Source organism: Tachypleus tridentatus, chromosome 9, assembly GCF_004210375.1.
Source record: "Tachypleus tridentatus isolate NWPU-2018 chromosome 9, ASM421037v1, whole genome shotgun sequence".
Taxonomy (NCBI): domain Eukaryota; kingdom Metazoa; phylum Arthropoda; class Merostomata; order Xiphosura; family Limulidae; genus Tachypleus; species Tachypleus tridentatus.
In genome coordinates this window covers 42,293,633-42,581,990 of record NC_134833.1, presented here as the reverse complement: position 1 = coordinate 42,581,990, position 288,358 = coordinate 42,293,633, and the positions used below count along the sequence as shown (strand labels likewise).

The 288,358-nt window shown below is 32.7% G+C and overlaps 3 protein-coding genes across 14 annotated transcripts in view; 1 reads left to right on the top strand and 2 right to left on the bottom strand.

Annotated features, from left to right (window-relative positions):
- Nucleotides 1–2,309, top strand: part of LOC143227060 (uncharacterized) — a 7,108-nt gene extending 4,799 nt beyond the window's left edge. The window contains exon 3 of the mRNA XM_076458604.1: nt 1–2,309. This exon is cut by the window's left edge and continues 552 nt beyond it. Coding sequence (XP_076314719.1) covers nt 1–1,832 — 1,832 coding nt within the window. The 3' untranslated portion in view covers nt 1,833–2,309.
- A 23,435-nt stretch (nt 2,310–25,744) lies between these two features.
- LOC143225138 (uncharacterized) lies at nt 25,745–103,786 on the bottom strand. Of its 8 annotated transcripts, none has more exons than XM_076454005.1 (15): nt 103,713–103,786; nt 102,056–102,201; nt 90,209–90,451; nt 77,227–77,449; nt 75,610–75,674; nt 64,672–64,742; nt 59,289–59,452; nt 58,849–58,942; nt 57,553–57,678; nt 49,817–49,897; nt 49,044–49,107; nt 44,779–46,872; nt 40,639–40,745; nt 36,652–36,756; nt 25,745–30,643 (listed from the first exon to the last, which is right to left on the bottom strand). In XM_076454005.1, exons 3-15 carry the CDS (start codon nt 90,435–90,437, stop codon nt 30,530–30,532), a joined length of 3,537 nt encoding a protein of 1,178 aa, XP_076310120.1. In that variant the 5' UTR covers nt 90,438–90,451; nt 102,056–102,201; nt 103,713–103,786; the 3' UTR covers nt 25,745–30,529. The 8 variants fall into 8 exon arrangements, with proteins under 8 accessions (XP_076310120.1, XP_076310124.1, XP_076310118.1 ...); XM_076454009.1 differs by having other exon boundaries at nt 90,209–90,383; XM_076454003.1 differs by lacking the exon at nt 102,056–102,201 and having other exon boundaries at nt 103,713–103,784.
- A 17,675-nt stretch (nt 103,787–121,461) lies between these two features.
- On the bottom strand, nt 121,462–264,760 carry LOC143225137 (protein kinase C, brain isozyme-like). Of its 5 annotated transcripts, none has more exons than XM_076453999.1 (16): nt 264,525–264,759; nt 231,979–232,010; nt 216,656–216,738; nt 193,217–193,328; nt 182,951–183,079; nt 179,781–179,937; nt 170,830–171,058; nt 165,344–165,484; nt 163,651–163,824; nt 154,748–154,839; nt 151,114–151,176; nt 150,737–150,875; nt 150,400–150,480; nt 143,696–143,803; nt 143,357–143,497; nt 121,462–121,951 (listed from the first exon to the last, which is right to left on the bottom strand). In XM_076453999.1, exons 1-16 carry the CDS (start codon nt 264,698–264,700, stop codon nt 121,799–121,801), a joined length of 2,010 nt encoding a protein of 669 aa, XP_076310114.1. In that variant the 5' UTR covers nt 264,701–264,759; the 3' UTR covers nt 121,462–121,798. The 5 variants fall into 5 exon arrangements, with proteins under 5 accessions (XP_076310114.1, XP_076310113.1, XP_076310115.1 ...); XM_076453998.1 differs by lacking the exon at nt 121,462–121,951 and adding an exon at nt 140,653–142,068 and having other exon boundaries at nt 264,525–264,754; XM_076454000.1 differs by lacking the exons at nt 121,462–121,951; nt 182,951–183,079 and adding an exon at nt 140,653–142,068 and having other exon boundaries at nt 264,525–264,760.
- Between the last annotated feature and the right edge of the window lie 23,598 nt (nt 264,761–288,358).

The window sequence follows — 288,358 nt, the reverse complement described above, 5'->3', positions numbered from 1 at the left end:
CCAAAAGTTTAGAAACTGTGATTAAAAATAGAATTCAGAAATATGTAGATGATGTAGAACATGCCCTAGCGGTTTCAAAAAAAGACGATGAATCCTCTCAAGTTGAAGAGAATCATTTGTTAGTTGAATCTGACCAAACGATGCCAGATAATGGGGATCTTGAAGAGAAAACCAATAAAGGTGTTATAAACACAAAGAAAACTGATACAGTTAACAGAAACAGTGATCACGAAAGTCAGGAAGCAACATTTATCAACAGTGAAACAGAAGAAACCACTATAGAACAAAAACCCCAATCTGTAAAAACAGAAAAGGATTCCATTTCAACGACCACTAAGGCTACCACAACTGGAAAGCAAGAAGATGAACAAAGTGTGGAATCTGGCGGAGTTGATAGCAACCCAAACAATAACGAAACAGAAATCTTCAAACTTAACGTGTCTCGAATAATAACTACGGCGAAAGAAGATGAACAAAGTGTGGAATCTGGCGGAGTTGACAGCAATCCAAACAATAACGAAACAGAAATCTTCAAACTTAACGTGTCTCGAATAATAACAACGGCGAAAGAAAATAAAGGTGTACAGTCTATTGAAAACAATAGGGAAGTATTAAAAAAAGATAAATTTAATTTAATCACTAAAAGTAACGAATCGCAAGGTGATCGCGCTGCTATGTCTGAGAGAAAAGAGTTTGTTGTAACTAAAGATGAGTCTGAAACTGATAAACATGTTATAATTCAAAATGATCTTAAGCTACCTAGTAAAGAAGGAAATAGATCAACTGTCCATGAGCAACTTGTTGATGAAATTAAAATTGATCAGGGTATTGAAAATAAATCAAAATTTGCTGATGATCTTATAGGAGAAGGTGAAACACCAGCTGTTGAAAGTAAAGATGACCCAAAACTTATTTCAGTTATTGAAGATGTGTCAATTCCTGATCAATCTGTTGGAGAAGTAGATGATGAATCAGCCGTTGACGAAATAAAGGACGTCTCAGAACCTCATGAAATCTTTAATAATAAATCAAAGTATGATACATTTATTGAAAATCAGAATGAATCACAAGCTGGTGGACCAAAACCTGATCAACTTACTGAAGATCAATCAAAAACTAATATATTTCTTGAAGAAGAGGAGGAGCCAATAGATAGTGAACTAGTCAGTATAACTAAAGACGACCTACAACCTCATCAAATGGCTGTAAATGAATCAACACCAGATAAGTCTTCTGAAGATAACCATGTACCAAATGTTGGTGAACAAGATGCTACTGAAAACAAAAATGTCTCAAAATCTAATCAAATTGTTAAAGATAAATCAAAAATGAATGTTTCAGGTGAAAATGAAATCAAAGGTTTGTTAGAACCAAATACTACGTTAGATGCTACTGAAGATAAAAACGAAACTGGTGCATTTAATGATAAATCAAAACCCAACAAAGTTGTTGAAACTGAAAACCTTTCCTCAACTAAAATAAAAAATGAATTAGCTTTGAAAGCCGAAAATGAATTACCAGGTAGTGAACTAATAGTCATGGTAAGTAAAAATGACTCAAAAACTGATAATCTAAGTACAGAATTCGAATATGATAAATCAAAAGGAATTGATAAAATTGAAGATATAAGAAAAGTTGAGCAACCTATTGTGTTTGAACTGGATGCTGAACCAAGAGCTGACGATTCTAATTTAGTGTTTAATAAAGTCGAGGTGAATGTCAGTGGATCCGTTTCTTCAAGTCTTAATAATATAAAAGAAAACAATGAGTCTTCTGTATCTGAAACTTCCTTAAAACCAATAGTAGGAGAGTCTTCTTTAAATAAAAAATAGAGATGAGTCAGAAATCAAAAATATGATTATTTTAAATCATGATGAAAATAAGACAGAAATTAGCATTTGTAAGTAAACACCATATAGATTAAGATAAGAAAAAACTCAATGCTTAGGATGATGAAGAAAATATTTACAGCGATTAAAAAGTAGACGAAATAATAATAACAGCAGTTGAAAAAATGAAGACAATCAATCAGTAAGACTTCTCAATAACGATAGCTAAAACTAATGAAGAATTGCCTGATGTTAAAAATAAGTCAAAACTGATTTCAAACAAAAGGCGATTGATTACCTGATGTTAAAATGGGCTGTTAAATGATTAAAAATTCCATACACAAAAGAAAGTATAAAAGCTAAAAATAGTCAGACGTCATAGCATAGTAATTAAACATAACTACCTAATAATAATAAAACTAAAGTGTGTTGATGGAAGTTTTTCATCTGATTTGACCAAAATTATGTTTGATTATGGCAATGCATATTTCTTTACATTTGATATTGTAACTATAATAAACTTCTTTGGAAGAGCATTAAATTCGTTTCATATTTATTATATTCTACCAGCATGTAGAATTTTAATAAAATTTCAAGATTTTTCTTTCGTTTTCTTCGCATTTGTATTTTGTTAATCTGTTTGATTCGCTGATTAAGAATTAGTGATTAATTAATTTGCTTCAGAAAATGTATACAAATATTACTTTGATAGAAGATCAATTAATTTAACATTAATAAGACCTAAATGTGAAATTAGGATACATTTTGTGTTGTAATTTTCAAGACAACAGTTACTATTCTTCGAATTGGTCCCTTAACTTTGGAGTTGCTGTTTTATTCACTAATATATCACACTTTCTTGGACATATCTGGTAATATTTGCTGTGTAGTTTGAGTCATAATCTGTTATTTAAACAGAGAGATACCTGGTAATTAAAATTCTGCATTCTTTTTGGAAAATAGGGCAAACGTTTCAATATTAAAACGATGTCATCAAATCTGAAAACATTCTGTGATTTTACTCTGATCTTGAAAGTAATCTTAATTGTAGGGTAAATGTTTCCAGGAAATTTTATTAGTTTTCGATTGTTTTCTTGTGTTACTATTTTAATACAAAGTATATCATGGTCAAAATTATAAGTTGAGTTTAACTTAACTACTTTATTTAGTATTCAAGTTTTGATAAACGTTCAGTTGTTAACTGTATTATCCAGAGATATCACGACTCTGACTATCGCAATAACATTCAGAAGAGCTGAAAAGTGGTTACTTCATAATAGTGTTAGTTAGAATTGTGACAAATCTTTTTAACAAGCACTAAATGAATTTGTTGTAGGATAAAAAATATAAACATTAATTTAGTGTAATATTTTCATTATGTTGTTGTTTGTATTAAAGGTTGACGTGTAAAACTCAAACATTAATTGAAGAAAAGAATATCTTTACCTAAAAAGCTGTATAAGCTTTTTATTATTGTTTGATGTAGAAAATTAAACGATATTGATATCTCAGATGGTTCTGACAACAATTTTAACACATTCACCATTTTATAAAAAATAAAAAAAAAACGTTAGTTGAAACGTTTTGTGTATTTGTTGTTGGCTTTTTTCATTTTGTAAAGATTCTAATGACTAGAATAAGTAGCTTGTGGAATGTAGTAAACGATGTGACCTATTAAAAAAGATTCTGTTAAAGCTAAAATTTAAAAAAAATGTGTAATTACATTTAAAAACAGAAACGTTTTGTTTATAGAATGAACGTCATTTGTATTTGAGATTGCTCTATGGTCTTTACACACCCGATATGTTTCTACACTCTTTGAGGTGTCACGTTCAGGAGTATAGATAAAAAAATATTCCACTGTCTCCACCTTTCATTCAATCACGTAATATGTTTAGTTACATGTTGCTGTTATAATTTTATGGGTATCGCGATATCTACACGTATTCTATCCCACCAATCACTCACCATTATTCAATGTATTCTTCTTCTTCATAAATTTAATTATTTTAAATGATTCACGAATAGCTCGAATATTATCATTATTAGGTTAGGCTAAGAACATACTTTTTGCTATTGGATTATGTGTCATATTATACTTACACGTTCAGCTGATGACGAAATTTCCAACTTTCTATTTTTAACATTACGCATGAGTGTATAATAATTCACGCTATACTTCAGTCCTTTTTATTTTGACTGCATATATATTTTTCAACATGCATAAATTATTTTACAAATACCTGTTTTCTTTCTCATTTTATTCAATTTGTCCTCACATTTATTTAATAATTGATTATTCTTACTTACGAGTTTATATGTATAGGGCAAAACTTTGTTGTTTTTTTGAGAATTTTTAAATCGTCACAGGATAAACTACATGTATAGAACAAAATTAACCTTATATTTTTTAGTTTTTCGTAGATAGTTTAATCAAAGTTTTGTATCACACTTTTTTCTTTCTTAAGTGTTTCAAAATCCTCTGTCAACTGCTATATATTTCAACAATAGTATTTCTTTATCTAATTTTTATTAGGATTGTTGTTGTTTTGAATTAAGCACAAAACTACACAATTGGCTATTTGTGCTCTGCCCACCACGGATATCGAAACCCAGTTTTTAGCATTGTAAGTACGCAAACATATCGCTGAGCCACTGGGGCGCTTTTTATTACTAACACAATTTTATAGTTTTCTGTATATAAAATTAAAAAGCTGATATTTTTTCGCGCTTTTATAAGACGCTACTGTTGATGAGGTGGCATTCATAGAGTGTGTGTTTTCTTGTAGCAAAGCCACCTTGGGCTATCTGCTACTCCCAGAGAGGAAATCGAACCCCTGAGGGTTGTAAATCCGTAGACTTACCGCTGTATCAGCGAGGAGCTCATAATCATTGAAGAAGGTTTTAATAAATTGTAAACTTTATTTAACATTATTTTCTTTTACTAATGCATCTAAAGGGGGTAAGATATCATTTTCTACTACTTTCCAATGAATTTATTACAAAGGTTTAATTTACATATTTAATCGAAACTTCTTGCAAACTCATTTAAAGCTTTAACTCCAAATTCATTCATATACAGATTACACAATTTGTTTGTAATATATATTAGTCACATAGAAAACAACAACAAATTTTCTGTGTAACATTTTACCACACTAATAATGTCTAGAATTTCTAATGACGAAGTTACCCAGTGGTTCAATGGAAAATCTGAAGGCTTACAACACTAAAATAAATGTTCCAATACCCGTGGTTTGCGCATCACAAATAACCTATTGTGTAACTATGTACTTAACCCTAATAAAATAAACAGTATTAATGATAAAATTTTATTTCCCTTAATTTCGTATCTAAGCAACCAATGAATATCTTGATAAAAAATTCTTGAATAAGTTTGTTTTGTAATTTCGCACAAAGCTACTCGAGGGCTACCTGATTCGACTTACAGAATCAATTACCGACAGCTTCAACAAAAAAGAATGCACTGTAGCTTGCTTTCTCGACATTGAGAAAGCATTTGACACAGTGTGGCATAACGGCTTACGACATAGATTGCTTGAAATGGCATTACCCCAGGAAACTATTCGCTGGCTGTCCAACTTCCTGGATAACAGAATGTGTAAAGTAAATGTAAATGGGGCCCACTCAGGGTCCTTTTCACCCGAAGCAGGAGTCCCGCAGGGAGGGGTTGTTAGCCCTATATTATTTATCATGTACGTGAGTAATATGCCTCTGTCGGACCTAAATTTAGGTTATGCATCACAATTCGCTGACGATGTAGCAGTCTGGAAAAGTGCCCCCACTCCGTCAATAGCAGCAACGAACCTACAACCAGTCCTAAATAACATCGAAGAATACTGCCAGAAATACAGAATCAAAATTAATATTCCAAAAACCCAAGTCATAGTATTCAGCAGACTGAATAAGCTGAAAAAGATCCACCAAAACTCTATATGAATGGATCACTTTTACTGACTGCTACTTCTGCTAAATTTCTAGGTCTAACCTATGACTCAAAATTAACGTGGCTACCACATATTAAAATGTACTGATACGAATCTGGAAAAGAGCAAACTATGCAAGAAGTCTTTCAGGTAAAATCCAAGGAACATCACCAGACAACATACTTAAAATCTACAAAACGTACATTAGACCAACAATAGAATATGCATCACCTGCCTGGATTAACATAGCACCCACACATGTACAGAAACTTCAACGTATACAAAATTATGTACTAACTTCAGCATACAAAGTACCACGTAGCACCTCAACCACATTCATGCACAAGTATGCAAACATAGATACAATAGCTGAAAGACTCTTGCATAATTCTCTAAAATATTTCAATAAGAATTGGCATAAAAATGACTTAATGTGTGATCTCGACAGATATCACGTACATGATGTAAATGGTCCTAAATACCTCTCCCCTTTTAACATATATTTAAGAAATGTAACACAAGCTGGCCACTATGCACTAGACACTTAGTCCTTGTTTCTTTTTATTTTTATAATTATTATTTTCTTTTTTAATCAGTATTATTATTATTATTTTTTATTATTATTATTTTTTTTCTTCTCTTTTTGAATTATTATTCAAGTATTGAATAATAATAATTATTATTACTTTCTCTTCTGTGTGAGTGTTTGTGTTACTACAAGTAGTAGTAGCATTCTCTCAATCGAGAAAAAGGAGAAAAATACAAAAAAAAATATATATATATATGAAAATACAAAAAAACAAAACAAAAAATTAAATGAAAAAAAAAAACTTCTTGTTCGTCCATGCATGGACTGAGCCCTGAAATGGACATGAGTATGATGTTATACTTTTACTCTGGCCCAAAGCTTTAAAAAAAACAACAACAAAAAAACCCTAAAGACAGACGCTATAATCGTTCGGGAGGGAGGAAGAGGTCAAATGTACCTGACCCTCCTGGGTATTTAACAACATCAATACCCAAATACCCACACAGTCAAACTACTCGAGGGCTATCTGCGCTAGCCGTCCCTAATTTAGCAGTGTAAGACTAGAGGGAAGGCAGCTAGTCATCACCACCCACCGCCAACTCTTGGGCTACTCTTTTACCAACGAATAGTGGGATTGACCGCACACATTATAACGCCCCCACGGCTGGGAGGGCGAGCATGTTTGGCGCGAACCCGCGACCCTCAGATTACGAAGCGCACGCCTTAACGCGCAAGGCCATGCAAGGCCAAGTCTTGAATAAGAAACTATATCAAATGAAACAAGTAAATCATTTGCCTTTAATGTTATATGTTTAATTGTTTCTACAACTCCTCCAGAAATTATGTATATTTATTTTGTTCTCTTAAAAATACAGATTTTCTTTAAAGATAAATTTACTTATGTTGATACTTAAATTAGATACTATAGGTCTACAACTATCCTTGATTTTGTGAACTGCGTAAAATATTGAAGTTATGTAATTTGAGAATATTAAGTCCAGTGCCGTAAGTTTGCCTCCTGAACTGTGGAAAAGCAAAAGCCAAAAGGAGACCCGAATCGTAACTACAACTGTGGGGAATAAACGAAGTCACGCAACGCATTAAGTCTTTCTCTTCTTCTGGTATTAACTATATCCTCTTTTTTTGAATTTTATCTTTTATCAACTCATGGAACTTATTAATACCATTATTTTAAACTATCTAATAAAGAGCTTCGGGTAATAATTCCTCAATTTTGCTATCAAAGTCGTTTTTATTTATCACCACAACTTGTTCAACTGTATTTCTTTTGCATATCACGTTCTTATTTTTTAATGATATTATTTCATTTATTTTTGCTTCATGTTTCAATCTAGCAACAAAATTAACTAAATTATGGCACTCTGACGTAATAACATTTTCTTTTTTCGTATCTTTTTCTTTGAATAGATTTTTTCGATATGTTTCAATAACTTATAGAATCCCATGTAAGTCCTAATTTTTTATTCAGTATTTCAGTTTATTTATCATTTAATTCATCATTTGATTTATTTACAGTTTCAGAAATGTTTCAATATTTTTTACATGACTCAACTAAATCATCTAACTTAATTAGTTTTGTCTTTTTTTCTTATTAATTGAATATTCAAGTTTTTTATCCAGTTTCCTTTTGTACTTATATACTTCTTTCGTATTCGTTATACATGATACTTTTTCACATTCTGCCTGTTACAATTATTGAAGTTGTTTTGAGTTCAAAATTTCAAATTGGAAACTTTATTCTATTCTGTTAATAACTGTATTATTAATATTATCATTCATCTCAGGTTTCACTTTACCTGCTGGTAAGATTGTAACTGTTGCTGCAGTAAATCAAATGGAAATAATTGATTCAGTTTCATCAAATGAAATAATATAAACAAAATTTTACAATCTATATATTATAAAAGTTCACATCTTCATAGTTACGGCAATGTACAAGTTCTATACTGGTCGGTAAAAACATTAGATAAAGTGTGACGGATTTAGTATTATATATATATATATTATTGATATTTGTTTAAGTTAAACTTATGCTTAGAGATTACATAATTTATACTGTCAAATATTTATCGCCAAATTTCCACCTATTCACTAAATTTGTAGAAGATTCTCGAATGTAAGAATCAATAATATATGTGAGTACATAAACACTTGTGTTTCGCCAGTGTTGTTGTTCAAGCTAAAATATCCAGAAATTCTTCTCACGCATATAAATATAACCAACGTGATGCACCAAGATACAGTGTATATTATTGGTTTACTACAGTTGGTATACTGTAAACCTCAAAAGCTATAATTGTGATAAACGCTTATTAATCCAGAACTTCAGATATTTTGCCAGGGACGTTTATAAATTTCGAATATTACAAATCGCTTAACTTCTGTAAATTCATACCATCTTGACATCAACAACAAAATAAATACCACTAAGTACCAGACATTAATGTTGTTTTAACGATATTATATACTTTCATCGGTAAAAAAACTCAATGTTTAGCGAAGAGTAAATAACACAGAACTAACTCCTTGTAAGGTGAATTGTATCTACATCAACTTGAAATTACCTCTATCATCGTGAACTCTCGATAAGTCATCAAGAAAATTGCAGACCAAATAGAAAACTCGACATGGTTTGTAAGTTTGCAAAACTTTTGTATATAGATCATTATTTGTAATAACCATTACTGTAAATTGTGCTATTGTTTATATATTAAAATATATTTGTATTAAAAAAGAAAGAAACTATGTGTAATAATCTTGTTGGAAAATATCATACATGTTGACATTTATTTAACTACTAAATCTAAATTACAGTTTAACTCAGTTTAGTCTATTTGAATTTGAAATACATAAGAAACGTCTTCCGTCTTAACCAGGTCAAGGACTGGTTGCTACATCAAAAAGTATGTATATTATATTAATCTGTAAGATATAGATATTTGAGAAACACAGAGAAGTTTCTTGTATTAATGAACAGTAGCAGGCTGATTTAGTAGATCTAGCTAACTTATGTCATAAAAACAATCAGTAGTATTTGCTATGTTTATGAAATGTGCATGGGTCATTCCATTCAAAATCAAAAAAGGAGCTACAGTCATAAAGGCCTTCAAGCAATTTTAAAACAACGCCCTAGACCTTGTAAACTTTAAACCAATGCTAGAACAGAACATATTAATAGAGTATTTCAACATTATTTCAAGTTAAGATATTCACTTCTTTATTATGCATAATGTAACAAAAACGTCTATAGTTGAACGTTTTATCGTAATCTTTAAAAAACTAAATGTGGCGTTACTTTACCTATCATACCCAAGTACATCTTGATGTTGAAAACGTTTAGCCAGTGCCTGTAATAGGTATTATAGTATTAGAATGAGATTGATAAACATTAATCACACTAATGAGGATGTAAGAAAAAGCTCTTGATGTAATGGTTGATTAGTCTCTTAAGCCATCCAAGCAGTATGGTGTTGCTAGTGGTATGACAAATAGGAGTTTAGGTTGTATCTACATAAATTAGATAATCACTCGAGTGTATCTTGGTGCATCACGTTGGTTACATTTATATGCGTGAGAAGAGTTTCTGGATATTTTAGCCTGAACAACAACACTGGCAAAACACTAGTGTTTATGTACTCACATATATTATTGATTCTTACATTCGAGAATCTTCTACAAATTTAGTGTTCCTTGGGTCGATCTGGCCGACATTAGAACTTCATTTCCTTCTCGAAAATTTAATTGTCCGAGTTACTTTCTAGATTGGAAATGGCATGTTTCATGCGTGAGCTATAGAACACGACACGGACACACTAGATTTTGCCCATTGTAAACCATGGAATACCACTTGTGCATTCGGGAATATTGTGATTGACTTCCTCTCCTGCTATATTCACGCAATACAGTGTTCCTGGGGTCGATCTGGCCAACATTGGATAATCCTGCCACTGAACATCAGTTAACCAGTTGTACGTATGAAACTGATTGATAAGATTCACAGTGTGTCCATTACAAAGATGCTGATGCTAGAACCAAGATCAGTGAGAACTATCGTCTATAAGGAAGAACTCCTTTGTAAAGTTGGAGAATGGCACCCTCTTTCATATCTAGTTTATCTCCATTTACTAGAATGCACTTCGTATTCACTTGCCCGAGTGGTGGCCACCACAGTGTTTCGTATATGATGTTCTTCGCTACCCCAATTTAGTAGCTAAGAACAATTTGAGCTAACCAACTTTCCTGGAGGTGTTGGCTCTTCTGCACCCATTTCACTGCTAGTTAAAACCAATAGCTTTGATACCTTACTGCTTGGTAATGTATGGGAAGATCTCTCAAAAGTTACCCAATGTTTTATAACTAACAAAGCTTTGATCTTTCTTCAAGGTTAATATCCTTGAGAAACATTTGTAGTATACGAATGTATCTCATAATTGGTAGTATAGATTATAGCTTATAAACCATGGGAAGACCGTGACAGACCTCCTCATTCAAAGAACATTAGTGAGATAGAATCACAATGTCAGGATGTGTGTGTGTGTGGTTGGTTAATTCACAGTTTGGCTAAATCATGGTATGTTATATAGATAAACACCATACCATGACGGATTTAGAGGGGGAATTAATCCATGCAGTTGGATAGGGGTATCGAGCTCCAAAGTAGGGGTACCATAGGAAGGAAGCTTGCAGCACTGCAGCATTACATAGGGGCCATATAGGTCTAAATCTAACTCTGTCACCATGGGCAATTCTTTTAGGTGGAAATGTGTTATGTTGTAAACGTAAATTAGATTATCACTCGAGTGTGTTTTGTGGAAAGAAAACAGTTCTAGTGTTGTGTCCAGAGAGCAAATAATCATCATGGTTATGTTATGAAAAGTAGTGTAACGTTAACTGGAGAGCAAAATCTTACCTGGAGAATGATAGTATTTTACTATCTTTCGAACACAGCGATAACTACGATAGGACTTTTCGTGGTACCAGCAATAATGGGAGGTACTAAACCATGAGCATTCAGTAGAGATCAAGCAAGTTAAACCTTTTCAAATTTAAATTTTAAAAAGTTATTTCATTCTTTCCTCAGTATAATTACTTCAATTTGTTCATGGTATCAAGGTCTTCGGTGAGGCTGGCTGTGAAGAGGATGTGCTGCTTTACCAAAATTTTAATTATTTTGAGTTGAACAAATAAATGACAGATTGCTTTTAATTATGACAAATGCAAGATATTGCATGTAGGCTATCATAATTTCAATTATGAGTATAATTTGGATGGGAATAACCTTAACAGCGCCGTGTAAGAAAAAGCTCTTGATGTAATGGTTGATTAGTCTCTTAAGCCATCCAGGCAGTGTGGTGTTGCTAGTGGTATGACAAATAGGAGTTTAGGTTGTATCTACATAAATATTGAATACAAATAGAAAGAGGTAATTTCATTGTATATATCAGTGTTTAGGTCACATTTGGAGTATTGTATTCGGTAATGGGCTCCATACCTTTGAAAGACATTGAACTGTTGGAAAGGGTTCAAAGAAGAGTTAATAAAATTGTACCTGAGATGGAGGAGTTGTCATATGAGTAGAGATTAAGTTCCTTAAAATTGTTTTCTATTCAAAAGGAAGAGTTATAGATTGAAGTTTAAGATTGTTAAAGGAATTGATTATGTTGATGCATCAACTTTTTTTTTTTTTTTTTACTTAACAATAAGTATTATAGAACAAGGAAACACAAATATAGATTTAGGCAAGGAAGAAACCGTCTTCAATTAAAAAAAATTATATTTTTCAAATTCAAGGCTAAAATTGCCTAAGAGAGAGAAAATTTTTCAACTCAGGCGATGCCACCACATTCCAATGGGTAGCCCTCTCCCAAACTTATCAATAATGATATTCTGATAACCTGCTGAAGTCATTATGTAAGAAACTTCGCAATGCAAAGGGTACAGATTATCTGTATATGTAGTCAAGCTTTCTATGTTGCTTCTCTTTTGAACTGTGGCGTCATATTATCTACAAAATGCCAGTGTTAAAATCTCATTCTGATGCATGCTATTCAATGCATGAGTTGTGTTTAACAGGTGAACTTACAGTTTGGTAGAATCGAGTTAACTGTAATACAACTTACTATCTATATTATATATAATCTTTTTTTACATAAATAGTATCTTAGGTTACCCACTATTGGCTACTTCCTGTAATTTGAGTCAGAATTACTACACCTCTTTAAAAATATTTTATTTAGGTCGTAAACGTGCAATTCGCTTGAGAACATTTGTTAACATTAGTATTCTTGATAGGAGTAATTCTTTTCATCAGTTAATACTGGATAGTAAATAGAAAGTATAAACAGATTAAAAGTAATAATTTTCCTATACTGAAAATACATTTCCGACAGGTACTTACTTCTGCTCACATACATGGTTATTCTGTTTCAATGCTGTTCCCTATTTGAAAATTTATTCGCATGCCACAAACTTGTCACTCCCATGTACTCCTCAGTTCATATGGTTCAACTCAATTGATAAACCTCCAACAATAGATGCACTCCCAAACTATTCTATCTATCACTTCGAGTTTAGGCAGAAACCTAAGCATAAGTTTACAGTGGGAAGAAAGGCGAAAAGTGTGAGTGGAAGTAAGTACCTATCAGAAATATACTTTTAGTATAAGAATATTATAAGTTATGACAATGCACCTTGCTTTGTCTCAGATGCATAGCTAGAATCCCTCACTGAATAGGTGAAAGGACTGACGCCAGAGAGAAAGTAAAAGGATCTTTCAAAAGCATTCGAAGGACAGCATCATGAGAGAACCTTCTAATAACAGGATTACAAGTGGGGGATATCACCACTTATGTATCAGGTACACTCTCTGCCCAGATTAGAAATGGTGTGATAAATTTGGATTGAAAGTTGTGAAAAGTACATCACCATGGGGGATAAAACAATTAGACAATGATCCTAACCACAATATAATTTCATTCTCCCTGCTGAACAGAGTGTAGGTAAAACAAAGGATGCGCCCGAAGGTGTAGAGTAGCTAAGATGCAATAGACTGTGCACAGTAAGTCAACTGCATCCAAAACTCAACCACTGGAAACCAACATTTGTGCAGGGGTTGGAAAGATGTTGTTGTTGTTTTGAATTAAGCACAAAGCTACTCAATGGGCTATCTGTGCTCTGCCTACCACGGGTATCGAAACAAGGTTTTTAGCGTCGTAAGTCCGTAGACATACTGCTGATCCACTGGGGCGGGTTGGAAAGAGAATCATACTATCTTCACTTGAAGTTCAACCGTTCTAAGAAAGAAAGTTGAAAAAATCAGGGAACAGCATATGTGAGCATAGTAAAATACAAATACATCCTACCCAAGAGAAAGAGTGGAGCAATCAATAATTGTATCCACTATTAACCCACACACGAGAGCAATGCCAATGAGGCAAAATAAGTGAGGTATCAAGCACTCCTGTACACACATGGGAGGACTTATGGTGATTGTTTCAGCTGCAAATCTAAACCTCAAGTCCTGGGAACTGACTTCTATGCATGGGCAGGATGAGGGATTACAATCAAAAGGGTAAACTTTCCATATGTCAGCACACTATATGTGTGATTTATTATGTCACTGGTTTTGTATGAATTGAAAACTCAACCACTATATGTGTGAGGACATGATATTGACTAGTTCAGCTCTTAATCTAAATCTCTCCCACCAGAAACCGACACCCATGCAAGAATAAGATGAAGTCGCCAATATGTGTGTGAGCAATATGACTAAAGCAGCTTTAAATCCAAACTTCAACTGCTGGGAACTGCTTTCCATGTGAGGATAGTATGAGCAATCACGATCATTGTGACAGTTCACTTCAGTTACATCATCCACTTGGATAAGTCCGTGCTAAGATGGAGTATCTTTCCCAAAGATAACATTTAATTACACCAGCAGAACACCATCACTCTACTCTTAACTCTCATTATTGTCTGTACTGTATATCTGTCACTCAGAAGAACATCTCTGTGGTATACCACCCCAGCAGTTCAGAATTGGAAAGTGATAAGAACTCTTACTTTATTGGAAGAAATGGAGTGAAAAAAAGCATGGTGGAGAGAGAGCCCAAAGAAATGTTCAAACCAGCGACAGAAAATGGGTGACATGACACCTTATTTTGAAAAGCAAACCAAGCCCAATTTATCTAATCTAAGAAGTGAAAGAAGTCAGCAGCAATTCCCTTCTACTTTATCCATGAAATGGATGGATCAGTATGATCCAGAATAGAAATTCTCACGAGGGAAAAATATCATAAGGAATAACCTATGAGCAACGTTGTGGAACACAAAATCTCTAGTACATGTGATATTAATGAAGTGTGCATTTAGTGGCCATTGTAATTTTGAAAGTAAAGTAAACATAGCCTTACAGTGTGGAAGTGAGTACAATTCTAGGTGACTGAAGCATCATTCGCCACAGTGCAGAATTTAGATCAATACATGGAACAGTTCATAATATATATATATATATATATAATGAAAGAGGAAAAGTTATACAGCTATAGTCACACTAAAGTATGAAGAATGGCAACAGGTGGAAGATGTTAACCTGACGAGAAAGAAACAACAATACAATGCAGATAGTGAGATACAAACATAGGTGGTGTAGTCCATATGCTTGATTGAAGGATGAGACACCAGAGGAAAAAAAAAGTGCCTGATCTGATGGAAAGACGCCTGGAATAATTGAAAGGAAAAAAAAGACAAGGAAAAATAAGCCAATCAAATTAAAAGCCACACCCAACTGGTGAGATAGGAAGGAATAAGATCACAAACAGAGGATAGTTGCAAATGAATGAATAGGGTAGGGCAGTTATGATGAAGAAAGCCATAAAGATGATATAAAACAAAGAGCATAAACTGGACATACAGTTCTGATCAGACCTAAAACAGAGGTGGGAAATGAAAGAAGGAAAACTTCCAATCTGAAAGTGCTACATGCAATGAAGGTTGACTAACCTAAAAATAAGATAACAAGAGCCACAGGATATGGGATGCAAAATATTTATGGTACAATTAAAACAAAAAGTGTGAGATATGTCTGCCTAATAATCTGCAATTGAGGAAACCAAAGACCCCTGATTAAATGACCAATTGATAAAAATCTGTAATAACAGAAACAGTGGGAGGAGCAAGTGACACAAACATCAAGAAAAGAAAATGTTCTACTTACACTGGTAAAACCTCTATGGGAGAAGATAGGATAGAACGTTAACAACAAAGTTACTTGGCATGATAAACTGGATCTTCTAACCAAGGGCCAGATAATAATCAGGCAACAAGACAAATGACAGAAATAATGAGATGAACTACCTGGGATTGAGACTTTCGTAGAAGAGATGGAATTCTAGGAAGAGACAATGATGGAGCAGATTGGAGCTGTAGCAGGCATAGAAGCCATAGATAGGATGGCAAGTAAGCGGCAACCAACAGATCTTGACATGGAGTGGAGCTGACGATAAAAATCATCCAGGAAAGGAGTTCAATAGGAGTTTATACATAAAGGAATTTGTCTGTCCAATCCTGACTGAATGCATTGACAACCAGAGCAAGTGGATAAGGTAAAAGTCAGAAATATAGATAACTTTCTATTTAAGATGCTGGCAAGTGAATCCAGATGTGGAGTACCCAACACAGTGCATAACCTCTGAACAACTTGAGGATCCAGAGACTATTCCAAAGGAAATGATAACGGATGCCTACCTGGTGAAAGATATATGCCATCAATGTAAAACTGTCTTTATGGATCATCCAGCCAATTACTAGTAAGACGAAGAAAATGATCCAAATCTTGATAGACAGCAAGAAGCTTCAGGATACTGATGTGGTAAGACTGTTTGGTTGCAGATTATTAATCAGAAGTAATTTGCTTTTCGACCTATGACCCTCAGGCATGAAACAAAGCATTCATGAAAATGTGTAAATTTGGATGAGGGAAGGAACAGAATCCCTACTGAAGTGTTAGCCCTGTTCAGCCGACAATGCAGATGATCTACCAGGGAAGGAGTAGGGGTAATAAGAATATCCAAATGATCACATGCGAGGTTTCATTGACTGTTAAGAGTCCATTGAAGATATCTCATATAAACATGATCCATGGGAATAAAATCTGCCAAAGAGAACCACATCCCTAAAACAGATAAAACCTCACATGCAGTAATAAAGAGAGCAGTAAAAGCACCAATGGCTGCTGGCTCCATTGAACAGTCAAAGAGGAAAAGGTAGTGCCTGACTAAAATGAGTGTTGAACAAAACACCCAAGTAGATAAGATGTTATGTAAGAACAGGGAAGAATTTTTTCTAATTTAATCAATTAAATGATCCAAAACTCCTCCAAGAGAAACAGGTGTGTGTGTTTGGCAGATGCTGGTTTGTAATGAGGCAATAAAAGTGAGTCATTCATGTAATGGTGGAAACACAATGCTTGAGCATGCATAAGTGTAATGTAAAAGCCTTAACCATTCCACAAAGGCCATACAGTATCAAAGAAAGCCTAAAAGGTATAGCAAAAAATCGATAAACAAGCCTATGATGAACAAACTGAAGGTAGCATCTTGATTGCTCCAATATAGGAATATAGTAATGAGAATTTGAGGTATCAATATTGATCACCCACAAACCTGAAGAAAAGTTCACATGAGGGGAAGAAATGACTCCATGGTGAAACAAAGTAGCACCCAGGAGTGATTGAAATATGATAGACTGATCGTAAGCCACCAATCTTTGGTTTTCTTTAGGACAAGAAACAAAATATAAAAGTCTTGGAGAAGAGTGAACCACAGGTTCAATGGCATTCAAAGAGAGAAAATCATGAAATGTCTTGAACAGACACTGAATATGGTAGGATCCCAATGTAGAGGAAAGAAAATGAGTAATAGAGACAACAAAAAAGAGGAAAGGAAGTTCATGAAAAGTTCTGATAAAATCGGAAGGATCTATAGATCCCTGACAAAGTTTTACCATAAATGAACAAACTGGGATAAATGAGCACCCACCAAACTGGAAATCACAGGGTGATCACCAATATTGTTCACAGCATGACCTGTGGTGTCAAATAATATGATGAGAAAAAGAGTCCGTAAATTAGGTGATCACCCAACGAGGAGAATCCAATGCTTCATAGATTGAACCTTATTTGGATGAACTTTAAATTTGTTTTTCTTGTTTCAAAACAGCAATTATAATTCATTAAGACATGTTCTGTAGGAAATATTTATTAAAATAACTGGGATACTGTTATGCTTTTAAATGCTCCATGAAAGGTCTAATAATTAAAATACCTTGCAGAAGCTGGCAGCTCATCTTGGTAGCAGGCTATCATATATACGATGCATATCTTCCTCTCTAAAGTAAATACCAGTACCACACAAAACAATCACAATGGCATATAGATTTGGCCAACATGAGGACTTCATTATTCAAAGAGCTGATGAATATTAAAATATACTCTCACTACATATAAGTCTTAGAACAGACACAAAATGTGGTTATGATACAGTTACGACAAAAAGTGTTCATACCCCTGCATCGTGAGTAGTTTTTCCTCATAACTTAAAAAGTATCATAATTAGGATAATGAAAGTACAGTATATTATAAATATCATACTAACAGACATCTACATAAATTTTTATGTAAATTGAACAACAAATAAACTGTTTATAAACAAATAACCAAACATAGGAGCAGCAGAAAGTGTTCGTGCGTCTACTTTAATGGTTACTTGTGTAACCTTTCAGGTGAATTAATTGGTGCAATCTCTCCTCATAGCCCCCCATGATCGTTTGACAGTACTCGACTGGTATTTTCTTCCATTCTTCTTTACAGAAGGCCTCCAATTCTTGATAGTTTTTCAGATGACGCTGATGAACCCTGGTCTTCAACTCATGCCAAACTTTTTCAATTGGGTTGAGATCGGGTGACTGCGATGGCCACTCCAGAATGCTTATATGGTTCCTCTGCAACCAGGATTGCACATATTTCAATGTGTACTTAGAGTCATTGTCGTGCTGGAAGATCCAACGACGTCCAAGCTGCAAGTTCCGATTGATTGATTGATTTAGTGTTTAAATGGCACAAAGCAGCTAGGCTATCTGTTCTAAACGTCTGGTAACAATAAATTAAATGTAGTAAAATACATAAAAGGAAATGAAGGTAAAACAAAACATCATTGAAAAACTGAAAAAGCATAAAACCAATGTTGACACTTAGTCTACAATGTTAAGAAAGAAAGCAGAGTAAGAGGAGTTGTAAAGGACTTTCTCTAGCAAAATGGTAATGATCATAACCCGCCAGGAAGACTAACAGGTAAGTACAAGAACCTCCGTCAGTCACCTGAAGTTGGCCTTTCAGTCCTGGTTCCGGGTTATGTGTCATAACATCCATTATCAAAAGGTAAAATAATAAAAGTTTTAAAAGACATATAGCAAAACCGTAAGAATAATTAGCCAAATGTCCTGTAAAAAGGTAAAAGTAAAGTAAATGTTGTAAAATTCGTAAAAGGAAACGAAGGTAAAAACAAAGCAGCAATTAAAAACATAAAATGGCGTAAAACCAATGTTGACATCCAGTCTACAAAGTTGTAAAGGACTTCCTGTAGCAGAATGGTAATGATCATAGCCTGCTAGGAAGACTAACAGGAAAGTACAAGAACCACTGTCAGTCACCTGAAGTTGGTCTTTCCAGTCCTGGTTCCGGGTTATGTGTCATTAAGGCCAGTACCAAAAGGTAAAGTAATAAAAGTGTTAAAAGACATGCAGCAAAATTTTAATAACAACTCCCCAGGACGACTAACGGGTAGTTCAAACGAATAGTTAAAACAGCAACGTTAGTCACCTGAAGTTGGCCTCTTCAGTCCTAGTGTCGAGTTATTTAATGTTATGGCCATTTTCCAATTTCAAATTGAACAAGAGAGAATGAGATTCTGAAAAGGGAACCACAATTAAAAAGGTGTAATGAATAAATATCCAACACTTAAATGAGATTAAAAAGATTAATGGCCATTAAAAAACTAAAAACTTTATCAACGTGGATAGTGTCACCATCACCAATAACACTGTCCAATGTTACAGACAAACCCCAGTTTAAAAAAATGCCGTCGTTGAGAGTCGTAACGATGGCAAGAAAGAAAATGTAGCTTATAGTGATTTGAGTGTTACATAAACTACACACTGGTGCAACAGTTCCAAAGAAAAGAAAATGATGAGTTAAAAACTGTGACCAATGTGTAGTCTAGTTAGAACAACTTCCTCCTTCCGAACCTTACGGAAGCTAGACGGCCAAAGCCCAATATTTGAAAAAGCTTGTTGTCGTGTTGCTCACTCCAAGTGGACTGTCAGCTGGCACGAAGCCGAGCCTTGAATACAGGACCATAGTCCATGTATGGAATAGGCACAGTGGTGACAGTGCCAGAGCAGATAGATTTAACTACCGTACCTGCAAGCTCGTTCCTGGTAACTGACCTGGTATCCAGAAAAGCTGGATAGAAGTAGATGTTAATGAGAAATGGGCCAGTTGGTTTTGAATATCAGTGAAAACAGGGTGTTAAGTGATTCCAGGGCCAGTAGAGAACTAAGCGAGTCAGTATAAATAGTGCATTTGGAATACTGCTTAGCTTCAATATGATCCAGCGCAAGAGATATGGCGTACAGTTCAGCAGTGAACACAGAAGCTGCAGAGGGTATTCTGTGCACAACCACCGAACCACAACAAACCATGGCAGAGCCTATACAATTATCTGATATGGAACCATCTATAGAAATTGGAATGGAATGATTGTTCGAAAGATGTTCAGTAAATAAAAGACGGTACTTCCAATCGAGAGTATCTGCCTTTTTTCAGATGACTTAAAGAAAAGTCACATTTGGGGGCTGTAATAAGCCATTGTGGGATGGTCTAACCAGTGGATTCTGCAATGTTATTCAAGGACAGACCCAATTCATCCAATTGCACCAGGATGCGAAGGCCAAAAGAAGCAATAGCAGATCGTCTGTTCTGAAAAAGTATGGCCCACTGAGAAAGGAAAACACATCCCCAGGTGGGATGCTTTGGTAAGGAAAGAAGTTTCGAAGAATATAGTAAAGACAGTTGCAAACGGCGAAGGTGCATGAGATTCTACATATAAGCTGTGAACTGGGGAGGTGTGGAAAGCCCCAGTGCAGAGTGGAAGTCCTTGATGATGAATGGGGTCCAGCATCTTTAAGGCCGAGGGTCTAGCAGAGCCATAGACCATTGATTCATAGTCGAGTTTTATTCGAATAAGAGCACGATATATCTTTAACATAGAACATCGATCTGCTCCCCAACTAGTGGTAGAGAGGACACGGAGGATGTTCAGTGCTCTTCTGCATTTGACTCGTAGCTGCTTTAAGTGTGGTATAAAGGTCAGCTTACAGTCAAAGATAAGCCCAAAGAACTTGGTCTCAGGGACCACTGGCAGCGAAACTTCACCGATACTGAGTTCAGGATCAGGGTGAATACCCCCGTTGGCAGCAAAAGTGCATGCAAACGGTTTTAGAGAGAGAAAATTTAAAGCTGTTCGCTGTAGTCCACTTCAGTACACGATTGAGGGCAGTTTGTAGTTGCCGCTCAATTCTTCTCATGTTCAACGAATGACATAGAGCACATTTGCAACAGTGAGAGGGAGTTGTTCAGTGATGGCATTTATCTTTATACTGAAAAGTGTGACACTTAAAACACAGCCCTGAGGGACCCCAAGTTCCTGTACAAAAGAATGGGAAAGTGTCGAACCCACGCAAACTTGGAATCTGCTGTCCATTAAAAATGTTTTAATAAACTTGGGTAAATGGCCATGAAACCCTCATATATGAAGGTCTCGCAAAATACCATACCTCCATGTTGTGTCATAAGCCTTCTCAATGTCAAAGAATATTGATACAAGATGTTGGCGTTTGAGAAAGACTTCTCATTGACGCTTCAAGTCGAATCAGGTGGTCCAAGGTGGAGTGCTGTTGTCGAAACCCACAATGGGAGGGCGAGAGGAGGTTGTTTGATTCGAGGAACCAAACAAGACGACCATTAACCATCCTCTCTAAGGTCTTACAGAGACAGCTCGTCAAAGCAATTGGATGGTAGTTTGAAGGAATCTTGGGATCTTTCCCAGGATTAGAGAAAGGTAAGATAATAGCCTGGTGCCAAGCATTAGGAAAAACATTCTCCTGCCAGATCCGGTTAAAAACAATTAGAAGAATATCAAGAGAAGCAGGAGAGAGATAGCGCAACATGTCATAGTATACATCATCAGGTCCAACAGATGTACTGCCAGACCGATGAAGGACCATTTTCAGTTCCACTAGTGTAAAGGGAAGATTATAGTCAAAGAAACAGTCAGTTTAAAAGGAAAGAGGTGAATACTCTGCCCAAGTCTTAATGGCCAAGAAGGTGGAGGAACAAGCAGAAGTGCTAGATACCCCACAAAAGCTTTCACCTAGAGTATCGGCGATGCACTGGACACCAGCTACCTCTTGGCCATCATAGAGTAAGATCAGAGGGGGACAGAATTGTAGTGCCCACTGACCTTTCGAATTCTGTCCCATATGATCTTGGACCTGGTGGTAGAAGATATGCTAGTTGTAAACTTAATCCAAGATTCCTTCTGGCTTTGACGTCTTACCCACCTAGCATGTGCACGGGCCCGTTGGAAAGCAACCCGGTTTGAAAGTGTGGGACATCTATGGAAAGTATCCCAGGCCTGTGTTTGAGCCTTCCATGCCAAGTGGCAAACAGAATTCCACCACGGACGAGGATATGGTGGAAACGTGTCGAGGTTTTAGGAATACACTGAGCAGCTGCTTGTATAATACAGTCAGTTACCACTACCACTAAGTCGATCACTGATGGCAAGATCAAGTTCTCCAAGAGCAGTGAAAGTGGACCAGTCTGCGTGATCCAGCTTCCACGGGGGCACGTGGGTAGGGTGGCATGTCTCTCCAGGGGACAGGTAGAGAGAACAAACAGTGATGATATGACCCAAGGAAACACGGATGGCTACGACCTCCAAGAGTGTGTCGAGAAAGACAGTGTAGGCACATGCTGATCAACCAATAGTGCCACCACTTCATGTACTCGTCCATCACACAGCCTGTCATTTCTGTACAGAGAAAACTGCCGAATGGGGACTGTATCAGCAGGTTTTAGAAATGTTTCTTGTAAGGAAAGACATACAGGATGGTAGGAAGCAATCAGTGTTTTGATATCATCCAGATTAGAACGTAAACCTCGACAGTTCCATTGTATCAAGGTGGCCATTTTCAATGACGGGTAGGCGAAGTGGCTGGAGAAACCTTCTGTTTACGACCACGTCTTCTTTTCCTTACTGTCCTTATTCAGAGGAGGTCTATCGACCTCCATGGATCCTGCCCTGGGTCGATTGGGCAGGCCTTTGTTGTTGAAAGGGGATTCCAGTGACTAAGAACGCGAATAAATGATTGTTTTGCATCTTGAGGTGGGAAAAAGATGTATCAGAAGAAATGCCTGTATTTGAAACTGAAGGATGTGAATCTTGAGGTTTGTTGGAATGTATGGGAGGAACAGAGATGGGTGTAGAAGTCGATTCATCAACCTTTTTAACCATGGAGGTCAAAAGGCTTTTCATTTGTTTTGAAAAAGATTCTCTTGGAGGCACAGAGAGATTTGTCTGCACTCCCACTGTAGTTATGGAACGAAGTGCAGCAGCATATGTCCGAGCCTCAGGATAACTAATATGAGTCGTTTTCAAACGCTGCACCTCTTTTTCCTCCAACCATTTTGGGCAAGAACGAAAGTAGGAAGGGTTAGAACCATTGCAGTTGACAAAATGTGGGTCCGTGTCACACTCATAGGCATCGTGGTCCTTGCCACCACAACGAGCACATGTCAGGGAACCACGACATGACGTTTTTGAGTGGCCGAACCTTTGACATTGGAAACATCGGAGAGGGTTTGGAACATACGGCCATACACTGCAAATTAGATAACCTGGCCTTGATGGTGGCAGGTGCACGTGATGATGTAAATGTATAAACGAGGATATTTGTTGGCAGTGTAACTCCATCTTTTTGAGTAGAGATGCGCCTCACTGCCGAAACTCCTTGAGTGGAGAGACCAGCGAGAATCTCTGACTCGTTAACGTTGTTCAATTCCATCTCAACAATAATTCCTCGTGATGAATTCAAGGTAGCATGAGGGGTAACCTCAATAGGTACATCCCCAATTGCCTTTGAATTCAAGAGGAGTTCACTGTGTTGGGATGTGGATGTTTCAACCAATATGTCTCCAGATCGAAGCTTCTTTACTGACTTTGGAAAGCCAGCAAGACCCTATAGTATCTTCTGAATAATAAAGGGAGACATGTGCCCTAAAGGTTTTTCTGAAAGAGAATGTAATATACGAAAATGAGGTACGTGTGTTACACATGTTGAAGATTGCTGCTCAGAGTATCCAAGACGTGGTCATTTTACCTATTGACTGTTTTTTCACTATTTTATTTAAATTTTTTGTAGGAGGATCCATAAGAAAAAAGGAAAATTTCGGTACCCACTGACCCCACCCACCATGGAGCCCTACGAGGGGATGCACTACAATGTCATGGAAGGACAGCAACGCCAGTTTCATGAGCACTATACCCAAACACCAGCATCAGACACAATGTCCACAACACCCATTGAAAACTACCAACACTGGTACTTGGTTGACTCTAGCCCAAGTGGACCAGTCGATTGACCTAAGGGGGGCCACCCAAAGGCTGCCGATCTACAGGAATTCAAGGCCAAAGTGGTGTGTTAGGGTTGGACCCCTCAACCACCAGGATCCTCTCCTCCCCTTCACGGGTCGCCACGCACGGCAAACACGTGGGTGGATGTTTAGATCCCATAGGAGGTAAACTGAAAGAATAGAACTTTCCCTGGGAGGTCCCCTCACCACGTACAGGCGCAAGTTCCGAGTATCATTCTTGATATTCATTCTTGATAAGTGCATAATATATCAATGTACTCCTCTTTTTTCATGATTCCATTGACGTGGTGAAGGTTACCTACACCAGAAGAGCTGGAGGAACCCCATAGCATGATCGAGTCACCTCCATGTTTAACTGTAGGGATGGTGTTCTTTGGACGATTTTGTCCCCCCTTCTTACAGAAAATATAGTGAACATCATTGTGGCCGAAAAGCTCGATTTTAGTCTTGTCTGACCAAAGAATACTCTTTTAATAGGTAAAGGGTTTATCTATATGCTTTCTTGCATACCTCAATAGTGCTTCGAAATGAACAGGCTTTAAATATGGAGTTTTACGAGGATGGCATGCTTTGAACCCAGAAGAGCATAACATGTTCGTAACTGTAGAGGTGCTTACTTCAACCCCAGTTTCCCTTACAATGTTTCTGTATGTCATTACGTGTTAAACGAGAGTTCCTACTAACTTCTCTGAAAACGTTCCTCTTTGTTTTCTCTGGAATTTTGGTGGGGCGTCCAGAACGAGGGAGGTTAGCAGTTGATCCTGTAAGCTTAAACTTGGCAATTATGCTTTGAACAGTAGATTTTGACACATTAAGTTGTGTAGCAATACCAGAAAGAGACACACGAAACTTGTATTTTACAATAATTCGGTTTTTAAATCATTGGACATTTGTTTCCTTTTCGCCATGATGACCAAACAGATAATGACGGAGATAGCACTAAATTGCCGAAAGTTCATTGTTTGCTGGCTAAATTCCAATAATTATGAACAAAGTGTCTGGTTCTTAAATGGTATATTGTAGTTTATTCACCAAACTAAACAAAATATTTACGGGAATATCAGTTTTTTCACACGTTCTGACTGTACGAACACTTTCTGCTCCTCCTATTTTTGGTTATTTGTTTACAAACAGTTTATTTGTCGTTCAATTTATATAAAAAATTATTTAGATGTATGTTAGTATAATATTTATAATACAATATAATTCTATTAGCCTACTCGTGATACTTTTTAAGTTATGAGCAAAAAACCACTCAGGACGCAGGGGAACAAACACTTTCTGTCGTAACAGTACAAAGGCAAGGATTACACGACATAAGTATGAATTCTAAAGCTCAAACAAAGTTTTCATATACAAAGTACATTACTGCTGTTGAAGCTGGACAGCTGCAGGGAATGTTTTTAAATTTGATTCACTTTTCTAAAGCTGGTATCCTCAGTATTATTACATAGATAAAACTTTGAAATTTTGAAGAATTAATTCACGTAGGGCTTAAGTTTTGTTTCTAGTAGCAGAAACGTATCACAGATGTAGATCTAGGTTAGATCTTGTGTTACAATTTATACGTAGTAGCTTCATGAAAAAGAACCACAATCATTCAACTCATCATTGCATTCACACAAAAATAACTTATAAAAATTTATAATACTCTAATTATATCTGAGAAAGGTTTATTTTCAAAGTGCATGGTGTGATTACAAAAGTCATATAACTTAGAACTTACATGGGAAACTTTTATCATATAACTTTATTTAAATTTAAAATAACACTTTAATTATCTTTATCCAGTTATACAGGGTGTTCGGAAAGTCACTGTGCACTTGCATATTTATTAACAGACGTTTCAATATAGAATACAGGAGGTAAATATGAATGACAATTATAAACAATGTTGAAAGTGACCCCCTTTGGCATCAATACAGGACTGGATCTTTCTTATTTTGTTTCTAAACACTGCTATCAGTTGCTGGCTTGAAATAGACTGAACAAAATATGATTACAAAACTGCACAGTGACTTTCCGAACACCCTGTATCACAATTCTAACAAGCTAATCTATTACATTATAAAGTTGTGGACACAGTTTCCTAAAATGTTTATTTTAAATTGAGTCGGGAAACTTTCATTTACATTTATGCATTAATTATCATAAGAATTCACCAATATGAGGTATGCTTAGGAAAAACAACAAGGTAATATTCCTGTTAAAAATAAAATAAAATAATAATTTATGAACACAAATCTGCTTTAGTAATTTCTAAAAAAACTTTTATATCATATACTGCAGTATTTAATTTTATTTTGGGTTGAAATTATGATTAACTGTTAAAATGTGTTTACGATTCAAATCATTCAGAAATCCTGATATTTATAACTTCAGTTCATTAACTTGTTTTGTACATAAAGTATAAAACTATACAATTAGCTCCTTGTGTTGCATCCACTGCAGAAATTGGATGTTTAAATTCAGTGTTACATTACATTAATTCTTAGAATGGTTGATCAAACTGATAATACTGACAATCAGACTACTTACACATAACTGTTAATAAGTTCCCCTTCTAATATTAGATCTCTGTTGTGTCACTTTTAGTCTACTGATTTCAACAAGTTTCAAGATCGCTGAAGACAAATTGTTTTGCAAATTAACTTGTTTATTGTGCTAAAATATCAATATTAAAAAAAAGGGAGAGAAGGCCTTGCACTATTCCATTTCTTCTCTTTTCAATAAGTAATATAAATAACAATATTTCTTCACATCACTTACATAAAACTAGAATAATTAGATCTATCATTGAAGCAAATTCACTAATACAATTAATATTTTATCAATGTGAAAAGTAGTTGAGAACATAGTGGTTTGTGGTATAAAATATTCTTACAAAATTTTAGAGTCCCAAAAATCATATCATAAGTAGTGAATTTTTAAGAGCTGGAACTGATTACATTTCTAATATAATGGTGACTTTTCATCTGAACAAACTGATACTACTTGGAATATGAAAAGTAATAAACTAGAAGACATCTGTTCACACAAACATTAAAGTTGCAAAATCATCTCTGAACAAGAACATAACACAAAAACAATGAATTCACAGTTGTTGATCATTATGTTAATAATGTGCAACACAAAACCTTTTAAATATTAGGATGTTCAATTATAATTAATATAATAGGAAGAAACATAAATCTCTTATTGTTAGCACACTTGTTAACAAACACATGGCAAGTTTTATAACATAAATGGTAATAAATATTTACATGTACCTAACAAACTAAATATTTATTACCATTTAAAATATTTCTGGTCTTACCTTAGAGCTATTATTTTGCAGATAAAAAATTTGTTTACTTCCTGTAAACATCATATAATATTTTCTGCTTATTTTTCATATATATATTTTTAGTTACAGAAGCCATGACAACAAATACTTTATTTCTTCTTTAATTATGCTCTCTGCATTGATATTTCAGCAGTTATATCACAACTAAATAAACTGTTTCACCCTCATACTTTATATGAAATTTGTAGTAAAGTTTCTCCAAAGCTGTGAGAAGTTAATAACAAGTGTGAATTCAAGAGAACAGATGAATACAGTATTCATAAAGCTGGCATACCACATATTAAAGCAGATTTTTAACAAAAGTAAGACAAACAAACAATAAAAATAATGTACATTAATGATGTATATTGGCTTTTCATTTTAGAAATAAAACTAATATTAGTAATAAAAAAGACTTAAAACAGGAAGTTACATCTGTGGTGGTAATTACCAAAAAGTTTTGTACATTAGTAAACCAATACAGTATTAAAATGACATTCTAGATTACAACAATTTAGAAAATATGTTAGTTTCTTGAAAAACTATGATATATTTTCATCTCTTTTATTTGATTTATTTACGTTGTAAGTTTTCATAATAAGCATGTTTGTAACACTCAAAACTTTGAAATCCTACAAGAAATGTAAGTGCCATATAAACACAAAATATAAAATATAAAACATTTTCATATAAAAATACTGCAATCAAACGTACAATTATCAAATAAAAAATCTACTCAAATTGTTTCACAGTAAGAATCATAAACAATTATATGATATATCATTCTTATCCTTGCTACCTATTTCTTCCTTTTTAAACATAAGAACACAGGAGAAGCAACAATCTGCTTTTGACTTTTCTTATATTAGGACACAAACTAGTAGAGGATTCATAATCAAATCATATTTTTTAAAATTTATTGATATGTAATTCAAATAACAATTATATTTTTCAAAGCTTTCAGTCACTGCATATCATTTATGTTCTTTATAAACAAATTAACCAGAAAACAGTAATTTTTCTTAAAAAATGAAAAATGTCATGAGAAACAACTTGATTTTTAAACTTTTTACTCTATTTACTCTTTTATAAATAGAGGAAAGTTTTAATCAAACAATCATATTTTCTTCTTTATAACCCTAGACTAGCAACCTAAAGAGGCCCAGATTGGTGATAAATCTGTGGATTAGGGTTTTTGTTCTCAGAAAAAAATTCCATTAATTTTTTTTTAGCTGGGGAATTAATCCATGTTCTTCGTTTGACAATATTTTCCATTTTATGACCAAATCTTTATTGTCTTTTTTTGTTTGGTATTTACTAATTAAAAGCACATAAAACAAATAAAGAACATTACAGAAATGGCTGAAGAAAATTTTATGCAAAATGATAAGATTGTTCAAGTGCAATATATTCACATTGATGTGAGTGTTATCACCAAAAAACTTAAGGAAAACTAAGCAAATAGAGTTTCCAAAAAAGAGAGAAAAGAGTACAAAGAAAACTAGAAGTGAAAAGTAGAATACTTTTCAAAAACAAGAGCTACTGTTATCTTGAATCTTGAAAGCTGTGATTCATATTATAACTCATCTATTGTTCTATTTATTAAAAACATTTTATAAACACTATCTTACATATTTTGTTAGCTATTACTCTTATTCAAATACTTCTAGTTCTTACTTACACTGAAATACAAGTTTCTGATCGAGTTTACACCAAAAATAGCATATGACCTTTGTCAGAACAGATGAAAACTTATAAACAGGTTGGAAGTTATATCAAAATCACTTTTTGTGCTAGTTTTGGACTCTCTGTGTTTATGTCCAAGCAGTAAAACAATCAAAAGTAAAAATATTATACTAATGGAGCTATGATTTTAATGTATATTTATCACCACATTTTAGGGATTAGGTTTGGTTTGCTTTGAAATTTGCACAAAGCTACACAATGGCTATCTGCACTAACCATCCCTAATTTAGCAGTGTAAGACTGGAGGGAAGGCAGCTAGTCATCACCACCCACTGCCAACTCTTGAACTGCTCTTTTACCAACAAATAGTGTGATTGACCATAACATTATAATACACCTACAGCTGAAAGGGCGAGTATGTTTGGTATGACAGGTTTTCGAACCCGTGATCCTCAGACTAAGAGTTGAGTGCCTTAACCACCTGGCCATGCTGGGCCTTTTAGGGATTAAAATCTAGTTAAATTGCAAATACATGGTTATTAAAACTGTGTGCACTTACAAATACTTTTTTTTTTAAATCCGTTTGAAGAACTGACTGTTCAAATTAATAACATCTTTCTTAAACATGACTGTCTTAATGAAGGAACAGGCACATAAAACACAATAATAGTAATTCTAATTCGAGAGCCAGAAATGTTTTAAATATTTCACAATTCACACAAAAGAATTTCTGACAATTTGAAAAAAAGGTAAAATAGATTTTCTGTATTTTTTAACTTCAAGGTAAAATTAATTTTAAAGTACAAAAGCATCAACCATTTAATTGCTTGCTGTGTTAGCAAGAAACATTAAGTGTTATTGAAAATAATTTGTAACAGTATAATTAGTAACCACAACAAGCATATCATAGTGCAAGAAAAATATTACAGTATACAAAAGCTGTGTATTAAAAAATATTCACCTGCTCTACAAAAAATTAATGTAATAGTTTTGTACCATGTAAATTAATTCAATAATGCTAGAATATGTTAGATAAATGTACTCAAAAATTTATTTCACTCTACCATATTTAATGCACAGCTGCAAAATGATAATAATAATAATAAAAAAGATACACCCTCATAATTTCTCTTTCCAGCTACTTAACAAATAACAGGGTTACTTTTGCCACAAATATTAAAATATACCAAATTTTCCTACATTTATTCTCAATGTGAAAAACCTTTAAAAAATTCAGGTGCTCACATTGACTTAACATAAATTATGCAAAAGTTTGTACATACACATATCATTATGATCATTTATACTGGTGTAAAGGTAAAAATTTAAAAATGTAAATGCTAGTAGTAGTCATACACTAAAAGATGAATAATGTATAAAGTATCTAACCCACCCACTTTCACCTTATAATGTATAATCAAACTATCGGTACTTTTGTTTTCCACCAAAGTTAAAAGTTATATTGAGAGCGTGTCGTAAACGATTGTGATAATCCATTCTATGATTCAAGTCTCCATGATGATGTTTATGAGATTCCTGAAAGAGAAAAAAAATATATTATTTATTTCTGATTGTTTATATAAGGAATGTTAGTTTCATATTTGAAAGCTAGAGTTCAATACTACTCCAACATGACTTTTACTCTGCATATCTGTTATTTAAAAGGTAGCGTAAATCATGAATTAATTGTATATTCCTTTAAAGATTAAATTTCCCCTTATATTATGACCAGAATAATTTACTACAAAATAACAAAAACACTCACCATATTTTATAATTTAATTTTAGAACATGTTTCTCTTACTTATGTTGAGCACTTAAGTACAGCTAAGTTCTTTCAATTAACCTAAAGTACATCACAGCTAACCATAAAACATGGTGGGCCAATGTGGCTTAATGAACCATCAGCTAACTACGAAAACACATAGTAGCCTAATATGTCTTAATGAGTCACAAAATAATTTGCTAATCATATAAACACATGTTGGACCAGTATAACCTTATGAGAAAAAAATAAAAAATAAAAAAGCAGCTAATTACAAAACAAATGGTGGATTAGTACAACTTATATGATACAATGAAAAAATCTCTATGACAGTTTGTAATCATATGATGTTTACTTCAATTAATTGTAGTTCCTTGCATCTAACCATAGTTTAACTGCATCTTAGATAAAATACTCAATTAATGAAATAAAATCAGGACAGCAAAAACTAAAATGGTGGGTGAATTTGGAATAACTTTTGACTGTAGTTTGTAGTAACAATAAATTTCAGATTGTTTTTGTTTGTAAATCAGAAAAGAAGTGATACAAACAAATAAGCTACTCCATTCTTTGATGATAAAATGCTCAGAATATTACATGGCTTTCTAAACTAAAAGGTTCAGGCAACTTACAAGAAAATTGAAGAGGGTTCATGTACTTCACCATGGTTAACTCTATTTTTAAACATTAAAAGTCTTTTGCAAACACACACACACACACACACACACAAAAGATGTCCTATTTAAATATTTTTACAAAAAACTTGTTTGTGAATTTATGGAGTTAGAATATAACAGACTCTAACAATTCATAATGCAAGGTGATTTTCATATTAAGATTAAAATACTTGTTTTCATTTTACAGTTTTCAAGTCTGTTTCTTTTTTCATCCTAACTTTATATGTTATTTGTTACCTTCTCTACCCAAATAATGCATATAGCCTTGGTCCATTTTACTGACCTTGTAACTCCTGAAACATACGTTAAATAAATCTAAATTACCCCTGGTTTCTTTCTAAATTAACTGTACATTGTTACAAACAATTACACACCACTTATTCTTACATTAAAAGCTAATGCAATTTAAATTTGTTCATTTAGATTCAGTACATTACTGTTTCTTAGATTAGCATCAAAGTAAATTATCACAGCAGGGAAGCTTTGTGTAAACACAAAAGTGAATTATCAGCACACTTGAGAAACTAAGCAAGCAGCATATGCTAAACCTTTATGCTATTTAGAATTTTTTATTTTAATTGTTCTTACCTAAGCTAATAAGTTTCTAATTTTTACATCTTACTTTTATAACAATAAATAAATAGTATACATGAAAATAAAAAGAAATTTAGTATTCACAGGTGGATCACAAACATTTCTGTTCTCAAAGTCTTGAAGTTAGCCCTCTATTTTTTGTAGGAGTGCTGTTAGTACATTTTTCCAATTTTTATTTATTTTCAATATGTAAGTTAAAACGTAAAATATTAACAACCAACAGAAAATAATGTCCCAAACCAACTATAACTTCACTGACTTTATAACAAAGCTGAATGTGCAGTAAAATATATTCCTTACATAGTCAAGGAGACCTTGACATTAGTAAAGTACAAAATTAATGCAGAATAATCCAAAACTGATCATGTAAACAAGTTAACTTTATAAGGAAACCATTCATATAAAATGTTCTCTTTCTATTGGTTATAAAAGAGAACAATACCGAAAGGCAGAGAGAATTATTCACATTTTTAAAATATAGTATTTATTAAAAAAGGTATGGCACACAAGTTATATTTATGGCATATAAATCATTAAAGCAAGTAGAACATGTGCTATACATTTTCATTTCAATGTGGGGATGTCCAATGTATAATGGTTTAAGTCCTCAGGAACTCAGAAAATTACATAAGGGTAGAATGAAATTCTAAAGTGTCCAGTTTGGAGTAATGAAACGTCATGTAATACGTAAAAATAGAGACTGAAAATTCATTTATATATGTTCTTTTTAAATAATGAGCTGAAAGTTACAGAATACAAAAAATGGAATTATAAACTATGTTTTGGTGTCAAGATGAATGGCATACAATGATCATAAAATAGTTTAATTAAACTTTAAATCCAACTTAAAAAAAAAAGTCTTAACATGTGAACTTTGACCTGCACATACATAGAGAGTTCAGGTTCATAGAGTAAGGGCTGAAGAACCCAGTTAACCTCAGTTTACTGCTGTGTGTAACATATCAACTTCACACAAGATCTATACTGTAGTAGTAACTGTTTTATCAAAAAATGCTCATGGATAATATATATTTCATTTAATAATAGAAAGCACATTAAATTATGTGTCCTTATTTTTGAAAGAGAAAGCTTCAAATATATTTGATGTACTAAAAAAATTGGTCAAGCTGTAGTCATGTTCTTTATGAAACAAATTCTATATTTTGATATGTACAGGAAATAGGTAAGATTTGTTCTGCACTTTTATCTCATAAGCTAACTTTACATCTTTCACTATGCATTCTTGATGAAACAAGTTTTATATTTTGATATGTATACAAAATTGATAAGATTTGTTTTTGGTTTTTAACTCATAAGCTAACTTTACACCTTTCACTATACATTAAAAAGTGGAAAAAGTACAATAAATTCTTGAATAAGCTAGCTTCATATGTTTCATTGTGCTTCATGAAATGGATTAAAAGTTAACATTTTCCAAAACTGTTTATTTGTGATAAACACCTTATGTCCTTCTATATGCATAATGTTTGCTTGTCACTAGCCTTAAAACTCAAACATTTCTTTATAATATTGCTGGATTGCTGCATGCAAACAACTCTCCACCATGAATAGTGATACATTCTCCTAGCATAGAGGTAAAAGCAAGGGAAAAAAAAACAAAGGGTAAGGCTTCCTCTGACAGAACTCCCAGTACCCACAAATCAACAGCAAATAGAGAGTAAGGGTCCACAAAAACTAAATAATTCTTACAGTCTCTGAGCCTATAGGACAGTCACCTCAAATACTAACATTGCTGAAGAGATGGAGGGAAACAGAGAAATGGAAGACTAGAACAGAAATAGAAGGAAGTAGAGGACAGGAGACAAAAAAAGAGAGTAAAGAATGAGCTTGAAAAAAATGGGAAACCAGTGGGGATAAGGAAGAACATCAACTTGTGTCCCCAACATGCATCTCCAAAGAAACAAGCACTACAGTAAGATCACACAGCAGAGAAAGGGAGCCAGATGAAAGTGTCACAGATAAATGGCAGGCAAAAGCAATTGAATAAGAAAAGTGTTTTGTCTAAACAATGACAAACAACAGATCAACCAAATATGAATTGATATGGTCAAGTAAAATGACCACACCACTGTAGAGAAGTTAAGTGAGCATGTAACCACCCAAAAACCTTTCAGGGGAATGGTGAATGGAAGAAAAATAATGTAAAAAGGTAGAGAGTGTAAGACAAATGTGTGAAAGTTTATGCCTACGAAATAATAATGAAAAACAAATGATTTGAATCCCAGGTCTGAAGACAAGACTTCAGAGTTTAGGAATATAAGAAAGGTGACACATTTTGATGTGATGCACAAGCATATGAGATAAGAAATAAAAGCAAAAGAAGTAGGATGAGACAAACATGCATGCAAAGTTGAGAAAACATAATTGAATATGAATTAGCATATATGAAGAAGAATTAAACAGTAACAAGCATGGAATGAATTAAAAAGTAAGGGAAAGAAAGAAACACATCTGAAAAACCCTATCCTGAAATTACAAACAAAAATTTAGGTAGAATCAAAACAGCATGAGTATGAGATAAGATGAAGATAGGTGGTGGGGAAAAAATCTGGCAAAACCCTTTCTGTAACAAATGCAAAATATAGTCAGAGGTATTTCAGGCTGAAGGTTCAAGAAAACTCCACCATTTACAACACAAAAGCCACCACTTCTTCAACAGAGAAACCTGAAACAATTTTAGTAGTAAACCCAGGGCAAACAATGTCGTCATCCTATGTCGGATAACATGAATGTTACTGCCACATGTGAAACAAATATGTGAAAATAAAAATCCACAAAATCTGCAAGTGCAGAAAATGAAAATACAACTATCTTTGTACATACCTCTAAAAAAAGACTGCCTATATCTGAAATGTTCATGAGAGCAAAATCAAGAAGTGAAGATTGAACAATCAATATAGAGGATGCTAGGAGGATGTATCACACTCCTACTAGTGAAGGGTTGACACTGCATGCAATAGCACAGAAATACCATGCAGAAATATGTGATATTAGGTGAGAGCTTCAAGACTATAAGTAAGTGAAAATTGAGCATTCAGAGGACAGTAATAAATTGGGAAATCTATAATGTAAATGGAGGTAAAGTATCATATCAGAAGAAAGTTTCCTATTCTGTTTCCAGAGAATTACCAATGGGGCCAATATGTGCCCCATTGGCTTTTAAAAAAGATTTTTCTGAAGTATTTGTTCATCAAAACATTTGTGAGCTCATGACACTATTGGTTACAGGCCCCTCAGAACAAAAGTCACACAAAAAATATAAAAATAAAAATACCAACAACATTACAATTAATACTACTAATTACTGTTTAGATTTCATATTGTATTTTAATTCTTAATATTTCTTAATATCTACTCTTATGAAGATTAGTTTGCAATGTTGACTTAGTATGTGCATTTAAGATTAACCTAAATCTTATATCCTATCTGAACTCTGAGATGACCTCTATAAAATTGAGGATATCAAACTGTTGATAAAGTGTGATTTAATCGTTAAAGGGTTTTTCTTGTTTGTATTGACTTGTAATTGCTATTAAGTAGTTGTAGAAGCCTATTATATAAAATCAGTTTCATTAATCTGTATTTAATGTTTAAGTTTATCTAGCTAGCTCATTTACAATTAGAAATTCTTAAAATAGTATCTTTTTCGAAGTACACTTTGCACATTAGAGTTTACAAACTGAATGTTCCAGAATTATAGTGGGAACCACTTCCCCATGTCACTGAGTTTACAAACTGAATGCTACCAAATAGTAGATGAAGCCTTCTCCCAGTCTCTACAAATTTCTGCATATCTTGAAATTGTTTCAAATGTGAGTAAACTCTCCACATCCAGAAGAATGCTACGCTTATCTGCCATTTTTCAAACTAAGTTTTTTAGCTTTTATTTGGAATTTCTCTTTTTTTTCATATCCCAACCATATTAACCAAATTATTTAAGGTGAGAATCCCCAAACATAAAGGTAGAAGAGTTCTTTACATATTCTAAGAAAATTATCAAAACAGACCTCTGGAAAAAATGACAAAAGTTTATTCAAGTGTCCATTCAACCACCACATGCTTAGAACAACTGGAAAATGAAATGGGTATTCCACATGATGATATACTGTTCCAGTAAATACAAATATTATCCATGGATTTTTGTGCAATCAATTTGTTGAAACAGGTGCTAAAAAACCACTATTTTTGTACGTTGAGCATGGAAAGCAAGCAGCGAGGCATGATGTGCTTTGGATGTGACCATCTGGTGATTAAGCCTTTTGTGATGGAAATTACGCATAAGGTTTACTATCAAGATGCATAGTTGTCAGACAGAATAAGTTCAGACATGGGCTATAATGATGTGGTGAGGCCCTAAAATCATTTTCTGTACTGTTCTCAACCTCTTTATTTACTAAATTAATCTTTAGTTGTGGCCTAAATAAGTAGCTTGTTTTGTTCTGTAGTTCATAATAATTTCTATTAATGCACATAGCAAACAGGCTTACAGTGATATGATGATCCTTCCTTTCTCGCTTGTGATTATAAAGCTTCTGGAACAGGTTAGTATAGGAAAAACTACTATCAAAGTGACGCTTCTTCATGTTCTTCACCTTCATAAAAACACAAATTACATATATTATCAGAGCTTAGATTAAATTACAATTTAGAATCTTCACTTCCAAGCCAAGAAAATCAGTAAAAAGTACTGAACTGGAAATTCACAACAGTTAATATTCTAAAATTGTACACATCTTCTCGTTGGGGATTTAAGAAAACAAAGTAAATACCTTATTGTAGTTATCTAATCAAAAATAGTTTTAATTTAGAAGTAGTCATGCATATTGAAAGAGTGCATTGACTTTCAACAGATAGACTAAAATTTGAAATGAGGAAAAATAATATTTAGATAAGTAGTGCTCTGTAGACTTTAACTAGACATACAAAAACACATTAACTGTCATCCTACAAAAACACAAAATATTGTTTTTCTGCATAATTCATATTTTCTGGTAATTTCAAAATTTGTTTGATTTATTACTCATGTCCTTGTTATTCTATTAAACCATCATTTCCTTCATTTCTGTTTCTGAATTTTGTGGAAATATTTTTTGATTAATTTACTTTAGCAAGTTTTGTTGTCTAACTATGGTGCTTGCTCTTTTCTCCTAAAGGTAAAGATCATGTGATCTTCTTGACATAAGGAAAATGTCTCAGTGCAATAAAAGCAATGTATATCACAAATGGAATACTAAACTAACTTCTTACACTTTTGACAGCATGCTCAGTAAATTTGAATTCCATAATATTTTTATGATTAAGAATTACACCTTTATAATTTAAATTTTTATTAATTTAATAAATGCTTAACAAAACATGATTTACTTTTAATGTATGTTTAACAATAAAACAAGTTTAATGTTGACTACCAACAAAAGTATAGAGTCTTTAGGTCTTATCTTGTATCTTATTCTGAGACATGAAGAGATGATCATACTATGTTCAAATATGTGCTGTTTTAGTCACTGTGTTACAAAATCTTTTGTTTTTTTTTATTTCTAGGTCTTACATAAAATCCTTTTCCCTCAACAAGTATGAGGTACTTAAAGACAAAAAATACTTCTTTTTTAAAAAGCTTTTTTATAAGTAACTATGGATTTTGTCCTCTCACCTGAGGTGATAATAATGTGGATATGCAATACTTATATTTATAATGTACGTTACACCAGTCATTATTAGCAGAAGTCCACTGAAGTTTTCAAATTTCTTCTTCAGTACTGCTTTCACTGTTATAAGGAAAACTGGTGTATCCATGCTTCAATTTTTCTTTAGTATTTGCATGTGAGTTTATAATGTTAGAATTTTAATATGGTCTCCACAAAGTATAACTCTTTTTATAGCTTCCATGCAAATGCATGCAATTTCATTTACAAAGAAAACCAACTTTCTTCAATCAGGTTTTGCTGCTTCCAAAAAACTGGGCAAGCAACTTCAAACTGTATGATATTTTTTCAATAATTTAGGATACACATTTACAGATATCTTCATATATATTAAAACTGATCTACTAACCAGAGTTAACAATTTTAAACTAATGTTCCTGGTTATACTTTTATTTCATATTTTGCTTTCTAAGATAGTTTTCAGTTTATGTCTTTGTATAATTATTATAGCCCTGTGGAGTCATTAGTATGAATGTGTTATATCAATGCTATCATAATATCTAAACTTACAAGTTCATCCTTAAATGAACATGTGGTGAATGCCAGCCTATTTCAGTGATGAAACAGCTTAAAGTAAAACATGCTTCATACAAGCTTTTTGTGGGTAAGGAAATCACCAAATCTAGCCAGATATACATATCTGAAGATCACAATAAACAGAATTATTATGAATATATTTATTTTTGTCCTTTAATCTATTATACCACTGTAAATAATTCTGGAGATAATAGTTTTCCAATGAAATCATACTGAGCCTATTCAGTTTCTCCTAATTAAGTTTGAGAGACAGATAAATTTTAATGAGTTTCTTTGTTGCTGTCAGCTGTAGTATTAGCTGAACCAAGTCACTGCAAGAATTTTTACAATACTAAAAGAACAGTACATGTATAGCTATTAAAACTTTTTCACTTTCGATTATTTCCTCTTGTTATGAGAACCTGATGCCTTGGAATTTAACATTTTGGTAACTTCTGATTCTCTCCACTGTGAACACCTTGCATGTACACTTGTGATATTTGATATTAAAAGTTTAATATTTTTAAATGTCACTGGTGCTTTCAGGATGTCTATGAAATCTGACTAAATGAATGATCAAAACATCAATCCCTTAACATCAAACAAACAAGAACTCTATGAATATATAAAGATAACTTAAGAAACAGCATAATCTTTATCTTAGACATTTCACAAAAGTACAAGAAAATTCTATGCCTGAATTTTTAAATACCATGTACTACACTCTGTGCTTAACTCTCAGATGCCTGAATACCTTGATTTGACACATTGTATGATTTATTATATTACTTACAAAGAAAAAAAAAAAGTTTGTTTCAATGCAAAGCCACTTTGAGCTGTCTGCTCTGTCTATGGTGAACCAAACTATATATTTTACCATTGTCAATCTCTAAACTTATCATAAACCTAGCAGAGGACTAAAATATACAGGATAGGATAGTTTAAAACTTCAGAAAACCTTTCTATGGAATAAGTAGTTTCTGTAAATAAAGCCTCATTTGTATATATAATATTTATATGAAGTTGCAGCTTGGAAAATTCAAAAACGTTTTTGTGATATGTTTGTTTTAATAAACAATTTAAAATGTTAGCCTATATTATATGTCATTCTTAAGGTGTGTATGCCTTTCACAAGCTAGCAAAGAATAATGACATATTGTTTTAAGGCATTGGTATTAGATTTATTACATTTTTAAACACTTTCTTCTAAGGCTTAAAGTTATAATTTTCCTATATTAAAAATGTATTTCCAATAGGTACTTACTTCCTCTCACAAGATTAGTTATTTTTGTTTAGCATTGCCACCTATATAAAACTTTTTCTTCATGCATACCACAAGCCTTGCTTTCCCCTTGTTGGAATTTGTATATTACAATGTGTCTGTCATGTTTCATTCATCAACCAACAGCAGCATAGCATGCTCATGTGACACGTGTGACTCTTTCTACACTTCTCTACCAAATTTTCATTTTGAGGTTTAATAGAAGGTGTGAGCACTGGAGAAGTTGGGAGAAAGAGTGGGAAGAGTGAGAGGAGGTAAGTACCTCTTAGAAATACATTTTCAGTATAGGAAAATTATAATTTCTGATACAGTACTAACCTACTCTCACAAGATTATTAGAACCCCAAATTGATAAGGAGGAGGGAGTGATGTGAAGAAATAAAGAAACACTCAAGAAAGCATCCAAAGGATATCCTTAACTGAGAGATTAAGAGAACCAAAGATCTGAGGAGAGGAACCACACCATTTCTTTATATTAACCCTGAAGAAGCTGCAAAGGTGAAACATTCATTTTAACAAAAATATATGATATTTATTTGGAGTGTAAAGGTTGTTTTTCTTAACTTTTTTCAAAATGCATAAATCCCACTAGTATGTACTACAAATTTTAAAAGACAATAATAATAACGTTGTTTAATTCAGTTTTGAATGTAACTTGGTGACTTGCATAGAAAGAGATTTAGAGGGGTACTCATTGCAAAATGGTTAAAACACTAAAAGTTTTGCTTTGCATGCTTTTACAACCAGAAAGCCTTTTAACGTGATCGAAGGAGTAAATATGTATTCCACTTTTATTTGTAAATCACTGAACTTCAATAGGGTTGCAACATCAAAATCTGGTCTTTTAACATGCACATCCATATATGATGAGGAAAGCTAGCACCATGGCAATTGTGTATAGAAATTATTACCACACAACATACTCATCTTAACATGCTATACTCATACAACATGTATATGCACAACATACACACCTTTCCCTTCTCACATCTTTCATCATTCTGTAACTCCTGCTGCTTGTATCTAGCACCTTCAGAAATGATTTGGCCAAGTTGACTCGGGTTCTTCTCCAAATGATTCACTAAGATATAAAGAATCAATCAATTTATTACCCTTTATAGTACTGTATTGGTACTTAAATATTATCTTGTGTGAACAGTTTAACATAAACAGTATATACAAGTTCTTATTGTGGAGCAAAATGGCATTACCAAAATATGTGTTTAGATATTTGATAATATATATTAACTTCATTCTTTTTCATATGCCTATATTACTGAACAAAAATTTTACATTCTCACTGATGTGAAAAATAAGTTAATGTGGTGGAATAGACATTAACATCTCATTGTCCATGATAAGTATTTATTAAGTAACTAACACATACCAACCTGTACAATGTGACAGGTGTTCATTTATTTTGATGATACTGTTACAACAGTTACTAAAAATTTCAGTCTAAGCAGTTATATTTTAATGTTTTGTTTCATGACAAGAAACTAACTGTTGCCTTGAACTAAATATAATATCACTATATTTGACAATAAATACTATTCATTATGTTTGTTTACTTTATTATAATCACACTGAGAAATGTACACATTTCATAAACATTTATCTAGTGTCATATGAGATTATCTGCATACAAAGAAGGTAAACAAGCCAACAGAACCCATCACCAACTCTTGAGACAGTCTTTACCAATGAGTAATTGGATTGGCTTTCTTAGTATAATGCCTCTACGGAACAAAGATTGCAATAAAAACAAATGTATTACCCTTTGAGCTGCATATATAAAGAGTTTATAAATTTGTTTATGTGAGGTTATTGTTGTTGTTCTTATAATTTCTATAAAGTAGATTGAATTAATAGCATGTTGAGGATGTTTCACCAGTTAATGGTGATATCTATCAGGTATCTAGTTAAGAGGTGTTGACTATGAGGTAGAAAGGATACCCTTGTTCATAAATCTTACAAACCATAGATATACGTGATGGTACTCTTGTTGTACTGTTAGTTGTTTTCTCATTGTTTCCATTTTATGTTCTTTTTTGTATTATATGAGTTGTTAGGTTAGACTTGATTCTGTAATGGCCTTCATCAACTAGAGTTTGGAGCTTCAAGGTATATTCTTGTTTGTTCATGATTATAGTGGTATTATTTTTACATGCTGTCAGAATTGTTATAGTTTTGTGTCTATGGCAGTTTTTCTGTTATAAATGCATCATAGTGGATATTAAAATTTATGATTTCTTGTATTTTTGTTATAATTTTTTTTATGAATTACAAAATCTAGACAAAATTCTAAATTTCATGAACCACCTTATTAGACAGCATTTAATGATACAATTCATCACAAAAATAGAATATAACAAATTCTTATTCCTATATGTGATGTCTAACAACAAACATAGCTCATATATGACACAGGAAGACCGTAAGTACTGGTAATACCCTGATCAAACTAATCCAACACCATAACGACAGACTTCAAACACTGTCTAAAGTATAGAATGAATATGACTTGCAATAAATAAAAACCGTAAACAATAATCCTGCTTGACAGTAGATATCTATGACACGAAAATTATGCAAGAAAAAAACTGAATGCAAAGCTATATTTCCTTAGGTTATATCTCTCTAAAAACATACAAGGGATATACAAAGAGTATAATGTCAGAACAGTATTCTGAAGACAAAACACAATTAGTATACATCAAACTACCTTAAGCCCTATCAGAGACCATAAACACCACATACAAATATCCCTTATGAATGCTGGCTCCAATCCATGGGAGACCAACAAAAGAGTAATAATTCAGAAGCATTATAGACACAAAAGAGTCTCTAATACCAATCTTTTTGAAATAACACAATAACAAAAAAAGTCATGCAAAAAAAACTAAATGATTCTGAAAGAAAGGGATATGAACCTTTATATGAAAAAATATTAAAGAAATTTCATAAATTTGTCTAACTAAAAACATACGAGTATCCCAGTAAAGAAGTCTGCAAAACCCAGGTACCCCTCTTCAAACCATTCAAATAGTTTGTTGCTTAACTTTCTCTACATGGATTTGATTGAATTGCTGACAACATGACCACTTTGTACTCAATTAAAGTAGTTATAATTTAGATACTGATAAATTTTAATACAGTATGTGTATCTTCAAAAAATTTAGTAGGCTTTCAGTAAACATTACAAGTCTTTTACATACAAAAAAAAATCAGAATTTTTATTTAAGTATTTTTGAACTAACTAAAAATTAATTTCTTGTGAACATATCATGTACTTTTTGACTACTCCAAGTGCAAGGTGATTTTCATGTACAAATTAAAAATCTTTTTCTTCATCTCAAAAATCTCAAATTTCATTTATATAATTTTGAAAACTTCCAAACTACAGTTCAAATGTTTGTTTTCATTAAAATGTTACATTTTATCTGTTATTTTCTCAACTCTAACTATATTCAAGGTTGACTAATCTTATAACCATGAAAAATAAATAAATAAATATAAATTATCCTTTTTTCTTTTCTTTTCAGAATGATTTCAAATTGTAATATGAAACTACATTTGTTTATCCTAAGTAGCTTTAAACCCATAACAGTAAATATGTATTTATACTTATATTTTATTGCTCTTTGAATTGTGTCCATCTAACTACTACTTGTGCCATTATAAGTTGTAAATCACTTGGCATAACGTGGGGATCATATTATGTTGTTGAATTACATTATCCACAAGCAACTCTGAGATGTTTACATGCATGTCTCATGAAAATAATTACTATATTATTATTTATTTTACCTATTATAATCTTAACTAACATAAAGAGATCTGTGTTTTTACATTTTAGTTACTTTTTAATAACATATTAGGAATACATATGAAAAACAAGAAATAAAGTGTTTCCTTGAACTTATTTTTTTGCTTTCGACTATCAAAGACAGATAACCCTTCTTTTCTAATGCCCTACAAAATTTCTATTTAACCAAATAAAGCAAGAATGTAGAATAATAATATGCAGAAAGTGAACAATGCCCCAGTGTTACCACAATTTTTTGGCTTTCTAACTATGCAACAAATGCTGATGGAAATTCATCTAAGCTAGTCATCTTTCTTGTGGGAACAAAGCTTGTTCTAAAAGAGAAATTGATAGTTCTCTGTTCAGGAAACAGTAAAATATAATATTTCATTTGATAGCTGAAAACCTTGGCTTTCTATTCATTTTAAATAATATACAATTAATGGTAAGAGAGAACTATCATCAAACCTTGAAAGAAAAGATATGGCAGGTGGGTGTAATAAGATGGTCTGATTTTCTTTCTGGTGGCTTTGTAACCAAACAAGATTAAAAGCTTTGAAAATTATGCCTTGTTTGAGTAATGAGTGTTTTATAATGAGTAATTTATGTCAAAATTTGTACTTATTAAAGAGGTGGGGGAATAAATTAGAGAAGGAGGATGTCTATATAAAAAAAATCACATTTATCAAATTAGACAAAATTCAGAATTTTTTAATATTGTCTTGTACAGTTAGGAACATAAAACATGTATACTATTAAAATATGGATTATTAGCTATGAGTTTATGGTATACTAATTGGTATAATATAAACAGAAAGTAGTTTAGTTAAGTTTTGAATGTAAGTCACTAAATACTTTGTGACATGCATTGTAAAGGATCCTCATGCAGAGGGTTAAAATCCTAACAGAAAGACCCTGACGAAGAAGATCCATGGTCAAATAACTGCTACCTGTTACCTTACAACTTATTAGAATTTCTCTGAAAATAACACCAGATTACAGACAGAAACATAGAATAAAAATTAATTAATAACTAGTATCAAGACACTGCAAATAAACTAATTATTAATAAACTTAAGTGGTTGTATACACTAGTAACATGGCACCAATGATATCCAGTCACTACAACCTTAAATTTTATCAATATTTAGTTTTGATTGAAATATAAACCAGTTTAAACAGTAGTTGAAACCTAACTTCATCAAATTAGGTACTTTCATGAATTTAACTCCTCAGAACATGAGAATAATATCAATAATCCTAACATTCTATTAATTCTTTAAATAAATTTCAGTTGTATACTTACCATTCTGGTTATTAGACTGTATGGTTTCTTTCTTTTCTCTTTCTAAAGTTTCTTCATAACTATCACCAGCCTTAATGTCACTCGATTTTATTTTAAAGTGCTTAACATTTCCTTGTTTATGTTTAAATCTTTCACGAATTTTGTTGCTACAAGTAGCAGTGTCCCCAGAATCTTCCTTTGATTGTTTTTTCCTGGTGTTGCTGTGACTTATTTCAATGCCTTCATTGTCATAAGTGTGTGCTTTAGATTCTCTTCTTTCATTATTTTCAGATGTCTTATTACATGTATTACTTTCATTATCACTAGAATCAGCTCTAGACTGTATCCTGTTGTAACCACATTCACTTCTATTAGCTGTTTCAATCTTAGCTCTATCATTACTCTTGTTAGAACCTGCTTGAGACTGGTTTGTCTCGTTACTTCTTTGAATTGTTTTAATACTAGTTGTAGCATCACTTTTACCATTGTCTTGTTTGAGGTATTCTTTATGCACATTACAATAATTCTGTTGGTTTTTGCCCAAAAAGGTATAATTCATTTTGTATTCTACACCAGTCTTTTCTTGACTCTGGTTAGGTTCAGTGGATTCATGATCGTAGATGCTTGATTGTTTTGGAAAATTCTGATTACTGTTTAACTTCATTTGTCTTTCAGATGTTTCAGTTAATGGCAATTGACTGAATTTACTTTCACTTTGTAAATTTCTTTCTGTTTGAGAAAGATCAACATTGCTACTTGTCTTGAGTTTTTGTTCTCTATGTAAACAGGTGAAGTTGTTATTCTCACTACTTTGTTCATTCTGTTCAGTGAACATGTAGTTTAATTTATTTGTTTGTTTTTTGTCAACTTCCTGCTGATTCCCACATATATATTCTGATTCCAAGCAGCACATGTTGTTGTACTTCTTAGGCAATAAGTGAGTATCACTTTTACTACATGTTGGAAAGTCAATTTCATAATATTTATTAGTGGAACTATGATCAAGTTCACATTTAACTTTAAATTCGGGTTTTGTATTACACCCACTTTCAAGTTCCCCAGTTTTATCTTTCTCCTTATGCTGTTGTTGGTCATTAAAATCCTGAGTTAATGACCTCAAACACAAATCTTTACTTTTTTCATTGTTGTGTTGAGTCAGGGTTTTCACATCCTTTACAGAAAATGGCACAGATTGTGTAGGAACACTTGACCCAAGTTTCTGCTTGCTACCACTACCAGAGAATATAGCATATAATTCCCTTGGATACTTTGATTCAGCTGTTTGGTGATGAAATATCACATTGTCCTTATTTTCACATGGCAGGTCATTCACTGATGACTGACCACTGTCATGTTTTCCTTTTTCTGTTAGACAGTTATTAATAACTGGTTTTTCAGCTAAGGTTTCCAATTCATTTAAGGTATCTTTCCAGACAGAAACTACTCTATTTCCTTTTGACTTGAGTAAAAATTCCTGCTGATCTGTAACATTTATGTTTGTGCTTGAACCAGAGCTCACTAGTGGTGAATAAAGGCTACCATCTGATACATGACAAAATGATGTAGCTTTCACACTAATGGAAGACTTTGTGCAAAGGTAATCTGGTTTATGTATCAAAATCTCTGACTCAATGTTATTTTGATTGAAGTTTACCACATCATTATCTGATTCTTTTTCTATAGGAAGTTTCTCTTCATGAAGAGTCTGTGTTTTTTCAATACTAGAAATACATCTGGATGGAAAGTTTAAAGAGGTGCTGTGAGTGTTTGTTTGTTTATTTCCATTTACATAACTTTTCTCATTATCACAGGAGTGAGAAGAGTTTTCAGCATGAGTCCCTAATTCAGTTATATTTTTAGAAATAAATTTGCTATCTGATACCCCTGGATTCTTATCCTTTCTGATATGCAGGTTTTTGCTACCAAATGTATATGTTTCTTTCTTCTGTTGTGGGGTTAAGGATAATGGTTCTTTGGTATAGGTTGTTCCATTTATAATACCATTTACAGCAGTAGTAGTCAATGAAGTGTCAATCACAGTGGGTCCACTAAGCTGTTTTACAGGACAGGATGATTTTGATGAACAGTTACGAGGTAACTGGTGAGTACACTTATCTGTATGCAAGAAAAAAAATCTGTCATAGTGATGAATTGACAGAACAAAAGATTTATTGTACACAAATATAAATTTAAGTTGACCCTATTCTCTATCTTTAACAATGTAAAACAACCACGAGGTGCCTCATCCTCACAGTTCTAAAAGATGTTTGATAGTACTATTTTAAATTGCAAATTTTTCAAAATTCTGCCTTTACACACAAAACTCTTTCACTTAGTATATGTGTATTTGAATAATATTACATTGTGGTTCCCTACTAAAACAATTGACATTTGAAACCAGCAAGTGAAATTTATTGTTCACAATTTAATAAACTAGTTAAGAGCTACTTTAGTGACATACATAAATCTAGACTTTAGTTTTACATTTCATAAAGGTAATTTACATTACATGACGCAATAAATTCTGAAGTAATTTTTCACACAAGTTAAATTCTGAAATTAGCCCTCAAGTTTTACAAATGCAAATGTTTAAAAGTACAGGAGTAACGAAAAAACATCACACTTCTTTCAAAAATGCCATTTTATAATTATAGTCTGTAATGTAATTGCAATTTGTGTTTCTATAATTTTGTTATAAAAAATGAACCAAAGCTCAGGCAACTTGATTATAAAGTCAGGAATAGATCTCTTATGAATTACGATTACAACTCAAGCACATGTTTTAGAGTATAAAGGTTTCTAATAATATTACTATCAAAGTGTTAAAATGCAATGAGAAAGAGAAGTACAGCATTGAGGAAAAGGTAAGGGATACACTTTCAGGAGTTTTAAGAAAATGTAAGTATAATTCACTTTCATGTTATAAAGTCTTCAACACTAAGATAAAAAAGTGATTAATAAAAATACACATGTTTATGAACTGACTGAATGTTTCAAAATGTATTTATTTTATCACCAGAAATAATCAATAATCATAGAAACAAACAATTTGTGGACTATGATCATTACCATAAACTTTCGTCATTATTTAGATGTAAATAATGATTTAATGCATGAGTAAGAAAGAACATTTAGCTATTAAATAGACTTCAAACATAATATGAACATCTCTTACAGAATAACCAACACACATAACTGTGCATATGTCTTTAATATTTTTCTTATTTTTCCACTTAAAACTACCTGAAAAGTTCTAAATAATTATTAAATTATTTTAAAATATTTAGTAAATAAACCTGAAAAATGTATAAAGTATAAAACTTTCAATACTTTGTGAACACAACATAATAGGAATTTGTGTATTTTAGGGACAGATGTAAAGTCTGGACACAGTCAACTACAGAATAAAATTCTGACTGTGTAAAATTACACATATTTGAAATAAAGAGGTTTAGCTGCATTGTCAAAATGCACAATAGTAATGCAATATCATCTTTAATATAAAAATCAATGTTAACTCCTGAAAGACAAACACCATTTACATTAAAGCCTACTCATAGTGTATTATGCAAGTATAACATGAGTGTTTTATCAGAAAAAAAATTGAGTAGAATCATTGGTTTGAAATGTAAAACATCACATTCATTATTTCTAACAACACTTCCTGCAATAGAAAAGTAATCTGTAAAACCACTTACATTTTTATTTACCCCTGTAATATATAATGTTCTAGTATGAAAGACAACTATTAACATAACTTGCTTTCAAATATTTATGGAAAGCTACTTGAGGTGTATTAGCACAAACCATGCTTAATCATTAAATGGTAAGACTAGACTAGAGGATAGGTAGCTAGTCAACATTACCAATTGCTAATTATTGGATTTCACTTCTCTGACTAAATAATTAAAAATAACAACAAAAAAGAAAAACAAATTATTTTCTTTGGTGGTAACAGAATATGAATAATAGACCTAAATATCTATAATTGGTAAACTAAACACTGGACCACTCTTGGACTTACAGACACTAAATTCATCTTTTATAACACATCCTACTTGCACTGCATAACTGCACAATAAACTAGATCTTTATTTTAATTTGCTAATACATTTCAACTGAAATATATTTATGGAATGGAAAATCTTTATTTTTCTTCAGAGTGAAATTATCTGATAAGTTTTGATTACTATAAAAAAAATCAGAAAAAATTGATAAATGAAAACAAAAACTACAAAGAGACTGTGCTGTCATGAACTTAAAGATCTTGAACTTTAACAACTTACCACGTGTGGAATGCTTTACAGTTCTTAATAAACTGTGATTCAATAGACAAGCTGAATATGGCTTCTGAAAGAAAAATATTTATCATTACACAGTGGAAAAACAAGTTATCACAGTCTTCAAATGTTGATTACATAGCATAGCAAAATACACTATTCAAACACAGTAGTTAATATGATAACTTATTTCATTCATTCTTTTTATATTTTTGATAATCTGATTGGTTATCATGTTCAAAATACATTTTTATTAAAGCTACATATATCAAATTATTTTTCACTATTTAATTAGTACATTGGTTTGAGATTAACTACATGGTAACTAAATTGTGGCTAAAAACAACAGTGAGAGCAATGGTACCCAGAATTCTCACCAGAAATTCTATGGTGTATTGACATAAGAGAAAAAATGCTTCTCATCAGTATGTAATCCAAAGTTGTCTTCATTAACTTAGTACTTTTTAAATTATTATGATGTTTTAATGTACATAGGTACATTACACTGATCTTAAGTTCTTGATAACTGTTTAATTGTGAAAGGATAACCTTAGAAACAGAATATACAACATCTCTAAAAAAATAATTTTCACTAACAGTGTATCTATTACTAATGTTGCTGAAGATTATATATTAATACAATGTAGAAAGAGGTTTTTAATTACATATGGGGTTTGCAACAAAATAGAGTATGTTCTTTAACAAAATCAAAGGTAAATTGCACCAACCAAAAAGTTAATTCAAAATAGTGTATACGTTAATATATAAGATATTCATACCTTGTTTTCCCTTGATGTTTTTATATAAAACAACACATATGCTTGTTGACTCAAAACCTGATTCAAACTAACCTGTTGTACCTGGGTAAAATATTTAAAAAAGTAATACCTTTAGTTTTAAAACCAACAATTTATTCCAAAGTCAAATGCTTACTCTCAGATCAAATAAAGGCTATATTGTAATTAAGAGTTACAACAGAGCTAATCCTAGTACAGTTGAAATACCAATGATAAAACACACAAAAATTGGTCTCAAAATGTGAAATCTAAGAAGTGGGTTTGCTAGAAATTACAGAATAAAAAGAAACTATCTTTGGTCACTGAAACATTGTAAAATGCAGAAACTTAATGTGAGACATATGAAAGTTTACACTTTCCTATGCTGAAAAAGAATTTCCAACAATACTAACTTCCATTCACGCTTTAGCTTTATTCTGATAAAAGTTTTCTTCTCTGCCCTTATAAGCATTGGTACAAATAATAATTCACTTACTCCAGTTTTTAAACCCCTCTATATCACCCATAGCAATTTTAATTTTGTGACTACCTCCACCAAGTTAAGGTGGAAACATCCACATCTCAACACAGTGAACTCCTCTTGCATTCAAAGACAATTGGGAATATACCTATTGAGGTTACACCTCATGCTACTTTAAATTATAGTTTTCTATATCACCTATTTCATGGGGAGAAAGGGTGGGATGGTGTGACAGGAGATAAGCATTATTGGAAATACATTTTTAGTATAGGAAAATATAAATTTCCAAAATATCTCTGGTCATACTTTACTTAGAATCTCACACTAATAAAGTGGAGTAGCCAGTGAGGACAAATTGTATGCAGAAAACAGGTGTGTAAACTGATATATAGTATAGTATGCTAGTGGAGTTCATGCTACTTTTGAAACAGGTGTGCTCTTAGCCTGGATAATGAGAAATAATACGTGTGATAAAGGCCAACTGGTTACAGTGTTAAAAACATAACATTGTAAAAAGAAACTAGCAAGGAGGGATATCTGTTCTAAATTGGATTCCTACTACTACATTACCAGGCATGTCTGGTCTAAAAATATTGTAAGTGCTCAGAAGAGTCATCCAGAAAGCTACGCAGATGAAGTCCCATATTTTGTTGGAATTATAGGGCCGTGGACTCAAGGTATATCCAAGGTGTAGTAGTTATGACATATGGAATAGAGTATGATATAATTATATTATAGTAATATGATATTAAAGGAACCCAATCAGAAAGCTACAGAATCTTTTACATCAAGCCAACTGATTTATGAAGAGAAGACAAGCAACACAAAAGTTCACAAACTTCATACCAACCTGAAGAAGCACAAAATACAACAAATTGAACTTGGAATTATAGGACCAGGAGCCCAACCTGAAAGTTACAGAATGCTGCATGTGAGCCATAAGAATTACAAAGAAAAGAAAAGACAAGCAACACCAAAGTGGACAAGCTTTTTGCACAACTCAAAGAAGAACCAAATGCAAAAAAATCAAAATTGGAATTGGGAGAACATTCACCCTTCACTCAACCTGTAGGAAAGAGATCAACTGGCCTGGGTTTATTGAACTTAAATTCTAACTTCCCAATCTGAAAGGTATTTCAACATCCCTGACCATGGAATTATCAGGAGAATAAGGAACAAATGAAATTCAATCAATGGCTCAAGGACTTAATGCTCCACATGCAGAATTATGAGGAGTGAAGGACCCCTGTTCTATGAACACAAAGTAATATAATGACCAAAACGTAAAGCCATGCTCACCACAACTGGATAACAAAGTGTTATCGCTGTACTAGAACTATGAGGAGGCTGCTAAATAGGCTGGTTTTGCTCCCACCAGACATCTGGGAAACCATTTAAAATTACAGTTCAGAGGGTATCTGTCATTGTCCTCTTCTCTTTGAATGTAATAAGGTGTTCAGACATCACATATGAGGAACAAACCTCTGTACATCATTGCAATAACTGAAAACTAAGAGTTATTAGCAGTCTCATGTTTTGTCATGAAAAAATATGGGAAGAACTGGGGAGTTCTAAAGAAAGATGCTTCTGAGATGGTGCATTAAGTGAACCATGTTCTCTATTTTGAAATGCAAACCAACCCTGTTTTATTCAATCCATGGGTCAGCAGGTATGACCAAAATAGTTTTATGTGTCTACCATGAGAGATGGTACAGTACTTTATATTGTATATATGGTATTGAATAACTTTTTAGCACCTGGAAAATACCAAGGTGTTCTTATAGAATACCCCATCTCAACAGAGATCATTGTTTCCAAGAATTCTTCTTATTTGTCAACTAGTAGCTAGTGCAGATTTAGAAGAAGCATACCTGACCAGGCAACACTTGCCATTGAATGGGATCCAAATGGCAATGACAAGAGGGTCCTTGAAAAGGAATAGAATAATGCAGTATAAATGAAGCCACTTCTGTCACAATCCAGTTGAGACACAGAGAATAACTACAGAGATAGTAGGTACACCCATCCAAGCAGAAAACTATAATTTAAAGTAGCATGAGGTGTAACCTCAATAGGTATATTCCCAATTGTCTTTGAATGCAAGAGGAGTTCACTGTGTTGAGACGTGGATGGTTCCATCAATATGTCACCAGATTGAAGCTTCTTCACTAAATTTGGAGAGCCAGCAAGTCCTTCTGGTCCCTTTTGAATGAAAAAAGGGAGACATTTGCCCTAAAAGTTTGTCTGAAAGAGAATGTAGGGTAAGAAAATGAGGTACAACAAGTGTTAGAGATGTTGAAGATTGCTGCTCAGAACCTTCAAGATGTGGTCATTTACCTATAGACTGTTTTTTCACTATTTTATTTAAGGTTTTATTTGGAGGATCCATAATAAAAAAAGAAAATTTTGGTGCCCACTGACCCCACCTACCATGGAGCCCTATGAGGGGACCCACTACAATGTCAAACAAAGACTCTGCAGCAACTCCAGGGTTTTGTGAGCACTATATCCAAACACCAGCATCAGATAGTGTCCACAACACCTGTTGAGAACATCCAAAACTGGTACTTGATTGATCCTAGCCCAAGTGGACTAGTCGACTGATCCAAGGGAAAGCCACCCCAAGGCTGCCCGTCTACAAGAATTCAAGACCAAAGTGGTGTGTTAGGGTTCGACCCCTCAACCACCAGGATCCTCTGGATGTTTAGATCCCAAAGGAGGTAAGTTGAAAGAACAGAACCTTTCCTTGGAAGTCCCCCCTCACCACGTACAGGAATCTACACCAAGGGGAGCTGCTTGGGACTGTGAGTTATATTGAACTTGCTCAGATGAGACCCAAAGTAGTCTATGCTCTTCCAATGAAAGCCCAACTTTCAAAGTGACAGAATAAATCACATGTGTGAGTAGGATCCCATATATAAACAAATGGTGGCATGATCCCCAAAATGCCATGACCCTAAAAGTTCAAAAGGAGAACAAGATAAAGAATGAAAACCACTGTGATATTACAATTAGGAAAATGGAAAGGGATACAATGATGAATAACTTGAAAAGATTTCCAAATTAATCATAAAATTGGAGACTCAAACACTTTTCTTTTCTTAGAAAACAAAAGGTAGCATATAAAACAACCTTATATGGGGCAATAGATGTTGGCACTAAATCTGTGTTGAAAATGAAAGACATGCAGCAAAATGTGACAAAAAGGGTTAAAACCCATGTCTGAGAAACCACCGATTTAAGTAGATCATTTCTATTGATAAACTTCCAAGGAAGAATGTTGCATAGACTATATTAATAAGGATTCCACTTGAAAAGTCAGTTCCTGATGTAATAGGGTGGGGAGTGTATAAAAGCCAGGTGTGAAGTCAGAGAAGATTGATGGCCAGGTGAAAAACATCAGAATGAGGCTGGTGTAAGAGATATGGCCAGAATGGAAGGAAAGAGGTTAAAACTTCTGAAGACACTGGCAAAGTGGAAATCAAGGTTGACTTTGCCAAATTGGTACCACCAGAGGAAATCAACTTGATGTGGAACAAATCAGTGCAAGAACCTTAGATAACGGATGAATCAGAGGAAATGGATAAAGATGAAGACCCACTTAACCGAGTTTGAGATAATCTTTGCCCAAAGTCAAAAGATGAGGTCCAAGAGACCAGAAAAATGGGAGCTGAGCATTCCAATGTGTGACAAAAGATTTGATCTCAGATGTTCTGAGATGAGAACAGATCCAATGAAAAATTTGAGGATGAAGCTTTCATACCATGGGAAGAGATAAGTTAGTCTGGTTAGCCTTAGCACTAAATTCAGTATCCCTTGAATACAAAAAGCAAGGAGAATTATCTGATGTTTAAAATTAAAGAGATCTGAATTGAATGCCTCCTTCCTTTGAAAAATATAAGACAACTGAGTAAAGCATTGCCACCTTCCCTAGCAATAAATTGAGAACCCCATTTCATAGCTTATTGAACTGCTAAATGTTCTAATCCAGTGATAGGAATGAAGGTTTTTCTTCTTCTGTCCAAAGGCCTTTGAATTCTTTGGAATTCTCTTTCAAGTGCCTCAAATTGATAAGGCATGGCAAAAGTGTCTCTCAAATGATCAGTAAATCTCCTTGCATGCACAGCAATATCTGGTGAAGGTGGAAGGACAATGTAACCAGATGAATGTCTTTCTTATTATTTTAACTAAAGTTTTGCTTTGTAGTTTCATTGTGTATACTAATCCTGAAGAAACTGAAAAGACAAAACGTCAGTCATAAAAATTTACATACATCTGGCATGTAAAGGTTGTTTTTCTAAGTGTTTTTACCAATATCAGATGAATGATTTTTCCCCCATTCATGAAAGCAAATTTTCATAAGCTACAAGAGAAATATTCAAAATATTGCAAACCTGATGTACTAATTGCAAAACAAGAAGAGGAGGTGGAAAGTATGTCTGACGCTTGTGATTAGCTGTCTGAGCAATAGAAGGTACAAAGAATATAGGGCTAAATATTCACCAATATGCCCCTGAACCCCTGCAAATGTAGCTTTAGAGCCAACAGCAGAAAAAACTGCAGGTAAGAATCTGTTTCTCTGCATATAAGTAACTGTATTGTCTTTTGCGGAAAGTGGCCCCACCTGCAATGTCTCAGTCATGTCAAACACTTTAAGTAGTAAGGGAGGAGCATCAGGCAACTCCGTATCTGAAACATGAACATGTGTATTCTTATTCAAAAAAGGACTCCAAATTTTTAAAAATTAAAATACAGAAAGTAAACAATAAATATTAAACCATTAGAACAGGTAAAAAAGAAACCAAAATATATCAAAAATATAGCAATAATGCTGAATAGAAACCCACAATAATGACATAAAACCACCATCATAATTTCTGTTGTTGAAAAAAGTGAATGAGAATTAATAATGGGGAGCTTATGTATGGATCTGGTACAGATGGTGCATTTATATAGGTAAAGAAAGTCACAAGATTAAAATAGCTATGGGTAATACAGTGAGATACAAGTCTGGAGGAAATAAGGTATAATTCATATTAATGCTTAGATGAGCAGAGAAGAGAAACGTGTTAGGATAAAGCTAAAGTGTGAGTAAAGGTAAATGCAGAGATGCCAACCATTACGATTTAAGCATAATTATTACGATTTTGGTGTATACATTACGACTTGTAGCAACTCCCAAATTATTATATATTATATAGGCCAATACAATAAAGTGATAAGTTGTTCCCCCAGGGCTTGAAAGGGGTAAAAAGAAAATTTCTAGTGAGATACAAATAAATTTTGATAATAAATAAAAGACATAGTCCAAATGGTTACTTGCAATAATCATGTTTGTGCTTGAAATAATAAAAAACACTTGTATCTCCGATGTCTACCAATAGTTTGAGTGTGGTGCTTCTTCATACTGGGTATGTGGGGAAATCCATAGTTACGTCATCAGTGCCTGTCAGCCAATCAGTGCTTGTGTAGATGGGTATTTCTCCTTTTCTAAGCAGCATAGAAACACCAATGCGATCGTTCACAAGATGGAAAAAAGAGGCCTCTTTCACCAGATTATCTTGTTTCTGGCAAATCTAAAAGGACTAAAACTGTGAAAGGGCTCTGTCTACAATCATTACGCTATTCATTTGAAATAGTTGGAATCTCTGTAAATGTGTTTTGTAAGTAAAGAAAGGCATGACAAATTCTTCAATCAGTTAAACAAAACAGTATATCTGAAACTTACAGTAATTTGATAAACTATAAAGTAAATATATCTGTAATTTTTTCCATCTCAAAAAAAATGTATTAATCTTAAAATATTCCAGTAGTTACGGTAGCCTCAAATTTTCATGCAGTTAAATATGAATCAATTTTATCATTTTCAAATAGTTACAGTAGCCACAAAGCTCTGTGCAGCTAAAAATGTCTCAAGTTTATAATTTTCTAACAGTTAGTCTCAAAACTATCCTCATACATGTACAGATATACCATTATACTTCTGCATACAGTTTGGATAGAATAGTGGTTTACAAGGAGCTCAAAATGTTATTTATGTAGAAAGTTTTAAACAAAAGTGTTCACAGAGTTCTGTTATATATACAAATATATATATATATATATCTAAAAAAAGCAAAAGCAAAGAAGAATGTTTTTTGGTGTAGAAAATATGGATAAACATTAAAAATGGAGGAAGCTTTAATCACGTAAAAATAAGTAATGGGATTGTTCCATATATAGCACAGAGTTACAATCAAGAGGATCTTGAGGTTTTTTTCCAATAGTCAAAACCACTTAACTTAAAAAATAAACCATACAAATCAATGTGTGGTAGTATAAGTTCATGTGGTTTATGTAAAATTAAACTGGATTTTTAGAAGGCTTGCAAAATGCTTTGGCAAAATGTGTGGACTATTCTCTGTATGAAGATGAGTATTCCAACATTGCAAATTTCATAGTCATAAGCCTCTAGGAAGAGCAGCAATGTCAGTATCTGGATTATACATCTTAACCAACATTCCACAAATTTTCCTTTGATGTTAAAGAACATGTTTAAGATGACTGAAAGCACTAAATTCAATTGGTGTTGCATTGATAAACTTTGGAGGTATGTGGTCAAATGAGATAGCTATAATTGCAGTTTTTTGCTCATCTTTCATATGAAAATAACCAGTTGCAATGAAAAATGGCTGGAAGGTTGTCAATGTCTGGTTTATGAATCTTCATCAACTTTAGATCTTTGATTGTAGTGTTAACAGTACCAGGAAAGATATTCAGAATGGAATGCATTTTTGAATACTCTTTTGTAACAATACCTTTAGCTTTTAAGGCTTTGAGATGGAATGGTCTTGCATTTTATCCTGGAGCTTAATGTTGTCTTGTTATTACCCCTATAAACATATACAGTTGTGCATATTTTTCAACTTTCATGAAATAGTTAAATATGTCACTTTGGGCACTACAGTCTGGATCCATAGTGAAAAATCACTGCATTAGTATCAAATCACTTTCATGAGGTGTGAACAAAATTTTTGTGTACATGTCAAGAATAGTGTACAGTCCAATTAAATCAAGACATATTTATTAGGTTTCTTTTAATAAGTTTTCTTTAATGGCTTGTGACTATCAAAAATTTTAAGTTTCTTAGATTACTAGTGTTTAAAACTTGCAATCATATAAAGTTAAACACACACACACACACACATATATATATATATAAAACTTTCTGATAACTAGCAGGTTTTTTTAATTAATAATATAATATAAAACTGTTTACTCGTGCATCATCCATGATGTACCACAATCCATTAGAGTTTCGTACATAACAAAAGTAATGTCCAGAGTTGCAGCTACTTCCCATATGTACTAGAACAGCATTCAGCCTATAGATTAAAGGAGCTCCCTGAAAATAAGAAAGTTCTTTAAATTTTAAGTAGCAGTGTTCTTTCACTGTGTATGACTATCATCAAAAGTATTTTGTGTAAAAGTATACAGACATGTAATTTTGTAAATTACAATCTCCTGATTATGATATGCAACACTTAATATTAAACTTAAAGGTGTAATGATTCAGTATAAAAGCATAAATTTTTTGATGTTATGAAAATAAATATGAGCTAAATAGAGCATTTTCATATACATAAGTGTAGGAATGTGATTCTTAATTAAATAACTAAGTATACAAAGTACATGTAGAATAAATTAAAGCCAAATGTTACATCTTAAAAGCAATGTAAAAAATAATATTCTCAAGTGTATTTATTCTGATGGAAAACTGCTGCTTTTCAGACACACAAACATAATATGGTGTATCCTAGAGTTTTATAATCTAAAAATAATTAACATTTTACAATGCAAATTTATTCTAAAATTCTCGAGAAACATTTAACATTTACTTTACCTTTTAACAAACTTTTCATGTAAAGTAGAATGATTTAGTTACATGTCATCCACTACATATGATTCTTACAAATTATACTGAGTTTGAATCTGTGCACTAAACAATAAACTTACATGTATATCTAAAGTTAGTGATTGAAAAAACTTTGCATTTTAACAGAAGTACAAACAAAGTGTATGAGTACAGTGTTGTTAAAACATTTAAGCATTTTGAATGCGAAACAAATACATTCTCGTCTTGCAAGGTTGGCACAAAAATAGCCTGTATCAAAAATATGATGTTACAGAATTAGACATTAAACTGAGTATCAGACATTTTTAATCACACTTCTCTTAGTCCACTGGTAAGTTCACATAGTACCTGATGTGCCTGGAAACAACAATTTTAAACATATCTTTACTCTGCCACATTGTTTTTTTAACAATAAAAAGTTTTAAGGTTTAATACTGTTTAAAGTGGTTAAATAAATCTGACTTTTTTCAGCTTATTTAATCAGGGTTTACAATGGCTCTAACAGAAAAAAGCAGAAATTCTGGGCATAAACAGCTGTACACATGACTTAAGATTTCTATAAATCTGAGATATCACTGGACATATTGTGTCTCTTTACAATTTTTGTTATTAAATTACAAAATTAACTATGAAGAGAAGATTAAAAAAAAATCAGCTTACCTTTGTATCTGACATGTAGGGCCGTAGATTTAATTTTTCAGGATAAATTACATGTTTGGTTATTTTACCTCCCAACATTTGATTGTAGTGAAATCTATCCACAAAACACATTTTAAAAAGTTTATCACAAACTGATCAAAACCTTGATTAGCATTAATTTATCAAAAAGATGCAATTCTGTTTTACATGCATAATTATCAGCATTTATTTCTCATATAAAAAATCAATATTTCACTTTAAAATAACATTATGAAATGGTACCATTGTCCATAGTTTGATAGGCAGTTTTATATCTTTACTTAATATAAATAAGTATTGATTAAAGAGAGAAAGAAAAATTGTTTTTACTATAATGCTAAAAATTGGTCAGTTAATACATTAAAAATACAAATATACACACAAAACATAAAATCATTATACATGAAAGTCAAATATTTTACCGTCTGAACTGAAAAGTTGCTACATTAGGAGCCCTGTGAACTGTGAACCTTTTCTGTGCTGAGACTTTCATTCGACACTTTGGACACCTGTAGGCATCATCGTTTTGTAAAAGTTCTGGTTGTACAAACTTCTCTAGAGCTTTCTCCAAGCTGTGAATGTTCTGCTGGTTAAAAAATATGTAAATTACTTGGCAAATGATCAGTTAAAAGTTAATACATCTGAATCATCTTCTTAAAGAAAATTCTTTTATACATGTGTATTATTACAACAAAATTAGTTAAATACTACTTTTCGATATTTTACTGCAATATAAAAGGTCATGCCATTTCTACTGATTAAAACCAATGATAAGGTTCAATGTACTAGCACCCTAAATCCTACTTTCCATTACAATCATGCTGTATCCCTGCTTCTTAACAGTGACCTTACATTGATATTTCCATGAGATCAAGCTGCTTTAGAGAACAATCACATCAATGTTGACCATTTCCTCTTATGCAGATTTCCATAACAGGCTAATGTCTTACACTGGAGACTTTTCTATGCATTCCAAGGTAAACTAAAGGTACAGATTTTATAAATACTACACTATGAGTTAACTATGAATCCAGAATCTTGTGTATTCTTCTCAGAAAACATATGTTAGTTTTGAGGCGTGGCTGGAAAATTAAAAACTTATGACTCATGAGACATCACCAACTTCAAATTCTTATTTATTACATTCAGATGATGTCAAGAAAATCCACTTGTAGAGAAATATACATGCAAAAACGGCTCGTTTGGGTTGAGAAAATATTTTACATAGAAGAGCAAACAATGTTTCGACCTTCTTCGGTCATCGTCAGGTTCACAAAGAAAGAGGTAACTTCACACGTTTTCGAACACTGCAAGTCAAATAAACACAACATAACCATAGAAAAGACTCAAATACTAAATAAAGAAACAAACATAAACAAATGCAAAATTAAAGAAGCCTTACTTATACAACAACTTAAACCCAAAATAAACCAATATAAAGGAACGCCTTTATGCCTATATTAATATAATAAAATTATATATTCAAACATCTAACACCGCCCTCTACAATCCAACACTCAGTTACACAACCCCTTCCAAACATGTGGTCAGCTTCCAGTCAGTTACCTCTTTCTTTGTGAACCTGATGATGACCGAAGAAGGTCAAAACATTGTTTCCTCTTCTATGTAAAATATTTTCTCAACCCAAACGAGCAGTTTTTGCATATATATTTATTACATTGTTAACATGAATATGTAACAAGATGTTCAAATACTTAATTGGATCGATTGCTTGCAGTAGGATTGCTGCACAAGAAAAAAAAACAGATAGATTTGTTAAACACAACTAACCGATATTAGATTTCACAATAATCTTATAGGGCTTCCACAGTGAAATAGGAGATTAAAGTATAATGAACTGAAAAATAAAATGCAAATTGAACTAAAAGATAAACTGAGACCAAAATATGGCAACAGATGGTGAGCATATAAGTTAAAGGCCTTGAATAAAAACATAGATTTATTAAAGGTCTAGGCCCTTTTAAACCAGATATCTCTTCCTGAAAGTGCCAAAAACTGCTTTCAAAATGTACATTCAGTCTTCAGCTCGTCAATCACAACTTAGATTGCAAAAAACAAAGTACTTTTGTTCCATGCAGTTGTTGTGGAGCAGTTCCACACAGATAATGTTGGACAAAATATTCTATGAAAGCGTAGGTGAGTCCTACTGCAAAACATAGCACTTACAGTTGAATTGATAAATGATATAGATAGAACTGAGCATGTTCCAAATCAGAACTACAGTGAAATTTAAAGATTTTATAAACATAAAATATATTTTAAAGGAGAATGAAGTAATGCATATGGTATTTGAAATCTACTGATAAATATAAAACAACTTTTATCATACATATTCATTCTCATAGCATGCAATATTCCTCTACTTTATAAAAGAGAAGCAAGAGTTTGTTTTGTAATTTTGTGCAAAGTAACAAAAATTATCTTTACATTACTGTCCTAAATTTTGAAGTGATCAAGTATGTAGCTAGTCAACAGTATCCACCACCAATTTTTGATATAATCACTATTCAAATAGTGGAATGTTACTGTCATTCTTATAGTAAATTCAAGTTCAAAAGCACAGGGTAAATTTGTATGGCAACAGGTCAAGAACCATGACTCAGATTCATTGTTCAGACACGTTACCTGCTAGGCCATGATCTGCTAAGAGGCAATAGATGCTTAAAGTTCTACTTTGGTAGGACTATTTTAGAAAGAATTAATGAGTGGTATGAATTTCTTAGTGACAGCCATAAATGAAAAGAAATATCTATTTAACTATACAGGCTTGTATGGTTATGCATACTTTGGAGGAGTAGGAACACTGGTAGAAAAGTGAGTGAAAGTTCATATTCTTGATTGTCTTGAATGCTAACTGGATTATTTTGTGAGATTTTCTCAAATGATTATTTTACAACAGCAACTCGAGTGAAAAAAAACCTTTTTTTTATAGAATTGAGAAAAATATAGACAGTTGTACATTTCACAAATACAGTTTTATGTATTAATTATAAAAATTGTCTTAATCACTTGATTTTTTGCTTTATGGCCTCATTGGTAATTTGTTTTCATAAATACTAACAGCAAACATACCTCTACCAATAACTTCCTGAGGAAGTTATAAAGCAAAATACTGAGGCATAAAGAAAATTTTCTTTTGTTGGAGTTACTCTCATTAAATAATCAATGGAGGAAAAAGTGTTACACAATAAAAAATAATAGAGATTAATGAAGAATAAAATAATAAAAAAGAGCAATCCAACCACAGTCTTGGAGAAAAGTAATCTAAATATGCAATAATCTAAGTCAGAAACAAATAATGCCTCCACACACTGATGTGGAAAAAAAAAAATCTCATGTATGTGTGATCTACCTGAATCATTCTAGAAATTTCAAAACTCACATGTTCCTAAACTGAAAATTTATTTCTGATAGATACTTACCTCCTCTCACAAAAAGCTTTTTTGATTAGTACCACCCTCTATTGGTACATAGTTTTTGTTCACCACAGGACTTGTAACATCCCAAATGATCATGCATCAATCCTGTACTAATAGGAGTTTGACATTACCCTTATTATAACTAGTGCCCCCTCTAATAATACACCTGTTAATCTGAGATTGGTCATGATCAAGTTAATCAAAATACCAGAAGAGGGAAAGAAGGGTGAGAAAAGTGAGTGGGGGTATGCCTGGCTAGGACAACTTCCTCTTTCTGATCTTCACGGAAACAAGATGACCAAAGTCTAATAGAAGGTTTTATCAGGAAAAGCTTCTTATCATGTTGCTCACTTCAAGTTAAGTGCCAGCTGGAGTAGAGCTGAGCTTTGAATACAGGGTTGAGGGCCACATATGGATTATGCTTGGCAGTGATAGCATCAGAGCAGACAGACTTAGCTGAAGTGTCAGTGAGATTGTCCCTGGAAATACCATTGTAGCCTTGTATTCAGAAAAACTGGATAGAAGTAGATGATAATGAGAAACGGGCAAATTGGTTTTGAATATTGACAAGAATAGGGTGACAACTAATGTGAAGTGATTCCAGGACCAGCAGAGAGCTAAGTGAGCTGGCATAAATAGTACAGTTCATGTACTGTATACCTTCTATGTGATGCAGGATAAGAGAAATGGTGTACAATTTGGTAGTGAACACGAAAACTGTAAAGAGGATCCTGTCTGCAACCACCAAATCACAACAAACCATGGCAGAGCCCACAGAGACACCTGATTTCAAACCATCAGTATAAATGGGAATGGAATTATGGTCCAACAGATGTTTGATAAATAGAAGGCAGTACTTTCAATTGGGAGTATCTGCCTTCTACAGATGACTCAAAGAAATGTCATACATGAGGATAGCAATAAGCCATGGTGAAATGGGCTGACCGGTGGAAACAGCAACATCATTCAAGAACAGATCCAATTCAGACAACTGTGCCTGTATACAAAGGCCAAAAGGAACAATGGTAGACTGTTTATTCTGAAAAAACATGGCCCACTGATATTGGAAAGCACAACTCCAAGTGGGATGTTGTGGTAAGGACCAAAGTTTCAAGGCATACAGCAAAGAAAGTTGCAAACAACAGAGGTGTAAAAGAGGTTCATGAGACTCTGTGTATAAGCTCTGGACTGGAGAAGTGCAGAAAGCCCCAGTGCACAGTCAAAGACCCAGAAGATGAACGAGTCCAACATCTTCATAGGCTGAGGTGTTAACAGAGCCATAAACCATGGATCCATAGTCCAGGTTTGACCAAATGAGGGCACAATAGTTCTTGAGCATAGAACATTGATCCACTCTCCAAGAAGTGGAAGGGAGGATGTGAAGGGTGTTCAGTACCCTTGTACATTTGACGAGTAGCTGCTTGACGTATTGAAATCAGCTTGCAGTGAAATATATACCACAAGAACTTTGTCTCAGGGTCCACAAGAACCACAGCATCACCAAAAGGAAACTTGGAATTGGGGTAAATACCCTATTGGTGGCAAAAGTGCATGCAGCTGGTTTTAGAGGGAGAAAAGGTAAAACCATTTGCTGTAGTCCACTTTAGTAAATAACTGAAGAAAATCTTTAGCTGCTGCTCAATAAACCTCATGCTCAATGACTGGCACGAGATGTGGAAGTCATCGACATAGAGTTCATCTGCAGCAGTAGAGAGGAGTATCAAATGATTTCTCAATGAAAAAAACAGAAATAAGATCTCGTTACTTCAGAAAGGCTTCCCTGATTGACATTTCAAGTTGAATCAGGTGGTCCATGGTGAAGAGCTGTTATTGAAACCCACACTGGGTGAGCAAGAGGAAATTGTTTGATTCAAGGAACCAAACAAGATGTGCACTAACCATCCTTTCTAAGATCTTAAAGAGACAGCTCGTCAAAGCTATAGGAGTCTTTGCTGTGTTTTAGTGGTCTAGTATTTAGTAATATACAATCACATTTCAATTATTATACATTATATATATATATATGTATGTAAATACATTAATACTATTTAGAAATAAATTATTAAACATAGAACAATAAATCAAGAAGAAAAGCAAACAATTATCTCTTCTTGCTATGACCTTTGTACTTGGTTGCTGCTGGACCCAGATTGCTAAGCTTTTTTAAAATTTGCATGTGGAGGATATCAAACAAAATTTTTTTAGACTTTATATATACAGTTGAATAACCAAAACTTAGCATTTTGGTTAGTTTTACAAATTTTAAGTTGATAAATGATAAATATTAGCAAAATTAACAAATAACAAACAGAGAAAAATAGTACAATATCTCCTAAACAAAGTTCCCACAAGTGTTATCACCTACCTTAATATCTACAATAATGTCCATGAAATGGTCATATGTGTTACTTCTCTCTTGACAACGAAGACATAATACTATATGTATGAAACAAAAAATGATGTAGTTAGTTTACACAAAAAATACACATACACAAATACCAAAAGGCTAGAAATAATTTGAAAGTTATTACATATGTTTTAACTATTCATGTTATAATATTATTTTGATACAGATATGAGTGATTGTGCTATTTAGATTTCCTAAACATTAATTGGCACCTAGTGTCCTTAAAGACAGTTACATGCTTACTTGGATTGTTTCTTAAATTTAAGAAAACATTTGTTAAATTGCACAGATTCTATTTTTTTTTCTTGTATAGTGAAGAATGTTTGATTTAATTATAAAGTTTCTCTGTTTTGAAATTGCTAAAATCACCTTTTAAGAAATACAAACAGCATTGACACACCCAACTAAACTGATTGAACTCTGAAATTAAATCTAAAGTCAAAAAATATTTACTTCAAGATTTCCTGGACTTGAAACAAGTGTTGTCAGTCTGGAGGATTTCATCCATTTGAATTGTTTCATTGATTGCTTTCAATAAAATGAACTTAAGAAATATTGTTTCAATCACCTGCAAACATTACATTTCTCAACAATATTTCAAAAGGCAAATATTTTTAAATTTTTCAGATAAAGAAGGCTAGCAAAGGAACTAAACAACTGCAATGCTCACTACAATCCCATACCCCTTCACACTCTTGCCCTTAATACATGTGTCCAGCAATGGTCAATTGCAAGCTCTCTCTTTGTTAACATGAAGATGACCCGAGAAGGTTGAAATGTAGTTCTCTGCTTTATTAGTAAAAGTGTTAATACTTTTACTATCCAGCCATCCTAAAATACAATTTTAAGCTTAATTTAAACTTGGCCCCAGTATATTTTTATTGCCTCCCCTCTAGCTATGAAATTCTATTTGATGTACAAATGATTGTACATTTACAGAATACAATTTTTTTTTAATATTCAGTTGCAAATTTTTTACTGGTGGGAAGTACTTAATGTATCATCCATTTTATTGGAAAATAATGGTATGGTTCTTGTTCACATAAAATTATATAGCCCTATATAATCTGTGATATACTAAACATACATCTAAATAGTGAAGGCTTTTTGTAATACTGAAGTAGCTGCATGTTATATTTACATACATATCAATACCAATTTCTTTTATTTATTTTTTGATAACTTGGAAACAAGATTGTTACTATATAACAAGATATATATATTTCTGTACAAGAAACTACATACAAAATAATTTTGACAACTCTTTAGTACAGCTATAACACTGTCATTTAAGTACAAGACACAACTTTGTAGTTTGAGTGCTGCAAGAAGATTTTCCTCTTTCATCCTCTTTTGCAGATTAACAGTGAGTCTCAAGTAAGCATATAAAACTTTATGAAAATGTACTAAATGTTACTATCTTCACTGTGGATGATAGAGTGATTTACTAACATCATTCAATAAAACAGTCACAGTCAACTTGTACATTACAATTTAGGTATTTCAGGTTTTAGAATTGTATAACTTTAAGACTTTCTAAAGAAAGACTAACATACTTCCAGTAGGAGGCTTATAACCTTGTCACAGAAGAACTAACAAATTTCTTGTAGGAAGCCTAGAAAATTATCACAAAGAGACAAATATATTTTTGTAGGCAACCTATAAGATTGTCAGAGGATGACTCTAAACTGCTTATTGGAACAAGAAATTAATGTCAAAAAGGTAGAGAATGGCAATATCAATATCATACATGTGCTGTAATATTCCTAGGAAAATGGTACAGTAACACTATAAAATAATTACTTGTGCAGTTGTACAAAGTATATGCAAGTTTAGAATAACTGTATGGTAAACTAAAAAGAGGACAATATGCTAATTGATGGTTATAATAAAGGTTACAAATTTTCTCTAGAATAGCCATTATGTATCAATATAAGAACTCTAGCTTCCTTCCTTTATATCAGGTAATCCCTAAAGTAATGTTCAATTTTAGGTTCAGAAAAAGAGAAAGGATTTCAAATGCTTTTAAGGAGAATGTGGAAGTTTCTCCCTGCCTAACTCTTCAATCTTTGCAGATGTAATCCTTGCTGTATGGGGCCGTGCATTATCCTGGTGTAACACAACACCTTTACGACTGATCAAAGCATTTTTCATCTCCAGTCACTAACCTGTCCAAAAAGGTGAGTTACATTCACGAGAGTGCAGAGAAGTGCAAATGTCCACTCTTGCTCTAAGATTGGCTTCTGTCAAATCATAGGGGATCCATTTTCTAAGTTTTGACACATTTCCAAGAAATTGCAGATGATGGTGAGCTGTTGAATGAGTTGAATTAAGCTTCTGTGCTAGTTCTTCAACTGTTACAGCACAATCTTCACTAATTGCAGCCAGCAGCAAGTCATCATTAAACTCAACAGGATGACCTGAACATGGTGCATTACTAAAGCTGTAGTCACCTGACATGAACGTCTGAAACAACCTTTGAAATTTTCTTTCATTGAGAGACTCACCATAAACACCTTGAATGTTTTGTATAGTTTCTGCTGCACTATTGCCTTTCTAAACTCATAAAGCATTACATGTCTAATATGCTACTCAGACACATCCATCTTCACATGGATTTATTTGATTAATGATCTGTAAAAGTGGAATTGGGTTAGTTTCTTTTATTTGAACATTTTTATACACCTCCTACTACATATTTTAATCATTAAAGCCTTCTAAAAAGACAGAAATGATGATGAGCTTTCTGTATTAAATTTTTGGGCATTACTTATGGGATGACCTGATAGAATATGATACCCTATCTAAAGATTGGCTATAAGAAATTTTAGAATTAATAAGGCAGAATGCATATAAAGTGTATGTACAGATATCATGTACACAGTTCATGGATTTGCAAACTTCCTCTGTAAAAGGTACCTAAATCTTAGATAAGCTATTTATAGCCCATACAATTTACATATTACCTTATGTAGTTTCTTACCAAGTAAAATATACTTTTTCAAAGTTTTAGATTACGAGAGTGATACAAGTGTTTAAAACAATATAAGTGCATAATGAATCTATGTATTTTATTAACCCTGTGCAGATCACTACAGTTGTTGTAAAATAACTACACATATCCTATCTGTAGATCATATTTACTCTGTATAAGCTGCATGTGTTGTTTTATGAAGGTGGATTTCAGGCAGCTAACAGGTTATTTTCAACTTAGGATGCAGGAAGAATAACACATTTCTACTTCATATGGTACTATCCAAAAAAAGTATAGTAACATGCAGGAATAATAATTCATTCTATCATACTTCTTGTGATACTATACAAATACAAAAAATGAATGTAGGAAGAATAATGCACATCTACTTCCTGTGGTACAAAAAATAAAAAACAGGAAGAATAATGCATCTCACTTCATGAGGAGATATGAAAAATACTCATGTTGGAATAAAAAGGTTTTCCATTTTAAGTGATAATATGCAAAAAATAAACTGAGGGTTGTAGGAAGAATAATACATGTCTACATTATGCAGTTTATTATAAAAAATAAAATAATGAACTTATGAAGGATAACACACTTCTACTTCATGTTTTATATTTCACTGTGCAAAAAAAAAAAAACAGTAAATGGCTGTTTGTATGTTGAATTTTGCACAAATTTACTTGAGAAATAACTTTGCATTCTTAAAATCAATTACTAAACAATAACCTATAACAATAATCATAAGTGTTCTTAATTCAAAGCATCTAAACTTCAACTGTAGAAACAAACTATAAAGGTAACAATCTTTGTGTAGCAAATAATAATCAAATAATACATATAAATGGAACACAAAATACACCAGAACAAATCATAGTGTTTCCAAAACTAGTGGTATCTGCCTTTGACATTCACATTCACGAGAATACAGGTGGGCATCATAACCTTCTCTCAGTTATCTTATCTTTATAAGTCCAGAATTTCTACAGTTGCACAGTTGCCAAATAGTCCAAGATTAAAGTTATTGAATTATTCTATACACCCACTCCTCTCTTTAAATGGATCTGAAATTTTCTTTAAAATCACATCACTATTGATTAATAAAGGCCTTTCCAAGTCATTTCTATTACAAGTTAGAGTTATTCAAGGCTTGGTGCTAATTTTCATAAATGACACACCATTTCTTTCTTTAACCTCCAATCTGGTATATCAAAATGTTAACAATGACACAGTCTGGAGCACATATCAAGACTCATTTGTTGCTGCAGTAAACATTCAAACTTTACTTAATTATATAACCACCTGACATGAAAAGTGGCAGGTAGGCCTCAACCTCATTAAAACACAATCAATAGCTTTTCATAAACACTGACAAAAAATTTAAAAAATGCAAGAAGTATCAAAGTTAATGTTTCTCTAAATTGAAAATGTATATCCAATAATATTTGCCAATGATAACAATATAGCTATTTCTCAATCTTCAGTGTTTCCAATCTTTGCACACCTAAGCATTGAAAATGCTTGTTCCAGTCTCTCATATCACACTTAAATGTATTAGGTAAATTCTGATCTGCACATTTCTCCACTAACTTCAATGTGCCCTGTATCTTGGTACAGTTATGTTACCACCTTATTCAGATAATGTAATCATTTTTTTGAGACATAAACTGTGTTTAAGTGGGGAGGTGGGGCAGAAGAGTGTCAGCAGATGTAAGAGATATAAGTAATGTTGGAAATACATTTTCAGTTTAGAAAAATGTTACCTTTCAAAACATACTTACCATCTGCTCAAGTAAAAGATCCTCAAGAATAAGGAAGAACACTATTATGGGAACTAAGGGCAAGCATTGGGAAACATTGAGGACCAATATTCCTAAACTAGATCCAGAAAGACAATGACCAGTAAAAGAATGATAAAGATGAATGTAAATGGGTGGCATTAATTAAGGATTCTAACATCTCTGGAACTCCAGCAAATAATGTGGAAGGGGAAAAGGAGCTTCTTGTATCTCTGAGTGCAGAAGACTATAAATGAATCCCTTCTAAGAAAGTGTCTCTACACAATAAATCCTAACAATGGACCAGCCAAGAAATTAAAGAAAAATAAAAGAAGACAACCTGATTAAGGTAGATCTCAGCAAAATCCCAACTCATTCCCACTAGTTTCAGAGAAAAGTTGCATTGAAGATAAATACCTTAGAACAGTAGTGAAAGTAAGATGAATATGAGAAAACTGTGATCTGTTTGAAGTAATCATAGGTTCCAATCTAAACATATACAGGTCCAAAATGGGTCCATCCATCAAGAATATATATAGGCCTCCACCTGGTGGTAATAAGCCAAAAGTATGATGATCTGATAAATGTGGAAGACAGAGCATAGTTATCACATAACTGAGTGGCAAATCTTCTAGCATGAACAGCAATATTAAGAAAAGGAGGAAAACCAAGTAGTCATTCACTGTCCTTTCTGCTAACAAGGAAGGAATAGAGTCTAATACAATAGCAGAGGCCCCTCCCTTGATGGTTGACAAACACCACATGGCAGAGTCTGTTTGATTTCACTAGTAGCAATATATATTAACTCAGGAATTCATATCCACTGGTAAATTGTTGTTTCTTTGTTAAATTAAATAGTGTTTAATTATAAAGAAAAGATAATTGTAGAAACACTGACCAAGTTCAAATCCACAAAGTAAAAAATAAAAAATTTAAAAATAATCACAAATTCCTGTTGATAGAAACCTGTAACAAATGCTTTATCAAGAGAATGTGATTAAATTACTGGGATGGGGTGTATATATGCAGTAACTAGAAAGAGGGCACATTGATGCTGGTGGAGAAATTTACAAATTAGAATTTGCCTAAGGCATTTTAGTTGGGAATAAAAATTTGGAATAGCATTCTCAATGCTTAGATGGGCAAAGACTGGGAAACTCAGAGGTTGAGAAATAGCTATAGTGTCAGTGGATGGAAAGTATGTTTTTGAAAATGAACTTAAAACTGTATGACGTAATTAATCTCACAAATACTGTAAATTTTTTAAGTCTCACACTATACAAAATCCTCATCTAGATGCACCATATTAACACCATACCTCAATATACCAGCCAGGGAATTACTTATCTTTGTAGAATTGGAAGAACAAACAAAGGATGAAGTAGCCATTCAGTAATGCCTATTTATAAAGCCTATATTATGCCACATATTGAATACATCCATCCAGTAACAAGTCAAATTATTTATTTAGTGAAATACAGACACAGTAAAAGAGAGCCATCAGAACAGCCTTCTGGCTACCAATGTACAATCCCTCTCAGTACTTAAATAAAATAAGTGATTTGTTCCCAATCAAAGAGTAGGTCCAAAAGCTGATTTACAGTTTTTACAAACACATCCCACATAATAACAAACAGACAAAACAGTTCTCATCTCTAGTTTCCACTTTGGCAAAAATATTTCATTATTAAAATTAATAGCACAAACCCATAAAAAACAAACAGAACTAACACAGTTAAATCTCAAGAATTTACCTTGAACAGTATCAGACTTTTCTCCTTGTTTACACATGATGTAATTATTGTTGTGTTTGTTGTTAGTTATTTAGTTATATATATAGCCACAGACGTATTTTGTTTTTCAGTGTGTTGATTGGTAGGATATTTGTTAACCACCAAAAGTGGGTTTTCTTCAGGTCACTTCCATTTACCCCATCAAACTCTATAGCATTGGATTTATCAAATCCAGCCACCATAATTTGTTAGATAGTTGAATTGAGTTAATCTACTTGGAACTGGATACAAGATGAAAACACATTTCAAAGAAACTGACAACAACTTTTTTCTTCTTTTTACATTTCATTGTCTTTTTCTTTTCTTTTTAAGACTTCTTGCCTTCACAATTATACAAAAATTACCACTAAATTGGAAGTTCCCCCACAATCAAATTAACTGAGAATGTTAATTTTACTACCCATCTCTCGGAAAGACCTCTTCACTACATAATCATATCCATAATGAAAAAAAAAAACAATATATCTGAGCATCCAAGGTTAATTTTAAAAATAAAAAAACTTTTGAATCTAAATTCCTACTCTGAGCATTAGCTGTAGGGGCTCAGATACAGAGCCCATGGTCTTAATGAGGGTATTTTTATAATTTTATTCTATGTAAAAATATATGGGACGTATGGCCCACAAAAATTATTAGCCTCTGGGCCCACACAACCATAAATCCACCACTAAAAATCACAATAGCAAACTCCACAACATTCTTATTCTTACAGTAAATAAACTACAAAGAAAAATTTAATATACAATGAAATTTATGTGGGATGTTTTGTTTTTTCTTACAGCAATAAGAAACAACTCTGTTGCTGTAACATTCTTACCTTAGTCCTTCTTGAATCATTGTATACTTTCCATGATAATTATACTGCTTGACCAGTAATAATGGATAGACAATCACTGTGAAAGGACTTTTCTGGCAAATGTTTTACTTCATACACTTCTGAAGGAATCATGAAAAACTGAGCTACTGTGAATGAGTAGACAATACAGGAAACTTAAAAGAAAGACTAAACCCTCAAAAAAAAAAAATCACAGTGAACACAAAACTAATAAAGCAAAGAAAGTAAAAGCAAAAAAGAGCATAAATTGAAAATTTAATAAAAATAAATGTGAAATAAAAATGTTAAAAGATTCTCACAAAAAAGTAAAAATGCCTATGGAATTAAAATCATAAATTAAGAAAACAAGAAGCAAAACCACATACAAAGTCAGAAGTAAAGCTGCAAACAAATCAATGAATAAAATTAGAAAATAAATAAATCTAGATACTATGTAAATTAAAAATAAGAATTTTAAAATAAAATTTATATGCAAAGATATCTGTATGTGATTGACATATTACAATACCACACTTCTAAACAGACATAAGATTTCTGAAACCTTTTGAACAGGGATTCCCTAAAGACTTTAAAGCTATGCACTCCCACTTAACAAGGCAACTGTTCTCAGACATAGCTGGTAGTCTCTATTGTTGCTCTTTTTGCCACAATGATTTAATGTCTTTCAGCAAGAAGAACAAGCCTCCATCCATATAGCAGCCAGGAATTGGCATTACTGAAACATGTTTTTTAATAGTTCCAGCATCCAAGATAGTTGTTGCAGGCATATGAAGAGCACTAACTGGTAAAATAATATCAAAGGCAAGTGAAATTGAGTGACTAACTTTTTCTTTTTTGATACTAAAAATTATGAATCATAACAACAGACAGCAGAATGGCCTTATACCAGAACAAACTGGTAGACTGTAGTGAACATCTGAAAGCTCAAAAGGCAAAGATTGCAAAGTAACAGTTTTCAGTTATAATGAACAGTTGAAATCAGCTGTTCAAATCCTAGCATCTTATATAACAAACTTGCCAACCATGAATGTATATTTAGCAAGTATTATGTGGGGTGTTCTAAAAATACTGCTTCAAATTACTAAATAGATCAAGTGATTACCACATACACTGCACAACAATTTTTTGAAAAGTTTTGAAAAGTTTTTGCTGATTGTGACAGGTACCTGGTGGGTATGCACAAATATAGTTTTGGTTTTGCTTCATCATGTCAGAACTCTGAGAAATAGACAGTTAACTGTTTACCAGCAACAACGTATTTAATTGCATTTATGTTTCTAATACACTATTAAGTTCAACATAATTAAAAGTGTTTTGCTCCTGATTTTTGTTTGTATTCAATGTCCGGTGCATCACGTTGCAGTGTCCAACAGTAGTCAGCATGCATTGACGGATTCCAGTTGTTCTGATATCGTTTTTCCATTGTAATAATGTCCTGGTGAAATTGAAGATTTCGATAAAACAGTACGTGATGGGCAAATTTGGATGTGATTTTTGTGATCAGCAGCCAAAAATCTATAAGGAACACCCAACAGTGTTCAAGAAGCAAAAACTTTGTTATGCAGTGATATCAGACTTATGTCTTGTTAGGAAATACCTCTCAATAGTTTTGAAAGTAAGATTGCAGTGCTTACACAGTTGATAATTTATCAATCATGCATCTTTCCTATTGTTGACTGACTCTACTTCATCATGTACAAACCTTACTATTCAATAGCTTGGAAAGTAAAAAATATCACAATTTTCACAAACTGAACCAGGCTTCATAACTACTGGTAGAACAGTTAATTCAGTCTACTGATTAGAAGGTTGAAACTTGAGCATTAGCCAATAATAAGATCAAACAGACTGCTTTTTAACTTGTATTTCCACATCCAACTGCTCACAGACTATCAGCATGTTTCTAAGTTGAGATCATAAGCCACAGTGCTCTTATCATTAGTCAATATTCTCATCCACCTTCAGTTCCTGCAGCAACCATTCTCTTCCAGTCATCACTGATATAGCTTAAACATGATGATGTGCTCAAGCATATCATACAACCACTGTGACTCGCATGACAAACTAAGCTGTCAACATACAAGTAAAAACCAGTTTGGCTAAAAACAAGGTGCTTTTTGCAATAAGTACATTAGAGTCTTACTGGGCATTGCACTTAAACCTTAACTGTACAGCTGTTTTGATGTACAGCTACTTTATCCATATCATGAAGTATAAGTTCATGCACCTCAACCATTAGGGAATTCAATTACTCCATACACTGCTGTGGGAAGAACACAAAATCCAGTTGAGCACTACAAATCAACTCTTAGGATCACTGTAAGTGCTCATTTCAGTCAATTCAATCATGATTCACAAACTTAGTATTCATTTAAAAGTTTGCATCACTCATTAAAATAAACAAGATTGGAAATAAGAAAATAAAGTGCTCATTTTAACTAAATCCAACACATGACACAAATCTGCAAACAGAAAATAAAGTGCTCATTTTAACTAAACCCAACACATGACACAAATCTGCAAACAGATTGCTCCATGATTTATATAGTTATCTCCAAGTACTCAGAAATATATTATTTATTTTCAGGCAACTACCCAGTGAAGGTAAGGAAAAAGAAACAAACAATGAATAAATAGTTGATCCACTTGGTGATATAAATTTATAATTAGCATGTACCAGTCAATTAGCTCAATTTTGAGCAAAAAACCAACTATATCCAAGACAAGTTTCTCAAAGAGTGAACCTACATCTCTTTGTCGCAAGTTTTTCTTAATGTGGATAGCTATCCCTTCAGGTTACACTCATGGCATAGTTTTCACAATTAGAAATATACATCAAAACAATGAGACCATCTCACAGTCCTTACTAAAATGCAGCTACAAAGTTGTGTGTGAATGCTTGCATCACTGGGTAACACTCTGGAGTTCTCTTCAGTCCTCATTACAGCATAATTATGCTGCTTTGGAGCTGCAGAACCCACTAACAACATCACAAGTCAACTACCTTTTCTCAATGGTTCATAAAAAATGGTACAACACACCATCTTGCATTCATACCTGAACTACCGAAGTGACAAATGCTACGTGCACAGTATTGTTTGGAAGCTTGTGATTATCATTATTTCCTGCAAAACAAATAGCACTCAGGCACTTGCTCTATTGGATATTTGTAGATCACATTATATAGCCAAATAGACTTACTTGGTTAAATCCGTTATTATATGATAAAATAGTAATGAATAACATTGTGTCTGAATTATTGTTATATAAGTAATGTCTTTATGACTCTCAGAGTAAGCCTTTTTTATTAGCACATAATATCTGACAAAAAGACAAAATATTTTAAATACCTATTTTGTAGATTTTCTGCTAGAAAATACTAAGTTAGATTAAAATGAGTTACTTTTACTTTTTAAAACCTAAATTTCCTTATACTTTCATTTACCTAATGTGTCACTAATAAAATGCTTATTAAGATAATATATGAAATACTTCTGGATCAATATCCATTACCTTGACTTCTAAAGTAACCTCCAAATATATGATTCACCACAGTATTTTCTTTACTTGAATCTAGTCTGAAACAGAGGTGTCACTTTCTTAAAATCAGAATCACATAATCACACTTGTGATACTATTTCACATGAAAGAAAGCAAAAACCCTAGAAATTGCATTTACTGTCAATGAAAGAAATGTACAAACAACAAATGAACAATTCAAATTAAAGCACATATAAATAAGTATTTCTTCAGTAATGGCTCCTTTTTCATGTTTTTTTTCAATTTTCTTATGGGTGCTAAGTATACATGGTTGAACTTTTTTAATTCTAAAAGTTTCTTTTAAATTTAGTTATAAATTTGTTTGCATAGAAAAATTGATTGTGGTATGAAGATGACAGAATAAAAACCTAAATTTATGTTTTAGTGGTACTACCACAAGAAATATGCATTTTATTGTGCAGAACATTTATAGAATAAGTGTTTAAGCATAAATTAGAGAAGAATTTCATAATTAAAATATTTTTTAAGATATTTCTTATTTCTTGATGTATAATAAAATTTTCATAGAAGCAAAATTGAAGACTACTGTTACATTTAATGCATTAAATTTAAATAATAGAAATCTTAATCACATCTCTACCGTAAAATGTGCTGCCTTGAACAAGAAATGATTCAGATGCTTTGTCAAGTTTCTCAACTCAATTACTACATCTTTTCACTTCTGATCCATTTCCCTGAGCTTGATATACGTAATACATTAAATTTAATGATAATCTTGAGTTTTGCTTGTACAAAAAACTATATTCTACATCAATTTCAGAGAGTATAAATCTTGACCACATCTCTTCTAGAATAATGACAGTAACCCATTATGTACTTATGCTCATTAACCATGTGACCATAATGAGTTGCAAGAGAGGTTCAAGGTGCAACATTTTCTACTCAGGTTACAGATTTATGTAGATATGGAATCAAATTCTTAGATTGGACAAGATATACAGAACCACAAATACATCTAAAGATTTAGCTCCAGGTTTAAACGGTGTAACACATGATTTCTGCCCATAAGAAGCATTATAGAAGCTTTTTTTCTGCCTTTTTTTGCCATTGATATTGTATGTGAATAAGAATTAATGATGCAATTGAAAATAACTTCAAAAATACAGCACACTTTTATTTAGATTTCAGTTCAAGTATTAAAAAATATAGTAAAACTTTACATTTCAACTTTTAAACTCACTTACTACCCACCAATACTTAGGCAGATCTCAGCAGTCTGGAACATGATTTCAATCGCAAACAATACTGCCTAAAACTCAATAGCAATAATCTTACTTACAAGTGTTTGAACATAAAACACAGAAAATAAACCTGTGAATTATTATTTTAGTATCTAAATGGAAAACATGGTCATCTGAGCCCTGCATAAAAAGATGTACATGGGGAATAAATACCTCAAGAACTGCATTTTCTAATGATGTTGTATTTCTATTAACATGCCAGAGTTTGTGAGAAAATGAGAAAGAAATCATTTCTATTAATTACTTCTCCCACCAAAATTATTAGAAGCAGCCCTGTTAAGAACCATAATTAAATTTAAATACCTTTAAAATAACTTTAAACACTCACTTGACATTGTCATCAATATTAAAAAGAGACGCTCTCCAAAGATTATCTACAACATAGCATAAGAACTCATGAGCATCTTCCTGTCGTCCAAACTGAAAATGTTTAGCAATGGACTTCAGCTTCTGGTATATGTACAAAGGCTTCACTACTTCTCCAGGTCGGTCTAGTGTCCATGTCATATGTTTCTGCAGCTCACACATCATACAGAAACCCACAATTTTACCTGAAAATTACAATTCATGTGTAGTGAGGATACCAGTTATAATCTTCATCCCAATGTGGAAAAACTGCAAAATTTAACAAAACTATTTACAGTAATATTATTAACCCAAGCTGTCAGAATATTTTTAGATTTGTAGAATCAAAGTTCAATACAAGTTTGCAGCTCTAAATTATTTTCTTTCTATCAAATTTTATTCCTGTCATGTTTCACATGAGACTAAATTATTGCATGTACTCAATACCATTAGAAATTACTAAAGAGAAATGCTGTTTCCACTAATGAAGAGTTTCTGTTGTTTATTTCATTTAGAAAACAAAGGGCATGTAACACACTTGTAATACATCACACTTACTTGTAATGACCTGTTGCTCTAAGAATATTCACACAAACATATCACATTTTAACACAGAATAAAAAACTAAACAGTTTATTTAATCATGTACATCACATTTACCTGTACATGTTTACTTACTGTTACATAATATATATTAGTTTCACTCCAGATGTTGCACAAATCAAAGAACAGGTATAAAACATAACATTGCTCCATTGTGAGTTGTTTGAACAAAAAGGTAACTGTTACATGATAATTTTATTATAGTCACAGGCACTGAAAAACAATGCACATCTAATACACAGTGTGCTATGACAGTAATGTATTGGATGAAACCATAAGACACATTATCTTTAATTTTATTTTATTTTTGCTTTGTTCAGGTAAAGATCTAAGAAACAGTTTATCTTTAAATTTTCATAACTGAGCTCTTGGAATTTGTTTTATAATAAGGCACAATTAGAATTTTTCTTAAAAAGCTACACATACTTTAATTCAAGTAATTTGGAGCAAAAAATAGTACATGTTAATCAATTTACTTAGACTATGCATTTGCATACAAAATTATTAATACCAAATTAGCCATACATTTGTTTTCATGTTGCTACAGTGTCAAGCTGATAGTATGTAACAGAACTGTTCATTGACTAGGCTATGTATAAAAAGATCACCATTGTACAGAAATAGTGTATTAATTGAACCACATAAATTTTCACCATTACAACCTTTTCAGGGCTCTTATAAAACAGATAATTATGATAAATCATTTAAATTATGAATTAATGTTCTGTTTTAAATGGTGTTACATTAGTTGCTGTTTAATAATGTTGTTTAGATTTAAAACTCAGAAGTATAATTTCATCAAACTATAGACTTAGCATTCAGTCATTTTTACATTAGAGGCTTTCTTGGAATGTAAGTATCTAGTAAAGAATGTAATATAATTACAGCAATTTGAAGTACTGTAGTAGTGTATTATTATTATTAGTTATGTTATTACAAATAAGCCTAATGCAGATTATTCACAACACCCATGGAGTTTGTCAATATTTATTTTACTTATGTTATCTAATTTGAAAACCTAACTAATTTTTTCTTTTTATCAGATAACTTTGAATTTCATACTGGTAAGTTTCAGGGCTTATCAGAATTAATATGGCTTGGCCTGAAGTGACAACATTTAGGCCTTACAATACATAAATATACTTTCCATTTTGATATTTTTCTTAATATTACTCACTTCAAGTTAAAACTATAAGCTTCAGTAAAATTTTATTTTTCATGCATCTAGAGATATCATTATACCATTATTACAGCATTTGAATATCATAATACACAATATCTAATTTATCACATAGTTTTATGACCAGTGTTTTATAGTCAGCTAAGCTTAAGTTTAGTATATGAAGATTAACTACAAATCACTGTGAGTTACCTACTTAAATCAAAACTAAAAATTAATCTAGTAATGAGCATAACTGAAAGTGAATGGTTAATGCATTGCTTACATATAATGATAGATTTAAAAACAGTGCTCAGACAGGCATCTGAAGAGCAAAGGAAACTATGCACTCTGCTGAGGACTTCAACTATTTGGAAATGGAAGAACAGGAAAACTATGACCTAAGCACTGATCTGGTAAACAGCATGTGTGTGGAATTGTACCAGACTGTGAAAGTCACACATTACAAAGGATTAATGCAATGGCTACTGTCAAGGGGAGCAAATATTGGCTTGAGAAACTTTCTTAATTCTATGACAACAAACTATGTTTAGAGGTTATGCTCTCAGACTCTGAGGAGTTTCCTCACACTAGCTTTAATTTATACCACATACTAACCCAGAGACTGGGATGACCATTATAATTAGACAAGAAATAGCATCCAATGTGGATTTTGAGATATATTTCAGTGGAACAGTTATCATTGTAGACTAGAAGTCATTCAAATAATGCACCTGAAATTATCCATAGTTCCAAACCATTAATGTGTACATAACAAGTAACACAGCACATTACGCTAAAAGTATAATTTTACTATACTGAAAATATAAGTCTGATAGTTACTTACCTTTTTTCACATAAATAGCTATTCTTGTTCAATGGTGCTTTCTATATCCAAAAATTTGTTTGCATGCTACAAGCCTTGAGCTTACACATAGTTCACAATCAAGTGATTTAACTGCACTTCACATGTAAATCATCATGCATCAGCCCTCCACCAACAGGAGTGAAACACACTTTCCTGATGCATGTAACTCCCTCTATTTAATTCTACTAAACTATCACTTTGAGTTTTGGCAAAAAATGGAAGCACCAGTTTGTAGTGGGGAGGAAGGATCAGAAATATATTTTATTTATAAGAAAATTATAACATTTGATACAGCATGTTACCTCTTTTCACATAAATAGCTAGAATCCCACATAGAATAGGTGGAAGAACCAGTGCAAGGGGAAAACAAAGAAGCATTTCTCAAAACCATCCAAAGAACACTCTTATATGAGAAAATTTTGCATTAGAGAATCATATGTGAAAATATGCACCATTTTTGTGCCAGACATATTTTTTGCTCAGTGTGGAAATACGTTTCAGACACAATCAGAAAATGGAAGGAGCAAATTCAAATGGGAAAGAACAATAGTTGAATATGGATCTAAGCCACAATATATTGGAATTTCAATCCCTTAGAGTATATGTATTAGTGTGGGCAAGAGTAAAAGAATGTACTCTTAGGTGTAGAGTGGCTAAGGCATGATAGACCATACATAGCAAGTCAATTGTATCCAAATCCCAACTGCCAGGAACTGGCATCTATGCAGGGCAAAAATGAGGATCATACACCATCAGTAAATTAACTAAAATCCAAAACTCAGCCACTGGGAATAGATATTCCAAAGGGTAGGAAAGAGGATCATACCAACAGCATGACAGCTACATTCTAAAGCTTGGTCATCTGGTATGGGTAAGAAAAAGAATCATACTCGCATTCAGCAGAAAGGATAGAATTTCACATCACCCACTCTGTGAATGGGAAATATGAGAGCAATATTATGAAATTTTTGACCAATCCAGAAATCTGATATCCAGACAATCAGCATAATAAGGATATCTCTGGAAAGGAAACTAACCCACCCAAAACCATCCTAAAAAAAACTACCCCTAGCACAATAACACCCTTACTATATGAAAAATTACCTAAAAATAGCATAAGAGGAAGAACCATATTAAATCTGTAAGTTTGACCACCATAACCCACAAAATGGATGAAGGGAACAAGAGTATAAACACGAGGGAACTTATGTTGATTGGTTCAGCTATGAATCCAAAACCAAGCTACTGGTTTTGGATTCATATGTGGGTAGGATAAGAGATCCCAATTAAAAGGGTGAGTTGCAATTACCATGGATCACTCCAAAACAGCATCTCTTGGATAAACCCATACAAAGTTGGGGCACCAGATTGCAAGACAGTTTATATACACCAGCACAACACCACTGTCCTACTTTCAACTGAATTGTTTTAACATTATTTGTAACACATATCAACATCATATTCAGGAGTCCATCACCCCAGTGATTTGGAACTGAAAAGTGGTAAGGAGTCCCATATTCCACTGGAGGGAAAATGCAGTGTAGAGTCCTGAGGAACTTCAACACCAGAGACAGTGTAATGGAGGACCAAAATGAATCCTATTTTGAGAAGTAGACCATACCTGATTTAGTCAATCAGAGGTATGGCAGAAATTAGTAACTATATTCTTCTGCTTTACAGATGAAGTCTATGTGTGAATACTGTTTGGAGCAGGCAAAGCAATGAAGCAAATACATCACAGAGAAAAAAGCTACAGGTGATCTCTCAAACCACCTCATCTCAATAGTGAGCATTTTATTGTCATGGAAATTATAAATATACAGTTGACATGGCATGACAGTGTGGATTTAACTGTTTGAGGTATCACTCACCACAGAGCAAAATCCATAAGCGAAAAAAAAAAGAGAAAAGGAAAAAAAAGAAAGAAACTGCCCCTGAAAAATGAGATGTATATAAAAGATAACTTGCCCAGATCACAGTTTCATTAAAGTCTGAAGAATGGCTACAGACAGAAGATGATAACATATCAATAGAGAAAAAGCAACCCACTGCAGATGGTGAGATAAAACATACATGCTGTAGTCCAAATGCCTGATTGACAAATTTTCTCCAGGGAATGACAGAAATGATACACCAGGGAAAAGTAAGGTGCTTGTTCTGATAAAGAGATACTTAGAGCAAATTATGGGAAGAAAGAAATGAGGAAGAATAAGTGAATCAAATTAAAAGCCAAACCCAATGGTCAGGATGGTATGACAAAGGTTGTAAACAGAGGATATCTGTCAAAGAATGGATATGTGGAAATGAGTACCATGGAAGAGAGCCATGCTAGTAATATAACAAGAGCACATATAAATATAGTAGCCTATCTGAATCCAACTAAAGATACATGTGGAAAATAGAATGAAGAGAAATTAGTGAGAAGGAGATGCTACCCTCATAAACTGCCAAAGATTTGGGTAGGAAAGATTGATCAAGATAAAAGAAAATACACGTGAAAAGATATAGAGTAAGTGAAAAATTGATGGGAAATAAATCTGTAAAATGATGTCCAAAGGCTAACAGAAGGATATATGTCTTAGGGGACAACTGAAAACTAAGTATGAGGACAGAGGTTTAAATGAAGACAATGTAAGGCAATGAATAATCAAGCTGACATCCTAATGTCAAAGGACTATCTGCTGAGATGGACAACAAGTCTGAAATAAGCACCGTGATATGGAAAGGGTAGGAGAGGTTAAAACTTTATGGTACCTGGAAAAATGAAAGTGTGGGATAAGACGGCTCAATAACCTACAATTAAAGAAAAAGAACCCTGATCAAACAGACAACTGAAGAAATCCATAAGATAAGGAAAACTGAGCCAAGCAGGAGAAAATCCTTGACCCAAAGACCAACAGTGGGAAACATTTTATTTATATTAATAAATATCCCTACAAGAAGGGTGAATGGAACAACCTAAAAAAGGAGAAATCTGCTGGGACAAACCAGATCTCCTTGACAGGGACTGGATAAAAAAACCCAGTGTGAAGACAAAGTATATGAAAGGCTGGACTATATAGCAGTGACCAAGAGTGATATAAACGGGCTGAAGTAAAAAGAAGATGTAACAGAGGGGCAGACTGTAGCTGGAGTTGCTGCAGAAACTGCAGTTTTGCCAGGTTGTAAGGAGTATTAAGAAGGACTTGACATGGAACAGCACTGAAGAACAAAACCACCCTGGGGAGAAAACAGAAAAGAGGATAAACATACAGGTATTTGTTTATTAAATCCAGATTGAATACACTGACAGCCAGAGTAAGTGGATGAGAACTAATAGCCAAATACATAGGAAACATTGTATTGAAAGATATGACAAATGCATCCAGATAAGGACATCTCACTGCAGGCATAGCCACTGGAAATGAAGAGGATTGAGAGATCACTCAATTGGATAAACATTATTGGGAAGGGAAAGATAATTCACAACATAATTGAATGCATGTGGAACATGGCATGCAAAGAGACAAATACAAAGCATGTGGGCCCAACAACGAGATCCATGGTTTGACCACAAAGGCAATGAGGACAGGTGCTACCTTCATGAATGCTATAAACCACCACAATGCAACTGTTCAAATGGATCATAACCAGATGATTCCTGGTAAGGTTAGGAAAATGATCCAAAGCACAATATACAGCCAGAAATTGCAGGATGTTGATACAGTAAAATCTTTTGGTTGGAGGCCACTAACTTAAAGTTTCTTGTTGACTGATCCATTCCTCCCTGCTCTGAAGGGAGGTTTCTATGAAGACATACAAATCCAGATGATAAAGAGAAAGCAGAACACTGCTGATGTGTGAGCCCTGTCTAACCAGCAATGCAAGTTGCTGACAAGGGAAGGAGGAAGGGAATAGAAACCTCTAAAGGATCATATAAGATTACACTGGTTGTGCAAAGTCAACTCAAGAGACATCACATGCACTTGACCCAAGGAGATATGTGCTTTCATAAAATACCACATCTCTGAAAGTAATAGAACCTCATGAACTGTATAACAGGAAGCAGTAAGAGCATGGAGAACTAAAAGTTCCATCAAATTAAGTCAAAAAGAAGAAGTTTGGACCTGAGTGAGATGAGTGCTAAAAAAACACCCAAGTAGACACGATATTGGATCAGTTTAAGGAATGATTTCTCCAAATGGATTAATCAACCCACACAAGTTTTCTCCAGGAGCAGCAGATGAGTGTGACTGCAGACCCCCATTCATAATGAGCTAACAGAAGTATGTTGTCCATGTAATGATGTAAAGCACAACCCCCAAGCATGCAAATATCTGGCAAAAGCCTTGACCTTGACCACTCACCAAAGAAAACATAGGAGGTTCATCCAAGCTTAAATAGCAAGGTTCAAAATTGATAAACTACATTGTGACAAACAAACTTAAAATGGTACCTTGACAGATGAGATACAGGTAAGTATTTGCAACCTCTACCTTGTCCATCCACACACCCAGAGAAAAGGCCCACCTGAGGGTAAAAAAAGACTCCACAATAAATTAGGGTAGAACCAAAAACTGATTAAGGTGGGACAAATCAATCACAGGCTTCTACTCTTTGGTATTGTTGGGTAACACAATCAGCCTGGAATAATCACCTGTTAACAGGTTTGGTGGCATTGTGATAAAGAATATCTTATACCACTTCAGACAGACACTGACAGATAATAGGATCCTGAAAGAATATTGTTATTTAAAATAACAGAGGAAGGGAAAGGAAGTGGATGACAAGTCTCTTTAATAATATCTAAATAACCAACAGGTATGTGGCAAAAAGTAATCAAAGGGAAACAAAACCAGTCAAGTGAGCCCCAACTTGACTGGAACCCACCAAATAATTACTGGTACTTTTGGCAACTTGTCTGTTTGCATCAAATACAGGAGAAGGAACCTTTGGAGGCAGGAAAAGGTAAGGGCTGGAAAGAAGTAGCATAAAAAACTGTAGTAGGGGCTTGTTTAGGCTCTTAATGAGCTGAACAATCCACCATAAGAGAAAGTAATTAAAAAAAGTGAAAAATGGCCCATATAAGTATGTGCCAAGAGCAATGCCATGAATAACACCAGAGTAAATCAAGTGTAGTCCAATAGGGCAGAAAAATGCAGTGGAAGTGAGAAACTGTATAAAAAAGTGTGGCCCACCCTGGCAATAACACTCAGAGAAAGTGCACTGGATGCATCATATGATAAGGAAAATCATCTACAGGTAAGATAGTAATAATGCAAGTTGTTTGAACCATTTAATTTTAAGATATTCTCTTCACACAAGTAGCAAGATATAGTACTGAACATATTAATAGTGAACAATAATAAGGCTAAAGCTGAATGACTGTGCACAAATAGGCAATGCCTTGAGATACAATGTGTTATGCCAACTACAGTCCATTGGGCAAAAACAACAGTGAAATCACCTTGCATAAGATTTTGAGATCAACAAGAGTAGTCTGCCCTGGAAAAAAAACTCTTCCATGGAAAGTGCCTTAGATATATAATATTATTATCAAGTGTGGTCTGTCCAGACAAAAAACAATGAGAGTAAGCATATTGGAATATTATGGATTATGTTAAGTGTGGTTCATCTGGGTAGAAAATATCCATAAGGTTGTGAGATCAACAAGAGTGGTTCACCTTGGCTAAAAACATCCAGAGAGAAATACTTTAGATATATATGTTAGCCACGTGAAGTCTTCCTGGACAAAAATGTCCAGGGGAAGCATCTTGGGGTATGGTAAATCATGCTAAGTATGGTTCAACGAGGCAGAAACATCCAGTGGAAGGACCTAGCAGAAGATATAGAATCAACAGAAGAAGTGCCTTGGATACTTAAGATATGGCCATGTGTGGTCTGTCCAGGCTGAAACATCTGAAGAAGCACTTTAGGGCATGACCTGTTATGTCACCCTTGCAAAGCCAAGGATACTTAAGATATGGCCATGTGTGATCTGACCAGGCAGAAATCATATGGGGAAGCATCTTAGGACATGACCTGTTATGTCAAGTGCAGTTCATATGGTCAGAAGCAACTTGTATAAGAAACTATTTGATAAACAAGTGTGCACCATTGGGGAAAATCATCCAGGGGAAGTACCTTTATCCTAAATAATTTGTCATTGGTTGATTCTGCAATGAGTATAATGGTAATAGCCCTCTTTTTGTCAAATGAGTACTAATGATCTATAAATTTTGACTTGTGTTGTTAGTCATATATAATCCACTCAGGAGGAAATCTCCATTCATTATGCCAGGGACTAGGAACCAAAAGTGGTTAGGAATCCCATGCTCCACTAGAAGAAATGGAGAAAATTCATCACAGTGTGGAGTCTTGAGCAACAACAAATTAAAGACAGTACAATATGTGTATGCATTACCCCATTATAAAAGGCAGAAAGATACTGAATATAAGAATCATGCATCAATAGAGAGAGGCAGAAATCCCTGTCTGGTTTTCTCAAGATGGCTATGAGTGTCAGTCATTCACTGAAAATAGTGAATATTTGATAATACACACACACATACATACCACCAGACAAGTTACTAGTGGTCTCACAGAAGTACCCTATCTCAATGGTGAACATTATAAAAATATTCATAACTAGTGATAATATAATATAAAACATATCTGACCAGGCAATAACTGCCACTAGACTGGATTCTGAAATATGACAGAATGTAGTGAAAATGATATAAGAATTAATAGTAATATGTAGACAAGCACCATTCAAAGGCAAACAGACATATGTAGAATAACCACAGGAGGAAGACAAAGCTAAGTCATGCAGAGATGTGCAATGAACACATTGAAAGGTGTACACTCATCAGCTTGAACAATCTCATCCAAAGGCCATTAGATTTTAGCTGCCAAAGGACTAGTCATATGATTATATTTGGTGTGAAAAAATATTAAGCAGATAGTGATTATCCATGGACCAACCAGAATATGCAAATTGTACGAGTTCACAAAATTTAAGAGTGAGATAAACAGGTGAAAGATTACAGGAAATAGATGAATACCATAAATACAGAGAAAGGAACAAAAATTATGAAAGGAAGCAGTATGAGCTACATAAATTAGCAGAGGAACACCTGAACAAGGAAGTCTATTCAGCATACACGTAGAAAATGAAAAGTAAGGAAAAAGGAGAAAAAAATAGGAATGGTAAAGAAATTGGAAAACATTAATGGCATAAGTATCAGAATGATGATAACTGCAAGCCAGGAGGAGGAGGAAAAAGGACAAAAGGGAAGAAACAGATTGCAATGGCTTACAAATGTGAAACAGACAGGGCATAAAGGACAACACTGAGATCCAAATCTGGAAGAACAAAGGAATGTGGTAGACAGAAAAGAAAAAAGGAACAGAAGATGAGAGAAATAACAGGGAAGAAATGGAAGGTGTTTCATTGGACACTCCTATAATGAGTATCAGATGACATGGACAAATCCTGGTCAAACAACCAAATGAAGAATTGGGACAGATGAGTAACAGAAGGACTTAATGGGCAAAAGCCACAATAAATGGACCAAAATCTAAAGACAGACAAATGTCTTTAGTGAACAGACAAGGAGAGAGGTCAATTGGTGTGGGAAAGATACTACATGAGGGGAGAGACCATAAGAACATCCTGTACAAAGAAAGATAAATGATCAACTTGAGAGAGGAAAGTATCCTTACTCCAAAATTCCTGGCAAAAAAAGAACTTAGTGAGCAGAGAAATTATAGAAGTGTAACAGGCACAATGGAGATGCAAATGAATTGAAAATTGCCGACAGTATTTCTTGTTACATAGTAGAGTATGTCAGACTTGAGGTGTAGAGGGGAAAGTTAAAAAAGTATATAAAAAAGGATTAGGCAAAAGCAGTAGTGTTGGGCACTTGAGAGTAAAACCAACATCAAGCAGTTCCTCCAACACAGACAAAGGCAATCCCCAATGTAGGAATTGAGAAAAGGGATTCAGAATAACTAAAATTGATAATATAAATATCACATAAATGGGAAGGTAAAGGCTTGAGGTTCCAGGAAGGTAACTAACTGTTCATGGAAATGTACACAAAATTAATTAGAGTTATGATTAAGAAGTAGGAAACTAGAATAATTTGACACAGGAAAAAGAGAAAGAATGATACATACCTGTGAATTTAGTCTTGATAATGCATGAAAGTTTAAAGTTTATCTTCGACAGAGAGAGAATTTCCCAAAACATAACCAGGAGAAGGAAATAATCAAATTCGTCCTACTCATCCTACCCTCAAAACAAGGGGAAGTAATGCTTGAAGAAAGGACTAAAGCTGAGATGTAGTTGAATAAGGAAATCCACTACCCCATGCACAATAGCTATCACATTATCCTCAATGAATATGCCTCCATAAGCCATAGTTGTTACATAACCTGTGTGTGGAGGTTATTCACTCACACAAGTACTTTAGATGTCACATGAACTTTTGAGTTGTTCATACTTTGTAGAAAAATGGAAGGAAATTAAGTTTCTTACACATCACAAATTGTGTGATATTGGAAAAGAAAATATATCTGATGTGTTCAGTGCCAAAAAAGAGTATTCACAAGTACAAAAGTACAGAGGAAGATATGTTGTCTCCCTATTGGTGGAGAACCTTTGTTGCATAATAACATTATGCAGTATCACAATTCACAAGAAATCTGTGAGACTAGATGAGAGTTGTTTAAAAGTTAGTAGTGTGCAAATCTCTGAAGCAGATACACAGGGAAGATAATTTAATAGTGTGTGTCATCTGTAAAGTGCATGATGCATTGTTGTTTGTATATAAATGACAAACTGATCAGCATTAGCTCATATGATATTTCTGGACCCTTTTCAAACTGCAATAAGGGGTTGATTACTCATAAAAATCAAACAGATTACCTTTACTATAAAATTAAAATTATGTTGCTACTGATTATCTCTAAATGAAAAAATAAATCATTCTGCTCATGTAAACCTTAGAAAATAAACCAAAAAACTTTAAATATTTTTTGATGCGTTATTCAAACAGTCTTTCATTAAAGTAACCTATCAAGTAACTTAATCATGAAAGAAGCATTTGAAATATTGTTTTTAATTTGACATTACTGCCAATTAACAATCCAAATAATCAAAATTAGTATTAATTAACTACTGGAATAATTATCAGTGTTATAAATGAAATTTTATATGCAAGTTAGTTAGTTTTAGAGTAATTTATATTAAGTTTTTATAATATTGTTTGATAAATTCCCTGACATTTTTTTTTAAAGTTCTTAAATGTGAGTACCATATTCTGATACATTTAGAATTCCTTTTTAAAACAATTTTTGTCAAAGTTAGTACTTCTGGTCACGAAAGTTTTTTTCTAGTGAATGAAAGATCTGTATAACATTATATAAAGAAAACAAATAATAACAACTACAGTATCCACAGTTTTTGTAGAAGGATTATTAAAACAAAAGATTACCTTTGTCTTAACAAACTGTAATAAGCTTACATCCTTCAGTTATTAGTTATAAAAGTTAATGCACATATTACAATTAGTGTTTATATTTAATAAATTCCATACACAGTTTGTATGACAGGCAACATAGAGTGAGTAATTATAAATAGTTTACACACATTGTAATATACACACACATATATATACTAGAAATAATAGCATTAGGTTTATGACAAGTGGTGTGTCAGATCATAATTATATGCAAATCCTCTTACAATCACATACAAGCTACCACACTTTATAAGCATGACACTATGCACATACAAATTTTAATTTGCCCTATGTAAGAAATAATACTGACTTTCCAGCTCTGAAAGCATGTTAACTACTTAAAACATGCGTTCTAGAAGAAAAAAGAGTGGAATACAAAGTTGCCATATTAAGCATGGCAACTACAAAGGGTAGAAGATGCTTAATTGATATCTTTTTTATGAATATACAAAAATTTTTTTACATATAGTATGTATGTCAGGGAGCCTCATAGTTGTCAATCAGTAAGTGGAAATCTGATAAAGGTTTTAAAAGGTATTAAACTTGTAAATACTTCTGGTGACATAACATTCTTGTGATGATTTTATTGCTTTTGTTTTAAAATTTACTTAACAATTATAATATTCTGCTCCATGTTAAAATCTTTGAAAAAAATGTCTATGTTACCCATAAATACTATAATAAAAGTTGAGTTTTGGTTTAGTTAGTAAAAACAATCTCCTCCTAACAAAAGCCAGTTCATTAAACTATAAATACACAGAATCAAAACTTTTAAAACCTTCAACCTAATAGGAAAATCCAAATCACCATTACATGAACAACTTACATTCTGATGCATGATCGTTATCATGCAGTAAGTAATTGGCCAGAGGTGGGCAGTAGGTCAGACACTGGATAACTGTGTTCATGAAACAAGTATTCCCCAAGTTCACAAGCCCAGCACCAATCTTGTGTGTCTTCTTCCATTCCAGATGGATTTCCTTCTGAGAATAAAGTTGAATCTGTGGACAAGAGATATCATCTTGAGGTAGATAAATTTTGCTTCCATCCATCATATTCAGGTGTCTTCCTATAAATGAGTTGTTATAAATCTTTAGGTTAATCTACTTTTAAAAAAATTCATTATTGATTTATTAATTGCAAAAGTCTGTATAACAATACGTATCTTTGTTTATTATGCAAACTGGATAATAGTTTTTATAGTGACTAGTTCATGTGTACAATTAAAATGTACAAATGCTAAAGCTACCATACTTTATTTTTCTATTTATTGAATTCAATACACACTATATTTAAATTATTGATAATTTTAACTACATGCTAGTAAAAAAGGATTTTTGTAGAATATAAATAAATTAAAAGTAATATTACAGACTGTTGATAATTTAAATAGTGTGAACTTAATGCAAAGAATAGAAAAATAAAGTCTGGTAGCTTCAGCATTTGTTCAGCACATAAAGAATTTCCAGTTATTTTCCATAATAAACAAAGACACATGCTCTCAGACATAATTTTGCACTTGATGAATAAAAACACCAGTAAAACATGTAGTAAACTGAACACATTCACTATGATAGCTGCTCACACATCAACCATGTGGTCATGGGTGCAAACACAAAACAAGAAGAGCTAAAGTACAGGAAAGTTTTTTATGAAACCTACTAAATGTTTATCAAATAAAAGGATACAAAGGTTTGTGAGTTCCCTTGAGAGAACTATCAACTAATAAACTTAGCTTTGTTCAATCAAAATTAAATACTTATTATCAAGTTTGATGTGCAACATAGACCAAATAATATTTCTTATTTATCATCACTTAAACCTACAAAACCACTAATGAATATATGAATAAGACTCACCTTACAGTTTCATTTACTAAGAGAATTACAGAGCTTCTTAAATTAGACCCACTAGTTTGAGACACTTCTATAGAATGTTTACTACATAATACCTGCACAACTAAATACACAACTATTAACTATTCTTGCAGGAATCCAATATACAGTAACATGTTTAATTACTACAAAAGTTCAATAACACACTTAATAAAATGTTAGACAGCATATTATCTCATAAATGTGCCTACAGTTCATCCCCTTCCATTTATTCTTCATTTTATTATGTGTTTACAAATAACCTTAATATTGTGATTAACAAAGATTTATATCTGCTAATGAATAAAAATACATGATTCCTAGAATATACAAAAGTTAACAGTAAGTGCACAAAAAAGTAATTATCACATTACTGAGTGAAATTATACATAAGTAAAATAAAACAGAAATTTAAATGAGATCCTATTAGGATCTGAGCAAATTAACTTAATACAATCAATAAACATGCATCACGTTTAAAGAAATTCATTATTAACAACATCAAATATGTCAGGAGTAAATATGAAGTTACTGATCACTTAGATTATTTATATAATAGATACATCGTCACTCCCAAGATAAAGCAGTTAACAATGTTTTCAACTGTAAAAGGTTTTATAAAGTTATGTAAAGAACTAGGACTTAATTTGCATATATTAAATCCTTCAGGTAACAAAGTTTACAGTCAAGTTAGAATCAATAAAGTATCATAACATTTCAGTTTTATCCAACTTGATACACATTATACCAAAATTACTTCAGATTCCAAAATTATATAAAACAATGTACAAATTTTAATTAAACTACTTTAATATCATGTTACATGAATAACCTTATCATTAAACCATAGTTAATAAATCAAATTTTAATATTATCTAAATTTATCTTCTTAGTTTTAAAAGGAAATATTTTTAGAAAATCTTCAATCTCTTGCAGTATATCTGCTCTTTAGGTCTTCCCTCTTCTTTAATTTACTTACTAACCCCCTGAAAAGTACAGAATTTACTGTAAATTACTTAGTACAATATAGATATTACTCAGGCAAAGTACAAGTTCTATAGCAACAATCTCATTTGCTTAGGTAGCCACAAATCAGAAAAATTAGACCCACATGTCACACCCACCTGCCATATCCTCTCTTTCACAAATAGCCAATACATATATACAATATTATTTATAAGCATTGAGAAGCCAGAGTTTAAATTTATTAAATCACATATTATGTCATTTTCTGTAATGACAATTGTCTGTTTTGCTTCCAGTTGGAAATCCAGATAATATATGATAATTACAGGGCATTGTCTGCTTTTTCATGTGTTCTCCTTCTGTGTTGTTAGATGCAGTACTTAAATAAAAAAAGTTAGTTAGGTGGTGTTATCATTAAAACAATAAGTACATTTAAGTTTCATCAACAGCAAAAAATAAAGACCCAGGTAAAGTACTACATTCCCTGTTTTTCATGTTTATTCTTAAATAAAGTGTAAAAACTAGAACCTTGTTAAGTGATAAATTTAAATAGGTAAGGCAAAGAAAAGTAATAATAATAAAAATTATTCACAAGGTATGTTTGCAAGTAGCTCATGTGTGAGATAATTTGTGAGCTACATATCTGCAAAGTGACCTACAGCTTAGGTAACAGGATTATTAGCTATACACAGATGAAAAGGCAATAAAATAAATTAAGTATAACTTTAGGCTATTTAGAACAAAAATTGTAGTTTCCTATCACAATTTGCAGTCATTTGAGAAAAAATAAAAACAGTAACCTAGAATTAATTATTACCTAATTTCTGTACATCAGTGATGGAAAAGGTTATGAAAATATGATACAAAATACCCTGCAAAGTCACCTAGTGAAGTTAAGAAAAGTTTTAGATAGTCATGTATGAAGTTTGAACTGCAAATGATTTAGAAAAACAAGTAAGGATTTTATAAATTTTAATATTTGTTTAATTTCATTTACTTTTGTCTTGGTATAAATGTATAATTAGTCTTTAAAAAAAGCCCCTAAACAAATCTTTATATCAAAATTAGAGCCCTCTCTTCTGTGTAACCCATAATTACTTCAAGACTGGGCAGTGCATAAATAATCTACACTGGAAGTGAGAAGGTTAGGCAGGAGGCAAGTATCTGTTGAAAATACATTTTCAGTGCTGAAGCATAACTTCATTTACAATATCTTACCTCACCTCACAAATAGCTAGAAACTCAGGTTGAGTTAGAAGAGAGTCTGGTGAAAAGATAATTCCACCTTTAGAAAGTGCCCAAAAGAAGAACATGGGGTGTGAGAATAAACATAATGCATCACCTCCATTGATGCCCCAACTACTTCTAAGCCAGGCATAATTTTTGCCTTTGTGAAAATGTGTCACAATAAGGAATAACCCACAGGATGGATTCCCCTGCATCATCATATGTACACATCCAACACAATCATTTCAATATACATTGGGAACTAACATCTGGATGATGGTAAAAACATGGACATCACAGTCGGGGCATATCTGCAGTCCATCATCAAGCAGCAATGGGAATGTATCATCCAGTCCATGGTAGGAAAAAGCACCTAGCCACATGTGTGAAATTAAAGGATCCATGTGTAGAGTGGTTAGAGCATGTTAGACCATAAATGGAAACTCAACCTCAACCATCATAAGATGAACAATGATAGGAATATCTAACCCAAATTATGAAGTGTTTTCTACCTTTCATCTGAGGTGCAGGAACTGGTAGAAAAGATTAACCTTCAAATATCTAAATCACCATGTGCAAACATCTAATACAACTATCACCCTATCCATTGGAAAATGGCAACCAGAAGGTAGTAGTGGCATTAGAAATGTATTGTCAAGTCCAAAACAGGACGAGGGTACAGAGCTCCACACATGTAAGGACTAATGTGACAAGTTTAGCTCTAGCCATCATCATATCTGCTGGTAACCAACATCTGGGGGACAGCAAGAAGGAGTGTGTCTCAACCAGAAGAGCAATTGCATGTTGGCAGAATGCACCATTCATCACCTAATAGCACCTGAAATTGTACATCAGGTCCATGGTACGATGAACACTACTGTAATATTCTCAACTGAGCGAGAGTTAGAACATTCAGGGGGAAGCCTCTATGATCCATCACTCCATATCTATGGTGGGTATATTTGACACATACAGGGCTTAGAGTGCAGATTTAAAAATAAGTATATCTGGTTAGGCAACACCTGCAACAAACAGGATCTTAAGATGATAAAAAGGGCTTCTTTAAACAAAAAGAACAAAAAATGAGCACTTACTCACTTACAGATGAATCATGGAGTGCAAAATAGCAACAGAAAAAGCCCTTACAACAGGAAATGACCAGGTGGTGATGATAATGATCAGTAAAGTTATGGTTTGTCCACATACTAGCATGATTGATGTCTTCCAATAAATGATAGAAATGATCAGTAATGTCACACATCTGATGTGAAAAGACATGGAAAAGCAACAAGCATCTGGCAAAAGGGTATATGAAGCTGGACAATCCAATCCATAAGAAGATTAAAATAAAGGTTGTGAGATTGCAAAAAAATAAACAAATGGTAACAAGAATCATAGAAGAAAACAGTGCATGACATGTAACTCCAGAGAGCCATGACTGTACAGAAGTGGTGATCAGGATGAAAATGCCATAAAGATGTGATAGGAAAAGAAGGTATTATTGGTGTAAGAGCTAAATTACCATCCTGAATAGCTGAAGTTTTAGGTAGAAAAAAATGAACATAGAAAGGGACAATAAAGGAAGAATGAAATAAGATGAAAAGGACATCTATAATGAACACATTTCATCAAGAACATCAATCAAGAGGAAGAAAAAGGGTTTGTCAGGAGTGAAGGAACAGGTTGATAACAAAAATCAACCAAATAGTATTTCTTAACCTCAAGATTGCAAGAATTGATACACTATTCCAAACAGAAATCCACAGAAAAATTACCCACACTAGATTGTACATTCCCTGGGACTCAGCACATGAAACAAAACAAAAACTCAACATATTAAGAAACCAAGTAAACAAAGTCACAAAACTATGCTTACCTGATAAAATTTATGATAAAATCAACAAAATAGAACATTTCATCAACATCAAATTTCCTCCAAAAACTGTTGAAAAATTATGCACACATACCTAGATCAGCAACATAGTCAACAAAAAACAATGATAAATTCCAAGAAAACAAACTACAAAACCTTACACTGCTGCATACCATACATTCCCAATATCAGCAAAAAATAACCAAAATTTGGAAAAAATGTATAACAAAACACAACATTCCAGTAAACACCAAATTTATTTTAAAACCAGGTACAAAACTAAAGTCCATACTATGTAAAAACTACACTGACAAACACAACACAAACATTATTTATAAAATATAATGCAACAACTGCCACAACTTCTATATTAGAGAAACAAACAGAAAAATGGAAATCAGATTCAAAGAACACAAAAAGACACCTTTACACATATTTTAACACTACAAATGAAATAAATACAACACAACCATAGAAAAAACCCAGATACTAAGTAGGGAAACAAATGCTAAATCAAAGAAGCCCTGATTATACAACAATGCAAACCAAAATTAAACCAATATAAATGAACACCTTTATGCCCATACTAACTAATAACCTAACATCCAACTGCAACACCCCCTACAATCCCATACTTGTTTACACTCTCGTTCCTAAAATATGCCCAGTAATTGTCAGTTGCAAGCTCTCTTTGTTAATCTGATGATGATCTAAGAAGGTTGAAATGTTTTTTTTTATTTTAATTGAAGTTCTAATCCCCATACCAGTCATCTTTAAAAGGATCCAAGCAATGGAGGTGGTAGGGAATGGTGGATGGTGAAGCAGAGTGAATGAAACATGACTCAAAGTAACATGGCACAGACAGTCCAGATGATGAAAATAACAGCCTGACTGAGAGTGTTTACATCTCCAGCCAATAAATGTGAAAAAGGAGGCCAACACCAAGGAAGCTGGCATTTGAAATAAGTGGAAAAGGCATCCAGATATGGAATACCCCACTGGGAATAGTGCCACCAAAACATCAGTTGGTCCAACGACCAGTTCATATGGCAAATCCTGTAAAATTAAATGAAGGGGACCCCAAATATAACAAGCCATCAAGTTAAGTAGGGTAAGAGGAAAAAAAATTGGAGGCAGAATCAGTTCCAGTGCTCGAAAAAAAAGTTCAAAATGCTCCAAAAACCTCTTGGCTTAAAAAAGGAGCCACTTAGAAGTTGCACAAAAACAAATTCCACCCCAACAGGTACCAACAACAGAAAAGCCATGTGTGAAAGTAAAGGGCATATGAGGAGAGGTTACTAAGGTGGAAAAACCAGAGATTCTGAGCTAAATTCGAGAAAACTGGGGCCAAGATAAGTGAAACCAAATTATTAGGGTATGAATACCACAAAAGAAGTAACCCAAACTGTTGCATATCAAAGTAAGGAAACACAAAAGCATGTTTGTCCAAAGCATGTGAGGGTTATGTTGCATAATGATTCTCACACATAGCTGATCCCCAGATCTACTCACATGAGCCCCAATATTTGGTGAGTAAGGAAACATGACATTCTGGTCAATCACTGAGAAAGGTGAGAAATCATAGGAAACAGATGACAATGAAAAAATTATAACACATCTGATTGATGAAACCAACAAAGAAACAAGGAGGCCTTGGCACCTTGACTATGAGATATAGGCAGGACAAGGAAACAGGCTGCTCAAATCTTTATCTGCACATTCAGAAATACCCACACGATATGAAAAGACAATCATCAGGCAATATGGAAAAGCTGCATAGATGTAGCCAACTCCCTCTGAACCAGAGCTGTTACTTCCTGAATCAATAATGCTTTCACTGATGAAGTTGAAGTGGTACGACAAACAACTGTAGTAATTACAGTAGCAGGGATAGTTGTGATGTGGAATTGTGAGATCCTAATGAGTAAATTTGACCAGGAAAAAGGAGAACTGAAGATGCAAAAGCAATTCCTAAACAGTGAAAACCTGAAAATATACGAGTTGAAAGACCTTAGAAGAACAATTTGAGGCCATGAATAAATCAAATCTTGAGAAAGAAAACTGATGGAATTATTCAATAAAAACTATCAGTATGAAAGCATGAAGAAAAAATGTCTCTGTAGTGTGACTGCCAATTGAAAAGTGATTATGCAATGTGCAGTGTAGAGGATGTTAGTAATGATACAAGGTGTGTTGCACTATTATTGCTGGAGGGTTGCTACGTGATGATTTATACGATATAGATGTTTCACGTGAACACACATGAGAGTAGGTGGGAGTGGAAAGCAAAAATTTGCATATATAGAGGGAAGTTAAGTCAAAAAAGCTATTTACGAGAGAGATAAGATACTGTATTGGAAACATGATGTATGACTGAATCACAATAGAGTAAAAATGAATTATTCTGTGACTGGGATTTGGAAGAGGGAGAAATAATATATGTACTACTGGGAAAAAGATTTAAACTGATATATGTTGTGGGTATGACCAGAATTACATAAATAAAATAAACATCTGTTTGTCAAAAAAAGAAAATTATGATATGCTGGACTTCACTGTTTTCATAGTGTTTTGAAATTAATGAAAACCAGACAAAAGAGATAGTAATGAAAGACCACACACATGCATAACTTCATATTTTTGTAAATCACTAAAGAGAGTTATCATACAAAACAAATAAAACTGTATAATATATTATATAACACAATTAATTTCTTATTTTGTATACTAAATTTAATTTTGAGAAAAGGTTTGTTTTCCAATATCTAATTCTAAAATGAACAGTAATCCTTTAAAGAGCACTGCATTACACTCACTCAGACATACTATAGGTTAAAATTAATGGAAGCCCATCTCCTAGTTACACAACAACTAATGTGAAACATATAATGCAAATTGTAGTGAAATGCAAGTTAATGTATTTTCAAAATGAATTAAAATCATGTAATAAACTTCACATATAAAATACAGAAATTTTTGCAGATTATTTCTGAACAGTCTAATGCTACAATACATGTGCACAAACTATTTTGAATTTTTCATTAGAGAATAGCTAATACAATTGATTAATCCTCCTGAGAATCATACATGTACTGTAATCTAGCTGTTGAATAATAATAGGCTATTCTTTCATGGATGCAGTGCTCACATGATACAGAAATTCATTAAACAAAAGTAATGAATACATATACCTCAACATAGGGTGCGGTTGTTATCAAGATAGTAGACAGAATGTACCTGACTTATTAAAAGATTAAATTAGAACTGAAAGAAAAACTATACAATATTATTTTCAGGTTACCACTGTATGTACTGTAAAGTATAATTAAGTGAACCACAATCACAAAATCTCTAATATCTTTTTAAACAAAATAACAAAAATGATTCACACACATGCACTATTTTCTCTCACAAATGCTTTTACATATTTGTATGAATTTAATTTTTGGAATATTTGAAGAAACTTATTGAGATGTGCTTTTTAAGAAACTATTAATTTTAAAATCCCACACCAAATAAACATAAAGATATTGTTTAAATTCTACAACTTATCTATTAACTCACAGAAATGAATAGTTAATTAGCACTTTCAACAATACCAAATTCAGCTATTTAAAATAACCATACTATGCAAGAAATACTATATTAGACAATACAGCATTTGGAAAACAATTGAGTATTTAATTTGTATTCTGAACAAGGAGGTACTTTTGTTTCAAGAGAATAAGGAAATAGTCACAGATGATAAATTAGAAAAACCAAAAGTAAAATTATATACATGTTAGATATGTAGCAGTTAATGTTTTGCTCTTGGTTTGTGATATGCAGAAAAGTTTCATGGCAGTACAAGAGGTAACAGCCATTTGTTGTGCAGTTGCAAGTAGTATTTCTGAAATAAATAAATATGCATATATAAAAAGTCTGAAAATGATATTGTACACATTAGTTGTCAGTACAGGTTAAATATTACTGCCAAAATATCTAACAGTAAGTAAATACAGCAAGATAGAAGTAGCTTCAGTATATAATTATGAAGGAAGTATATATAATAAACATAAGGCTAATTAGGATTCTATATTAAAATATGTAAAACAACAACAAGGATTAGTGAGCTTATTAGAATAACACAAAGATGTGTTTGGATGAGAAGATGCTCCTCATAGTTACATAAATAAATGTGCAAAACATGAGTATGATCAATGCCTGTTACTTATATATTATTGATTGCACTCCAAAGAGCCTTCCTCTCTATTACATAATAAAGATATCTATGCAAGAAATACTATTGTTAATCAGGGAGTACAAGATGGCATTTCAAATTCAAATGAGCATTTAATTCAAGTAGCAGAAAATAAAAAGAACAAGTAAAAAGGGCTAAATGATAAAGTATTATAATATAAAAACTACTGTTATGAAAAAAGAAAATACATAGAAATTTGCTCAAAGTTACTTTGGAAGAGTAAAGTGAATAAATCTTGCAAATTTAAAGGTACAAATAATATATGATGATAAAATCAAGTTGTTGACATTATCCGGTTAGACAAGGCTACAAATTTACTACTTTATTGATTAAAATAATTACTGGAAACACAGAGCCAAACAAACACTCAAAAGTTTTTTAAACGTATGATGAAGCAGAATAGATGAAGAACACATTGAAAAAGTACAAGACAAAATCACAGTTGTACCTTGAGAAGCTGAAGTAATTATTCATGCAGATAAAATAAAATTTAAACACATTTCAGGAAAAGGATAGGCTGTGATGAAGAGAACACATTACTGAGTGTGTACCATGTAGTTCAGCAAAGTAGTACAGTTGTTTAATTTTCTGAATCATTAGCTCTACTAACTTTGCCAACATGCAAATAATGTGGTTCTGACAACAACCACTATAAAAAGGGCCAGCATAAAATCCCACAAGGATTCAGAAGATACATATTAAGATGTGCAGATAAATTGGACCTGACACAAACATAATACAAAACTACTAAACTTACATAATAAAATAGATAAAATATGACATTTGAAACTTTTAAAGAAATGATAGATTAATCATAGATAAGCTTATTCTGTTGGTAAAGATGTATCATAGCTGCTGATTTAAATGATAAAATTCTAGAAACTAATAATTAATAAGAACGTGGATAAATTTTGTTGCAGTGCATCCAAACATGATGAGTTTCCCATTTATACAGCTGATGTGCATTTTAAATACAGAAAACAAATATTTGTCCAACAGGAGATAAGAAAATAACAGTATTCACAGGAGGAGAAAATTTACCAATTCCATAATATGAACAACTTATTAAAATGATTTATTTTATACACTCATTGAGAATCAAAAGTTTAGGTTTTAAGTATAAAGGTAAAACTTACACATAGAACTACAATGATGCAGACACTAAAACAACTAATAGATGTTTACACTATATGGCTTAAAGTTGCCTTTTGACAGAATTAAATAGCTAGGATTCACTTTAACACACTTTCTATGTGTAAAGGCACACATTTTTAATTTAGAGATAGAGAAACTTACCTTTCAATGCATTCTAAGCCATTAACTAAAAGTTAACATATTTTCTAATGCTTAAAATGTATTTCTCATAGTTACTTACCTCCAAAGCTATCTTGACCTTGACTACCACTTTAAGCATTGCTAAAATATCTGAACAGTGCATGTTTTTTATTCCCTCAACCAAATATGAAAAAGTTACCCAGCATGAGCTCTAATATTTGGAGAGGGTGGGAAAGTTAAATATGGAAAGGAAGAACTACTATGCAACAAGAAACAAGAGGGATCATTGGAAATCAGATAAATGGATAAAATATCAACTGAAAAATTATGTCTAAAAATTTTGTATTAGGCCTCGCTGATTCAGCAGGTTGGACATAAAAAGGTAAAAAAAATCCAGTTGTGGAAAAAGGCTATTAAAATCTTCATTGGCCCAAAGAGGTGTACCATATTCAGGAGAAAGTGGGGCTAGTTCAGGAGAAGGTGACTGACCTATGTAACAATCAATCTCTCAGTAGATAATCAATGATAAATCCAATGATGAGTTATTCCCACCTGTAGCCTGTGAAAGAGTGCTTGTAGTAGGTATAATACCCAAAGTGGTAATATAAAACTCAAAATTCATTTCAGAAATATGAATCAGAAAAAAAGTTTGAAAAACAATTGCAAATGTTAAAGAAAATATTTCAATAAAACAAAAAAAAATTAATGAAGAAATTCCACTTTGGAACTGAACTATGAAATTTATAAGTGAAGTACACAAATAGCACCAAAGAGGAAGTGACAGTTAAGCAGAATTAAACAGAAGGAGTCACATGTACAATGAGTTTATCTGCAAAGAAAATTCTAACACATGCCACAAGCCTTTTTCTCTCCCCTCCATTGGAATTCACATCACTTGCTTTTGGAAGTTTGATAAAAAAAAAAAAAATTGCAATGTCATTTAACAAACTTCAAACCTCAGATGGATAATCAACATAGTTTCACAACAAAAAACTTTCTTTACTAAGACAATTATGGTAAGGAAGAAAGTTTGGTGTATCTAGATTGTTCAGAAAGCATGTAACAAAGTGGCACATGAAAGATTTATTAAATTGTTTATCTCTATAGGTGAAAGAGATCAATTAGCTCATTGGATAGAAATATGAACAGATGAAAAGAAACAGAGGCTTGTTACAAACAAAATTTAGTCAAACTGGATTAATGTTACAAATACGATACCTCAAAGCTCAGGATTAGATTCTTGCTCTTTATTCAGATGTCAAGCAACCACACCATTAAACATAACTGAGAAATTCAAGTTGCCCCAACTTCACCTCAAACATTATCATTTCACATACCACTGCTGTTCTGTTGCCAGTGGGCACCTGTTAACAGGTTTCAAAATAATAAATAGTAAAAAACATGAAAGGAAAACATTAAAATTAAACTTGTAACATGAAATTATGTATATAGTCCAAAGATGAGATAATAAGGTAAGTGCATATTTCCATTTCTTAATTTTAAACACTCCATTGCACTGTTTGCAATGCTAATAATACAAAACAGTATGGAGTTTCATACTCATTGGTAAAAACTTTGCGAGTGAAAGGAGACAGGGATGGCTTGCATTCTTGAATAGAAAATGAGTACCTCTCTGCAAGAAGATGTAAGAAACAACATTGGTTGATCAACAGATCAACAACAGAGAAAATGGTGGCAGATTTATTGAACTGCCAATACCTCTAGGGTTCAAATACAGCAATAATAAAGATATTCAGAAGTACATCCCACTAGAATAAAAATATACATGAATGAAACGTAAGTCTTTATGAGGTAGAAGAAAGGGAAGGTTCAGGACACCAAATGGTGTCAAACCACATTGAAAGCAAGAGGTGAAAAGATGGGGTGAAAAAAATAAAGAGGTGTAAGTGGATCTTTAAACATATTTCATTGCCACAGTCTAATAAAATGGACACAAATGGATGCATTTTAATGGTATAAGGGACTCTAAAAAGACTACAGTCTCTCAAAAATGATGCAGAAATTCCCATTGCCACACAGGAAGAAAAATGGAAATGAGAGTTTTGGAAACTAGAAGCTCCATGGGTATAAAACAGGAGGTTGACTCCATCCAGCAAAGGGGCTGATAAAATACCCCCTCCACAAATAAATCAGCTTTTTAGTGTCACCAGTACCTGACTAGCTAACCTAAACAAGTACACTCTTGAAAAAAAAGGGTGGTTAGGAAAGATGGTGCCTCCAAGGATGGATCTACAAAAAGAACAAATCATCTCTATTGTAGCAGATATGTACCCCTAATGTTTATCAACATAGACTAATGCAATACACATTATTGTGTGAAAAAGTGAGATTTTTTTTAACTGTTTGGCATATAAACAAAAACATTTTGGCAGTAGCTCTGAGATAATAAGTAATCATGGAGAGGCAAGTACCTTAGTTTTCAAGACATGTTCCTTACTTTGTCAGTAGATGTCTATAACTTGCTGATTATAATTTTCAACAATAAACAAACAGCACATACTCCCTATGTTTAAAAATGATATATTAAAACAAATCAAACATATATACAAATGTTTGTTAAACTGTTAATTATCATAATTGTATCAGTTTTAATTAACCATCTCTTTTCATCACATGCTGTTTCAATTCTGCAATTTAATTTCTGTATCACGGAGAAACAAACAAAATGTAAGCGGTAGATTAAAGTCAGAAAGTTTAATTTTCGAACTTGAGAGAAAGTAAAAAAGTGGAAAACAGTGTCGACGAGTTAAACAAATATATATATATTAGAATACGTAAGAAAATATATATATTGTAATGTTATATTTCAAAGTTAACATGTACAAATCTTAAAACGTAAATGTGCCATTCCTACCTTTATCATCCAACCATTATCGTTAACTTTCACACACCACACTCAACAGAGGTTACTACAACAAAATTGTTTTCATCTCATACAATAATTCCAATTAAATCTAGCGACCTCTATTTTAACTATGTTTTTGTCGATTAAAATAAAGTAAATACTCATAAACATACGAATTATAAAAATAAATACCAAATAAGATATCAGTTTAAAATTAATTGAAATAACAAATAAAAACGTTTTAAAACTGATAAGTGTAGAAATTTTAATACTTAAGTACCTCAAGAAATTTAGTCACAGTTTGGAACTTTTCAAATTTGCTCCAGAATGTTAGGGATTTTTTTTTTTTATCTTACTGTGTCTCACACAATGAGTTATATATGCCCATTGTGTATCAATACCTCCTTAAATTTCCGTATACTCATCTGGATTATGACTTCTACCCTTCAGTGAAAATTGCTGTGTCTACGGATTCATACTGCTATAAACCAAGTTTCGATACTCGTGGTGAGCAGAGAACATATAGCCCATTGCGTTACTTTGTACTTAACTATAAACAAACAATTTATTATCACTATAAAAGACAAAATTAAAAGTTTGTAAAGTGTTGTCTGAATGTCGGATATCTCAAAAGACAGAGATTAAATTCCAGCCTTCATACTCAAATTATTGCAAAAAAGGAAACTTCAACTGAAGCTGTCATTGAACGTTTAAAAAAAATCGGCAACTTTAGTAACGGAGAGAGAAAGCATATACGTTAATGCCTTTAACGCTTTGTGAACAATTTATCAATAATTTATTAAGTTACAAAAATAATATATTAGGTTTTCAGAATTTTATTTTACATTTAGTATAACTCTTGAGTACTTGAGTAGTAAAAACGTGATATCATCGTTATTAACAATTTTCTTCATATAAAATAGTGATTGTGAATTAGAATCTTATTTGTTGAATGTCTCTTTGAGCAAATACAGCTAAATATGTCTTTATTTTTTTATGCAATGCAAGTTCTTCAAAGTGTAGTCTTCAATGTTTGCACAATGGTATGAAAATCAGCACTGGAAAACTTTGGTATTACGAAAGCAATTTAGTTTAAGTGCTTCTTTTTGAAATATGCAATATAAGTAAACACCCTAAACTTACCAGAGTTCCTTGCTTAGCGTAATTAAAAACTGCGATTGTAATTAATTTCTATTCTATTGAATAAATTGTGGCCGTGCTTTGTTTTCTTATTTCCTTTTCAATTGTCTTGTCACTGATGAGATCAGTATTAAGCAATCTTTAAAGACGTTGCACCACAGTAGTTCCTGCACGAATAAGTAAATTTAAATTGTTATAACAAAAACGTAGCTACTAGACAAAACTTAAGTAATTTGGGGTATTTTGGTGGTGCTTATTTTAAAACCGTAGTCAGAAATTGTTCTTTGATTCTAGATCTTGAGTTATTGTAAAATACAGATATTTTATCAGCACACACTGTGTGAAATATCATGCAATCATCTCAGTACAATCAATTTATGTTGTGAAATTAAGTTTTTCATGAATAAAATATATAACTTTTTGATAACTTCAAACATCAAATATATTTTAATGGCGTAAAATTCTAAAATTTTACTATAATAATGTTATTTATAAATACATGTTGTTTTTTTTTACATGATTGTAGCGAATTGTACCACTTGTGCTTCATTCCCTCGCTCGAAAATCTCACGAAGTCAGTTTGCTAGAACTTTCGTAAAATTCTTTGACAGAACATAAAAGAGGGAGGGGTGAGGAACCAGATGCTGTACTTTCAGTTTCCTCTCACTCACTCAGTTTGTCATTTCGCCTCGCTCCTCGCACAATGTAAACAAAGTCCGATAGTCATCATCGCATCATACTCGTAGTATAATGAAAGTCACCAAAGCTTTGCTTTTTTTAACCTTTTAAACTCTGTTTCTGTAAACATAAATTCTTTATATATTTTAGAAAATTATTTGAAATGTTGGCTACCTCCAGTTCAAGTAAAGTCCGAAAGTGCAAAAATCACCCAAATACTTTCTGTGATATTAGTGGAAACTATATTACAATTTCACAACAAAAATATCATTCAGGAGGTAAAGGTAGCTCATTAAAACTAAAAAACAATGGGTGAATATTGGTATCCAAGAAAAACGTTGGGTTCCATATATTTGTTGTACAGTTTGCACATTTGGCTTGACGCCGTGGCTAAATAAGAAGAGAACAAATATGGCATTTCAACTTCCCATAATATGATGTGAACCCAAAGATTATGTAACTAACCGTTACTTTTATATGGCTAATTGTTCTCGATATTCAGACAAAACTAAACAATACATCTGCAATAAAATAAGTACCTACCTCATCGGGATGATCTTCCAGTGTCACATCCATCAGCAAGTTTGGAAACAAAAAAGTTATCCTGCGAAGTAGACAATAAGTCATCTTCATCTACTTTCTGCTTTTTTAAACTGGTATTGTTATTATATATTGTTTTTTTATCATCTTAAATACATTTTTTAATGAATAAATAAAGTTATTTTTACTATACATAAGAATATTTTGAATATATCTGTCATAGCTTGTAAACTAAAAGTGTTTATGTATACTTTTCTTACAGTAAAGCTACATTAAATTATCTGCTGTGGTTACCAAGGGGAATCGAACCAATGATTTTAGTGTTATAAATCCGAAGACTTACCGCTGTCTCAGAGGGGGTTTGAAAAGTAGACTTGATAAGTAAATTTTAACATAATTTTTAAGATCAGCACCGTCGAAGTACCTAGAAATCGTTGCAAATTTTCTGGTAGCAGAGAAATTTTCTTTATTGCCCTGTGTTACATATACGCGCGCGCACACACACATATATATTTGTTGAAATATTGATGCAAAATGTAATAAAAATTATAAATAAAATTATTACAAATATTGTGTGCTACATATAACAAATATGTTAAATAAATATAAAGAAGTAATTTCGTTTGAATTTCGCGCAAAGCTACACGACAACTATCTACGCTAGCCGTCCCTAATTTAGCACTGTAAGACCAGAAGGAAGGCTGCTAGTTATAACCACCCACCGCCAACTCTTGGGATACTCTTTTACCAACAAATAGATGGATTGACCGCACATTATAACGCCCTCACAGCTGAAAGGGCGAGCATGTTTGGTGCAACGGGGATTCAAACCCGCGACGCTCAGATTACGAGTCGAACGTCTTGACCCATTTGGCCATACCGAACCTGCTGTTAGTGTAATACATTGTTATTACTCTTGTTTTGTCAAAATAGTTTCAAAAATGTGACTTTTATTCAAAAGTAAAAGATGTGTTTGTTTGGAATTTCGCACAAAACTATGCCCTTAATTTATCAGTGTAAGACTAGAGGGAAAGCAGATAGTCATCAACACCCACCGCCAACTCTTGGGCGACTCTTTTACCAACCAATAGTAGGATTGACCATCACTTTATAACACCCTCACTCTTTAAACAGTGAGCATGTTTAGTGTGACGGAAATTCGAATCTGTGACACTCAGATTACGAGTCCAGTGTTCTAACAACCTGGCTATGCCAGGCCCATAGGTAAAAGAAAACATTTTTTTTATTTTATAAGAAATATGAAATTATTTCAGATTTGTTTGTTTTTAGAACAAAGATATGTAATGGACTATCTGTACCGTGTCCACTGTGAGTAATCGGACTATAACTTAAGTATTATATGTTTTTAACCTTACTAATGAACCACCATGGGACATATTTTTACGGAAAACATTCCGTAGCTATTTGTTAATCAAGCATGCAAGAAATACAATAAAACCAATTCTTAATGAAAACTTTAAAAAAGTTTTTATTGTGTCTCTTTGTATAGACATTTCCTGTAATTTGGTGTGGAGAATATGGTAATACTACTATATATGTTTATATAAATTATTAACTTAATCATACGATAGAAAATGGACAACTTAATATTATTATTCAATTAACCTTGTGTTAAATGCTAGTTTTAATTTTTTCTCTACTATATATTTTCGGAATCCTTCAATTGTTTTATGCAGTTAGTGTAATCTAATGACTAGCGTATTGGGTTATGGATCAAAATGTGCAATGTTTAATAAGTTATGCTCTTGAAAATTTTCTGTACTAAAAGCTTTAAATGCGTGATGAAAGTGATATTAGTACTTTTATTTGGTTCAAGGAGCCAAACAAAAATCTTATGAATGTGCCGTCTTTATTTTGAGCAGCAGTATAAAATCACTATGCATGAATTTTAAAAGTTTCTCGCCTGGTAATTTTACCCATATGCTGACAAGTTGTCATTAAGGTTGACATTTTCAATACAATTACAAAAAAAAATTAAAATAAATTAATGTTGTAACTTTACTCGCGCATATATACTGCTGGAACTTATAACAAATCCATTTATTCATTTTATGACATTTTTGAAGACCATATTCATTTTTAAGCAGTTGTAGACTTAATGCCACAATCGATTTTTCAACATTGACTCCATAACTAAATATGGATTTAAAGTTAAGTACCTGATTTAACTATAAACGGTGTGATGTGTGCTTAAGCTAATTAACTTAAGTTTTAATTATAAATACGTAACTGATTAACAGAGTAAATGTTATAACTTATGATTAAATGTTTTATATTGAGTGCCACTCTCATGAACTGATTGCTTACTTATACCCAACTCACTTATCTAGAACTTAGTCGAATTTAATAGACCTTAACTTAAACCATCATCTAGTTAACATACAATCTAAAATATCGAAAATATAGCTGACAACACTGCCCCTTCATGAATTATGAATTTTCTTGAACAATCCTACTACAAAAATAATATAATACTCTAAACTGTCAATTCACCAAGTCTTTATGATGATTTTCATTACTGAGAATTATGAAACAGATTTGGTGCCTTTTATTACGTTATTGTAACCTGTTGTTCTGCTATTTGGAAATTCTCTCTCTATAGATGGTCTAGCGAATTGACTAGTGGCTTTGTTCTTGTTGATGATCTGAAAGTGGTCACAACAGGAACACTGAGCTCCTCAGCAACTTGACTTTCTGTGAAAATTGTTCTCCCTAGTCATTCAGTTAGCTACTCTTTTAGAGACATGGTTTTCATAAAAATCACAACGGATGACCTTGGGCTTGAACATTCTAACTTTCTGGATTCTTTAAACCATGTCGTTGATTTATTGCAGTACATATATGGCTATTTGTACAGCTACACGAGATACTGGGTCGGATTATTCGGTACTAAGCTAAAAGATACGGGTTAGGCGTGGCAGATCCGTTTTAATTGTTGTTAAATAGTTGATGGAGAGTTTTATTTTCAAGGCACTCTAAATTTCTTTCTTTGATTTCTGCTTAATTTCCCAACCGCTGTTCTTCGTTTCTTTGTTTCTTGTGTTCCATAGGTAAGTGCCCTATTTGGTTACAACTGTAGCAGCATATAGGTCGTCCTCCACTGGGACAGCGGTAAGTCTTCGGGTTTACAACGCTGAAATCTTGTCAATCTTCAGCTTCAACAGAAGATTTTCTTGTACAACTGATGCTAGTTAATACCTGAATAAACTGCTTGTTTCTCTAAGACTAACGCTCCTTTCTTCAGGAAAGGTATGGTTGAACGAAAGATGTTAAGTTCAATGTGTGATCCCTTTGCTATTAACTATCAACAGAATTTGGTAAACCATTTCCAACTTTATAATGGTAATTTGCAGTGCTATGACAACTCTCTTGTGTTTAAACAGAATAGTTTCCCGCTGGGGCAGCTGTAAATCTACGGATTTACAACGCTAAAATCAGGGGTTTCTTTTTCTCTCGGTGAACACAGCAGATAGTCTGATGTGATTTTGGTACAAGAAAAACACATACACTCACACATTTAAATAGAATAGGTCGATCCATGTTATCTTTTAAATCTTCAGTTCCCCTCTGTGGACATAGCAAATAGTCTGATGTGGCTTTACTATAAGAAAACACACATATCTTTTAAATCAAACTTGATTGTTTAAGAAGTTTGTTTAGAAATGGGTATGCAATGAGGATTTGTAAATGTTTCAGTGATCACGTCTCAGTTATGACCTTTAACTTGAATAATACGTAGTAGTGGTACATGAATATCACCAACAGTACTACGTTCCACAATATTTGAGTAAATATACAGCGAATAAAATCCACTGTGCATATTAACAGTGTGCGTAGCTATAGTTGGTTCTGATGGCATATTATATGTATAAAATTCAAATACCACTCAGGTATTTTTAAGATATTGACCTTAATTTTGAAAAATTCGTCTAATGATTAACTTTTTCAATATTTGACAGGATAGGATAAATAAGTCAACAGATTCACAATACTAAAACCAGGGGTTTAAATTTTCTTGGTAGACAAAGCAGATAGCCCGATGTGACCTCACTATAAGAAAACAAACATGCACATACTACACTGCACAACAATTTTTTTGCAAAGTTTTGCTTCCTGAAAAGTTTTTGCTGATTGTGACAGGTACCTGGTGGGTATGCACAAATATAGTTTTGGTTTTGCTTCATCACGTAGAAACTCTGAGAAATAGACATTTAACTGTTTACCGGCCATAACGTATTTAATTGCGTTTGTGTTTCTAATACGCTATTAAGTTCAACATAATTAAAAGTGTTTTGCTCCTGATCTTCGTTTGTTTTCAATGTCCGGTGCATCACGTTGCAGTGTCCAACAGTAGTCAGCGGATTGACGGATTCCAGTTGCTTTGATATCGTTTTTCCACTGTAGCAATGTCCTGGTGAAACTGAAGATTTCAATGAAACGGTACGTGATGGGCAACTTTGGATGTGATTTTCGTAATCAGCAGCCAAAAAGCTATAAGGAGCACCAAACAGTGTTCAAGAAGCAAAAACTTTTTTGTGCAGTGCTATTGATATAAACATAATATAAGGCCATCTACAGCTTGCCTTTAATAATATCATTAGTTTAAAAATTACGAGGGCATTTATAGAGTATTTAAGTAAGTAAAATTGCTAAGCTTTCGGCGATTATGAGGCAAGTTCTTAATAAGACCAGGAAATGCTTAACACTCGAAAATAGAGTAGTTACAAGAGAAAAAAAATGAGAAATGCAAAAGATTTTCTGGGTTGTACATTTTTGCTTATATTTTTTTCCAAAACTTTTCTCTGTATATTTTTAACCATATAAGTATATATTATATTTTGATTAAACTCCTGGTACAATGGCAAATGTGTGATTGTCATTTATGCTTGTTATTGATTTCCTTGCATAATATGAGACAAATAGGTTTATGTGGTAGATAACTGTTTGGGTTATTTTCAGTGCAAAGATGCATAATGAGCTTTCTGCCCTTTTTCGAATACAGATAATCAAACTCTCGATTTTTGCATTGTAAGTTCGTGAACCTTCCGCTAACCAACCAGTATAACTTTGAAGAAACTATTATAATCAGCTGTCGAAATATGAAATGTCTCTTTAGCTGAGAAATAATGTTTTCAGTTGCTTTGAACTTCATATTAACCCCCCGTTAGTACAGCGGTATGTCTCTGGATTTACAACGCTAAAATCAGGGGTTCGATTTCCCTTGGTGGGCTGCGCAGATAGCCCTTTGTGGCTTTGCTATACCAAACACCCACACACGAACTTCATATTAAGTGTATAAATCACACAAAGGATCAAATACTTTTAAAGCAGTTGAAACAAATTCAAACACAGACCCTTTTATATAACTAGAAAGAGAAAATGGTTGAGTAACATGAAACTGAGACCAATAGGCTTTCTTTAAGGTGAATACTTTTTAGAAAAATTTAGAGTATACATATTAATCTAGTTTTATACTGCATCTCATAATTTCTTTTAATGTTTTATGCAAAGTCTAAAAAAATATAAAATATCTATATAATTAAATTTTAAAATTAAATATTAAAATCCAATATACTATACTTCTAATGACTCATATATCTACAATTAGCAAAATGAAATTCTTATCATTCATAATCTATTTATACATTAAATTATTCTTCAATTGCATTAAACTTATTTTGATGGGGTTGAAGTTGTACTAAAACAATTTCCGATACATTAAAATTGGTTTTTCTTATAACAACGGGTGTGAACTACAAAGAAAGAAATAACATTCGTTTAATTAACTACATTTTGTTTTAAACAAAAGGAAAAAAGTCGTGAAGGCAATGTACCAAAGCCTTAGATGAAATATAGTTAGATTTAATTCTTCAAGAAAAATCCAATTCGTGTAATGTAATTCATTACTGAAATAAAAAGTTCCACAAATACTTTTTCTTTGATGTAGTATATTATCCATTTAATTTTAATGCTTAGATATATAGCAAACCGATCTGCTGCCACAGTTATTCAGTACTCTTACACCAACTTTATTACAGTTCAGGAAAACTAAGGATTGAATTTAAAATACGACAAAAAAGAACAAAAAACATTTATCAATCGATTAGAAAAATACTGATGTTATACTAATTTCGTTAATTTTAAAGTATTTAATGATTATTTTCGTCAATCAAAACAACATCTAAATATTGAACAACAGTTGCTAAGTATTGAAATCAAAAAAACAATAACGAAATTTGTTAAATCTTTAAAAAGCATTTTGAAAAAAAAAAAAAACATACCTCAAAAATAGCAAGTTAATCTTCTAGACTATATACTTCTAATAAGATATATAAATGACAAGAATAAAATAACAAAATATCGCTATAAATAAACGAAACGTTTGAATACATTTTATTCAATGATAAATTATAAAATAAAAATGTCCTTTTATTAATTATTTAGATAATGTAGTTGTAATTGTTTTTATAGTTGGGCTCTCTTTTATAGTTTGCTAAAAATAATTCAAATCCAGTGCACTTACTGATAACAAAATGATTTATTTATTCTATTATAAGATCCAAGAACCATAGGTTAGATCATTTGATAAGCCTAATTTGCAAATAAAACTTAATAATCTATAAGAGGTGGCCATGTAGGCCAGTCATTGGAGCTCGACTTTACCGCCAGTCACAAGAGATTTATATTTTGAAACTTAGTTTAAAGATGGTAGATACCTGTTGCAGAAGATGATGTTTTTAAACTTTTATGGAAAAGGTAGAATACAGAAGACTTTCGAAATATTGTCCTCTACACTCATATTTCTACAACAGCAGATGTCATCTATTCAACTAAGTTTCATCATGAATACGCTGCCAAAACAATCTATCAAAGAAAGATTTATATTAAATGCAGGTGTTCAGTCACGAGTGTTGTACACAAGTTAATAACTCGAGGAACTTTACAATTAGAATAAATAATTGACTCTAAAACTGAGAGTCAAATGCAACAACATTTTAACACTCTATATCAAGATACTCAGTTACGTCGAAACTACTGAAAGTATCTCGGAACAAATTATTATTAAAATTCTCAAATCAATCAATTTGAGTTGTTGTTCAATTACACTTTCTGTAGCATCAATTAAATCACTTAACAACACCAGTAAGTCGTCAATTCTAATTATGTTATTCATTTCTAAGAAGATATAGCAATAATTTACTTACTTAGTGTTTAAATGGGAAACAATAGATACTCATAGCATGGTTGTAGACATGGTAAGCTTGTTCAACTTTTCATTTCTGCAGAGAGATTTCTGTGCGTGGGACGTGCTTGTGCAGGTTATCTGCCTTTTACAGCTGCTGTAGAGATTGACTTTTGTTACGTATTATAGTTTAACTCGGACGAGTCTCCTATTTATTTTGTTACGTACGTTATGTTGGTTTCTTGACTGGGTGATTTTCTTGAACTAGCTTCTAAATTTTTGAATACGATAGAGTGGTAGTATATCTGGTGCAGTTCAGGAAGGTACCGTAGTAATAACTAGCATAGCAGTAGTTGTGATCGGCAGTGGCGTATTTAGGTAGAGGCTAGATGGGACTCAGCCCCAGAGCCTTTGGGCCTATTGATAATTTTATTCTATGTAAAATTACATGAGATGTAGGGCCACAAAAATTATTAGCCACTGGGTCCACACAACCTTAAATCCACCACTGGTGACCGGTGAAGACCAGGTGAGTTTTTCATTCCATATTTGATAACTACTTATGTTTTGAGTTAAAATTCTCGAGTAGATGTGGAGAGAAAAGTAAGTGGTTTGATCCTTACATTTACAAATTCGCTTTCTAGCCATTTTATTATTTCATTGATTTTTTGTTCCTCATACTGCTTGAAGTTTGTTATGATATTCCTACACTTTACACTGTGTCATTAGGGAGGGGGGTTTTCGCACATCGTTTTTGACTTCATTAATACTTTTTTCTTCAATCTATACTAACACACTTTTATACTTTTCTCAATCTTGTTTTTCCTAATTCCTATTTACATCCTTATAGATATAATAGAATATAATAGTTCTATGTCCGTGTAAATATTTCGCAGAGATATGTCTCTTCGCCGAAATTACTTTGGAGGTTCAATAGGCATGCGCGGGAATACATACAAATTTTCGATTTTGTATTTTGTGTTTTGCAGTTTTTATGGGCGTGTTTTTTTTTACCACTACTTCTCTCCTTGTAATGGATCTTTATTAACTTGGTATGAAGGTTTGTTGGGTCCTTGCGGAGATGCTTTTCAAAATTTTAATTTAACATTTTGTTTGTGGGTGTCTTTTGAGTTTCTTACAACTACATATAATGTAAGCAACTTTTCATGTCTTAAGATAATCTTTCATTAATCATAATTTACATAACTTCCTTCCATGGGTCAAGAGCAGCCTGCCAATTCATTTCAATAATTTATATTAAAAAAACACAAATTCACGTGATAGATATAACTAATCAACTCGGGCATAGATTTAAATATGAAACTGTATAAAGAGTTGTTCTCTTCGATGCTAAGCCTTTGAACAGTTAGTACAAATTCTGATTTTTCACCTATCGTGACTCACTAAATTATGTTCATTATATTAGCCCTGACAGTTTTTTTTACTGTATTTTTGTCAGAACGTTTCGATATTTAAGGTTTAGTCTTGACAGGTTTAATAACATATTAACTTCAAATTTGGAGCTGTTATAAGTATTTTAGAGAATCGACATCACGAAGCACAGCATGACCTTGAAATTACCGTTGTTTGATGTTTGACGTCGACAACCTTCCCATGTTAAATTATTAATTACTAGCTGGAATAACCGTCCCCTGAAAGTTATGTAAATTCATGATTGAAGGTTATATAATGACAAGAAAAGTTTCTTACTTTATATGTAATTATATAAAATGCAAAAAGGCCCATTAAAATTGCAAAACACAAAATGTAAAACCGCAAATCTGAAAACGTATCTCCCGTTGCACATATCAAACCTCATACCAAGTTTAATAAAGGTCCATTAACAGGGGACGTAGTAGTGGTAAAAAACGCAAAAAAATACGTCTATGAAACCACAAAATATCGGAAAATTCAAAATTGGTAATTTGTATGTTCCACCCCATGGATCTAATGAACCTCCATACCAATTTGGGTGAAGATCCATACACACCCTGCGAAGTGATTACATGAACATACAAAAGACAACACTATTATATTTATATATCATATATTGATTAACAATAAATACCACGTCGGTTCGTATGTGCCAATTGTGTAGTATATCAAGAGATTATTTTAAGCATTACTACATCAGTTTGTTCTTGTAAAATGTCTGATGTGTTATATAATTGCTTTATTACTCTTAATGTTCTGTATGCATTTCTATGATTTTTATGTAATGAATGTTAGACGTTAGAAATGTATCAGAAATGACGTTTGAGCAATAAGACTGCCAATTTTTAAAACTTTTTATTTTTCTCTTAATTAGTAAAGATATTTGAGAAAAAACAGTTTGGTTTAATAATTCATACATTGACATGAGCTACACAGTTTGTAAGAATAAACATAAGAAACAACAACTATTTGTAAAATAGTATATATTTACATATGTGTACATACTCTGAAAACCCGATTCGAAAAGACGCACAAGTAACTAAATATCTTTAAAAAATATAATAATAAAAACACAATGACCCATTGAGGCTTGGTGATACCTATAACAACTAAATACAACATTGCAGTAAGTAAAAAGATTGTCTTGTTTATTATCTTGTTCGACTATCATTGAACCACACAACTACTATTACTTCTGTTTATTAGCTTGTTCGACTATCATTGAACCACACAACTACTATTACTTCTGTTTATTAGCTTGTTCGACTATCATTGAACCACACAACTACTATTACTTCTGTTTATTAGCTAGTTCGACTATCATTGAACCACACAACTACTATTACTTCTGTTTATTAGCTTGTTCGACTATCATTGAACCACACAACTACTATTACTTCTGTTTATTAGCTTGATCGACTATCATTGAACCACACAACTGTTATTACTATAGTACGGTTATATTTACCTCACAATTATTCTTTTTCTGTATATTATATAAATTAAAGTTAATTTGAAACAAATTCATGAGCTCTGTTTGTGTGTTAGTAAGTCTAGTTTTAACAGTTGTAAGTAACCACTTTGTTTTTCATTATTCTTGTGTCTAAATTATTTTTGAACTGTTTTTTTTAAGTACAGAATTACATAATGGATTATCTCTTCTCTCTTTATCGCGGGTACCAAAACCTGATTTTTAGCATTATAGGCTCTCATATTAGCTGAACTGTTCATTCAGTTGTTTTATTCAACATACCTATCTTTAAATAAACTATCTTATTTTGTTTCACATAAGATATAATGCAACCATATAACAGCATTTGTATCTACCATATGGTAGATAACGTTACATTTACAGTACACATTTATGCCTTTGTTCACTATTTTGTAGAAATAACTTTATAACATTCCAATTCTTTTATATATTTTGTAACGTCATAAGTAAACTAAAAATAACTGATTTTACTTCCACCGATAGTAAAACCTATTTAATTTTCGTTTTTTCTTTATTACAATTGAATTTTGTTAACCTTAAAAACAACAATGCTGAACTTTTTCATATTATGTTTGCTTGCGCGTGTTAATGTCTTTATTTTTTGCTATAGCCAGGAGAATAGTCGTACTTTATAATGTCACTGATTCGTGGAAACGCAATTTTCATTCCGTGTTGTAATCTAATAAAAGATATTTGTTTGTAAAATTTCATCAGATTTCTCCATTGCTAGTTACTCTTAAAAACAGCCGTCCACCTTTCCTACATAAAGTCGTATCTGAAAATTCAAAAGTCTCCACATTTTTGTAATTTCCAATTTCTCGAATTTGCTATGCTACTGTTTTCAGATTTCACCTGGATGGAAGCCGGTTTTTTAGCTTGTATTTTAATATGTTTGGAACATAATGTAAAAATGTTCTAAAGTGACAATAACTTTGTTCTTAATTTTGATGTAGGTTTCAGACATGTTAGGAAGTAGTTCAATATAATATTTATTCCATACATCCGAGGTTTGATTTATGGTATGGGAATCGGTAAGGAGCTCCAAGTGTTAAAGTGTCAGATATTCACATAACTGCTCTACATAAATTTACCAAAATCATTGGGATATGATTGATTTATGTATAAAAATGGAAACAAAAGCAACATGAAAGACAGTTACTAACTAACAACAATCGTAAAATCAAAACAAAGTTTCTCCAAGTAAGTGTAAACCAAAAAAGTCATGAAACCGAGTTAGATTCTAAACGTACGTTCTTTTAACAGAAACATGTTCAACAACAACTTTAACGAACCATTTGTGTGATTCAAAAAGCTGTTACAAGAAACTGTAGAAAATCAGAAAATAAAAAAATAAACCTGCACTCGTTTCTGTGAAAAATAAACACTGTTTTAAAGATAGCAATACGTTTATACCTTAGTTAATGACGTGTAAAAACAGAATTTTTCTCACCCACAAGCCACTGTCTGATACGCTTTTCGAACAATACCAGAACTCATCATTTAGACTACATAATGAGAAACAAAAGATTATATGAATTGCTATTCATATACATGTAATATATACAGCATTATATTTTAAATGTTTTAGTTTAAATGCCGTATGACAGAGAAATATTGAAAAACCACTAGATTTAAAACTTATAAAAACAAGTTAACTACAGATGTTTTTTATTTCCCATATTTGTCTTTAATCTCTCCCCTGCAGCTTGATATCGGAGATGTGTAAAAACATAATCAGAGACGACTAATGGCAAGAAACGAATTAATAGTAACATTGGCACTGTTAAGCAATAGCGTGAGATATTAGAAAGACAATTTGTATCTCTAGCCGTCAGAAATAAGTAAATAGGAGTAGAAAACTGCATGGTTATATTTTCTAAGTTATTAACTTTTAAAATAGAAAATATAATTTTCAAAAATATCACCCTGCATATCTCAAATATTTTGAGAGTGTAGTTCCAAGTTCGTTTCTGTCGTGTTGTTTTGTGTAGTGGAAGTCAAGCACTATGAATCAGTTTATGTTCTGGTCATACAATTTGATACAGAACTATTAGCATACGACTAGCTTCTCCTATGTACAATTTGCCACTGTATAAATAAAAACCCTGCAGATTAAACACTTGGTTGTACAAATGAATGCATTTTGCTTTTTAAAAGTAGAATTGGGTCCTACTACAGAACTGCTAAAGTAATGGCATATAAAAATTTGTGTACTGTATAGCTTCTGTCTGTATTCAAGAATTTTATAACAACAAATACAAATATATTTTAAAACTGCGTAATTTTTTTTATTCATATTATTCCAACTCAATGTTTAAATGTAACTGCTTTACCAAACACATTTTCGATTTATTACAATTGTTGTGCGTTAATGTTTTTGTTCTGTTTTTTATTTATACCTCCATTCAAAGAGAGGAGTCTCTGCTTTCAACGTTCCGCGGTGATATCAAGAATTTAGAACGCAAAACTATGGGATTCAGTTCCCTGTGTTGGACAGGGCGCAGGTAGCCTATTGTGTAGCGTTGTACTAAAAAGAACATAATTTTGAATTAAAAACAACCTTTTCAAAGTTAAACTTCTTTTTGTTGCTCTTTCTTTAACCTTTCAACTCCTCAACACTTCACATCGTTCGTATAGATTCGTTAGACCAAATATGTGAACAGGAATATTATACGGTCTTTCAAAACTATCTGTGTACAGTTTTTGCAGAAAATCAATAGTTAGGAAGTGTTGCCCATGCATAACCTTTCCTAAAAGTCGAGATGTTTTATGAATGTTACAGGTATTAGTGTTCCAACTCAATGTCACTCAAAACTGTCGCTGTATAAGTGTTTTACGCCATCCTCGGTGATAACATATAACGTATGATTATCCTTGCAAGTGAATAAAGTGATCTCTCGACACCATAGGCATCGAGTTTTCTTTTTTCTGGGTGGATAGAAACCTAAATCCTAACGTACTCGACGTCTATGGTCAACACGACCAACAGCCTAAGTAATTTGCTTCTATTGAACATTGTGTAAAGAAAATATAGTTTCTTTTCGGAAATCACTCATATTAATATTACACAGTTATATATGGAAAAAGAACTTACGCTATAGAACAAAGAAAATGTATGAGTTAGTGTAAGCTTTCTTTAGTTACATCAAACCCTATATACGAACAAAGAAGCTTTTAAAAGTAAAAGCAATTTTCTTCAAATTTTCACTTCAAATAATTTCTCTCTGAATACAAGGTGAGGTGTTTCTGATGAAAGTATAAATCAAAAATACTAATTATCAATAACATTATTGTTTCCTGGACTTGGTGGTTGTTTATTTCCAAACATATAATGTTTACGTTACTGTATTCTGTACAAACTGTTCAACAATAACAATAGAAACATTCATGCTTTACGTAAAATCAATGGACAACAGGATGCTGCCAAAGTATTTTAGTTAGGAGCTATACAGTCATAAGTTTGTAAAACTAAGGTTAGGACCATAGACATATTATTACTACTTACGATATAAGTAATATATTACTCAAGAATTAACATACAAAATTTACCATTTTAGTGGAATACAGTAAACTACAGTAAATATTTCTCTGTTAATAACCATCACAGTTCACGATACATCAACAACATGTAATTTGAAAAATAAAATGGATAAAAATATCGATAAAATAATGCTTTCTTAGCGGATTTAGCTCAACATTTCCATATATGCTACCTGTCTTGCACAAACCATATTTAGTTGAACAATTGAATGTATGGTACCTGTACTAGCATAAAACATGTTTAGTTGAACAGTTGAGGGGTTGGTACCTTTGCTATCACGAATCATATTCAGTTCAACAACTGAGTGTATGCCAACTCTACTAGCAAAAACATGTTTAGTTCAACAGCTGAGTGTATGGTATCTCTTACAGGATAAAACATATTTAGTTCAACCATATTTAGAAGGGTAGCATCTGCCCTTCTAGCACAATAGATTTTTAGGTCAACAGCTGGTTATATGTTACCTGTTCTAGCAGAAAACATATTTAACTCAACATCTAAGTGTATGTTACTTGTTCTACCACAAAACATATTTAGTTAACAGTTCAGTGGGGTGTATGCTAATTGTACTAGCTCAAAACATATTTAATTCAACAGCTGGGTGTATGCAACATTCACTAGCACAAAAGGCGTTTAGTTTAACAGTTTAATGTATACTACTCTGATTGGTATATATTTGTAATATTTTAAGGAATAATGAGATACGACTAAGCAAGCAAAGAATTTTAATATACTACGTAATGAATTTCTCTCACAAACACTAAATATCTGATGTATTTTAATTTTACTTTGGGGATTTTTGACGAATTTAGAATTAACAGTTGTATGTTAAAACCGAATTTTATCATTACACAGAGCTTCCAAGAAATTTTGTAAAGGGTTTGAGAAATAGTTTCTGAGCTTCGAAAAAACATGGACTACAAATCAAGGTTCATGATAAAACCCTTGAAAATTATTAACTTTCATTAATCTGTTAAAATATTTAATAACATTCAAATCCATGGAATGAAATAATCATTGTTTCTCCAAATCTCTTTTGCTCACTTTTCATACTGTGTAATAATCATATAAATATTGTTGTTTATTTGTAATTAAGCACAAAACTACACAACTGGCTATCTGTGCAGTGCTCACCACAATCTCGAAACCTGGTATTTAATGTTATAAGTCCTCAGATTTACCACTGTGCTACTGGAGGGGCAAAATATTTTACAGATTAAAGTTATAAATGTCATATTAAAGAAAAAAAAAAGAACGTTCAGAATTCACATTCAACAATAATTGAGCAATAAAATCAGATTGGAAAGTCTCGAGTGATCAAGTACATTAATTTATGTTATAAAGATGAAAGATATTTAAAGTAAAACATACTAAAATTGCACCTTTTTACTACAAAAAGAATTAATAAATGTTTGGTGTTTACAATAAATGTTAATTAGATAAAGAAATAAAACACTGCACATAAAGATATAAATTTAAAATTAAATACGTTAGATGATAGACTCACACCAAACTAAATGTACATCATATATCTGGAATGATTATTTACAATTTTAGAAACAAAGAAAAATCAAATCAAATCATTGCATAGAAAATTCCGTTTTGAATTTTACGATTGTCAAGTTTTATTTTATAAATGAAACTCAAACAAATGTAAACATATTCCTATATTACGTTACGAAGTTTATATAAAATTAAATATGTTGGATTTCAATATTAATACGCCTTTTTATGGTACCCTACAGGAGTAAAATTTAGTATTATAAATATTTGTATATTACTGGAAATCTTTATATACTTCACTATTTTAGAATACGTAATTACTCATAAAATATATACTATTAAACCAGATATTTGGATATTTATTTAGTGTTTTACATACTAATACAACGAAAAATATTCGATATTTACGAGCTAAAATAAAATTTAAACCAGTAGCGTATAAGAAAACAATTCAATATTTTGAAGCACTATAAAGATACCAGATGTCTATTTAATATCTGAAGGAGGTTTGAAGAGATTAGTCACGAAGCAGTTAGTGTAACGAGATACTTTTTAAACAAAAATCAGATATGTTCAACAAACTCCGGATTCAGAAATGAAAAGCCTAAAAATTCACCCTGGTCCAAATTCATCATGAAAAGCTTGTCCGTTGGTGTGAGATTCGTATTTTCACTTGTGAACTGCTTATCAAAGTTGCTTACGTCTTTACGATGCATCTGAAATTAAACACAGTATAAAATAGTACATTATTATAATTATATTATTTGTGAATTACTAATCACAAAAATTACATTTTATTTTAAACCCTTATGTAAATGTAGTGCAATAGATTTTGAATTTTAAACTTTCATACATACAGCTATTCTATTTTCTAAAAATTTGCACGTAATTTGGAAAGACTAAAACTTTATAATTACGTATTCAATATTAATTTGTGCTGTGTGTTTGTGAATTTAATTGTTCGTTTTTACCCGCGTACTATTCCCAGAGTTCTGGAACTAGTAAAGCCAAACCACACAGTGGACTCAAAGTGGCAAAACAAAACAAAATGTATGATAGTAATTTTGTTTTAAACTGCTCACTTTTTTTTAAGTCCCCTGCTCATACAGCGGTAAGTCTACGGATTTACAACGCTAAAATCAAGGGTTCAATCCCCTCGGTAGACAGAAGATAACCCGATGTGGCTTTGCTATAAGAAAACGCACACTTTAACTAAAAGTTTAGGTTCAAGCGCTACCGAAGATGCTTAAAAATATATTTCTCTTGCCCTTACTTTTGACTAAAGATTAATTGAAGTTGCGCTGGACAAAATAATATATACACTGCTGGCCAAAATCTTAAGATCAATGAACGTAAAGAAAAAATATGCATTTTGTGTTGTTAGACTCAACCACTTATTTGAGTAGAGTTTCGAAAGGTGAAAATAAGAAAAGGGAAAATAAAAAAAATTAGCATTTAATGTGGAAAATGTGAACACTATAAAATTAGCCTAAATACTAGCTGGTCAAAAGTTTAAGACCATACCGAAAAGAAGCCCTAAACAGAGTAGGAAGTACCCAACAATAGGTCTCAGTAGTGAGTTACACGGCCGTCATTGCGAATAACTGCAAACATTCGTTTTGGCATGGTCATTATAAACGTTTGCAGAAGGCTGGCTGGAATGTTATTCCAAGTGGTGAAGATGGCTTGACGAAGATCACGCACTGTTTCGAATTGACGTCCATTTCTATAGACTTCCCTTGCCACCCACCCCCAAACATTTTCAATGCGGTTCAGTTCAGGCGAACACGCTGGATGGTCCAAAAGAATCACGTTATCCGCCATGACAAAGTACTTTGTTCCGCGGACATTGTGGAATGCAGCGTTGTTCTGCTGAAAGATCCAGTCATTTCCACACAAGCGAGGGCCTTCAGTCAATAAGGATGCTCTCTCCAACATGCCAATTTAGGCAGCAGCTGTTTGACACCCCTGTATAACCTGAAGCTCCATTGTTCCATGGAAGGAGAAAGTACCCCAGATCATGATGGAACCTTCTATACTGTGTCGTGTAGAAAATGTCTCCGGTGGGATATCCTTATCGTGACAGTAACGTTGGAAGCCATCTGGACCATTTAGGTTACATTTTTTCTCATCAGAGAGCAAAACCTTTGTCCACTTTTCTATGTCCCATGTTTGGTGCTTCTCAGCAAAGTTTAACCGAGCTGTTTCGTTGTGTAGAAGGAGGCGTGGCCTTTGAAGACGTTTACGGTTTTTAAAGCCTTTCTCACGTAGATGCCATCTTATTGTTCTTGAGCTGCATTCTGCGTCCGTAAGAGCCTTAATCTGGTTCGACGATCGGTTGGTGTCTTGCCGGACAACCCGTCGAATCCTTCTGCTCAACGCCGGTTAAATTTTCTTGGGCCGACCACTTGAAATTCTCGTTTCCTCTCAGGTCTTTTAAGAAATTTGCAACAGCAATTTTATTACGCCCAATCTCACCAGTGATGGCACGTTGAGAGAGGCCTTGCTTCAGCAGCTCGACAATTCTGCCACGTTCAAACTCTGTCAACTTTTTAACCTTTGCTTTGATTTTACCTGATGTAAGATAGGAGACGTTAGTGGGAGATGTTGACAGCGCTAATGCTTGAACACAATGACTAAATTTTGTTACGTGTTTACCGATTAACGTTTCATTTCATTATGGTCTTAAACTTTTGACCAGCTAGTATTTAGGCTAATTTCATAGTGTTCACATTTTCCCCATTAAATGCAAATTTTTTTCCCTTTTCTTATTTTAATCTTTGGAAGCTCTACTCAAATAAGTGGTTGAGTCTGACAACGCAAAATGCATATTTTTTTTATGTTCATTGCACTTAAGATTTTGGCCAGCAGTGTATATATATATTAGCTTAAGTCGCAGTTAGGGAGTAGCACAAAATCATTTGGTGGGGATCAATAGATCCTATACCTAGAATTTTGATGTCGGAAGATAAAGGGAGCACTTTGAGAAAAGTGCACTTCCACTACCTGAGTAGTGCCCGAGGTGTGAGTCTGAAACGAGAAAGAAGATGATAAGTACATTAGACATCAATGATTACATGAGCGCACGATACGTCGTTTCTGCTAACAAGTGAAATTGCTGCGTCAGTGTGTTTTTTTTTGTGCTGGCTATCAGCACAAAAAATTGTTGACTAATTTGATATAGAATATAAAATATTTAATGAAACTAGTTACATCGGTAGAGCTTGCTTAGGTAGGCGGAAAGCTTGTAAAATTTCTTGGTTAATTTAATGAACATGTTGCATGTGACCATTCACCCTTATTCAATTAGCAGACTGATGCATGTTTTGTAAATAGTTAAGATGGTGTCCAACACACAACCTTAGTGAATCCCCTAGACTTTCTTTTTAATAAGTGGTTTGTTGACTCACTGTTGACATCAATTTTTTTCAAAGTTGTCAATCCAATTTTCTGAATGATTAAAAGTTACAGCTGAAACTTCAACAGATTTAGTGAGTTTAATATTGGAGCCTAATAGCATTAAATTTGTTTGTGACAGTTTTTCCTTTTTTTTTATAAAACAGCGATGGATTAATTCTGACTGGATTTAATGCTTATTAAATTTTATATCATGATGTTATTTGGGAAAGAGAAATTCGAACATTGTATGCAGCAATTAATGAATTTCGTTACGTGATCCAAACAGCTATATCATCAACGTATTGTGAAGGTCACTCAGTCACGATAGGATTCTAGGAGTGGGTCTTCAGGATCGTTGAACCCAAATATGAAATCTGATGTTGTGTTTATTGACCACTTTGGATTTCGGGATGCCATGTTTCAACTTCAAACTGTGTTCATGTTTGTTATCGACGTTTACGAAGAGCGAACTAATTCTGAATTTATATTGCTACACTTCGTTAAAGTTACCTAGGTCTTTATTCTTGGCTGGCCCCACAGCGTTTACAAGCTCACTTTTTCAAACAAAGATATCTAATGTAGTTGTAGAAATACTGAAGTCCGAAGTTAATCCTCTAAAGTTGAACGGTTTATAATGTTTGAAATCTATAAATGTTTCTTATCAAATTCTGTAGTTTTCTGATTAATAGGCGTTAATCACAATTATAGCTTCCGAGGCGTATAGTGTACTAACTGTAGCTGACCAACAATATTCTATAAATTGTCTCTTGGCGCGTCGATTTATAATCTTTAGGCGAAGTTCTAGAAAGTTTAACTTCTTCAATGATATTCGAAGGTACGCTAATGTTTTCGTAAAACATATATTGATGATTCTTACTCTCGAGAATCTTCTACAAATTTAGAGAACGGACGGGGCTTGCGCAATACACATTTAATAATATAAGTTACATACAATTTTAAATATATATTGAATTGAAACAAACATATCTAGTCTTACACTGTAAAATTAGGGATGGCTAGCGTAGATAGCCCTCGTGTAGCTTTGCACGAAATTCAAAGCAAACCAAACCACTCAGTAGTTCTAAATCCATTTCAGGCCCTATGCCAAATGGTATAAGATCAAAACAAACAATTTAGCGATTTTCCACCTTCTGCAGCTCGGCCTGTGTTGATCCATACCATCAGATATTTTCAGTGGATATGTTATAGCGGACACTTACTTCACATACCAAATTTATAAACAATACATAAAGAAATGTCTGAGTTATAACATTTCCTTTTTGATTCAGTTTCTTCCTAATTTTAATTTGCTCCAAATGTACGAAAACGTTATTCAGTAGAAAATCATATTTAACTCTCATGGAGTTTTTGAAAATTTGATAAAGTTACAAATCTTTACAAGTTATATTTAGGAGTCTCACTTTGTTTAAGTATAAATCACATATGCTAAGTTATTCACCAAAAACTGCTAATTCTTAACAAAATCTTTTTGTCACGACTATATAAAACGTCACGCGAGCTGTCGCTCTAACATTTTTATTACAGTTTTACCTCAGAGTAAAAGTGGACTTTTTATAGTTTTACCATTCGAAACTAAGACATCTGATTCATAGCAGCAAAACTATAAGGTGAAAGGACGTGCAGTTACATAAGTATTGGTTAGGTCAAGTAAACTATATTAACAGTTTCTAGCTCATGTTTAACAGGAAATATTCATTCTGCAGTTAGCCAGGCTGCGTTTTTATTCGATTTTAGTTGTGGTGGTGGGTAAAATAAAATACGTGGCCTAGCTCACTAATGAATCAATATTTGTTGTAAAATCGTTATAAATGCTGTAAGTGTAGTTATCAATTTCGCCGTCAATTCTTATTTCATTCCTTTCAGTTTCACATTGCATCCTTTAATGGCCGCAACTTTTTTTTCATACTTAAAACATTTTTACTAGATACTGATAACCAGTCTAGCTGTTGAGTACAAGTGTGGTTGGAAATGGCGCTGTCATTTCGTATTTTACGATAGAGGCGATATCGAATTTTGCCTGTCATTAGCAAAGTTTACTGTCGACATCCAGAGAAATTTGCTTAGTGCAATAAGCCGGATTACTGTTATAAGAAAGATATGCAAAATATTCTTACAGGATAACATCACAAACTAGATTTTTATGAAATTTGATGACACTACCGTATCCATTCATTTATATGATAGAGAGAACTGTAAGATGAGTTCCCACATTAAACATTTCAAAATAGCTAAAAGTGTGGCACAAGCAACTAACCATGAAGAACCTCTTGAAACTGTGCAACAAGTAAAAAATGAGTATGATTTTACAGCAACAGTTGCACCACACAGTGACAAATACGACATACAAACAGCAGCAGAGAATTCTGTTGAAAGATGATGTGAACATATTTTCCAGTCACAATATGCACAGCAATTGTTTTGCCTAACATAGTTTCAATCACTTGAAAAACATTCCAGTTGACTGGGATGCATACCACTGAAAAACAGTTGACAATAACAAAATTAAGAGACAATTTATCTTATTTTTTATTCAAATCGACAAAAAAGCTTATCTGCACTATTTTATTTACAGTCAATAATACCAGGTCTTTAGTTGTGTTTGGATGCAATGATTGGCGAGATGTTCATCAAGGTGTAGGGAGAAGGGAGAATATGAATGATGGAAACATGTTTTCCTTTAATATTCTGTTTAATAAAGGAAAGCATGAAGTTCAGGAGAATCATAAAATTGTTGATATAATTATTGTTGCCATTAGAGTTATCGGAAAACTTAATGTTCCATTTAGGGGACAGAGGTGAAGCTTGAAATGAGGTGGAAAAAAAGATGAAACAAATCATGGTGTTTTTGGAACTGATAAAACTGATTCAGTATGACATGTTACTGTCAAACCATTTGAACAAAACTGTCGCTAAGTCTAAGGAACACAAAAAGAATGGAACTATTGAAAGAGGTTGGTCAGTTACAATCGTCAGTAAAATGACTGTTAAAAAGCTCCTTCTTATAATGAATAATATGCTACAAACTTTATATTAGATGGCGTTATAAACGCTGCTATTTACTCAGTACAAATTACAACTGATCAGTATTTTGTGTAGTCAGGTAGATACGTGCTTGGTGAGACAGTAGTTGAAATTCTGCTAGCATTACTTCCCTCTAATGACTACAGAAATAATAATAAAGAACCGCCATGAGCAGTAGAGTGGCTTTCAGTCAAAGTTATTCTCTGCCATGGGTGCAAACGTCTATGTGAGGTGCTATGCACATGTACTGACATTGGTTCTAATAGACTTGATAAAAGTATGTGTTACAGCAATATCCTTAATCAATCTGTTGCAAAATCCCATATATGTCTTCAAAAATTCTTACAAGCGAATAGATATCTGTAAAAATGAAATTGAGAGAAAGTTAGGGGCAGAAAAACTGAAGAGATTTAAGTTGATATGTGGAACACTTTGGTCAGGAAAATCAAATGCATTATGAGTTGTGTTCTGGAGATCTACATATCGTTTCAAAGATGTATCATTTTCTTCTGACCCTCATGTTCATTGTAAAATGTGTTTTCTGAAGCTAAAGGTAAATAGCCATAAGACTGAGGAACCTGGTGATATCTGAGCATCTCGAAGTCCTGACGCTCCTAAGCATTTAAAACAGTATTCCAGCTGATATATCAAAGGTTAAATGAGAGGAATGAACTTAAACGACTATTGGGGTGTTGAATTAACTTTTAAGATACTGTTAATACATGCAAACAATGGACGCTTAAATATATCATTTAATTCAACTTTTCAAGAGAGTTATTTGCTTCTGTCTCTAATTTTGAGCTTTTAACAAGAGTGAAGGCAGTTGGTCTAAAGGATTTTAGAACCCACTATCACGTTTAGGCATTAACAAACCTGGCTTTCTAGCACCGAAAGCAGAACACAGATAATCCATTGTTAGCTTTGTGTATAATTCTAACAATAAACAAAAACTATAATTATCAAGTCAGTTATTGTATATTATCACTTTAAACTTTGATGAGCATATTTTTTGACTTATCAATTCCATACTGTTTCCAATACTAGGTTGGAATATTTGACAAGAATGTTTCTAATATAAATAATCCAAATTAGAAAGAAAAGTTCACTCAACTTTGTGCAATGGACTATGTAGAATAAACAAACAACAATAATGAACATTTTTAAGAGTTATCATCATTAAGTGGTTGGAGAGATGTACACACTACCTGGTTACTTTATCAAACCATTCACATATTTGACATGATTGCTAAGATTCATTAATTAGCTTTATATTTTCTCTATTATTAATGCAATTTAACTTTGTGTCTGTAGGAACTGTTCCCCCTGCGGCACAGAGGTGTATCTGCGAACTTTAAGCTCTAGAAACCGGATTTCGAAACCCGCGGTGGTTAGATTTTCGAGAGCTGAATCTACAGTTTATGTCAGTTAAATCCTAGGACAAAAAGTTCAGCGTCCACAAATCATAGGAAAAATAGTGCGTGGACATTTTTACCTTATCATTAGTATGCAAAAATTGATTCTCATCATGTTTTCAAGTGACTAATTTGTTTTTCTGCTTTTTAGATGTTTAATAAAAATGCATCTACCAAGTTTTACTAAAAATGCTTGAGGGTATCAGATTTTCTGAAAATCGGACTAGTCTATATGTGACAAGGTGATTACTTCCATGGGAAGTCAATCTAGTACTAGTAACTAGTGCTCAGTATCCAAATAATATTATTTCATCTCAAATGCAGTTTTAGCCACTAATGTGACAAGTGAAAAAATGAGCATTGATTTTATAGACACTGCACAAATTTACTGAAAAAGCTAGTTTAGAATATCTCTGCAAAACAGCTGGTTAAAGGTTGTCTACGTTAACTTTATTATAACGTTATACAAGACTCAAACAATGAAATGAAAAGTATTTGTTTTAGTTGTGATAAGTTAAAAAAATGATGATGCGCTATATTTAGCTACGTAATATGTAATTGATAAAATGGATTGTCACTTTTACATAGATGTTAAACCTACAGCAGCAAAGAGAGACAAAATAAGGTTATAGCCATTATGTTACAGACCACTTTAAGCTAGTAAGTTCTAAGCTCAGTATGATAAGTTCCTCAAAAGACAAAGAGTGGTAAGTTCAATATCATATTCATTAAAACAAGTGCGTTACATGCCACTTGTGTGCAAGGACACACACACACGCACAAAAAAAGTGTCTTTGGTCGATACTGGAGTTACAAAAACTCTGTTTCACCTTTAATGTATGATTGAGACATACATAATTACTTTCGTTTAAACTGATCTATAGTATCTCTATAGAAGATAAAGTGGTATTTGCATGTATCGCTCAAATACATGTTCTCAGGATATACCTGGTACAGAAGTTAACTGCAATGCTAATCTATTTACCTGGTACTTTGGAGGTCGGTGAACCGTTTATGTCTTATTGCTTCCTATCTAAAAATACATTATCATAATTATTATGGATTGTTAAGTATGTTTAGAAAGAGACGTGATGACACCACCATACACTCCAGTGTTATGTAATTAAGCTCTCCTTCTAATATGATTGTCGAACAAATGACAGAAGCTCATTGTTTTATAATCAAGCAACATTTGACACTTTACAAACTGTCATCACACCAACAGGGAAATACAATGTCAATTTTGACATGAAACTGTCTGTGAATTTATTTCAAGAAATAATGGTTCGCATAACTGTGAAGGGAAAGCAATATAATTAAGTATTTTTATTTGCCACACTACGTTTCACTATCAAAACACTGAAAGCACATAGTTAAATCATGCAAAAATTGATATGGACATTGCACGACCAAGAGATCTCTGAAGATTACTCACAATTTTACTGTGACAAGAAGTAAGTTTATGATGAACAACGTAGCGCGCCGTCGCATCGACACATAAAGTCTGTCTAATCAACAACGACCTGTACCTTACATATGACCATCACAGAAATCAATCAAATGCTGTAAGAAAATCAATAATACGGTTGGTTCAAAGTGGGTGGTATTCACCAATTGTTATAGTGAAGGAAAAAGATTAAATACAAAAATTCATCATACACCTTTGCAGGGTGAATGTAATAACATGGATCACTGCAATCCTGCTAAACTTTACAACTGAATATCCAAGCACCATTTTTGTGATGCCTTTTATCTGTTAAACATGCTAGCAACCAATAAAATACTTATAAAATTAGCCTTGCACGATCTACAAACTTACACTGCTTGACATAAAGAGGTGTTATTCTATCCTTTAAATATGAAACAAAGAATTAAAGTTCAAGCCACGAAAGTGTGTGGTAATGTGAACTGAGGTTTATTTTCTTGAACATATAATTAACTGGCAGTAAGTAAATAAATAATGTATCATGCTCAGACAACAGCTATCAACCAATTAAGCCAACGCATATCCTAAAAAGAACTTCGTAGCTTTCCGTTCTCATGTCTTATTTTTGGCTGTTATTTACAGATTTGTTCATCTTAACTATAATATACATCTTTACCTTTTTAGAGCAAACAGATACTTTATACATATTAGTGACTATAAACATGACGTTTGTTCATTTATATTTGCTGTAGTTAGTACACTTATGCTGGTTTATCCAAGAAAAAGCCTTAGGCTTCTGTTAGATCCCAATATTTTAGGTTTCTATATGAGCTGTATGCTAATTTACACTAAGTACCATTGTTGCACAGTGAAGAACGAACTGCTTGATATCGCTCACCATATCAGGCACTTTGGGGAATTTTCCTAGAATGTACCATGTTTCTCAAAGTGACTTTTCAACTTCAACGAACATTGTAACAAATATATTATATTTCTACAGAAGTGAAAATATTAATGTTCACGACTGTTTTAACAATATGTATTGGAATGGAAATGGATTCTCCGTAAATCCCATAAGAGCATGTTTATTTATTCAGTTTCATTAACCAGGTCAATGTTTATTGCAAGTGACTACATTAAGAAAACTATGACAAACTCAACTAGCGGCAGCAGAAAGACTGGTGTATAGAGTTGGAAGTAAACTTCTGTGATAGTGAAAATAAATATCGAATAGATTCAAACTTATCTATATAATGTCAAGTAAACAGCATAATAATGATCTGTCACTTCAAACCACAAATGAAAAATACAGAAATGATGCCTGAAATATATGTGACATCTGTATGATCAGTTGACCTTGTAGACAGAAACTATCATTCATACAAATGCGGTGTGAAAACGTCTATGGAATTGCTAGTATCTACGTCTAATTTGATCCCAAACTGTGAGATTTCTAAACAATTATGCGTCTTTCAGACAGAATAGAATATTATATAAAACCACCTATGTACGTTCATGTTTAAAACTAATTATAACTCATCGTTACTGTTAAGTGAATTTATTAACCAAACATATAGATATTCATAAACTAATCAAATGAAAGAAATAATTTGGACCACTGTTCAAATTTTAAAGTTGCAGTACAGAATCAGAATATATTCTATCAAATGTCACTAAACTGAGGAGTAGAGCATTTAACGTGTACAATAAACTTTGATGGTTGGTACATTTCATGAAACCAAATGATGAATATAAAATACTTATTATGGCTTCAAAAATGTCTTCAGTCACAGTTATTCTAACAACTGGCTGATCAGAATATCTAAGAATATCAATTAGTGAAAGAAATTAAATTCCATTAGTAACTTTACAAGTTTCTAGTAATATCTTATCAAAACTTATTATTATATATTTTGCATGTGTGTGAAAAGCATCATTGATCTTTATTAGCTGCCTTTGTTAGTATCGATTTAAATGTCTTTTTTTTCTTGTCTCTGCGATAAACACAAAGCTCATAACTGATATATTGTTATTTTATTTTTGATCTTATAGAATAGTACTTATGATGTTATATGTATACTCTACTGTATCGCTTGAATCACTTGCATCTATTGCAGTTTTAGGTTCGTTTTTCTGACATGTAAAGTTAAAATGTGCCATATTTATTTTATTAGCTGGTTTTTCAACGCACATATATATGTATTATAGACAGTATGTTTAAATTTATGATCTGTGTAAAGTCAAACTCGCAAATGTTTAAACATGGAATTTATGTTACATTAGTACCTACTAGTTTGTTGCGTGCTGGTTATGCTACATCGTAGAATAACAGTCATTTTGTTGTTGTTTGGAATTTCGCACAAAGCTACTCGAGGGCTATCTGTGCTAGCCGTCCCTAATTTAGCAGTGTAAGACTAGAGGGAAGGCAGCTAGTCATCACCACCCACCGCCAACTCTTGGGCTACTCTTTTACCAACGAATAGTAGGATTGACCGTCACATTATAACGCCCCCACGGCTGGGAGGGCGAGCATGTTTGGCGCGACTCGGGCGCGAACCCGCGACCCTCAGATTACGAATCGCACGCCTTAACGCGCTAGGCCATGCCAGCCCCAATAACAGTCATAATATGACATTTACATCATCAGTATATAACATGAGTGGTGGTTTGTAAAAGTTGTTTTTATACGTTAAGGATAAGAAAAAGGAAACTGGGTGTGTAGCAGTCGATGTCACCAACCCATCAACGAACTAATGCCAAAGCCATGGTATTCTCGACACCTATACGTCAGAGTTCTACGATAAGCATTCTAATTTATGAGGAAGTAGTAAACTTTATTTTTATCATCAATAGCGAGAGAAAACCAATGAAAGTGTTTGGCATATAAAACTTCTATTACGCTACATTTTCATTTTGCCACAACCCTGTAGAAAGTGGAAGTAGCTATCACCCACTTTGGAAGGCAACCTTGATTTATGTTTCAGATTAACACAGTATATATCGAAAGTTCCACGTGATGACTGTCTTAGAAACAAACTTTATCTTTACATCTTCAATTCTACAATGTTATTATAAACCAAATGTTTGAAACCAATGTATCAGTTTTATTTCATTGCTATTTTTTTTTTTAATTTCGTGATACTTAAATGTAAACTGATTACTCACTTGTATTTAAAATATTTTACAAGGTTATTTTGTTTTACAGTGGTTTGATTAATTCTAGTTTGTATTATTTTCTTTCTAATTTCAATTTTGTACCTATTTCATTTTTGGCATATTAAACTGTTTTTTGCACACTTGTAATGGTGTTTTGACTCGGAAAAGCATTAGAGAAGTTTAAGTATAATAATTTTATTCTATTTAGCATAGATACTGTATTTGGTTAATCTTATAACCGTCGTATATATCATGTTTGTATTATGATTTATCATGTATTGTCAGTTATATTTTTTTCTGAGTTTATATGAAATATGTTCTTTTTGTCACAATTTGCACTGTAAACATTCTTAGGTACGTTCGTATTGCTTGACTTTATTATCATTGTAATGTGCTTTATTACTTTGAATACAGTATGACTGTTTTGTATTGATCATTATCATGATTTATGTAAAGGATGCTACTGTTTTGTATTGATCATTATCATGATTTATGTAAAGGATGCTACTGTTTTGTATTGATCATTATCATGATTTATGTAAAGGATGCTACTGTTTTGTATTGATCATTATCATGATTTATGTATAGGATGCTACTGTTTTGTATTGATCATTATCATGATTTATGTAAAGGATGCTACTGTTTTGTATTGATCATTATCATGATTTATGTAAAGGATGCTACTGTTTTGTATTGATCATTATCATGATTTATGTAAAGGGTGCTACTGTTTTGTATTGATCATTATCATGACTTGTGTAGAGGATGCTATTGTTTTCCTAGTTTTTTAACTTTATTATTTCTATTTCACTTTTGAAACATTCAAAATTCAAATCAACTTCCAGACTGTATGTAACAATTTACGTTTGGCTTTACCTCGAGATGTATTATCCAGGCAATGCTTGTTTTATTTGTTCTCATGATATTATCTAACTACAGTTATTTAGAAGTTACTTTATAGGGTTGTTAGCCATTTTCTCACTTTTTGCTGTGATTGGGGCAATTATGAAACTGTTACCTCTTTGTGCTGTTTTTATTTTTAGGAGTTTCAGCGTTAATTCAATGAAGATTTGTTTCAGTTTTTTTTTTCAATTGGCCGCATGACCAAGCGTGTTAAGGCGTGCGACTCGTAATCTGAGGGTCGCGAATTCGCATCCCCGTCGCGCCAAACATGCTCGCCCTTTAAGCCGTGGGGGCGTTATAATGTGCGGTCAATCCCACTGTTCGTTGGTAAAAGAGTAGCCCAAGAGTTGGCGGTGGGTGGTGATGACTAGCTGCCTTCCCTCTAGTCTTACACTGCTAAATTAAGGACGGCTAGCACAGATAGCCCTCGAGTAGCTTTGTGCGGAAAACAAACTTTTTCAATTTTGGGTTTGATGAAGGTAAAACAAAATAGGTGGCCTAGCTAATTAATAAATGAATATTTAATATAAAGTTATTATCAAGGTTATAAGTGTAGCTAACAGTTTAGTTGGTTGCCAATTTTACTTTTATTTGTTCAAGACTCACGCAAAATCCCTTTTTGGCCGCACATTGTTTTTTTCCACACCTCAAGAGTTTTTGATTATATATTATGATATTTTTGTCAATGCGCACCAAAAAATACACCAAATAAGAAAGTGGCAAAAAATAGTGATTAATATTAGCCTTAGAATCAAAGCCCTGTTATAGGGAATAGACATTTACAGACCCAACCAGATTCTTTAAAATAATATACTGGTAATTTTTCTCTCTAAAGCAATGCTAATATCTTCTTTTATGCTAAAGCAATGAGATATAGATTAACAGTTTCTTGTCACCAACCCCATGCAATCGGTATAACGTTATTATTCACTCTCATTGTTCAAGCTAATATCAGGCTACGATAAACGTTCTTTAATTAGTATAATTTCTTAAATGTAGTGGAGACACATATGTATCTGCATATCATTTCACCTTATAGCTTTGCTATTATAAATCAGTTGTCTTTAATCCGAGTGACAGAAGATTATAAACATTCCACTTTTATTTTTAGGTGAAGCTGTAATAAAAAGGTGTTAGCTCATACTTTTTGCATAGGCTTGGGCAGAAAGTTTCGTTAAATTTGAGCGATTTTTTGCTGAAAAACTTTGAACATGTGACTTATGTTTGCATCAAAAGAGATTCCTAAATTATTTTGTATTTTTTTTTAATGGTTAAAAGTATATTTTTCTATCAAATACACTCAGTTGTCACTTTATTAGGTACACCTGCTCTTTAAAGCAAACAACCGAACAGCGAATCATGTGGTTGCAACTCAGTACATAAAGCATGCAGACATGGTTAAGAGGTTCAGTTGTTTTTCGATCAAACATTAGAATGGGGAAGATGAGTGATGTAAGTGACAAAGCTCAATTTCTGGTGCGACATGTAGATGTTATGGTCAGAATTTGGCGTAAACAGCATGAATCAATGGATTCATCCTGCCTTGTGTCAAAAGTACAGGATGGTGATGGTAATGTGATGGTGTGGAGAATGTTTTCATGGCACATATTAGGCCCTTTAATGCCAATTCAGCATCATTTGAATGCCACAGCGTACCTGAGCATTATTGCTGATCCTGTACATCCCATTATGGCCACAGTCAGCCCGTTTTATAATGACTATTACCTACAGGATAATGCGCCATGTCACAAAACACGCATCATATCAAGCTGGTTCTACGAACATGACAATGACTACAGTGTACTCCAATGGCCTGAAAATTCCCCCAGATTATAATCTAATAGAGCATCTTTGGGATGAGGTGGAAAGGGAGGTTCGCAGCATGTATATGTGCCCGACAAATCTGCAGGAACTGCGTGATGTTATCAGGTCAGCATGGACTAAAATCTCTAAGGAATGTTTCTAGCACCTTGTTGAATCCATTCCGCGAAGAAATCAGGCTGTTATGGAGGCAAAAGGGAGTTCTACCCGGTACTAGATAAGTGTACCTAATAAAGTGGACCTTGAATGTAAAGTGTCCGTACTGTTGGTGCGAAAGAAATGAAAAGCTAGAAAACAAATTAAAATTGGAGATGTTACACTTCAGACATTTCTTAATGTATTGCCTTTAAATTTGGTATGTGAAGTTACAGTCTAGTAGAGCACATTAATTGTAAATGTGGGTTATTTTAGAGTAACACAGTTTGAGCTACAGAAGTTCGAATATCGCTAAACTATCCTATTAATAACACGCAGTGTGTCCTATAATTTTTTTGGCCACAAGAAACACTCCAGTGTGTTTTGGTTGTTTATGGAATACGATATTCTGTATTTTTTCTGATAATTATGCTGTATGCTGTAATAATTGAAGAATTTTATTGGTGTTTAGACAAAATAAGTATCATAATTTAATCATCCTTCAAATTAATATTCTAACGATTTTTAAAATTTTGTTGGAAAATATTTTTGTACGTCCAAAATTTTAAATAGACGACCGTAATACTGTACTTTGTAAAGTCTGTACTGTACTGAACTAGTACTCGATGGGCAAAAAAGCTCAACTGCTTTTGCTGAAAGGAGTTAATTGAAATCGCCTGTGACCAATGTTAAGTGAGAAACATTTGTTAAATAGATTAGTTAATTTTAATTTGTGTTTATAAATAAAATATTTGAATATCAAAGAGCTTTATGCTGTTTATCAGTGTAAATATTTGTTTTCAAGTACTTATTGATAGTTAAATGGATATCACTAATCATGTTTAGTGTCTGTTGTTATTTATCGCTATAAATGCTATACCAATGACAACTCAGTACAAACTAATTTTAAACTCATAAAGGGATTTTCAAGATATATAATAGACAACAGATTTCATTTCTAGTTATATCCATAAGTGCTATAAAATGCCATTGACATCCCAACGAGAAGATTGTGAACGTCTATAGTTTTTAAGGTGTTCTGTTATGTATCGTTCTTAAAAAAATGGATGTTTTTATTTTATTAAAATGGAATCTGTTGTCTATTATGTATCTTGAAAATCTCTTTATGAGTTTAAAATCAGTTTGTACTGAGTTATCATTGGTATAGCATTTACAGCAATAAATAACATCAAACACTAAACATGACTAGTGATATCCATTTAACTATATATATTTAATAGGAAAAATACAACAAAATTTGCCTTCTGGCAATCAGCTATTACAAATCTACGCATTTTTGGGTATAAAATAAATAAAATGCGATTACTTATTTACATTCATCTTTATATTCCTAATTCAAAAATGGAATGAAACTTGTCTGAAAACTACATAGTAACAATTTAAGTAACCTCAAAATAAAAATAAGTTATTGTGATCCTAATATGGAAAACATCTGTCTAAAACAAATAGCATTAAAGATACGAAAGAAATATAACCCAAAATAAAGAACTAATATAAAATAATTTGTCTGCAAAATTAGTAATACTTTTCTGTTACACATACATCAAATCTGCAAAAATTTGCAAAGAAACTGGTAAACAGAACCATAAACCTAAGTTCACGAAAAATGTATGTTTTGTTTTAGCATGAGTCACTGGAACTCTACTTCTCTGTACTAGTCACGCGAGATTATTAATAACTTTTAGAACATATATTAAGATTCCTTTTCTAGAAAGTAGAAGACACGATCAGAAAATATAAAAGCAGTATTATGATAAAATTTGGAAGAAAATAATATAAAGGATTTTAAAGAACTTCCCCTTGTTTAAACTACGACCTCAAATTTGTTATGAATAGATGCGCATCAAAAATTCAATCAAAAATACACACACGTCAAATCAACAAGCAAATTTTCGTCTACCATTCAAAATTGTGATGTGATCAAGACATTAAGATTGCATTGAAGTATTATTTTTGAAGTAACTCAGAAAAGCTTAACCTAAATTTTAATCATTTCATACCTTAAACATCGAAATAGTTGTTTTCCATTAAAAATAACATATAAAACACACGTTACATGAAAATAAATAATTATCTTAAAGAAGTCTTCAATTTGGACTTTTAGCATTTAATAAAAAAAAGTTTATTCAAATTTAAAGTGTAATATTATGCAGCCTGAAAGATTTAACTTTGAAGTTTAATCTGTATTCTAGTTCAGTGTGTTACATATTGTAAACATACGCACATAAAACTATCCAAATGTATGTTCGTAAGCACATCGAACTAAACCTTGCAATTGAGCATTAAAAATACGTGAATAGAATGTTGGAAACTGAGTTGTTTAAAATCTGTTATCAAAATATCCCTAACTTAATTTATTTTTTATTTTAGGGATTTTTCAAATTTCATGTTGGATAACATCATTGACAATTTTATCAAACAAACAAAGCACCCCACATAGCCAAAAAAAAAAAAAATCTTTATAGCTTTGATATATTTTTTTTATGAACGGTTATCTGAGCCGCGTTTGTGCATCTTGAAATTGGAATTGAAAATGCAATAAACCTCATTTAAAGGTCTTATCTACTTCTTATTTTATTAAATATTAAAATAAAATATGTTTGCTACATGACTTTACGAGCAAATTTATAGTCAACTCCCCATTACTGAATGGAAGGGATTTCGTAATTCTAATATCTGTATATTTTTTAACTGATTAAAGTCTTACAACAAATTTGAAGTCAAAACAAGCACAACAAGCACAACAACTCAATCATATTAGGAAAGAAAGGATCGATACGGAGAGTGATAATGCATAGAAACATGGATGCATTAGGTTTAGAGCGGAACGTAAAGAAATAAATAGTTCAGCTATTTTGGTGACTTAATTAGTCACATTTGCATGGAAAATTCCTTGTTTCGTTTTACGTGTATATGACCAAAATAGACTGTTTGCGTCTTACTTCGCCCTTCCATAGGTAAGAAAGAGTATATATTCATAGAGGTTTCTGCATGTAGTTAGTTAATGTCCATGCGAAAAGGATGTGGAGGGTCCTAAACTTATGTTACTCTAACTTAAACATAGGTTACATACATCAAGTAATTGTCCAATCAGGTTTATACTTGCTTCCAGTTGTGTTATTCCATCCTGCAGTGAGATCGCACACATTTTAAGTGGTAGTAGACTTTAATATTTAATAGATTAATATATTTAATATGTAACTCTTATATATATAATAAGAATGAGCGATGATATAATAAGTGAAAAACTGTGAAATGTCCCACTAGGAATGTTCGTTTTGACTTAATAGTTCAACATACTTTCATTCCTATTTCGGTGTTGGTTTGGGAAGACATGGAGAAAGCTTCCTCTTTGCCTTAGCAGCCATATGAAACATAACAAAAATAAAAAAAAAAACGTTGTATAAAGCTATCCATTAATTGGTAATAAGACATATTTTATTGTGAATAAATATGTTGGTTATTTGTTCACTTGTGTTTTCTTCTTTGTCCTTTTCTTAATATGTTAGAGATTATGTTTAACTTATCTTGAAACCTGCTGCATCGCGATTACTTGTTTGATATCAATGTACTTCAATATTACGTTGATAGTAATGTAAAGAGACTTCTGTTTAATTTGAACAGCATCTAATAGGCAGTACCTCATCTGGAACTTTAGAACTGGCATTGTTTTTGTTATACTCTATACATTATCAGAACTGAGATTTTGCATTTTCTGTAGCTTTTAATAATAAGTCGCTAAAATTTCTTTGAAACAGAAATTATTTCTATTGCGTGGCTGTTCATTGTACTTTATTGCGTTAATGCTACTTGTAATGCTTCTTTTCACCTAATAAATTAGTGCCAATCCACATCGTAATTGCCTTTGAATATTACATTAACTTTGGAAGACACCACTGTTTTAACCCTTTCTCTACTATTGTTTCCATAAAAGTTTGAGCACACGCATAAAAAATATAACTAATAATATTAAAAACCCTTTTTACAGAATGTAGGCTAAAATAACATACTGTATAATAAAAATGTATAATTATGATTGTACATGAATTAATTATTTTAATTTTCCATAAAATAATCATCAGCTGCTTATCACTAAACGGTAAGATTACACTTGTTTGTTTATTTTTACTGTAAACTACATAAGTTTTTACGTACTTCTGAGAAATTGAACACATATTTCACGTTCTTTTTATATCTTTCATTCAAAGCAAAAACTGCTATTTTTCTATGGTTCAAGATACAATGTTGCAAAGCGGTATTTATTTTGAATGTAAACAAAAATAGCTTTATGTGAACAATTAAATTTTGAAATTTTTTTAGGTCAACCAAAGCATTTACCAGTTGATATTTTAACTATCTGTACATACATCCGTTACCTGTAGTAGTTGCTTAAAGTAATATACTGTTGAAATCTGATAGCTTGCTAAAGGCTTTTTAAAGATTTTCAGACTGAAAATACCGTAAGATTCAAACAAACCAGAAATTAACACACACACACACACACATTTAAAACCTGAAACATGTTCTTCAAAGTAAACAAATTATACATTTAATTCTACGATGACAAAAACATCTTTGGTGGCATTTATCTTAAATAAAGTTTTCCGATAATTGGTTAAATAACCGGCTATCAAGTTTTGCAAAAATTTACCTAGAAGCTTAAGACCCATGAATAGACATTGAAAATAAATGAAATATTATTTATTAAACAGTTCATTACTTTATCCTTAGGATTACTTATGCCCACTTTTATTTTAGCAGAAAATAGTATCAATGGGAAAAAATGCAAATATATGTGAATGTAGGATGTGAATTGGTTGTTTTTAGCAAAGTCACAAACAAGTAAAAATATATATAGAAACATATGATTCATTTCTAGTGGATAACTTGTACAGCTACTTATTATTTCAATTTGTGTTTACAATTTTACTGAAGGTCATTCTTGAGGCAAAGCTAGAAAATATTAATTAGCTCATTCATGTTGCAAGATCTATCCATAGGATAAAACCTAACACTTAGAATAAACCAAATCATTGATAATTATTTTACACTAAGTTCACACTAAGAGCTGAACTTCTTGTTTTCAAAGTAACTGATGTTTTCCATTGTTTATATAAAAATTCAGTTCTTAATGTAAAAATAATCTAACAAGACTTCTTAAAATATCTAGATAGTTGTCTATTATTTGTTTTAAAGATCCGTAGGTGCATGGATTCTGCAGTCTAGAAAGCCTGATTATAATTCCATATACAGTAATACAAACACCAGACATTTTGGAATGGTGTTATATTTAGCAGTAGTGGGTTAATGCAAAACTAAACAAAAATAAGAGAACTTAGTAACATGCAACTGTGTACTAAATATTTGCTGTTAGAGGTTCAAAGTATGGGTTGATGAACGTGAAGCCTTCAAACTCCGTGCCTGTCAAGTTATTGATCACCACGCTATCAGCGGGTGTCAGGAATTTTTTGGAACTGGTGAAGATTGAGTCAAAATTTTCACCTTTCTTGGGGTTTTTCTGTACAAAGACAAAAAAAAAAGGAAGTAAACCTAACCAAACCATAATTACAACAATTATATGTATAAAGAACTTACCTTATATAATACATGCAGTAACTTAAATGTTTGCTGTTAGAAACGAAAATACAAAGCATTAAAGAAACGTGGAAAAGTACTACATGCAGCTATTCAAGCAAAAAACATGAATTTTAGTTGTTGTACAAAACACACAACTCAAAACATATTAGAACAAAATTGATTCAATAATGAGAATTTTTAAGTGTCCGAAAAGATAAACTGGCTCAGAAAATTTTTGCCTAAAAATAACTTTTTTATTTTTTTGAAATAAGCAAAATATATGATTATTGAAATGTTCTTTGTTATTATTAATGAGAAATGTGGAGTGAATATAGAATTTCATAGATAATTTTTCCTTTATCACATCCCAGTGTATGAAAATTAATACATTTTTAATAAAGTAAACAAAGTCACAAGGAAGGACTGCGTTAAAACAGCAAATCCAAACCTCTGACTAATTACATTTGTAACCTGGAATATTTTCAACTGGTGCAGCGTTTTTTGTTTTATTTGTTTTTGTTTCGGCTTGTATTTTTAAGTTATAACAAACTGATATATATATATATATATATATATATATACCGGTACATTTTTAGACCTATATAACTTAAATCGAATGAATTAAAATTATTAATATATGCCTCATTCACAAAACGTATCCATCATTACATGAGTAAAATATAATATGTTTGTTTTTGTATTTCGGGCAGAGCTACACGACTTCTATCTTCGCCAGCAGTTCCTTATTTAGCAGTGAAAGACACTAGAACGAAAGCTACTAGTCATCATCAACTCTTGTACTACACAACTCTTGTGGAATTGAGCGATAGATACTAAATATCCCATGGCTGAAAGGACTACATGTTTGGTGGACGGGGATTTGAACCCATAACCCTCAGATTACTACTCTAACGCCCTAACCACCTGGCAATGTCGGGCCAGAACAATATGAAACAGACTAAATGAAGAGAAATACATCACCACATAAGTATAGTGCGAAATAGACTGAATGAAGAAAAAATTGATTATTTCAGAAAGAAAAAGATAAATGAAAGTAGGTTGTTCAATATGAATTAGTTGCACTATATTTTTAAACCTTTAATTTACATTCGCAGATAACATTCCATAACAAAGCTGCCCAGATACGTCAGCATATCCCTTTCCTGCCTCTTCCTATTCTGCACTGAATAGAAAATTAAAAAAAATATCATATTTATCATTGTACTTACAATTTTTGGCTTAAAGGGAGGTTGCACCTCCTTGTTTTCAATCTTGTCCCAGTCTATTCTTCTAAAGAAAGGATGACTCCTGACGTCTTCCTCACCTGTACTACTACAACCAAGACGCTTTGAAGGACTCTTCATTAAAAACTAAATAAGGAAGAAACACGTGAAACAACTTAAAACATGAAGATCTTTGTACAAGATAGAGCTTATTTATCGTATCAGTACCATCTCATTATCCCAGAAATAAAGATGATAATTAATAAAATATTTTCACAGTGGCTCTAGCATTTGATTAAACTTTAACAAATACAATTTATTATTTCAAAAAAGAAGAAAACATACCCCTTTACATGCTTCCTTAGCTTCCTTGGAAAGAAATTTTGGATAAGAAACGTTATGGTCAGTGATGGAAGCAAATAACTCTTCCTCATCTTCTCCATCAAAAGGTGGCTACCAAAATGAAATAATAAAAAAAGATTTTTATCATAATGATTTTTAATTTTAAATAAAGAAGTTATTAAACTTAAATCTTTTGACATGTACAAAAATGTGTATATTTAGCTTGCTTTTAGGATATAGCAGTGTAAATATACACTGCAGTGTTTCAATATTAGTTGAATTTTGAATATATACAATTACTGAGACATAGCAAACCAGTCACGTGGAAGAAGCAAAAATTATATTTATAAAAATTAATTGGAAAAGGTATAAAACATTAATTAGCAATGGAACCAGTCTTAAAATATCTAAAACCAACTGCACATATTGCAATAATAAAATAAAATTAACGTAACGTTAGCTTACGTTGAACAAACAACTTCCTCTCAAAGCAGTAGTTTCAATTTAAGAAGTTTTCTCGCATATAAAGATTAGTAGTAAATGAATGGTATGTGCAACAGAGAAGGATGAGTTCATTAATCCAAGAACTAGTTAGTTTTTTGTTTGTTGATAGTTAAGCACAAAGTTACACAATGAGCTAGCTGTACTCTGCCAATTAAGGGCATCGAAACATGGTATCTAGCATTATACGTCTGCAGATATTCCGCTGTGCTACAGAGGGCTCCATAGCTAGTAACATATAAGTGGAACGGACTAATTTTCTAAAAGAAACTTTTCGAAACAATTTATTTAATTCACGATTTCTTGTGACTTTTCTGCCTCAACCTCCGAACATTACATTTGTCTGGGAAATGGCTGTTTTCAACATGTCTCTCACAAACTGCGGACTTTATATATGTTTGTAAATTATCATTATGAACAACAAGTTTGTCTTACCCCACAAACTCTATAGCTGTAACCAATGAGCCATTCTTAGCCTATAGGTTTTATTTATGTTTGATAGCTTGTGAACAATGGGACTGTCTTAAACTGCGGGCTTTAAAGCTTTTTGAGAGCCAACAAGCCAGTCCTAACCTATGAGATTTATTTCTGTTTGAAAGTCAAACACACAAAGAACGTGATACGTTGGTTCCAAAAAGTAGTAGGGCGAACTAATTTGTTATGCTTCTAAAAAAGAATAGCATAAATAGTAATTGCACATTTCATAAATTTATTCTTATCACAATGTTGTAGAAACATGACAGATGGGATTCTATTAGATCCTTCTATTTATTCATTAGTTGTTGGATTATAATATGTAGTTTCAGTTTTATTAATTCCTAATAGTTTAAAATTTTCTTTCATCAGTTTTAATCAAAACGTTATTATTAGTCTAGCAAATAATCACTCAAAATTGCTAAAATTGAAAACAAAGCATGAAACATGTTATAAATGTAGATTTTCAAATGGAGATTTCTAGAAACGCTAGATACATTAAATATCATGCCTTAAACAACCACCATATTAGGTTTCAATATGGCCGCCATCGAAAACCAGAATTACTCAAACTAAATGCATATAGAAGTGTCGTGTAAATATTTCAAGTCTGTCGTAGACGTATAATTTCATATAGAGATTAATTTGAATTTCAAATCAATCACAGATCTTCTCCTAACAGTTGCTATGTCGGATTCAAGTATAACCTCCATCCAGAACTACCACTAATCAACAATACTTTTCAAACACACGTCATCTAAAAATAAAATTGAATTACTATCGAAAACCACAATAATTATATGATTTTAATCTTCATAGAGGCATCATATAAAAGCTTAAACATATGTCTTGACAAGTGAGTTTGGTTTTAGCACTTTGATAAATACATGAGTCAATTTTATGTTACAAGAAAAGCAAAAACGAACAACAACAACAACAAACGCTGTTTATGTTACTAGTTTGTTACTATATTCGAAAACCAAGTGGACAACAGTAAAATAATAAACAAAACGGAACCAATTATTATTATTTATCTTTATTTTTGAAGGTTCACTTATGTGATTATTTATTTGAAATTTGTACATGATATGTTATCTAAGACCACTAAATAACAACAATACTTTAGTGAATGACTTCAGAAATAAACTGATAATATATTTCACCATACATGTATCTTTCATAGTTAATATTCATGTTGTAGTTTTGGAAATTGTTCTTATGTACAAGTTAGATATCCAGAAATTATGGATCACCTTTAAAGTTGCAAGAATGTCTAATACATCTATGCACATAGCATTGACAATTTTACAATAACATGAGAGGTTATTATCTTCTTTCATATATTCTTGTGTGGTAATACTGTGTTAGGTTTTGTCTAAATAAATAAAGAAAAAACATATCTGAGACATAGAAAGCATACCGTAAAGTGAAAAGTGTTAACATTTCAGAAACACCACAGTAAATCATGTGGAAGGATCATGCATTGATAGAATGGTTCATTGCGATAATGTGCAACTGCACTTGCCCAATTAGTTATATGAGCCAGACCCAACAGCACTCTTTGCCAAAACAAAACAAACATTATTTTTACGGAGGATACTCTTGAACATCATATTAAAATAACTATTTACCATTATCGTAATATATGAAGATAATCACTAGTGTCTAAACAGCATATAATGACTTCACGAGAAAGGATGTAGGAGCAACCAGACCAAAGCTGGACAAATGTGTGAATATCCATAGTAGAAGTTCTCAAGTCCAGGAATTAGCTGACAGTATTTTTGTAAGAAATCATGCAGAGATCTAAGTAAATGCTAAATTGCTTAATTATCTTGCACTGTGTTGCATTTATATGCTAGAAATAGCAATTAAGATTAACGTTTCAAATGTCCATGATGGTTGAGTTATACTTTACATTCGGATGAATCACGTAATTTTTATAGTACAGATTACAATAATGGTTGTATGCTTCTTAGAACCTACAATGTAATTGTTATTTCTTCTATTTGCATTTGTTTAAAGTTTACAGTGATGATGGATGATGTTTCACATTGTGGTGCACATTTGATAAGTGTTAACCTTAGTGCATATACTACATAACTGAAATAACTGTTTGTTGCAAGACTTTTGTATATGGCTACTTCAACATGTTACAAAAATGTTTTTGGTAATGTAAGAAAGATGTCTCAGAAATATTACTACCACATTATGAAATATATAAGTTGGACTCACAAGGTTATTTGTATTATAAAGTGTTTTATACATTAACCTATATTCTGTTGAAACTATAAAGCTTTATACACTTAATTAAATGTTGTAATCAAATTCCCTAATCAGATAAATGTGGCTTGTGGTTTTACGATGACATGTTTATGTAAATTAAAAGCGTGAGTTTGTACAAAAGTGATTTTCGATGGCTGCTATGTTTACATTTATTGTGGTGGCTTATTGGGAAACTATCCGTAATAAGTCTTGCATTTATATGAATCTCCAAATAAAAATATATGCAAAAGTGTAGATATTTAGAAACATTTCAGTGCATTTGAAACATATAGTTGTGCAATGATGTAATGTTTGTCATATTCAAATAAGAGATAGTTGAGGTTTTTGGTAAGACCTGAGATGAGTTATGCTTTTTTGCAAAGCTTCTTTGAAAATATATATATATGCTACTTTTCAAGTTTTATTCACAATTTGTATAGTTTTGAGATGATTTGCTGTAATTTAAGTTTATCTGTTAATAAAGACTAAAGAATCTCAAGCATGCTAACAAAGTGTTATATAAAAGTTTCATCTATGGTTTTAGCTTATCGATTTGAGCCATTATCCAGCCAGATAACTAGAACAGAGGATAATGTATAAGTTTCAGGAATAATTCAGTGATAAGTGGCCTATAATATTTATAGTCGTAATTAGAAGCAATGGTACTGATACATGAGGGTAACGCTATAGTGGAGCAGTTTATTTACAGAGGGACTATTTGATCCAGGATACTCTTTTTAATAATCTATACATGTATTTAAAAACTCACTTTAATGTTTAGTTAATGAACTAGATATAGAGATAGTTAGTTATACATATGTTTTTTAAGATTCTGGGCGTTACTGTTTGGTGCTTTTCTGTCATAACTTTATTACTAGGCTACATGTGTTCTATATAAAAAAAAATCAGACAAACTAATATACTTAATGTTCTTTCCTTCTTTTGTTCTCTCGTATAACTATTGGAACTTGTACTTAATTATTTTAACAAATTTGTAATTTCGCTCTACCATCAATTTGGTTATTCAATTAAGTCTTTCATTATTGCTATGTTTTTACAAACAGTCTGTTTTTTTGGTTGAGTGTAAACATTGCTTAATTTTCATTTGTTACAAACTCAAATACAGTGGTACCTCGGTTCTCGAACGACTCCCTTCTCGAACAATTCGGTTTTCGAACATATTGTTTGAGAACAAAATGTCTTGGTTGTCGTACATAAACTCGGTTCCCGAACCAAGCTGTCGTGGCCCGAACCCCGAAATAACCCTACTGATGAGCCAAACGACCCTTTGACCATTTTCGGCCCACGCCAAGCTTGCCTAAAACATTTTACCCGCATCTGTCACTCAGTCCACACCCCCGCTAAAATTTGCTGTAAACTTTCTCGTTTTCCTTTTTGTTTTGTTTTTTGATTTTCTAAACATTCTGATTAAATAAACCACCATGGGGTCAAAGAAGGAAAATGAAAGCAGCAAACCAAAAATAAAAGTTGTTAGAGCCACAATAGCGAAGTATAAGAGTGGCGTTCGCGTGTCTGACCTTGCTACACAGTTTGGTATGGCGAAGTCTACAGTCTGCACCATACTGAAAAATAAAGAGGTCATCAAAGGAGCTGATGTTGCAAAAGGAGTGACAGTGCTTACAAAACAAAGATCACAAACAATAGAAGAGGTAGAAAAACTGTTGTTGATTTGGGTAAATGAAAAACAATGAGCTGGTGATAGCATTTCTGAAATCATCATTTGTGAGAAAAGAAAGCAGTTGCATGCTGACCTCCTGAAAAACACCCCTGGAACAAGTACTGATACCAGTGATGCCTTTAAGGCTAGTAGGGGGTGGTTTGAAAAATTTAGGAAGAAAAGTGACATATATAGTGTGGTGAGAGATGGGGAGGGTGCAATTCTAACAAAGACGCTGCTGATAAATTTGTTAGGGAACTTAAGGACTATGTAGAAGCTGTTTATATTACACAAATTTCTTTAGTCAATTAATTATGCATATGCTACACTTATTTTATTATTAGGTTTAAACTAAATCAGTGTTTGGGTACATAAGTCAAAGGAATTTAATCGATTTGTACCATGTGGGTGGTGTAGTGAGATTCAGAACAAGGTAACTATCTTGAAATGAATCATTACTTCTAAAAAGAACTCAATGTTTCTAAAACAATAAGTACCAGCTTTGGGAATTCAAATCAGTTTGAGAGCCGATAATTCACAATCAAGACTTCATATCTATATACGCACACATACACAAGATAATTAAAAATAGTTAATTTAAAAGGGGAATAGGAATCGTTAAAAAATAACAGAAAAAAATTATATCAAAATACAAGAATTATATTAAGGAATGTGTGAATATGTTAATACTTTTGCCACCTGCCTTATTTATGTACAAGGTTAGAAAAACACAATCATAAAGTAATGTAATTTAATCCTATCACTATCAGAGCATACGTGTAAATAAATTCTGACCTTTCTACACCTCTGTATAAATGGTGTCATAATGTATATTTAATAAAGCAAGTGAATGACATTTATTTCACTATGACGTAGACTAATCAGTTGGAAACAACTGTAGCTTCCTATCGCATATCTCGTTGTCTCGTGCTCTTTTGTCAATTCTTATTGTATTCGAAACTGGATTGCTGTATTTATTGAGTTATTTTCCGTCAACTTATTGTCTATTACAGACAAATTTTAATATGTTTTATTAATCTCTTGAAGTACATGATATAAATATATTACTATTTATAAACTTGTTTTTATCAGTCAATGACTAACTATATCGTGATGTCTTATACTGCCTAAACATTCTCTAGTGTTTATTTATACATCATAGACATTGTTGTAGAAATGTCATGTCAATAAAAAATGTGATTTTTCCGTTATATCTCATTTGAGTAACCTTACTGATAATTCTATATTAAGGATAAAACTAGTTATGATCGTTTTGATAGATTAATACTTTTCACGTAAAATGTTGTGATAAGTAGCGATTATAGCTGTAATTCAAACTTGAAATATATCTTCACTCAATAATATTAATTTTATGAATAAATTTCAGAAGTTGAATCGATATTAATTGCCAATAATTTTAATTCAGTTAATTCAGAAAAAAACAATGGAAATCACTATGAGTAAACGCACGGCATAAACTTTACTTCATTATTATGTAGTATAAAATATTGACCCTTTACCTATTTTAATCAATATGAATTGTGACAATTAATGTATCATAATTCAATACGAAAGATATACATTTCAATAGTATTAATACCGGGTTGATGAACAATAAACCCTTTTCTTTTAACTTCTGGACAATCTTCCATTATTCACTCACGACTTGTAACAAATAAATGACACAAAGCTAAAAAGTAAAATATATTTTATACACTGTATAAGCTATTTATCTTTACAACAGAGATCAGAAACAATTACTTACGAAAACAAGATTAATAGAATTTACCTGTCCAACTAGCATTTCGTATAAGAGAACACCGTAGGCCCACCAGTCTACAGATTTTCCATATGGTTGGTACAAGATAATCTAAAGAAAAGTAGTAAAAATAATATGAGTTTATAAGAAATGATAATATAAGAAATCTCGCTTTGATATTAATTAGGTAACTTGAATTGTTCAACTCATTATACAAAAACCTTAAATATTGAATTCACAAGAATTTAAATTATTTTGCAGGATGAAAAAAACATATTTGTTATTAGTCATTTAGAAAATAATGTGAAATTTACTATAAAATATTTTCAATAACTGTACTCTGATAAGCAGATATATTTAATTGAACCTCAGGTGCAATGTAGTCTGGTGTTCCACAAAATGTCTTGGTGGTTTTGTCTCCCATGACTCCTTCTTTGCACATCCCAAAATCTGCTATCTTTATGTGTCCGTCTTGATCGAGTAAAATGTTATCTAGTTTTAAGTCTCTGAAAAAAAGCCAATATTACAATGATTACAATCCCTACAAGTATGCGATTTTCGTTCATGCTTTGAAAACAATATCAAAATGTTTTAAACTTGAAATCAACTTATACGAGCATGATTAAGATGATGAAAGCCTTGATTAAGTTTGAGATATACAACAATAACAAAATTTAGACTCCATACAAGGGTATGATTTAATAATTGTGATATGCTACAGATTAAGTCCAATATAACTGGTACCTGTACACAATCCCTCGACTGTGAAGAAAGAATAATCCTACGGCAATTTCTGCTGCATAGAATCTGGACAAAAAAAACACGTTACGAGAAGTAATTTGTCAAAAAAATAAATAAAAATACGAAAAACAACAAGAGAGACAAATACTGTTTATGTCCATTTTACGAAAAACATGTTTTATTGTTACTTTTCTATGAACCAAGACAAACTCTGGAAATAATAAAAAAATAACCTTAAGAGTAGTATTTTTAAACTCTATAAAATACTTACAGATTTGTTCTGTAACAAAATGAGGTTTAAGTTAAGAGTACAGACTTGTAGAATCGTTTGATATTATGAGCTCATATTTGACTTTTTTCCAGCATGTTTACATTCTTAATGTTTTATAAACTGTCAGTCTGCGGCTCTAATGCCTCATGAGTTTAACACAAAAACAATCTCATTCGTAAACTAACAATTCCCGTAGATTGTGCTAAAACAATCTAGCTGCACTTTCACTGTGGCTGAATGCTCTGTAGAGAAATATTTGTGGTTTTAATACAAAATAATTCCTAACTCTATCGTTTTTTCCACACCACCAATGATCCTTTAACCAAAGCTATGTGTTTTTTTAAGTCTTCACATTCCGTATTCAAATCTGTACCTATTTACTTCCCAAGTTTTGGCCAATTCATTAAGGCTGTTAATGTATGTTCGCATAATAGAAACTAATCAAAGGAATTGTCTTCTTCTACAATTTCAATATCCTATAGAAATAAGTAGCATACTTTTTGAACAACAACGATTTTCAAACATATCAATGAAGTGATAACCTAATCGCATTATCTCAAACAGAAAAACATCCTCTTACCACTCTTTGCTTTCTGCTACATAGTTAATTTTCAATCTACTTCTTAACTTAAATCAATCTGATTTACATCTAATTCAAAAATTAATTTATTGTATAACTGACACATTATTATATATTATTCTTTTCTTTCAGTAATAAATATTCTTATTAATAACTCTTAATTACCTTAATGTCAACATATTTTTATACAAGTGCACCAAACATCGTTCATATTAAAAACGGCCTTCTATAAGTTGTAAGGAAAAACAATTACATAACCATACATTCTTGTTACAACTATCCCGAGGCTGATGAATCTATATTACTTTATGATACAGCTTAGGTGCCACTCAGTGCTATACAATATCAACGATACAACATCAGAAGTGATATTTATACTCCGTTTAACAAGACATTTCACTGGAACACCTGAGAGGTTGTAATATTATACTTTCTAATTCCCAGCCAAATGCTGTTACAGTAAACGTAGAGGTAAAACATTTTGTTTGTTCTTTGAAGTTTAATATTTCAAAATATTGAAATAATGAAGCTAGTCATTGGGATTTCGTTGGAATAATCTTGAGTAGAATATTTTAAATAAGAAATATCTTGAACAAATTGAGATAAAACATGATGTGCCTTCTTAACAATACGTTTTCTAGTATAGATCTGAAGATTTTTAAATACAACACTCTATATATTTAAAGAAAAAGTTCTCAGCTTTCTTCTTACATATACGGGGCAATGCAAGGCCTTATATTTACGGTACTGGATTATGAATTCAAATGTTCATAGCTTTCATTCCGTTGCACTAAAATTTATTCTGGGCCATGCATGGCCAAGCGCGTAAGGCGTGCGACTCGTAATCCGACGGTCGCGGGTTCGCGCCCGTGTCGCGCCAAACATGCTCGCCCTCCCAGCCGTGGGGGCGTTATACTGTGACGGTCAATCCCACTATTCGTTGGTACAAGAGTAGCCCAAGAGTTGGCGGTGGGTGGTGATGAGTAGCTGCCTTCCTTCTAGTCTTACACCACTAAATTAGGGACGGCTCTGTGCAGTGGGCTAACAACCTACTCACTTAAATACTTAAATCCGCAAGCGATTGCGGCCCTATCATCCTAGATGGAATCTAATGGTGATAACTAACTAACTAACTAACTAAAATTTATTCTACATTTGACAATATGATCATCATGGTCATATCTTACTCTCGATTAGAGTAACCTAAGAGTTAGTAATGGGTGTTCGTGCCTTTTCTCTGGTCTATCAGTTCAACATTATGAACAGCTAATGAAGAGATATATCCCTTGTAAGACTTAGTGTGAATATCTGAAACAATTCGAATCTCCTCCTTTATGAAACTTTTTTTTTCTTGGAATAGCCTCTGTTCATGAAGAAGAATTGTGGCAGTTAATAAAGCTCAATAAACTATTCATTAATTTCAATGAAGAAAAAGACCCATGTTCTACTAAGAAAACGTTCACAACACCATTGCACCACCTGTATATCATTCTTATTCAGGCAGTATCTAATGATGTTTTTGCTTTTTGACACATACTTACTTTTATCAGTAAGAAAAGTAATGTAATGTAGTTCATCAGTCTATGTTACACATTTTCAGTAATTCAGTGTCTATAATTTGCTGTTTCTTTGTTGTATTTTGTGTAAAGCAAAATGATGTCTGTCTGTAACTAAATTTTGCATTCTTAGTATAATTAACTTCGTGATTGTTAGAAAAAATATATATGTAAAATTGTTCGCTCCTCTACGTAAAATATTTTCTCAACCCAAACGAGCCGTTTTTACATATATACTTTTCTCTACAAGTAGGTTTTCTTGACATCACTGATCACGTGATTGTTAGGTTTTATCTGAGACACGATGTTCTCTGAGTGGCTGTGAGCTGCCAAACGCTATTTATATAAGGTTCTTTACATGTTATTGTTTAGAATTGTTACATCCTGGCAAATATTACGAATTATTTAAATGATCATAGTCTGATGTGTGCTGGAATTTTGCAAGATATCCAATCATCTTTTCTCTTAGTGACAAGCATTTAGTGGCCATATTTTATTCCATTGACAGACAATTCCATTTTGATTGCCATTGTTGATTTAATCTGGCAGACGTAATTTTATTGAAAATTTAATCATTATCCTAAAAGAATTTTGCTGTAAACACATAAGAGCGAATTCTGAAATCACTTTGTAATTTCCACCTGGTAACTAAAATCTCTATATTAGTTATTCTGAAATTACTGTGTAATCTCCAGTTGGTAACTAAAATCCCTAAATTAGTAATTTGGTAATTTTGTAAAAATTAATGATTTGAATAACGTAGGAACTCTTAGCATGCAAGAAAACAACAACAAAAATCTATGACATTTTTCGCTTTTAGCCTAAAACTCTTTGTAAATATTGCTTTACGTACATCGTAGTTGAGTCAAAGAAACAGTAAAACAGTTTTAGATCCTGTGAAAATTAAATACCAGAACTACCGCCATATTCCTAAAATATGGTATATAAATTTACACTATAAATATTCCATTATTAACTATTTTGGTCGAAAAGTATGATCACGATGAACAATATTAGGTTAAACGAATTTTAAAATACGTAGTCACTTAAATAATGTTGTTTTCTTTTGAATTTAATTAAAACGTAAGGAACAAGTACCATACGTCTAACTTCCTACCATAGACGTTGGAATCTATAGACAATGTTGCTAATTGTCCTACTTCAATCATGTAATGTGCAACTCTGTAGCATATAACAAAACTCACATAGTCATAAAATGTGAACGCTTACACTGCAACAGGTTCTTTAAACTTTCCATTGTGCTGTATTTGGAACATGAGATCACCGCCACTCACATACTCCATAACAAAATACAGTCTGTCCTGCAAGGTAGAAAAATCGTTATATAAATTCTAAGATCCACTAAAGGTTTACCTAGCATCAACAGGTGAAACACAAGAACTGAGGTATTTAGTGTAAAAGAAGAAATATACGTGAATATCTACATCAACACTAAACTGAAAAATGTGTAATTCAGCAAATCTGATATTTTATAAATAAACTGTTAAACATAGAAACATAACTTTAAGGACTGAACCTAAACATTGAAATTTGTTCTGTATACAAGTAAAGAGAGCAATTAAATTTATTTTTCTATTAACAGAGCTTCTTTCATATTTTGTCTGTTAATGTTATTTTCTCTGTTGAGGATTTTTACCTTAGAACAATAACAAGAATGATTGTTACTAGTCACGCGCTCAAAAACACGAGATGGTTTTGTTTTGTTGTTTTCCCGAATATGAGTAGAAAACTGTGTTTCTCCAGCATAACAACTTTTGCGATTCTTACATTAGATTATATACACATTTCCTAAAGTATAATTATCCATATACTTTTTTTGGATATGAGTTGATCTATATTTTATCCCTGTGAAAATGTAAATTGTACTTTTAATCCCACTGTTTTTATAGCATAGGAAAAGTTTGGGATAAACTGTAAAACACAAGAAACAGGGAAATATTAAAAATAATTATTTTCTAAGCCCGTTTTTCACTTATTTTCACAATGTCCACGTCACTTACTTTAGCGATAAAACTGTAAAACAATTTAAAAATGTTGTAAGTTAGAAAATTTTTCAGTTAAAATCACGATTCACATTATTCAAAAATCTTTAATTACTCAGTGTCATATCAAACGTGGAATGTGTTCCTTTATCGTCTAACTAAACTTTGACGGACAGTTTATCGACATTAAATTATTTTTTGATAAAACATTTCACTTATATACAACCTAAAATTATATTTTTATAATATTTTAATTATTAGATAATCAAATCTTATTACATGTAAGTACAGTTGTGAATACCCACGACTTGTTCTCACACGAAGACATTACAAAGAAAGCTTCATAGATAATGAATGATAAGGTCTGGCTGTAATTTTATATTTAATTGTTTTAGTTTGGCTTAGAGCATGGGATAGCTAAGATGGACCAACAGATCCCTTGTTGTCCCTAAACGTTATGTCATTATGTAATAATATCACTCAGTGTAGTGCTCCACCAGGATAGATGTATTAATATATATATAAAGATATGTGTTACTGACGTAAGAAATTAAATATAAACTACTTTTCTGTGTAGTAGGCGTACGGTTTATAGAAGTAAACAATGAACGATTTTTCATATTAATATAAATAGTGTTAGTAAATCATACGGACAGTAGTTTATATATAAACTTATTATTGAAAGTAAAGATGAGTGTATAACAATACAGGGCGTCCCAAAAATGTATATACACTTTGAATGATTATAACTCACTCGAACTTTCTTTTTTGTGCAACTGATATGAAGTAATGGCAAAAGCAATACTAAGCTTTGAAAAAAGGAAATTTATCTTAAAGTGCTACTGGAAGTGCGAGCACGTAGCTGAAGTGTAAAGACGGTTTAGAAGGGAGTTTCAAACAGATCCACCAAAGCGACTCACCATTACTCGCATTAGAGATAAGTTTGAAACAAATGGAACTGTTCAAGATGTCCATAAAGAGCGTTCTGTGAGACCGCGGCCTCCCACCAGTCCCACACGGGAAGCAGAGCTGTTAGAAAGTATCCACCGATCTCCAAGAAAATCTGTTCGGCAAACATCCCGTGAGACAGGAATCCCAAAATCGAGCGTCCATCGCATGTTGAAGCGCGTTCATTGTAAAAGTTTTATTCCAGCATTAGTCCATGCCCTCAATGAAGATGATCCTGGTTGGAGAATTGAATTTTGTGAGTGGTACCTGGCAAAATATGCAGAGGATGCACAGTTTCCAAATAAGATTGTCTGTAGCGATGAGGCCACATTTGATTTAAATGGCTCAGTTAATCGCTACAGTTGCACCTACTGGGCACCTCAGAACCCGCATGTTATGGTTGAACATCACGTAAACTTAACAGTGGTTACAGTTTGGTGTGGGTTATCAGCGTTAGGCGTAATTGGACCATTGCTTTTCGAAAACACAATCACTGTTGTCGTTTATCTAAACTTGCTGCAATAATCTGTCGTGCCATACATTGGAGAGCAATTTGGAGATGAGAACTTTTATTTCCAGCAAGGTAAAGCACCGCCACACTACCATTTTGACGAAAATTTGCCGAACAGATGGATTGAGCGAAGAGGTAGCACTGAATTTCCCCCACGTTCACCAGATCTCACACTTCTGGACTTTTTTTTATGGGGATACGTCAAAGATAAAGTTTATAACACAAAACCTGTAACAATCAATGTTCTGAGAGCAGCAATTGAACTATAATGCACACAAATACCAAATGAAATGATTCGTGAAGCTTGCAATTGCATCTGTTTGCGTTATCAGCAGTGTCTGGATCACAACGTTCATCAGTTCCAACACCTGCGATAAGTCAAAAGATTCTACACTTATCTTCTTAAACCTGGATTATAAAACCTAAGTATATCTTAATAAACATTGTATTTATAATCATTCAAAGTGTGTATACATATTTTGGAACACCCTGTATATCAACCACAGTATATCTGCTATATCGATTGCCTACTAGATGTTTCGCTCAGTAGAGTATGACAGACGAAGAAATGGTTAAGAAAATATTTATATCATTTCTTACTTGAACAGCAACTGCTTCAGAATAAACTAAATTACGTTGTTGAACTGTAACTTTTATCATTCTTATCTAAATATTTAGAATTAGGTAGAGTAATGATAATGTCGTTATTAACAAATAAATGTTTTATTAAAATACATGCAAATAAAAAGGTGTATTGCCGCATAAAAATAGGTGGCGCCACAGGTGACATGTTACACAGAGATTTATCAAACTGAAACCTGTCTGAGGCTGAATCGCAAGGTACCGAGTAGAATTTCCGGCTTAAGCAGGTTTTCTGGCTTAGACAGTGAACATGCATTTCCTTAATTATATATAACTTTTAACCGAAACTTTATACTTGACTCAAGGTAAAGTTATTATACTGTTTATGCTAAATATATTAGCATAATAACAAAAATAGACATTTAAAGTATACATAAGTACAGAAAATCTTAATCAAATTTATTTGAAGAAAGTGTCCAATATCAACTGTTTCGTTTTTTTAATGGGCTTTCTCATGTGGTTAAAAGAGAACGCCAATTATACGGCCTTTTCATGAAGTTAATTTTCCTCCTTCAGTTTTGCGTGCAATTTGATAGCGTTAATATAACTTAACGGGCCTGGCATGGCCTAGCGTGTTAAGGTGTGCGACTCGTAATCCGAGGGTCGCGGGTTCGTGCCCGCATCGCGCCAAACATGCTCGCCCTCCCAGCCGTGTGGGCGTTATAATGTCACGATCAATCCCACTATTCGTTGGTAAAAGAGTAGCCCAAGACTTGGCGGTGGGTGGTGATGACTAGCTGCCTTCCCTCTAGTCTTACACTGCTAAATTAGGGACGACTCGGTGCAGTGGGCTAACAACCTACTTATTTAAATACTTGTTGAAGAATCCGCAAGCGATTGCGGCCCTATGTTCCTAGATGGAATCTAATGGTGATAACTAAATATAACTTAACATTTGCGATGAAGTAGGAATTTTTATTTCCTCACTACCTTTTCTATTTTGTCCATCTTCTGAATCTCTCACACTGTTACCATCTTGCGATTCTATTATAGATTTTAAATCAGTTTTTGTTAAAACATTCTTGTCAACGTTGACGAAACTTTCCGCAATCACATAATCATCTGCACCAATCTTCTCAATCAGAGTTTGGATTTCTCTAGAATCGTCATAACAAACAACTTCTCCACAATCTTCGCCATTATCAAAAATCAATCTAGTTTCGAAAGCACTTTATTATTAATTCATCTTTTACGCATTTGATTGAATAACTTAAAAATCCAATTGCATCTAACACGTCAGTTTTCACGGTCATTTCAGATGCTGTCTTACAGTCGTCCATGTTTGCAATAATGTGCTGAAACATCAAGTTTCTGTATTTCAGTTTTATACACTGTATAATTTCATTATCTAGTGGCTGTAGAACTGATGTACATGAAGGTAGAAAGACTAAATTAACATTTAAAAGTTGAACTTTTAGGAGACAAGTTGCACTATGTATGAAAAGTAGAATATTCCTATTTTCTTGTTCCATTCTTTTGTTTAATTTGTTCAAAAATTCATCGAATATAGAATTTGTCATCCACACTTTATTATTCGCTTTCCATTCCACAGGAGATTGATTCTTCCTTAAATTTTTGAAACAGCACGGATTTTCACTTTTACCTATTACATATGGTTTCACTAGTTTTTCATCAGCAAATGTGACCAAAAGTACAGTCAATCATTCTTTCGAATAGCAACCTCTGGAATAATGAAGGCAGAAAAAAGAACAGAATATATTTAACCAATACTTACTGTAAAAAAATGTTTGAGAATTTATTAATATTTAAAGAAATTTTTAATTAAACAGGAATTTATTAATATTTAAAGAAATTATTAACTAAAGACAAATTTATTAATATTTAAAGAAAGTATTAATTAAACAATAATTTATTAATGTTTAAAGAAATTATTAATTACATAATAAATTAATGTTTAATCAAAAACATTTTTTCGGCCTTACTCAGGTTCTAATCCTACTTGTCGATAGATGAGGTAGGTGAAAGATAGTTTTCCGTCCGCGTTACGCAGGTTCTGCCATATATAGGGTGTTTTATAAGAGAAATCTTAAGATGATGATGCAAAATTTTGATATTTCCGGCTTGTACAGGTTTCCGTCCTATGCAGTTTCCCGCTTAGGCAGGTTTTACTGTATTAGGTAACAAAATGACTCTACGGAAACACTTATGGTTGAAGAATGTGTACAGCACTTTCCTTTCGATGCAGCGAGATTTTTGAAAGATGTAAAGCCAAAGGATTAAGATGGAGAAGAAGGGAACATTCGTTTTTCTCAGTGGAAGTGCAAAAATTCTAACAGCTGAATAGTCAAAATACTCTGAATCTCACATCCAAGCCAATTCTCATAAGTACAGTAAAAGCTATTATGAAAAAGTTGAGCATAGCTTTTGGTACCGCCAATACAGGATAACAAAGAAAAGAATGAAGATAGTGGATGCTTATGAGTCAAGTGTCCAATAAACAACTTCAAAGCAGCCGCTACTTACATGAGAAAGATGACCAAAGAAACTGGAATCACAACAATTACATTTGCCACATACGTGTCACATTCTCTGATACAGTCCACATGGACTTTTGTTTTGTTGAATGCGATAAAATATGATTTAGAAACCGAATTCGCTTACAACCTATGTTGTATAAAGTTTGTTTAATTGTCCTTTAATAAACCCAACTGTTATGAAAGAAATTGTAGTATCGAGTAATACATATAGAGAAATGTTCTAAAGGAAGGGGTGTAGAACATCACTTATAAATGAAATACAAATAGCTAAGAAAATAAAAAGTAGAAAAAATAAATAATATTATAACACTCAAAGTGTGTTGATATTAATATAGTTTGTATGATGATAGGGTTAACAGCTTTCTATAAACTATTGCGACGTGCAAGTAATATCATCAGTCAGTTAGATGTAGAAAGCATTTTTGATAAGTTTCTACAACGTGTACACTTGTATGTGCATATGATGATGTCTGATTGCACAAGCTGGACATTAAAAAATGTAGGACGTTTTGAAAGTTTAACAAAGTAAAAAAAAAGTTTTAATTTTCAAGATAGTGATGTTAGAAAATGCGTTTATATCAAAACCCATGAAGGGTTTATTGTCGTATTTTAGAGATATTCTGACTCTTAAGTCTATCAAATGTTAGCACATGACTTATTAGGCCAAGTTTGAAACTTATTGAATGATTAATATACGATTTTGTTTTTCGGATAAGTGCATTGTTCCTCTTTAGATTTATTTACTTAGGTTAACACGAACACAACGCAAAACTAAACCACTAGAACGACATTATGCACAAAATCCATAAGAGTAATTTGTTTATTGAATATTTCATCCTTAAATAAACTAGCACGACAGTTCCATTTGTTCTCGTTTGTGTTCATAAACTACTCAGTGGTATGCAGATTTTCACTAATATCCCAGAGGCAAGTACTTGGTCCACAATAGTTTGATTGGAATTTCGAGGTCTATTTGTGCCAGTCATTCCTAATTTAACAGTGAATCTACCTACATTACTACTAACCGACAAATCTTGCATTAATCTTTTATCAACAACTAGTGGGATTGACCGCATATTATAACACCCGCATGGCTGGAAGGGCGACAATGTTTAATTGAATGAGGATTTGAACCTGTGACCCTCAGATTGTAAGTCAAGCGCCTTTAACCACGTGGCCCTGTCGATTCACAAAAAACAGTATTTTGGGACGACGTTTCACGTTATGATGCGTATTCATATACAAACAATGGTATCGTTATTTAACAAAAAGGACGTAAAACACGCTCAAATAGAGTAAGTGAAATTAAGTGAAATAAACACACAATACAACGGAGAATAACATAAAATTAAACCGAACAATGAAATATATAAAACTCAATATAAAATCATAGAGTATAATCGTATACAAAATTAACCTTGATTAAGACTCATAATAACAAAAAAACGTTAACAAGACTCAAAGCTGAAATAAAGCACGGAATAGACATGCTTGCATTTATAAAACAAAACACATAAACAGTATGATATTCACATGAAACATAGAATAGTAGCGATAAAATGAAAAAAAAACTCAGTGTTAAAGTTTCAGAACGAGCTCAATACTGAACACTTTGGATTAAACACAGTAATGAACACTTTACAGATTTGTATAAAATACAGAATAAAAGTAAAATTAATTGAAACTCAGAATGCTACTTCATACAGAAATTATTTACTTAAGTGTCTGTTTGTTTTAGAAATTTCGCGCAAAACTACACAAGGGCATAGTTATTCCTAACCTGAGTTGATAGGTTAGAAGAAAGGTAGCTGGACAACAATAGTATATATATATCCAAATCTCGTCTCATTGAATATTCCACCCTTGGTCCAAAAGTAGAGAGCGCATTTTGCGGTAATAGGAAATGAATCAGGAATTCTCAGATGAGGAATCATTCGGATTTAAGATATAGGTTATTTTTCCCCATTAAGCTGTAAATTATCGTTCATCTTCTTTTAACAAGTTCTATACTAAATCCTATTAATACACTAGCTGTTAAACATTTTCTTCAAGTGTTTCAGTGCTGAGTTATCATATTGTCAAGATACCACAGCCTTGACTTTCACAGCCAGTTGCTAAAGCAGTTCTCTCCTTCTCCTCAATCCGATGTTTCAGCGGCAAGTTAGAAGACTTCTAATGTAGTTTGTATCAGATTTTATAATAATTTACTGTAAAAAAATAAAAGTCCAGTTTATAGTCTTCAAATGTTCTACCCCCTCCCTCCCAGGATCAGCGATTAACTTGAGAACTTTCGATACTTATATTCAGAGTTCGATTCTCTGCAGTGGACAAAGCACAGATAGCTCGTTGTGGCGTTTCACGATAAAAGAAAACCAAGTAAACGTTGCGTTTTCAGTAGGAGTTTCTTGAAAGTATGTGTAACAACTAAACCTTGATAACGCTAGTCTACAACCAAAGATGTGTATTTTAACAGTTAACTATGATAAGTTATTGTATTCAAATATCACTAAACATTTTTTAGAAATTTAGAAGTTTAGAAATAGTCTTGAATCAACTGAAAACCAAACAACAGCCACAAAGACTAATTCACTAAGTTTGACTCGAGCCTATTTAGCATTGGAAACAACACCGAATGTAGAATGTAAGGTTCGTGATAGTTTATTATCTTTAATGCTTGTTTTATTTCATGAAAAGCTCCGAATGAAACTTGAAAACTCATGTCAGAGCCAACAGAATAGACCAACGTTCTTATAAACATCGGTCTGCAAACAATACTGTATTACAATTCACGACAATACTCCACGACAAAAACACAAGTTTTCTGTTACATTTCATAATAATATAACCTATAAGATAATAGCTAGTAAAGGCATGTATTAAATTTAATGAGAGTAACCTGAAATAAATGTTAGTAGTCCATGTATTGCATTTCACAAATATAATCGATAAAATACGTAATGCAAGTAAAGCTATTCGTTACATTCCACGATATTACCTCGAGAAATAGGCAGTGGTAAAGCGATGTATTAATCATATTGTATTGATTTGTAAATGTAACTGAGATACTAATGTTTCATAAAAAGTCCAATTGTTTTATGATTTACTTCGAAATCAAAAATAAATAATAAATAATTCTTCATTAAAAACAAAACATGTTATGTCTACTCATTATGTTAACGTTACAGTATGATACTTGAAGTTGTATATATACATACATATATATCATTAAATGAAATTTCCCAAAAATCATTCTTTAAATGATAAAAATGTTAAAATTTCTGTCATTTTGCATAAAACTACTCTTTAGTAATTAAATTAACGTCAAGATAGCTTATTATTACCTATTAACACATTTAACCCTGAACTACGAGATATTCTTTGGAGAACAATGTTCTTTATACCACCAAATAAATCACATTGAATGCTTTAATTTTCCAAAATATGGTTAAATAATTAAATAAAATCGAGTTGCTATACAAAGCGTTCAATAATGAACTATAATTTTAGTATCCTATCAGAGGAGTTACTTACCATGGTCTGGAAGCAAGAATGTAATTGAACAAGAAAAGGGGGTTTGTCAGCTAGAGCAAGGACTCGCTTTTCTACCATAGCACATTCTACATCATCATCTTGTACGATTATATCTTTTTTGAGTATCTTAATAGCATATAACTCATCTATTCCTTTCCTTTCAGCCAGCATAACCTATATTGGTATCAAGTCAAATATAATTGTACTTTAATAATAATAGGCCTACATAACTCTTCATATACATGTAACAAAGCCAATAAAAACAATTATTATAATAATATCCCATTACAATGAAATATCAAGTAAATTGAATATGTTTAGAGAGGTAATTGTTAAATTATTTACTGGTTTTTATACTCATTCCGAATAATAAGGATTCCAGTTCTGACAATAATGGATATTCAAATGACACTTGTGACTGAAAAATAATGTTACAAATGAATTCAGTTTACGAGCAGGTAGATTGTGACCAGAGCATTGTTCAGTACAATCGATATTCACAAAGAATAAAGCATAAACATTTGAAGTAAATATTCAAAATTAATATTATTTTTATGTCTTCGACTGATATCAGTATAAAACTTCAATGAATTTATCATATGAATATTGTGATATTTTAAGGATCTCGAGCTATATGTTGTACGTTAACATTATCTCTTCAAGATATTAGTTTTGTAGTTGGCATCATATAAGACACTTTAATATATTTAATAAAGATTTGTAAGTATTAATTTAACCAAACAATGACAACATCTTACCGTATAAATTATATGAATAATACAAAGCAAAACCTGATAAAACTAGACTTTACAGTTTGAACAGTAATTAAATACCAGCATACTTGAAGCAATATTTTCTTTAAGAAAATATGTTTGTTTGTATGATGTTAAGCACAAAGCTACAGAATGGGTTATCTGTGCTCTGCCCATCACGGGTATCGAAACTCGATTTCTAGCGTTGTAAGTTCGCATACATACTGCTGTATCACTGGAGGGCTTTCAAGAAGAGAATACATAGTTAAACCAACTTTCTATTTATAAATCAAACTAAAATATTTTCATGGTATCAAAAACAAAAATTACAGAAATAAACATTAAAAAGTTTGAAGTTGTAAATCAAATTAATGTTGTACATGGTGCAGGCCTCTAAGTACTATGCAAGATAACTAATTCGTTGCTTCAATGTTTGTGATAATAAAAAGACATCGGATCAAAAACAAATTGGTAAATCACAAGAAAATGGCCTGGCATGGCCAGGTGGTGAGGTCAATCAACTCATAATCTGAGAATCGTGGGTTCGAATCGCCATCGCACCAAACATGCTCGCTCTTTCAGCCGTGGGGAGGTTTTAAAGTCACGGTCAATCCCAGTATTCGTTGGTAAAAGATTAGCCCAAGAGTTGGCGGTGGGGGTGATGACTAGCTGCCTTCCATCTAGTCTTACACTGTTAAATTAAGGACGGCAAGCGCAGATATCCCTCCTGAGCTTTGAGCGAAATTCAAAACAAATCACAACACACTGAAATATAAAAAAATACATAAAGCTAGCACTTCAGAAATAAAAAGAAACACAGATTTGCTGGGGTCTCATTGGTTTTTTTAACGGTTTATATATACATTAAGGAAGATATAAACAAAGTATTATTGCAAGGTAAACTATAAATATGCTTCATGTGTAAAAAATGACAAACTCACTTTTCCAAAACTTCCTTTACCCAGAACCATAAGGAAGTTGAAATCGGAAGCCCTGATAATGTCTTGCTTCCCCATATTATGAGGGATATTTGGTAAATCTGAAAACCTTTCTGATTTTTGTGTTCCTAGGGACATTCTGCTCTAATGGCAAAGGGAAAATCATGAAGATTGTGTTACATTGCAATAGGCTAATTTAAAATTATAATATTACTTTTCAGGCAATTAATTTTCATATTTTTAAGGTTATAAATTAGAAAGTACATTTATTTCTATTTTATTTACTTTTGATTATTAATATTAATAAACTATTTTGTTGTTCTATTGTTAACATATCCTTTTTAAACATATATTAATATTAGGTATAAACAATTAAAAATTTTAGTTTCTAAATGTGAGAAAGAAATAGTTGAGCATTACGTTTATTTTTTATATTTTTCAAACCCAGATAAAAATTAATTATATGATGAAGATAAGAACGTTGAACTGGTAAAGTTACATTAAAAGTTTTGTTCGCAATATCTATGTTGAATATGCTAATTGTTTATGCTTATAAATAATATAATTATATTTTTAGCTAGTTCGATCATATAATGGCCACATTCGCTTATCGTATTTTACGCAGGTATTTAATGTCCGATTGAGACTGCGTTTATTTGTCACGTTATTAAAGTGTCGGGCAGTAGTTAACTGTTTCGACCTCCACTTCTTTATATCAAAAGCGCAGTTTCTTTTTATTTACATTGATAATTTGGAAAACAACAACAACATATGTATATATAATGGTAATAAATGATTACATAAAGTAAAAATAGATAAAATAATTAGTTCATAACTACATAACGTTTATAAACAGTAGCTAGTAGTGGATTCTATCTAGCGGTTATCTCTGTGTGGAAGGCGATTCGAAATTATGGATGGCACCACTGTACCAGTCTGAGCGATGACAAACGTGCTTAGAAACGACTCCATGATTGGAAGTAGGATAGTCTGTGCATTGGCCGGTGTTCAAAACTCCTCTAGCGTGTAACCTTAACCATAGAATCATATGAACGTAGCTTAAGTTTATTATAATAGTGCTACAAGTGTTTACAATCAAACTGAGTCAAACAAAAATATTAGATTTAATACAACTTATTTTAAAATTTTGTATACCATGCTAAACCACGTCATTGCAGTTAAGTTTACAAGCATATTTTGAATATGGTGTGCAATTTCATATTTTCCAAATATTTATTATTCAGTTCATTAGTTTTCTCCAGTCAGTTCTTAAAGTGATGTTCATTCATACTTAAAAACAGTCCTGAATTGCTTTAATGTGTGTCTAGCTTACTATAAAAATTAAATAATTTATCCTTTGTTCTTTTATTCTGAACTATTTCTTTTAGCTTTAGTTGTCTTCTAAATGTTTGCTTAATACAGTTAAATGAAGATATCTATGTTTTTTACGTAATGTATCTTTCCATACTCATATTCTGTCAATATTACCACAAGCTTGTTAACCAAAATATTTTTTTATTCTAAAGAAATGATAAATTTCTACCATATAACCTAAGTAATATATAAATAAACCGATCATAAAGCAACCATAAATAATGGGAAGAGGACTAGCAGAATATATCTATGGTCCTTTACAGACTTCAAAGTCATCTTCAAGATTCGAAGTAACCCCAGTATACCGACCAAGCCTTTCCATTATATCAATTACTCATATAGCTACTCCCATTAATAAATCCATTTAGGAAACACGTCCGTTTTGCATGAGGGAGGACGTTAACATAGTTCTCCCAGGATCTTGAATGACACCAGTAATACAGATCTCTGGTAACCTGCTCCTTGACCTCCATCATGCTTAAGTTACCTTCGAGGTATGTTTCAGTCCTCCTTTCTCAGTAGGAGGCTATGCCATGTAAATTTTATATCAATAATGAAAAGGTTCATGTTTTTTGTTTCTTTGCAGTTTGTTACTTGTAATATTTAAAAGTCATTTCTGAAGTTTCAGTCTTACCTATTTTGAGCCAAAAATTGATATAATTGACTGTGAGTACAGGTATTATCAAATAAACATTTAAAACCAATAATTTATAGAACAATTTAATGTTTTGTTCTTAAAGACGTTTTTAGACAAATGATAAAAATTGTTCACTTCTATTATCAACATCAGTTTTCAAGTGATACAGTCTTGGTCAAAATATTTTTGTACTTCGTAGAAACAAGATCATTATTATTAAAATAGAATACAAATACATTTAGTGTTGTCAAACTGAGAACCTGTGTTACATAAAACGTTTACACAGGTTATATGGACGTTGTGAACGATTCACTAAAACAGCAAAACATTTTATCAGACATCTGTAAAAAAAGATGTGTAATTCAGTATTTCACCTCTGACAACGAAACCTTAACAAAATGTATAATGACAATTATACAATATAGTATTATATCATTATAAATAGCATCTGTAACCTTATATCAGTTCATATTAAACATTCAGTTCTAGTTTGGTTCTCCTCGTATTTTAATAACTTTCTCAAGGCAATGTGGAAGGCTGTTGATGAGGTTATTGATATAATACACCGTTATTTTATCCCAAGCTGTCACTAGAAGACAATTCCACTCAGCTACAGTAACTCGATTGGGGCCGCAGTTAGCAATACTTCGGTTCATTTCTGCTCAATAATTTTCAATAGAATTAAGATCTGGAGACTTTGCTGACAGTCCAATCTTGTGAGATTTTCCTGGTTGAGGTAATCCTGTAAAATACGTGTACTGTGGGCAATGGCATTATGATTCTGGAACACAAAGATTTTGCCATATATTGTTCTAGCAAACATATGGTAGAAAGATCGTCTACATGCTGTACTTGTAGAATGCGCCACTGGCATTTCTCTCAAGAGCAGTTTTTCCCACCATCATGAATAGCTCTCCAACTATGTATTGCGCTACCTCCTGTGTGTATCCCCTTTGGGAAAGAAAATCTTTTCTCATCTGTTCTCCAGGCCAACGATGAACACGAATTCTTCCATCATTTTTAACAAGCTAGGAAAAAGACTCTTCCGAAATGATAACATATTTTTATTGTCCTAACTGTAAGTTGACAAGTTGTCTCACCCAAGTAATATAGTAACAAGTAACATGGCGAATTCTGGTTAATATCGGTTTGCAGATAGCACTTCCTGCAACATAACCTTATTTGGTCAGTTTCCTGCTCATTGGTCTTCTAGATACCCTGGAAAGAATGTGTTCATGCCATTTCTGTCATAAGCTGTTGCAAGACTCGTTTCGATCTTGTCGTGTTAACCTGATCAAAATACTGTTATCTCAGGCAGTAGTTTTTCTGCGTATATTAATAGACTTTCCTCGAACAACGTTTTCTGTAGTCCATTAATATTTCAGGATTCTCAACACTGAGGATACCGTACTATCCCAACAATGTACGTTTGTTTCACACCATTTCTGAACAGCCGAACAAATTGACTCCCTGTAACTCCTGGCATGTGACGAAGTATAACTCCACACGAAGTACAGAGAAATTATCTGAATAAAAATTTGATTTGTTCCGAAATAGATAATGCCAAACGCACACCATTTTATACAAAACGGGTCTGTATGTGTGTTTTGACGAACAAACGCTTAAAACATCTTATACAGACCATAATAACAACTTTTTCGATCATAAATATCTTCTCTGTTACTACTTGGGTATTTACTCAATAGCTCCTACATTACGCGTAGACAATAACATCAACATATAACAATACTGAAGCATTTAGGCCAAGACTGTACTTGACTTATCATCTGATTACAGTTTTTCTAATGATTTACATGAACAAAAGTAGTTGTTGTTTTCTTAATGTAAAGTTACACAATAGACTACTTGCACTCTGTCCACCGAAAGGACTCGAATTCCGGACTTTAGCGTCGTAATAAACATATGAAATACTATTTATATATAACACAGCTGAAAGGGTAATCATATCACTTAACTTATATATTTCACGATATTTTAAGAATTGAGTTTTGTAAAAGAATAAATGTTAATATTTCGAAACATAGAAAAAACTTCATAACTGGCAGATTGTTATCCACGTTTTTATCTAATATATATATATATATATACTGTAGTATTCTACTTGTTTTGCTCTTTATTACTTTATTAAAATTTTCCAAATTTATGTTTTCGTACACGTATCTCTTTTGTAGTTGCAAATTTTAACTCAGTGAAGTGTCTTTGATATTTATCTACAGAAGTTTACTGGTTTTAGAACTTAAAAGGAGTCTTATTAACAAAACAGGGGGCGACTACTTAAAAATAAAAGTATAAACTATACATAATGACGCTCAAAATGAAATATAAATGTTCATTTATCAAAGTAACTCAAAACATAGACACAAAACCTTAATTTGGGTTCTTCAGGTTGCTGGTTGTATTTGATATACTTATACATGTTCTTCAGGTTGCTGGTTGTATTTGATATACTTATACATGTCGTTTGTATTATTTAAAATAAAAGATATTCTTTTTTCTCAACTATTGTTTTTGAGTATTAATTTAAACAAAAAAAGTAATTTTATGTCTAGAACTTGTATTTCATTTCTAAGAAAGGGAAAAATGTTTTAGTTCTCTACACGTTATTTTGAACTATAATTAACCTAATGCTACCTACTACATAGAATTAAGATTATGTGGACTCCGTTAATTCGTTACTAATTTTTAATCAACATATTTTCACTTTAAATATTACTATTGTTGTTTCTGTTTTGTATTGATTCAAGCACATTCAATTTTTAATAAAGATCAAAACTTGAGATCTGGGTTTTTAATATAACTTCTAACCTCAATACTTATCATAATTCCTAAAAATATAAAAAACAAGCTTACAATTACAAATTTTAAAAATGAATTAAAACTCCTGTAAGGTAATCTATACAAATTTTACTATGAATATCCGAAGTATCTTATTCATGACGTTATAAAAAATCGTCAATACGTTTTATTATGTAAACATTTCATAAAATTTCTTCTACACTCCTAAAGTTTATATACAAGTTAAGCTTGTGTATAGTTCAACAAATACAATAATATAAAAAGTATTCGTAAGTAGAACTCATAACACTACATAATAAAAATGTAAAAGATTAAGACAAAAATCTAACCTTGGTTTCTGAATAAGAAACCTTTAAATCTTAACTGGAACAAAACTGAAACCATATGGCACAAGAGCTGGAATATCTTTAAAATACGTTGTTAGGTAAGATGGAGCAAATATAGCATCGCTAGTACTTGATAATTGTTTCAAGAAGGAGGTTAAATGAATTTCACTCGTTACACTAACATATTTAAACAACACGTTTGTCAAAACAATTAATTATTGACACATATATGTTTTAGATTGTGCTATACAAAAATCTCAATAATCCAGATACAGGAATTATCTGATTAACAGAGAATAAATGTCATCGAAATAAAGTTTAAACCAATGGGCTACCTTCATTTGATTTTTAAAGCGAGCCACATCGTCGTTATCAGGTGTTACAGGTACGTTGTAAAACTCGCCTTCTTCGGCAGTTAGCAGTTTATACCACCCTTCTGCAGGTTTTTTAATAATCTCAGAGATGCCAAATGACAAAGAACCCATGAAATCATTCCTTGATGTTCTATCCCAGTCCCAAATCTCTATCAACAGTCTCCTGTCTTTATCTTCAGCCTTCAGATCACTAAAGGAATATCGTTATAAAAAATAAAAAGAGTGTGATTTGAAAATTATTTTAAATGTAAGTTATAACAACATTATTAAGTAAAATATAATAAACAATAAAAATATTATAAATAGGAGAAATCTTATATTTGGGTAAAAGTACTTGTATTTTTATAGTAAGTTAGTAAAAGTCTACATAAAACAATTTCCTGATTTATTATCTTCCCTTTACCTCTCACTCTTCACAGAGCAGTCTTTTTCAAATTTATTATACTATAAAAGCACATGTTTCAAAGAGGACAAAGTCTGCTAACTCTCGAATGATATTGTCACCAATGAACTATCGAAAAGCTCGTAGATAATAGCAATAAAGACCAGCGATCATAATATAAAATATGAAATTGAGTGTGTTTTAAACATTAAAGTAATAATGTAAGTTTGGAAAGTAATGTTATTCTAATGCCAAAAGTTTTTAGAGTAATAATGCCTCTAAATGAAATAGATGTTATGCAACTGTTCAGCTTCCCTACTGTGTGTACGTGCGCAAGTACTTGTATATTTTCAGAGCTTAATATGTCGTTGGTGTGATTACAAAAATCATTTTTTTTGTAACAGCTTGAAATAGTGCAAGATGATCCAGATAGAAATTTATCTTTCAACACATTCACAAGATAGCCTTAGTGTTTACTTCAAGCAAGTCTACAGTACCATAAATTATGATTATCTTCTAATCGTTTTAGGTAGTGTAGTTACACTGATATTACATAGATTTTAACCGAATAAATCTGGCACAGCTTAGAAAATGATAAACTGAACCAACTGACTGTTTTGAATTTCACGAAAAGCTACATGAGTGCTATCTTCGTTTGCCATCTCTAATTTAGCAGTGAAAAATTAGAGGGAAGAATATAGTTATCACAGTACACCACCAGCATATGGCCTACGCTTTTACCAACAAATAGTGAGATTGTCGCTACTTGTAATGCCACGGTGGCTAAAAGAGCGAGCATGTTTGGTGGGACGGGATTCAAACCCACAATCCTCAGATTGCAAGTTAAGCGCCTTAACCACCTAACCATGCTGGCCCATTAAAGTTGTAAAATAATGTTTTACAATCCAACGCTTTGTCTCAATAAATGAATAAAGAATTCATTGCCTTTTTCTTTGCGAATAAAGTACAGTCTTGACCAAAATGATTATGTATTTTGTAATAAATAAGATAATTATTATTGGCATACAAATACGCTTGACGCTGTCAAACTGAGAAGTGCATGTTATATTAGGCATTTATATGCGTAAGTTGTGTAATGAGACATACTATTATTATCATGAACGATTCATTACGATAGCAAACGTGTTTTATCAGAGACTCGTAGTAAGAAGTGTGTAATTCAACATTTCACCTATCACAACAAAATCTTACCGAAACATATATAAATTATTATTAAAAGCATCTGTAATTTTATACCTGTTCGTATTAACATTCAGTACTTGTTTCGTATTTCTCTTACTTTAATAACTTCTTCAAGGTAATGGAGAATGTTGTCGATAAGGTTATTGATATAATACACCGTGATTTTATCCCAACCTATCACTAGAGGACGATTCCACTCAGCTACAGTAACTGATTTAAGGTCGTGGTTAGCAATATTCCGGCTCAGTTGTGCCCAATAATTCTCAATAGAATTAAGCTCTGGAGACTTTGCTGACAATCCAATCTTGTGAGATTTCTCTGGTTGAGGTAATCCTATAAAATACGTGTACTGTGGGCAATGGCATTGTAATCCCGGAACACAAAGTTTTTGCCATACCTTCCCCACCAAACATATGGTAAAAATATCGTCTACATGCTGTACTTATAGAAGGCGCAACTGATGCTTCCCTGTAGGATATAAAAAGCAGATTTTCTACTATGAGTAATAGCTGCCCAAACATGTATTGCATCACCCCCTGTGCCTCCTTTCTAAAAGATCGTCTTTCCTCATTTGTTCTCAAGGTAAACGGCGAACACGCATCTTACCTTAAGCTTTAACAAGTTGGAAACAGAACTCATATGGAAAGATGAAGTGTGACCAGTATCCTAACAGCAAGTTGGCATGTTGTCTTCCCCATGTAACACAGTGACGACTGTGAATTCTGATTAATATCAGCTTGAAAATAGCCCTTCTTGCAAAATAATCCTCTTTAGTCAGATTCATATTTACCGTTCTTCTGGATGCTCTGAAATGAATGTGTTCATGCCATTCTTGTTGAACAGTTTTGTAAGACCTCTTTTGAACTTGATGTATTAGCAGGTTCAAAACACGATAATTTCGAACACAGCTCTCTGGCGTCTTTCTGTACGCTTTCCTGGAACACTCTTTATTGTAATTCAGTGACATTTCAAGATTAGGATTATAATACAAAGGAGATACCTCTGTTATTCTGTTGCCTCACACCATTTTTGAATAGTCGAAGTCATACTTTACATCGAGTATGAAGAAATTATATGAATAAAGCGTCGGTCTTTTTCGAAAATTGTTATACCAAAAGCACACCATTTTATGCAAAAAAACAAACGCATATTTTGGCGGGAAAATGCTTAAAACAGCTCGTACTTGTTTTTTTTATTATACGCTACGTCTCTGTTGCTACTTAGATATTTCCTCAATAACTACTCCATGCTTGTAGACAATAACAATAATATAGAACAGTTTGGAAACATTTTGGCCGAGACTGTATATCACTGTGTCTGCATGTTACCTCAAAGTAAATTAAATAAGAACTTAAAGAATCTTATTCAACAGGCCTACGATGGTTGTATGGTCTTGAAATTGTTACATGTTCTACAGTAATTCCTTTGTGCTGAATCCAAAAATGTTATTCATTTTTCTGCATACATAATTTTCACAAAACGTCATATGTACTTTTACTTAAGTGAATCATTTTCATTAATATCTGGCCACATATTGACATGCTTAAAATGTTGATAATCACAGGCTATAATTTCTCTAGACCAATCGCGACGTGAGAGTTTTATCAATCGTTCTAGAACCTACGAGAAAAACACCGTTAGTAAATAAACGGCTACCAAGCCACATGACGTGTCATTTCTGGATAGTATATATTTGTGCGTGCACTTTGACAATATTTTTCTCTTCAATATTGGCCCGGCATGGCCAGGTGGGCTAAGGCGTTCGATTTGTACTCTGAGGATCGCGGTTTCGAAGCCCCGTCGCACCAAACATGCTCGCTCTTTTAGCCGTGGAAGCGTTATAATGTGACAGTCAATTTGTTGGTAAAAGAGTAACCCAAGAGTTGGCGGTTGGTGGTAATGACTAGCTGCTTTCCCTCTAGTCTTACACTGCTAAATTAGGGACGGCTGGCGCAGATAGCCCTCATGTAGCTTTGCACGAAATTAAAAAAAACAAAACCAAACTCTTCAGTATTATTTATTTGTCACTATGGCAACAAAACTTTGTGTAAATGACCCAAATATATTCTCTTATATTTGTGATAAATGTATTGTACATATGATTTAAGTAAGTGATTTTGTCTTCTAGGTTTGTAAATATCGGCCCGGCATGGCCAAGTGGGTTAAGGCGTTCGACTCGTAATTTGAGGGTCCTGGGTTCGAATCCCGGTTGCACCAAACATGCTCGCCTTTTCAGCCGTGGGGGCATTATAATGTGGCGGCCAGTCCCACTATTCGTTGGTAAAACAGTAGCCCAAGAGTTGGCGGTGGGTGGTGATGACTAGCTGCCTTCCCTCTAGTCTTACACTGGAAAATTAGGGACAGATAGCCCTCGAGTAGTTTTGCGCGAAATTCAAAATACAAACAAACAAACGTAAAAAGAAAAATGAATATTATTTTCAAAATTTGCCTAACTGAATTTTAGAAAATCCGTTATTAAAACCCAAACAACTTTTATTAAGTTTGTATTCGGAGGTCTGTATTATTAGCAATGACTTCTGTATCTGAAGATGGTTGGTATGGGTATTAACACTATTAACAAAATGAAGCAGAGAGCAATATTTCGACCTTCTTAGGTCATCTTCAGGTCAACAAAGAGAGAGTTTGCAACGGACCGTTGCAGGGCGCATATCTTAGGGATGTGAGTGCAAATTGATACAGGATTATCGGGGAACGCTGCAGTTAGATGTCAGGTTATTATTTATTACAGATATAAACGTCTTCCTTTATATTCGTTTGATTTTGGTTTGCATTGTTGTATAAGTAGGGTGTTTTTGATTTGGTGTTTGTTTATACTTTTTTCCCTAATTAGTATCTGGGTGTCATCTGTGGTTATGTTGTGTTTATTTGATTTGCAGTGTTCAAAAACGTGTGAAGGTGTTTTTTTTTTTTTGTATTCTTTGAATCTGATTTCCATTTTGCTGCTTGTTTCTCTAATAAAGAAGTCGTGGCAGTTGTTGCATTGTATCTTATAAATATTGTTTTTGTTGTGTTTATCAGTGTAGGTTTTACATAGTTTGAACTCTATGTAACTCTATGTCGGGAATATATGGTATGCAGCAGTGTAAGGTCTTGTAATTTGTTGTATCTTGGGATTTATTAATGTTTGTTTGCAGTTGGTTGTGTCGTTGATCTAGGTGTGGGTGTGTATAACTTTTATATGCAAAAACGGCTCGTTTGGGTTGAGAAAATATTTTACATAGAAGAGCGAACAACGTTTCGACCTTCTTCGGTCATCGTCAGGTTTAGAGAAAGAGTTACCTCTTTCTTTGTGAACCTGACGATGACCGAAGAAGGTCGAAACGTTGTTCGCTCTTCTATGTAAAATATTTTCTCAACCCAAACGAGCCGTTTTTGCATATAAATTTCTCAACAAGTGGGTTTCTCGACATCACTGATTGTGTATAATTTTATCTACGGTTTTTGGAGGAAATGTTTTGATGTTTATGAAGTGTTGTTTAATTTTATTGATTTCATGTTAATTTTATCAGGTGAACATAGTTTTGTAGCTGTGTTTATTTGGCTTCTTAATATATTAAGTTTTTGTTTTGTTTCATGTGCTGAGTCCAAGGAAATGTATAGTCCAGTATGGATGATTTTTCTGTGGATTTCTGTTTTGAATCGTGTATCGGTTCTTCTGATCTTGAGGTAGAGAAATGCTACTTGGTTAGTTTTCTTCCTGTTCACAGGTAAATGTAATGTTGGGTGTACAGAGTTAACGTGATTGAAAAACTAAATGTGTGTTCTGTAGAAGTGAATCCAGCAATTGAATCGTTAACATACCTGTACCGGTATAGTGGTGGGTGTAAGGCTGAATTGATCGCTTGAGATTCAATCTGTGTCAGAAAAATGTTGTCTAGAACTGGTGACACGGGGTTCCCGACACTTGGGACATTTATTTGTAGGTAATTTTGGTCATTGCACATAAAGTTTCTGACTGATAAAGATCCAGTTATTGGTGCTAATAAAAAAAGGTATTTAATAGACAACGGATACATTTACTTCCCAGTGGCAAAATATTAGTAAAGGTAATCTAATGAAACATAAATGTTCTGTACACCAGCAGAAGAATGAGGTGCTGTACAAATCTTTTAAGTTTATATATTGGAGTAGTTTAGAATTTCTGGTGTAATGCGTTTTTTGAAAGAAGCAGGTGAAATACACTGAAATGTACTTTACAAAATAATGAAAGTTTCTTTAAACTGAGAATAAGGACAAACTATCTTGGTACAGCCCATAAATTAAAATGTGTGTGAGATAGAGATGTTCACATATACTCTCTTTACTTATGAAAACTGGAGATTAGCCAAGTGTTGAGACAACAGTGATTAATTACACAGCTGAGCCCTTGGACTATTAATAAAGTGCTACTATTTAGTTATACTTTTGTAACTTCACACAATATTGAAATAAGAGTGATAAATTACATAGTATGATTCTCAGGCTCTAAATAAAACACCACTGTTTAGTTACAAACACTGCAAGTTCTTATGACGAGTGAACAGAAAACTACCTCTGCATCTGTTCTTTAAAGTTTGATAGTTATTTAGTGTTTAATGTCACTATGAAATGAAAGATCACGGCTTATTAACACAGTTCTTTGTACAGAGTTAGCAAAACCTTACTTTAATAATAGATACAAAAAAGTGCATATCCATGAAATTTTTGAAGATACTTGCTTCCGCAGTTTCGGTTATTGAGAAATAACACAACATTTCTGACTTGCTATTAGCTTTACGTTGCGCTAACTGTATTATTTGATACAGTTAGTATTTATTTAGCTATAAACTTTACTTTGCTTGGGCCGCTTTATTTGCTACAGTTACCATTTACTGTATGTCATTACAATAATAATGACCAGATTTAAAGTACGGAAATACAACAAGTGTTTGAGCAGCTAGTTCCATTTAATAACATTGTAAAAAAATGCTTGTTTTCTTTCTAAGCATATATGTCACTAATTGTTTGATCATAATTAGTTATTTTAATTTCGTCCAATATTAGAATAATATTATTAATAATCTATTACAGGATGTGAAATTTCTCCGTACTAGGGTTTGGAACAATATTGTTTGGTTAATATCTGGCTCCCGCTAGTACAGCGGTAAGTCTACGGATTTTCAATTCTACAATTAAGGGGTTCGATTACCCTTCCCTTCAGTGGGCTCAGCAGATAGCCCAATGTGACTTTGCTATAAGAAAAACACACACAGTTAACAGTGGAGATTCATTAAACACTAGCAGTGCATTATTTATTTCTTCAGTTCCACTCACTAACTATTAATTATACATTCTTAGTTAATTAAAACTTTCCCCATTACTAAGTGTTGAGATGCACTATTTATTTACTTAAAAGTATTAGCAAAATACTACTTTTAGACACAATAATGCATGTCACCAAGTGTTTTAGCACACTATTTACCTAGTAGTATTAGCAAAACACTTCTCTTAGACACAATAGTACATAGTCACCAAATGCTATTTGCTGCAGGGTTTGTGGCCCCTTAAGTTCTGAGATACTTTAATGTATAGATCAATCTCCCCCCTGATTTCCAATTACTTCTATAGCTAACCTAAGGGAAGAGGAGATCCGTATCCGACAAAAAAAAAAAAAACTAGTGAGGGATACAGTTAAATAAATGACTTCCCCTGGAGGCTAGGAACACAAAATTGTAATGCCAGATTTAAGTTCAGGAATGATTAAACTTACTTTTAATCCACCAATTGCTTGAGAGAACTTTTACGTTTGTGTTAACTTCTTGGTACCCCAAATAAACAGATAAGAATACTCACAGGCCACCCAGAGTCCATTAATTTCCATCAAAACTTATTTACTTCTTAAAAGATACTTTCATAAAGTATTGAAAAATAGCATTTAATCACACAGTTCAGTCCCTTAGGTTTTATCAAAATTATCTACTGTTTACTTATTGAATGATAGCATCGGAATGGCAAGTTTATTTCATCCCTTGTGTGTTGTGATTGTTACTAAAACAGAACGATATAATTACACAGTCGTTAGCTTCCTCAAGTATTGAGACGACATTGTTTATGACCATCGTTCTGTATACTTACAGAACTACTACAATCTTAGAGTGAAAATACTCTTTCATATTTTTAAACAGTATACTGTACTTCATCAATTGTGGAGTTAGCGCTACTTGAGTACTCGGAGTGTTGTATTTCACCAAGTGTTGAGAGACAGTACTGCTTAGTTAGACAGTGTGCTTCACCCAGTGTTGGAACAGCATTGCTTAGTTAGTGTTGAAACAAGCTGCTTAATTACACAGCGTGTAGCATTTCACCATGTGCTGAGACAGTGTTTCTTAATTAGACTGTTCCTATAACAAATATTAGTAACACCACTTCTAGGAGATGTAAGAGACATATTAATAATTGGGGGTGGGACATGGTTTATTTGACAAACAGTAGTAAGAAAACGTGTGCTACAGAAGAGACAGGTTTCAGGATTTATCTCTGGGTCCTGGAAGCTGTTGTGTTCTGGACTAAAGTTAATGCATTTTGCTGCTTTTCCTGAGAGTAATTTTCTTAATTTTGAAGCATTCTTACTGTGAGGTATAGAAAATGAATAAATTAAATGCAATAAATAATTATGTATGCACTTACATATTGTTGTCTTCTTATTCAAACTGTTACAAACATGTGTTTTCATATTTCTGTAGATTTACTAAACTAGGTTAAAGATCTTTAGTATTGATGAACATTTTATAACTGAATGTTTGATATCATGGATCGACAATGTACTCATAAAATCCAAAATTTTACAAATATTAGAATAGGACATGAATATCCGCAAATTTCAGGATAACAAATCCAAAAGTTTCCTGTCGTGAGAACAGACTTGTCCAGTATTTTCAATTACAGTTTTTTTAATCATTTGCTGATGATAAACGCTAACACTGATAACTACAGATGCCGTACGTGAAAGAAGTTTTGTCCCAGCTCTGTTTACCAACAAAGTATAGATGTCATCAATAAGTTGAAACAGCATAACTGTGGACCAAAAGAGTGTCCATTAAGTATATCCACAATGCGACAAAAATCTCTGCTTTGTGTATTTGTCGAGACCCTGTCCAAAGACGTCTAAAATAAAAATATCTGCTTTTATCAACGTGTGTCTGTCCAGACATTGTTGAGTTACACATAAAATAGGAATCCCTGCTTGCAAAGAAGATGTGTACGTACCGCAAGGGCTAAAACACAGTTTAGTTACATGAAAATATGCAAACATCTATAAATCAGAGTGTGATTATTAAATATTACTTACAAATACAGCGTTTCCATCCACTTGGGATTTAAATTAGCACGGATTGTCCTGGTCTTTTTCTTCATAGAATTGCCCATATCTGGAATCAGCTTCAGTTTCACATAAGGATCCGACAACCCATTTGGATCCATGGGAACGAGGTTTTTAGCTTGACGTACTAGAAAGGGAAAAGGAGTTCAGTTGATTTTTATTGAATTCTTTTTTTTACCCATTGTTTCTTAGAGAAACTTGTTCTAAACACAGAGTGAAAAATCAAAAGAATAATTGTTTTCACATACATTTTAAGTCTTCTTTTAAAATTTGGTACTTTATTAATTCTTAATTAATCAACGTTGTGAAAACGCTTCACTTGTTTACAGTCACTAATTAATTCTCTCTTGAGTTCAGAGATTTCGGACGAGTGAATCTATCTGTACAGTTATTTGTTATTATATTATATTTGAACGGAATAATTATAAAATGGCGATTCATTGTCATCGTTCCAGTTATCAGTTTATTCACCACATTACATTTTTGAATTATAACACATATGAAAACTACTTTTTTGTGTTTTTTTTCTCAAACGAAAATATGTAACTTGAAACATCAGCATAATTAGAAATTAATGTCAGGGTAACAACGTCCAAGGTATACCGAAATATATTTGTTGAATGTCGTCATTAACTTATTAAGATACATTATTTTCGTGTTAGATCTGTTTATTTGTTTGATGGTCAGCACAATGGGCTGTCTGTGCTATGTCTACCACGGGTATCGAAACCCAGTTTCTAGCGCTGTAAAACCACAGACATACTGCTCTGCTACTGGGGGCTTTATTTGTGTTTATTTGTTTATATTAAGATACCAGAAAAAAATAAATATTTATAACTTAACATGGAGAAATATTACTTTATTAGTACACAATAAGAAAAATGTCGTTACTGTTACTAATTTTATCACAAAATATAAAATTTTAAGATTTAAGTATTTTCTTGAATACTATTTTTTTATATCTGACAAATCTAAAGTAAAATGATATGATATAAGTGATCAAATTACGGTTTATACTGCTCATTTTCCCTTGGAAACCTTCGTGCACGCGGTTACTTGTTTGTTTCGTTGATAAGAGTAAAGCAAAAGTGGACTATTTGTGCTGTACACATCACGAGAAGACCTAAATCGAATTTTAATATTATAAGCTCTTACATCTATCGCTGGGACAAAGAGAAATTACTTTTTATGTTATTGCGTAATAACGAATGCGCTTGATTTTCTGATATTAAAATCAGAGGTTCGATTTAACGTACTAAATGTTTCATGTGTACACTTAATGAAAGTAACATGTTTTATGAGATCTGGTAGCACAAACTAATTGTACAATTTGTATCTCAGAACGGCTGGTTTAGGTACTAACACTTTTATTGATAAGCAAAGAACAACGTTTCAACCTTCCTTGGTCGTCTTCAGGTTGACAAGTAATTGTACAATTTGTGTACAGTACTAGCAACATATTATACTTTAAAACGCGGCTTTAAAAGTTAACTGTCAAAGAGCTAAATAATTTATACTGCGTAGTACTACGTTTACATGTTTATTGTTTACTAATAATGGAGGTGTCATATTGTATAAATTTCACCGTAATATTAGTTTAACTTTAAAAATGTCTAAATTCAGATGCACTCGATCAACTATGCCTTTTTTACCAGATGCTCATTAAATATAAAATCAGAGTTGTGAGATATTATGATAGTAAATAAACTGTATCTTACAATGTTTAATGTTTAGGTGATGGATGAAGAGTGAACTGTAAACCTTGTTAAAACAGCTGACAAAGCAGGGAAGTAACTTGTGTTTTCGGTTAAAGTCCAACATTTTTCTTGTACCAACATCCGGCAACATTTATAGAGATTTCTAGAAAACATTCGTCTTTTCTAAAAAAATCGACTTCACTCCAATTATTATTCAATTAGCGTGAAGATATAAACAATAAAACATTTCATTGGAATACACACATTTTCTGTATATTCCTGAAAATCGTTACGTAAATTGCATATTTGTTATTTTAAAATATATTCATCAACTATAAGCAAAGTAATTAGTCATAAATTTCACAGAATGCACACATTAATGTGAGTCACTGCTCATGTTCAACTTGTTGGTTGTATCCAATTTCAACGAAAATGCTTTAGTGTTCAGGTTACCAGTAACTATCGTGTTGTATTCAAATAAATTAAAATTTGATATATTCCCAATATACTACGTTACATCAAAATGTTGATATTATGAATGACAAATAACAGCAAAAACAAAACAAAAGCAATAATTCAGTCTCTTGATAATATAACTGTATGAGTGATTTTGTATTAGAGAAATTATTTTGAATTTATATTAATTAATAAAAAAAATTGTTTCGTATTTACATAGTTATAAAATAAATGTTATGAATGAGTTTGTTCTCTCCAGGGTTTTCTAAACTTCAACTTTTCTCCTAGAGAGATAGAGAGAGAGAAGTTAATTATGGCTGTATAGTGTCTGTAAAATGCGGTGAGTTTTTCACACGATTATGCGGATTGAAAGAGTTATTAGTAAATAATTATCATGGACGTCAAACATTTTCGATGTTACTAACGGCACGAAATTTATTCACAAAGAAACTGTAGTGAATAAAGTATTAACGTTTCTAACAAATTATCGTTCTTAGTTTTATATTTTAGTTGTCATTCTTATTTAAAACAACAACATCTGTTTATCTGCTTGTAATACTAGTGAATAACTAAACACGAAAAGATGAAATGTGTATTATATGTTTTTCGGTTTATCAGAGATCTAAAAATAATCCATTCAAATTATGGAGACATAGAAATGTTGCAGATCAGATATCTTGGAAAATTAATTATAAACCAAGAATTTGAAGAAAAAAAATTAATAAAATACCTGAGTTTGTCATTAATATCCAAGTATGTTTTAAAAATCAACTCCACCTCTAGAATACGTTTACGTGAAGTTCATGAACATTTACTAGATACAATCGATTCAGTATTTGCATTTTCATCTACACACTAATAAGTAGTTATAGCAGTCAGGAAGGAAAACGATGTAGTCACAATAGTCCATGCATGACTGTATATTGTCGGTGAAATGTTATTAACAATCACTACAGATAGTGGATTATGGAAACTTGGTGGGCTTACCTTCCACTGTCAGCCTGTTGTTGTTTGACGCTACCTTTAGCTCTATTCTTCCCCGTCTTTCAGTGTAATCACAGCCACACAAGTTTGGAACACTCTCCCGACACCGTTTGTGAACATTCATGTCACAGGCTGAAAGATCAGTATGTTTGAATTAAAATAATCCTATCTTAATCTGTTCATGTGGTCCTTATTTAAGAAATTTTATATTAGTGAAAATCTAAATAATGATGTTTTGAATTTAAGCCATCAATTGCTAATGATAACTGTTTTGAGTTTCACAACGTCAAGTACAAAATACTTGTTTACAAATATAATCTATTGTTACGTTTCAAAGTACCCTTATTCCACAATGTTGTTGTGTCTTTTCTTCTTTTTACAAAAAAATGATTATTGTAAAAAGCAAGCAATAACTTCTGGAGAAGAACTTCTTCAGGAAGGGTTAGTTTTTAATTCAACTTAATCCTGCGTCCATTTCCAGTATGGACAAGTCAAGTGGAGTTGTAATAAGTAAATTTTCAAGAGCTGTCAACAGAGTAGTCAGTACTTTGGTTTGTACTCAAGTATTCTCAGTGGGAAAGATTTAAGTAGAGTAGCAACAAAGAGAGTAAAATTGCTCGTGTCAATACCTTGGATAGTGCTGAAGTGTTTTCACTAATGACTCTAAATTTACAAGTGATTCTTATTACAAGTTTCTAAGATTCTGTTATTTAATCTGAAACGCTATTTTACTTAAAAACTGTTGCTCAAGTGGTTTCAAATATTATATATACTGTTTTATTGTTTACAAAATTTTATATTTTAGGGAAAAAATTAAAAATCACACTATACTGAGATTTGTCACAAGTTCACCTGTTATAGAATAATAGAAAATAACAATTCATGATGACAAGATTTATTTTGTTTTAATTTTGCGCAAAGCTACATAAGGGCAATCTGCGCTAGCCGTCCCTAACTTAGCAGTGTAAGATTAGAGGGAAGGCAGCTAGTCATCACCACCCACCGCCAAATCTTGGGCTATTCTTTTACCAACAAATAGTGGGATTGACCGTAACATTATAACGCACCCACGGCTGAAAGGGCGACCATATTTGGTGCGACAGGGATTCGAACCTGCGACCCTCAGATTACGAGTCGAACGCCTTATCCCACCTGGCCAATGATGACAAGAAACCCACGTGAAGTAAAGACGTATTCTAAAGACAGCTGGTATGGGTATTAAAACTTTAATTGAAATAAAACAGAGAATAGCGTTTCGACCTTATAAGGTCATCTTCAGTTTAACAAAGAACAATTTTTCAGAATAGGTCTTGAAGTAGATTAGAATTGAAAATTCTACATTATGACGTAAACCTTTTCAGGAGGTGCTTGTTTGAATGTATTATTTTTTTTAAAGATGGAAAATAAAATAAACATAGTTTAATTATACGAATGCATGATTTAAAAAAAAATTCAGGTTAATCGTACAATCGAATCCAGTAACATGTTTAACGGTATGAAATTGCTTTTTTTTTTCTTTACAGAAATCACAGAAACTTGATCTAATGTTACTTTTACATTGTGTATGTTTGCTTACAAAGTATCTTAAAATATACTTAAAGCTCCAGTATTTATTTACTGTGTGACAATTCAGCATTCTATCCAAGAGGAGAAGAGACTGAACATTGCAGCAATTAATTATATTACTTTATCCAAGTTATAATTTTAATTGTTTGTTTGTTTTGAAATTTCGCACAAAGCTACTCGAGGGCTATCTGTGCTAGCCGTCCCTAATTTAGCAGTGTAAGACTAGAGGGAAGGCAGCTAGTCATCACCACCCACTGCCAACTCTTGGGCTACTCTTTTACCAACGAATAGTGGGATTGACCGTCACATTATAACGCCCCCCACGGCTGGGAGGGCGAGCATGTTTGGCGCGACTCGGGCGCGAACCCGCGACCCTCAGATTACGAAGCGCACGCCTTAACGCGCTAGGCCATGCTAGGCCCCTATAATTTTAATTTCATTAAAGTTTTTTCCTAAACTAATAAATAGTATCAATCAATGAAGTTATTTCTTTTTTCCCTCTTACTTTTGATTTCAAAGTATTTGGTCACATAATGCAAATAATTATAAAAAAATTTGGAAAAACAATATAAAATGCAAACTTCGTGATTGCCACTTCTTTAACATCTGAATATTAATCGCGCTGGAGAAAGGTCGTGTTGATAAAGCACGCTGTGATTGATTTTCATGCATCCAATAGGAATGTGCTATATTAGTATAAAACCTGTGCCACGTCGTTGTGGTGTTTGTCCAGTTATAGCTCACCGGAATGAAATACCGAATGGGTGTTATGTATAAATGAAAGTTTTGGCTAGTTAGTAATTCCTCGTTTGAAGAATTGCATTGAGTATATTTCAGTAGAAATTATATGTAAGACAATGAAAAGGGTATTGTTAGTAGTAGAAGTAGTCGAAGTACAAAACTTAAAATCCACAAAAGTGATATTAAGTATCAGAGGGCACGTTTTTATGAAATAGATAACAGTTACGATATTGGGATCGACTTGGTTTAAAGACAGGCGTGAATACTGCTTCGACAACAATAATATACACATCCAAGCAAAGTGTCTCAACGACCGCGGGAAGAACGGTATGGTATTCAAATTACAATATATAAACAGAAGTACGGTATGACGTCAATGCAGGTTTTGTATTGAATCTCAGTTAAAGTTATAGGTGATCTACACAGAACTAATGGTGCCCTGGGGACTGACGAAGCACAGGCTTATTTTTTGATATTTGATGTCATTCCTTCGGAAATATAACTCATTGGGAAGGAATTAATCTTTCAGCATAATAATGTTCCCAAGGACGCATCAAATATGGTGAGATTATACCTTTAGAGAAAATAAACCGATGGAACATTTACAACCATCGTGAACAAAGCCCTAGTATGAACATTACAGAGGCTGTATGGGTTGCATAAAATGTGAGAAGGTTAAAAGGAAATCAAATAACTTGTTTGAATTTTAAGGAATTTTAAGACATATGAAATAAATTTTCGTACATCAAGAGCTTGTACTAGTGTATTACTAATACACTAATGCTATAAACGTGTAGATACTCATACTATATGCAGTTGCAGTGGTGTAAGTCCAGTTATAATTCCAAGGACTGAAATGCTGAGTAGAAAACATGTAAAAATGAACACTATTCTGTATATTGTTTTTTATTTTCTGTTATTTTAAAATCATAACTGAGCTTCCCATCAAGTAGTTATTATTTCTTTGTTCCTCTTGTTTGTGCATTGCTTGTATTTTCATAATTAGTCCCATTACTTTATATTAAATATATAAAATACATATATCTAGATTTTTAGGTCCATACAAAGATGCTTCAGCGAAACAAAGAAAGTAAAATTTTGCTTTATCCTAATCAGTAGGTGATACCTCACAAACACAATGTCCCCCAGTGGGACGGTGGTCATTGTATTTATGATGCTAAAATCAGAGGTTCGATTCCCCTCGGTGGACAAAGCAGATAGCCTGTTATATATTTGCTATAACAATCATACACATGATAAATACAACAAAATAAAGAAGCTTTTCGATACTGATAGCCCCCTGCTAGTATAGCGGTAAGTCTATGGATTTACAACGTTAAAATCAGGGGTGCGATTCCCCTCGGTGGGCTCAGCAGATAGTCCAATGTGGCTTTGCTATAAGAAAAACACACAAAGAAAAACACACGATACTGATAATTATTGTATATTAAATAAATAAAAGATAAGTCTAAATATTTTAGATCAAGGAAAAAAGGCAAATTATGCTTTAGTTCAAACACTAAGTGTATCTCCTAAACACAGCAAAATAAATCAGCTTTCCGTAACTCACACTATATTATTTTATTTGTGTGCTGTAAAACTAAACTTCCATTCTGTTGGACTCCTAATTCACCTAAAAACCATCATTGTGTCACAATGAATGAAATATGATGTGATGAATTAGGTATTTTATGCTTATTTTAATTAGTAATTGTTCTTTCACTGCCGACGCTGCATACTTTCATGAATACATATTTGTTTATATCAAAAAATAAGTTGAAGCTTTTTTTACATAAAATTAATAAAACGAACTTACTGGATACATTTCTTTACACCGCTCGTGATAGAAGTAGTATATGTAGTACAGTTTAGAAGATATAAAGCACGGATCTATCCACGATATCTAGGTGCTCGTGCTGCAAGCGCTTTGCCCAGGCTTCATTTCTGTATTTGATTTTTTTGGAACTGCCTCCTTTCGCAACGAAATTCAGATGGTTTTTAAGCATTTTCAAGCACCTTTTATGTTTTTAGACAATTAAAATTTGCACACATGTGCACACTGAACTTTACTCTTTACATTTATTTCATTAAGGAAAAGAATACTATCATTGTATTATTGAAGATAAAGAGAGCCAACGTACAGAATCTTTATAGTTTATTGATCGTGTGACACTACATACGAAGTTTAAGTAGATTTTAAAGGTTTGTTTTCAAATAAATAATTTAAAACGTAGATGGCGTAAAGTTCAAATAATAACGTGTATTATAATCGTAATTTCATTCATAAAGATTGATATTAAAGGTGTTTAATTAAATTTTGCATATAACACAGTGACTTGTGACGAAGAAAGTTCAAAGGGGTATTTGCCACAAAAGGTTAAAATAATTAATATTCTTCGCCTTCTCCATCATTTAGACAGATCTTCATTTGAAAAATATGCAGGAGCCAATTTCACAATATACTTACAGCCCAATGTAATATCTGTGATATATCTAAGTATTATTGAACGGAAGTAATTAAATACAACAAATTACTGTCAACAAAACGTAAAGAACATTCCACAAAGTGACTGTTTACCTGATATGACCATAAAATATTTCTTTATCTAGAAACTCTACAAAACATATCATGCATTGAAATCCGTAAATTAATTCCCTATTCACTTCATACTGAAATTATGGACAATAGAAGTTTTGGCTCTCTCGCTTATAATATGCCACTACATCATGTTATCAGGGAGAGTTTCTTGACTTTTACAGATTCTAAGGAACACATGAATTTAGATTATTTCTAATCCTGGCAACGATGTCCTGTGAAAATAAGTGGTGCCAAAACATGCTCGCCCTCCCAGCCGTGGGGGCGTTATAAAGTGACGGTCAATCCCACTTTTCGTTGGTAAAAGAGTAGCCCAAGAGTTGACGGTGGGTGGTGATGACTAGCTGCCTTCCCTCTAGTCTTACACTGCTAAATTAGGGACTGCTAGCACAGATAGCCCTCGAGTAGCTTTGTGCGAAATTCCAAAACAAACCAAAATAAGTGAAAAACATAAGATTTATCTTGAACTTTACTGCTTTTTTTCAGGATAATTTTTAGGATAACAATATATTATTCATAAAATATTTTATATCTTCATGTTATTTTATTAGATTTATTGTATAAAATTTCAATTTGTAGGCTCAGAAAAATTATTTTATATATATATATAAATAAATATAAATATATATATATATACACTGCTGGCCAAAATCTTAAGGCCAATGAACATAAAGAAAAAATATGCATTTTGCGTTGTTAGACTAAACCACTTATTTGAGTAGAACTTCGAGAGTTTAAAATAAGAAGAAATAAAAATAAAAAAAACATTTTTAGCGTTTAATAGGGAAAATGTGAACACTATGAAATTAGCCTAAATACCAGGCTAAATTAGACTCAATACTGATATATATATCAGCTAGTGTACAAATCTTGTACACTTTCTACTCAATTAGACCAATAAGCTGAATGCTCCTAATGTCTGTTAACAAAACTTCAACTGTTTGGTACGGATTATGATATTAGATCAATAATTGGGTTTATAATATAACTTTCATTGTAAACTTGCAAGATGACTTATAAAAGACGAATGCACAAATTTGCGTGTGAAGTTTGATGCAATTACTTTTCTTTTCATTGGAATCAGTAATAAAGGGTAAATAAATAAAGATCTGTGAAGAAATGAAAACTTAGTCAGTGTTGTTAATAGGTATTTGGACATTCCCATAATTCAAGGAAGTCTCATACACTTTCGTTTAGCAGGAATTGATGGGTTTTTTTGTGTTTTTTTGCATATTTGAAACTTCAAGGAATACTGTGTGGTTGATACCTTACTAAATATACCGACTACGAAAGTATTTTTCTATGCTTTACAGTTCATTAACTGTACCTGACAATTACGATTAAATTATGAAATTGGTTTCTTCATGTGTTTTTTTTTAAATAAAGATTTATCGAGACGATAGAGAAGATGAAAGATATTAATAGAAAGAAAATAACTTCATTTAAACAAAGGAGATTTAAAAGTTCTTTGCCATGGGAAAGAGAAAGTTATGTTCACACATATCTAATCTTCTGGTGAAAAGTTTCTCATTTTTCATATTTACAGTAAACATTAGTGTTGCATAGTAGTGCTGATAACAAACAATAATATTGTAACGGTTAGGCATAAATCTTACTGTTTTTAATACAGAAGTTAATACGTGATCAAAATTTAAAGCCAAATAAATTCAGTAAGAATCTTTAGTATAATTAATATGATTGATTCTCATCGCATATTCCTGAACTACAGGAAAGTTATTGAATATTCTGGAATGCTTGTGACTTCGAAATCGATAAAGTTTCAAAACTTTTGAAATGCAGATTTGAGATTAATGAGCTTATTAGAATCAAACTTTCTGGAGAGGCTGTGATGACATTCACGTACGAAAGGTTTTTCACTGTACAAGTTTGTATAGTTCTATGGTATTATATAAATGCCGCTAAGGATGATCTGAATTACTACTATCTTCTGCAGAGATATAGCTAGCTACTGAATGTCATAACGCTCGAGTTTTAAGAAAACCTGGAATTGTGAGTAATGGCTAAAAAAATTGGAATTGTATTCGATGGTGAAATTGGTCATGTTAAGACATGTTGTATACAGAAATTCTTGATTCTGACTAGGTCAATTGATTTTAGTTTTTTGTGAATATGTCATTATTGCTTTATTATTGTGTAAATATTATCTTGTAGGTTTAATTTACTGACTATATCTTGAAATACAGTTAATATAATAACTTGTTAAGACATTAACAATTTAGATGTAATACTTGATATATTAATAACAAATACAAATTTCTTTGATAGATGAAATCACTTGCTGAACTAACCGTATACAAAAGTACGATAGGTTATATTCAGCTGCAAAAAAAAACAGCATAACTTGTTGGGAAAATATTGGCTCATATAAAGGACTTGGATATTAATTATGATATTCAATTTTTCTATTACTTAAATGTTAGTTAGCTAATTAATTAACCTTGAGTAATGAAATATATTTAGATAATAATTGCTTTCAATTTGTATATTAATTAATTAATTTGAATAATAATCATCCTATTAATTAACATGTAGACTCGTAATCTGAGAGTCGCGGGTTCAAATCCCGTCGCACCAAATATGCTCGACCTTTCAGCCGTGGAGACGTTATAATGTACGATCAATCCCACTATTCGTTGGTAAAAAATAGCCCAAGAGTTGGCGGTGGGTGGTGATGACTAGCTGTCTTCCCTCTAGCCTTACACTGATAAATTAGGTCGATTAGCGCAGATAGCCCTCGTGTAGCTTTACCCGAAATTCCAAGACAAACAAACAAATTAACATGTAATTAATAAACCATTAATTCGACATTAATTATTAATAAGCATATCATTTCATTAATTATGTTTGACATCACACTTCCATCCCCATAGTGACATGTTAACTATTCAGGTATCATAACAGTCATTGCCAGATTTACTCAATATTTGAGTAGTTCATTTGAAATAATACCTGAAAAAGCAATTTACAAACTGTTGTACATTACAGACAATGCAAGATTAATGCAAGGAGCTGCATATGGGCCCGTTTATATATGGTATAAAAGTGGCACATGGTCAGGATAAGCCATAATGCTTAACCATATGCCATGTGATCAAATCCCACATTTTAATGTTATATGCTCTCAAGCTTACCATTTAGCTATTAGGAGCCACTTTGAAAGTGCCTTAAATACAACGTTATGAGTAGGACAACCCTAGCAAAAACATTTTGAGTGTTATCTGCCCTTTTAAAAGAATCATAATCCTGAGAGTAATGTACACCACACCATTATAGGACCTCCAGCAGGTTGCACATGCCAAATACCTCATGCAATTTTATCTTCTAGTATCATTAAAGAATGAAGTGCAACTCATTATTGCGTTTATTCCAGTTATTTATTACCCACACAATCCATGATAAGCATTGTAAACCAAACTTTCTTGTTCATTTCTGAAATAAGTGATATGATAGTTTTTAATGCCCTTCACATGATTTACATGGCGGTCAAATACTTACCACAACTGAAAAAACAATCAACTGGAACACGGTTTGATGTATTTTGTACTTGCAAGCTTGTTCAATCATCAATTACCATCATGTGTTACATTTTTTGTTCTAGTGGCAGGAATATTACTTGTCAATACCGATGTTGTTAGTCTCTACTCACATGTTGCCGTTGTAATTTTCTGCGAAAATTACATAACAATAATTTGTTCTGTTTTCCGCAGAAAATAGAACTCCAGATCTCACCATTGTAATTCCATAAACAAACCTCTATGTTAGAGTGACATTTGATTTTAGTAAAAACATTACTATTACATAGCTGCTTAAAGTGTTTTGAATGGTCAAAGTCTGATTAAAAGCAGTCCCAACTTTGGCAAAATAAAAACATTAAATGGGCATAAGAAATTTTATATTTGGGAGAAAAATCTGTCTTTTCAATCTCATGTAATTTAGAACAGATATACTAATTAAACTAAATGATCGATGCACAAGCAGTGTAAATTGTAATATGCAAATAAATACAAATATCACAGTGTGATGTGGTTTTATGTATTATGACTTCTGACAACGTTCCACACCTTCACTGCATATAGATTGTGTGTAGAGGCTATATAGTATGCTTTCTCCTGACCCTCCAATGTCTATAATATTCAAGTTTAAATGTTAAATTGATATTCTTTTAAAATTGGCTAACGTTTTGCTGTTTTTCTATTTTACAATACAGTGAATTTATCTTGAGTTTCATCTTGATTGTATTTAAGCATAAGAAAAACGAAATTGCTATCATTTAAATCGACAAAAATGTTTAACAGCTAGAAAGATGTAGAGATAATTCTAGTGAATAACATAAATACAAAATAAAGGGATAAAGATTATATACTCGCTTAATTAAGATTTTTATTGTGGTTCGCAGAGGTTACAGAAAGCTTATATTTTTACTTGTTGATTTTTCCTTTGTTTATTTAAGCATTGTTACCACTGAAGAATCGGCAAAATTCAAATATTACAGTAATAAACCCTCAAGTTTATCGCTGAGTCGTCGTGGTAGTTTATTCATGACTACACAGTTGTTGTTTGTCACAGACTTGGAAAAAATTCTCTAAGAACTTAATGAAATACTTAAGTCCATTAACTGAGCATTTATTTTTTTATCTAAAGAACTCATGGGTGCATTGCGGAATTTTATCGTCTCTAAATTAGAAATTTGGTAACTTCACAATAACAGTTGTATAAGTTATGCTATGCGGATTCGATAGTTACTGAAATAAAACGTGAAACACATCCACATCGTAAATATGTTATACATCATCTCCTAAACGTTCAAGCTCTTCAGGAAAATAATTCAGATGCTCCAACTACTTGGAACTCTTCTCTTCATGTCAAACTATTTTGTTAGTCTAAACAGAAAACGTGCTCTTCCAGATTTTCGGAAAGGTGTTAAGTTTATATGTCAATACTTAAAAACTGGTTGTATGTTTGAAACTTATAAAATGTAATAAAATAAAATGTTAGATGCGCTCTTGTTACTAAATTTTTATTAAATTTATAGTAGATATAATATATTGTTAAAATTCGTGCTCCAATTTTGCTGAATTTTGTTAAGTGTCTGCCTCTCGCTTTGTTGTATTGGAGAATTTTGCGTTGTAATTTTGGGATGTGTCAGTATGTGCTTTAAATTTTAATGAAGCACATTTTCGATTCTGACCACGAAAGTGGCAACCGATATTTCACAAAACCCCTCATAATTTCTTATAATGCATTTCATATAATGTGTTCAAAATAGTTTAAAGCGTTATTACTACACCAGATTATACCTTCTCTTAAATTAATTTTAAAATGTTTGTTGATGAGGTAAAACTTACCTTTACATTTCAGTCCCTGATGAATCAGCCCATAAAGAAGAGAACCACAGTGATCACAAAAGCTGGGACTTGTGTAGGTATGAATCGTAAATTGGTGTTTAGTCCGGCTGTCCTGTTTAGAAAAGAATATTAATTACAACAATTCTACATTCCTATCATGTTAGACGCAAGGTTAAAACGAAAATATTTTCGATTCATTGTCGATGTAGTAGAACCATTTGAAAAATTGATATTAATAATTGTCACAAATCTTTTAATATGTGACTCAAATACTGTGAACATCAAGTCGTACAGGGGATGCAAAATTGTGTATCAACATGCTATTTCTATATAGCGTCATTACTATGACTTTTCTGAGGTATTTTTGGGTTTCTATAATTATTTCTTTGTCCTTTGTTGCAATAATTAATTTGGATGCCATTCATTTTACAATAATTGGCAAAAGTGATCCTGTTGTGCAGCGATCCTTGAATGAGGCTTGTAACGGATTTAATATTTATTTTAAAATCTATATTTAGAAATGCATGTAATGTCTGTTCTTTAAATTTGTAAAAAATTCTCAAGCGTAAGAATCAACAATATACGATATGTGAATGTAAAATAGTAATGACTGTCAGTATTATTGCCAGCTGAATTTTCGAGAAACTCATCTAACGAGTATAAAAGGTAGACATCAAAACACGAGGGGAGACAGTTTAGTATTGTTGGTTTCTACAATCAGTATACTATAAACCTCGAAAGCGATAATTGTGATAAACGCTTATTAATCTGAAAACGTTACAAACCATTTAACTTCAGTGAACTAACTTCGGACGTTAGTATTTCTATGCAGGCATTAGATAGCTTCGTCGGAAAAAAGACAGCTTGTAAATGGCATGAAGCCATTAGCTCCACGAGGGCTATCAGCGCTAGCCGTCCCTAATTTTGCAATGTGAGACTAGAACATGCTCGCCCTTTCAGTTATGGCAGCGTTATAATGTGATGGTTAATCCCATTATTCATTGGTAAAATAGCAGCCCAAAAGTTGGTGGTGGGTGGTGATGACTAACTGACTTCCCTCTAGTCTTACACTGCTAAATTAGAAGCGGCCAGCGCAGATAGCCCTCATATAGGTTTGCCCGAAATTCAAAACAAACAATAATCTTTATTGTTATTTTGAGTAATTATTAACCTTCCAGTGCTGTACAGTATCTACAATTGTCTAATTGCTAAATAAGTACCCCTGTTGTAAGAAGTTCAGTTATGGGACTTTTTTTTTGGTGTAGGACCTTTGTTACAGTTGCACAATCTTTAACTCTCTCAAATACAATTTGGATATCACGTTCATGCTCTATCTGGTTATTGTATCTCTTAACAACAGTCCTTACAATTTAATTTTCATTGCAAAAGGTTCTATCATAAAACTCTTATATATAAAGCACATCACTTCTCCCAGCACGTTTCCATAATCTTTATAGTGCATCAGAACAAAGGTTCCCAAACATTATGAATAATTATGTAGTGAATGTTGCTAATGTGTGCTTAAAATCTTGTACGTTCAGTGTGTTTACTTATTACAAGTAATATTTATTATTTCTTCTCTTAACTTGATCCCCACTTGTGGATAATTATGTGTATTATTAGTTATTCTGAAATTTTAATAAAGTTTGTTTCGGTTGACTTCAATTACAATAATTGACTTGATTTCATTTTAATGTCAAATAACAATAGTTATACGGATGTCATCGTTCTATGACGGTGCATGTATTGAAAAGGAGGTATTCACAACGCTCTAACAATAAGTTGATATGTGGATCTACTTGATAATTTTGTGTGTGGCTAGTCTTTATCATTTCCCACCTTGAATTCCTCCTTATATCAATTTGTCTTTGTAGCTATGAAGTAGAAATTGTTTAAAATTACTTAATAGTTATTCCAGATATAAGAACGTAAATATATTCATCACAACAAAAGAGCAAGCAATGAGAAACCATATTGTTATTAAACTCCAGACAGATAAAGCGCATGAAGCATTCTCTAAAAGGCTATTTTTCTCTCTCTCTTACTTAGAAAAGTTTAATCTAGTATTTTAGTAACATATCTGTTCTAAGTCAAGATGAAATATATGACAGTAAGTTGCCGTGACAACAACAATAAAAACATTTGCTCGAGTAAACAATTATGGCTACCCTATTTCATAATTTGCTGTTACATGCTGAAAAGGTATTATCTATAATATTAAATTTATAAAAAGAAAAACAGCCTTCGGAATCACTTTTCATTCTCACGTAAATCGCCCACCTAGTAAAAGGTATGTAAGATTCCATATTAATATTAAATGTACGTATTTTACAATTAATATATTAGTTACTCAACATACCATCCTGTTCATCAATCATGGCTTTGAATGAAATGTTAAGAAATTTTCGCTTGTTTTTAAAATATTTCTCTTGTATTTTCTGCCTAATTTCAAATCGCTAAATCTCATTTCTCTATTAAGTTCGTCAATCTGGCCAAAAATTATTCACTAATCCTAATGTGCTGCTTCTTTAACAGTTGTATGGAAAGTTTCGCTCTGTTCTCGTGTTATTGGGAAAGGGTTTTTCTTTACATACCAAGAGGGCACTACAATTTGCTCAGTGTCGCTTAATGAAGATTATGGGGTCGTGGAAATCTATTCATTTTGGTTTGCTTTCTTAGTTTATCGCACACAAGAGGAGTGCAATTCATAGAGTACACTTTTGTCCCTCTTACACTTCAACGCCTTCGTAATTTTGTTTATTTTCTAGTTAATGGATGAGTTGTTATTTTTCTGCTTATTTGACTAGAATGTTAGTTCGCTGAATATTTTCAAAACTAGTGGTATTTCATGACCCATATGTGTGTGTGTGTGTGTGTGTGTAGACCTCGCATATTTGAAATTTGTATTGGAGTTCTCAGGTTCTGCTCAGTGTTTAAACTAAAATGTTTATTTATGCAGAGACAAACTGATTTTTTATTTGAAAAATATTGCCTTATTGTCAGTTATTTTAAAATCAATATTTTGGATTTCGATTGAAAACTTCAGTATATCTCAAGTTTAGAAACCTTAGTTGTAAGTTGAATAACCCCATCCACAACACCCCTAAGTCGATTTAGCTTCTTCAGTTGTAGGCATTAACAAAACGTAAGAGCCGTTTATTTGTTAGTACCTATTTAGTTCGGAATTTTTATACCTTACCTGGAATGTCCTTTATCTCATACAGTTAGTAACGTCCAATTTTCCTTACAATACATATAAACAAATCTGATTTTACTTCCTACTGTGGCACTTTAGGAGAACTTTGTTCGTCTTCATACACAGAAAGGCAGAACAGTTTATTGATTTTCTAAATACTTGTTTGTTTGTTTGTTTTGGAATTTCGCACAAAGCTACTCGAGGACTATCTGTGCTAGCTGTCCCTAATTTAGCAGTGTAAGACTAGAGGGAAGGCAGCTAGTCATCACCACCCACCGCCAACTCTTGGGCTACTCTTTTACCAACGAAAAGTGGGATTAACCGTCACATTATAACGCCCCCATGGCTGAAAGGGCGAGCATGTTTGGCGCGACGGGGATGCAAACCCGCGACCCTCAGATTACGAGCGCATGCCTTAACGCCCTCTGCCATGCCAGGCCTATTCTAAATACTCTATGCGACCAAAAACTATACGTTTATTAGTTAGTATCAATACCCAGTTGCTAAATTAAAATACACCGTACTTTAAAAGTCACCCTGGCATAATTCCTCTTTATAAACCACTGTTAATAAAATAAAAACCTAAAAATGCCCAGTAGAAAGCCTTTATATGAGACATGTTAACATAATTCAATATCTGTAATAAAAGAGCCTGTATATATATGTAGTCGATTGACAAAGCTCTAAGAAAAAGAACCTAGAGAACAGAAACTTTGCATGCATACAAAGGGGATTCTAAAGCTGTATACTTGGATATTAATTTTTAGATTTGATTTAAAAACATTTCGACATTTTTTTGCCTTATAACCCTTAAGCCCCATAATTATGCTTTCTGAAGATCTAGAGTTTATTTGTTTTTCGCACAAAGCTACTCGAGGGCTATCTGTGCTAGCCCTCCCTAATTTAGCAGTGTGAGACTAGAGGGAAGGCAGCTAGTCATCACCACCCACCGCCAACTCTTGGGCTACTCTTTTACCAACGAATAGTAAGATTGAACGTAACATTATAACGCCCACACGGCTGAAAGGGCGAGCATGTTTGGCGCGGCGGAGATGCGAATCCGCGACCCTCAGATTAAGAGTCGCACGCCTTAACACGCTTGCCCATGCCGGGCTACTGAAGATCTATAGAAAAGTATCAACATTTTTTAATTCTCATACGCTCAATGAACAACATGCGGATGTTTTCTGACAAATACTGTTTTTCAACACAGAAGTGGGAAGAAAGATACAAATCTGAGAACTAAATAAAATTAAATTAAACTAACTTTGGAAAAGAGCAGGAAATAACGGGAAGAAAACTATGAATCAAAGAGTATTAGAGAAATCTGAGAATGAAAATAATTCAAATTAAAACACAGGAAAAAACAAATGAATCTGACAAGCTAAATTGAAGCTACAGGGTGTTCGGAAAGTCACTGTGCAGTTTTGAAAGCAGCGATAACAACATTCATTCAGTCAATTTCAGGCCAGAAACTGATAGCGGTGTTTAGAAACAAAATAAGAAGGATCCAAGCCTGTATTGATGCCAACAGTGGTCACTTTCAACATTGCTTATAATTATCATTCATATTTACCTCCTGTATTCTATATTGAAACATGTCTGTTAATAAATATATAAGTGCACAGTGACTTTCCGAACACCCTGTATTTACTTTTAAGAAAAAAGTTGAATTGAGTTCGGAGAATGACAACAGAGAAATCAGTTAAGTAATTGGCACAATGGAGTAGCTATAAAAGTAGTTAAGAAAATGGAGGCACTTGATTAGTATACTGAGGCCTCTGTGAATTATAAGAGGACCGTAGAATCACCCAGTAGAATGTGGGTATTTCATGGTAGTTATCAATAAAGCCTGTTTTGATGCTACAAGTATGTAAAACAACTTATTATCTTCTTCGAGAAATTTAGATGTGTTTTGCTTAAATCATGAAATTACGACATAAGAGAAAAAGGTTTTTCATATCAGAGAATCAGTCAAGTGATATTTTCAGTAGCAACTGAATCTCAGGTTTATTCATAAATATGTTTTTATTGAAATAAGATTATTAATAATTATAAGGAGTGTAAAATCTAGTTTTCTTTAAAATGTTTGAAAAAATTCATTATTCAGTAGGCGATATATTTCATTTATCAGCATTTAACTACAAACTGAAGTTATCTATGTGGAGCTCAAAGACTTTTGATAGTTATATTTCCATTTACTTATTTATTCATTTATTATTTCTTGCAAAATAAGAACACTGTCAGCATTAATTGTATTTAGGTCCTTATGCTTTACGACATTTTATAGATCTGTGATTACATTACAAAATGAACAATATCTTGTCAGATACAAACAAATTTCAACTAATACACACAAATCTAAGAAAAACACATGAAAACCATTTAACCAAAATACTGCTACAAATGATAAAACCAAAACAACATCAGAAAACTTTTATTCTTACCTACGAAGGACCGCCTCACGTACACCACAACTATGTGGCACCCCCTAAACCCGGTAGTCTACTGAGACCCATAATGTCGATCTATGAATCATTTAATTACAACCTCGATAAATACATAGCGTGGGCATTCTCTAGATATGTAAAATCAGCCGGTTCCTTTTTCAAAAACTCTTTTAACTTTAAATCTATTTTTAATCAAATAAATCGTGAAGTCTTAATGAATTGTTTTGATGTATTCTCTCTTTTCACAAAAGCCCCAACCACTAAAGCCTGCAAGATAGCTTTAGAACTTTATATCCAAGACCCGAACCCATTGATATGCATCCCCAGCAACCAATCAGCAAACCTTATAGAATTCACTACCCACATTTTTATGATACAGATTGAATTTCAAGCGATCAGTTCAGCCTTACACCATCAATATACTGGTACAGGTATGTTAACAATACAATTGCTGGATTCACTTCTACAGAACACACATTTAGTTTTTCCATCACGTTAAGTCTGTACACCCCAACATCACGTTCACCTGTGGATAGGTAAAAAAACTATCCAAGTAGCATTTCTCAACCTCAAGATCACAAGCACTGATACACAATTCAAAACAGAAATCTCCAGAAAAATCATCCATACTATACATTCCCTTGGTCTCAGCACATGAAACAAAACAAAAACATAATATATTAAGAAGCCAAATAAGCACAGCCAAAACACTATACTAACCCTGTAATAATAAAAATGAAATCAACACAATTAAATAACACTTCATAAACATCAACAAATTTCCTCCAAGAACCGTTGGAAAAAATTATGTGCACACACCTATATCAACAATAAACATTAATAAATCCCAAGATACAACAAACTACAAAACCTTATCCTGCTGTATACCGTATGTTCTCGATACCAGCGAAAAAATAAGTAATGTTTGGAGAAAAAAAACACAACATTTGAGTAATCACCAAATTTGTTCAAAAAACAGGCACAGAAGTAAAGTCCATATTATGTAGAAACTAAAGTGACAACCACAATGTTAACATTTTTTTATAAAATACAATGCACCATCTACACAAACAAGCAGGAAAAAATGGAAACCAGATTAAAAGAACACAAAAAACACTTTCACACGTTTTTGAGCACTGCAAATCAAATAAACACAACATAACCATAGGAAACACCTGGATACTAAGTAGAGAAACAAACATAAACAAACGCAAAATCAAAGAAGCACTACTTATGCAACAGGTAAATTCAAAATGAAACCAATATATAGGAAAACCTTTATACCTATACAAACGGTCGGCATGGCCAGGTGGTTAAGGCACTCGACTTGTAAGCTGAGAGTCACGGGTTCGAATCTCCGTCACATCAATATGCTCGCTCTTTCAGCCGTGGGGGCGTTATAATGTTACGGTCAATCCCACTATTCGTTGGTAAAAGAGTAGCCCAAGAGTTGGCGGGGAGTGGTGATGACTAGCTGCCTTCCCTCTAGTCTTACACTGCTAAAATAGGGACGGCTAACGCAGATAGCCCTCGTTCAGCTTTGCGCGAAATTCAAAACAAACCTATACTAATTAATTACCTAACATCTAACTACAACGCCCACTACAATCCCGTATCCGTTTACACTCTCGTCCTAAGACATGTGTCCAGCAACGTTCAATTGCAAACTCTCTCTTTGTTCACCTGACGATGACCTAAGAAGGTCGACACGTTATTCTCTGCTTTGTTAGTAAAGGTGTTAATACCTATACCAGCTGTCCTGAGAAAAATCTTCACTTCAATTGGGTTTCTCGTAATCACGAATCACTACGCAATCGTTTTCCCAAAATTGTCCTCTACCATTACAACAAAATATTACTAACTTCATCAATGATATATTTAATAATGTAACATACATTTTACTTACTTATTGTTTATGTATAATAGTTTTTAGAAACGCTGTATTACAGTTTGTTTCTCAAAAATATTAGTTCTTTTATGATTGCTCTTGTAAAATTAATCAACATTTCTTGGATATGGCAAAATTTCTTTCTCTAAGCTTTAATACAATTCCTTTAGACCGCCTCAAAATTCGTTAGTTTGCTGTTAAGCATAAAACAACACAATGAGCTATTTGTACTTGCCCAACATGAGTTTCACTTCTCAGACGAACCACTGAGCCTCTGGAGATGCAGTATCCCAAACAGCCTGAAAATTTACTTAGCATTTTATGGAAAGATAAATGCAAGATCTTAAGATATGACTTAAAGAATAATGAATGAATGTTAATATTATAATGGTGAGCTCCATTTAACAACAACGAAAAATAACTTATAAAAGCAATTTGACAATGATGTTTCGCTATAATTATGCTAACTAAAACTAGTAAAAAACTACTTATCTTTCGAGTAAGAAATTTTACTACTTTTATTAATATTATTAATAATATGTTTTCAGCAACGCTGCTTAATCGTGAGAAAAACAGTAAAACCTGATGTACAACTAACAAATTTGGAAAATAACTAATGTGCCATCTGTTGTGTACTTAGAATTAAACACAAACTAAACAATGGGCTCTCCGTGCTCTGCCTACCAACGGTATCGAAACCTAGTCTCTGGGATTGTGAGTCCGCAGACATACTGCAGTGCCTCTGGGGGCCTGTGTGAAGTAAATGACGGCAATTGATTGATTCTATTTAGATTTTCTAGAGTGTTGTAAAAAAATTACAGTTTACCAATAGTCTAAAAGGTAGATTAGATCATTTGCAAAAGTAAATTAGCTGTTAATCTAAGCGAGTTACTTTTTTGAGTTTCTCCCAGCGTTACTCACGCCATGACTAGGTAGTATTTTATATTTCAGTATTTTTTGAAATTGAGTAGCATCGAGTTTTCTTTATCGCTCTATAATGTTACACATCACTGAGTTAGTACTTACCTAAGATATCTGGTTATGAAAGACATCCGTATTAAAACAATACATAATAATTTTCTTATAGATTAGACAATAATACAATATTCATGTTAACGATTGTCAGCCTTTGTATTTTCAAACTTGATTATACCCATCTAGCTAATTTTTATGTCTTTCTTTTACTGTTGTTCAAAATATGCACCATTCATGCTGTAATACAATTCCACTTTTTTGTTCACGTTATTGCTCACATTCTGTTGAATTTTAAGTATTACAACTGCAAAGACAGTTGTAAGTCTCTGATCCACACATTCCACGTTATTTGAATGAATGATAGATGCGTATTCTCAAACGAACATGACGAATTATGTAAAATAAAGAGAGCATTAAGGCCACGCCAATGACCAACAAGATTCTAGGCTCCATACGTTGTCAGAAATAGCAATTTTTAGGTATTTCCTGACAACTACTATGCAATCTGGTGGTGCACTTTCATCCTGAAGCCATATGGTTTCTGGTGTGTTTTGTAATTTTTGTGATCACCAGACCAGCATGTTCCTGCAAGAAGAAAGGTAACTTTATCACGTCATGGCCGCATTGATTAAAAGCAGACCATGAAATAAGATTCAGTAAGGTCACACCAAACAATAGTTCCTCTTACACCAGAGATTCGGACTCCTGTAACCTAATGTGTTTTTCTTGGGGTCTGTATTGAAGGTTTAGAGTTTCATTTCATCAATAATATAAACTGTTACTCATTTGCTCAAAAGTCTTTTTTGCAAGTTGTCCTTTTTGTTCTTCTTTACAGATGGTTTGTCATTATCTGCAAAATGTTCTCACAACACTTGGCGAGAAAACGGTTAAAACATTTTTGATACAAAATGGTTTCCTGTCGAATAAAACTCAAATTTATATTTATCACTGACTTATTCAAAGGACACAGCATCAGTAAGATCACAAACACGATAAAAAATTCACAATAAATAAGAGATTAGAAATATTATCGTGGTAGAAGAGTCTTGCATTACATGGTGTAGCATCATAAACAGGAATATCTTTATTTACAATTAAAGTTTACAATGGTTTCTTTGTTTTTAATGAATAACTATCTGTATCAGATGTTAGCAAATGTCCCTCACATTATGTTACACGTAATTTGACAGCTCCTACATGGGCTTTGTTATCAAATGAAATTTGCCTCTTACTGCTAGAGAACCTGTTTTCATAAAGTTAGGATTAGCTTATGATCTTTGTTAATGAATAATTATCATAATAAGAATATTAGTAGTTAGAGATATATATTTTTCATAGATATAATTCTAACACAACGTTTTTACGAATGAATAATGTCCAATTTAAATCTATTTATAGCTTCCAGAACTCGTTTTTATATAAAGTTAACATAATCGTGATATAGTTTTATGAGTATAATAGTAATGATCTATTTATCACAGAGCTACTGTTCATATATGATCTCCACTGGCAATATTTATTAGTGTTTGTTAAGAATTTAGCACCAATACAAATAGTTGTTACATTATAGTCCTTTTATAAAGTTATGAAAGGCAAAAAAATCTACATGATAATGTTATGTAGTTTTTATCATAGTTTCTACCTGAATTTGGTCCTAGGCGTGTGTTTTATATATCACCATAGCGTCTATGTGGGTGTCAACCCACATTGGTGCTATTTCGGTGGTTGTTTAAGCCAAAGTATCTCATTATTGACAGTCTTAGGCTACCAAGTTGGCAATCATGTTGGAGAGTTTTCTGTAACTAATACACACTATTTGTGATTGCCTATACTTCGAGAGACAAGATTGTTTGTTGGTATGACTTAGGAATTCTAACAATAAGAATGTAGGACTTGAGAAGCTGATTTACAAGTGAATAGATGCCACTTAATACATCATGCACACAGTGATGACAAGAACCATTAATACACCATGCACACAGTGATGACAAGAACCAGATCAGTTCATAATTCTTCATAGATTAAGCAACTTATCACTTGCTGTCACACCTATATGATTTGACATTAGATTCTATCGAGCAATTAAACAGAAAGGATCTATGTTGATAGAACATCATAAATGTTAGATGTTTCAACCCAGTAGAGAACAAAACCATTCAGTAGTTCGAATCCCAGACTTGAAAACACATAGCGAATGAGGTAAAGCAAGGAACTGAAACTGACAGTGAAGATCTATCTCATTTTGCTAACAACAGATCATGAGTGTACCCATGCAGGCAACTTTACTAAACATTTCCCAAGTGAAATCATGTGACGCTACATGGATATTATGAACACCATATATCTGTAAAAGCTGTATCTGTGATACAACAGTTGAGGTTGTGAATTTAACAAAACTGTCGGAGTAAATTAAGTATGTAACAATTTCTATAGTGGCTCTTCTATTGGCATTAGTTTTCAGTATTTATCATAAGTGAAAAGACAGGGAACAAGCAAGAAACATTGCCATTACAAGAGCCACAAAATAACGTGGCAAAGCTAGAAGGTTTACCACATAACAAAAAGTCACATCACATTAAAAAGACAAAAAAAGTCACTTGGACCAGCGCTATGAGAAAGAAAGAACACGCACTTAATTCTGTAGCGCACTGACTGGATATTGATGGTGCGCGTATCTCATTCCTAGGCTAACACTAAAACACCTAATATTGTTTGTGTTTAAAAATGTTGGACTGTACTATAATATTTACATTATAAATGCAAATCTTCCAAATAATCATAATTTTAAAGTTTTCAGTTGCCCTTAAAATATTTCATTGCCTTCATAATCTGCCTGGACGTTTTTTTATATCTAGCTGTTACATTACAAGTATTTGTGCAATGAAAATTACCTCAGAGTACTGAATCTGTAAAAATGAGCTATTTTAAAAGTCTAAAGTCTATGTCAAAATATTGTTTTCCAGGACTTTTTCCAGGACAAAACAGTTGCCAGTTTTTTTGTTGTTGTTAATCGTGGTGTTTGTCTGGATGGGGCAATTTTAAAATATTCTTATACAAAATGGTTTCACCAATGAAGAAAGCACAACTTAATCCACCAGAGTTACTCCAGCACTGAGATAAATAAAATATTGAGGGATGAAATCTCACCACCATGAGCACTTAAAATATTGAGGGATGAAATCTCACCACCATGAGCACTTAAAATATTGAGGGATGAAATCTCACCACCATGAGCACTTGACTATTGCCAGTAATGAAGAATGGAGAAACGGATGATAATGCATTTTGTTGTCATCCACAAATTAATGCCTGAATGTGCTGAAATATGGAACTTTAGATACCATACATAGCTAATGGCAGGATAAACCATACAAAAAGCGTTTTTAGTACTTACTGTGGAATTTATAAATATTCCATCTATGTCATTTGGCCACAAAAATTTCAAGTATTTAGGTACAAACCATTTGAAGCACTGTATCTGAAGCTGACATACTATCAAGTCAAGTGTCAGTAACTATGGAAATATTGTAAACATGTTATATTTATGCTAGTCATATTCTGACTGTTGCTAAATGCTATTACGGAAATAAATACATGTAGTTTAGTACTTTTAAGAATTACTGCCACATCTTTTATAAATGGGACTTCATTGAAGTAATTTTGAATTGTAGATCTTAGGAAGAATTATTATAAAGTATTGTTATAAAATGCGTAATAACACTGTAAAAGTACAATTTTAATAAGTTATTTATAATAGGAGCATGTAATGCAGATGTGCCTTTTTCCTAGATGATATGAGCTTCTCTATATGTAGAATATCCTAATCTTGGATAGTTTACCTCTGTAAAAAACCATCAAAACTTCAGTGATATGTCAGTGTGTAAGCTGTAAAAATTTCACTGATGAATAAATACTAAGTTTAACAATTCAAGAGCTTTATGAGAAAATCTAGTTTAGGCACTACTTGCTGTACAGCAAGCTGAAGCCATATCAAAAATCAATGAATGCAATTTTGTCATACAGAGTCTGTGGCATATGATCACTTAGAAATTTGAGTTGGTTTTCTGTAACATTACTGTTATTCAGTTTACATAAGTGGCAAACTAATGGTTTGAGATTCTTGAAAAAATATATTAAGAATGTTACATAATGTAGACATTGGAGAAATACACAGACATTGTTAGTTACAATTACAATGTAATTTAAAGAGATTACGTATACAGTATACTGTGTCTATTGCTTAAGGAAACACTAGCTATGTATGAGAAAATAAAATTATAAAAAATTGTTTCTCTATTACAGTGATTGGCCCTTAATACCGTCAGACTACTGCCAAACAGATTGTGATCGTCTATGTGTACCAGTCACAAAGATCATGGTTATTTCAACGGGACCATTCTTCATATTAGGTGAGACTTTGACAGATATGTTTGCATAATCACAATTTCATATTGCTAAAATGAAGGTGGTTTTAGGAATTAATTCCATGGTTAGAGTATCTCATGAAATAGTTGTTATACTTCAATATCAATGCAAGTGAACTGATAAGGAGATAGCTTCAGAAACAAATGCTATTGAGACTCTGAATAATCACGGGTTCTACGAAGCGGTGCTAAAATATATTTAGCCTTTGATAATTTCCTCCTGTGATATGGATACCTCATTTGCAATAACTGAAAGAGGCAGCAATCTGTCAAGAGGAACACAGTAACTTCCCTAATGTTTATTAAATTCTTCCACCCAGCATCAAAGGTGAAAGCACAGATATGTGCTTAAAGTGCTAATAGTGATATATATCAACCATCATCACTATCCACCATGTTGATCGTGAATCAAAGCTTCTGACTATACAGTCTACTAGAGTTCAAGCAGAGCTTGATATGAAGATAATGGTTCATTGGTACTATCATTGTCACGCTCAGGCTGTCCGTGCATGAAGGCCAAAGCTACTCTTCTAGAAAGAGTATATTTCCTTGAGTAAGAAAGGCACGTTCAGGATATAAATATACCTTTGTCAAGCCAGATAAGAATTAGTCTAGGAATGACATCATTCAAATGATATTGATGCATAGCTGGAGGTCAACAGCTGCTGTGGAAAATCTTTCTTTCAAACAATTAAGTTCCACGTGTCAAACAATATTCGAAAATAGAAAATAACGACTTTTGTAATTTAACAGTTGTTGTGAATAACCTGCTATTGGAACTGCAATTACAAAACTGTAAAAAGAGGAACTACGAAAGCTTGATTGTCAGTTATTTTTAAGACACAATGTTTTATATGTTCCTGTATCTAATATGCGCACATATGGTTGATGTTATTTTTTAAAAGTTTTAAAATCTGATTATGTAACCTAAGTTTCCTTTTGTTTTTCATTGTTCTTATCTATCCAACTCTAGCTTTTGTTCAGAAGTGCGTTTTTTATTTATTTATTTCATTGTCTGTCGTTTTTGTTGTAATTACGTTATTTTATTTTCTACGTGGACGGTAGATTTTGTGTGCTACGTTTCTGTGTTGTTAATTGTGTTTATTGTTGTATTATGCAGTTTGGTAGTATGGTACAGCGACTGTTTTAGTTACGTATTATGTAAATTAAGGGTTTCACAAATTATTCGAACTTGTAATATTGTATGTCACTATGTTGTGCGTTTTCTGACATTGTATTTAACTTAACATGCAGTTTCATAAGAATTTGATAAATTTGTGATTAATGTGACTTAGGCACTTAAATTTAAAACTAATTCATTTCATAAATCGACAGAATAAAATGTCCCAGAGGTATATCAGGTTCTCGGAATAATATTTATTGTGTTTTTTTAAAATAAAGTTTAGTAATGTTAGAATAAAATATAAAATATGTTTACAATATAAGGATAAGAACCAATAAATCTACTGAACATCATATGTTTAAAGTCTGAATATTTCTTGTGGTTTTCTAAGCTTCATTGCGTGTTCCAAAGCAGACAGTCTTCTCTGTCGTATCACTAATTGTTTGGACTTCAGTAGTCCATTCTTGATCACTGGAGACTGCCTGGTTGACAGATAAATGGATTAGAAGAACTGGCTGTAACTTTTTACGATGAGCACGATTTGTTAAACGATGGGATGGTTGTTGAGTTAGCTTGGAAATTTCAAGGGAATTAGTCTCTTACTAGTAAGGCTTGAGACAAATAGGTTTTATTTTGTTATTCCTCTATATTGAGTTGCTTATTATTGTATATTCTTTCTGTCTCAGCTTTGTATTGTCTTTATGTTCAAAGTGGTTTTATATATTATAATATCAGTTCAATATTTTTTATTCATTTCGTTTAGTTTACTCATTTATGAATTAAGTCCAGTTAGCTGTTATTATGCAACCATATATTTAACTCCCTCTCATAAACACTAACATGAAATATTTGGTAGCTTTGAGTGCACACATACGTATAAAAATTTCTGCTTGCGTTAATTATGATACAAAATTACCATTAAATAATGATGGTGAACTTAAATTGCATTGCATCTTGATATATTTCATCAATTGTAAGTAGAAGGGATGCATGATATCTGTTAACTTAAAATAGCCATACCCTGCCTGTGAATATCTTTTATGGCGTTGTAAAAACGCATCTTTGTAAAGAAATGTCAGTCGAGTTATGTCCATCATTTTCAGTCATTGTTCATCCAAGATTTTTTAAACCACTAACGTTTATTTGAAATTATTCAAAATATGTTTCGCAAAGCTTCCTTTATAGATTTGATACCAATTTGAAATATTATTTAACAACTAACGGACACATTAAAATCTTCTGTAGATTAAAATACCTCCACTCTTTATAGAACTGGCAACGACACCACATCTCTGTTAATAAATGGGGTCAGTTAGTAACTTTATGTAGTGAAATAGCCTAGATGTATACAGAAATTAACCGAGGCCTAGAAATAAACCACGTAATTTTCTACTGAATTGGAAAGGTTGTTTAATAAACTGTAATTTAATAGTGTTTTTAAAGTCTACCTTTTGTATTATATTACGTTACACACACGTTACTGCACTATAACAAGTATTGTTCTGAGGCTAGAAGAAAACCGCTTGGTGGTATCATGTGGCAGAATTTGCTGTATCACTCAAAACTCTTTCACTAACGAAAGCTGTAATTGTATTGTATAGTTTGGGATTAACATTATGACTGCTTTATTTTTCAAATGCCATAACAAATTAAATCGTTTTTACAAAGTTGGCAGCAAATTTGAAACGTTTAACAAGATGGTAATAATTCAAATATGTGTTTCTCTTAAGAAAAGTTTAATATGACAGATAGAGCAAAACATGTTTATAAAGAAGTTGATTACATTATATTCAAACAATTTTGACTGTGTGAATCAGTAACTCATATGATTACCGCAGCAAATATAAATTTACAGTAGAACAGGATGTGTTAGAACTATATTTTGACAGTGCATGTTACTACGTAGGTAGTGTTATGTTACGGAAAATTGATCACCTTTGGAAAGGACATGTAAGAGCATTTTCCAATACAAGCTATTAAAGATGTGTTCATACCAGTGACTTAGGATTTTAAGATATTTCTTGCAGCAAATGGCATCAATAAACAAAGTAATATAAATTAACTTAAGTCATCATGGTCCTTCAGGATGAGATCTAGAATAAACCATGTCTTTATCATGGTAATAAAAGTGTGTCATTTTGTAAAAAGCAAGAATCTACAAGTACAAAGTTCAGTGGCAAGAGTCATTCACATTTTCCAAGCAACAACATAAAACATGGTTAAGAAAAGTTGCTCGTGCAACACATTCGTTTGGATGTATCTTACCTGAACCAGCTAATAGGTTAAAATGGTTATTCATATTATTATCTACAAAGATAAACTAGTCACGTTGCTAGATACGGTACCTATTAATTTCTGCATAGCTGATTTGTCAAAATGGGCATTTGGAAACCATTGTTCTAGAATGGCTTTGGAGAGCATGTAGAGAGGAGGAACATGCCAGAAACTTTTATAACAGAAACTTACTGCGAGGATATTACGAAAATGCACAGATGTTGGATAAAGCACGAATGAACGTGGAAACATGGACTGTAACATTGTTTTAATATAGTTTACTCCATATCTTTAAACAAGCAAAACACTCTCATTCAGCTATGCATAAATTCTATTATAAAATGGACACACTCACACACACAATTAATGTTCATCCATTTGTTGCCGCCGTATTATCTAATCCATTATTAATCTATGTTTAAAGTTAACTATAAGATTACGACTTGTTATCCTAGAGTCGAGTGTTCGAATCCCTGTTAAACCAAACATGTTCGCACTTTCAGCCGTGGGGGCGTTATAATGTGACGGTCAATCCCACTATTCGTTGGTAAAAGACTAGCCCAAGAGTTAGCGGTGGGTGTTGATGACTAGTTGCCTTCTCTCTAGTCTTACACTGCTAAATTAGGGACGGCTAGCGCAGGTAGCCCTCATATAGCTTTGCGCGAAATTAAAAACAAACCAAACCAACTATAAGATTAAATGGCGGAGTTCTTCTTTAATCATTGAATGGCCCGGCATGGCCAAGCGGGTAAGGCGCGCGACTCGTAATCCGAGGGTCGTGGGTTCGCGCCCGCGTCGCGCTAAACATGCTCGCTCTCCCAGCCGTGGGGCGTTATAATGTGACGGTCAATCCCACTTTTCGTTGGTAAAAGAGTAGCCCAAGAGTTGGCGGTGGGTGGTGATGACTAGCTGCCTTCCCTCTAGTCTTACACTGCTAAATTAGGGACGGCTAGCACAGATAGCCCTCGAGTAGCTTTGTGCGAAATTACAAAAAAACAAACAAAACATTAATCATTGAAGGTTTATTTGAACAATACACCTTTAATGTTTCTGGTATTAGCTTCAATTATGTTATAGTTATTTATTTGTCATCTCTTTATGCTTTGAAGTATAAGTGATATAATGTAATAACATCAAATTTAATGCTGGTATTCAAACTGTTATTCTCCAAAGGGAAATAAAAACAAACGGCGAAGTTTCTGTTTGTGCTGGTAAAACATGTCTATCAGGTAGAGCGCACAACAGTAAAAAGTCTGGAGTTAAAACATTAATATCAACAGCAACTCCTCTCCAGTTTACTTTTAAAACATTCTGCGACTTAATGATCCATCAAAAGTTGTCCTCTATGCATGTGAGCGAGTAATTTTACCCCATTTTTTCAAGCAATTATCTTGTCTGCTTAATTTATTTTTTAACCAATGCACCATAATCAGCGGACAGCATTCAATTATGTCAAAACAAAACATTGCTGTTAATTGTTTATTGTTAATCTGTAAATTTGAATAAAAAACATTTTATCACACTCATTGATAAATATTATACTAGAGAGATTTTTTAGAAGAAATTATTATTGTTGATTCCTCAGTTGAACGATTGTATTTCTTAGTAAAATATCCACTTATACGTTACTAAAATATATTTCACAAAAATATTTTTTGTGTAATATACACGCAATTAGGTAAAACAAATTATAATAAATTATTTTCTATTGTATTTTCCTAATGAAACAGAGGGTTAATATCCTATTAAGAAACTTTTAATACTGCCTATCGTTTTGGTTACTTATGCTCTAAAACTACATAAACTGTCTTTCTTTCTCGTTTCACTTGACATGAAAAATTAGCTACTTTAAGGAAAAATATTATTCCCTGGCTATTCTTACTGATAGAATCACCTTTTTGTTATATCAAAAGTATTACTTCCTGGTCTTTCTTCTCAATGGAATCACTCTATTGTTAGATTAAAAATAATATTCGTTGTACTTTTACGGGTAAAGTCGGTCTTTTGTTAGCTGTTTCTCATAATGTACAGTTTTCTAATATGGTTATGACAATGAATGATAATTAATCAGTATTAACGTTCAATAAAAGAAAGCATGATTACAGTTAATTAAATATACCATCATTACGTTTTTACTTATAACGATTAAAGTTTATTGTTTCCCTAGATAGGCACACTTTCTATCAGTTATGTTTTCGGCTGTAATCTTAATAATATCTTACGAAGTTCGGCCAGCTTAGGGACTTAGGTTAGTCCTAAATCCATATACTAAGCTAACAATTCAAAATATCTCTATAATAAAATAATAATAATATATATGAAACGTTCTAATCAATTGGTCAAGTATTTATTATATTTACCAACATTTGATTCAGTTTTTGAATGAAATATGTCACTACGTGATGTTTTCTGCTACACTGGATATTGTAATATTCGTCTTATTTCTTTTGTTGCACTCGACCACCTAGATGTGTAACAGTTCTTATTCTTTGTCTGCAGATCTTTCTTAACGCATCTATTTCTTTTATATGATTAACTCTGAGGCTTCTCTTTTCGTTAATATTTCTACGGCGAGTACTTGCATGATAGTTCTTTGGTTTTTACTTGAGTTAATGTTTACTTATATGTGCTATTTTTAGTCGTTGTGTTTTATACTTTATATTTATAACTGCTATTCAATCAGTACTCAAGGATTAAATATACCCATTTTAGAAAACTGATAGATTTGAACGAAATAATATATGTGCACTAAAATACTATATAAAGATTAATAATATAACCCCACATTCTTGGTAATTTGCTATAATACTGGCTGATATAACAGTCCTGAGTAGGAATGAATGTAATTTGATCAAAAGCTAAGACAGGATAAATAGTTTAATTCTTGCTGCACCATCATTAATGAAACAGAACTTAGAAAATAAAGCTCAAGAAATTATATTTTACGTCTTACAAAATAAAAGAAGAATTGGGAGTTTTCGTTTGGTGTTAGGTTGTTTTAAGCTTACATTGTCTTCCGCTGGTACAGCGGTAAGTCTTCGGATTTACAACGCTAAAAAACAGGGATTCAATTCCCCTCGGTGAACTCAGATGATAGCCTATTGAACTTCCTTTATAGTGAACGTTAATCCTAAGGTTTTTTATCTTGCCTCTACTTTTCAAATCTCTTGCATCGACAAGGTTTCGGATTATAAAATGAATAGTGAAAGTTCAGCTAAATATGCCATTAGGTAGTGCTACAAAGGAATAAAATATCGTACTTACGAATATCATAGCTTACTGTCACAACATTGTATTTACTGGTACGACTTCTTAACTTAAGGAACTTCCAATAAATTTTACTTTACAAAACTTCTTTACAAGACATGCAAAATAAAATCTAATGTTATTCATTATATGCATTATATGAATTTCAGTTTAGTGAAAATTTAACCTCTTTCAACTGAGCTATATTTCTTCCAGGCAATATTTTGACTTATCATTTACAAAGCTGATTGGTTTAGTTTGTTTTGAATTTCGCGCAATGCTACACGAGGGCTATCTGCGCAAGCCATCCCTAATTTAGCACTGTAAGACTAGAGGGAAGGCAGCTAGTCATCACCACCCACCACCAACTCTTGGGCTACTCTTTTACCCTCGTGTAGCTTTGGGCGAAATTAAAAAAAACAAACAAACAAAGCATTGCTAAAGTGTTTATCGAAGTACGCTTTTTTGAAATAATATAAAACCTTGAATGAAATGTATGGATTATGACGTTTAATTACAGTTGCTAAAACTAACTTGTTATTTGAAGTTGTTCAGCGATAAATATTAGTAACTTAGGAAAAATAAATTTTATCCAGTTCTGAGAAGCGGAGCGAGACAAGACGTTTTCAAGAAAAAAAAAAAGACAGACGAGTTCAGTATCTTTAAAATAACCTACAAAACGTTTAAGGTAAAAGCATTTAAAATACAATACAAGAGCTTAAAAACGAAAGCCAATTATAGACCAACAGTTCACTTTTACTTTTAGATTTTCATCAGATCTGTTGAGCTTTCACTAAGGACAGAGTTGGTTGTGCATTTTGCTCTCAAAACATTAGTCAAATTGCACAACTACTTAATTAATCTCTATGATTTTTCCACACTGAAGATTTTAAATCTAATGAGAGGTAGATATTAATTACTCTATATTGTTTTCTTCCATGAAAAACGTTTAATCCTTTCACATTTTGGAACATTAGGAAATTAATAGCTCCTCTTCTACGCACTTTAAACCAATATTATTCGTGATTTTAAAGAGAAGGATTAGCCGTTAAGAATCTGTTCAGATATTCATTATTGGTAATTTCCATAATTTGAACATAATGTCGTCACTACATTCTCATACATTTTGCCTCGTAGACTAAAACATTAAGCTACCATATAGAAATTCTGATTGATTCACTTCTCTTAATGTTTTTTAACCTATATCAAGTGGTCCCTACCATTAGCCTCATCCACTCTGACTTTTAAGGTTAAATAATTTTGTCAGCGCCATGTTTATTTATAGATATCAACAATGGCATGTGTTTTGTGGTATAATTACCGACATATTGCTTATTACTAATCGTGTGTGTGTGTTTTCTTATAACAAAACCAGAGCGGGCTATCTGCTGAGCCCATTGATGGGAATGGAACCGTTGACTTGAGCATTGTAGATCCGCAGACTTACCGCTGTACTAGCGGGAGGCTTACTAATCATCTAAATCTCAAAGTTTTCAGAGACAACAGGCTGAAATATTTCATAAATGATCATGTTCTCAATTGAATAATGTAAAATAATCATTTGTGCATTTATTTGCAAAATTTGTGAGTTTTTATGATGAGTTTATTGAATGTGCATTCCTGAAATAATTTATTTAATATCACACCTTTCAAAGTTAAAACAAATGTTTTATAGTATGCTCTATATATACTGGATAACAGTGAAAAAAGTATGGGATAGATAGAGGAGACAGATTCGTCCATACCTCTACATCTTCACATGACTGACACGCCAAGAAAACCTATTATGTCAAAGTTGAAGAGTGTTTTTAGCAACATCAATAAATGGAAGACTTAAAAATGCTACTATGAATGGCCATTCGCAATATGAAAACGAGTTTCAAAGCTTGCTGCAAAGATATTGTATGAAAAAATATGTACATATAAAAATGTTTGAAAACTTCGTGAACAAAACAAGGCTTGAAAAAGAAAGAACGATATGTATGGTGTTTTCCCAAATACACAATTTCATTCTCTTTACGTTAACGCAATCTTTAACCTTAACTTTAACACTGCTTCCACGAGCCAACTCCTGGCTGTATGGCAGACTTTAATATATAACATCATCCCAGAATGAGCTAAAACTCTATTTTTAGCGTTTTCAGGTTGAACTAAAATTTCACATAAAGTTTTACAACAAAAAATCGCAAGTTTTTGTGTCCCATAATACACAGCAGTAATCTTTGTGTTGTGTTGTTAACTTACCCACTTGGCCTCTTGGCTGAGATCAAGCACAGTTGTTTTGTTCTTGACTATTTGTTCCTGTTCTATTTCTTTGTTTTCCGAGTAAATATGATGACCCTGATTTGCATCAGTGGGATAATTTTCATCACATTGGTCAATGGTACTCTATCATTTTCAATGCAGCTCGCTTGTAGTAATTCTGAAGAGATCGTACTGTAGGTTCGAGCTGAAACCCAGACTTTTGTCGACGAAAGTGCCATCTAGCTGTTTCAAAAGTCTGTTCTCCAATCTTCAGTCTCTCTTTTACTTCTTGAAATTCATCAACTAATATAGCAGTGCAAGTATAACTTTTATCTAAATACATTTCTCTGGCAGAGTTTGTTGTACATCGTTGGCAGGTGATAATAGTTTTGTAGCATCAGATTTCTTACAAATGTCGTTTCCAATCAAGATCATAAGACCATCTAGATCTCTTGGAAGTATTATGGTGCATAAATCTTTAATACAGTCATGCAAAATGCAAACAATCAGTTGTTTTCGTTACGAGCTCTGAAATTTCATGCCTTTTGTTGAGCTTCTTCATTTGGAAAGTTTGACGTTGCTGTAGGTTTGACACCAAAAAACTGCTGAATTGTATCTCAAAACGGCTGGTATGGGTATTAACCCTTTCAGTGGTAAGCAGGGAACAAAGTTTCGACCTTTCTAGATCATCTTCAGATTAACATCTTTGTTGATTAGCTAATATTCGCTGTTGCGTCTTACGCTGGCAACGGTTTGTTAAGTATTATAATTTATCTCGGACGAGTTTACGATGTATTATGTTACGTACATTTCGTACAATGAGCAAATTAATTCTAAGTTGATATTGTTACACCTCGTTTAAGCTAGCTAGCTGTCTTTTCTTAGCGGGCTTTACACAGCTTTAAAGCTGACTTTTTATCGATTAAAATATTTAATGCCGTCTTATAAATACTAACGTCCAAAGTAATTCACTAAAGTGAAATGGTTTGCAGTGTTCGAAATTTATAATTGTTTCTGGCCAAATATTTGCAGTTTTCTAACTAATAAGCGTTTGTCAATATTATAGTTTCTGAGGCTGATAGTGTACTGATTGTAGCGACCAAAATACTTTATTACTGTCTCTTGCTGTCTTGTGATGGCTTGCTTTTACACACTTGTATTAGGCGAGATTCTCGAAAGTTCAACAATGTTCGAAGATACACTAGTGTTTTTGTAAAACTTATATTGTTGATTTTTACTCTCGAGAATATTCTATAAATTTAGAGAACCAGCGAGACTTGCACTATATACATCCAACAATATACGTCACATGCATCAAACTGAAACAAACGCAAATATTAAAACAAATATATAACAGTAAATCCATTTTTCTTTAAAATAATTAACAAAATTGATTTCATACGTCTGTTTAGTTTAACTTTACAGAGAGTTTTCCTTTCTTTCTTTCTTTTACTCCTTGTTTATTGGGCTTAAATCCAACACATACATCACTGTAAAGAAACGTCTACAAAAAAAGAATAACAATAACTACAGATCACACTTAAGACACTGTCCTGTTTCTAACATCTGATATTTGATTGTAGTATACGGATAAACAGTATTAAAAATCTTCTACTTACGTCCGAGTCCACGCCTTTATCTGCGCCCGGACACTTAAAGGTGACAAACTCATGACATCGCTTGTGGACAACGAGGCTACAAACTGTCATAGACACAAAAAGAACCGGTTATTAAACACAATATTGTTTAACCTACTAGCGTTTTATGAAACGAAATGCTGTTATACAGGAATTAATGAAAATTGATTACATCAAGCTATACTAACCACATTAAACATTACTACAGATATTCATAGAAAAAAACATAAACGCAAGTGAACTTCACAAAATACTGGCTATTCCTCCCATCGTTCCACACTAGTTCATCCACACTACTCAGAATAATAAACTATATAAAGACAATGAGACAAATGATATAAATAATCAGGCAGATGTAACATTTAGGAGAGGTTCAACTACTGATAGCATGAACACATCTCTAAAGGTAAATAAGAAGTTAAAGTTTAGAAGAATCACTGTGGAAACGTATTATAAAGATTTATAAACCCCACACATACGTGTTTTAGAACATCTATTAACACGCACAGTTAAATGTGTCCTTCCACAAGTCTTAAAAATCCCCTTCAGCAGATAACGTGGCGCTCCTCACAGGAAATTCGGTATAGATAAATACAGAGGCACGACTTAAAGATATATTAGTAGTGTCAAAGTGTCTGCAAAATGTTGGAACGTGAAAAACGAGAGATAATAGATTCTAAAAACGTGAAAGTTAATACATGAACGCTTCTGATCATTCACAGCAGCTTAAGCTCTCGGCTGTAAAACACTCATGAACTTTCAGTTGTTAAATTTATTAAAACTTCTAGAAATTCATGATAGCGTTATTATATTCAGTGGAGACGTATTTAGGTTGTTGTCATTCCTGGGCTTATTCAACAATGTATGCCCTTCGCTCTATAGACAAATCATAATTTCAATGATGCCTTCAGAATATTTTCCTAAACTACAACTTCCCAGCGTACTGTTTTAAAAAGTATTCATAGATACCACTGCTACAGTGAAAGTCAATGGTTATTTATCCAAGTTAATTCTTGTTAGCTCTGGGACAAGAGAGGAGTGCCCTCTGTTCCCTGTTCTTTTTGTCCTGGTAAATGATACTATACCCTCTTCTGTTAATTAAAGATAGTACATTAAGGGTATCCCATCTAGGAAACTCAATACTTGAATAAAGGATCATCCCACACGCAGACGATTTCATTTTAATATTAAGCATGGCCCAGGCTATTAAACATAGTCTGGAAATAATAGGTGAATACAATAACTCTACACGCGCAAAAGTTAAATGGAACAATTCTTAAACCTTCTGGTTAAACAATAAGAACAAAACAAATAATCTGTTTGGTCTAAATTGGATCCAAGAACCTGTTCAAATCTTAGGAATCAATTACAGTAACAAAATACAATAAAATACAACTGGAATAATCTAACTCATAGAGTGAGACACTAGATAAACAGCAGAAAAGAAATATTCCTCCCCTGGCAAGAACTCAGGCCATTAAACATAAAATTTTAACTAACTTAACATATGTAGGAAAAATATACCTTCCACCAACAGCTAAAATAAAAGAAATAAATAAAAATTGTACAAATATGTATAGTCAAATAAACCACAGTTAATTAAAAGATAATTAGCTATCCTTGCACTAGAAACAGAAGAATTAGATATGATATAGATTTATTTAAAAATAAATAACACTATAAAGCAATATGGAATAAATACACAAGTACAATGCTATAGTTGGAACACCTAGAAACATATTTTATAACCCACCTGCTAGGACATCACAATAGAGTATGTAACGCTACAGTCAGACAAGCCAACGCAGCAACATCATCAACATACCTTAAGTTTTACTTTAAGAATCTTATCCTAATATTAAGAAACAAGGAAAAGAACTTAAACAAAAAAAAACAAATGAAACACATAATCTAATGCCTGCTCAAAGTATACACAAATTATCATACCATAGACTGAACTAAAATATGAGACAAGGTGATTTCAAAACCCTTTGAAGCCTTGAGGGGTAACATAGTGTGAAAAGTATCACATGGAAATCTCTCCGTTAGAGCTAGGCTGAATGAGTCTAAAATAACAACAGCAAACAGCTGTCCATTTTTCACCTGTATAGAAGCTGCGCATAATGCTATGTATGATTGTGTTACGTCCGTGTCTCTATCGATAACATTTATTTTAATATTCATCATCAAGTACATTATGCATAGTACAATACTTTTCTGTTACCCTGTGCTTGTTACTAATTCTCATGTTTGGTATTTTTATCACTTCTGGACTTACTAGGAGAATAAGTGCAGCTTTGGGTAACCAGATGCAGAGATATATTTCAGTGAAATGTAAGGATGCTACTAACGTCATCAAAAATATCGGGAAAAAACGTTTACCTGCGTCTAAGAGCTGATCACCTTATACTCAGTGAAAAAGAATTATCTAAAGAGTGGAACCAAAAACGTTCCTGTACCTGTTTTATCATATTAAACGACCTTGATCTCAAATTTTAACAGCTCCTAACTACAAGTCCACGCCAACACAAAAGTTCAGCTGTACTCCAAGTGGTTAGATAAAAGAGAAGGATTGTAGCAGGCCACTCACACTACTGGAAACCTCAAGTCTGATGGAGTGCTCTTTTAGTGTGACACACTATTTTGAACTCGATTTCTGTGTGTATTTTTTTGGATATGGCCCAAAAGCAACACAGGTACTATAGCCAATGATAATAACCATGCATTCAATCTATGTGTAAGTGTTAAGTATTTTTTATCTTTACATTTTGTTGTTTCTTTTTCACCATATTAGCAAGAAAGAAATAATATCTAACATGTAAGCCTGATTATGTTGCCTTTATGTCTAAGTGGTGTATCTTCATAGGCTCACCTGGAAAGGTACAAAAGATGTTAAGGTCTCTAGACTTACAAAAACCAAGTGATGCATCCCAGCATGTTGACCCTTAGAGGCTTTACTAGCTCTAGGATCTGCGAGGCCCAATATCAGAAGTTTTGACACTGCCTTTCTACTCTATGTGAGGGTACCATATTTTCGTCGTCTCCCGCGAGGGAGCATTTATGAAGAGACCCTTCAGAGCAGTTTAGTCGAGACAGGAGGTAGATAACTTTTAGCCTCTCTCCAGCTCATCTAAACATTAAGCATGAAATTTCTAATTGTCTCAAAACAATTTGTTGATAATTATATTGAAAGCTAGTTCGACCTGGTAATATAAAATGTAGCACATCTTTTCCCATAAAAACGATAGTATTGGGCTCCATTATTAGTTGGTATATATTCTGTAAACGCCAGAATCTCGATAAAATCGTAAAAGCTGCTTCATCCTCTTTTTGAGCTTATAATCAAATATGGCAATGTAAACAGGGCTTATACTTGTGTGAAGTTCGTGTGTATTGTAAAATTCCATAAGGTCGATGTTTAGAAGTGATAACAACTGTATTAAATTTAATTGGAGCAAACAATTTACAAATATGTTAATAGATTCCAATTTTAGTTTGTTTTAGATTATGCAACTGTATAATATGTATACTAGAATCAAAATTAGTCCATTGTTCAGTTTGAGATTTTTGTAATGTAGACATAGAATGGAAGCAGACTAATAAGTAGTTTGTCCATCATTTTCTTATATGAACTGTTAATGACTAAGACAATGGTTGCATGATTTGTGTTCTGTTTTGAGATATATCAACAAAATGTCTATGCATATCAAAATACCATAAAAACACATTTCAGAGACCGTATAAGTTTTGTTTTTTTGGTGTCCAGTATGCTAATGTTTTGCTCCAGTAGATAAATAACCCCTAACTAGAAACTATTTAAGAAATGTAATATCTGTATGTGGTTTCAAAGTAGATATATTAAGGCATGCTATCACTTATATTCTCTTACAATTTTATCTTTTCTTTCAAAAGCCTAAAAACATGATGAAATTCAAAGGCCATGATCTAATTTTTAAAGTAAATTCTTCATGTGATTTCAATAGATGGACTCTAAATTGGATCTTATAATATTGGTCAAAACTTGTGGTAGGATACTAAATCATTGAACAATATATGGAATCACCTTTATTACAACATTTCTGATTACAATTAGCAGACTAGTGTGTATAAATAAATACATAACAATTCACTTTAGGGGCATTTAAGCCTGTCAGTGAGCCTTCTGGAGACAATTTTCTTTAAAAGGCCATAGTAGGCTAAACGTTATTAGGAAATAAGAGGTAATAATATTTTGTCATGTCATTTGGCTTAAATATAACAAAAAATTCCTTCAACATTCTAAAATCTCAGAACCTTAATTATTTGTTTATTTATTTCTGCTTAAAGCTACTCCAGTGATATTTGTTCTAGCTGTCTCTGACTTTGAAGTGATAAACTAGTAGAGTGACAAGAAGTCAACACGATCCACTGCCAACTATTAGGTTATTTTTTACCAAAGAATAGAGGACATTACCGTTACAATATAACATCCTCATGAGTGAAAAGGTGAACATCTTGAAAAAACATGTTTTATTCCTCAATCTATATATTGTGACTTGAGAGCTATGCCAGGCCTCACTGCCGTAATAGACATTTAGAAGTGAATAGGCGACAGTCATGCTTCAAAAAATGTGTACAGAGGTTTTGCATAATAACGATCTTGAAATGAAGAGAAATACTTCAATATTCGTTTTTGTCCTTTATGTTGTAATTATGGTATTCATACGTGCCACCTATTTGCTACTTCACATTTCAAAGTAGAAGCCTTTAAAAATTTTCATTTATACTTGTTTTGTACAGTTTTTGTACAACATCTGATCGAAAAGCCCATTAAGTTGATTTGTTATAGCTGTATTTGCTTGTTTGATGCTCTCTCAAGATAGCATTTGCTCTGCCTGTGAGAGATATTGTTGTAACACTGTACATTGTGCAGAAGTATAGATGACAGCAGTGCTATTTACTGACAGAGTAACTAATGTTTCTAGAGGTTTCGACTTTCCCTGTGTTGTATAAGGATGACAAGTTATGGTGGTAATATCACTATGGGTAAATACAACATTTCTACTTAGGTAATAAATGTTACATTTAAACAATACATCATAATATCTTAAGTGATTTGGTTGATAGCAAAACATCTTAAGAAATAAATCCTTTTAAGAGTCCAGTAGAATTAAACTGTACAGTGTCCAGAAATCAAAAACATAAAGTGCGTTTTTGTCCATAATAAAATAAACGATTTTTTTCATTTTTATTATACATCGTGTACAGTCTGTTTACTTTGCTTAAATTCAGTTATTTAGTTAAATTTAATAAATTCGTAAGTTATTTTGCCAATTCTGCTGAAATGAAATTTACCTATTCAATACTCTTTATAGAAATAAGTGTAACTTGAGAATAGTGCATAATTGGTAGAAAGGAAAAATTCTGGGGCACTGACAAGTTTTCTGTTTCTGCTAACGTGTGTATTGCCCTTACTTCAATACCTGAGTTAAACGAATTTAAAGGAATGCGTTTTAGTGAAAGAATGGCATTTCAATAGATAGAAGTACTCAAGTAGAAATGAGAAAAAGAGTTTACTTCAAGAAAGAGTATACTGTATGAAACAGGTATTAGGTGTAGGAGAAGTTCTCTCGTAAATATAGAACATTTGCTGACGGTGGAAAAGTATCTGTCATTGGTGTCTCTACAACAACAGACCTTGTATGATCAGCCAATGCACAATGTACTCTGAATGACAAATTAGATATTGCCCCGCAGATCAATCCTAAAACAAGAAAAAGATTTATGACTGAAAGTTATAAAGTAGAATAGTGCCTGACAATACTGAGACCGTTCGTGGTGCGTTCTACAGGCCTTCACCAGCCAGATAATACAACCTTAGTTCTGGCAAAGACCATCCCTGAAAAAAGAATAGACTACCAAAGAAGGAACTTTGTCAGTCAGGGCTGTTTCTCTGACTCTTCAAACAGCAGGCACCAAGAGAAAATAAAAACATTGAATTAGAAATTATTCTACCAAGCCAACCATAGATAACATAGACGAACTTTCAAGAACAACTCATTAATGACCAACTACTTGTTTAATTGTTAGAGTTCCTGGTTATATCTAATTTCAGTAGCATTTCAGAAATAAATTGGCTGAGAATCTGCAATAAAGAGGCTTTTGCTAACACCACCGATCCTTGTAACTGAAGTCAACAAGATCTCATCCCAATATTCACTCTGTGTAGTAAAATAAGACCTGGATCATTTTTAAAAACCCTAAAGCAACAACTGCTGTTGTTACTCCTTTGATTTATCATTTTATTCAGGTACCGCCACCACATTGACCTTGAGGCATTCCAAGGATTGTGATGCAACCACACCGGTTTCCAGTAAATGAGGAGAGTTAACTCAGTTCTTCCATGGCTTACATGACACAACTTTTGCCCGTCATGCTTCCATCTGGAAGCTGTATGAGAGAGAAGTAGTTCATTCACTACTGCAGCAAAGGCAGCAATTCTATTAGTCTCAACCGATGATGCAACAGGTTCAGAAAGACCAACAGCAAGTGCATGGTTCCAATAAATTAATTAAGTCCTAGTTGGGTCTTACAGCCAATTTGCGAGAACACAACAGGCAGCTTGCTGCAAACAGTTTGGTAGTCAACTTAGCTCTCTAAGGGATGAATGAGACTTGATACATACCTGTGAAGGTACAAGAACAGGAAATTCAGTTCCTAGTTGACATAGGAGTGACCAGAACCATGATAGGTTTTCTTATATATTAAGCCCTTCAAGTAAAATCGCAATTTGGCCACTTGGTAGCAACTTCATTCTAATATATGGAGATAGTACAGTTCTAACTGAAGAGGTAGATATGTGTTTGCATCTAGGAAAGTCACTTTCAGAATGAAACTGTCATTTTCGACATGGGAATCCTTGGAATGAACGGACTTTAGAAATTGTCCATAACACTGCACAACAAACATTTTGCTTCTTGAACACTGTTGGATGTTCCTTAAAGATTTTTGGCTGCTGATCACGAAAATCACATCCAAATTTGCCCATCACGTACAGTTTCATCGAAATCTTCAGTTTCACCAGGACATTGCTACAATGGAAAAACGATATCAGGGCAATTGGAATCCGTCAATGCATGCTGACTACTGTTAGGCACCGCAACGTGATGCACCGGACATTGAATACAAACAAAAATCAGGAGCAAAACACTTTTAATTATGTTGAACTTAATAGCGTATGAGAAACATAAACGCAATTAAATACGTTATTGCAGGTAAACAGTTAACTGTCTATTTTTCAGAGTTCCTACGTGATGAAACAAAATTAAAACTATATTTGTGCATACCTACCAGGTACCTGTCACAATCAGCAAAAAATTTGTGCAGTGTAATTTATGCTCGTGTAACTGAAATACTAATGTTCTTCAGGCACGTTATTTGATGTTGACCCCATTTAGTCTAGTAACAATGAATTGCACGAATATATGATGTAGAAAATAACAGTACCTCCTTATACAAAAGTGATTTTTCATAATTTATGATAGATGGTCTAGTTAGACCATGTAATGTAGTTTTTGAAGTAATGCACTTAATGAATTAGTTCATATCCAGAAAGCATACAGTATTGACTCGAAGAGTTGTATGTCCAAGAAAGAATGAAAACTTCGTGTCGTTTTATAAGTACTGGCACTTGCTACCAAACTTTATACTGGAATCATGAGAAGCACAGTTAACAAAGTGTATGTAGCTAAGAACATTGTGATGCTAATATTGAATTTCTTATTCCACAGCAAAATTTGTTAATTGAGAAATGTGCAGACAAATTAGACGTAATGCATTTAAAGCAATACAATGACTTATTGGTTAAATATGTCAATGACTTGTGGGAGCAGATAGCTTATTATTAGTTTGAGATCAATGACTTGAACCAACATAAATACATATCATGTGTATCTAATAAATTGACTGTTGCACCAACTTTCCTGGAGCATTAGGGATTAGGGATATAGCCATTACTAAAATGAATCTTCTGCTGAAAAACAGAATCACACAAACTTTGGGGTGTATGCTGTCTGCAGTAGTAACTGTCAGGAAGAACGGTATTTAGATGGGTAAATGAGTTAATATACATTAATGTTTTCCCTTTACCAGAACAAACTGATGTAGGGACATGTTATAAGGTAACCTTACACCCAACATTTTAAATCTAGCATCTAGATACTTACAATTCTACCAAGATGACAAGAATAGGTCAAGTAATGCTTTTAAAGAGGTGGCTTGCATGAGTTTAACTTAACTCTAGTTAGCCTGATAATACACCCATCACTTTTAAGAGGCTAGTGGAATTTACACTGAAGGAGATGCAATGGAAAAGATATTTAATCTATATAAGCAGTAGTTTGGAGCTTGATTATAAGCTCAAGTCTGTAGTTCAGACTGTAACAATGGCATTCCAGAAAAAAAGATACTTGTATTCTAAAGATGGCTGCTATGAGTATTAAAACTTTAATTAAGATAAAGTACAGAACAATGTTTCAATTTTCTTAGGTCATCTTCAGGTTAACAAAGAGATTTTGCAACTGATCATTGCTGAGTACATGTCTCAGCAACGAGAGTGTAAACGGGTACGACATTGTAGGGGCGTTGCACTTAGATGTTAGATTAATAATTAGCATAGGTATAAAGGTGCTCCTTTATATTGCTTCAATTTCGGTTTAAGTTCTCGTATAATTAGGGCTTCGTTTATTTTGCGTTTGTTTATATTTGTTTTCTTACTTAGTATCCGGGTATTTTCTATGGCCATGTTGTGTTTATTTGATTTGCAGTATTCAAAGACGTGCAAAGTTGTTTTTCTTTGTTTTTTGAATCTGTTTTCCGTTTTTCTGATTTTTCTTCTATATAGAAGTGTCATTTGTTACACTGTATTTTAAAGATAATGTTTGCGTTATGTTTATCAATATAGTTTTTACATAGTATGAACTCTATTTTGTACCTTGTTTTTGAATAAATTTAGTGTTTACTGGAATGTTGTGTTTTGTTATATATTTTTACTAAATGTTGGTTATTTTTTGCTGATATTGTTTATGTATGGTATGGAGCAATGTAAGGTTTTGTTGTTTGTTTTCTTGGAATTTATCATTGTTTTTTGTTGACTATGTTGCTGATCTAGGTATGTGGGCATAATTTTTCAACAGTTTTTGGAAGAAATTTGATGTTGATGAAATGTTTTATTTTGTTGATTTTATCATTAATTTTATCAGGTAAGCATAGTTTTGTGACTTTGTTTACTTGGTTTCTTAATACGTTGAGTTTATGTTTTGTTTCATGTGCTGAGTCCCAGGGAATGTACAATCCAGTGTGGGTAATTTTTCTGTAGATTTCTGTTTGGAATAATGTATCAATTCTTGCAATCTTGAGGTTAAGAAATACTATTTGGTTGATTTTTGTTATCAACCTGTTCCTTCACTCCTGACAAACCCTTTTTCTTCCTCTTGATTGATGTTCTTGATGAAATGTGTTCGTTATAGATGTCCTTTTCACCTTATTTCATTCTTCCTTTATTGTCCCTTTCTATGTTCATTTTTTTCTACATAAAACTTCAGCTATTCAGGATGGTAATTTAGCTCTTACACCAATAAACCAAGTTTTCTAAATGTTGGTTATTTTTTCGCTAATATCAGGCACATATGGTATGTAGCAGTGTGAGTTTTTATAGTTTGTTGTTTCTTGGAATTTATTATTGTTTATTTGTCCTTTGACTGTGCTCTTGATCTAGGCATACACGCACCCATATTTTGTTGAATTTTTGTTTCACATGCTGAGTCCTAGGGAATTTATAGACTAGTATGGGTAATTTTTCTGCAGATTTCTGTTTTGAATTGTGTATCCGTTCTTGTAATATTGAGGTTGAGAAATGCTATTTGGTTAGTTTTCTCTTGTTCACAGTTGAACTTAATGTTAGGGTGTATGGAGTTAACGTGGTTGAGAAACTAAATGTGTGTTCTGTAGAAGTGAATCCAACAATTATATCATCAACATGTATGTAGCAGTATAGTGGTGGATGAAAGGTTGAATTGATCGCTTGAGATTCAATCTGTGTCATGAAAATGTTGGCTAGAACTGGTGGCGCAGGATTGCTCTTAAGCCATTAATTTGTAGGTAGTTTTGATTATTAAAGATAAAATTAGTTTTTATGGTAATGAATTCTATAAGGGTTGCTAATTTGTTGTTGGGGACGTGTATTAATGGGTTGGGGTCTTGGATATGTAGTGTTAAAGTTATCTTGCAGGCTTCAGTGGCTGGGGCTTCTGTGAAAAGGGAGATTATATCAAAGTTAGCCATTAAGACTATGTAGCTTTATTTGATCAAGAATAGATTTAAAGTTAAACGAGTTTTTGGAAAAGGAGCTGACTGATGTTACATATTTAGAAGATGTCCATGCTTTGTGTTTACCGAGAAGTTGAATGATTCATTGATCGACATTATGGGTAGTAGTTGACAATCGGGTTTGTGAGGCTTGGAGTTGTGGTGTGAATAAGTCGGTCTTGATAAAGGTTTTCTGAGATAGTTTTTCATTTATAGTACAGTAGAACCCCTCTAAAGGAGCCACCTTCGGGACTGAAACAAACTGGCCTGATTAGAGGGGTTCCACTGTACATAATTAGGGATTATGTAAACAAAAAAGGGACTGTGATTGAATGACCGCTTTCAAGGGGTGACCGAATCTGAGGGGTGGCCGCTTGGAGGAGTTCCACTGTAGTATTTTGTTTAATTGGTTTTCATGTGTTTTTGTTGGATTTAAGTGTATTAATTTAAATTTGTTTCTATCTGATAAAATGTTCATTTTTGAATGTATTCATTTGTGTACATTATAACTACAGCGTTGCCTTTATCTGCTTTTAGAATTTTGAAGTTGTTGTCTCGATTTAGGTTATTTATAGAATTGATGCCTTTCTGTGTTAGGTTGTTTTTAACTTCCTTTTCTCTGAAATTGTGTTGATGGTTTTATGTGATAATTCTTTGATAAAGTTATTTAAACTCCATTATGTCTGAACTTGACTACATTACGCCATTTTTAACTTACATACTAGTGCGATCATAACGAAACTAAAAAACTTAAATATAAAAATTGTCAATCAAAAAAATGACATTTCTTCCATCCAATAGTGCTGAAAGGAAAACTAATCCCTAATTTTGTAAAGATAAAAGTTTGTGTGTTTGTTTGTTTTTTGGAATTTCGCACAAAGCTACTCGAGGGCTATCTGTGCTAGCCCTCCCTAATTTAGCAATGTAAGACTAGAGGGAAGGCAGCTAGTCATCACCACCCACCGCCAACTCTTGAGCTACTCTTTTACCAACGAATAGTGGGATTGACCTTCACATTATTACGCCCCCACGGCTGGGAGGGCGAGCATGTTTGGCGCTACGCGGATACAAACCCGCGACCCTCAGATTACGAGTCGCACGCCTTAACGCGCTTGGCCATGCCGGGCCTAAAGATAAAAGTATCCCAAAATTGTAATCAGTGTACAAATATTATCTTTAACTTACTGAAAAAAACTGCTAAAAGGTATGTTAAACTCAAAATACAAAGAACTCAATGACTTGAGGAATCAAAAAATTAATAAGACCATCAACTGGTCTGCTGCATTAAACACAACATTTATGGACTTATATAACGCAACATGAATCAAATCAACAGTAAGAAAGACAAGAAAAAGGAGACCCACCACAAAACAATAACTAAATCAACTGAGGTGCCAACAAAAAAAATAAATTCCAACACGATGAACCATCACCCAACCTCATAATGAACAGATTCGACCTACAATTAAGCACTGAAAAGATGCATCTGCTTAAGAAAGGGCTCAACTTCGTAGTAACACCAAGAAATATTCCATTCATCGAAATGAAAGCCTATCTGGAAAACCTAGCTAAAAGACCAGTGATTCATTCTACACAAAATTAAAATACCAACAAAACAACGGAAAACAGTCACAAGAAAGAAGACAACTTTGATAACAACTCCACCAACAACCAACAACTTATCTTTCCTTATAGAACTGAAAACGTCTGAAAACAGCCCGGATGCAGCTGGAGTAATATATTTTTCATATTTTTAAATTAGGAGTTACAGCTTTGTCTGTATGTTTTAGGTGATCCTCACATACACTGAACTGAACAGGAATCTCAAATTTAAATCAATAAGTTGGCAGAATAAAAGTCGAAGACAAATGTCCATAAAGAAAGTACGTACACTGTTTTGTGTCCTTGATATAAATAAAAAAATATTGTAATCGTGCCTGTTCTATTTATTTCTTTATTTGAACTCAGTCAATTTAAAAGAGTTTGTAATTTATCCTGCTAATACTTCCATTATAAAGTGTAATTATTACCAACTACTCTGTACAAAAATCAATTTGTCCTGAAAATATCACACACGTGTTTACACAACTTGTTATCCGTTCTTTATAAATTTTTCTTACAGAATAAATTGACCGAAAACTTGAAAAATCGATCAGCTCTTATATTACTTGAAATATATTGTTCACTGACGCACCGTTTATATGTTATAAATCAGCCTGAGAAATATTAAAAATCGCGTGTGGTAATATATATATTATGTTACACTTTCATTTTGTTTTCTGTTTTCGGTAAATATATATGTACATGTCTTGTAAATATATGTTTTCGAAAAATATATTAAAACATTTCAATATTCTGATGCACATAACTGTTATTGTGCAATACTTGCTTTCAGGACTATAGCTTTGTTCTTTTTCAGTCACGTCCAGTGGCACAGCGCTATGTTTGCAGTCTTACAATCCTTGAAACCGTGTATACTTGCGTGAGTCTTAAACCAGGGTCCACCATTACAATCACTAGATTTATCCATCATTAACATTCTTTAAAGCGGTTTGTTTGTCTGTCCTTTTAACATTTCTACTGGATTATTGTAATGTATACAACACTGAAAATGTCTCAGTGACAAAATATATGAAATCAAAGAAATCACGTAATATCTGGGATGTAGGTTTCTATTATTTCTTATGATTAAAGTAAATAATTATTAAAATGTGATTTGCACGAAATAATATTTTAGTAAACGAGCCTAATAATGACATGAACTTAAGAAATCCGTTATCTTTACTTGGGAAAGAATTAGTATCGACAATATATATAACACTTTCAGAGCAAAAGATGTAACAACACATCACAAAAACCTTTCCAATGATAGCATTTGCGTTATTTTTCATTGATTTAATAAGAAATCCTCATAATAAGAATGTATACTAGCATTTGAGCTTCGCTTATAAATTATTTTACAATCGCAAAAGGAGTGTTTAAATACCTTTATCACTTTAGTGAAACATACAAAAAAGTCACAGGGTGCCAGTAACTCAAGGAAACTAAACAATAACAACAATAAGTTGTAAAGAGGCTGATGTTAAAACATTCAGAATACACTTCTAATAGAAAAATAGGTTTTTCTTTTAACCTCATAATGGAGAAATAGTAATACTTCACTCTAAGCTGAAACACTAAACTAAAACTTCGAAACTTTGTATTAGAAACACTAACACCTGCTAAAACGTATTGTATCTATAAACAGTATTCTAATACCTGATAATACGTATTATAGGCTTCACTACTTAATAAATCTTGCTGTTGTGTATTATAAGATTAAATGCTACATTAATACTTATTATATTATAAGAGGAACTGTTATGCTAACACATTGACTGTATTTGTTATAAGCCTAACCATCATATTGATATTTGAAAAATTATAAGATGTACCATTATACTAAATCATTGATTGTATGTATCGTAAGCTGAATCATTTCAATAGTAGTTGTTAAATTATAATATGAACTACTACATTAATATCGCTAGGTTATTAAATGAACGTATTGATTATATGAATTTGTAGCTCAACTAAACTAGTACTTGCTGGATGAACAGTTACACTAAATATATTGATTTAATCACTACACTAAATAAAATTAGAATATTTTAAATTGAGTTAATTTTTCATTGAAGACTGAATTTCCGACTTAAATATTTATGCTTCTAGAGTAATTAACAAATAAAATTGGCATAAGTTATTATATGACATATATTTTCACGTAAGAAGAAAACAAGAAATAGCATTAAATTTACCAGACAAAAAACTGCACTTTAATTTAAGGCCTAAATTAAGGGTTTATTTTATTTTCATTTAATGATACTAACTGAAGTCACCTTAAAATAAAAAATGCCTAAAAGACAAGATTAAATAATTCTCACTTTTTTCATGTCTTTTTGTTATTAAGTTTCCAATGAATTCATTAAATGCTAATCACATTCTTGGCTTTGTGGAAGGTAATAACCGATTCTTTTACCTAATTAATTATTCGTCTTTAAATTCGAAGCTAAAAATCTATAAAAAAAACGGAAGTAAGCCGTATTTCAGGATGTTTTATATCTTTCTATTCGTCCTAAAGTCCTAAAATAAAATAGTCTCTTTAAACCGACGGACAGTTTCTGGTTCCCATACAAAAAATGACGGTAATAGACTAACCAAACTGAGCGATGGATACATACTTACACATATTAGTAAGATTTATTTTTAGATATATTACAGTGTTTTCAAAAATAAATCATTATATTTTTCTTTAAAAACAGATTAATTTTAAAAACTACTTGTGATACAAAAGCTAAGTTCAGGTATGATGAGGGATGTTTCAAGAAGAGTTCAATATGCCTTTCGTCACTTCAAATCGCTACGTTAATATTACTATTAAACTCGGCTCCTGCAAGCGCCATCTGTTCCGGACAGTATTCATTGATTCTTGCAATATCCTGCACAAAGAGACGATTTTTGATAAAATTATCAAGCTCGCTATGTTGAGAAATCGATATAATTTTACGAGAAAAACGATGTCCTTTTTTTTTGAAACACTCTATGTCAAGCTCAAAATTTTTGAATGAGACTCGTATCACCTAAAGTGTATCTGATGTAACTGCGTTCTCCTAGAAAAACCTGTTTATAAGATATAATCATTTTCAATGTAGCGTTTTTTTCTTTATAAATATCATGTAGTCATGGTATTTGTTTTATTATATATTTATTGAACTTAAATTTAAATTTCTGCAATAGACTTATTTGTATCACGTACGTTTAATTTTGGGATTGAAGCATAATTTCACAAGAATCAATGAACAGTTTTGGAACGATTTTAGATAATGTTAACGGTTAGAGTTTAAGTCCAAACATCACGCTTTCGAAACAGACCTTATTAAAACTGAATAACTTAATAAGTACATAAGTATTTTCAAACTTACTTTGACATTGGTTTCCTTGTTTACCAAATCCCCTGAAAATGCAAAAACAAATTCAAATTTTAAAATTATATCATAATACTGAAAACGACACTAAATGTTCACAGAATGTTATTACATTCATAAATGAAAAATGTTTCTTCTAGAAAAGTGTGTTGTTAAAATTAATTATTATTATGCTTTCTTGAAAATTTTAATTGAGACATATTTGGACAATTAAAAATTACTTTTTTGTTGTTGAGTTCAAAACTGCAACTTTTGTATAATAAACGCCTCAAGCACCTCAGTGAAAAGTCTACTGCCTTACGACACTAACAATAGGTTTTGATTTCTATTTTGGGCAAAACTTTGATAACCCATTGTGCAGCTTTGTGCTTAGCTCCAGTCAAAGTGATATATATATATATATATATATATACAATCACAGAATAAATTCGTACCTTGTGCAAGTTTTCTGCTTCACTTCACTAAATATTATCTCATGAAATGAAAGTGAGTTGTAAATATTATGAGATTTAACAACTGGGATAACAGCATGTTTTATTGTACTTATTATTCTAACGAACATGACCATTAAGATATATTAATTGCACTACAACGATTATAAAATATCTAAATGCTACCATAACGTGCTTCCTGTAATGTAAAGTATATACTCTTTCTGTAAATTAAGCTAGAACATTGAGAAAGGAACGGTGAAACAGTCTGTTGTACAGCACAGAAGAAAGAGGAGTGACAAGTTCGTTAGGCATAAAGTACGATTTGATATGATTTTTTTTGTGTAGTCAATGATTTAAGTTGACAATTGAAACTTACAACACCTTATGAACTTATTGATTTTATGGGTTGTTTTCGTAATAAATCAGAAAGTAAAATGTTTTAACTACTTAGCTCAGAGTCTGTGTTTGTAAATATCAGTTCAATCAATAAAATATTCAGGTTTACAGAGGTAAATCAATAATTTTTTATTTTACCTATAGTTTTGACTTATTGTTACGATCATGCTATTTTTTGTTCTTTGCTGGACATAAAAAGGTAAAGTGTATCTTTCGTATGCCCAGTAACTTTCTTGTACTCATTTCTATGTGAATTGATTCACACTGACGTAAACATACCGAGCTGTTGTTATTACTAGTCATCAATAACACATTGGTTTAGAAGTAAAAATATTACTCTATTCCCTCGCCTCTCCAGGTTAATTTGTTCTCTCTCACATCTCCCGGTCTTCTCTTATTCTCTTGATTGAACTCCTATCTCTTGTAATCCTTTCTCATCAACACCTTTCTTATTGATCTTACCCTTGTTTCCCGTATATCGGATTGTAACGTTTCTTAACCATACACTTTATTGTAATTTCCATCCCAGAGACAACTACTCATTCTAATCATTTTCTAGAGACTTAGATTACTGCAATCCTCCAATTCTTTAGATACTGACTTAAAATCGGCCAGTCTCTCGCCTCTTTCAACTTCAACTGAGTTTCAGTCTTTAGTTCCACCCCTAATCTTGTGGTTCCTATTATGAATAACTATCGTAGTTCATGCTGATTACTATTATCCTTAAGTTGGTATTTTTTATTGTTACAGATTTATCATCATACATTTATTTTAATACCTATGTTTGTTTCAGTTTGACGCATGTGACATACATTTTTGGATGTACATTGCACAAATATCGCCTATTCTCTAAACCTATTAAAGATTATCGAAAGTAAGAATAAAAATATTTGTTTAAAAACAAAATCTAGTGTATTCTTAAACATTGTTCAACATTCGAGACTTTCGCTTTAAACTATATAAACCAAACGCGCCAAGAGACAGAATATTGTATTTCAGCTGCAGTCAGTATACAAAAAGCCTAGGAAGCTATAACTATGATTGACGCCTATCAATTGGAAAACTACAGAATTTGACAAGGAACGTTTATCAATTTCGAACGTTATAAACCATTAAACTTCACCGAATTAACTTCTGACGTTAGTATTTCTACGAAGACATTAGATATCTTCCTTTGTGAAAAGTAAGCTCTTAAATCACATGAGACCAAACAAGAATAGAGCTAGCTAGCATTCCCATCAAGTGGAGTGTGCTTGTATATCAACATTAAAGTAATTTGCGCCTCTTGGACCTGGACTGTCCATAAGATATTCAGTTCCAGACCAGATATAAGACTCAGTATTGTGCATAAGTTTGTAAAACTCTTGTATATAAACCATAATTTGTAATAGCTATTAATAAAAACCGTTTTTATAAATTGCATTGTTGTTTGTATATTAAAATACATTTATGTTAACAAAGAAAATTGTGTATATCAATCTTGTTAGCAAATATTATAAATGTGGTACATATCACAATTTAATTAACTTTTAAATTAAAATTTTCGGCTATTTGAAATCGTAATACGTAAAGTACGTAATATAATAAATCGAGACTCGTCCGATATAATTATAATACGTAACGTGATATATTATTTGTTTCTTATCACTATGTAACAGATGATAATCTACTCTAATTATAAATTAATCCTTTACCAGGTAACTGTTGTCTTTTTTCATACCTGTTATATTATTATCTAATACTAGCTATTAGTAAAGATTACGATTTCAAATCATTAGGTTTTTTTTGTTAATACAGATATATTCCAAACCTATAGCTTAGCTTTCTAGCATATATATATATATATATATATATATATATATAAATGTAAGTAGTGGATATATACTCTTTTACAGATGTTTTGTGATGGATCCTATATGTCGTTGATTGATATATTGACATGCGCATTTCATGCAAACTTACATTAGGCAATATATGTATGCACAAAGTACAACATTTTAGGTCTTGTAGAATTAACAAAAAACACACTATTTAACCACATAAAACAAATGCTCGAGATTTTTACAAGAATAAAATCAAAACTAGCTTTATCAAGAGATTTTACTAACATTATTTGCGGCGAAGTTGCAATATCTATGCATCAAATTATAAATAGTATTAAGTCACTTATGAGAAAGCATGCAAGAAAATACAAATGTACATACATAACTTTTTCATATATATATATTTAAAACTTTCTGGACTTTGACAAATTAACTGTAGCACCCTAAAAGGGAAAAATGGAGAAAGGGATTTTTTAAAAATGTTCATAAATAGAACAAAATGAGAATTAAAAACAGAGAAACCCCATTTTGAACCATAAAAAAATTAATTGCAAAACTGCGAGTCTTGCATATATTCTTTGTACAGTTAGTGACTGGCGTAACCTTTCAATCTCAATATTGTAAACATGATGTTAAAGAATGACAGAATACTACAGAGACTAAAGACTGAGAACTATATTCAAAGTGTATTCGTAAAATATATATATATTACCGAAAGTCACATCGTTTAATAAATACCAAAGATTAGTCCCCCACTGGTACTACTACAGATTTGCAACGCTAAAGTCAGGGGTTTGATTCCCCTTAGTAGACTCAGCAGATAAGCTATAAGAAAACACACACACTTCAAAGACTATACTAATCTACATTTTTTTCTATAATAATTTAAATCATGATACCAACTGTAATATATTTATCAGAAATCTCTTCTTAATTGTAACGTCACGAAAATCGCTTCGTGAAATACACACACTACTGGTGACATATAAAAATTTCTTGCAACAAACCAAATTTTAATATATAACTTTATGACTACCGTTGTTTTGATTTATTAGCAAGTAAGCTAAATTAATTATCACGAACTCTTCGAGATTTAAGGTTATTGATATAAGTTTACGGAAGTATAATACATTAAACCTGAGAGTGGTTTGAGACTATCGCGTTTGAAGAAAGTGAATTAAAACATACCAACAATAAAACGTTCAGACCTACAGCCATTACTTCCAAAATAACTATTTTTTTCAATTATTGTAGTTTAATTGGTCATTATAATCATGGTTGATGTGAGATGAATAGTCGAAAACATTTCAATATGTCTATAGCTTACTTATTACCTTTAAAGTATTATTTCAGTAAAGATCATAACATTCCTAAACTCATTTATTTATTCATTTTTCCGACTAAGAAGATAGTTTGTTTGAAGTTAAGCACAAAGCTACATAATGGGCTATCTGTGCTTTGCCCACCACTGGTATCGAAACCAGAATTCTAGCGTTATAAGTTCGCAGACATATCGCTGTGCTACGTAAATGGCACACCCTTTATTAGTTTGACATTGAATCCTTAAATGAGACATTTTGAATATTGCACAGTACTATAACTGAAAGGGTCCGCGATAAGGATTCACTCACCAACCAGAACTGAAACAATCTGCTAAAGTTAGATACAATATCGTTCGTGTTTTTAAATAACAAACTACTTTTTTCGGTCTTTAAAAAAAATGAATACCAGAGCGTAAATAAGAAATAATGTGTTTCAATAAAGAGCATGAAAAAGAAACCAGTTAAAAAATTGAACAACGAACCATTTCATTAGTTGTTATTCGTTTTTTAATAAACAAAAACTTGTTGTTTTTTTTTAGTTTTCAGCTTTTGAATAAAGAAAAATAAAAAGGGAACAAATTTGATTTTCGTTGTTCATTTCTTTATATAACGTAAAGTAAAACAAACTGGTTCGTTATTTATGTTCCCTTATTTGAAAACTTAAAAGAAACTAGATCATTTTTTTATTGAACAAAGTGATGAAAAGCAAACTCATTCGTTGTTTCTGTTACCGGATTCAAATTGTTATGTTGTTTTTTGTTTTTTTAAAACTTGGTTCCCAGTTACATTCTTTGTACGAAAGTGAAACCAATGAAAAGAAACAACCTTATTTTTCGTTATCGAGAAAACGAAAAACAAGCTTGTTCTGTGTTCATATTCCCCTTTTTCAAACCCGGAAAATGATAATACGAAAAGGGCGTTTTGCGGTTCCCATAAAATGAACAAAGATAAGAAAAACTAGTTCATTATTCATTCAATAGCCAAAAAAAAAGAACAATAAACTTGAATCTAACTTCAGCGTCCCATCTGACACAATGTCATTCTTCCCACACATTTCTAGAGGAAGAGGTATTTCAAAAGAGTGGTATAAAAGTTCCATAAAACTACATTTTAAAAACCGAACACAAATTTATTTATATATATATTTTTATTCTTTTGGCACTGGGTGCCTCTCTAATAGGATTTTTGTTAACGGTGTCATTTTTTTATTGACTGTTAATTTAAAAAACATATTTTCTCAGTGTAAATCAACAGTAGTAATCAGAAATATATATATACCCTTGACATTACTCTATAGTTCCGTATCGATATCAAAACTGGTGACATTGACTGTCATTACTTCAGGGCTCCCACAACCACATTTATCCAGAAAATAACTGAAATTTTAAAGATTTAAAACTATCGATTAAAAAGCCTTTAACAAAAGACAATCGATTTATGATTATAACTAAATTACCGATTATCCTTTTCACTAGGTACAAAGCATTATAGTTGTTATATTTGGTAATATGAATTTGCATATAACCACAAACAATAATACATTAATACAAGGTGAATGAATGACAACTTGTCTTTATTTGAAAGCTTCCTTTATATTTCCTTGTTATTGCTTTAATTTCTTTCATTATCTGCACACTGTAGTAGAAGAAACTGAAAACGCAATCTTCTCATCAATGAAAGTTAATTTCATTAAATTATTCAAAAAAGTATCTGATTACATTATGTTGATTCGTCTTAAAATAAAGCTTTGTTGTGGTAATCTAATATTTTTTGAGTTTTGAGTCATGGAGTTTTTTTGTTTTGTCTAATATTTCTGGAGTTTTGATTCGTGGAGTTTCTTGTTTCATTTATATTACATTTTAATGGACGTTTTAGGTATTATTTTATTTTCTTGTTTAGTATCTTCTAATGCACAGGACTTTTTAGTTGGATTATAGGAAATGTATTGCTACTAACTCGACATAGTTTAAACAACAGCTATTGTCATCATGAATTTGTCAATGTTAGACAGTACTAGAAGCTTTCCGTTACTCAAAAGACGAGTTAGAAAAAGTGAAGTAATATCTGACATGTTATACCAGATTACATTGTTCAAAGAACTTTACTTGTGCAACAGTAATTCGAGCCAACAGTCAGTGTTTCCCTCAATAAGGTGTACTGGATTGTTTATTTATTATTGCCTTAATTAACATTATTAGTTACATAGTCAGATATATTGAAATTTATTACTTTTTTTATAATCATACTTTTATTATAGACATTATTTTGCATTGTTAACCTAATACAAAACTACCTTAATCCGTGAAACTACTACCAAACCTAGCGAGATGTTATTGAAATTAGAGCCGAAAACAAATTTAACAACGATTGAACCTTCTCTAATTTTTGTAAACAGGAAAGTAAGAAAATTGTTTTTAATTAGCTCTATTGGTTGCCAGGTTGATTTTTAGTTACTATATATATATGTAACTTGCTCTAATCGGAAGTTAATTTTCATTCCTTTACGAAGATTATTATATGTAAAACAAAATATTTGTGCAACATCATGCATGCTTAATGTTTGTTATAGTATTTTAAAATCATTTATAAGTCTCAGTCACCTTACTACATAAAAATAGTGCTACAAAGACAAGAAAATTGGAAAACTGACAATTCGTAATCAAATAGTAAAAACAACCAAATAAGGATATACGAAAAATAGTTAAGCCAAAAATTAAAGCTCTAGGAACCAGAGGAAAATTTACATGTCTAATAAAAAAATCCTAACTTAATAGCACTCTAATTCATTCGGTATTATCAGAAGAATAATGTATATTCTAGCATTAAATAAAAATAGGTTCGAAACATATGAAATAAATATGATGGTGGTTCTTCTTTTATCTAATTAAATTCGGCATTTGATTTAAGTTATGAATCATTTCAAAATCAATAGTTTATTTAATTTTGTGTCATGAAATTGCCCATATGATTGTGTTAGATTAATCAACTCTTTTGATTTTCATTCTAATATCATTCAGTAAAACAATCTCTACAGACTGGAAAAAAGTTACACTAGTTATACATAAGAAACAAATATGTATAAAAGGAGTTATAAATGAATCACACAATAGTGAAAATTACAAATACTAACCAATTTGAGGCTGGTATAATCATGTGTATATAGGCAGAATATAATTATGTCATTCAGTTGCTGTCAAAACTCTTAATTAATTAACTTATACGACAAACCTTAAAAAAATAGTTTTTTCAGGTTTTAGATAAGAGTTTGCAACCTATCCACTGTTCTTCACCTTTATATATCTCGGTTTTCGCTAACAACCATTTTTTTCAGCTATCATTAAGCTAACTAAGTCAACTGAATGTGAATATATAGAAAAGAAATTACCGTAAACTAAACTGTTCATAGGTGGATGACAGAAATCACTGACAAAGTCTTCTCATTGTTAAATCACAATTATGGAACCAGAAAATTTGAAATAAAAGAATTTTGAGAAAACAAGTATAAAAAATAAGTACGTAGTGAGTTTGAAAATAAAAATAAAATCCATGAAAACAGATAAAATTTGTCATTAATTTCATGTTTTATTTTGAAGTAAACAAATCGAAAGAGAAACATGCTCAAACAGAATACTTATTGTGAGTATTTTCTTATAACAAAACCACATTGAGCTTGAACGCCTGCTGTACCAGGGAGACTTGTGTTGTGATGACGTAAAGGTAGTAAAATACGGAAACCAGTATGAGCAAATGTTTATGTAAATGCTTTCGAAAATATATATATGTATAAGATATATTTTCTCCTGTCAGAATACGGAATAAAATTAAACAGCAGCAAAGGAATTATAAATATTTGTATAGAAAATTAATTGTACTGAAAAAATACAGGAAAAAAATCATAAAATATACTTAATTAAAAATTATTACTATTAAAGGTCATCCGTTCTTTACAGAATGGTAAGAAAAATTAATGTTAAGTGATACTGGGTATTACAAAGAAAAGGTTCGTTATAAACTATAGTATCAATATCATGACTTACTAGAAGAAAGATTAAACCAACATAAAAAAGGAAAGAAAAATTTATACCACAGAAAGATAACCTGGCTTTTATAGAAATATTTGAATAAAAACTAGAAAATAACATTTGAAAGGTGAAAACGTTGTATATATACTGTCAAGGTAAAATTTTAAACATTAATGCTAGGGACAAACAAATATGAAACTACATTGCAATTTTCTGTTGCTAGGGCTAGGCGTAAGATTGACTCGATGTATTGATCTTGTGTTGTAGGTCGATATTCACATTTCTGTTGGGGGCTTCTCCTAACTCTTACAGGTTTCTTGGACTGAAAGGCGGCAGCCTGAAAGAAATAGGACAGCAATACCTCGAAATATTAATCTGTTTTATTCTTTCTAAAATAAGAATTAGTACTTGATTATTCCGTAGTTTTCATCATAGTAGAAAATAGTTGTAAAAATATTTAGTGTAAAGTTTGTTTGTACGCTTAAGTATAAAGATTGTCACTTAAAGAGTATTTAAGGTTAGTTAGCATTCCAATCAGTTTAACTTTCTCATTTTTAAGTCTTTTACTTTTTCACACGCATTGAAAAATACTCTAAACTAAAATGGATAATAAACTTTAGTTTTAAATAGCTGAGATCCGTAGTTTCATGTTATATTATTTACATTAAGGAAGAAAGAAAAATGTAATTATTCTAAGAATACTTGTTTATTTTTTCGCTTTCACATAGAACAAATATGTTTAAAACCGCATAGGCGACGAAAATAACAAAATTGAATAATACTTTGAACAACAGCCAACTTTGTTTTTTCTAATATTTTTATTTCGAGCTTGCGAAGATAAACTTGACAATTGTTAAGCCTATTATTTACTTTTGATTTAGAGCAAGGCCTCGTTGTGCTGTTTGTTGTGTCCTACGCAGGGTCAGTAGGTATACCGCTGTCTCACTGTGGAATATTCCGAGATTGGAAAGAAAAATTCTACTCAAAGAATGAAACATAAAATACAAATAAAGACTGAATTCTGAAATCAAAAACAGAAGAAATTAGTTGAACACAAAAGGCTACCTATCGTATTCTTGAAATATGTGTGTGTGTATTTTCTTATAGCAAAGCCACATCGGGCTACTTGCTGAGTCCACCGAAGGAAATCAGACGGCTGATTTTAGTGTTGTAAATCCGTACACTTACCGTTGCACTAGCGGGGGACAAGCGTTTGTATAAACTTTATTGTTTAATTTAGGACGAGTCACCAACTTAAACAGTAATATCACGTAACAGCAGTACGTGAAACACAAACACATATACACTGCTGGCCAAAATCTTAAGGCCAATGAACATAAAGATAAAATATGCATTTTGCGTTGTTGGACTCAACCACATATTTGAGTAGAGCTTCGAAAGATGAAAATACAAAATCTTCTTAGCATTTAATAGGGTAAATGTGAACACTATGAAATTTGCTTAAATACTAGCCAATCAAAAGTTTAAGACCACACTGAAACGAAGCATCTGGGATGAAACGAAATTTAGTCATTTGTTTCAAGAATTACCGTTGTCAATGTAACACAGGAGATGTCAAGTAGGAGATATTGACAACGCTAAAACGTTGACAGAGTTTGAACGTGGCAGAATTGTCAAGCTGCAAAAGCAAGGATTCTCAATAAAACTGCTGTTGCAAATTTCTTAAAACACCCTGAGGAATACAGAACGAGAATTTCAAGTGGTCGGCCCAAGAAAATTTCGCCGGCGTCAAGCAGAAGGATTCTACGTGTTATCGGGCGAGACACCAGCCGATCGTCGAACCAGATTAAGGCCCTTACGGACGCAGCATGTACGAGATAAAGGTTTTAAAAACCGTAAACGTCTTCAAAGCCACGCCTCCTTCCACACCATGAATCAGCTCGGTTAAACTTTACTGAGAAGCACCAAACATGGAACGTAGAAAAGTGTAAGAAGGTTTTGTTCTCTGATGATAAAAAATTTAACCTGTATGGTCCAGATGGCTTCCAACGTTACTGACACAATAAGGATATCCCACCGGAGACATTTTCTACACGACACAGTAGAGGAGGTTCCATCATGATCTGGGATGCTTTCTCCTTCCATGGAACAATGGAGCTTCAGATTATGCAGGAGCGTCAAACAGCAGCTGGCTATATTGGCATGTTGGAGAGAGTATCCTTATTGACTGAAGGCCCTTGCTTGTGTGGAAATGACTAGATCTTTCAGCAAGACAACGCTGCAATGCACAATGCCTGCAGTACAAAGGACTTTTTCATGGCGAATAACGTGATTCTTTTGGACCATCCAGCGTGTTCGTTCGAACTGAACCTCATTGAAAATGTTTGGGTGTGGATGGCAAGGGAAGTCTATAGAAATGGACGTCAATTCCAAACAGTGCAAGATCTTCGTCAAGCCATCTTCACCACTTGAAATAACATTCCAGCCAGCCTTCTGCAAACGCTTATATTAACCATGTCAAAGCAAATGTTTGAAGTTATTCGAAATGACCGCCGTGCAACTTACTTGTTGGGTATTTCCTACTCTGTTTAGGACTTCTTTTTGTATGATCTTAAACTTTTGACCAGCTAATATTTAGGCTAATTTCATAGTGTTTACATTTTCCCTATTAAATGTTAAAAAATATTTTTATTTTTCTTATTTTCATCTTTCGAAGCTCTATTCAAACAAGTGGTTGAGTCTACCAACGCAAAATGCATTTTTTTCTTTATGCTCATTGGCCTTAAGATTTTGGCCAGCAGTGTATGTACATAACCACTGATGGTCATCATAATGATATTATTTTGATGCATAAAGTATTAATTTTTTCATTACATTTTTTACACATTTTTTGCTTTAAGCTTTGTCTGAAAAGGCTTTATTGGTCAGAATGGTGCAACTTGATAAAATATTAAATCTCTGTGTAAATACTTTGATGATCAAGTATGCTCAAAGATTTACATCAATACTCATTGATACTACAAGTAAGTTTTGGAAGCAACATTTGTACTTTTTTGAAACTTGTATACATGTATATATATATGTATCGATATTATTATGACTTTTATGACTTTAAATAAAAGCAAAAACGTCCACTTAGCTCCTGCCAAATGCACTGTTTATCATGTTTGAAATTTTCCATTATTTTGTTGTTGTTGTGGCCCTTTTGTTTGTTTGTCTGCTTTTGAATTTCGCACAAAGCTACTCGAGGGCTATCTGTGCTAGCCGTCCCTAATTTAGCAGTGTAAGACTAGAGGGAAGGCAGCTAGTCATCACCACCCACCGCCAACTCTTAGGCTACTCTTTCACCAACAAAAAGTGGGATTGACCGTTACATTATAACGCCCCCACGGCTGAAAGGGCGAACATGATCGTTTTGAACGCTTTCTTTCCACAGTAATGAATACTTTTTAGCTTGCTTTGATTGGGACATAATCTGAAACCCAAACATTCATTTGCTTCGCCAAAATCGAAGATTTATATTATTTGTTAATTCTGGTACGAAAAGTGTTCCCACAGTTTTTAACTCTTTTTTTTTTACTGTCATATTTGTAAATAAATAATTCTCATGATAATGGTCTTCTTTTTCTTAACTTTTTCGCATGATAATGGTCTTCTTTACTTTTTAACACAAATTTTAAAGCTCGCATTTGGTTAAAACATACCTTTCAATGCTCTAACCAAAATTATGTATTGTGTACCACATACATAATAATGACAGTGAAAACATTCACATAGGAAAAAAATGTGCACGTCTTCTCAGTCTGAAAATGAGCCCAAACTTTTGGATTATTTAAATATTTGTTGCAGAACGTGGAAAAACTATATTCTAAAATGACTAGTTGTAACGACAACTGTAGGAATGGTATAAGTAATAATGCAACGTGGGAAGCAAAAAACTGCAGTTAATGATACTAATTAAAATGGTGCTATGATGATGACACTGATGGAATTGGTACCAAAAATAATGACACTAACAAAAATGCTATAATGTTTACCTACTTACTGGTGACAGTTTAGTGACACCATTATTGTTGAAGTCATATTTGCCTGTGTGAATGTTTACACAAAACAATATACCAAAATCACCGGTTATGTTTGAATAGAACGTACATTGTTTCCTTGAATCGAAACAAAACACAATCTTTGAATCTCGATGCACATCATATGTTTCTAACAATACGATTTGTAACGCTATCATTGCTTTTATTTATACTTTTGCTGGTGTCCATATTAAATTTAAACGTTTTTGTGTCTTTATTTTGAATCTGCGCTAACCGTTCCGAATTTAGTAATGGATGGTTATAGGATAACATCACCATCTACTGCCAACTCTTGAACTACTCTTTTACTAATGACTAGGGGGGTTGACCGTCACAATATAACAACTCTGTGGATGAAAAGGGGAGATTGTTTGGCAGGACGGGGATTTGGACCCCTAACGCGAAGATTGCTAGTCAAGTGCCTTAACCACCTGGTCATGCCAGGCAAAATATAGATGGAAAACATGACTTTAGTTTGGCAAACACAGATGCATAGGTTAAAATGGATTTTAATGACGGGAATGTGTTTTTCAAGAACAAAATGTAGATCTGTTTTGGAGAGTGCAAAGATCAATCGAATCATTTTGGTAAAGTTTACTAAAGTTTGTTAATAATATGATAAGAGAAGCAACTAAAGCTTAATTGTAGACCGGAAATACACTGTAACTGTTTTCATCTGAGCAGGATCAGTAGACAGAGTGCCTTTACCAACTAGACATTCAAATAATTATATTTACACATGAAAAAAAAACACATTTTTCTGTTTTCACTTTTAACCTACTTTCGTTATATATTTAAATGCTGTTGACTGGTTCCCAACTGCAGTATGAAATATTTGAATAAATACAAATATGTTATCTGCAATTACTAGAAACCTTTACCATTGAGAGTTATTCTGTGCAAGCCCAATTTGCTTCACAAATATATCTTATTCATTTATGCTTTTCAGCTTCCTTGCATTCATTATGAACCAAAATATGTCATCCAAGTCATCGAAAATTAATCTGTACAAGCAAGCAAAAAAGTATTTACTACTACTACCAAAATCATCAAACTAAAATTGTTTAGTTATATTCCTATAATGTCTCAGTATTGTTAAAATTGAGATTAAATATCTATATATCCAAAAATGTTACAAAAATGCACAGGCTTTCATAGGGTGTCCTAACTTTTTTACATAACTGTAAATGATCTGAACTCTATATTATACAAAAAAAGTCTTCAGATATCAGTTAGAGCAGACACTAGATAAAATCATAGATATTATTACCAGTGTGATTTTCGTCATTTTACTTGCGATTGATGACTATTGCAATGTTTTCATCAATATTTTTAATGTTCTGCTTATGTCCAATCAGTCAACTTTATTTTATGGTGAAGGAGCTTAACAAATTTACATATTTGGACATATTCAATGCATTAAACCATTTTCTGCAACATACCTAAATCAATTATTGATACTGACTTATTCTTTCATTATGATACAAATAATTAACGTGCTTTTTAAAGTAACAACAGCGTTTTAATTGCTCACACATACATGACAAGATGGTGAGGTGACCAGTTCAGTAACAATGGCTAGTTATAAAACATCGAAACAGGTTCTTTGTTACTGTAGCATTCTACTCTGTATCTTTATTGTAATTTTATTTTTATGTTGATATGAAAATATGGTTGATGAACTGTTTAAGTTGACCTCCTAGTTCATTTTTCTGCTGAAACTTTGAAATTTATGCTTATATAAATCAATAGCTGACTTTGTTGTTTGTTTTAAATATTTGCTGAATTTCGAGAATTTTTTTTCAGATGATTAGTTGTTTATAGTTAAGCACAAAGCTAACTATAATGAACCATGTGTGCTTTGCCTTCAAGGGTATTAAAACCCAGGTAATCGTAAGTCCAAAGACATACTGCTGTGCCAATATGGGGAAGGGAAAGCTTCTCAAATGGTAAGTAATGGATGCCAAGCTGTTTGATTGTCAACCTATTTATACAGCATTGTTTTCATTTTTATGTTATAGCAAACCTGTATGACGTAATGTGGTGGAGTAACAACGTTACATTACTGTCTACTTGTTTTTGAACATGTTCTGTCACAAATGTAGATAAAGTTACCACCTGTACCTCTGAGACGTATTCAATACTGAGAATGGTTGATAGATTATAAAACTGTCAATTCTCACATATCTCATTTTGCACTCTGGTTTGTTATCATAATCCCGCAGAACTAGCATATAGATTAAAGCATTATAAAGGATTGTTGCTTGTTGACCATGCAAGATGTAAATATTTCAAATTTCGTAAGTATATATATATATTTACAAAGACAAATGCTTTAAAGACCATAATTACTTATAAATATAATTAAACATTTTTAACGACGTGAAGAGTAAGACTGAATGTTAGAACATTGAATTTTGTTTAAAAAGGAGAGAGAAATGGTGGAGTTGTAGTCTTTGAGTAGGGAATAAAATTATACACAAGTTAAAAGAAAACATAGATTGATATAAAGCAGCAGCAAAGTTTACTACATTAACTCTTTATCATTAACTACATTATCATAAGCATTTTTCGTTATAAACTGCCAAAAAAAGCCACCAGATAGATATATACGGAAGTTAAGTAGTTTATATTAAAATGATTTTAGAACGTCTCTATGTTATTATAGGTTCTGTTGTCACGTTCAATCATGCTCTTTCCAACAACCATGCATCTTGGCAATAGTCTTGCAGCGTAGAATTCTAATGCAAAAGACGTCTTCTTGAAATTGACATGTCTAAAATGTTCATCTAGTAAACGAACATCTATTGCAAAGATCAATCACACTGCATCCAGCGATTCGAATGCTATGATGAGGTAAAACATCTTGAAGGAATCTTTATGACTGGTTCTGGTTTCCTAAACTTATCTATATTCTGATGATATTGTTTCCTGTCAAAAGACAATTTTTCTCGCAGAGAACACAGAATGTCGAGGTGTTGACTCGTGGGCTTTACTCGTAAGATTAAGTGGCAAAGAAATTCCACAGGTGATTCATAATAATTGCACCATAATTTTATTTATCTTTCTCCAATAAGTTCAAAGAACATATAAAATTAGGAAATCACGAGGAAAAAAGGAACGAAATTTAAATAGTCAAAATTAAGTTAAACGTATCTGAACATTAGCATAACATGTAACTGTTACATAAAATACTCTCAAAAATGATTAACAAAGACTGAAAAATTCAAAACAGACACAAATACTTTTCCAGAATAACCTATTAACTTAATATTTCAATAGAAACTTTTTAAGTTGCCAAGCTCTTTTTTTTTAAAATGCCAGGTAATATCTGTGATCAATGTAATATGCAAAAGCTTGAAGTAAAACCAATTCAATATAGTTAAATATTTCAAGGAATAATATTAAATTCAAAATACATCACCTAAATCCACATACACACAAATATTAATACATTATATGCATAAATACAGTAACCAAATAGAATAACTCCATAAAAATTTAAATAACTTTCACAGAAAAAAAACTGACTGCGGAAGAAAAGATGGCTGAGCGGAATCATGAACAAATAATGATGAATTATGTAAAACAATGGGGCACTGTGTGATTCAAAAGGAAACCAAAGTTAATAGTTTTTTTGTTTGTTTTTGAATTTCGCACAAAGCTACTCGAGGGCTATCTGTCCCTAATTTAGCAGTGTAAGACTAGAGGGAAGGCAGCTATGTTTAAATCACACAACGGTCACCCCACCGCCAACTCTTGGGCTACTCTTTTCACCAAGGAAAAGTGGGATTGACCGTCACATTATAACGCCCCCACGGCTGGGCATGTTTGGCGCGACTCGGGCGCGAACCCGCGATCCTCAGATTACGAAGCGCACGCCTTAACGCGCTAAGCCATGCCAGGCCCGAGTTAATAGTTAAAACGATCCTAACTCCAATAATGATTTCTCTTGAAGATGGAAAGAAGACTCTAAAGAGTTGCAGTTGACTAATGGCTCTCCTTTTGTAATTTGTAATTTGGTAATTTGTAGATTTATTCAACTAATTAACACGTTACGATAAAAATCAAATTTGATATATGAAAGTATTTCGAATTTGAACACGCCGGCCACAGCAGATGACCGACGGGTCCCAATAATATTGATGAACAGGCCTCGCACTTTCGTTTGTAGGTAAGTTATAAAACATTCAGCTAATCAATTGCATATTCGGTTAACAAACCACGATCAACCTTTGTGGAAGCAAAGTACTGCTGACTGGTGACCTTTCTTCTGATCAGTAGTTCAAAATTAGGGATGGTTTTAACTGAATCTTAGGGTTCTTAGAAGTTGCCACTTTGCTCACGTTCACATGACGTGTTATTAAGAGAAAAAATCCAATTCTGATTCTAATTTGAAATATAAACTACACAAATACTGTTTTGAACCATTCGTATATATTTACAACTCTCGGCTTATGTAGAAGGTAAACTTGAAATTATTCAAAAATTCTGAAACAATATTTTATCATAATGTTGTAACTCATACTTTTCATGTCGTAATCTATACATCAACTAAAGTGCATTTGACGTTAAGATCAAATAAGTTTGTAAAAATCGTCCTATAAATAAATTATTTTTATGTAGTTCTGTGACGTTTCTCTAGCACTACATTATTATAACAATGTAAAAGTGAAGGTTTTAAAATGTTAAGGAAGAAATAAATAAATTTATCTTCCTTGTGGATTGCATTTTGAAGTATTTTCGCCAGATAATTAAAATCTCGCAAACGAAAGTTTGTTTAATTTCGCCCAAAACTATTAAAATGTTATCTACGATAGCTGTCTTGAGTTTAGAAGTAGTTGATTAGAGGGAAGACGGCTAGCCGACAACGTAACCTCTTTGGTTACTCTTTAGCAAGAAATAGTGGTATTGATCGTCACATTATAACGTCTCCACTGCTGAAATGGTGAGCATGTTCGAGGATTGAATCTGTACCCGCGACTCTGATCTTAGAAGATTAGGCTAGGTTATAAGGACAAAAATAAGAATATCACAAAATTTCAAAAAAAAAAAAGATTTTTTTAAAATTTGTTTGTTTTGTTAGCGGGTTCTCTGATTTTGAATTGATAGACTACGGTTAATGCAGCTCTCAAATACTACCCTCCACTAACTTTTTGGTTATTCTAATCGAATAATGGGAATTGAAAGTCATCCTTGTGATTCACCATCGATCTTAAAAAACAGAGGACGAATACTTGAAGCAGTAACTGGCGTGAACCAAGAAACCTCAGATATTCACAATGACTCAAGAACAGCTTGCTAAAAACATAAATTGGGTGATGAATTCAATTTCATTTTTCCATCAATTTCAGTAAAGACGGAGAAACATGCATGTTTGAAGCTTATAAGCTTACTTAACAGTTTTAGAAAAAAGCCTCCTGGTTGTTAAGTGGTAAGCTTAAAACTTACAACCTGTAATTCGAAGTTTGATCTGTGTAGTGGCAACAGTACAAATAATCCATTATGTAGTTTTTTGCCAAAAAACGATTTTCAAAAGCCATAAGACTCGAAATACAGTGCTATACTGTGAATCCGAGGGTCTATGGTTCGTGCCTGTAAAATCTCGCTTCCCACTTTGGATCTGTGATTGCGTTATGAGAGTGACTTTGCAACTTGAAATTATGGACAGCTAACTCGTTTTGCGTGAATATCTGAAACAAACGAATAAGATATCAATAAATGTAACGATTAATATAGAGAGAATTTCTACCGGCCAAATGTGAGAACATTGTCAATTTGTGATTTAGAAGACTGTCTTTAAAGTAACCCTGTAAAATATTTCAAACAAGAGTTTGTTTGTTCGTTTTTGAATTTCGCCCAAAGTTACACGAGGGCTACCTGCGCTAGCCGTCCCTAATTTAACAGTGTATGATTAGAGAGAAATCAGCCAGTCATCGCCAATTCTTGGGTTATTCTTTTTATAACGAATAGTAGGATTGACCGTAACGTTATATCGCCCCCACTGCTAAAAGAGCGAGCATCTTTGGTGTGACAAGGATTCTAACCCGCTACCCTCGGTTTTCGAGTCAAGCATCCTAACCACCTAACCATGCCGGCCTACTAAGATTAAAAGAATCTTTGATGGAAAACTCTGCAACGCTTCAAACAGATAATGTTTGCTCAATATAAAACAAATTCATTTTAAGCAATAATTTATTATAATACAATTGTATCGTACTTTTATACTTTTTAGAAATTAGTAAATAAGATACATTTGAATCTGATTTAAGAATTACATTTTGCTAACTAGACGTACTTGTGCAAGGTCCCCGAAGGTGTTTTACTTTCAAAAGTAATGAAATGAAAAAATAAAAGAAATACTTTTATTTTTTTATACTTTGAAGTTCATAGGTCATGCTGTGTTGTAGCATACAGAGTGCATAATTCTTCTCATGATTCATGACATGCTCACATTTTAGTGACGTCCCGATAGTACGAATTGCACCATTAATAGTCCGTCCTCCGTCCTTTATATGATGTCATTTTAGCGTTTACTGACTAATAGACAACGCACTACTGTATACTGGTATGAATGCTTAAAAAGGTGACCCCTCCAGGTGGTGTTCGCCTCTTTTCGAGGAAACAGAGCGTAAAAGTGCTACTAAATATAATTTTCTTATTAGGGCTCAAAATCATAGAAGTGTACAAACACTTCAGATCTATCATTTGTCACTGTCCAGTAAAAATAATGAGTACTGGTGTTGAACGAGAACCTTTCAGGCAGTGACTTGTGGATGACAAAGAATAGATCTGAAATGCTATTTTCACGCATATATGATTTCAAGCCGCAATGGACAAAGTCACAAGAACAACAAGAAAAAACGAAAATAGCAATTAACTTGTCTTTTCAATAATGTTTAGGCTTTGATTTTTTTCAATATTTAAACTGTTTGAAATATTTAAATTAGAATATCACATAAATATTTAACTATTACTTGAATTTTCGATTCGAACTCTTAAAGGTATTTGATTCACAATACCGTATAGATCAGGGGTTCTTAACCAGGGGTGCCCGCACCCCTAGGGGGTGCGAAGATGATTCCCAAGGGGTGCGAGGATGCCCATGAATAATTAAAGCAAATCTATATTTTTACATAAGAGTATGCTTTATATTTCTCCTAAGAAGAAACATTGAAATTAATTTTTCATTATGTACCCTGAATTTTGTCTTGAAAAGGTATGCTGTATGTATGAAGATTAAAAAAAAAATTTGATTACATCAACTTTGCATTTTTAGCTTTTTTTATATTTAAGTTTCCAGGGGGTGCGAGAAATGATTACTGATTTGAAAGGGGTGCAAACACTGAAAAAGGTTAAGAACCACTGGTATGGATGAAATAGTAACATCCTTGAAGTAAATTCACACACAGGGTTTTTAAATAAGAAAATTGAATTGATCAAACTACCATGGCTTCTGTTATAAACTGTTAGTGTTTGTAATTAACCTTAACCATGGGTTATCAATACTCTGATCACTCGGGTATCAAACGCCGTTTTCTAGCGTTGTAACTCCAAAAAATACCGCTGCGATTCTGGGAGGTGTTTTAAAATCTAGAGAAATGATGGCCTTACTATAATATTTAATTAAAAGTGAGTTATGTTACTATATACACACACACACTAGACAAGAGCGAATTGTTATGTACACACTAAGTAGTGTGGATTTAATGTATTAGAATTAAGCAAGAGTAGCACAACTATATACACGCAAAACAAGTGTGGCTTTACTTATAGAGAGACTAAACGTTAATGACATTATTATATATATTTTAATGAATTATTAAACTATTCTGTAACAAATATAAGAATGTATTAAATAAATATAAAGAAATAAAAAATAGAGAAACTTTACTTAAAATGTCTAATAGCTATTTTAGTTATGAATAAGGTCATTTAACAACTTGGCACTACTTTAGGCAGATGTACATCTTGCCACATATAAAGGCTTGTTTGGAACACGATAGTCACAGTAGACTTGGTGAATGGGTAATGGTTGAGAGCCATACTAGTTTGTTTGGATAGCTGGATAGGACGCTTCATGCTGGTATAGTTCGTTTGCTATGCTGTCATTAGTGTCTTTCTACCATATTGGGGCTGGAATAGTAACTTCAAGAGGTTAAGTTTTCAGCTTACTTACCCACAAATGGTAGTACCTTATTTCTTGTTCTTACTTTTATTTCATTTAATTTTTAGTTTACTTTTGAGATCAGCCACCTTTCCACAACTGTCTGCAGGCAGTGAAGGGTAATATAGATGTGGGACGTTATGGGCTTAAGCACCCATATCTCGCTCTTCTACTTTCTATTTCTATATCTATTGTTACTCTTTGATTTCTTATGTGAGACTGGCGAATGAAGGTTAAGACTGGTAGACGGTGTATTCCCACAGCAATGTGGGTCCTACTTACGCAGTCACCTCATTAACCTAGAGTACATTTTATAATCTCACATTATAGTTTGTACCCTGGGATCTTTTTCAATTAATGCAGCATTTTTTGTTTATTTTTGTTTCACCCTGTTATTTCAACTTATAACAAACTGACATAATTAGTCAGAGGTTTGGATTTGCTGCTTTAAACGAAGTTCTTCCTTGTGATTTTGCTTATTTAGCTCCATTGAAATGTATTAATTTTCACTAATACATATGCTAAACATTACTATATAAATATTAACAATAATATAACAATACTAAATAAACACTCAACAGTTGTAACACTATTGTATAAATATTACTATATAACTATATTGTGACAATTCTATACACACATTAAGCAAGTGTGACATTACTATATATAAATTAATCAAGTGTGAAAATACTATATAAACACAGACCATAATAAAAGTGTGTGATATTACTGAATATACACTAAGCAAGTGTAATAATACTATACAAACAATATGAAAATGTGTCATTACTATATGCACACTAGCTATGGTGAACTTACCGTATACCTACTAAAAGTGAGTCGCGTTACTATATACGTACGTAACAATTGTGGATTCCTGTGTACACACTAAGCAAGTATAACATTAATGTATACACACTAAAATAGTGTGACATTAGTACATACCTATTAAGCAGGTGAGAAATTATTATACTCATCCTAAAAAAAAAGTGGCATTGCTATATACACATTAAACAAATGTGACATACACACTAAATAAGTTTGATATTACTATATACACACCAAACAAGTGTAGCATTACTATATACAGACATACTAAGTAAACGTAATAATACTATACACACAATAAAAATGTAACATTTCTATACATACAGCCAAACAAGTAAGGTATTACTATACACATGCCAAGGAAATTTAAACTTGCTATTTACACACTAAGGAAGAGTGGCATCGCTTTATGTGTATTATAAAGCGAGTATCGTTATTATATACACTCTAAAGACGTGTGGCAATACTATGTACACATTTAAACAAGAGTGGATTCCTATGTACACTTTAAGTAAGTGTAGCATTATCAAATACACACTAAAACAAGAGTTACGTTGCAATATATACACTAAAAAAGTGTGATGTTAGAATATATATATTAAGTAAGTGTGACAGTAATATACATTATACACTAAAGAATTATGGTATTATTCTATGTAAACACTAAGCAATTGGGACATTGCGATATACATACATAGTAAGTATAAAACAACTATACTTGAACACTAAGCAGGTGTGAATTACTATTACACTATAACTATTTCTATACCAAGCAAGTATGACATATTATTCAAATATAAAGTGTTTATCAGTTTATTTTTTACTCCCCAGAAACGCTAGATATTTATTTAATATTGTTATCCACTGTAGTTTTAATCAAATCCTTAGGAGATATCAATGAATCAAATCTGGATGAGGTATTGAAAACGTGAATACATAAATTGTGAAATTTCTTCAACCGAGTTTTTAACAGATCGCTTGTTTTAACAGCTTTGATTCCAAAATACTTGCATTTCAGTCTTATTCGACTGCGTAAGTGTAATTTACACGGAAATAAAATGTTACCGCTCTCGTTAATAGATTTACCACTTTATACATTAAGCTGAAATTCACTACATCTAATAATTATGAATTCTAACTGACTCTACATATATTGTATGGTTTGACTGACATAGTCATACTAACGTTCTTATACGGTGTTTCATTCTATATCTCTGATTCATTAGTTGTTATATCTAACATAAACTGCAGATATAACATACCTTGTTTTATGAAATCTCTATAACATTGTTAATTACAAAAATGTTGTTTTTCAAATCTCATAACTAGGAGAAACAAAACTGATGTTGAGTGTTGTTAATAAGAGGTAATATTACAATGTTTCGACGCGCTCGCTCGCGTCTTTTAAAGGTCATAAACCGTTCCATACCTAAGCGTCAGATGCCAAGAACAAGGACGTTGACAAACGTTTGGTTTTCAGAATAACATCTCTTGTTCAAAGTTGTAACAAATAATTAAAAATTATAGTAACGATAATCAATTATATCTCTCATAAGACAATGGTATTAGACTTATTTTCTTTTAAGACAGCACATTCAATATTCAATATCTTATGCTTTTTTCGAGGAAGAAGGGTGTATGGGCCTGGCATGGCCTAGCGCGTAAGGCGTGCGACTCGTAATTCGAGGGTCGCGCCAAACATGCTCGCCCTCCCAGCCGTGGGGGCGTTATAATGTGACGGTCAATCCCACTATTCATTGGTAAAAGAGTAGCCCAGGAGTTGGTGGTTGGTGGTGATGACTAGCTGCCTTCCCTCTAGTCTTACACTACTAAATTAGGGACGGGCTATGACTACAGTCTTACACTACTAAATTAGGATGGCTAGCACAGATAGCCCTCGAGTAGCTTTGTGCGAAATTCCAAAAACAAACAAACAGAAGGGTGTATAACAGCGTTTCAACCACACGAAGTCCACAATATGCATTACTAATTCGCCCTCTAGTGGCATAGCGGTATATCTGCGGACGTAAACGCCAGATAGCGGATTTCAACACGCGTGGTGGGTAGACAGTTAGCCCATTATATAACTTTATACTTAATTACAAATAAACAAATATATCTCATAACCATTGCAGTGCTCATAAAATGAAAAACTAAGTCAATTTCTATATATCTGGGGCGTCACGAAACGCGCTTCAAAATTTATCAGAACTTCAGATAATAGCAATGACCACTATCAACACAAAATTGAACTACATTGTGTTGATTATTACATTGTTTCATCACCAAACATAGAAGTGTTGAAATCACAATGAAATACACACATATTTCCTGCATATATAATATATATGTATAAGAAACTGATAAACTGCAGTATTTCAGTAGGCGCGTACATCACTAGTTTGATATATTCGTTGTTACTGGAAATTAAATTATCACTTTCTAAAGACATATCCGGTTTTGTGGATACTTTTATTACACCTTTCGCCACAAGTAATAAAAGTTACTTGTACAGCTTTTTCTTTACTAGTTATTTTAAAATTTTACAAGATTAAATTTTCACAATAATTCGTCAACTAACCTATACTGGAGTAAGAAGTCTGGCTCGTGAGATCCAACAAAAGTAGCACAATATGCTTTCTACATAAACTGTGGTTCTCACAGACTAAAAAAATATGTAGAACTTTATAGTAAGTTTGCTAAGATCAAACTGTTATTTGGAAGGACCTAAATGATATTAATATAATTAATCACAATTAAATAACTAACAGTTCGTTATACTTTTTACAAAATGCAGCAACAGCTGTAGTGAAACGTTGTAACAAAACATGAAAGTAAAAATAAATTAATGTTATATTTAATTTTAGCTGTTGTTTTTTCTCCATACGTTGAATCGTCCAATTCTAACAGTCATTTGATATAAATGGTATAAATTTGCACTTCTCTGGTGTGCATTGAATAACACCTCATTTGAGCAATCAGGCAAACACTTATTCAAACAAAAATGAAAATAAAAATAGAGAATATGAAATAAACTGTCAAGCGAAAATCTAAATTACCTCACGTTATTGAATAAAGCACTGACGACTTCATCATTAGCAGTCCCTTAACTGGCTGAGTATATTCTTTGATAGATTGTTTAGGCAGAGTATTCATGATGAAACTTTGTAGAACGGACAGCAACTGCCTGTTGTGGAGACACAAGTGTAGAGGATGACATTTTGAAAGTCTTCCGCTTTTAGTCTTGTGGGGTTCAAAGATCCTCCGGATTTACAGAGACACTTAATGTACGATAAAGCTCTTTTATTATTACCAGTTACTTATACAATTACTCTATGTGAAATCCGTACCTCAAAAATCCCTTGGGTTTTGTTTGTTTTCAATTTCGCTTAAAGCTATATGACGACTATCTGCGATAGCCATTTCTAATTTATGTCATCACCACCCACCGCCAATTTTTTAGCTCCTCTTTTACCAACGAAAATTCGAATCCATAATCCACAGGTTGCGAGCCGAACGCCCTAATCACCAAAATCGTTAGAACACACTCATCTCGTACCTGAGCACATGTTATGTTTGGTACCACAAGCTTGCGAGTGAGGATAGGATCACAGTTTCAAACATGGCGCTCATAAATTCCTAGGAGTACCCGAAACACAAATTATGATGCACAGTTGAAGTTTAACATTACTGCAAGCATACAGCTAGACCCCATCATAATGGAAATACTTTTCAGGTGTGTTTTAGCCAGTGTAGGCAGTACAAGTTTGGAGTTGTTCTCTCTAAAACCATGGAAAGAGTTGGCAAGCAAACAAGTAAAAAATATCACACTAAAGTAGAATTAGTTAATTTTCTGTATTGGGTGCGTCATGTGTATGTGTCATCACAGGATATGAGGAACATCATGAACCATTTTAAAAAAGAATTTTATCCAATTTTATGTTATAACAAAGCCACATAGGGCTATCTGCTGAGCCCACCGCGGGGAATTGAACCCTTTATTTTAGCGTTGTAAATCCGGAGACATACCGCTGTACTAGCGGGGTACTCCAATTTTATATCTGAAATAAAAAATTAAAAAGAACAGAAAGAGACAAAACAATATTCATAACATACATCACAATGTCGTATTTGCAGTCTTGACTATCCCTTAAAAGCAGAGATTTTTTTTTTTTTTCCGAAATAGTTTGTAATGAGGCTGTAAATGTCACAAAATCTTTCCCGACCTGGATCGATCACCGTGTTAGGATGACCTAATCACATGTAATCTGATAGACTCTCTTTGGTGTTTATACTGAAGATTAAATTAAGAGAATTCTAAAATGGACGAGTTATTTATATTATCAACATTTGTGCGATTTTATGTTTTCTCCACATGTGTCTTTAGCTTACTTTTACAGTAATGACGTCATTTAAACAATAGTCACGTTGCACCTATTCTCTTGAAGACGGGGGCACATAGTTCAAAGCCTGTTACTGGTTCTAGTTTTGAAGTCAACGCATCTCGCATTTTACGCGTCAAAATTTCGTTTTTTGTTGTTTTGCTTTTACGAAACTAAAATAAACATAATTGTAAGACTTGTCGTTGATAACAATAGAAGGTATGGGAACAATGGAATTAGACTTTTCTAAAACCTCCTGATAAAAATCATCGACTTTCCAGAAATTTCTGTACATATAAATTTGTTTTATAAAAAAAAAATCCCAAATCCCAATGTTTTAGAACTTTTCATAACAAAAAATTCTAAAGTATTTCTAATCTAGAGCAAGTGGTATTCTAAACGTTAGAAAAGTGGCATTAACTTTAACCCTGTTTTTAAGTTTATCAAACTTTGTTCATTTATTCTTTATTTATAACTTTACATAGTTATAATATAGTATAGACAATTGAAAATATTTTGTATTTGTAATGATTATTTATAATAATACGAAGAGCCTTTTTTTTCTGTTGGTACTCAAACGAGTGTTATTTTAAACAGAGTTATAATTTTCAAAGTGATATTAATTTCAACAGTTACATTCAAGTGTTGTTCCTCTGCTTCAAAATTATGAATTCAAAGCTGCTTTCCCTACACTTGTCGCAATTGGTTACTACTCGTGTTTTCTGATATTTTACGAGACTAGTTGGATATTTCTATAAAAATATCCTATTAATTGAGATATATATGGTGTATACAATAACTTTTCTACTGTAATCTTAATTTTCAACATAACTGAACAAGGAGAAGTTTCACCAGAAAACTGGTTACTTCTACTGTTAGAAGTCGTTTACGTAACACGCAATAACGTTTGCAATGGCAGTTATTAAAATAATTGAGAAACCTGATCTATAAGCTTAAGGATCCATGTGAATTGTAGTACCTAACCTAAAAGCTTGGGAAGGAACAGAAAACTGCCAAACATCGAAACTTAAGTTAAATATAGTTTGTTTTAAATTTCACCCAAAACTACACGAAGACTATCTGCGTTAGCCATCCTTAATTTAGCAATGATAAACCAGAGTGAATGCAGCTATCAATGTTACACACCGCCAACTCTTGAGCTACTCTTTTACTGACGAACAGTGGGATTGACCAAACATTATAACGTCTTTCACGTTAGAAAGGACGGGCATGTTTGTTGAAGGAGATATGAACCTGCGACCCTCAGATTACGAATATATCCCAATCACCAGATCATGGCTAGGCCTCGTAGCTAGAATGTTTCATCTCAGACTGCAACAACGTTTAAGGTATTTGTTAACGGGAGATGTCTGGAAAACTTCGATCATGCGTGTATATAATAGTTTCAGAAGAGTAGCTTACCTCATGTATATATGCTTAAAATTTTGATAATAAATATAAGATACGTGGCGAGTAAGTTATCGATAAAACGATAAATGCAGAAACCCCTGAGGTAACAGCTTATCCCAGCATATTTAATATAGTAAAATGACGTTTGATACATGAGGTAAAATAAATTTATTTTCAGTGTGTATAAATAGTGAAAAATGTACCAAACAATACGGCTCGGCATGGCCAGGTGGTTAAAGCGCTCGACTCGTAATCTGACGGTCGTGGATTTGAATCCCATCACACCAAACATGCTCATCGTTTTAGCGGTGGGGGCGTTATAACGTGACGGTCAATCCCACTATTCGTTGGTAAAAGAGTAGCCTAAGAATTGGCGGTGGGTGGTGATGACTAGCTGCCTTCCCTCTAGTCTTACACTGCTAAATTAAGGGCAGCTAGCGCAGATAGCCCTTGTGTAGCTTTGTGCGAAATTCAAAACAAATCAAACAATTTACCAAGAGTTATGTAGTAATGACAATTTCCAACGTACAAAGATATCCTTCGTATTAAAAAAGGAATGATGGAAAGAATAATTCGAATTGAGTCAGAAGAGAAAAAAAAGAGTAGATGCTCATTGGATCGTGTCGTATAACCATATTGTGCTTAAAATACAATGACCACATCAATGTCAAAGTGTGATCACGCGTTAAAGCTGTAAAGTATCCATTTAAACATATTTGTACTGGTTACAACTATGCAAACATCGAAATTAAACAACAATACCAAGTATAAAATTTAGAATGGAATAAAGTAAACACATGTTTAGATTCAACATATTTTACTGTCCCTGCAGGTACTTGGCGCCTTTTTATGTTTGAAGGTTAGCTGGTGCTAAGCAAGAATATTAAGCACTGGTGAAGGTGTTTAATCAGGAAACAACGTTAACCGCATTGTTTAAGTTCACTCAAATATATTATTTCACAAAACAAAATTCTAATAAATGGCTTGGAAAAACAACGAAGTGCAGAGGCTATCTTTGGTCGCCTATATACTTTAAGTCCCTCACAACAGGAATTATATTATCTGATATTGTTTTTGTTACGTGTGAATGGTGCTGTTTCAGATTTACATCTTATTGACGATGATGCAAGAATGGGGATAATGCCTTGAAGAAGCTACAACATTTAAAATGCCAAATCAACCAAGACGAGTTTTTACTTATAAATGTGTTCTCTGTAATCTAGAAAATATAATAGAATTTCGGGACAAATTTTAAAATGATTTTACCGAAGACCTGATTCATTGTCACTTACAAACATCAATGTTTGATTGATATTCAAAGAACAATGATACACCATGCTATACCATTGTAGTGACTACAAGATTCCACTTTCACACATGAAATATATACGACGAAGAAGAAATAAAAAGAAGGTATGGTCAAAAAACAATTTAAAAAAAAAATACAATAACCTGAATGTAGACCAACGAATTATCTGCTGTAAATAATGGATAATTTCCAGATGCTTTGCATAGATAGACGCGGATCAGCTGATAAAAAAGAAGACATTTACAAGTGCTTATTGCATAAATTAAGAGGACAATAAAAATAATTTTCCTGGACTGCAACTGCTACCAGTTTACTATCAGGAGGTAAAATTGTTTGTTTTTCAATTTCGCTCAAAGCTATACGAGGACTATCTGCGCAAGCAGTCCCTAATTTAGCAGTATAAAACTAGAAGGTATAGTAGGATTGACTGTCGCAATATAACGCCGCTCGCACGGCTGAAAGGGCGAGCATGTTTAGTGCGACAGGGATTCAAATCCGCGCCCATTAGATTACGAATCGAGTGCCTTAACCACCTGGTCATGCCAGACTATCCATGAGGTAGGAAGGTTTACTTCATGTTTAAACTTCCTTTGCCCTTTTAATTTTTAGGAAAAAAATGTTTCAAGTATTACAACAAATAAAAAATATGCAGAATTGTTAATAAATAATTTTCTTATTTTATGGGAGAAAGCGTCGATGGCAGAAAAGCTTGACTTAGATGTCTGAAATAGACTACTCAGAAACGTCATCTGAATAAATTAAGTACTTGGAAACAAAATTATTATATATGGTGGATATTTTAAACATTTGTTTCTACTTGTTACACACGGATCTCACTGTGCAATAATAAATTATAATTTTTTAGAAATTTTGTTCGAGGATGGAAGAAACTGAAAATAAAAAACATACATGAGAACTGTGCACGGAAAACAAGATTTCAGTGAAAAGTTAAGGAACTTAGAATGGACAAATATAATTAATTCCTCAGTTACCAGAGATTGTTTTAAGATATCAAAAGAGTGTATAACAGAAGATAATTTATTTGAAACAAATATTTTTCCAAACATTAATTGCAGAAAATGTTAAAACATAAAGGACGGATAATATTATACGTAGAAAGTTTGTTTTGAATATTACGTAAAGCTACACGAGGGGTATCTGTACTAGCCGTTCATAATTTAGCAGTATAAGACTAGAAGGAGGGTATATAGTCATCACCATCCACAGCCAGCTCTAAAGCTACTCTTTTTTCAACAAACACTGGGATTGACCGTTACATATAACTCCCCCACAGCTAAAAGGGTGAGCATATTTGGTGTGACGGGAATCCGAACAAGCGATCCTCAGATTACGTGTAGAGCATCTTAACCACCTGGCCATACCAGTCCTTGAGCATTATAATCTACCATTTACTTTGTATACAAAAAAACAGGACATAAGGAGTTTCACATGTAAATATAATTTAGTAATATAACTCATTTATTGAACGAAATACAACATTTGTCAAGCAAAGTAAAACTCTCACAAAAAGTTCGGATATGGAAAGTTAAAGCTTTCATTAATTATTTTGTTGTAACTGTATATAAATGTCTCCTCTGATAAGCTTCAACTACTGAAAAGTATAAGATAAAAATAAATAAATAGCGTGATAGAACAATGATCAATTATTTTCGTTGATCATTCGATATATGCAAATTGTATTTATCCATATCATTTCAAAACATTCTGAATTTGCTGGCTAAAAAAAAGCACAAATACTAAATCCAACAATGTAAAATCAATTATATTTTCTTTAATGATAAATTTATTGACTAGACTACTATTAGTATTTGTTCGCGATGTCACGTTACATCAAATATGTGATCAAAACTATGCTGAAGATATGTATTTACTGGATTTAACTGTTTGGATTCAATGAACTGTAAAGATCAGAAACAGAATTACTTTCCTTTCAATCAGATCTGTAACAGTCTCTTTAAAACAGAACAGTTACACCATCTCTGTAACAATATCTTCACTACAGAACAGTTACACCAGATCTGTAACAATATCTTCACTACAGAACAGTTACACCAGATCTGTAACATCTTCGCTACAGAATAGTTACACCATCTCTGTAACGACGCCTTCACTACAGAACAGTTAAGCGTGTGTAAGAGTATGTTTTCTATCTTTATGATGGAATGAAGTTTTATTTGGAAAACTCTGTATAATATCGAACAGATATCGTCGTTTCGTTTTGTTTTTGAATTTCACTCAAATCTACTCGAAGGTTATCTGCGCTAGCCGTCCCTAATTTAGCAGTCATCACCACCCACCGCCAACTCTAGAACTACTCTTTTACCAACGAATAGTGAAATTGATCGTTTCTTATAACGCTTCCACAGCTAAAAGGGTGAGCGTGTTTGGTGTGACGAGGATTTAAAACCGTCGAACCGATATTTAGACAAATTCCTTTATTAAAGTGATTTTAACACCAATGTTAAACAACATACTACTATTTCAAAATAAAGGTTAAGCATATAGCAAAATAATGAGCATCGTACACATTTTGCAAGTATCAGAGAAGTGTCCAAATATTCGCATGTTATATAATGTTACAATATTTTCTGATAATAATTATGTGTGAGCAAGAACGAAACAGAATTAATAAACCATGTTTAGTGTATAAATACGTATATGTAATCTAGAAGAGAAATAACTTGTCTAACTCACTACAGAATATAGTTTTAAACAACATGTTAATTGCTGTCATTATGCAGACTGGAAGTTATAAGAAAAAGCTGTAAGACAGAAAGTCAGGCTGTACCATAGGAACCACGCATATAAGGAGCCAGAGGGGAAACGGTCCCCCCCACTTCTATTACTGTGGGAAATATATTTCTCCATACACACACATCTCTTAGGAAAGACGAAAACGAAGACAGATAAATGCGTACATGTCGTATCGTTATAACTCGTAAAAACTTATTTAAACCGCTTTAGTTTCCTAGCAGTGATCGGGTTTTATAACCTGGACAAATCTTTAAGTCGTGAAGATTAATTGATTCCAAATAATATGCATCCTAATCATTGTCTAATTTACATTGCTACAGTTAATCTCAGTTAATGAAAGTTTATAATGGCACCCATAATTAAGCTTCAGTCGCACGTGGCTAGGCCTTAGGAAGAAGGCTTAAGACTATGATATCAAGCTGTATAGAAACAAACTCTATGCAGTTTTGCGTTTACGCTTTCTTTTCTAAGTTTTACATGTAATATTGTAATACTGTGTCCCTACACATCTCTCATTAGTTATTTTTAATTTAACTGATGTTTAGTTATAAAGTATTTAGTTTTAAAAGTGTTATTTTACTCTTAATTTCCATACTACGTTATGTAACTTCTGTCATATCAAAACACCAAGAGGAAACTAGCAAGTAGTAGTGAAGAAAAAAAAATCATTGTACCAATTATAACAAAACATTCCGTATCAGTATCATTACTAGTTGTGTGCCCGAATAATACTGAATCTCGAATAATCACATAAAACAGTGTTTTATTTTTGAAACATATTGAAAATGCTAAATTTCTAATGTCGTTTAACATTACAGAATCTCACTATGTCATGATAATAGTTTATAACCTTAAAGGTGAGGAAGAATATTATTCAATGATAAATCAGGAATGAATTAACCTAAAATGTAAGTCGAAGAAGGAGAATGCTCACTGAAAACTTAGGGATGAATCAATCTGATTTGTAAATCAAGGAAGGAGATTGTTCACTGACAAAACAGTGATATATCAATTTGGTTTGTAAATTTAGGAAGGAGATTGTTCACTGACAACTTAGAGATGAATCAGTCTATGGGTGATTTTTATCCCGTCTACTTCTAAAAATGGTAGATTAACAGTTTACTTTTAAAGGAGTGTTGTTACAGCATAAAAACACAACAGTTCTCACACTGTTCAGATTTATTTGGTCTACACTGCACTTTTTATATATGACGGGCACCTCTTATTCAACAAGCATGATAAAGCCCGACATTTACCAAGATTTAAAGATAATAAATTTTGTCTTAGTATTGGACATTGTATAATAATAATAATAAAGAGACTTCTTTCAAATGTATATATGTAAGTGAAAGAACGTCGTCTTGTGACACAAAATTTTCTCTTATTATTAATACAACTGATATCTTCTAACAACTCTGAACTGTATATTTATTTAATAATAACAACAATTTTAATTTTTAAAGTAAGTTATTTGTGCGTAATATATGATATTTAGTTATATTTTAAAACAAGCAGAGTAAAATTCACCCATTAATTGATAATCACAAATTCACACACACCACAGTACAGTAGTAAAGTAATATTGAAACGGACCACAAAATAGCTTAAGTAAATAAAGATGAATCTACTCACCAAATAAAATCTTTACAATGACTACAGAAAGTTGGCTGTTTAAAAAACCTGGGAATAAACGTATGATCTTTAATGATGTACACATTTTTCTTCTTTAGCGCTCCTTTTCTCCTTCGAAGCCTCATCGGAGTTTTTGAGGGGATCAGATCCGTCTCATCGTGAGTGTCGTCAGCCATGTTCCTAGTTTCTCGTTACATCAACGATTGCCGTAAGTTTTACAATGACGCGCGCATGTGCAAAGCGTTAACGTGGTGCACAACTATCAACTCATTTCAGATTTACGGGTGGTTTAGCGAACGGAAAACGTCATTTTGCAGAGGTATATAATATTAATAACAAATGTAATACTCTATTTTCTAAGCTAGTCATAAGAGATCTATATAATATTGAGTAATTCACTGAAAAATTTACTGACGACTTTCTAAATGTCGGTTTACGTGTGATATTTCTAGATCACTTTTCCGATGTAGTATTAGTATAATTTTCAAGTAAGATATTAATTGTGAGTGAGATATAGAAGTTTTCATTAGCATTGGAAACGTTTCTTGGTGATATACACAGAAACACACAAATTTCCAACATGAAATTATCTTTTTTATGGGTATTAAATCCAACGTATTATTAATGTTTCTATGCAACTAGATGTCATAAAAAGAACTTGAGTTATCAGTGCGTGAAACACTTTAATATAGAGAAGAAATAAAATTTTACTAGTATTCGATCAATTACTTGTCACTTGTTTTCTCACTACGATTTTAAAATTTCGAAAATGTGAAAAGCGAAACTTCAGATATTAATTAAATATTTACATAAATATATAGCGAATAACGCGACTAGGAAAAATATGATCAGTGTGATTTATTTCGTATAAGTACAGACTGTTATCAATAGAGAATGTTTTATATTTTTTCATTATTGTTGTTTAAAATGACTGTTCTTTTATACTCATTTGTTATTGTTGTTTTGAATTAAGCACAAAGCTACACAATGGGCTATCTGTGCTCTACCCACCACGGGTATCGAAACCCGGTTTTTAGCGTTCTAAGTCCGCAGACATATAGCTGAGCCACTAGGGGGCTCTTTTATATTCACACCCCAAATGAGGGAAATTCATGAAATTAAGATCGTAAATAAAACTGAATGGTCACCCTCAATTTGGAGGGTTTTTTAAGAATTATAGTTGTGTCTAATTTAATGTTGTTACAACAGAGCAATTATATTCTGTTCAGCACATAATAGCTATTTATTGCACACAAGAATAAACTGAGATTCATAGCTTGTGTTGATTGCAAGAGATTGTTATAAAAATACGATAATAGAAATAAGCAAGTTTTTTTTATTTATCATATGAAACATATCTTTACCTTTAATGATACCTTATAAAGAATAACCTCACAGAAACTGGTAACAAAATATTAAGCCATTTCTTTTTTATCTAAAAGTATATAGTAATAATAATCGAAAAAATTAGGTTTCAACATCTAATCTCTTAGAGACTTCATTTCAATAACAATATAAAATAAAAAGAAACCTAACAAGTTTTAGTGCGTGTGTTTTTACAAGATTATATTCTTAAGACGATCGTAAAAAAATCACTATTTTTTTAGGTTTCATAGTCTGTACAGAAATAGAATCACACGTCGCTTTATGTCTTTTGAAATTTATCTTTTGTCTGTTTTCCTGTCTCCAAATTTGATTACAAATTGAATAATGCTTGTCTAGGAACTTTTCGTTTTGGATCCTTTTGGGATTCCTTTGCTGAAAAAAATATATTAAAGTAACCTGAGAATCGTAAACTTATACGGCTCTTACTTTTTATATATGTATTCTTATACCCTTAGTCCTTTTATGTTTTATTTTCTGTTTGACCAACAGTATTGTTCTAATAGAAACCTTACCAATGAAGTACAACATAGAACGTCAGTGGTCTACTGCTGAATGCCCGTCGTGAATTTTATTTCTAATCAATACACTTCAATTTGGAATTTTTAGCCTGTTTATCAATCTCTGGGCGTATCAGTAGTAAGATTACTGTGTGTTAATAATCTATATGTCCGAAAGATCTAGAATTGTAAATCACATGGATAATAGAATCAGCAAACAGTTTCAAGGAACATCATAAAATAAACTATTCCTGTTTCGAAAACAAAAGTATTATAATTTTAGTAAATAACAATTAAATACAACGTGATGTTTCACATACAAGCCAATTGACTGTAGCTATATATTTGCTGCAGTGGAACTTGTTTGTTTTATATTAAGCTGTATATTACGTGGATTTAACGACGTACATTAAAGATTATTTTCTTGCATATCGCTCGACATAATTCGTAAGAACATTTCTCGTAAGAAACAGTCCATTAAGACAAAAGTAATTTCTGTTCTCTGAAAGTCTGAAAACGCTATAGCCAGATCAGAACAACATGCAAAGTAAATATAACACTAAACTTTTTACAGTTTCTGACATTAAAATATCAGGTAAAAAATGCATCTACAGATCTTTTGTAAAAAGTGAAGGTTGCTTGTTTAAAGATTAGAGATGAGTTAAGTAAGTAATTTTATTTTTTTTATATGCCATTGTTTATACTGCTTGTGATGATGAAGTCTATAATCACCAACATATATTTAGAATGAAAAAAATAGAAACTACATAAGGGACTGATGTCAAGTTTAATCAACTCTGACAGAATACTTCTCGTGTTAACTCTAGGGTATTAATTCGAACCAATGCCCTACGCTACTATATTGCTTTTTGTTTTTTCTGGAGGAGAGAGAAGGAAATGAATCACGATCAATTCTGATATGTATTTTTTTGTTTTTAAACTGATAGCAGACTAAGACAAGAACATGAAATATAATTAGTTTGGAAGAAAAACTGTCTCAACGATTTCTTCTGACAGATTGAATTATTTATTTTCAGAGACGAAAATAATAGTTTACATCGTCAGTCTTTAAAATAATGTTCTGTTTCAATTTACTCTTCGCTTTTACTACGAAACTTGGCCGAGAGATTAGCGTGTTCGACTTGGGGGTTGAGGATCTGTTGTTCGCGCCCCGTTATCGTAAAACAAAATCACATTTAGTAATCATATAAAGGAACGCCTTTATACCTATATTAATATAATTAAAAAAAATTATATATTCAAACATCTAATACCGCCCTCTACATTTCGACACACAGTTACACAACCCCTTTCAAACATGTGGTCAGCTTCCGGTCAGTTACCTCTTTCTTTGTGAACCTGACGATGACCGAAGAAGGTCGAAACGTTGTTCGCTCTTCTATGTAAAATATTTTCTCAACCCAAAATCACATTTAGTGCGTTATTAGAGTGATGGTCAAATCAGTTACGCCATTCTATCTGGCAAGAGCAATTGAAGAAATAGAGATGGCTGATATTCCCTGTACAGTTTGCTCGAAATCAAACGAACAGACAAATACTATGAAACCTGTTAAATGAAGTATCACACCATACACACGAAACCTTATTTGTATCGCACAAGATCGTTGTAAACTCCGTCCTGTTTACGTTTAGATGTGTTGGAACACAATTTGCAAACGTACCTAAAACACCAAGACGTTCACTTGGCACTCACAAAATACAACGCCCTTCTCGGAACTAAAGCAGGAAGCAAAGCTCAATCCTGTTTTTTCACAAGTTGTTTAGTGTATAAACAGTTTGTAACTAACAAATAAGAAAACAAAGTTCATCGAACACTTATGAATGTGGAGAAATAATCCTGGCATGAGACAAAAATTTACGATTAATTAATAAAATGGGTGTTCCTAGGCTAGACTCCTGCAGAAATAATCAGTGAAGTATATAGGGTTACCTCATGTAAAAAACAAGCTACCAAAAATTCAAACTTTTCAAAAGCACTGTTCAAGATAAGTTAGCAGTGCAAATAGAAGTAATAAATGTGGCACTTTCTCAAACACAATGGATGGATGGCGTCTGCTTTCTATCCTTATATTGAAGTATTCCTCAGACACAGCTATCACTAAAGAATATTAAATACATCTGCAGTCATATCAATTAATTCACTTTCGTTTTACTATGTAGAACATTGGTAACTTCAAATAATTGACTGTTTCACTTACCTGATCCTATAAAGCTCACGTCTTGGACGGTCTTAGCTCTAAAATAATGATGAATAACAAAAAATTCATAGCCAATGATAACGAACTGTTTACATTGTGATATAGCCGTTTCTTCTTCTCAGATCACCTGGTGGGATGGCGTAAGTTTACAGACTCACAATGCAAAATTTGGGGTTCGATTATTGAGTTTATGCCAAAAGGTCATTAGAAGAATCTTTACACATCAAGCTGCTTATTTGTTTGTTGTTGTTTTGTTTTTATAATCCACAAAAGTAGTCATTAAACTTTATATGAAACAGTGTTCGCGTTTCTTGTTTTAACGTAGTGTGTGAAGACTGTACAGACTCGATGCTCTTTCTTCTACTGTTTATCGTGCTATTCACCTATTATTATATTTGGTGTAATTTTATCATGCACCCAACAGTCACTAAAGCTTTACCACTTTCCTTTCAAGAGGAGATTGGTGCTGAACTGCATATTAGTCTTTTTATTTTTTAAGTGGGGAAGGGGGGGCTGATGAACGGACTCTTATTGATTCTATCAAGCCGAACAAACGCAACTTTTACCGCATTGAAACCGACAGGAATCAACAACAATACTTCTATTTTCTAGCATCTTTAATAGGGCATAATTTGGCTCTGTGATAAAATTTTATTTTTTGCAGCTTTCAAGCCGAATTCGAATCGTACGATATCATAAAAGATTTTCCTCACTTTAAGGTGTGGGTGCGTTGTAAGAATGACATTTAATCCCTGAGCGTTGTAGGGTGCTACTCAGCGGCTGTTTTCCCTTTTGTTAGTCGTTCAGAATTACAGGCAGTGGTAAATAGCTTCAGTAGTTTTGCCATAAATACAAAGTAAAGTATGTATAAGCTACGTTCATGCTATCACCAAGGCCTACAATGAAACATCTTACAATGCCAGCTGTTTTTATAATACATTTTTACTTCAAATGGATTTCTCGTTATCATGAATCATGAATGAAAGACCTTGCGCTTTCGTCATTATCAGATTAGCAAGTTGTAGGGCAATGAAGTAGATGGTTTTTTTCTCTTAGACACACATTATGGTAAAAATGCAAATGTTTACCATAACGGAACTTATACAAAATGTGAACAAAGAGATGGAATTTTCTTTAAAATTAGAGAGCTGCTGAACCTTGAGTAAAACAAGAAAAACTTGTAGTACACACACACAAAGGAAAACTTACCCATTTAGTTTGTATGCGAAATTATAACATTTTTGAAACTTTCTAGTAATACCATAGTCGCACATTGTAGCTCAAACATACCAGGAAAGTTCGAGTTACTGGAATTGTAAAGTAATATATCAGGGTAGGGTCACACCATTTTACTGTTTCATACAAAGAACTAAACTAGTTATCATCTTCACTAATGAAAGGACAGCCTAATGAATATTCACAGTCACACATTCGTAGCCTTTATTCTTTCCGCTCTAGTCCTGAACCAGCTATCAACGTGTCTAACAACACAAAAGTACTTCTATTATAATAGTAGTGGTCATAGACGTTGCAATACGTAACGTGTGGACCAGGAATAACAAAAATGATTAAAACTAATGTCCAAAATGTAGAGTGTAGTTTCAATAAGTATGTGAAGATAAAGGTTTGAAACTAGGACATGTTAGAATATTGATAATACAATTTGGATTTATGCATAATAAGTCATGCCAAACAAGTTTACAGTAAAATTATTTGTCTGCGGGATATTTAATTTTTTGTTCTGTCTTTCATGTAAAACCTCAACTTTCTTTCTTTTTTCAATGCATGTCATTTTGAGAAAAGCAAGTGTGTGAAATTGGAGTTATTGCCAGCTTGCCAAAGTATAAGTAAGTTGTTTACGGTATAGACTGTGGAAAAGTAGTTTACTGTAGATGTTAACTTCTTTCTGTTTTTGAGCATACATGACTGTGTAAACTAAAGGAGCTGAGTGTGTTATATTAAAATGATTTTAGAGCCTAACCACGCTGTTACAGTTCATGTAACCATGTCTTGTCTGGTAGTATTCTTCCTTAAGATAATGGATCTTCACTATGACGTCACCTGAATTTTTTTTTTCCATTATAAAACAATACTCCATTGCCATGTTAAAAGCACACACATTACTTCCTTACTAATTCTCATAATCCACCTAGTGTATTAAGATAACACAAAGAAATCCATCAACCGAATTGACTGTTATGTCTTCGAACGAACTAACATGAATACCTGTTTCTTCTTTCATTTGCTTGAGACAGGAACTGGTTGAACTGATGTGTCGTGGAAAAACATTGTCAGTACGTCACTTCTGTCGCTTTTCCAAATGTAAATCCTTGTTCATATACTTATATCATTGCGTACTGTTGCCTTGGAGACGGGTAACTTTGTTACTTCCGACATTTATATTCGTAATATCTCCCCTAATTCTAAACGCCACACTTTGCTTACCTCTGCTTGGGCGTAATTTGTTGGAGGTCTAATTTAGCATGGTTCTAGTTTCCTGGCTTAATCCATATTCCTTTGTTTTCTGATGCCATTAATTTGAAAAAAATTGTCTTGGAAAATCCAAATACCCGAACTGCACACGTGTTTAGGATCTCAGAATATGAATATTTTGAATCTGAAAGGGCTGGTAAATACCCTTCCTTTAAGCGATCAATTTTCAGTAGTATCATATTACTTACCAAATGTCATGAATATAAACATGTAGTCTTGATGAAAAGTGTTCTTACGTCTTTAGTGATTTTACGGTCTGTTGTTTTATTGTTCTTAGCATACAACTACATCTGTGTATCGTTCTCTACAGGGATTAGAACCTTAGGTCTTAGAATTCTAAGCCCTTAAACCCAACGTTAACCTACCAGAGAATATCCTAATGTGTGATCAGTGAATATTGCAATAATTATTGGTGTAGCTATGAATAGGTGGTCAACTGACCAACTTCCGAAAGGAATGTAGAACGCAATGTGTCAAAGTATTCTCACTATGGTTCATTTATTTATCAACAGTGATCAGTGAAGTATTACCATAGTGTTGAAATTTACATCCTCTAATGGCATAGAAGAATTAGCTTCATAAAGTGGAATGAATGATAAAATATTTTCTTATCCAGACACTTATGCATAGTACTGTACTTTTTCGAATGACTACTGTGTTGTACTTTCATGAAAATAGATAGAAATAGAAAGAAATATATAAAGCTTAAAAGTAGCAAAGAAGTCAACACATGTGTCCCCAAGTTTCCTTACCGAAATAAAACTCAAAATCTAGTGAGTTTTATTTTAACATTTCCTGATTTTCAGTAACAAAAATATGTCATATAGAAATGGATAGACAAACTAATACTGAACTAGTTCAACATACTATCCCTATTCCATCTGTTTAAAGTGCAGATCTCTAACCCAGTCTGCTCAGTATGCAAATTAATACATATCTGAACCATCCTACATACACTCAAGAGTCGTGGTACCAGTATCATGCACATCAGAGACTTTGTTCCCATCAGCATTAGAATTCACTTCATAAATACCGCCATTTATTTATCTGTATAACCAATTTTAAAGATGCTTACAGTCGTGATACGACCAGAAATTTATGAATTTCAATGAGGTTAATTCATCCTGCTACTTATTTAGCTGTAAAATCTACTTTGGATAGATTTGTTATTGTTATTGAATAACATCAGTTCATACATCCTATTATCACAATAGAACTATCAAAACCAACTATTGTGGTGTATTTTTATAAGACTTGTCTTGGACTCTATCAATACTGTGCTTAGATTAAAAATATAATAGTTTCGTAAATTGAAATTTCATAAAAAAACAGTACATCATTACTTCTGCCTAAACTATAATTTATTTGGCTTTAATATAAAAAGTGGAGACACCAGCCATGACGTAAAAGGTCCCTACATAATTTCCTTGGACATTACACTCCATTTGGTAGAAAAGTGAAATAGTGTTATCTCACTAAAACTAGGACCTAGAAGCACCAGCTCTAAGTTTGTTTGGCAAACAGATCTTTTGGGTTCTTTGGCTTGATATAATGTCCCTTAGCAAGTGTGTGTCTAGCTAACAAAGAATGCAATCATGTCCAGATATAACGAAGAACCTAAAGTGGGAAAACAATAAGAAGTAGTAAAGTCTCAATAAAACACAACGTTAGAAAGGCCTGCCAACATTAAACTGGAGAATAGAGAAGCTATAATGGGAAAAATACTTCAAAGTATCGAATAGAGGTGAAATATCCTTGCAATCTATAGGACGTGTGTGTTTTTCTTATAGCAAAGACATATTAGACTATCTGCTGTGTCCACCGAAGGGAATCAAACCCCTGTTTTTAGAGTTATAAATCCATAGATTTACCGCTGTACCAGCTAGGCGCAGAACCTGTAGGAGGCAGTCTTCCAAAACAGTTGTTACTCAAGTTACCTTGGGTTACCAATTTAGAAGAGTAGCTGGAGAAAGTAGGACTAGAGTGGTAATAAAGGTTTTATTATGGTTTTCCTATTACTCGTAATTTCAACTAATTATTATTAATTGTAGTTTAAAGCATTTTTAATAATTGTTCTGATAGAAGCTATCACATAAGTACTTATACTTTAAAATATCAGTTAACTATTATACATAGATTAAGTGAGACAACGTTATGTAAGTTTCTAATAGGGCTATATGTGGATGAAATGTAGCACCATGTTAGCTAATTTAAACTTAGTTGTACATTTTTTCTTAAGCCTTAACTTTTGTAAATTCTCATTAATTTTATTCTCAACGTGCAGTTGTCACCAACACTTGTTTTATTTGTGAAAGAAGATAAAGAGTGAAAACACTTCGTCTTATTACCAATTACCCAAGTCTTGTGAATAACAGCTCATGTATATTTAGTATATTTTAAGTTAATTTGGAGCGAAGAAAAGGGGAATATTTTCTGACTGCTTGGAAGTTAAACAAAAGACATCAAGTTAAAGATGAAGAATGTACATTGCACTAGAAATGTACAAAGAAAAGTTGTAGCATTGCTAATTGACAAGTTCAAGGTCATTACACAGGAGTGGTCACAATTTATATAAATTAACAGTATATCATAATGCACTAACATATACCCACAGATTCGAGTCATGGTATGGATATGCAGATAAATAGTTTTATGGCTAGAGGTGGTTTCGACCACTATTTTGCAAAGAGGAATATTGATATTTTATATACAATTAGAACCATGTCTTTATCCACATAATGAAGGGCATGGTTGCAGGAAAAAAACACTCTGACTCAAAGAGCGATTTCACTCATTCTGGATGTCAGAATTATAACTAATGAAGATCTAAAAACGAGAAAGGTTTGAAGAGTCGAAAGCATCAAATTCATAATCTTTATTTTGAAATTAATAGCCGTTTTCATGAGAAAAAACTATGAAAAGTAGAATTACACCAGTCTCATTCTATTTCAAGTTCTGTGATGTAATTCCAAGATATATGTGCTTTAACTTTGTTTAAACTTCGTCTTTTAAACTAATGTCATTGTATAATGGAGAGTCTTAGAAAATCTTTAAAAATTCGTGGTTTAAAATTGATCTCATTATATTTTACAGAAAATGTTTTAGCGGAAATTGCAATGCAAATCAGTAATGTGTCATCATGATCATCACATTGATGAAGCACTAAAGGAAGTAGTTCTGAGTTTTGCATGATATCTATAACGAAACTGTCAGAAAACATTAAGTATGTGAGTATATCTAACAAACCTTGTTATTTATTTACACAGTTTACTTCCTTAAAAGGTGGCCCGGCATGGCCAAGTAGATAAGGCACTCTACTCGTAATCTGAGGGTTGCAGATTATAATCCTCGTCACACCAAACATGCTCGCCCTTTCAGCCGTGGGGGGCGTTAATAAAGTGACGGTCAATCCCACTATTGTTGTTAAAGTGTTGGCGATGGGTGGTAATGATCAGCTACCTTCCCTCTAGTCTTACACTGCAAAATTAGAGACGGCTAGCGCAGACAGCTCTTGCTAGGCCATGCCAGGCCCTTTTTTTTTTTTTTAAAGCTACTGTTATGGTCATGCGATTGCTGACAGGATTGCCTGGAATCTAATTGTAGTGATAGTGCAAATTTGCACTAATATACTTAGTAATTCGTAGAAAACACAACTCTCTTTACCGATTCCCAAGTAAAAGAAATGTGATATATGTCTTGAAGAAATAAGAAGATACATTTCTATAGGCCATTTAAGCTGCACCACCCTTACCTTGTACAAACATATGAGATACATAATTAATCGGACATTTTTCGAAAAAGTGGCCTAAGATGCCATGGATGTGATAGAAAAGCACAGCATAGAAAATTAATTGTATTACCACTCTAAAAACAGACAGAAAATCCCTATTAAAACCAATGTTCTACTCACTGTTATCTGTGCATTCTCTTTTAATTTTTTATTAGTATATATAATATATCCTCTTCCTGTGTTTGTGTTCCTCCATCTGAATAGTTATACTATATTTGAAAGTGCATTAAGTTACATCGTCATTTATTCTGTGTAGTTTGGTAAGAAACAGCTTGTCCAAATGTTGTCGATGTAAAAATCATATTCTCACATGTGTTTAATTTTAGGTAAGAGGAGTTTTTATTTTTTCAGTGGTGAGCTATGTCCAGAACGTGATGTTGGTTTCAATTTAGGTTGTTGTTTGGTATTAAGCTCAAAGCTACACAGAGGGATATCTGTGATCTGTCTACCAAACCCACTTTCTAGCGATATGAGTCGGCAGAGATATCACTACAATTTATGGTATGTCCTGTTTTATAATTAGAGTCAGCCATAGCTGATTTTCTGATTATACCATACTATTTGCGTTTTAATCTTTCATTCTTTCGTATATTGTTCGACTAATTTCTTAAAAGGTTCTGCACTATTGTATACGTTAGTTAAAAGGTTTAAAGGTTCTGCACTATTTTATATGTTAGTTCAGTGATTTTTAACCTGTGTGCCGCGAGAGATTGGCAGGTGTGCCGCGGTGTTTCTGAAACACATTCAACTTTCTTGGGATTTTACAAGCAAGTCGAACACATCAGTTAATAAAAGCTACTATAGAGACACTCTGAAACCTTCCAAAACATTCGATGGTTTTCATTGAACTCGAGCACTGAGAAGTTTATTCCTAAATTTCATTATCGACTGCAACGGTTCGAATGCTAGTTTAATTGTGGCGCAACAAGCGCTTCGTACGTCATAAATGATGCATCAAACAATCAAACTGCTTTCTGGAACAAATTCTCATTCTGCGGTAAGCTACAGCTACTACGCTGTAGGTAGGAATCTTATATCAACTGCAGAACTTCATGTTTATCGTGTATGAATTAGCTTTTTCATTTATCCATGGAAAAATATTTAAGTAAGTCTGGTGCTGCAAAGGAGAATGTGTTGAATCAAAAGCAAGGAATCAAATGACAGCACAAAAACGAATACATCGAATACGGTTTTATCGCTTTGAAATCGAAACATTTTCAATTACCATTCTGCCTACTCTGCAATGTAGCTTTATCGAACGAGGCGCTTGTTCTCAGCAAATTGAATAGAAACTTGAAAACAAAACATTCAGCTGTGAAGAATAAACCAAAAGAATACTTCGAGAATCTCGCGGCTCAACAGCATGAACAATCAAGGAAGCTTATGAACTACATGAAGCTGCCCGAAAAAAGGATTGATTGCAAGTTATAAGCTTGCTCAATTGTTGGCAAAACGCAAGAAAGCGCATACGGAGGCCGAATCAGTCATTGTGCCAACGTTAGCAATCATCGTTGAAACTATGCTTGGAACGGATGCCGTCAAAAAGGTTAAGCAAGTTTCACTGTCCAATAACACAATTTCGCGCAGAATTGTAGACTTCTCGTCGGATTTGAAGGGTCAAGTTTGCGAACACTTCGAAGCGTCTGAAGATGAATTGTCTCTGCTATGATCTCTTCGAGTTGATGAATCTACTGATGTTAGTGGAAAAGCTCGAGTTCTGGCTTTTGTTCGATTTATAAAAGATGGAAAAATCGTAAACGAATACTTATTTTGCAAAGATTTAAAAAGTACAGCGAAAGGCCAAGACATTTTCGAGTTGGTGAATCAGAACATTTTGCTCTTCAAATTACATTGGAATAACTGTGTCAGCGTTTGCACCAATGGCTGTCCTTCAATGCAATGAAAAAAGAAGGGATTCGTCACTCTGGTGCGCCAACAAAATCAAAACATTAGGATTGTTCACTGCATGATTCACAGAGAGGTGCTCGCCTCCAAATCTTTGCCGAAAGATTTGCAGTCTGTTATGAATCAAGTTATTCAAGTGGTGAATTTCATCAAGTCTCGGCCACTTCAATCTCGACTTTTCTCTCTTCTCTGTGAGGCGATAGATTCAGACTACAAAAAGCTACTGTATCACACTGAAGTTCGACGGCTTTCGAAAGGAAAGATGTTAAAGCGTCTTGTCCAACTAAAAACTGAAGTAATTTCTTTCTTGGAGGTTGAGGAAGCAGGTTTTGATTTTCTTTACATGATGAAATCTGATGGCTGAAGGTTCAATTTCTTTCCGACTTGTTTGAAAAATTAAATTCTCTGAACTTATGTCTCCAAGGACCATCTAAAAACATTATTACTGCAACGTCTAAACTGAAGACCTTCGATGAAAAGGTGACACTGTGGAAGAATAAGATCTCGAAAGGAGTCCTTGATTGTTTTCCTTCTGTTAAGGAAAATTGTCCCTCAAATTTTGAACACATTAAGCGACCTACAGTGCGCACTAAAATATTACTTCCCGTCACTTGCTGGAAACGAATATAACTGAGTGACCCATCCATTCGGAATCAATGAAACAACAAATCTTACAACTGAGAAGGAAAAACAGCTCATTGATTTACGAAACAAATTTTATCAGTCATTGTTTCCCGGAAAGAGTTTGGATGAGTTTTGGATCTCCATTAAAAATTCATATCCTGCAATCAGTTCAAAAGTATTTGAAGTTCTGCTTTCATTTGCATCTTCGTGGTTTTGAAATTGGATTTTCAGCATTGACTGAAATTAAAGCCAGAAAGAGAGAGAGGCTTCTTACAGTCGACGGTGAAATGCGAGCTTGTTTGTCTACGTTATAGTCTCGCATAAATTTGGTTTGCTCTTGGAAGAAGGCACAAGCGTTACATTGAAAACATGTGTAAAATTAAAAAGTTTTGATTTTTCTGCTATACCACAAAATCATTCAAAAGCTTTAGAACGACACTCACGGCCAAAGCAAGCGATGGTATTGTCAATGTGCAGATGACATTAATATCGCTTGCTTTGGCCGTGATTTTCGTTCTAAGGCTTTTTAAGTTACCTCTTCTGTGTATCTCAACGTGATGCACAATGATATTATTATCGCTTGCTTTGGCCGTGATTTTCGTTCTAAGGCTTTTAACGCTTGTCGTATAACGTGTACCTAAAAAAATCATTGAAGCTTTCCAGGTTTGCCGCGAAAATTTTCAGATTGTCGTAGTGTGCCGCAAGTCATAAAAGGTTGAGAACCACTGCGTTAGTTTCTTAGTGCTTTAATTTGTTGATGGGTTATTTTGTATAGGTTTATTCTAACTTCCAAGTAAACTTTCATGTTAAACTTGTTGCATGATATTATTAGTTTTTTGTTTTTTTTTTAAGTTTCTTTGTTCTAAAACAAAGCCACAATAATCTCTACTATATCTACCACTTGGAATAAAAACCCAGATTTTTACGACATTGGAAACCTATACATTTGCTGCTGTTCCACTAGGGAATCTTAAGAGTTAGAGGGGCTATCCTGTGCTTAAAGGATGAAAGATAGTGTTTCTATATAGTGGATGATGTTACTAAGTTAATGTCAGCATAGTTCACAAGTTCGTCGATTAATTTATAGTAATTTATTTTATTTGACTTACATACTTTTCATAAATATTTATGTTGGAAAAGACATATTTTTCGTAATACAATCTGTAAATATCATGCAATAATTTAACATGCAATCGTACTGTCTAATTATTTTGGATTTATGGATTCATCGTATTCTTATACTTTTCCTATACCTGCATCTGTGATTGTCATTGTGTATGACAGAAAATGATTTTAATAAGATTTTCCATTTTAAACGTATTGACAGTTACTTTACCTTGATCAGAATGCTTCCATTTTTTAAACAAATTAGAATATTATTATTAATATGGAATATAAATACACTTACCACTATCAACTTGAAAAATGCATATTATATTAAACATCAACGTGGACATCGTGAATTATTTATTATAACAGCAAACAATTTTATCAGACGTCTATGGACGTTTCCCTGGTGGATATAAAGAGCAGTGTTTCCACCATAATGGATAACTGCCCCAAATATTTATTGCTCTACCTTCTGTATGTTTACTTTGGGAAAGACAGTTTTCCCTCATCTATTCTCCAGGCCAAAGGCAAACACGAACCCTTCCATCATTTTTAGAAAGCCAGAAACAAGGCTCGTCTGAAATAATGGCGTGTTATTATTGTACTAACTGTGAGTTGGCATGTTTTTTTTTTACCCAAGTAACATAGCTACCGCGACAAATTCTTGTTAATATCGAATTGCAAGTAGTTCTTCCTGCAATATAACTTTGTTTGGTCAGTTTCTTCTCCACTGGCCTTCTAGATACTCTGGAATGAATGTGTTCATGCCATTCCTGTTTTAAGGTGTTTCATGACTTCATTCAACCTTGAAGTGTTAACTGATCCAAATAAGTCTATCTCGCGCAATATGTTTTCTGCATCTGTTAATAGACCTTCGTGGTTCAACGTTTCCTGTAGTCTGATGACGTTTCAGGATACTGGATACGGTGAAATGGGATTACTTTACTGTTCTGGCAATGTCTGTTTGATTCTTAACAGTTCTGGATACATAAAGAACTTAATGTCCTGTAATGTCTGGCACATGACGAGATATGACTCTACACCAAGTACAGATATCCTGTCTGAACAAAACGTTGATCTGTTTCAAAAACAATTATATCAAACATGACATCGTTATGTACAAACAAGTGTATATGTGTATGTTCTGATGAATTAATGCTCTAAACAATTTATATAACCCAAAATAACAACTCATTCCAGTGTATCCAGTCATAAGCTACCTTCTCTGTTACTATTCGGGCATTTGCTTAGTAACTACTCCATGCATGTGGACAAGAACATCTATGTTGAACAGTATGCAAATATTTTGCCCAAGACTGTAGTTTTCTCTTACATATCGTATGTGTTTTACAAAGGCCCATAGTGCTTTTGTGTGTAGGTATGGTTATGATTACAAGGTATTACTAATACTTTATAAATGGATGGTTTGTTTGCAGTTTAGCACAAAAATACACAAATGGCTATCCTTGCTCTGCCAACCACGGAAATCAAAACCATATTTCTAGCATTGTAAGTCCAAAGACATACCGTTGTGCCAGTGGAAGCAAGTGGATGGTTTTGTTTGCATATTGTATGGGCTTTACAAAGGTAATTGATGTTTCTGTAGACGGACAGTGTTACTATATTACTGTATCACTGTATACAAATTTCAACTTATGTTTATATTCATTTATATATTTTACTGCATGTATTTCTTTATAAGGATATTGTTACTGGCACAATTAAAGTACAGCTGAAAATTTTGATCTCAACAAATTATCATTTCCATAAATATTAAACAAAACAATTAAAATAGTTTGTTGTGTTTTTAAGTATCGATTTAGTATGTACTACATATGTTAATTATAGTTTTCGCTTTTCTATTTAATTTGTATTGCATACGTTTTGCATTTCCTGAATTTTTTTATATAAAACACTTATCACTCATGCACCTGTTCTATAGTTTTAATTTTTGTTATTAATACAGATTATATATCATCTATTTACTTTGAAAAGGTTTGTTTGTTTGTTTTGAATTTTGCGCAAAGCTACACGAGGGCTATCTGCGCTAGCCGTTCCTAATTTAACAATAATAAGACTAGAGGGAAGGCAGCTAGTTATCATCACCTACCGCCAACTCTTGGGCTACTCTTTTACAAACGAATAGTAGGATTGATCGTCACATTATAACGCCCCCACGGCTGAAAAGGCGAGCATGTATGGTGCGACGGAGATTTGAACCCGAGACCCTCAGATTACAAGTCGAACGCCTTAATTCACCTGGCCTTGCCGGGCCCCATTTTGAAAAGGATACTTATTTAAAGCTTTATAACTTGATTTGTTGCGCTAAAATTCAGTTTTAAAGGACTTGATTAAATAACTGTGTTTACCCGTTGCTATTGTAGAAAGTTATATCCTTACCTTTCTGTAGGTAATGTTATTTTAAACATCAAATTAACTACTTACTATTAGATCATTAACATTTAGTGCAAAAGAAAGGTCAACACATACAATCACCAAATTGTATCAGCTCTTAAACTACCTTAATTTACAATGGCAAAGATATTTATCAATGTATATAATTTAGATAAAATGAAAGTTATTGCTGTGTAGAATATAATAGAAAATATTACTTATACTATTTGTTCTTCCTTTAGTTACTTAGACTACAAGACAAGGTACATGATCTATATATATCAGTTGAGCTTCTAAACTGCTGACTTCCATCACTTCAATAATCCTACATCTGACTTCCACGTAAGTATAGCAGTTCATTCACTGGTTCTTATTATAATAAAAAATAAAAACTGCTGAGCTCAACGAGAGTGTAGTTATGATAAAAAAAATTCAGTCTTGAATGGTTTAATTTGTTTGTGTGGAATTAAGCACAAAGATACCCAGTGGGCTATCTATGTTCTGCCTACCACGAGTGTCGAAACTCAGTTTCTAGCGATGTGAATCCGCAGACATACCGCTGTACCACTGAGGGTTATTTAGCTTGAAAAACTATGATAAAATTCTTTAAAAATAACAGAAACATAATTGTCATTTACGTATTTCATGTCACGTACGTGATGTATAGCTTGTTGTGATCTGGGTCTTTAGCTCGTTTTAACTTACACTGATTTAGCCGATTCCTAGATGGCATGCTACTTGCTCTTCAGCTTATTTTATACGTGTTTGCATGAATTTTCATCTCTATTATCGCGTGTCTTTCGACCTGTATTTTTGCGTGAATTTTATCTTTATTACTGACCTTGATCTCTTTTATTTCCTGGCATTTGACCTGTATTATTGAATGACGTTCAATAAGTATTGTTCTGAAAGTACGATATGTCTTAATTTACCGTAACATATATCTTAACTTTGCAAAACTGTGCATGTTTGTGTAGAGTTATAAATCAGAACCTATTAAATTCGGTCGAAATTATGTGTTACTTTGTGTAGCAGGGTTCATTCATAGAAAATATCCAACATTTTATGTAATACCTGCATTGTGTTCTACTTTACCGTTTGTATATGGAACTACTTTACGGCTCTCACACGAAATAAAGATATGTGATTGGTCAGCTCCAGAGAGAATGTGTAATGTGGAAGCAGTTTAATACTTTTTATCAATAGCTGTTCCATTCCTGGTTTTAAAGTCAAGACTTGTTGTAGGAATTCTGTCGCAATAACTAATCGCCATTACTTTTAACCTACTGATCGCGCGTTCTGCTGTCATCAGAAATACTAATAGTCTTCAAATGTTTCTAATTAGTTTATTTTTTGTCTTCATTTAATGATGTGATGTCGTTTTTCAATTTCGCGCCTTGTCTTATCTTTTTTTTTCATTCCATCTGCACCAAATCACTACACTTCTGTTTATTAGGTCCATGGACCTCCTGAATGAAAGTATTTGTTGTATGTTTGCTTGGCTTATCCTTAGAATATCACATTCATTAACCTCTGGTTAACACTCACCTTTTCCAAAACATTTAACTGAACTGTCAAAAAAAATGTTTAGACATTTTTGTTAAAGAATTATGATTTATTATTTTGAGAACCATTTATCTACATTCACCAGTTGATTTGTGGGTAATATTAAACTACCAAACCCGACCCCGTTCTAGTAGTTTGATCTTGGAGATATTCTTTATGATCGTCTAACACCAAAACCAAAACCTAGTAGTTTGTGGGCGATGTTCATATTTTCTAGTAAACGCGTCAAAATTTTATGAGATCAGTTTTTGATATTACACCATTTTTTTTATTAAATATGAAACAACATAAAATAAAAATAATAATTTATAGTTTAGTGGGTCGGAAGAAAATATTAAGCTACAATTCAAAAAAAATTATACATGATTTCGAAAGATAGGCCTCTGTTTGTTGCATTTCTCGTAATGGAACTCGAGTGATGTCTCTGCTAGCTGTTCCTAATAGAGATAAGGCAGCGATTAAACAGCATCCATCACCAACTCTGGGGCTGTTCTTTGAGAACGATTAGGATTGATCATGACATCATAATACTTCCACAGCTGAAAGGACGAGCACATCAGAAAGGGTAGAAGGTTGAATGGGATATGAACCTGCCACTCTCAGAGTACGAGTCAAATGTCGTAACTATTAAGCTTTAGAGATACATTTCTATGCTCTTTTAAGAGCATTTTTGCCAATATATAATAAATTGTTCGTAATATTTGAACAGTTGCTGCAGTGTTTAAAAACCGTGAAATCTTACAAGAAAATAATTTGAATTGAATGACGTAATAAAATTCAAAATTTGATATTAAAAAAATTCCAAATAATATCCTTTCAAATGTTCTTACACTTCGTGGCTGTTTCTATATTATACGCCTTAGATTTTGATTCTGAGAGAAAAAATGTATTATGTTTTTATTATAGCTACAGTAAAACGATATGTTGATATTTGAAGAAACTGAAAAAAATTAAACTAAACATTATTAAGACTTTTGTGTTTACTTAGCTTAACACACATCCTGAAATAAATCAATACTTATATAAAGATCAAGTTATCATTTTAAAAAAAAATTAAAAAATCTTTATTTATAAAATTAAATCATCAATTACAAGACAAAAGTTTTTATTTATAAGTCGATCAAAGCGTAAAACATAGAAAGATAAAAAATCAATATTTATAAGACGATTGTGATATTTTATCTTTTAGCTTTGTAAAAGGTTTTTATGTTACAATGCCAAGCAGCGTTTGTTTACAACGAACCATTACCAACAGGACTTAAAACTAATCCTAAAATCTGGCGTCAATGAAACCACGATGACAGTTTTGTTGGCTTAGGCATACCAACCAACCACACCCAGCATTTACTCTGTAACTACGAGTTAAAATTTGACCTAAGTTTGAAATCTGCTCAAGCACTTAAGCCTATAGAGAGAGAGAGAGACAAAAATAGAAAAAACAAAGTAGAGCTCCATACTATTCTACCATTGTGTTAATTACTATTAAGTAACACTTTCCTATTAACATATTAGCATATTATATTTTAGACTATTGTGAAGAAAATAGGGCTCTCGACTAGTAATCTAAGGGTCGCAGATTCGAAAACCCGTCACATCAAGCAACATGCTCGCCCTTTCAGTCGTGGGGGCATTATAATGTGACAGTCAATCCCAATGTTAAAAAAAGGAGGCTTAAGTTCTTTTTATATTTCGTTATTAAAACCATACACACTTTCAGCTGAAATCACAGACTCGGCAGTTAATGTAAGTCTAGTGTAATTACATTTATTGCACCTTTAATATTTTTAGGGCTAACCTAAGAAATGTGAAGCTGAAAAAAGTACTTTTCAAAATGTATTGTTCGGACATGTAGATACAAAACCAATAAAAAATTAGAGAATAACTATAAATGTTATATTGTTTATATTATTGTCTAACATGAATTGCATGCTAGTTTCAAATTAACTTACTTTAAAAGCGCTTTTGAGTAGAAGTCTGGTGGAATGAGCCACGTAAGTATTAATGGGGCGTCCCCCGGTGGGTCGTCAATAAGGTTACAGACTTACGAACCTAAAATCCGAAGTTCGATTCCCCGTAGAAGATAAAGTGAATTATGTAGCTTTACGTCAAAGCAAATCAAATGTAAATAAACTATAGTTTAATTTTTGTGATTTTTTTCAATACAAATCTATAGGGATTTCAGTCGACGTAAATAAAACTGCAAAGACTGGTGGAATATAAATCATGATCCAGAAACCAGATGTTCTGATCCCTAAGTTATTACTTTTTCTTCAGTATCCCCTTCGCTTACGTCACAGTTACACCCCCTTCTAGTTCTATATTTTATTTCTACCTCCCAAAAAAATCAAATAATTTATTACCAATAGAAATGTGTGTGTGTAAGTACGTTTGTATAACAGTACAAGATAAAGATTTGTAACAAGTGATGTATATATATATTAATTAATTAATTAAACTGGTTACACCACGCGTTAAAAACCTATTAGTGGATTTGAATGCTGGCGTGGCAGCAAATCGTTTTTAGCCATTATTAAACGTATTGATCCTTGTCGCTCGTTCTACGCGTTAGAAAACTCCGTGATACGCTTAAGTACTTTCTGTTATCTTTGTTTTGTTTTTTCTTGTACTTGTTGCATTCTACAATTTCATACACATATGGCCTTTTGGCTTACGTTTACACGAACTGACAAACGCCTGAACTTATTAAATTTGTGTAGAAATTAAACATGTCATGATAAAGGTATGATCCAGTCTTGTGACCTAAATTGTTCAAACTGAAACTGTTCAGAAGACATACAGCTTAGTTGTTTGTTTGTTTTTTTTCATTGAGTTATTCGGTTATAACTACTACAACTTTTTTTTTTTTTACTCAACTGTTAAAGCATAACTAATCTCGTATCTTGTTAAGCTCGTATCTTAACTGATACCAGAGTGGGTATGTAATTTAAAAGGGTGGTGTTTACTAGGCACTCGAAATGTTATTGCACATTTACGTTAAGGTAAGAGTAATGTAAATAAAAAGTTGGGATATAAAAGTTAAAAATTTACATTTTCTTTATTTTGAGAATCGTTCACAAACCCTTGTATATTCTTACATGACTACTCCGATAAAGAATAAAAGAAAGAGAGAAGGAGAAATATACTGCTTCTGTGTACATAATCATTAATATTTACCATTGTAAAATTAACTGATTAATGTACCAGAGACACCTCACCAAAAAGTTAAGGAACGTCATTTTCGTATTACTAGTAGGCGTGAGGTGACAGACTGCACCTATGTGTTACGCACCAGTGACATCTGGCAAGAGGAGTAAAATAATTATTTAAGCCCAAGAAGAACAACTGGTGGTAAAGAAAAGCAAAAACGTGTTAGCAGTGGCATCTGGTGCTAGGTTTATAAACTTTTGTAAATGTTATATAGGATATCTTTTCACAACCAAACATGAAAGAGAATGTGTTGTCAGAAATGGAAGTTGATTCACATAAAGCTTCTTTTACTGAGACCGAACAGTTTTTTTTTTCTTGAGAATAGCCAATCAGATCTAAGATCTGTTTTCATAGTTAGTTTCAGTTGTGTAATATCATACATGTGTTAGGTTGAGACATTCGAGGACGTGTATGCTGCGGTATTTTTTATTACTAGGAAATGCACAACACCCTTCTGTCAACACCCTACCTTTTACTGTTTAGTATTTTTCAAAGTATTGGTATTTTTTATATATTTAATAATTTCGAAGGCTAGATGAAAGTGAGGATATTTCTAAAAGTAAACGTGATTTGTATTTTTGGCTTACTCTCTAGCGTACATACAAACGGACACATGCACATAGGGCCTTTATATATATATATATATACTTACATTTATTCATGATAACTAAACATATAACTCTAACATAACAAAATCGTATCTTGGCAATAGTTTTACGTTTATCAAACGAATTCAGTATTTCGTAATAAACATCAAGAATGCTTTCAGCCACCGCGATATGACCTCTTGAACGGATAAGTTTAGCTACATCTAACGTCCCAGACTTCAGTGAGGCTCTTCTGTAGGACGCAGACCTACCTGAACGTTTTGAAGACTTTTTTTAAACCTCCGAAACATTAGTTTGCATATAACGAAATATATAAAAGAAAAAAATGAGGGGGGGGCAAAACATCTGTGACTTAAGGTGTAGTCAACTTAAGTAATGAAATAGATCATTAAAAACTGAAATGTGTAAATAACAAAAATTATATTTGAAGATTGATATTATCGTTTGTTTGGTTGGCGGAAACAGAAAAACACAAGTGAACTGTATTCACAGCTGATACATAGAGAAAACAATCTCTTTTTATTCTTTCTTTCGTTTACACGATTTCCTTCTTTTTTTTATTAACATTTTATGAATACGTGAGTGTATATGTGCACGTGCATGTTATAATTTTGACAGAATTTTTTTTCTTAAAGCTCCTGTTTTGGCTCCTAATTCTTCTTTAGTCGCTGTTTCTTTGTAGTTTTTTTTTTTTATTCCGCTAACGAAAAGAAGACCGCAAACCTTCTCACTGATCTGCTGTGTATTATCAAATTGAAAGCTATCAAGTATTTCAATAGAACACTGAATCTATTGTATTAAGGCTATGATGTGGGTTTCCTTAAAAGCTTTCTAAAGCTGTGAAACTTTATAATTTTTTTTCCCACGATCAGTTCTTACACTGTAGCTGGAATGTATTTAATCAGTGAAGTTGAAGATGTTTGAAACAAGTTGTTATTGTATTATAAAGACGACTAACATGGGTATTAATAAGTTTTATTTTAAACACAAAATAAGTAACAACGTTTTATCAGGTTAAGAATGAAGTCTTAAAAAGTCCATATTAAATTAATGATGTAGTCCATACGCTGTTACTTATTTTGTGTTTTAACTAATTTTTTTTAAAATCCATCTCAGCTGTTTCTACTGTATATTTACTTCAACTGGATTTATAGTCATCACTAATGAGTTATTCTATATATTTCCTGTACTTAGAAACTTTGTAAAAATATAAAGTTGGTATAACTGAAAGTTTAATTCAACAGTTGTAAAACTCAGCTTAAAAAGAGAGATAGAATTAACTTTAAAACTATTCTAATGTAGTTTTATTTAACAAAAATGTAACCTATATTTAAGAAACTATAGAAAAGAATTGATGGGTCTAATTTTTTTTTAATTTTCTAAGGTTAGAAAAAACGAAAAATTTATTATTGTAAGTTTTAAAGATGAGCTGTTAAACCTTTTCCTGTTAATCACAAAAGACAAGGACACATAGCAAGGTTTCACTGTTCTGCTGAGACCTTTATTACTGACAGTTTATAATCTATGAACGTCGTAATCCAAATTGACAGATGAACTGGCAGTTTGTCCTAGAGACGCAATTGCATTTTTGATATACTGGCTTACGTAAATTCCTTGGGTTTATAAGGTGCTGTTGAATCAAAGCGTCACTCAACGTGTTTCCAAGCTTTACAATAGAGGTTCATTTATGACGCCAGGTGCGTGGGGGGTTGGGGTAACGAATAGGTTGTGGGCAACGCATTAATTTTGTGTTAAGTTCCATGGATTGCTCAAGAAAATCGGTAATTCTTTTGAGGCTTGACAGTTTAGGAGTCTATATAAAACCGTAGTAGCTTGTTTCTGTAGTTTTGACTGACTTAACGTTGGCTGATGCTTGAACCCAAACTCTGATTAATAATCGTCTGTTGGAACGATAGGTTTCTTCTTTCTGTACATAGGTAAGAAATTGTTTTAATAAGGACAAGTGGAAAACAAACAAACCTCTCACCATCGTTCAACCAGTATTGTAAAAACACGTCCATATTTATATCACACT

Bases quoted from the DNA above. Each gene is read 5' to 3' on its own strand.
- LOC143225137 (XM_076453998.1), bottom strand. From the start codon at position 264,700: ATGGCTGACGACACTCACGATGAGACGGATCTGATCCCCTCAAAAACT. The intron at 216,739-231,978 runs GTAAGTTTGAAA...TGTCTATGACAG, and splicing joins ACAAGGAAACCAATGTCAAA to TTTGTAGCCTCGTTGTCCAC. The intron at 143,498-143,695 runs GTATGTTTTCTT...TTCCTTATTTAG, and splicing joins CTAAGGAAGCATGTAAAGGG to TTTTTAATGAAGAGTCCTTC.
- LOC143225138 (XM_076454005.1), bottom strand. From the start codon at position 90,437: ATGATGGATGGAAGCAAAATTTATCTACCTCAAGATGATATCTCTTGT. The intron at 77,450-90,208 runs GTAAGTTGTTCA...TGTAATTTTCAG, and splicing joins TAACGATCATGCATCAGAAT to GTAAAATTGTGGGTTTCTGT. The intron at 36,757-40,638 runs GTGTGTATGTTG...GTTTTTATGAAG, and splicing joins AAAGATGTGAGAAGGGAAAG to GTGAAGAACATGAAGAAGCG.